The sequence below is a fragment of the Girardinichthys multiradiatus genome, chromosome 23 (genome assembly GCF_021462225.1).
Source record: "Girardinichthys multiradiatus isolate DD_20200921_A chromosome 23, DD_fGirMul_XY1, whole genome shotgun sequence".
Lineage (NCBI taxonomy): Eukaryota > Metazoa > Chordata > Actinopteri > Cyprinodontiformes > Goodeidae > Girardinichthys > Girardinichthys multiradiatus.
The window spans coordinates 17,300,260-17,588,617 of NC_061815.1; the positions used below are offsets into that span (position 1 = coordinate 17,300,260).

The following is a 288,358-nucleotide window of genomic DNA, read 5'->3' on the forward strand; positions in this document are numbered from 1 at the left end:
GTTGTTCAATTTGCACTGAATGATGTTTTCATCCTCTTTTACCTAAAAGTTGACATAATTATGTTTTTACCTCCTGGCATTTCTTTCCTTTTTGGCCTTTTCCCAAAGCAGAGTAGCACTTTCACTTCTTTACAACTGCCATCACCTGTCAGAGCTTACAGAGCTTTTACTTAATTGTCAGAGAATTATAGTGCTAATGTCACCAATCATAAAATGTGCGGCAGTTGTGGTCAAAGCTAATCCACATGCACTGAGGGACGAATAAACTTGTCAATGTTTAAGGGATACCCCAGCTCATCATCCATTAGTTAAGTGTTATTGTAGTACCTTGCCTAAGGCAGGAGAATGATTGCTAAACAAGTGATACGATTAAATCTATTGAAATCCTCCTGCTCTCCACCTGCTGCCTGGCTCGTGGCAGTCTTCCACACACCTGTCGAAGTAACGGAACGCACCCGTACACACACACACACACACACACACACACACACACACAGATACACATTCTTGTACAAGTCTATGTGTGTGTGTGAAGTGCATGCAAGAGTGTGGTGTTTATAATGTAAACTCAAGCAGGGAACGTTTATTCTACAACTAATATGCATCTCAGATTTGTGTAAGAACTGTTCTGATTCTACATTTTTGTACAAATGGATGACGCTCCTTTCTGTGTCATTACTTTCTGCCCTCAGTGAAAAGACATCCACAGTGTCACATTCAGAAACTGTTTCCTGACAGGACCGCCAATATTCCTGGTACCGACTCAACCCAAAACACGCAAGGACACGCTTGCACGTATGCCCTTTGTTTCTACTAAAACACTGAAACCGTATCAAGGCTGTTTAGTAAACGGTAGGAGAAAACGTCAAGCCTTGGAAGAAGTGTCATCATGCCCCCCTGCCACAGCAATGCATTGCCAGCCCAGTGTTATGTGTAAACACCTACACACACTCCCGACACACGAACGCAGGTGATGAAAGGAACTAAAGAGGTTTCCACCGGTTTGGAAGTCACTCAACAACCTTTCAATTTGCCTCCTTGTGTAGAGGTCAGACAAAACTGCCAGACTCTCTGCTCTCTGTGCTCTCTCTTTGTGAGCAACATTCAAGTGAAGGTATGACAAGCACTGAATACAGTATCAATAAAATATTCCTTATTGTTAACGATTCCACGCTTCTGATCATGGTAACACTACTTGACATAAAAGTCTTTACAAACTCTACTATACTTAGAAGCACAGCATCCGATGACATTATACCAACGATAAAGTCCCATTTTGTAAGAAGTCCATAAACTGCTGCAGCCCCTTCTCTGTAAACCTTTGCATCCTTGTCCCAGTCTGTTAGAGTCCAAAGGATAAGGCAGTATGTGATCTCCCCTTCCTAAACATGGTTTATATACACGATTTGGGAAAAAGTGAAGTTTGAAGACAAACACAGAGTACAGTGAGACACTGTGTATATTTGAATCATTGCTATTTCACCCTAAAATATTTTCCATGTCAACATGCAGTAAACATGGAGAGGGGTTTTCAGCAAGGGAGGGAGAGAACCAGGAGAGGAATCACGCGTATATGAAAGACATCTTGCATGTCAAGAAGTTAGCATGTTTTCACAGGAAACGCTCTTGTCTTGGAAAATGTGATCTGATAAGTTGTCATTATCATTATGTTCTGTAATATAGCTATAAATGAGGTCCTACTGTCTTCTCGGTGATATAACTATCTGTTCCTTCCTTCCCAGTCTCAGGTCATTTCCATCTCTTAGTTTTCTTCCAGGAATGCCTGGTTTTACCGCCATCCATCTTACAATCAAATTTGACAAGCTTTTCATTTTCTGCTGAAGAAATGCTGCCACCTCCATGGTTCTGTGTTAGAATGGTGTGTTCAGGGTGCTGTGCAGAGTTAGTCACACATTGCATTTTGCATTTAGGACAGTGTAAGGATTATGATTATTGATTAATGAATATTTATCAAAAATTATAATAAAAAATCATAATTCAGAAAAATACTTTCTTAACCAAACATAATTACTTACAAATAGAAATCAGAGATGTCCTCTGGTGTTATGATTATGGGCTCAAAGCCCTTAATAATTACAATTAGTAAATTACCATGAATAATTGATCATTATTGACCAAAACCACGCTAAATGTCATTGTTTAATCATCCTTGTCCACCGATCGGTTGGGGAACTTTGACTGTATTTTGAGAGATAAATCACTCTTGCATGAAATAAAAACAAACGCTTCTCTTTATATATGTGAACATTTGTTGGCAATACAGCCCTGATATAATTACTATTCTGGTCCAGAAACCTTCATCCAACTAACAAGCACTATTTTACACAAAGAGTATAAAATTGATTACCTAACAATAATAATAAAACAAAATAAATGCGCATTGAGTGTCTACAAAGATCAGACCAGCAGTTTTGTGGACAAGATGTGCACTTTGGGTTAACTTGGAAAGGGAAGTCCTCCTGGTGTGCTTATTTTCTCGACTTCCGGCGATTAGCTGGTAGAACGTTTTGAGGTGGGAACTCAGTAGAAAAACTCCAGAAAGGAGTGGTCAGGCCACGAGGCCCAGACCGCAGCCAGACAAAGCACATGCACCTTGCTGATCGCAATATGGAGAACCGTAAAGTCGACTGAATCAACAAGGGGTCTCCTTGGAAATAAAACCTCTGTGGGTGTCGGCAGGGTCTTCAATCGGTAGAGCTTTCAAGCTCTTTTCCGCGGGGTTTGTAATCCTGGGTGACGTCAGGGCTGTGATGTCTGTTGAGCTGTGCATGTCGAACTGCGCAGCCCAGCCGGTCTATTCCCCAAAATGGATGACCCCAAAAACAGAAAGTTCAAGTTTGGGCTCGTTCGATCAGAGCCCCCTCTTCAACATGTTTGCTGTGTCTCTTACATGGCTTTTGGCAAGGTTTAAACTGGACTTCTTATGTCTTTCCTACAACAGTGGCTTTCTTTTCTTTTCTCCTTTTGAAAGATCAAATGTGCGGAGTGCATAACTAAGAGCTGTCATGTTAGCATATCTTCCTGCATGAGTTGTGGATTTCTCCAACACCTCCAGTGATACGATGGGCACCTCAGGTGCTTCTCTGATCAATGCTCCTCTGGACCGGTGTGTCAGTTTAGTTGACAACTCTGCCTTCACAGAACATGTGTATTTATTCAAGAATTAAATAATACACAGATACACTATTTATCTTTTAGGTGATTTCTAAAGATAATTGGTTGCAGTGGATTTTATTCAGGAAACATTCAAGTTAATAGGGGTGAATTCAAACGCAAATCACATTTTTCAAGATGTTTTTATTTTAAAAAAATATATAAAAACTTTGTGTAATCTTCTCTGATATCCTTTGTTTAAATCTGACACATAGGATATTAAATTACTCAAAACATAGAACATGACAATGCAAATGACAAGATCAGACTGGAAAGCACAAACACACCTAATCTTAAATCTGCACATGAGAAAATCATAAGCCAAAAGATATAAGCCATATGCCTTGACACTGAAAGTCATAACCAGTTTTACTGTGATAGGATGTAATATAACCTAGCTACTGACAATGTTACAATGGCTACAAATTATTCCCACAAGATCTTCTAACTTGTTAAAAACATTCTTTTTTTAATAAAAATGGATTTGAAAGATATTTTAGTTACATCAGGACATAAAAACCCAGTTTTGATGTTTAGTGCGGAGGTTCTCTGCTCACAAAAGACGTACTTGGTGTCAGTGAGATTCTTACATGCCGATGCATAAACAAACCCATTAACTTGTGATGTTACTTTTACATTCTTCACCGTATTGTGCATTCTGAGTTGACTTTTACTTTAATGTGTGTTTAGACTCTCCAGCGATGCATGGTAAATCTCACACAGACAATGGGAATAAACAAGTACCTCTGCTGTTCTCAGGACGGTTTAGCTAATACAATATCTGGAGGGAGACAAACAATCATGTTTGAAGCACAAAGGCAAACTGATTACATTCAATTCTATGGGATGCCTTCTGAATCCCCAAAACTGTGAGATGTTGGTATGCAGTGTAAAAACACCTGTTTTGAAAGCTGGGATTGCATTAATACACTCCACTAAGTTCAAGGGGACTCATATTGATAACCATTTATCATGCTTAAAAATATGTAATCTCACTATGTAATCTCAATATGTAATCTCACTGTATTTAGATGGTGTATTGCTTAAAAACATCCAGATAGAAAATCCTTTGGGTAAGTCTCAAAGACTGTTATTTAACCTTCAGAGATTGACCCATCTTTAGCTATATTGCCTCAGGCGAATAACATGATCAGAACATCCACACTCATTAAGTCTGGTGATGCTTTGGCATACACAAACCGAAAGAAAGTTATTTTCACAACATATTTAAAATGAAAAACTGTAAAATTAATATAGTTTTATTCTGTGGAGTGGCTGTAGTTTTTTTTTATATATACTTCTATTTCTTGCCAATAGTATCCTCAGCTACAGCAAAATGTGGTTAACATACTTATGTTGTGATGCACATTTCACTTGGGCCATATTTGTAGCCAGAGTAGTTCAGTTTAAGGGCATAGTTATGAGTAAAATACTTCAACCAGTGATTAGTTGCATCCTTCCTTTTATAATCTAATATGAATATTTATTTAATATGAAATACTAAAAAAATATTCATATAAATATGAAATATGAAATATGAATCATATTTAATATGAAATGAAAGCCATTTCTTTACTTTTTATAGAGAGGGTTTCCTTTATCTCCCCATTGTCACAGGTATACAGTCACAGTCTTTCTGACATATATATATAATGGATATTTAATGGTTAGGAATCAAAAAATATTCCATCGTGTGGATGCTATTTTTATGATATTAATTATGAAAGAGTTTGATTTATCTAACAGAAATGCACATACACATACATACGGACATGTTTTCCATAAAGTAATGGTGAGGGAAAAGCTTTCTTTTAAAGTTTAGATCAAAAGCAAAAAACAGCTAAACAAAACCAAGAGTCAAAAGGATCCTCCTGCATAACATTGACATGTCTTGACTAATTGAATGACATCATGGCAGTTTTATACTGTTAGGCTGCTGTCAAAGATGCAAAAAAAACCTGAAAACATATAATTGTCTCCGACCAAGCCAGACAGAGCCGTTGAGGTGCTGCCAGCAGAGCTAGTAAATTTCCCAATGAGTATTTTTGGAATTGTTGTTTCTCAGAATACATGGTACATTTAAAGGAAGGAAATCTTACACCCTCCCCTATACAGTGACCCTGTTTTCAAACAGATAACCCTACCCCCACGAGTGTGAAGCAATCGAGACAGGTGTGAGAACCGGTATCTAGAGTGGAAAGATATCCTCTAGTGGTCAGTTAAATATTTTTTCAGGTCTTAATGTTAAGCACTGGAGTATAGTTTAAGTATAGTTGTTTTGATGTGTTTCAGTGCACTGCAGAGAAACCTGTAATACAGTACAATTAATAAATCAAGGTAAGGCAAGCCTACTTTAACTGTACAAAACAGTTAATGCATGGGGTACTTAAAGTACATTACATGAAAATAAACGAACAAACAAAAATACATTGAAGGCAAGAAATACGTGCAAAGAAGAGTAGCAAAATTTATGCATTACATAAAGCAAACAGAAAAATAAAATTCATATTTTAAGCAACAAAAAAAAATAGCTGAGACATGTAAAAAAAGAAAAAACTAAATAATTTTGCCTTTTGTGGGAAAGCTGCAGTAAATTTGGTCCTGGGAACACTGAGTAAATAAATCTTTGATGATCTAAGGGGTCCTGGAGGTTAATACCTGACATGCAGGCCCAAGACCATTCACTGCCTTACAGACCTATAACGAGACTATTTATTTCATAAATATGGCGTTGACACTGAAATATTATGTTGTACGTCACTGGTATATATATATTGTAAGATTCAATATGTTAAACTATACCATGGTCAGGAAATGGACAGCATATAGATTTAGAATAAAAGCAGGCAGAAAATGGAGCCTTGAGGAACCCTACATGCGGTATTTTTTCACTTAGATTTATGCATACAAAATGACACAAAGTAGTCCTAATAAGCAAGATCTGAACTGATTTAGCACAGTAACAGAAATCTGAAGTACTGAAGGGATTATTATTTACAAAAACTCTGCATTATTGTTGAAAACACTGCCTTTTTGAAAGACCTTTGCTAAATTAGGTATGGACCTTTATTATTAAGACATTCAGATTGAGCTTCTTTAAAAGTGGCTTGATTGCTGCAGTTTTCAGAGCCTAAGAAACATGACCCAAGTGTTAACTACCTGCAATATTTCAGATGCAGCACAGTTAAATTAATTCACACACAAACACCTTTATTTGTCTTTTTTTTTATAATTTAGTTTGCTTTTTCATTATTTTGCAGAGCTGTGGAGGTCAAAAGGAGGGACTGCCGGAATTGTCTTAATAAAATAGGGATGCAAATTGTGCATTTCTAAAAGTTTATCCGTCAGTATTTATATGGAGGCCATTCAGCAAGTAAAAAAAATGGCCTTAGACAAATGCTTAAATGGTTAATATTGTCACATATATTTCAATAATTTGGGGTAAATAACGTTTCATAGAACTGTTTATGTCTCCTTATAGTACAAAGCTCTTAGGGTTTATAAATTGCTTATTCCCAAATAAACTGAGCACATCAGAATATTCAGAAATACTTAAAATCAGGTAGGCTTTCTTTAACTGATGGTGTTTGTAGGTGGAGGGGGAAAAACAGAGCAAAGAACGAGAAGCGAAACTAAACCTTGAAGTATAACAACTTTGGATTTGAGGTAGAAGATATATAACTAGGTGCAAAGGAGAAAGTATATATGGAGCAGGACCTAAAGAAGCATTTATAGACAAAGCTCAGTGAAATGTAACCAGGGCAAACACCAGGTAGAACATGCCGCTTCTCAATGTTGAATAAATGAATGTACATACCCAGAAGAGTTGTTACAATAGAATACATTTTCTAAAGACACTAATCCAGGAAATACTCCACGGCACAATGTGCTGATTAAACACTATCGTGACATCCAACAGAAGAGTTCCCCAGAGCAAATCTCCAAATATCTAAAAAGTGGTGGCATATATTCAGCATTTGCATTCTTCAGGAATCATTTAAAAACTAGGATCAAAAAGAAGTCTTTAGTTCAAATCTATACTTTTAAGATGAAGTGGCCTACAATTCCTCTTACAATCGCAGAAGCTGGTTATGAACTTGTGGGTATGTACTGTAGATGTGATATTAAACCATGATAGACGGACAGGTTGAAATTTGCTCAACGACATGTTAAAGATAAGGATAAGCTTTGATGATGTATGGGGGATGGTGATTTACTGGTTGAGGAGGTGGCAGCCAGCTAAATGAGTATAAATATTTTTCCCCGTCAATTTTTATCTCCTGCATTAGATAAAAAAGAACAGAACAAACAACCCTTTTTCATATACAACTGGTGTTCTTAAATAGAAATAGGTATGCCAAAACCACAAGAGGTCCATAATCAGAAAAGGAAAAACATCACATTTATATCAAGGAGATCCTCTGTTGAGTTAGTATTTTCTATATGATCATAGTGGTTTACCAAGACCTGTGGACCATGACATCTGTGGTGGTATTTTGTTGGACAGAAAAGCCAGAAAAAGTAACACAATGCACTTTCTCCTGCCCACAAACCATAAAGCTGAGAGACAAAACACTCAGCTTATTACTTTTGATAGTTGAGACAGCCGAAGGCTTTACAGTCTAGTGTAAAATTAGGGGAGAGACATACAGGTATATGTTTACAAGTCATCAGAAGAATATACCATTGATGCCCTTTTTATGTTGGAAGATGACACAGAGTACAGCGAACAGACAAAAGATTTTGCAGATTAGTGTGAGCGGAACCACCTCCAGATCAATGTGAGTAAAACTAGGAAGCTAGTGGTGGATTTCCGCAGACATAGACCCACGACAGTGATTGGGTGTTTGCCTGAAAACTTAACTGGACTGGAGCCACAACTCTGATTCACTTTACAGGAAAGGTCAGAGCAGAGTACCTCTTGAGGACACTGAGGGTTTTGGACTGCAAGGCTCTCTCCTGAAAATGGTTTTTGACCTCTATGGTGTAGCATAAACTGGTACTGGAGCAGCAGCTTAACAACAGTTCAGAGTAAATAAATGGATAAGTTCCTCAGGAAGGCCAGCTCTGTCCTAGAATCCGTCCTTGAAAAGGTGCAGATGGTGGGAGACAGGAGAACTTCAGCAAAAATAACATCACTGCTGGACATTATATGGCATTGTTCCAGAACTGAAAAGCTCCTTAAGTGACCGGGTACTCCATCCTAAATATACAAAGTAGAGATATCACAGGTTGTTCCTCTCAGCACTTGAATCTGTAACCATCATTACGCTCGACTTTCCTACAATTGTTTGCACAGATTTCCATATTCTGGCAAATATTTTTTTATGCTTAAATGTTTTTGCACAAATGTAAAAAGCGCATTTTGTACAGTTTTTTACACAATGCCTCATTAAACATGAACATTTTGTAGAATCTGCATATGCTACTTTTGCATGACTATAACTTTTCTTTTTTTGAATAATTGACAATACTGTACATGTCCTATTTTATTTTTTATTATTATTAGCTATCTTTGTGTGATTTCCATTTACTATTGTATTGTATTGCATTCCATTGAATGAAGAATCAATATGGGGTCCCACCAGAGACAGCAAAAATGTCCTGTGTGTGTGTACAGTTGAAATGCATCTCTGCTGCTCATGCACACATAAACACAAAGCAGTCACCAAGCTTGCTTTGGAGGGAAAATGTTTCAGTTCTTTTCTGCTTAAAGACCCAAAGTTTGCCCACTCATGAGCGTGTTTATTTAAAGAACCATAATGCTGTGGTGCATTTCTGAGAATAAACGCAAAGCTGTAATAACAGCAGTGAAGAATAACACCTGGTTTATACTCGCAGTTTGTTTCCTCACACACGGTGTACCCTGACAGAAACTCACGCACACACTGTTTAAGTTGCCGTGTCCTGCTGTTTGGGCCGGTCGTGCACATCCCCATTTTTGTAACAGTCCACAGGCAGTACGAGTGATAATCGCTAAACAGGAGGAACAGAAAGGCAAACTCTGAAAGAATGTTTGTTTTTACAAGCATATCCACAGTTAAATATAAACACAGAGGGAATAAGTATTGCAAAATATTTGACAGACTTGTAAAAAATGGCTAACAAGTAACTTTGTGGTTTCTGCAGTTGTATTAGGAATGTACTTTCTGTATTTACTTTTCTTCTACTACCTGATGCGTAGGCAGATTGTATCTGTAGTGCCATGTGATGTTTAAAATAAGAACTGCAGTGCATCAACTGTGCCTCAATCAAAGTTATCAAAGCCAAAGGGACCTGACCCAATTCTCTCAAGGCACCTGCTAAGTGAAGGTATAACCGTGGGTTAACGGCCAATGCAAGGTACCATGAAGGGTAAACACTGGTTGATTAAGAATCATTGCAGACCAAGGAGTTACAGACTCCTTAGGCAACTCCTGCTGATACTTGTGCTTAATGAGATGTGACAGGTGCTGCTTACCAAGTGCTGTTTGATCTCCAGACAGTTGAAGAAACAAACTGCTTCATCAATTTATTCCCAGAAAACAAGCGCAACGTTGTTTCATTATATATCAATTAATATATCTGATATTGCATTTAAATTGGAGGTATTTTTCAATATGTAAACCTATCATTGCAAATGTTAACGCTAGACTATGAGTAGCATGGTAAGTATTGATCCACGTCTTAAGGCTTTGTATTCAGATCAAGGTCGTAAATTTGGTTCTACCATTGGGGGGTTAAGTTTATTAGGATTATTTATTTATTTGTTGAATCATTTGCTTTTGTAAAAGGATTCAGGGTAATTTGGTGTTCCTGTATTAGAAATACATTGTAATGCTTTTACCATAATTTATTAAACTTTCCTGTTTTCTTTGTATTTACTCTGCAACTTTTCTGTTCCACATAAATTCAGCAATTAATAAAGGCTTACTTTTTCATCTTTTTGTACCAAATATTTAAAATTTGTAGAACATCTTCATCATGAATGAGGCATCATCGTGTTTCGGTGGGCCTTCAATGGATTAACTGTATTTCAATTCATTTCAATGAGGAAAATGGGTTCCATATATGAATGATTCCACTTAAGAGCTTTATCTCGGTACACATTCAATTATGAAGTAGAGGCACCACCAGGGGCATTTTAAGGGTCTTGAAACATTGAGCCTTAAAAAGTTAACGTTTCATAAGACAGTGGCCCAGTTTATAGGTAATTTTGGACATGTTGTACCAGTTCTCTATATTGGCTGGGTTTTCACTGCATGCAATTATTGTGAATCAAAGAAAAAGGTTTACAATAATTGCACTTGGCTTTAATTTTTTTGCTAGTAGTGGAAGTGAAGAATGAAAATAAACATTTAGAATTGATGAAAAAAAAAAATTACCGAAGCAGATGATGACACATTTTGTGACATTTAGAAAACCCTAGTCTGAATTTCTGCTCAGTCCATCTGACAAAAGTTGCTCTTAAACTCAGAGAAACTGTTTACCATGGGTCAAATAAATGTGCTTCTTTTCTCATATTCTAAATATCTTAAACACATTTATTTATTTTAATTATGTGAGAGCTTTCCAAAGATTTCATTAAAATTGTTTCTTTTTTAATGAAACTGTTTTACTGCCATCTTTCCAGCCCTTCATTCCACTTATATTCATGGTTTGTTTGTATTAACTTTAGTAAAACAGTATCCTGGTTAAATGAGTTTAATTTATATAATATTACATATTACATGTATTATTCAGAAACATAAAACAGTTAACTAATTAATTGTACATCTGTGACTAATTGCTATGAGTTATTTCCTAATAATGCTGCACCTTTAAACTACACAGAGCTGTATGTTTAGAATCAGCACAGAAAAGCTGGGTTTTTTGTGGACCGCTAAAACCATGAAGGCCGGAAGTGAGCAGCTGCAAATTGGGACTGTCTAGCCCCACCGCCGGGAAGGCTGGCGAGGCAAGCCGGTAGTTACTAAACTCCGAACACGTCAGAGCACGTTTGAAATTAACCGATGTCTTGATAAATCAAGCATATATTTCACGTCTACACAGTTATATTCCCGCACTAAAAACATTGTAGAAGTTCATTTGTGTGACAGAAAGTGTAATTTTTCACAATTTAACCACAGCTCTTGCCGCTGTGGTATGCCATAGCTGCCCCTGCTTGACCAATCTGCTTCGACCCGCAATGAATCATGGGAAATGATGGACCGCGAAGGATACTCACGGAAGGATTCGGGAATTGGGATAGCCTTCGTTGGCGCGCTGTGACTTAATCGGCCTACAAATATGGCCTTCGAAGGATCCAGCCCCTGAATTGGGACATACCCAGTGGTGGAGCCGGCAATAATTATAAGGAATACAAGAGAAATAAATCTGATTGTTTTTAGATAAGAATGTGAAGTCTAATGTCATTTTAGGGTGTAATGCATCTTTTTAACAGACATGTACTTCTAAATGTCTATTTTCATGAAATTTGGGGCTATTCAGAAAACATCTGAGTTTCAGCCCCAATAGCCCAGGTCTAAGATCCCTATTTTGGAAGTAGCCTAAACACATGCACCAGCTTTCACAGTGTGTCTACATGAACAGGCATGCATGAATGGGATGAAGTGAACGAAACATCAGCTAACTTAATGATAAAAATCTATTTACCTTAAGTAAGGTAAGGTAAGGTAGGGTAAGTTTATTTATTTATAGCGCTTTTCAGTAACAAGACACTCAAAGCGCTGTACATACAATTACAATACAATCACAAAGAACACAGAAAAACAAATCAAATGCTAAGAAATCTAAAAATCTCTGAATCCTTCTGAGAAATCTAAAAATCTCTGGTCAACATTACAATGATACAGATAACATTAATAATCCTTTGGGTTTTACTGGTCAGAGCTGGTTCTAAACCAATCTTTCTGAAGAGGTAATTATATCATTAAGTCCTCTATGTAGGGGAAAGCATCTTGTGCTAAGAAGTCTCATCATTCCACTGAATTCTAACTAGTGAAGCTGAGTCACTGGTACAAAACAGCTTTAATCCACATTTTCAGGTGCTAATAATATATTGCTTTTACTGGTGCTGAAGTTGAACTAAGTAATCTAATTAAGAAAGCTGGGTCATTGGTGTAAGAGCAGCTAAAGTCCAAGTTACTAATAATGTTTGGTTTTCGCTGGTAAAATCTATGAAAAGTAATGAAATCACACATTTAGGTAAAGTAAGATAGGAGGGAAAAAAATCATATTTCAGACTCTATTCTTAGCAGAATAGAGTCTGAAACAGTACAAAAAAAACCTCAGCAGGGGTAAGCAACACACACATAAGTAAAGATTCAGCAAGGGTACGGTGGAATCTTGAGGGTGTGAATATATATATGTAAGTCTGAGTGTGTTTGCAAGAATTAGACTGTCAACACTGATAGAAACGCCATTGTCCTTGAGAAGAGAGGTGGAAGTTTTATCAATCGGTCGCACAGTCCTATCAGCACACAGCTGGTAGGGGAGTGCTGGGGAAGAGCGTCGTGTTTATATAACATCCAGGAGATATTTTGTCCATAGCCAGTTAGCAGAAGTTGCCAATGCCACATTGGGGAGCCAGATTTAGAAAAACAATAAATGTTGTGGTTCAGGCAAGTTGTGAATTTCAAACCACCTTAAGAGTTTTACTGGTATGTCTCAATTGCGAATCCAAATTCCATCCAACCTTATTTTGATTCTTGCTCATTATACAGGGGTTTGTTACCTAACCAACAGTGACATTTGTTGTTTGTTAGCTTTTTTGCACTCGTTTTATGTTGTCAAAATTCAACCTCTCTCACCAGCGACTGCTTTAAAAATATAGGGTGATATTAAGCTTTTGCGAGGAGGAGGGTTATGAGACGATTAAACATGATGTTGTTTTCCTGGCAAAGAAAATTAATCAACAAGTTATGCACAATATTTTTATGAATCAGAATGATGTGATTTCATTGGGGGAGTTATATTAACTGGATCAGATATTTTGGGGGATCTTAAACCCCCTGTCAAGGTAGCTGCTAAGTGAACAGCCAATGCAAGGTACCATGAAGTGTAAACACGGGTTGATTAAGAATCATTGCAGACCAAGAAGTTACAGACTCCTTAGGCAACTCCTGCTGATACTTGTGCTTAATGAGATGTGACAAGTGCTGCTTACCAAGTGCTGTTTGATCTCCAGACAGTTGAAGAAACAAACTGCTTCATCAATTTATTCCTAGAAAACAAGTGCTACATTGTTTCATTGTATATCAATTAATATATATATGATATTGCATTTAAATTGGAGATACTTTTCAATATGTAAACTGTCGAGGTAGGAAAACTTTACTGGCCGTCCGTTAACTCTTACATTACTCCTCACCTCTCATCGACTCTTTTTATTTGGCACCCCAAAGGACAATCCTCAGTCAGAGATCAGTTGTACACTTCCACAAGTATGTTAAAACCAATCTGAATTCAGAGGGGGAGACATCACACTTACACGGGTACCTGGAAACCTCTGTGTGCCGTCTCACTGGGGGCTGCGGTTACATTACATTTTATACCCCACGCTGCTATGCAGTACACATACACAATCATTCTGTCTGCGGATGTCTCCCCAGCAACAGTGTCAAAGAAACAGAGATATACTTCATTATTTAATCAAAGAATTGTTTCCCACACGTGGATACAGACAGAGAACACCTGCAAGCCTTATCCTTGAATAATGAACACTCATTGTTCCATAATACTAGAGGCTACTGTTACAGTATCAAAGAAACAGAGATACATTTCATCATTTAAAAAACGTACTACTTATCAGACGTTTCGGTCAGCACAGAGAGGTGTAGCATGCCTCCCCAATACACTGCTGGCTTCTCATGATACAGACAGAAAAACATGCAAGCCTTAACCTTGAATAATAAACACTCATTGTGTTATAATACTAGAGGCTAGAGTTAAGGTTTTTTCTAACTTTCAAAAGCATAACCAAAACTCCTAATAAAAATCAATATATAAACAGCAATGTCCCAAATATATCTTAGTCTTAGCTACTAATAATAAGGCATTTATATTTCCACAAACCCTAACAACCATTGCAAATGCTAACGTTGGACTGTGAGTAGCATGATAATTGCATCAAATGTTTAATACATGAAGTATTTAATACAATAGAAAAATAGAGCTTAATATTTGGTAAATCTTTGTTAAAAATTACAGAAGTCAGACCAGCTGACTTAAACCTTTCTTTTTTAGCTTTATTTAAGTGACTAGAGTCTCTAATCACTACAAATGAAGTGGCTTTCTTTTTTCCACTGCCCTGATAGAGGACAGCGTAGGAACCGCCAGAAGTGCACACCTTTCTGCATGCAGGTCCGGGGAGCAGAAGCCACCTTAAGCCATATTTTCCAGACAACCCAAAGCTCATTGGAGCTTCTTCACTTCTGTTCATCAGAACGGTTCATGTAGGATGTGATGTCTGAACAGAGAAAATTAGATTAGGATGACATAATCTAAATATTGTTTATTTTATTTGTCTTCCTTCTGTTTGTGGTACTAAAAGCTATGCCATTTGAGTTCTAATGCGAACAGGCTCTAAGCCTTGAGGCGAGTTTATTTGTTCTGAGTTGTGTTTTAAAGTTAAACTGACAAACTTTATTTCAATGAGTGGTTTAAACACAGATCAGATGTAATGAGCCACTGGCGCTCATAAACACATTAATATTTGTATTAATGTTATTTCAGGCACATGTGAAACTAAAAGGGTTACTAAGCTATTTTTCTTGGTTAGGTAAAACTGCTAACTGCTAATGCTAGCGCCAGGAAGGTCAATAATAACATCCGGCTTGTTGCCATCTTGTGAGAGTCGATAGATGTTCCTCTCCTCCATTTCAGTAGTCCATTACTCCATGTGATGGCTAGTTAACATTTAAAAATCAATTGTCCAAAATATTATTGATTTCTAATTCAGCAAATAATATTTCCTTAAATATTACATTACTAAAGTAATGGCAGCTACTTAAAGCAGCCTTAATAATCAATTGTCCAAAAAAGTTATTGATTTGATTGAAAGTACTGGTTTATCTAAGGTTCTGATTTGAATTGTGTCCAGTTGTTTGAACACATACCAATGATTGTTAAAAAGTGTTAAAAGTAATTGACCGCATTTCCAAATTCCTCCAAATAAACCTTGGTTCTGAAACATCAATATCCACACCGAAATTGGATTTCATTGCCTCATTTTATTGGTTATGGTTTTCAACCATTTTAATTGTTCCATTTCTCTTCATTTATATACAGTTAATTAGTTTCCTTTATTCTTTCCTCCTTGCTTAATAGTTCTATTAAATGTTTACCAGCCTATTTAGACAAGTATTGAGTGAAATATGTTTCAGAAATATGTGCAGAGCTTGTTGTTTGGAGACTGGCAAATTGGGCTGGTATTCACAGGACAGAACCTGACAGATTAAAAGTTGCTTAAATATTATATAACTTCAAAATATTAATGCACAACAGTGATTTCCTGGATTTTTTAAAAGATTTTATCCATCACGGTTGAAGTGTACCGATGATACAAATTACAGACCTCTCTCTGTAAGAGGAAAAACTTGCAAAACTAGCGGTGTTTCAATTACTTATTTTCCCCACTATGGAATCACAATGAACTCTGTTGCATAGATCCCTGAAATTGTTCCCAGGTCTCTCATTAAATAATTTTGATGTGCTGGTTAGATCATTAAAAATTCCATTAACCACTTTAATTAGCACTTAATAAGAGAATGCATTCGTCTATGGTGTCCTAATTCCTGAAAATGGACTTTTGACTTCAGAACAGGATATATGTATAACCCTTCATAACACAGAATTTGCATAATCAGTAGTCTGATGTTGCAGAAATATGAAAAGAGACTAATATAGTTCTGATTCTTGCTGTTTTTATGAACTGTGTAAAAAAGTTATAGTGGTCACGAGAAAGAAACAATAGCAATTACAAGAGTTTTAATGTCCATTACTCTGTAATTAGCTGTTTAGCTGATATTTCCTCAGAGTAAATCTGAGGAAAGTACCACATTACCTAATTATTTGTGTTGCACACAGGGAGCACTCGCCTTATGAACCTTTATTTCCCCACTGGGCTTCTCAGCTGGTCTGGAATAAATCAACTGGTGCATGCTAATTTGTGTGTCTCAATCCCCGTGGCAAGAGGAGAAAGTGTGTGTGTCCATGTATGTGTGCATGTATGTGTGTGGGGAGAGGAGTTACTTAGACCATGCAGATGAGTTGGATCCTGCTGCTGGAAAAATCCTTTTTGGGACACCTCATGTCAGTGTGGTAGATCTATTTGGACACCATCTCCTGGTGTGCGCTCAGACACAAAAAAACTCTCCAAGAAGGTGAATACATTTAAATACATTTTCCAGAACTACCTTACATTTTAAACAACCAAATATATTTTCCATGGATACTTACAAAAGTATTCCTTCAGAATGGCCTTAAAAGCTGAAAACATAACAACTTTACTTTTGAAATAGTTGATCAATCATCACCAATACAGTACAGAGTTTAATTATTTAAATACACTTAATGAGCAAAAGGAAACTGAATACAAATCTGTTCAAAAGCACTGATGTTTCTGAATGTTGGCTCCTGTGATGGAAAATCAAGTTCTGGAAATATTTATTCTTGTGAGAGAAATCCATAAACTAGACTTTTTTGTAGTGTAAATGGATCTGCTTAGATGGTAGCCATAATATGAAGAAGTACATTAAGATTTTTCAGGGCAACTTGTAGTCCACTTTTCCAGCAACATTTATGCATTTTATAGCAAGATAATACAAAGCCACGTGTGCAGTTATAAAAAGCATTGGTGCAGAAAAGAAACACTGGTAATAGCTTACAACAGTCTTGACCTTTCCAAGTGAAGAATGTGTAAATAACAAACAAAAGGAAGCGACTATGAGCTCCATGGTATTGTGCTCCTTAATAATCCTGCCATGCAGTTTCCTACAGTTCTTTGAAAAAATATCAACTTAAACACACTTAAACATTTTCTAGTTTTGTCACATTAGAACACCAAACTTTTATGTATTTTTGGACCCACCTAAAGTAGTGCACAATTGTGAAGTGTAATGAAAATGATACATAACATCCACATCTTAAAAATGGTGTAAAGAAACAAACTCTCCTGCAATTATTGCCGCAGGTGTTTTTGGATATTGATCTACCAGCCTTGAGCTTCTAGTGTTGAAGATTTCTGCCCATTGTTATTTGCAAAGCAGTTCAAGCTCAGTCAGATTGGATGGAGAGCATTTGTGAAAATCAAATTGAAATTCTTGGCACAGATTCTCAATTAGATTTAGGTCTGGATTTTGACTGCACCGTTCTAACAAGTTATTATGCTTTGACTGAAGCCATTCCACTGTAGCTGTGGCTGTAGGGTTTAGGTACAACATCTAAAGCTTTTTGTCCCAGCACCTTTTTGAAAATTGTTGCAGAGAAAGAATGGAAACAGTTTTAATGATATTAATTAAAAAGCCTGCAACCTGGTCACTCTGGCTGCCAGGCTCCAACACAAGCCCCCAACAGCATAACTGCCCAGCATCACTCCCAATCGGACAGGCCAGTGGATGTCAAGGGAGCAGAACCCTCACAGCAGGGCCAGAACATCCCTGTGAACCATATGCCCCTAGACAGGAACCCACCAGGCTATGACTTGGCCCAAGTCCCAACACAAACATAACCATAAAACAAAAACAAAACCAAAGAGCAAAGTGTACCGGAGTCAAATTCCTTGTTTGTATGTACGAACTTGGCAATAAAGCTGATTCTGATTCTGATAACCACCCCAGTGAGCTTGTCCTCCTCCCTGTTACCCCACTAGAGCCCAGAAGGTTGTCCCTGCACCCACAAGATGTGCGGAGGCAGTGCAGGTGCAGAGGCAGGAACAAAAGCAGTGCCAACTTATGATTGCAGGTGTGTATGTGTATTAAAATTGGAGCTGGAGGAGATTTTTGGGACACCATATTGCTTACTGATAGCTGAGCCTCCGCCACCTTTGCATGCAAAACTGCTTTGCCTGTGATGTTTTTTTGTAAGCTTAGATGAACTGAGATCTTATCAAAGACCTTCCGACGCATTCGAAAATGATAGTCTTCCACAATAACTTGGATCACATTAAGTGAAGACTGTTTATGTCAGTGAATAGTTTCATTACACTCAATTGAGCAGTTCTCAGCGGTGAATGCAGCTGTACAGAAGAAAATGATGAAACTTAGAACAAGTGCTCACAGGGAAACATCTATGGAAATCTTTCATGAGTGTATGCTGACTGTTCTAGTTGACTGAGTTATCTTATTTGCTCGCAATGACTCTCATGCAACACCATAAAAGGAAAGCTAGCATCAGTTATTCCAGAAGTTATGCCAGAACTACTTTTTAAATTTATATTAAATAAGTAATTTAGCAACGAAACAATCATGTTATCCACTTTGAATTGACCAGGCTAAAACAGATTAAAGCAGAATGTGTTGTAATACTGCTGTTGGATGAAGGTGAAGGAAATACAATGAATTTCTCATTCCCCTGATCTCCCTCCATGGGAATTCAATAAGTTGTCACTCAGGTCCAGATGGTAACCGCATCTAACATTCGACTCATCTGAATTGCAAGTAGAATTGCAGAGAAGATGAGGTTTGCTCTGAAAGGAGCGGGGAGGGGTAATGATGCTGGATGGAAGGGAATACGTCTCAGCAGACTTATTTCAAGATTGTCATGCTGGTGAGATGCTGCACTGGAGGTCTCTAAAGACAGGAAAAGCTATGAATTCATACAACCTGTTCAAACACTGGCAAACTCAACAGAGACAACATTATTTTTGTTTTAATTACTGGGAACAGCAACCGTTATCAGGCTAATTATTTGTTGCACAGACTGAGATTTCTTAATATCTTAGTCCAGTTCTGTCTTTTCCTGCATATTGATGCCAAGGTTATGATGCATTAGATGACACTAATCCTCAAGATGTCCTCTGAGATCTACCAGGCGGCTTGATGGGTTCACACTTCAGTTAGTCAATAAAAACAGATTAGAGCCCTCAGGGTGAAGAGGAAGAGGTCGAAGTGTTTCACTTGAATAGCCAGAGATGAAGTGACATAACAAAAAGATAGAAAAAGGTAAAACTGATAAAGACATAGATAGGGATAGATTCAAACCGTACATGGTTGCTCTTTGCTTTAGTGAACAAGTCAGTTTTTTAGGGCTTAGCTTGTGAGTCTCAAGATATTTGTTGGAAACAAAGTTTTCCTAACTTGTTTCAACGTGTCCACCTGGATGAATTTTCAATTTCCTGTTAAAATAGAAAAAGACTAAATATTCAGTGTTGTGAGAACATCTTCTAGCAAAATTAAGAGCTGAATTTGTTGGTGCTAAAAGAATAAAGCATGGAAGATGGAAGAGAACAATATTCAGCTCATTTTTTTCCAGCTGGAAAGCGAATACATATTTCTCCAGAATGTCAATAGCCTGATTATGCCTATAACCTTTAGTACATAGATCATTAGACTGCACAGCATAGTTGTTGAAATAAAAAGGAATATGATTGTTTCTCAGTACAACCACAACGGTGAAGTCGATAAGGAAAATGACAGGAGAAGAAGTAGAAAATGAATGTAGACAAATAATAAAAAACTGTACAAGCCAATCATATGGCAGCAACTAAGGTACGTAGTTCTGGTTTAGGTATGTAGATGTAGTTAAGACTACCTGCTGAAGTGCTAACAGCATTCGAATTGAGGAAGAATGGACATTGTAGGGCCTTTAAATTTGGAATGGTCTTTTGTGTCAGACTGTTCAGTGTGAATATTTCACAGAAGATCCACTGGCATTTTCACAGACAACACTCTCTCAGCTTTACCAAAAATTGTAAAAAAAAACTAAAAAACTGAGAATATCCATCAGGCAGCAGCTGTGTAAATGAGAATGTTTGTTGATGTCAGCGATCTGAAGAGAATGGCTTGACATCAAGGCAACAATAGCTCAAATAACCACTTGTTACAGCCAAGGTTTGGGGAATGCAAGCCAAAAGGCATGAAAGCATGGATGCATCATGCCTTGTATCAACAGTTCAGGATGGCAGTGTTGGAAGTATGTGGGGGATATTTTCTTGCAACACTTTGAACCCCAACCAATTTAACATAATTTAAATGCCACAGTATTGTTACTATTCATGTCAATCACTTTATGGTCACAGCATGGTACAGATGGTTAATTTTAGTGGGATTATGCAGCTTTATACACTCAGATCATTTAGATCTAAATTCAATAGCACACATTTGAAATGTGGTGCAATGATTGATTTTGTGACCGACAAATTTGCAGCAGTTGCATGATGCAGTCAGTGTGGATGTCATGTCATTGAGAAACAGAAACTCCAAGTAATTTTTCAACACTTTGTTGAATCTGTGACACAATGACATTAGGCAGTTCTGAACAGAAAAGGAACCCAGAAATGAAAAGGTGCACCTAATAAGGTGGCTGGTGATATGCCACAAAGATTCCTTGTAGTGAGTAATTAGCAGTTAAGAACCTCTTTCCAGTAAGGAAGCTTTCTTGCTTTTTTATTTATAGTTTTATTTTATTTATTTATTTTTATGTTTATTTGCAGTTACAGTGTCAGGCAAAGGTTTTAATGCGTCTGGAACATTTTTACATCACATAATCACAAACTTCAATGTTTTTTTCTGTATAAATCTGCCAAAAGCAGGGCCTAATTGTAAAATGAAAATAAATTATTTGCGCTTCTCTTACTTTTACTAAATAAAAATCTAATCAAATGTGGTGTTCATTTGTTTTCAGGCTGAGATATTTTTTTCCAGAACCACTTTTGTTGCTATTACAGCTGCAAGTTGTTTTGTGGTGTGTCTCTACCGGCTGTTGAAATCTGAAGCCTAAAATATCTTCTCATTCTTCTTTGCCAAATAACTGAAGGTCAATGAGATTGGCTGGAGAGTCATCTTTGAGTGGGCTAATCTAAAATGCAATGATGTAAACCATTCCAGCTCCGGCTGTATGTTTAGGATGGCTGTCCTGCTGGAAGGTGGACGGTCAATTCAGTTTTACGACTTTTGCAGCTTCTTTGCAGATTTTCTTCCAGGGTGGCCCCTGACTTATTCCATACATTATCCTATCAACCCTGATCAACTTTCCTGCTTCTGCACGTTTTACAGTGGAGATGGTGTCTTGAGGCTGATATGTATAGTTAGATTTTGAAAATCATTTGTCATTTTGGTTCTAGTTCACAAGTAGGCACTACTTCAGCCTATCACATAAACTCCAAATAAAATACCTTGGAGTTTGTGGTTGTAACCTGACAAAATATAAAAAATTTAAATGGGTGTGAATATTTTTGCAAAACACTGTAATGTGTCCTGAAACACTACACTTCAGATTTGTATTTTTAGGATATTTTTTATTAACAATGGACTTGCAATGTGGCAAAGAAGATTAATTGAAAGACTAAAGCGCTTTAAACTCACATCTGTTTGACTGTTTGATGGCTTAGGGAAGACAGTCAAGTCTCACAGCTGTGTGTGGAAAAGATAAATGTTGACTTTCTCCTATAATAGGAAGACATCTAAACCCAGTGGGTCCATCTTGCCCATAAAGATGAGCTTTGAGGTTTTTCCTCCCACTGAAAGGTTTAATAACTGCCCCAATGTGACTGTTGGCAGAGCAGGATGGAGCACTGGGGCATGAGAGTAGGAGTGGTAGATTATCATCAAATACATACTCACTATGTTACAGAGTAAATTAAATGTTATTCATGTATCAACACAAAATTGCATCACTGTCAAAGTTTGAAGTCAGTTTGAGGAAGATACAATGGAACAACAATGCTTGTCATACACAATGAGGATTAAAGCAACTATAAACTCATTTGTTGATACAGAGTTTCATTATGATACTGCTTCAAATGAATGTCATGTCTACATGAACATAATTAAATCCATTTTATCAGCATGATTTGTTGATGATTTAGCTTTTAACATTCTGGTTCCAGTCAATCGTGTGCAGAGAAAACCTACAGTAAAAGTAGTTTTTCTGCTTCATAAACTGAGAGCCTTATGATCTGACCCGAGTGTCTAGAGCAGGTCACATGAGATGGACATACAGGTCCTTCTCAAAAAATTAGCATATTGTGATAAAGCTCATTATTTTCCATAATGTCATGATGAAAATTTAACATTCATATATTTTAGATTAATTGCACACTAACTGAAATATTTCAGGTCTTTTATTGTCTTAATACGGATGATTTTGGCATACAGCTCATGAAAACCCAAAATTCCTATCTCACAAAATTAGCATATCATTAAAAGGGTCTCTAAACGAGCCATGAACCTAATCATCTGAATCAACGAGTTAACTCTAAACACCTGCAAAAGATTCCTGAGGCCTTTAAAACTCCCAGCCTGGTTCATCACTCAAAACCCCAATCATGGGTAAGACTGCCGACCTGACTGCTGTCCAGAAGGCCACTATTGACACCCTCAAGCAAGAGGGTAAGACACAGAAAGAAATTTCTGAACGAATAGGCTGTTCCCAGAGTGCTGTATCAAGGCACCTCAGTAGGAAGTCTGTGGGAAGGAAAAAGTGTGGCAGAAAATGCTGCACAACAAGAAGAGGTGACTGGACCCTGAGGAAGATTGTGGAGAAGGGCCGATTCCAGACCTTTGGGGACCTGCAGAAGCAGTGGACTGAGTCTGGAGTAGAAACATCCAGAGCCACCGTGCACAGGCGTGTGCAGGAAATGGGCTACAGGTGCCGCATTCCCCAGGTCAAGCCACTTTTGAACCAGAAACAGCGGCAGAAGCGCCTGACCTGGGCTACAGAGAAGCAGCACTGGACTGTTGCTCAGTGGTCCAAAGTACTTTTTTCGGATGAAAGCAAATTCTGCATGTCATTCGGAAATCAAGGTGCCAGAGTCTGGAGGAAGACTGGGGAGAAGGAAATGCCAAAATGCCAGAAGTCCAGTGTCAAGTACCCACAGTCAGTGATGGTCTGGGGTGCCGTGTCAGCTGCTGGTGTTGGTCCACTGTGTTTTATCAAGGGCAGGGTCAATGCAGCTATCTATCAGGAGATTTTGGAGCACTTCATGCTTCCATCTGCTGAAAAGCTTTATGGAGATGAAGATTTCATTTTTCAGCACGACCTGGCACCTGCTCACAGTGCCAAAACCACTGGTAAATGGTTTACTGACCATAGTATCACTGTGCTCAATTGGCCTGCCAACTCTCCTGACCTGAACCCCATAGAGAATCTGTGGGATATTGTGAAGAGAACTTTGAGAGACTCAAGACCCAACACTCTGGATGAGCTAAAGGCCGCTATCGAAGCATCCTGGGCCTCCATAAGACCTCAGCAGTGCCACAGGCTGATTGCCTCCATGTCACGCCGCATTGAAGCAGTCATTTCTGCAAAAGGATTCCCGACCAAGTATTGAGTGCATAACTGTACATGATTATTTGAAGGTTGACGTTTTTTGTATTAAAAACACTTTTCTTTTATTGGTCGGATGAAATATGCTAATTTTGTGAGATAGGAATTTTGGGTTTTCATGAGGTGTATGCCACAATCATCCGTATTAAGACAATAAAAGACTTGAAATATTTCAGTTAGTGTGCAATGAATCTAAAATATATGAATGTTAAATTTTCATCATTACATTATAGAAAATAATGAACTTTATCACAATATGCTAATTTTTTGAGAAGGACCTGTACAGTAACCTGTAGCTGTCTACCTTTCTCAAAGTATGTTATGCTATGTGTGAGTCTTTGGCTGCCATTTTAGTTTCGCTTGCTGGAATTGTAATTATGCTTCTGAATGTGTTATCCCCTCAAAAACTGCTCTTTCTTTGCTATTGCAGGTGGAAGTTTTGGGAATTCCACCATTTAACATAAAGTAAACACACCAAGTAGTCAAGTAAGGTCCATGCTGAAAGTGCAATAATTAGTATCATAAGAGGGATTGCACAATATGTTTATCATTTTCACACATGCTGTATTTGAAACTGTTAAAGAATTTATTTTAACCTTAAGTGATTTTTGTCTTTTTTCCTAATTTCACAATAATCGATTTTCCACAAATCCCCTTTAGACCCACCCTACACCTATACCAGCATATATGGCAAAATAGGAAACTGTGTAACATCAGCTTTAGGGGAAATTTTGATTTGTTGCTTATAACACCGTTTTGAACACTAAAAAATACCTTTTTTTTTTTAATTTGGACACACCGCTATCCAGCTAAAACATAATAGACAGTAGATCACAGATAGTAAACAAGAGTAGAGTTTCATTTGAATAGGACCTTGAACAAATAGCTGGAGTCTGATCAGGACATCCCTATTATCCTGGTGTCAGAACTGTCCCATGGATGTTTTGAAGACTGTTTAGATTAAATGTTTCCTAATTGCTATATGAGTATAAAACTCAGTCACAAAGCAGTTATTTGCAATATACTTGTAAACATTACAAAACTGCTGGAGATAGGCACCAGCTCCCCCGCGACCCACTATGGAATAAGCGGTAGAAAATTACTGACTGACTGACATTACAAATAAATGAACTATATAAGCCTTATTTAATCTCCCATACTGTTGGGTTGTCTGAGTCAGTGTTCCCTTATTTTATGATGGTTTGAATCCTGTGAGAGTTTTCTTTAATAAGAGTGTCTGCATCCCAGTGCACCAAAATCATGGTTTGTTTTCCTTAAAGTCACTTTCTGCTCCCAGTCCAAAACAGAATGTTGTGCCATGCTCTGTGAGCTGTGATTTTAATTATGCTTTTGTGAATTGATTGTTCTTTGGAGACTCAACAACTATCATAAGAAAAGTAGGCACCTGGTTGAAAGAACTTCAAAAACTTTGGGTATCTTTTGGTTTTTTTAATTATTAAACCTTTATTTATACAAGTAATCTTGAGACTTGAGTTCTCTTTTACAAAAGACTTGTTAGAACATGTGTAAGATGCAGAAGTAGATGAAACCATACATTTCTTAAAGGATGTGTTTAGCATCAGCTTATTCATTTTCAATAAATCTGAACATTATTGAAAATTGTTTTTTTTTCATTAATTAATTTCACTAAACATTATACAGATATACACACAGTCTGATGTATTATGGTTTTTATATCTGGTATTTAATGACTTTATAGCTAATTAAAACATTATATTTAAGACTAGAATATTACATTAGACCAATAAAAAAATTATTTCTAAGTCAGAAATGTGGGCTTCATAAAAAGGGTATTGAATACCCTATTTTATTTGTTATTTTCCAGAAGTACTTTGAATATGACAAAACAGCCTCATTTCAACTCATATTCCAGTTTACTGAGAAATACTTGTAAACAATGACATTTTACTAAAGATAGTTGATACTTTGAGATTAACACGTTCCATAACATTATAAGGCCACAGTTCCATTTTATATATACAGTACTGTGCAAACGTTTTACGCAGGTGTGAAAAAATGCTGTAAACAAAGAATGCTTTCAGAAATATAAATGATGATTGTTTATTTTTATCAATTTACAAAATGCTAAGCGAGCGAACCCAAACATACAGCCAAAGTCATTAAGAACTATCTTCAGCAAGAGCAAGACTTACTGGAAGTGATGGTATGGCCCCCACAGAGCCCTGATCTCAACATCATGGAGTGTATCTGGGATTACATGAAGAGACAGAAGGATGTGAGAAAGCCTACATCCACATAAGATCTGTGGTTAGTTCACCAAGATGTTTGGAACAACCTACCAGCCGAGTTCCTTCAAAAACTGTGTTCAAGTGGACCTAGAAGAATTGATTCTGTTTTGAAGGCAAAGGGTGGTTACACTAGATATTGATTTGATTTAGATTTCTATTTTGTTCATTCAATGCATTTTGCTGATTGATGAAAATAAATGATTAACTCTTTCATTTTTGAAAACATTCTTTGTTTAAAGCATGTTTTCACATTGCCTAAAATGTTTGCACAGTACTGTATATAGTGACTTGTAAAAGTATTCATACTCTTTGCACTTTTCCACACAGTAATGTGTTTCCACACATTATAACCACAAACATACATATATTTTATTGGAATTGTATGTGAAAGACCAACACAAAGTGCTAAATAATTGTAAAAAGGAACGAAAATTATACATGATTTCTTTTTTTTTTACGAATAAAAAACTGAAAAGTACAGTGTGCAACCACTGTACAAACACAAAATTATTATAGAAAACAAAGTGACTAACACATTTACTTAAGCTCTTTCCTGTTAGCATCTGAAGAGATACAATAGAAAACACTTTACCTGACCCACAAGAAGACAAAAGTCACAGGAAGGCATGGCAGATGGCTCAGGAGAGAAAGCATCTTTCGCCATATTAATTCATATGTTCCTTCTAGACATGGCAGCCGTCACAGTCAGTTAGTGGAGATGCATTCCTGTGCCCCTCCTGGGCACTCCTGTGACATTTCCATTTGTCACATGAAGGCAGTTGCTTTCCTAAGTGAAGGAACTTTACCTTCACTCAGGAAAAGTGAAGGTAAGTGAAGTCACTCAGTGGGAAAAATAGTCGTCTTGCGTTCAGAAGATTGTAGGTTCGAGTTCAGGTTCTTCATGTCAAATGTCGATGTGCCCTGGGCAAGGCACCTAAGCCCAAGTTGCCTACTGATGATATGAGAAAAATACATCTACACAGAAAACAAAATCAATGCAATCAATCCACAATATAGGTTATTTAATTGAGCACTTACACATCTGGGCTGATGTATTGCGCTTTTATACAGTGAAGAGCCCAAAGTTACAAATTTGAATGATGCAGAGATTGCTAAGTAGTTCCTGAATGTGCATTTTTAATTAAAACCATTAAATGATTTACTAAACACATCATTAATTTGGTGCATTGTAAATCTGAATTGTTCATTTGACCTAGAGCAAATATAATTGTTTTAATGTCCCTGTGTTGCATTACTCCAAGAATTTATTTTGTCTGTTACTGATTGTTCATCAAAGTAACAGAGCAGGTCTTTCTCAGACAAAGTCCAGATTATGCGTTTGATCTTCCTCTTGCAGAAAAACATGAGCTCTCCTTTGTGTTGGTGGAAAGTATCAGAGAAGACGTAGATTGTTTGGACCTAGCAGAGATTATAAATGCAACAAGTTTTGATGCAAAAATTGTAACTGTAGAACATAAAAATAGGTTGTTAATGTCTATTAAGTTCATTAGCCCCTTTTCCACCGAAGGTCACAGGACCAACATGCAGGTCCGAAATATGGCGGTTAAGCAGAAGTCAGAACACTACGACAAAGGTCCAAAAATCATCATTGCTCAGCACATAACCCCACCCCTCAACAATCCTGGGATTATCTAAAAGTCCCCCCCCTCCAGGAAAGTGTGGACCCGGGAAATTGAAATTAGTGGTCTAAAATTGAGTTGAAATTTGCAGAGGGCTGATGGCTGAAAGTCCCTGCAATGGAAAATACGCTAATGTTAAAAAAGGGCCACGAGAATTCCAATTTGACATTTACCACAAGCCATTTACAAGTACCAAAACAAATTTACATTTCAGAAAACACTTATACATTTCAGAAAACACTTTTACATTTCAGAAAATAAATTTACATTTGAGAAAACACTTTTACATTTCAGAAAATCAACCGGAAAGGGAATGTACCAACGCCGAGGCTGACCCGGAAGTCAGCCTCAGGGGCTGCATCTTTCGAAGGCCGTATTTGTAGACCGATTATGTTACAGCGCGGCGACAAAGGCTGTCCCAATTCATGAATCATGACTCCCTCAAATGCTGCCGACAAATGTGTCCTTATTTTGCCCGATTTGAAGGATGGGTCGTGAGTATCCTTCGCGGCCCATCATTTCCCATCATTCATTGCGGGTCGAAGCGGATTGGTCAAGCAGGGGAAGCCATGGCGGACCATAGCAACAAAAGCTGTGAGTAAATTGTGGAATTTCACATTTGTCTTAATTTGAAGAAAATATTTTTATGCATATGTCTAAAACAAGCTCTTTCAAACTTTTCACTTCTTTACTGAGATTCACTTACATTTGGAGGTGTATTCCTCGTCGGGTTTACCTGGAATCAGAAATTATAATGCTAACTGAATTATAAATAAACTTTTAAAACATATAGCACATTTCTTCATTAAAAATTCATATTGAAAAGCTTATTTATTCTCAATCACACTCTCCAGCGATACAGTTGGATTACATAAAACTGTCCATTTATTCTGGTTAACCTTAATATCACCTGAAATGTTAAATTGATTTTCAGTAACAATTAAAATAATAACATAAACTGTTAGAAATCACTTGTGTTAAACGTTCACTGTGATGACTGCCAGCGGGAGCTAAGTGCCGGGAGTCCGGTCAGATCTCTACCGGGCTAGCTCACCTCACCGCCGGTAGGGCTGGCGAGGCAAGCCGGTTACTACGCCGGGAACGGAAAACTCCGAACACGTCGGAGCACGTTTGAAATTAAGCGATGTCTAGATAAATCAAGCAGATATTTCACGTCTACATAGTTATATTCCCGCACTAAAAACATTGTAGAACTTAATTTGTGTCACAGAAAGTGTAATTTTCCACAATTTACTCACAGCTTTTGTTGCTATGGTCCGCCATGGCTTCCCCTGCTTGACCAATCCGCTTCGACCCGCAATGAATGATGGGAAATGATGGGCCGCGAAGGATACTCACAACGCATCCTTCAAATCGGGCAAAATAATGACACATTTGTCGGCAGCATTTGCTCGAAATGATTCATGAATTGGGACAGCCTTCGTCGCCGCGCTGTAACGTAATCTGCCTACAAATACGGCCTTCGAAGGATGCAGCCCTGAGGCTGACTTCCGGGTCAGCGTTGGTACATTCCTTTTCCGGTTGATTTTCTGAAATGTAAAAGTGTTTTCTCAAATGTAAATTTATTTTCTGAAATGTAAAAGTGTTTTCTGAAATGTAAATTTGTTATCTGAAATGTAAGTGTTTTCTGAAATGTAAAAGTGTTTTTTGAAATGTAAATTTGTTTTCTGAAATGTAAATTTGTTTTCTGAAATGTGAATTTGTTTCGGTACTTGTAAAAGTGTTTGGCACCCCCCGGCCACCGTACATCAGAGAGGTTTTCTGGTTGAATGGTAAATATTTGAAATTTAGCAAAAACGTAAAAGTAAAAGTGATAGAATAGAATAGAATAGAATTTAACTACTGTGGTACATTTTGACAAAGCTCCAATTCAGTTTTTAGCAATTGCCGTTTTTTTAACCATTGAGACTTGCGATTTTGCTTTGCAGTAGGAGCTACAATAACATTATTTTAAGTGTTTATTTCGTGAGAATGGCTCAGTCTTAGCCTGGAGCTAATGACTGAGAACCCACAGAGAGAAAAGAAACAGCCTGGGGGACAGTTTCTTCCCCCAGGCTGTTTCTCTGTTGAACATTTAATAGAGTACCAAACAACAGCATACATATGTTGCAAATGCACCTTTTTATTTATATATGTGTATCTTTGTATATTGTATATATGTATATTCTTTAATGCAAAAAACAAAAACCAGAGAGCAAAGTGTACCGGAGTCAAATTCCTTGTTTGTATGTACGAACGTGGCAATAAAGCTGACTCTCAAACGCATAAACATCAGGACAAGATGGATGTTTGGTAACAGGCAGAATCAAATTGAACTGCAAACAATAAAACATGTAAATTGATCTGGAGACAAAACCACTCAGAGAAACAGTCAGATGGAGAAACAGAAGTCAAAACAATTTAAACAAATGAAATAAATGAAATGGATTGAACATGAACCCAGCAACAGACAGATGTAGATAGAGATTAAAATGCAAATAGGTTGGGTGGCACAGCCATTGGAATGCTGACTAAATCTCTCTTCATATTCTGACATCACCACTGAGGTTATAATTATTCATGAGACCCCTAACTCACACATGAAACATTCATTTTATTCCCCTTCTGGTGCTCCACAAATGTCTCCATCTGTTGCTTTGTCTTTCACAAGCCACGTGCATTCTGGTGAATGCAAATCAGACCCTGTTCAGTACGCAGTGCACCGTCAGTCATCTGGTGTAAAAACATTAGAAGATGGTTTTGTAATGCAAATGTGTTAAGAATAGATATCATCTTCTTAGTGTCCATATAGTGTAGATAGAAACAGTGGGATAGCTGTAGGTGCAAGCACTCGCCGTGAGATCACATCATGCATAAAGTACGTACAAAAAGCAAACAGCAGGGGTTTATTTGCATGTGCTGGAGATTCTGTTAGTGATACTCCAAAGGTCAGGCTGTTATTACAGTTGATGTTCAGCTATGGAACCATAAGAACACGAGGAACTCATAAACTTTGATGACATAATGTGCTGGAGATAAATGACCCCCGTGTTTGAATAAGTCCCCATCATCAACATTAGGAGTTTCAAGATGTTCATGATTCTCATCTGAAACATTGGAGCAATTACATGAATGTGCATTTGCCTGGCAAAGAACAGACGTCTTATAAAAGAAAAACTAGCAGAACCCTTTTCTGAGCCACATGGGTACTTCCTGGAAGTGCAGAAAAAGAGAGAAAGAATGAGAGAGACTCTAATTCAGATAATGACACTGATACAAGGGGACATACAACGGAGGTGAGGATGGCAAGGGCATGAGGAAACAAGACAGAGGGGTGCTTTGGAGCCTTTGAGGAGCGGTGGTGTCAGGGTAGATAGGAGGAGGACGATATGATCCGGTGCCAGAGGTGTAAGGAGGGGTGGGGTGGGGGCTGCTTGCTTGTTTGGCTATTGTTTGTTTTAAGGGAAACAAGGACTGTTTGATCAAACCACTTCCAATGTCTGTTTTATTTATTTTACCCTTAAAACCGTGACACAAGAAAAATTAGTCACTGAAAAATATGTCCAATTTGAAATTGTCAACACAATATCACAACAAAACCAAAGTTAAATATCACTTGGACATATCATTTCGTTATCATAACTGATACAATAGGTGTTTATGGAAATGTGATTTGTCAGTTTGTTGTATCATATTTGATACATTACACATTTATGTTCATGAGTGATTACTCTATTTTCTAGATTATAATTGAAGCATAAGCCGTTAAATTTTTTAATCGCAAAGGATACATTAAAGTACTTATGTGTGACTATGGTCATATGTGACATCTATTTTTTGTATCATGAATCAATTATGATGTAAAAAATTATACATTAGCCCTTTTTTAGTCATAGCTTCCAACTAAAATATTATTATTATGTATGCGCCAAAATAACACATGGCAGGAATTCACTAAACACAAATGATGTTCTGAGTTATAAAATTAAGCTGAATAACTAATGTGTCACGATTGAAATACACATTTTCAGTTCTTCCGTAAAACTTTTAATGATGTTATAAGTTATTTTTAGTTGTATTACCTGATCAAAAATAATCCATATTTTACATTTTATTTCTTATAACCATTTTAAAGAAAGTTCTTTAAACTCAGTGAAAGGTCTGCATTTAGCCACATTGTACTTAGATCTACCACCAGAGGTCAGAAGACAAGTAAATGATTTCACCCAGCGGGTTTTTGAAAACAGTACTAACTTTGTTAAAGAGGTAAAGTTCGCACAAAAAACTCATAAAAAATAGGGAAATTGTATTATAGTAATAAGGGAAAATTTTTATATTGTGTTGTGTATGATTGTTATTGCTGTGGAATACCCTCACACGGAATTGCTAAGAAAATGATCAATTTTGGACAGTGGGAGGTAGTGAAGGAAGCTGCAGCTCCAATGTGATGCTGAGGAGAGTAAAGTGAAAAAAGGATGAAGAATGTAAGATAGAGGGAGGGGTGTATCCACATAGGGCTCAATGGGGAGGTGGATACGGCTGTGCAGAGAGGTGGTGGGATTTGCACAAACAACCAGCCGTGGCTCATGCATCAGGATATTGGATGCAGCTGTGGTTTCCTGAAGAAACGCTGGGATTTAATGAAAAATAACTGAGAGGGGAGAACGATTTTAGCCCTTGGTAACACGTGGGATATAAAGACTAGGGAGACTTGGGTGGAAACAAAGGATTAAGCAGCAGAGGAGGAGTGAAAGAAGAAAAGCCACTAGATAGGTGGAAAAACATCAAAGCAGGTATGGAAAACTTCTAAATGAGAATTAAAACTGTATTTTTGAAAGAATAAAATTTAAAGATACCTAATTATTTGGGAATGCATTAATAACAATTGGAAATAGAAGCTGACTGAACATCAGTCTTGATGGAAAGACTCTAATATAGATGTAGGGACACACATATGGAAGTTTAATCCCTACTGATTTCTATCAACCTTTAACTTTCAATTTGGCCAACAGCATTGTCAATCATTTGAGTCCATGGTCAATTAGTGCATTTGTACAATGCAGCTTAACTGCATCAATTTTGTTTTAGAACAAAAACACAAACACATTATGGATTTTCCCAATTTTGAACAACAGCGTAACATTAGTGGCAGTGAGATTATTCTCCTCTGTGTTGGGGGGGAAGGGGGTGGTTGAGGACTCCTTTGTGAGTTAGTGGTATAATTAGTTATCTGTGAGGCTGTGAATAAACCATGAGGCTGTGGCAGCATAAATCAACAAACCACACCGCATTCTTTCATGTAGGAACAGAAATTAAAACACATAAATGTACAGGTGGACTCATATCATCTATTCCGTGATCATTATGTTATTAAGTGTGCAAATGAGTGTGACAGCAAAACAGAGCAGCTACTGACACACTGATGTTGGTCAGGTTGAGAGGACAGAAACGATATGAGATTCCTATTCTATTCAATTCAATTCAATTCAGTTTATTTATATAGCGCCAATTCACAACACATGTTGTCTCAAGGCACTTCACAACAGTCAGGTACATACATTCCAATTAATCCTAACAATTGAACAGTGCAGTCGGAGTTAGCTTTTTATTCAAATTGGATAAAACGTTTTTCTATCTAAGGAAACCCAGCAGATTGCATCCAGTCAGTGACTTGCAGCATTCCCTCCTCCCGGATGAGCATGTAGAGACAGTGGACAGTCACTGGCGTTGACTTTGCAGCAATCCCTCATACTGAGCATGCATGTAGCGACAGTGGAGAGGAAAAACTCTCTTTTAACAGGAAGAAACCTCCAGCAGAACCAGGCTCAGTGTGAGCGGCCATCTGCCACGACCGACTGGGGGTTTAGAGAGAACAGAGCAGAGACACAAAGAGAACACAGAAGCACTGATCCAGGAGTCCTTTCTATGGGAAGGAAAAGTAAATGTTAATGGATGTAGCTCCTTTAGTCGTTTCACCTAGAAAGAAAGAACAGATAAACTCTGAGCCAGTTTTCAAGGTTAGAGTCTGAAAGAGAGCATATAGAGTTAGTCACAGTAAAAGCTCAGTCAATTTCCATGTCTAGGAGAGAGAAAGGGTTAAACACTAAAAGACAGGGCTATGTGGATCATCGGTAGAGGGTGAGCATTAAGTTGTTGCCAGCAGAAGCTCGGACAATTCCCCTCTCCAGAAAGGTGTCACAGGTAGACACAGAGCCAGGCCAGGTGTAGCTCGAAGAGAGAACAAAGTTAAAAACTGAAATAACAGCAAACAATGCAAAATTGGAGAGTAGTGTGAGAATGTAGCGAAGAGGGTGAAAGTGGTTGTTATGTCCTCCAGCAGCCTAAGCCTATAGCAGCATAACTACACAGATAGTTTCAGTTCAGATTATTTAGTTAAACGACGCTTATTTACAACAATGTCGTGATGTTACCCCACAAACGTCCATGTATCCTATAGGGATTTCATGTGATAGATCAACAAATAATTGCAAAGAAAAAGGAAAAGGTGCATAGTTTTACATTTCCCCAACCAGAAAAAGTTTTAAGTGTGGCTTTTATTCAGCTCCCTTCTCTACAATGCCCCTAAAAAAATAGGTGCAATCAAATGCAAAGTTTGGGCTATAATATAGGTCCCAAGTTTTCTATATCCCCCAGAGCTGTTCATTTCATCTTCTGAAAATGGAAACAGAATCACATATATGTTAATCCTATGGCCGTCCACTTAAACTGACAGGCTAGTCAAGGAGAGCGTTAATCAGAGTAGCAGCAATTTAACTCTCGATGACCTGGAACGATCCATGGCTAAGGAGGAGGAATCTGTCAACAGGGCAGCTGTATGTTGTGTACTATGCTCTAAGAGGTTGTTTCAAGTTTGCAAGAAGCCATGTGGGGGACACAGCCAACATGTAGTGGCCAACATACAAAAGGTACAGTATGTGTGCTTTATAAATTACACTCCACATTACCCCATCCCCATCATGGTACACGGTGATGGGTTTATCATGCTGGGGATGCTTCAGAAGCAAAAAAAAACTGGTCGCTAAGAATGCAGTGTTATACAAAGTATTGAGGCAGAGGGGCTGAGACAAAGGTAAGGTAAGGTAAGTTTATTTATATAACGCTTTTCAGCAACGAGAGACTCATAGCGCTGTACATACAATTACAATACAATCACAAAGCAAATAAACACAGATACAGAAAAACAAATCAAATGATAAAATCAAACAACAGAGATAATAAAAAAAAAATAAAATAAAGAGAATAGATTGATGGACAAGAAAGTGAAAGGAAAAGTGGACTGAAAACACAACTAATCATGCCTAGATGGCACAGTCAAAGGCCACTCTAAACAAATAAGTTTTTAATCTTGATTTAAAACAACTTAGGGTTTCGGGGCTTTTACAGTTTTCTGGCAGTTTATTCCAGATTAGATAAGAACTAAAAGCTGCTTCTCCGTGTGTGTTTCTGATTCTGGGTACGCAGAGTAGATTTGAGCCAGAAGACCTGAGAGGTCTGGGTGGTTGATACACTGACAACAAGTCTCTTATGTATTTTGGTGCAAAGCCATTCAGTGGTTTATAGACTAACAGATGTATTTTAAACTCTATTCTCTGAGCTACAGGGAGCCAGTGTAAAGGCTTTAGAACCGGGGTGATGTGCTCCACTTTCTTAGTTCTAGTGAGGACGCGGGCAGCGGCGTTCTGGATCAACTGCAGCTGTCTGATCAACCTTTTAGGCAGACCTGTGAAGACACCGTTGCAGTAATCAATTCTACTAAAGATGAACGCATGAATTAGTTTTTCAAGGTCCTGTTGAGACATTAGTCCTTTAATCCTGGAGATGTTTTTCAGGTGATAGAAGGCCGACCTAGTTTCTATATTTATGTGCCTCTGAAGGTTCAGGTCTGAGTCAATCACTACACCCAGATTTCGAGCCTGATTGGTGGTTTCTGGCTGCAGTAACTGAAGCTCTGTGCTAACTTTTAAACAATCTTCCTTTGGTCCAAAGATTATTACTTCACTTTTGTTTTGATTCAGCTGAAGAAAGTTTTGGCCCATCCATGCATTGATTTCTTCAAAGCATTTACCCAGCGCTTGAATGGGTTCATAGTCACCTGGTGACATTGTAACGTATAGCTGTGTGTCGTCTGCATAGTTATGATAACTTACGTTGTTGTTTATTAAAATCTGAGTTAGTGGGAGCGTGTGGATATTGAATAGGAGGGGCCCTAAGATGGACCCTTGGGGAACGCCACATGTGATTTTTGTGGTCTCTGATGTAAAGTTACCTACCGACACAAAAAAGTCCCTGTCCTTCAAGTAGGATTTAAACCAGTTGAGTGTTGTACCAGAAAGGCCAACCCAGTTTTCCAGGCGCTCTAATAAAATGGAGGGATCAACAGTGTCGAATGCTGCACTAAGGTCCAATAATACCAGCACTGTGGTTCTTCCACAGTCTGCATTTATACGGATGTCATTGAACACCTTGACAAGAGCAGTCTCTGTACTGTGGTGAGCAGGAAGCCTGACTGGAAGACATCAAAGTGGTTGGTCGTTGTTAGGAAGTTGTTTAACTGCTGAAACACAGCTTTTTTAGTAATCTTACTGATGAAGGGGAGGTTTGATATAGGCCTGTAGTTCTGTAGTAGCAGCTTGTCCAAGTTGCTCTTTTTCAATAGAGGTTTGATAATTGCTGTTTTCAGGGCCTGGGGGAAAACACATGACAAAAGGGACGTGTTTATTATTTGTGTTAAATCAGATGTTATTACAGGCAAAGCTTTCTTAAGGAAAGCTGTGGGTAAAAGATTGAAACAGCAGGAAGAAGAGCTTAGTTGCTGTACAATTTTTGTCTAAAATTTTGCAATTTATTTGGTGAAATTGGGAAATTTTGTCAAAATCAATTCTAGTTGGAGACAGAATTGGTACTGGAGTTGATGTGGATGTGCTGACAGCCCCATTGATCTTTTGGGTTTTTTCAGTAAAGAATTTAGCAAATTCATTGCAGGCCCTGGTAGAGTGGAGTTCAGATGCTACAGTTACAGGAGGGTTTAACCTGTCGACCGTGGCAAATAATGCACGAGCATTGTTAATGTTTTTGCTGATGATCTCAGAAAAAAAAGATTCCCTTGCATTTTTCAGTTGTAGGTTATATCTATATAGTCTCTCTTTATAGATAATATAGTGAACTTGGAGTCCAGTCTTTCGCCACCTGCGTTCAGGTTTTTGACACTCTTTTTTTTCACTTCTGACTGGTGGAGCACTTCTCCATGGAGACATTTTCTTCCCAGAAATGAGCAATTGAATCAATGATGTCCGAGAATTTAGAATGAAAGTTATCTACCAGCTCATCTACAGTGTTACAGGGCAAAGTGGAGGTAGAAGAGTAAATCTGGTTAAAGGTTTCAGCAGCACCGTCCTTAAAGATGCGTTTACTTATCATGTCTCTTTGGCAAACTGAGTCATTGCAGATTATGCTTTCAAAGATAACAGAAAAGTGGTCAGATAGAGCAACATCAGTTACAGACACCTTGGAAATGTTTAGACCCTTAGTGATGATCAAGTCCAAAATATGTCCCTGTTTGTGCATTTGCTGTTTAACATGTTGAGTAAAACCAAAATTTCTAAGAGTGTCACATAGATCTATTGCACTTCTATCTTCAGGATTGTCCATGTGAATGTTGAAGTCTCCCACAATAATTAAACAGTCATAATCAACATATATCACAGATAAAAGCTCATTAAAATCTCTGAAAAAGTTTGTTTTGGACTCAGGAGGCCTATAAATATTCAAGAACATGGTTCGGACCGGGCTCTTTACCCGGAGAGCCAAATATTCAAAAGAGTCAAATTTGCCCAGAAATACTTTTATACACTTTAGTAAATCTTTAAACAAAGTGCCCCCCCCCCACCACCACCTTTTGTAGTTTGGAGGCGTCGCCTCTTTCAGAATGGGAGCTTCATTAAATTCATGTAACCATGTTTCTGTTAAAAACATGACATCAAGACCGTGGTCAGTAATGAAGTCATTGATTAAAAATGATTTTCCTGACAGAGATCTAATGTTCAATAAAGCCAGTTTATATGACTTAGTTGCTGATATTAACTCTGTGTCTGTTTGTACCTGACAGTTTATGGCTTTTGTTGATTGTTTATTACTGTCTCTTATCCTTTTGGCTTTGCTCTTTTCTGATAGAGTTACCACTGGGACCCAGACTGTATCACAGAGAAGTGATTTGAAGGTCATGATTAGGAGGAGATAGATTAGGAGGTGGTGGGGGTCTGCGGCATTTGGAAGATGTTGGTTTAGTAGCAGGGCCTCGGCCACGGGGGGTGTTGAATGGAGAAGATGTCAGAGCCATTTGGGTCCCGATTTTAAGAGCTCCTTTCATGTTATCAGAATCCAGTAAAGCAAAAAGCGGGCTCAGTGGGGAGATGGGAGAGTTCTGTGCGGGTTTGGGGCAATGGGGGTATAATGGGGGGGTCCACTTCTCCTGAGGATTTTGATGGGGAGACCTTTTGTGATGACCTCTCTTTCTCAGCCAACTGGCCGGTTGTCTCTGCTGGAGCTGTTGGAGGCAGCGTTATCATTCTTGTTGATACTCCATGTTCTCTGCTGAAGGTCGAAGCTGCTGGCAGATTATTAACTGAATAGAAGAGATTAGATGTGAGATGTCTGGCTCCTGGCCTGTTCAAACAGAAACCATCTTGCTTGAAGAGTTGTTTTTTTTCCCAAAAAATATTAAAGTTGTCGATGAAATTCACAGGTGTGGTGGCACATGTTTTTTTCAACCACTTATTAATCATCAGAAGTCTCAAAAAAACCTCATCTCCACAAAAAATCAGAGCAAAAGGTCTGCTGAGAAACACCTTGATATTGAGACCTCCAACAATATTCAGAAGACGAGTGAAATCCTCCTTCAGTCTTTCTGATTTTTTCTTAGCCACGTCATCCATGGCTCCACAGTGTATAATAAGGTTTTCTAGAGACGGGCGCTTTTCTGTGATTGCAAGAATATTCTCTGAGATATCAGAGACCACGTTACTGGTACCAATCATAACTTCTGTGTTTTTCTTGTTGCAGAAGTTTTTAATCCCATCCACAGCTGTGTTGCCCACTATTAGGGTTCTTGGTCCAGTGGGGCGCTTTTCTCTGGCAGTTTAGGAGAAGACTGTTTAGAATGAAGGTTGTTCTCAAACCTTTTATTATTCACAGAAGATGGATCATTATCCTGGTTTTCATTCTGTAGTGGAGATAATCTCTTTTGGAGGAGAATTCCATTATTTCCAGCTGTCTCACTCCTATCAGTTGTTGTGACAGCAGCTCACTGTCGAAGTCTCCATTTCCCAGGGGAAACGGGAGCATTTCTCTGTAATTCTGGCTATTCTAATTTATTCAATTGCTGAGATCTTCCAGTGAGTCGTCCACCTTGATTTTTTGGGCATGCCCCTAAAACATTCCAGGGGGGTCTGCCGGTAGGTTTATTCTCAGTGTTCTGATTGCCGGCTGAGTTGTTGAGCTGGTTGTCACTGTTTGGGATCACAGGCAGAGTTGAATCATCGTTTTACCCCATATTCATCTCCACATTCACTTCTAGTCGATGGATTTTCATCTCCAAAACAGCCAATTTCTGTAAACGTTTGTCCTCTGTGGTGAAGGGAGGCATTTTGTGCTGATTAGCTGGCGTCAACTTGTCCTGCTTACTGGTTCGATTATAAAAACATCAAAATCCTTTAAAAAAAAAATTATAATAATAATAATCCTTGGGAGTCGCTGGTAAGAAGTTGTTTTAGTCCAATATTTCCGTAATTTTGGCTAAGAGATAAAAAGTTAGGAATAAAAGAATGCAAGCAAGCAGGGAGCTTAGGAGAAAAGCGTCTGAGCAGGCAGAGAGGCACCCCACACTTTTTAGATTCTTATTTAAAATCCAAATTAAATACTTTGACATTTGTCGTTGTGCCATCACAAAAAGTGAACATGTTCAAGGAGTATGAATACTTTCCCAATGCACACTAGAAAGAGAATTATGTGTTCGTGCTTTTATTTGTTTTCCTGTGTTATCCTAGCAGTGCCGTCGACCTCTGCCTGTTGATCCGCAATGGCTGTCCAGCTGAATGAGCTTTTCTTCATCTGCCTTACCATCACACAGGGGTGAGCGAACTGATGTAAAAACCCAAATGTATTTTTCATATTTCATTTACTGATGTTTTCTTTCCCCCTACTTCTACCAGTGGTTGTATGTTCCCTAACAACCACTGGGGTGAATGGAATGACTCTCAGCTTCAGCCCACCATTCAGAGACTTATGAAGGGATACAATCGCTACCTTAGGCCTAATTTCAATGGTAATTAATAGATAGAGAATACTTTTTTCAATTTTCACTGCCAGAATAATTGTTTTTAATGTGTCTGCTGATTGAAATTTTAACAAATTCTTTGTCTTTGTTTACAACAGAAGGTCCTGTGGAAATTGGAATGAGTCTGGATATTGCCAGCATTGATGCCATCTCTGAAATAAATATGGTATAACCCAACTCCCTTTCATTCTTCTTCTTCTACAATAAGCATAAATGAGAGAGGTGGTGAAAAAAAGTAAACAAAAGCGTCCTTAATGTGATCCTTTTAGGACTACACAGCAACCATTTTCCTTCGTCAAAGGTGGCGCGATTCCAGGCTGGTGTTTCCTGGGAATGAGAGCGTGAGTGTGGACGGACGGCTGGTGTCATTGCTATGGATACCGGATACTTTCATCCCAGACTCAAAGCGGTCCTTCCTTCACGATGTGACAGTGGAGAACCGTCTCATCCGCATATTCAGTAATGGCACTGTTCTTTACGCCCTTCGGTACGTTCCTCCTTTTCTTGTTTTCATGGTTCTGTTGTAATCAGCCTTGCTCTGGCCTCAGGTTCTACTCAAAAAAGGAAGCAATGACTAATGCATCATGATTCAGTCAAATAACTTAAGGGAGTGACACTTGATTTCTGTATGCTTTGAATCCCTCAGTCTGTTTTAGTCTGTCATGTCCATGGCATCCATGAAAATTTGTCGTGACATTTCATGTGTTGTCATTCTGCCGCAGAGCTTTATTTTGACACTAAAGCTTAATTGAGGAAAGAAAGAACATCTTTGCGTTAAGGTTAGATTCATCCTTTGTCTGGCTGAATTAAGACAGACATTGATTCATGTGTGTCAACATGAATGGTGGCAACTCAATTTGTACATGAGTCAGGAAGTTGCCTCATTACCGCAGAACATTTGACTGATATATTTGTTTACTGTGTAACTATGGAATCTTTTAAGATGATAAATTATCACTGGATTTTAAAACCTGTGAGACTTAAACATATGCATAAGACAAAGTTTCATGCTGAGACATCAAATATGAGTTTTTTTATTGTTGCTCAGGGGAAGAGAGTTATATGCTTTCACCAATCATTTGTTCATGCAAGTGGACTACTTTAATTACAGGGTATAGGGGTAAGTGGGTTGAATACATACATGCAACACTTTTCAGATTTAACATATTTTTTTGTAACTTTACTTTATTTGCAATATTATGTATCATATGTTGGTCAGCATTGATGGGATGATGAATGCACCTAAATGCAGGACAATCATAGAAGAAAACCTGTTAGAGGCACCAGCAGACCTGCAACTGGGGCAAAGGTTCATATTCAAGCTGGATAACAACCCAAACCAGAAAGTCAGAGGTAAAATGGAATGGTTTAGAAGAAAACAAATTTGCCCTACAGAAAAAAATAAATCAATATCTTTTGATCCAAGTGAGAATCTGTGACAGGACTTCAAAATTGGCATTCATAGAAAATTCCACATTCAATCAAATTGAGCTTGAGTTATTTCGTAAAGAGGAATGGGCAGTAATAGCCTCTAGATGTGCGAAGCTGGTAGAGACATATCCCAAAGCACTCATGGCTGTATTTGTAGAGACATTGTTCTAAAAAGGATTCATTCAGGAGGAAAAATGTCAATGTATGGCACACTTTTCTTAATCATAAGAAAAGCTGAAAAAAACCAGGTACACAGTACACTTTTCAGACTTTGTTTTTATTTTTATTACTTGTAATGCATGGTGGTGGCGGCATCATTAACATTAGTACTACATTATGTGATATTATTGTGGAACTTCAAGTCCCATTCATCTCTTTAAAGGATGGACAAGAGACAAGACAAGATTAAAACTGGCAGAGGTCCCAGCCCTCACATGTTTATTCCAAAAGTAAATATTTACACTATTTACACTTTTATAATCAGTAAACACAAAGCGGCAAGGTGACGATCATGATTTTCCATTAAGTGCAGGTCATTAACTTTAGAGGGTCATTTCACTCTCACGGTGCAGAGAAACTGTCTTCATTCACAACATAAACTCCTCCTCTCTCATCTCAGCCTCTGATGTCATCACCTAATATAACTCACCTGCCCATAATGATTGCACATCATAATATGATAGGATAAAATCAGTGATTAAAACAAATCAAACCATGCATCATGCAAATAATGATAAATATGCAGCAATACTTTCACTATAAAAATGGCAAATTATGTGATCTTTAAATTGATATATTATTAATAACTTTTAACAAATCTTTTGGTGGAAATCTATGCTGAGTTTTTGTTCTCTTGGTCATGGCTAAGAAGCAGAGACTTCTTTGCTCACACCAGTCATTTGTTGGCTTGTGCTACTTCAAAGGAAAAATGAATAAGACTAGATTAAGTCGCACACCAGTGGACCCTGTATAGCCGTTTTCAGATAGCAATGCCTTACAGTGGATTTTTATTTAGGCATCACACTAAACAGGGCTGAATACATACATATTCCACTTTAAAAATTGTGTTTTTGTAGTTGTTTTAAATTCATGTTAGTAGTGCATTGTGCTTTGTTTTTTTGGGGGGTTTTTTTAATATAGTTTTTTCCTATTTTACATGAGAGTGTGAGGAGAGAAGGATACAACATCCTTGTTGCAGCCAATATCTTGATCTGTTTTACCCCATGCATATTAGCCAACGTTTTTCTATGATGTCCACAGGTGATGTATGTTGTTTTGTGTCAGGTGAAAAAACAAAGACAAATTTCCACATACGAGGGCATGGTAATATGTTGGAGAGAGAATGATAAATCAAATTTTGCAAAGACAGTTTTTGTCAAGAATCACTTTCACAGTCATTTCATCAGAAGAGATGAGAAATATTTAAATCCAACTTGATGGGCAACAGATACTCTGCAAGGCCCTGGATTAGCACAGCTCAAAACAGAGGCAGAGAGCGATGGGTGCAAGCAGTACGCCAGGATCATGTTATGTCCTCATTCACAGTGTTATTATTTCATCTTAAAAACATCATCTCAGAATTTCATCAAGTTAGATGCAAACCTAAATAATGCATCAGATAAGAAAAATCTGCTGACAGATGCTGACTTATCAAATGTGAGCCTTTGTTCTCTTTATTGTGACTCAGGGGAATGAGAGTCCTTTGCTTTCACTAATCATTTGTTGTCTTGTGCTACATCAAAGAAGGGGAGATTTGTATAGGGGGCGGTCAAAAAAGAGCTTTTGACACTTTTTCTTTGAAAACTCCACAGCATCACGGCCACAATTGCCTGCAACATGGATTTAACCAAATACCCCATGGACAAACAGGTGTGCACCCTGCAGCTGGAGAGCTGTGAGTATTTTCCGTCCACCAACCTCCCATCAAGTGTGTAATTGGCCATATATTATCATCTTCCTTCCTCTACCTCTGTCTTTTTTCATTATCATCATCATCAACATTAGTGTAGCTAGTATCAAACTGTAGAGGCAATTTGTTGCTGTGCAGATTTGATGCTATAACTGGTAATAATATGTGCTGCATTGTCAGGGGGCTATAATATACAGGACGTGGTGTTCTACTGGACAAGAGGGAATGATTCAGTGAAAGGTTTGCACACCTTGCGGCTGGCTCAGTACAGTGTGGAGAGCTACTATACATCGGTGTCGGAGGCTGTGTACGAAACAGGTACAGAGTAGAGTCATGTGAAGCAAAGATGTTGTGCATCATGAATGTAACACATAATTTTTATGTGTTTATAGAGCTGTGTTGTTTTATGTCACTACACAGGTCATTACCCGAAGCTGGTGCTGCATTTTTCCCTGCGCAGAAATGTCTTGTTCTTTATCTTGGAGACATATGTCCCCTCCATTCTGCTTGTGGTTCTCTCCTGGGTGTCTTTCTGGATCAGCCAGTCTTCTGTGCCAGCTCGAACATGCATTGGTCAGTATTTTTACTAAATTATGATCCTTGTACACCATGTTCCAGTCAAACCTCTGAAGACGCCAGCTTGTTTATAATTATGTTCAAATTAAAACAGGAAAATGGGAACCATGCTCAACTGAAACATTTTTGCTAGTGCAATGCAATTAATGTTTTAATTTCGTTCTTATTTTTAGTATGATGAGCTAAATTTGAATATGGGCTGGTTTGCAGTTATTGTGTCTTTATAAGTCTGCTGCTTTGTTGTTCAGTGCTCATGCAGACTTTATTGATCTCACAATCAAGAAATTGTCCCTTGCATCATCCCTTAGGGAGCACTGGGCTGCTATTGTCCACCACTCCCACTAGATAGTAAAGGTTTACACTTTCTTGAAAGGCCGTTAGAGTTGTTGCTGTTTTCTTTGCCAAACACAATCCATGTTGCTTTGGGATATGATGTCTGTGGCTACTACAGTATAAGTCTGCCTGATTGTTGTTGGAAAAGCACAGAACATGTGTGCTGAATACCACTGAACAACGATGTTGAATCTTAAGTTTGCCCCACTCTTCGTGCATTTAGAAGGGAATGGCCAGTTAAAGTTAATGAGGTGGATCCGTACTGCTGCCAGCTTTAACCATTGAAATTTGCGTAGTTACACAGATGTTGTTTGGCTGTGAAAACAAACTTAACAACAGTTTAACATGAAAGTGTAGATGTTTACTATTTGACAAAATAGAGTTTTATCCCTTGATATGAACAAATTAAGTTGGTTCTCACTGCTCTCAGGATCATTTGCTTAACTCATGGTACCATGACATCCATCTAAAACAGGTAAGGAGACTATTAAAGACAATAACTTCACAAGGCTGCACCTCTTTTCATTTTTGCTTTAACTATCATGTGTTCAAATCAATTACTGGTGCTACCAGTGAAAGAGAAGATGCTGCTGCATTGCAATACATCACTGACAGAGTTTTTGGAAATGTTAAAAATGACATTAATTGGATCATATGTGTTTACATCCAGAACATTGGGTTTGTCTTATATGACAACCATACGGCCTGACATATTCTCTGCTTGTCTCCAAAGTTTTGGAATGTCCAAAAGGCTTTTTTTTCTCCTAACAATTGAATATGCTTTTAAGAAATGTTTTTCTTATCCTGGTTCATCATCTATAAAATTCCGTGTATATACAGGGGTTGGACAATGAAACTGAAACACCTGGTTTTAGACCACAATAATTTATTAGTATGGTGTAGGGCCTCCTTTTGTGACCAATACAGCGTCAATTCATCTTGGGAATGACATATACAAGTCCTGCACAGTGGTCAGAGGGATTTTAAGCCATACTTCTTGCAGGATAGTGGCCAGATCACTACGTGATACTGGTGGAGGAAAACGTTTCCTGACTCGCTCCTCCAAAACACCCCAAAGTGGCTCAATAATATTTAGATCTGGTGACTGTGCAGGCCATGGGAGATGTTCAACTTCACTTTCATGTTCATCAAACCAATCTTTCACCAGTCTTGCTGTGTGTATTGGTGCATTGTCATCCTGATACACTGCACCGCCTTCAGGATACAATGTTTGAACCATTGGACGCACATGATCCTCAAGAATGGTTCGGTAGTCCTTGGCAGCCCATCTAGCACAAGTATTGGGCCAAGGGAATGCCATGATATGGCAGCCCAAACAACCACTGATCCACCCCCATGCTTCACTCTGGGCATGCAACAGTCTGGGTGGTACGCTTCTTTGGGGCTTCTCCACACCGTAACTCTCCCAGATGTGGGGAAAACAGTAAAGGTGGACTCATCAGAGAACAATACATGTTTCACATTGTCCACAGCCCAAGATTTGCGCTCCTTGCACCATTGAAACCGACGTTTGGCATTGGCATGAGTGACCAAAGGTTTGGCTATAGCAGCCCGGCCGTGTATATTGACCCTGTGGATCTCCCGACGGACAGTTCTGGTGGAAACAGGAGAGTTGAGGTGCACATTTAATTCTGCCGTGATTTGGGCAGCCGTGGTTTTATGTTTTTTGGATACAATCCGGGTTAGCACCTGAACATCCCTTTCAGACAGCTTCCTCTTGCGTCCACAGTTAATCCTGTTGGATGTGGTTCATCCTTCTTGGTGGTATGCTGACATTACCCTGGATACCGTGGCTCTTGATACATCACAAAGACTTGCTGCCTTGGTCACAGATGCGCCAGCAAGACGTGCACCAACAATTTGTCCTCTTTTGAACTCTGGTACGTCACCCATAATGTTGTGTGCATTTCAATATTTTGAACAAAACTGCTCTTACCCTGCTAATTGAACCTTCACACTCTGCTCTTACTGGTGCAATGTGCAATCAATGAAGAGTGGCTACCAGGCTGGTCCAATTTAGCCATGAAACCTCCCACACTCCCACATTGTCCAACCCCTGTATATAATCTACATTTCAAAGGCTTTGAAAATAGTGCTGCCATAAATCACCATGACATTTTAGAGATAAAATATAATGTAAAGATGGTAGAACTCTGCTGTTCTACCATCATTAGCTTCTGTCTCAGCGATCAACTAATCTGGATTTGATATAAATAACGATGCCAAGAGAGATATCTACTGCAGGTAGGGTATTGACTGTTTAACATATCTCCCAAAATCCTAAAATATCACTTTAAATCAATGTGTGCTGTATGTTTAAAAAAAAATAGAAGTCACTGAAAATAAAGAAAGCATTAAAAAGTGCATTAAGCACCTGGAAACAGAGAACTTTTTTGTCTTCTCAAAGTCAATAGCCTGTTAACTGACTGAACTTTTATTCTACTCAGAACCACACTTTGATTGTCTCTGCAGGAGTGACAACCGTCTTGACCATGACTACTCTCATGATGGGTGCCCGCACATCCCTGCCCAATGCTAACTGCTTCATAAAGGCAATAGATGTTTACTTGGGCATCTGTTTCACCTTCATTTTTGGTGCACTGTTGGAATATGCCTGTGCTCATTTTTATACAATGCAGCTTCAAACCATAGAGGATTTACACAGGGTAAGAAACAAGCACTAATGCATAATATTCTGTCATAGATATTGAAACGTTTTCCATCGTTAATGCATTTGTGTGTCTAACAGGAGTTTTTGAGGGAGTTTGCTGAGTCTAATGGAAGTGGTTTAGTCCCAGTTGTCAGCTCCAACCAACCGAACCAGTCCGTGGAGGTGCAGAGGACAGAGGAGCCAACTGAGGAGCCAGTGGACAGTGACATTAGGAACCATGCTGCTTCAACAGAAAAAGTGCGGAGTCAGGGCTGCGGCTTGTCATCTGTGAAAGATGCCTCACGTAGAGCAGCTGCTGTCTTCATTGTTAAGAATCCACACAATATTGATCGCCATGCCCGTACTGTTTTCCCTACAGCGTTTCTCTTTGTAAACATCCTGTATTGGCTGTATTATCTCTTTCTCTGAGTTCCAATTACAGGCTGCCAGATAGTTCATTTCACTACCCTGAAGCTTTCCTACCTCCTCATTGTGGCTGGACCTGAAAATATCTGATAAAACATTTTATAGCATGCAGATAAAACTTGTTTTAGGGCAACAAATACAAGAGAAACAGCTAGTCAGGACTGTGCTCTCTGCTGAAATGTGCTGTTAATCGTGTGTAAATGAACAGCTCTTCAAGTATCAGTATAGGGCGTATATGATGAAAATGATGCTTAAGATGTGTAAACATGTTTTTACAGTGCCTTCACAAAGTATTAATACTCACTGAACTTTTCCACATGTTATGGTTACAACTGCAAACTTCAATGTGTTTTATTGGGATTTTATGTGATATACCAATCAAAAAAAGTGTATAATTGTGAAGTGGAAAAAACAGATTGTCAATTATTTTATTAAAATATTTGCATCTGTTGCTATGTAGCCCTTTTGAGTCACCACCTTTTAGTGCAAATGTTGCCGCAAGTATCTTGGGCTATGTCTCTACTAGCTTTGCACATCTTGAGGCTGGATTTTCTGCCCACTCCTTTTTTGCTAAACAGCGGAAGTTCAATCAGATTAGATGAAAACATCAATCAACAGGTTTTCAGGTCTGACAAGAGACTCATTATCGGATTTACGAAAGCTGATTCTTTCGAATGAAGCTTTGGGAGGATGTGTAGAGCCCTACTAGAAAGTAACCTCTGTCCCAGGCTTAAGTCTCATTCGCCCTCTAATAGGTTTTTCCTCGAAGATCCGCTGGAGGATTCCCTGGAGGATTCACCCCACAGCATGATACTTCAACTCCCATGTTTCACCATGGTTCTGCTTTTTATAATGTGATGCACATTGTTAGTTTTCTGCCACATATAATATTTTAAATGTAGCCCCATAAGTCAGTGCTGGTCTCATCTGACCAGACCATATTCTTTCACATGTTTGCTGTATCTCCTACTGTTGTGGCAAACTGTATGTTGGATTTTTTTCAGCAATGGCTTTTCTGTTGCCACTCCCCCATATTGGCCAAAGGAGAACACAACCTGCACACTAGTGCCAACAGTCAACTTATGTCAACTGTGATCTTTCGTACACTCTGAAGAATATATAAAGCATACCCTAATGATTTGGCTGTTCTAATTAACCTGCAAAACATCTGCTGAACTCTATATTTTGTGTGCTGCTGTTGCTGCCAGTGTCGGGTTGGTTCTCTTCAGCTCCCACCCCACCCCAGCACCCCCCTTTGACACCAAGGTCCAAGGAGACTTTCTTCTCGTTTCCTGACATGCGGAAGACATGTTCATGGAGACAAAGATGCATGCTTCACTCCATGACATGATGAGCAGCATGGCCATGAAGTGATGAGCTCAAAGCCTACTGTAAATGCCAAACTCAAACCTATACTACACTGGCTCATGAAGATGTATTTAAACATCTACAGGTGAGTTGCCTGACTGAACTAGTAGTTGTTGAGTTCTTTAAACATAGTTTTGTCTTCTTGCCACATGTCCGGAAATAGTTGTCCTTTCGATAGATTCTCCCATCTGTGCTGAGGAACTCTACAGCTCCTCCAGAGTTACTATAGGTTTCTTGGCTGCTTCTCTGGTTAAAGCACCCCACTTTACCATACAGTCAGGTAAGGGGAATGGCCATGTCTTGGTAGGTTTGCAGTTTTGCCATACTCTTTGCATTTTCAAATCATGTATTGAACACTACTTTAGATTTTTTGAAGTTTGGGATATTTTTTCACTAATGGTTTTTAACAAACCTCTGAGGCCTTGACAAAACAGTATTTATACGAGATTACGTTACACACAGTGGACTCTATTTGCTTATTTGGTTGACTTTTGAATACAGTTAGTTGGACTGGATTTTATTAAGCAGTATCAGATTAACCTGTATACAAATACAGGCTCCACTTTTCTTTTTTTATTTGAAAAAATACTGAAAACCATCCTTATCTTTCCACTTAAGAAAAATGTATTACTTTGTGTCGGTCTGTCACGTACAATCCTAAATAAATACATTTGTGTTTGTGGATGGAATGTGACAAAACATGGAAAAGTTCAAGGGGTGTGAATAGTTTTTCAAGGTACCGTAACAGTAGGATGCTGAATTCCAAAACAGTCTGTGCTGCATTGATGCCTTTATTAAAGAAATCATATAAATGTGCTTTTTTCTTGCTTTGGCTATATGAGGCTATATAACATTGACGTGCAATTAAACTGAAAAAGTAACTATTTGCAGGTGCATTTTAATTAAAAAAAAACTACGCATTTTAATAAAAAAGCTACGTTTATGTGTTTTACAATAATTAAAAAAATTAACTGGTTATGCAGTGAGAAGTAAATTTATTAGACCCTCATCCAGGTTTATGTAAAGTGCAAAAGTTGACAGAAAGTATTCAAATGCCAAAAAAAATATATTGCCTGAATTGGGAAAGACTGAGTAGCACCACCATGTTAGTCATTCAGTTACTTACAAAAAGGCCAAGGCTGCTTGAACATAATCATTTAGCAAAGTGTTTCAGTTAGTGGTACTGCCTAAACCTGAGTGCAGAAGCTACTAAATACAGTAAGTATCCTCCAAGTGACATAACTGCCAAATAACATGTCTGGAAAAGTAATATGCAAAAGTTTCAGACACTATATGTGGCTGTAAAGATTGGGCCTGAGTGAAGTCATTAAACGCCACAAGAGAAAAGATGACTTCTGTTAAAATGCATGTGATTTTAGCATCATGGAGTCTGAGTCTGAGCTTACAAGCAGAAGCAGAAGCATAAATCTTGACCAAGTACCTTGCACAGCTCTTTTCAGGCATGTGACTGTAATAGAACGACAAATATCTAATGCCCTACATTTAGTGTCTAAAACTTTTGCACAATGCTGCATGCACATGAAAGACTGATGCAGAATAAAACAAAAACAGTAGTCGTAGTTCGCTATATACATGAAGAAAACAAATAAAAACATGTTGAAGCATAAAAGGCACCCAATTGTAAAACTCTTTCCAAAACATCACATTAGTTAGGTTTGGCCTGCACATCATTACACTTTTTCATAATCTGTGCCTTTCAACTCTACATTTTATGCACTTCCTCTGCTTTCAGTACACGTATCTTGTGCCTTTGTCGAATAAACTCTCCCTTTCTTTCTTTTCTTTAACCCAGTCAGTGCCATCAAGACAATAAAAATACATGGATACAGAAAGTAAACAGTCCAAGAAATTTCCAAGTTGTCCTTTTCAGGGCTCCAAAGAGCAGATATTCAGTGGAAATATACCTCCACCTTGTGGTTGATTTATGTGTTGATTTTGACAAATGTCCTAACATTTGAATGGAAAGTCTGGGCTTTTGGATAAATTTGGTGGATGATCCTCATAAAGAAAGAAGATGGAAAAAGCCACACCCTGAAATCCATTTACTTCAGTCTTTTCCAACAAAACCCCCTTCTAGGTTCTTTTCTTTAACTCCCATTCCTGCAAAAAAAAAAAAACATTAAGTGGGAGTTTTAAAAAGGATGTTTCCATAACAAGACACATACATCACTTATAACTTATTGTGATGCAATTCAATATGATAAAGGCTAGTATCAAATGTATTAGGTAATGTCTTTGGTCAGCATTATTGTTGTGATGAAATAAAGTAGTTGTTTAAGCAACATTACAGCATTTGTAGTGAATAAAGCAAATTTTCTGGAATTTGTATTAGCTGCTGCCGCACTATTTACCCTAACCATTTAAAAGTGTCTAAATATGACTAAACAAAGCACATTTTACAGATCATCATATCCTGTCATAAATATAAAACGTGTGTCGCTTTTGATGCAGCATGTTCTCAACAGTGTATTAGGACACAGGTGTACATTGCCTAGTTACGTTACTTTAACCGGTTGCATTTTTCCCATACATAATTATCTACTCATCATCTTGGGCTACAGGATAAATGTTCTATTTGCAGTCTATGAGTGATCCCAAGTGGTCAAACTAGCTGAATTATTCTGAAAGTAGGTTGAGCTGCAATCATTTGGAGCTGCTCCAAAAGTTCAAATAGTTAAGTGAATTGTCATTTAATACAGCGTCTCAGTAGTGTAAAATGACCTCAAATAGTATTATTTTTGCGTCATTGCTACAAGGATTGTTTTTACATAAATACATTTACAGTGGAGCATATGAGCAGTTCGTCTCAGAGCTATAATGCTAATGAAATTGGATATTTTTGCATACTAAATGCAAAGGATCTGTGCCAGCCTGTTCTAGCTGTTGATCGGTGTCAGGTGGATGACAAAAGGGTGCTGAAGCTCTGGAGTAATGTGAAAAGTATTTCACCTCCTTCTGTTTTCGCATTCTTGTCACACTTTTTAGATCTTCAAACTAATTGTCAATATCAAAGATAACCTGAGGAAATATTAATATAAATATTTTCAAATTATGGTTTTATTTATTACCCCCTAATCCTAACAATGGGTTGTGTCAACCTTGCTGGCAACAGCAGCCATTCAGTGTTTGCCATAACTGGCATTGAGTGACTGGAGATTTTTTTCTGACTGTTCTCAGCCACACTAGGGGGTTTTTGAGCATGGACAGCCTTTTTGAGGTTATGCCACAACCACTCAATCTGTGTTAGACTTATACCAGCTGTATTTGTGTAGACACCTCCAAAGAATTCCCACTTTTGCCTCATTGGTCCACAGAATCTTTCCCAGACTTTTTGGGGATGACAAGATTATTTTTACAAATGTGTTCTTTTTGGCCTGCTGTAGTTTTTCACCCTGGAACTCTTCTATGGATTCCCTGTCTCTTGGTGAACTCTGAACTTAGCTGAAGCAAGCGAAGCCTGTAGAGCTTTAGATGTTGTTTCGGGTTCTTTTGTGACCTCCTGAATGAGTCACTGATGTGTTCTTAAATCATACTTAATACATAATTTAATGTGGAAGACAATTACGTTTTCACATAGCATTGATTTTAGTGGCTTTCTTTCCCTTAATAAATAATATAATTAATGTAAAACCAATTTTCTTCAAGATTTATATTTGACAAAAAAGCAAAAACAGAATAAATCTGTAAGGCATGGCTCTGTACATAGGGCAGTGCATGTCCTTATGGCACTGAAATGCAAATATGAAATAATATGATGAAGGTGTTAATCAAAATAAAGACATAGCACATGTGTGTAAAGTGACAAAATAATGGTATGTATTAGTGAACTACAAACTATTTGCACAATAGTACATGCTGATGTGATTCATAAAAATTTCTGATAACTGAAAACAAAATATAAGCATAACAGGGGGCCACAAATTTAATCAACATCATCACCTTGGCTTTCTGCATGACAACTCCAGCAGAAGAAACACAAATTGACGGAGGTCTCTTACGCATCTCTGCGGCGCAGTTCACCGGTATAGAATCACTGTAGGCATTCTGTATTTTTTTGCCTGACTCCTGCAGAAAGTTGAGAAGTAAATAAAAAGAGTGCAAGTTAAACGTACTCCAGCTTTCCACACAGAACAATAAATATACCTTGACAGGCACCTTGGCCTCCACAGGTGCACCCAGTGCTCCGCCTGCCAGGCTCTTCTTCAAGTTCTCTTTGACCTGCGACAGTCTGAGTTCCAGCTCCACCCGCTCGGCCTCTTTGCCCCTGCAAGCCTCGTCCAGCTGGGACACATGCTTTTTCAGGAAGGATTTTCTCCTATCTGCTGCACAAAAACATGGTGAGGAATTAGCACAATGAGAAACCAGATGCATTCTTTTACTTTTATGTCCTCATTTAAATTGTCTCAAATGAAACTGCTTTCACAACCAACTTCTAAAATACTGAATGAGTACCAAGATAAGATGGAGCTTGTTATTGTATTTCCTGCATTTTCACAGTAAAATACAGTTCTAGTGAACAAACCTGAATGCTCCCTCTGCCAGTAAAAGCAACACACCACAGGAATCACAGGAAATTAATTAATTAGACATTGGAGGCATTTTCATAACCATGTTGTTGTTTTTAATAACAATAACAGTATTTGCCTAGCTAAGGGAATTTTCCTTTCACATGACCCTCACATAATAACGGTCAGAAACTAGGATCAAAAACACAGAAAAAGCACCCTCTACATCTGCTGGCATGCTTAAATAAATTATTATTCTATTGAAGTAGCATAATTTGAATAATTCTGAAAAATCCAATTTAAAATTCCGATAAAATAAATGTTACTGAAATATTTTGTAATTTATGCTTTATTACGTTGATCAAACGGCCAGGATCATTTAAAGTAATAATCCATGAGTTCTTATTTATCATGCGGTACAAATATGACATGCTGCCGATTTAGCCTCTCTTCAGAATGTCAGATGTGTCTTCCTAAGTCTAAGCATGTCTACAAGGAAACACCTACTTATCTAAACTCGCTATAACTACGATGAAAACAATAATAAATAAATGCAGACAGCTGGAACTCATAGTGAGCAGCATGAGAAGGATAAAACTCTGCAGTAAAAAGTGGCATCGTGGGGTCACCAAGTCTTCAGAACAACCATACCAACTGGTTGTTTGAAAGACAAGAGAAGACAGAGAAAATAATTTTCCAGGCTTCAATCACATTCACAAATGTTTAAAGTTTGCAAAACTCCACCTGGACTTTAAGATTAAGAATGAACTTTTCTGCAGCAAAAACTCAAGGTGAATCTCAAAACTAAAAAAAGGGATGAATATGTGAAAAAGCACCTCGTGTCTACTGTTAAGTACAGGTCCTTCTCAAAATATTAGCATATTGTGATAAAATTCATTATTTTCCATAATGTCATGATGAAAATTTAACATTCATATATTTTAGATTCATTGCACACTAACTGAAATATTTCAGGTCTTTTATTGTCTTAATACGGATGATTTTGGCATACAGCTCATGAAAACCCAAAATTCCTATCTCACAAAATTAGCATATCATTAAAAGGGTCTCTAAACGAGCTATGAACCTAATCATCTGAATCAACGAGTTAACTCTAAACACCTGCAAAAGATTCCTGAGACCTTTAAAACTCCCAGCCTGGTTCATCACTCAAAACTCCAATCATGGGTAAGACTGCCGACCTGACTGCTGTCCAGAAGGCCACTATTGACACCCTCAAGCAAGAGGGTAAGACACAGAAAGAAATTTCTGAACGAATAGGCTGTTCCCAGAGTGCTGTATCAAGGCACCTCAGTGGGAAGTCTGTGGGAAGGAAAAAGTGTGGCAGAAAACGCTGCACAACGAGAAGAGGTGACCGGACCCTGAGGAAGATTGTGGAGAAGGGCCGATTCCAGACCTTGGGGGACCTGCGGAAGCAGTGGACTGAGTCTGGAGTAGAAACATCCAGAGCCACCGTGCACAGGCGTGTGCAGGAAATGGGCTACAGGTGCCGCATTCCCCAGACATGGGCTACAGAGAAGCAGCACTGGACTGATGCTCAGTGGTCCAAAGTACTTTTTTCGGATGAAAACAAATTCTGCATGTCATTCGGAAATCAAGGTGCCAGAGTCTGGAGGAAGACTGGGGAGAAGGAAATGCCAAAATGCCAGAAGTCCAGTGTCAAGTACCCACAGTCAGTGATGGTCCGGGGTGCCGTGTCAGCTGCTGGTGTTGGTCCACTGTGTTTTATCAAGGGCAGGGTCAATGCAGCTAGCTATAAGGAGATTTTGGAGCACTTCATGCTTCCATCTGCTGAAAAGCTTTTTGGAGATGAAGATTTCATTTTTCAGCACGACCTAGCACCTGCTCACAGTGCCAAAACCACTGGTAAATGGTTTACTGACCATGGTATCACTGTGCTCAATTGGCCTGCCAACTCTCCTGACCTGAACCCCATAGAGAATCTGTGGGATATTGTGAAGAGAACGTTGAGAGACTCAAGACCCAACACTCTGGATGAGCTAAAGGCCGCTATCGAAGCATCCTGGGCCTCCATAAGACCTCAGCAGTGCCACAGGCTGATTGCCTCCATGCCACGCCGCATTGAAGCAGTCATTTCTGCAAAAGGATTCCCGACCAAGTATTGAGTGCATAACTGTACATGATTATTTGAAGGTTGACGTTTTTTGTATTAAAAACACTTTTCTTTTATTGGTCGGATGAAATATGCTAATTTTGTGAGATAGGAATTTTGGGTTTTCATGAGCTGTATGCCAAAATCATCCGTATTAAGACAATAAAAGACCTGAAATATTTCAGTTAGTGTGCAATGAATCTAAAATATATGAATGTTAAATTTTCATCATGACATTATGGAAAATAATGAACTTTATCACAATATGCTAATATTTTGAGAAGGACCTGTATGTTGGGGGATAATCATGAACTCTTGGAAATGGCAGAAAAGTCTAAATAGAAAATCTAAAGCAGTCAAATCAATAGAGAAGTGGTCCACCAGAAAAAAGGTAAACCTTCTTTCATTGCCATCTTAGTCCTCAAACCTCAGTCCTGCAGGAAATCAGAGGGTGAGCTGAAGAGAAGAGAGCATTTGCAAAGACCCATGACCCAGGATGACTAAGAGAGATTCTGCAAAGGTCACTGGTCAAAGATCCTTCTCCCTATATGCTCCAGTTTTGTGAAATATTACAGGAGACAACTAAGAGCTGTCTTGTTTACAATGAAGGTTGTACAAATAGACGTGTGTTGAAAAATATTGTACACCATGATAAAACATGTTGTTAACCAGATTTTCTTTTTTCTACTGAAAAAATGTACTGCAATTGAAGGCTTTTTTTCCAAAATTGCATGCTCCTGCAATAGAAGATATATTTATTTAATTAGCTTCTTACACATCTTAATCAGGGGTGCAAATAAATGTGGAGAACAGTGTACGTTCTTATCTAACAGTCTGCTGTCAAATCTCAGCTAATTAGCTTTGGTGTTCATTTAGGAACTACAGATGTATTTTAATCTGTGTTCTGCATTTTCTCATACCTGAGGCCACCTTAAGTTCTTCCTTCAGCTCTCTCTTCTGCTGTCGGAGTGTCACCAGTGCGTTTCGTATTCCGTCCCTCTCTGTTTCCAGCTCCTCTTTTTCTCTGAGGTAACGCTTGGCATCTTCCTCCGCTCGTGTTTTCCCATACCTTCCATATGGGTTGGTATCTGGATGGGAGCAAAAGGTGAATGGGGTCAGACATGCAGGGGTTGTGGGAAAAAAAAAAGAGAAAAAGCCCTGACAATGATTCACTTTCCTGTCTGATTTTATACTCCGCTGTAATACTCTGGGGGGGTAAACACAGTGAAGTAAGCTTAACATACTGGTTTTAATTGGACTGCATTTCTGAGTTTTACCTTTCTATCTGATGAAGGTTTTGGGAAGAACAATCAGATGATGCATGAAGAAAAGACAACACACAAAAACTCATACAGGATGAGGGGTCAGGAGGTGAGACAGCACATCTAATGTGAGCCCAATAAATCTCTGGTTACATCCCAAAGCTGTCAGCCATGAGCTCTTATGTGATAAGCAACTATATGAACTCTCTGTAAACCAGAAACAATAATCTGCCCCACTTGTAAAGCTAATGACAAAACAAGGCATTTGGGAGAGGGCGATTACTGATGGAGAATGAGAAAAGGATCAATAGGGAAAGGAGAAACATTGGGGCAGATGAGGGCTTTAAATTATGGGGCTGTCATCAAACTGGCTCAGCACTAGGAGGAGCGTACAGAGTGTGAGGCCTAACGCACAACAGAAACAGAATCTCTGAATCCAATGTGAGATGTAACTACAGTATACTAACAGGAAACATCTGCATTACATTTATTTAATTCTTTTTATTGTCTCTGGAGTGACACATGGAAAGTGTGGGTGGGTATAAAGCTGACAAAACACTGCAATGCAATTTCTGCAAAAGCAAAAGAGGCTCCACACATATCCATTTTAACTGCTGACACAAGAGCTTGCACTGATATCTGTACAAATAGCCCCCAAAAGTCAACGTAAATGTGTTTGCGGATTAATCAAAATTGTTGATTTAGCTCCACTTTCGGTCAAAAGGATAAAGCTTTTATCCACAAACTTGTTATTTATTCAACAACACCTTGTACAACTGAATAATTCACAAAAGTAAAATAACCTAAAGAATGCAACAAGAAAAAATACCCGTGTCTTATCACCAGGTTTTAGGTTAAAGAGGCCAAAAATATAATAAGGCTCACAAAACAGAAATAAAAATATTTCTTTCATATGATGGTAAACATTAATTAAGCACGCATTATTCAAGCCTGGAGAAACCTCACACTGAGTGACTTCATTGCAATTGTGACGTGACCGTTTTATTATCTCATCTTTAGATATTAAGGCCTCAATCTTGTTTTATTAACAATTGTGTTGTGATAATTTCCTGATCTCTTTGTTTACTATGGTAACAATTTTACTGCCATTATTTGGAGATTTTCAGTTATTTGTTGCAATAATGTCATCATCTTACAATGTTGAGTTAATAAAAAAGTCTTTTTCTACTGATTGCAGGTATATAATTTCATTATCTTGAGACACTGAAACCCTTAGGTTGCTTTATTTTGTTTTAATTTCAATTAACAACAAGTAACCACTTCATTATATCAATTGCTCTTGATAAAGGTAATTTTTTGCAAGTACAGTTTCAGTTGCTCAATTTCTTTGAGATAATGAGATATCGAGCTTGCTTTTTTGTAAATGTGGTTTAATTGTCTTGTTATCTCAATAGTAATACAATGTTTAGTTTAATGTTTCACAATAAGTTTCCTCATCTGCTTATGTCAAGATAAAATAACTGTTTAATTATCCCATTATCTGATGACATCAAAGCATGTGACAGTTAATATTCATTGATCCATATAATGTGTTTTACTAAGTGAACCAAGCTGCTGAAATAAATAATCCTTTCAACAATATTCTAATTTATTGATAATGACCGCATTTGTTTTAGTTCAGAAATCAGCGATAGTGGCACCTTGTTTAAACTGAAAACATGCATTACTATTTAAAGCGAGCCTTCAGTGTCATGTGACATAAAACTACTAACTTTTTCACCAGTCAGCCTGTTATCTTTTCTCCAAATAGACTGTCAAGACGAAACAAAGCCCTCTCTGTCGATTTGTCTTTAGCATCTTGGAAACAACAAAACAAATGCACTTACTTGAGCCTGTTCGCTTCAGGGAAACTAATGACTCGGCTTGGTCTAAGGCGCTGTGGGAGAAACTCGAGTGTCGCTTTCCTTGATTCCCTGATTTCTCCCTTGACTGGGTGGAGCAGAGAGGAGAAGGGATGGAAGGCATGTAAGAGAATAAGGACAGGATCATACATTTAGCAATAAACTAAAAGTCAGAAAATAATTAAGAAAAAATTAAGAAAAATGCTGAGTTTGTATGCACGAACTTGGCAATAAAGCTGATTCTGATTCTGAGATATGTATGTAATTAGCCAGAGGTGGTGATGGCTATGTGTTGTATTCCATGTCAGTGAGGTTAAGAGAGGGGTTTGTGGTCTATAAAACTGCCATGAGCTCTTCCCTTCCTGTCGTTAGTCTGAGAAGTCATTTTTGGCATCTAGAAAGGCATGAAACAGACCACTGTCCATATATTTAAGTGCCTTTCATTCAGACAGAGACAGTCCACAACAGCTGCACACACACAGACAGATTCTCCAATCTGATCACATCAAAGCGAAACATTCACGCATATGCTTCCGTTAATCTCAGAAAGAATGCATGTGCATCTCAGTACGCGTGCCCCACCTGCGCGTGCTCAGTAGGGACCTCATCGTATGTCCTGGAATCCGTGGAGGTGCTGCTGGAGGAGGTAGCCCACCTACGTTCAGAGAACAAGAGAAAAAAAAACGAGCGAGGTCAAAGCTCTACTGCTCTGCCCTCAACTTGTTCAAATATCTCAAACCTAATCCTGTCTCACTCACAGAAAGGAATTTCGAGCGGCGTCCCTAATGTGTGCGATGGTTTCCACGTCAACGTAATCGTAATGCAGGGACTCAGGGTCTGTGGCAGAGCCTGTTTCCGCAAGGATGACGCCGAGCCACTGTCCAAGTTCATCAGAGCTGCTTGCCTAACAAAACACCGGGAAATTTCTAAAGTTTTAACAAGTTTAACTAATAAAACATAATTCCTTAAGTTCTTCATTTCTTTAGGGAGGAGTGGGGCAGGCCATTACAAAAATAAATACATAAAAATGTTATGACAAAAAGTTGGTCTATTTATCTTTTTGGTAGCCAAATATTTTGTATTTTTTTTACTTTGGTTTGGTCTCCACCCACTCCACCCAAACATGCTGCTCATAAGACAAAAGTTTATTTGAGTTCATCAGGGCTTATTAAGTGACAACATCTGTCTGGTGTTGGAAAACCTGAGTCTGACAAAAAGATATGCATCAATATTTTAGCAGGTCAATAGAAATAGGCAAATGTTTTCTGTACAGCTGTACAGAACCTATGAACTGTTATCTTTAAGACATGCTTACAGTATCTAAACGTACAGTACTTATTCATGCAGTCCTTTAGAGAAAACTAACTGTATTTCACCTCCAGAGCCACCATTTCCGTGCTGTCCCGGAGGATGCGAAAGGCAAAGGGGTGTTTAGGTCCAAGCCCAGGGACCACCTCACAGCCATTCAGTGGAAGGGATGGCAGGGAGGTCCGTGGGTCCCCCCGGTCGTGGTAGAAGTGCATGGAGCCTCTGCACACACAACACCAGTGCTCTCGCCACACCTGGTTCACCAGCACCAACAGGTAGCCTGAGTTAGGTAAAACAGAGAAAGGAATAATAAATTGTCGGTAAATTTGAGAGATTCCAGGAGTTCAAGAGAGAGAACAATTTACCTTGTCGAGGGTCGCTGTAGGATGTCCGGGAGTCACCCGACCGAGATGGCTTCTTCTTGGAGAAACTGATGATGCGTGTGATCTTACGTCCTGCAGCGAAAGCTCCTCGTTTCACCTTAACTAAATCAGAAGTTTAGCATGTACAAATTTATCTGTAATGGAATATTACACTAAAATATTTTGAACAGAGACTTACAAAAGGAAATGAAAAGAACACCTGGTATTCAAAGAAATTTAAAAAGAAAAATCGGAAATCATAAGTATGGCATACAATTGAATTCACCCTCCCAGAGTCAATACTTTTGACAACCATCTTTTGTTGCCTTCTGTGATACATCTCTATGAGCTTTGCACATTTGGGGAACTGACATTATTCCCTACCCTTCTTTGTCATACATTCAGTCAGGTTCAATGCAGTGCATTTGTTGACTATAGTTGTCAAGTCTTTCCACAGATTCTTAATCGGATGCTATGAACATGCTATGATATAAATCATTCCATTGTGGCTCTGGTTGTCTGATTAGGATCGTTTTCCTGCTACACCCCAGTCAAAATGTTTGCAACCTCTCACAGGTTTTTTTTCAAGGATTGTCTGGTATTTAAAGTGTTTCTGTCCCTGTTGAAAAAAAGCATCAGCACAGCATTGTGGGGATATTGTGTTTATCATGTTCAGAGTTAGTTTCCACCGAACATAGCATTTTGGATGTAGCCCAGAAAGTTAAATCTTGGTCTCATTTGACCTGCATGACTTGTGCCAAATAGCAAAGACATTTGATGGCTCTCCTTTCAATGATTGGTTTCTTCTTGCCAATTCTCCAGAGGCTAGACTTACCAATAGTAGTCTCTAATTAATGCCTATCTTACTTACCTAAGTTTGCAGTTTTGACATATACTTTACATTCTTTTAAATAAAATATTGGTAAGATTTTACTAAGGGGTATCAAATTAACAGGTGTTGCCTAAAATGTCTGACATAAAGTCTAAAAAACTCCGTTGGAGTTTGCAGTTCTGACATGACAAAATGTTCAAGGAGTAAAAATACCTTTGCAAGATACTTTAAACTAAGCAGCAGAGGAAGAAATTTCTCACCATTCTCTTTGCTGTTCTCTACAGCTGAAACACCCACGCTGTCTGAATCAGATGTGTTTCTGTCTACAGACAACCTCTGTGGAAGAACAATACAGTCACAGTTTTAGACTTTCACCAACAGCGTCTGAATCCCACCCCAGGTCAGTGTGGGTCACAAGCAGGGGTGAAAGTAGTTTTAAATTCTTGCCGGTACTTAGGGGCGGGGCTAAAGGGTGGGCTAGGGAGGCAATGGGGGCATATATGCATGTAGTGGCATTGGTCTAGACTGCAAGGGAAGTTCAGCTTCCCCTAAAATGTCAAAAATAAGTGATCAAATATAAACTGTTGTGTATATATATATATATATATATATATATAAATATTATTATTTTTTTTTTTTTTCAAACTATTTTCTGATGCATAACTTCAGTTAGTTTCTTCAGTTTCCGTCTTTTCTTTTGAACAAAGAAGTTATTGTTCTCTGCATTGTGGTCAAGTTTTGATTTAATTTAAATAAAAAAATTTGACAGTTCAGTTGTTTTTGAGTTGTTTTTTTTTAAGTCTGTAGATGCTAAGTGATTTGTAGTTCGTCCTGTCCTAATGCAAGCTGCGGTTTTTTATGTCTGTGCACCACCTGTGTAAAATCTCCCAGTCCATTAAATCGAACGCATCGATCTCCTTGGCAACCGTTCTGTTTCGGAGGTAAGCGCGCATGCACTCTCGTGTAGTGTATGTGAAATCTCTGGTCGTAACGGTGTTTTCGAGCTGTACTGTGTTGTTGCAATTCAGCAAAATACCATGAAACACAACTAGTTTCTCTCCCTTTGCTTTTAATTGGGGTATTTAGCAGCGAGCAGACAGACATTAAACGTAGCGGTGCTCGTTTTAAAGGCTGGCCGTTCTCAACAGCCTCAAGCTCCAAGGGGAGAGACGCAAAGCAAGAGCTTTGAGCAATGTTGCCAGGTGTACGATAATTATAGTATTTGTACGATAATTTTACTCTCTGTACGATCAATATTCCTAAAAAAGGCCTGTAATCAGTTGTCATCAGCCTATCGCCAAAGTCTGTCGGAGTTTTTTTGGGAACCTTAAAGGCATCTGTGTCCGGATTCGGAAACAAACGCTGGAAATTCCAGCCAATCGTGCTTTTCTAAATGTGACCTATGTGTGACGTAATGCGTTGGCCTCAGAACAACGGCCATGATTGGCTGAATAGTCCACTGCGCCCGCCCATGATTGAGGAAAATTCAATTCAATTCAAAGATACTTTATTGATCCCCGAGGGGAAATTAGAATTCCAGTACAACCCATCCAAACAGACATCATGACACAAGACAAGGGGGGACGGGTCACCGAGGCTTTGCTGCCCACTCACAGGCGCTGCCCTTGCTAGATGAGAAAAGAGGCCACATTAGGTAAGTAGAGGGAAAAATCATATTTCACACTTTATCCTTAGCAGGATACAGTTTGAGATTGCAAAAAACCTCAGCACAAAGACGCAACAAGTTGACAAAACAACATCATGCCGGGAACGGTGAAGGTGGTGTGAGGGGTGCATATGTTTATCTTGAGCATGTGTGTGTGTGCAAGTGAGTGTGTGCAAGTAAGTCCATGAAGCACTGTCCCAGAGGCCATTGTCCTTGATGGTACGTTGGAATGTTCATCAACCGGCCACAAAGTTCTGAGCAGGTCCACAGATGTCCTCAGGGAAGGGAGGGGGCAGAGGGAGCAGAGCGTCATGTTTACATAACTTCCAGGAGAAGTTGAAGATAGCCAGCCATCAAGGCCGTGCAGGGGAGCCAGATTCAGAAAAACAACAATTATTTGGGTTTGGCTGACTCTTAATTTTCCGTCAGCCTTGAGAGTCTCGCTGGTGCTTCTCAAAGGTGAATCCAAACAGCCAAATTCCTGGTCTTTCGCAAGATCCGAGCGAACAACTTTCTCCAAGATTTATCCCATTTCACCCCTGAGTCCAGGAACCGCAACCTGCCTGCGATCCTAAGGATCACATCCAGTTTGCAATTCAGCTCACGTAACATCTCAGTCTGAGTGCAGATCGCCTTGAAGATCCCATCACACATGCCAGGCAGCTTCACAATTGCCAGAACAGCTGCTGACATTCTCCGAATTTCTCGATATGCCAGGTAACCGCTGACTCCAAAAATCCTGATATCAAACATCCAATTATATACATATCTTCCACATCCTCGACTGACATTATCGACAAACGCACAATCCTCCATTTCTGCCAGGAGTTTATTGTGTATCCAGAGAAAAACGTCCAGTCCGGACAAGTTGGGCTCTCCTTCACCCTGTCTTCTCGTCGAGAAAATTTGATCAATTGCATTGAGAGACCAGCTGACCAAATCCATAACTCAGAATTTGGAAGATATGCAAGAAGAGGCTTCAAAAAGAAGACAAGACACAGAACTGAAGCAGGGCAGATATGGGAGGGGTGCGGGAGACAGAGAAAAAGCGTCCTCCTCCACCGAGAGCAGAAAGAAAGAGGTAAGAAAAGAAGTAAAGAAGAAGAAGCAGAGCCCGGCACTATGGGGCTGCAGATGTTGAGAAATCCATTCCGTACTGATGCCACAAAGCTGCGAGTGCCTGTTAGACGCTATTTAACACATCAACAGTCTTGTTATTTTGGTTATGACGAGTGTACGATAATTTCTCTCAAAATGTGATAATTATATGTCTCTAGTACGATAATCCTACATTTCTCACCTGGTAACACTGGCATTGAGGCTCCAGCATAGCAGAACAGTTCAGAAACTATTTGGAATGAGGGGAAAAAAGCTATATTTATAAACAGATGAAGTCGTGTTTTAGACTGCCTGATGATAGCGGATCTTCTTTGTGTGCTTGAGTTTTTGCAGATGTAACTGGTTCTGGATGACGGCTTCATAACAGACAGCCGTTCTTCCCTCTTCCCGGTTACTGCGTAGTGGTACGCAGTACCGGACCGTACCGGCTCACTTTCACCCCTGGTCACAAGACAGTGAAACCGATTAACGTGTTTAAAGAGAGACTTTCAATTTAGTTATAGGCATAAAGACAAACCGACCTATCATCTTCTTTTTTTCCTCCCTGCAACCAAGTTACATCTCTGTTTCTGTCAGAGGCTTTTGAAGTTTATGTTCGGACAATTTTAAGTAAGGTTCAGAGGATGTTCGAAGTCTGACTCACCGTCTCCTTTGTCATTGTTGCCTTAACACCTAATTATATTACACATCTCCCCTTCCTTCTGCGAGCCAAATACAGCATCATGGCACGCTGTGCTAAGCCAAACAACTGTTTAGGAAAATTGGTGGTGACAGCACAATTGCTACTTTAATCAAACTTTTCCTCACCTCAGATGTCTAATTATACCCTGGGAATAAAAAAATTACAAAGAAGCTTGCGTATGAACATCCTCACCTTGTCAAGCTCATTTTTCCTCTGAGTGTTGGGAGACGCGGCTTTGTCGGGTGGTCCGCTTTGACTACTCACCTTCCTGACAACCTATGGGGCGTTTTTACATCACAGTTTATTCAAATGTTCCTTTTGTGATGAAGAGAAAGCAGAATTCTCAATGTACATTTGCCACAAAAAGGTAGCATTTACCTTTAGCCACTTGTGAGCCTGTTCCCTGCTTTGAACTGCCAGCACCAGCCCATCTCCATTAGGTAAGGTGAACCTCAGCTCATGGTGCTTCTTTTTGCTGTCTTTAGGTACATAGACGACAGAGCATTGGGGCAACAGCAGGTCCACGTAGGGACATGTGTCTTTAGAGTTCTTATAGCACTGCAGGAAGGAAAACAAGTACAGTGCTTGGCAAACGTTTTCTAAAATTTTTTACTTTTCTGTCTGTCACAACCACCAACTGCATTGTATCTTATTGGGATTTTATGCAATAAACCAACACAAAGTAGGGCATAATTGTGACGTTTTTTTGTTTTAAAAGTATAAATCTGAAAGTTGCAGGGTGGGTTTGCGTTCAGCTCTCTGAGTCAATACTTAGTAAAACCACTTCTCTCTGCAATTACAGCTGCAAGTCTCTTGGGATATGTCTCTATCAGCTTTGCACTGAATTATTTTTTTGTCATTCTTGTTTGCAAAATAGCTTAGTGAGCTCATTCAGATTGTATGGAGAGGCTGTCTGTGAACAGCCTCACCACAGCTTCTCAATTGCATTTAGGTGTGTAGTTTGGCTTGGTCATTCTAACATGACAATATCATTTAAACTAAACAACCCGGCTGTATGTTTTAGGACTGTTGTCATGCTGGGAGGTGAAACTCTGCTCCAGTCTCAGGTCTTTTGCAACCTCAAACCTGTTTTCTTCCTGGATTGCCCTGTATTTAGCTCCATCATTCCATCCATCCAGCATTCCATTTTTGTTTTATCTGATTATTGCACCTTCACCAGCATTTTTGTTGTGTCCCCTACATAGTTTGTGGAGACTACAAATAAGACTTCTTGTTGGTTTTTTCTTACCCTATTTATAAAGGGCAGATGTGTTGAGTCCACAACTAATAGCTGTTCTGTTAACAGATACTCTGACCTGAGCTATTTATGGATCTCTGCATCTCCTCCCAAGTCACTAGAACCACTTGACTTCTCTGATTAATGTTATCTTTACTTGGTCAGCTTAGATGGAGAGCCATGTTTTGGTAAGTTTGCAGTTGTGCTATAATCTTTAAAGCTTTAAACATCTACAAACCTTTTCCCTGACCTGTCTGCTGTATTAGTTGGTGTTTATGATGCTAATTATTCACAAATGTTCTTGGCCTTCACAGAAATCCTGGATTCATACTGAGATGAGATAGCACAAAGGCGGACTAAAGTACAGTTTCCGATTTTTATTTCATTACTTTACTCCAAGTTTGCAATTATGTGGTACCCTGTGTTGGTCTATCACACTCAAAACCTTAATAAAATACATTGAAGTTTGTGGTTGTAATGAGACAAAATGTGGACAATATTAAGGAGTTTGAATACTTTTGCAATGTACTGTAGTTTGTAGGTGGTTAAAAGAGACGAGTTAAAGGGACGCTGTCATGTTACTAAGAACCTCTCACCTGTAGTCTGTTCTCCCGGATAACTGTGAACTGTTTGGCCCACTGGCCAAATCGTTTCTTACGCAGCAGGAATGCACAAATGCGACAATCTCTGACAGGAGGTATGTTGCTCTCATCCGACGGCCATTGATGAGTGACACCAGGGCTCCTCTCCTCTTCGTCCTCCTCATATGATTCATATGAACTGCTCAGAGCATCTGAGTCATTGTCTACAAGAGCAATGAAGATGATAAAGTATGCTTTACTGGATGAAAAAGAAGTAAAAAAACTAGGATGTCTGAGGGGTTATTAGCTCACAGGAGTTTTTGCGGTGCGAGTTAATGGATGTAGCCAGATAGTGGTTGTCAGTATCTTCATAGACATCATCTATAGAGTTGGGAGGGCTGGGCCTGTCTGAAAATAGAAGATACGAAATCCACACTCACTCACTACATCTTTATCCACTTAAATCCAACTTGAGCTTTGTAATTATGTTAGGAGCAACATGATATATGAGTATATTTAGATAATTTTAAATCATCAGTACTGACTTGGAGGTTTTCTATAGAAAACTGACACCAAAGGTTACCAAGTTCAGCTTTAAACATGCTGACCTCGTGTGATTATGTACTCAGTAGCCATGCCAGGACTAAGGGGCACAGCCTCCTCATAGTAATCCTCAGGAGGAGGCGTTGTGGGCAGTGGGGGAGGGGAGTCTGTACAGCTCTGCGAAGGCAGACACATAAACACAAACAAAGTCATGTTTCTTTCATTGCCAATTTTCTTCTTTTTCAAAGCCAAAGAGTTACAGTGTATAAACCTCAGCGGTGAATGATTTCCATAAATTAGACACATGGGTGGACCTCTTAATCCTCAGTTTTCCAACATCATGCAGACTGATGAGTGTGCGAACATGGGGAAATCCCTCATGCATCCAGCAGAATTCCATATTTCATTGCTTTGTATTCATAAGTTATTACAAGGAGCTGTAATATTTATTCGCATAATAAGACCTGAGACTAAATTTTGAAGAAACAAACAGACAAAACTCATCCAAACATTTTAGTTAGTTTACCTTAAAGCTGACACATCTATAACTCATAATAAGCAGTGCATTTATTTTGAATGGGTTCACTTGCCTGCTTTAAAGTGTCATCTTGTGTCTTCTTGTCATCTTTCAGATAATCTGTAACGTCCTTTAGGTCTCCGAGCTCGCAATCTGGAAAACAGCAGAAAAATTGATACTGAAAGTCAAAAACTTACACAACATCAAGAGCATCTCAAATTCACGGACATGGGTATGTTGCATCACAACTCACCAAATTTTTCAAACAGAGACTCCACAAAACTTGTCCCATTTTTGTAGACAGAGGAGTTTACGTAGATGTAGTCTGGTCCTGATTCTAGATGATAGAATCAACAAAAACATTAAAGGCACCACGAAACAATGAGTGCATAGACACCGACACCTGAGGGTTTTAGGTATGTTATTTGATCACTACACCAATAAAGCATTGTCACAGTGTCTCTTTTCATTTTTATGCCAACAATTGCCAAATCTGTGTGGAACTTAAGGGTGACACAAACTCTGATGGACCCCCTCTTAACTGTTTTAATGATTTGAAGGGGTGGCTTTAATTGTTTTCACATTTTAATCAAAAAAAGATGTTAAGATTCTGTTATTTGTTTTTAAGTCTTTAAATCCCTCATACTGAGCATGCATGTAGCGACAGTGGAGAGGAAAAACTCCCCTTTAACAGGAAGAAACCTCCAGCAGAACCAGGCTCAGTGTGAGCGGCCATCTGCCACGACCGACTGGGGGTTTTAGAGAACAGAGCAGAGACACAAAGAGAACAAAGAAGCACTGATCCAGGAGTCCTTTCTATGGGAAGGAAAAGTAAATGTTAATGGATGTAGCTCCTTTAGTCGTTTCACCTAGAAAGAAAGAACAGATAAACTCTGATCCAGTTTTCAAGGTTAGAGTCTGAAAGAGAACACAGAGTTAGTCACAGTAAAAGCTCAGTCAATTGCCATGTCTAGGAGAGAGAAAGGGTTAAACACTGAAAGACAAGGCCAAGTGGGTCATCTGTAGAGGGTGAGCATTAAGTTGTTGCCAGCAGAAGCTTGGACAATGCCCCTCTCCAGAAAGGTGTCACAGGTAGACACAGAGTCAGGCCAGGTGTAGCTTCTAGGAAGAGAAAAGAGAGAGAACATAAAGTTAGAAGCTGAAATAACAGCAAATAATGCAAAATTGGAGAGTAGTGTGAGAATGTAGCGAAGAGGGTGAAAGTGGTCATTATGTCCTCCAGGAGCCTAAGCCTATAGCAGCATAACTACAGAGATAGCTCAGGATAACCTAAGCCACTCTAACTATAAGCTTTATCAAAAAGGAAAGTTTTAAGCCTAGCCTTAAAAGTAGACAGTTTGTCCATCTAGAGCCCACTGATGGTCATTGTTATACTAAAAACCACAACGATTGGGATACCTCTCTCTGTCAGATTGACCATAACCACTGGAAAAGAGAAGGGGTCTTACATCTTGTTCTCTTAGGTCAGCTGACCTTTTGCCCTTGTCAAAACACAGGACCGCTCAGAGGGTACCGGGCCTTCTCGGTTGCCGGTACTAAACGCAATTTTAGTCTGCCGCTACGGAATTCTCCAGATTCTTTAGTATTTAGAAAATGTCATATTTAATAAACTATGAAACTCACAAATTCCTTACAACTACCTCTCAATATTTGTCTCAATATTTGCAAATGCTTAGATAAATAAGTGGGGACCATCTCTTTGAATATAACGTCTGTTATATTCAAAGCTGATATCATTGAACCTTTAGAACATTTTTATTTTATTTGGAAGTTATATCAACCTGAATAAAACTAGGTTTACATAAATGTGTTTGTGTATGTTTAGAAAACAAAATCGAATTTGCCAAAATCAGAACTGGCGAGACACACCTAAAAAAAACAATAAAGAAAAAACAAACAAACAGAGGCTTTTACTGGTGTCTGCCAGTAAAAGCCAGATTTGTTATTAAGGAAAAAAATATGATAAGACTTGGTCAACCAGTAATAATAATGCTAAACTCTGATGTTGTTTGCTAACTTCAGAAACTGATAGTATAATTTGAGATTGTTATTTTTGTCCTTGAACTGTTTCACCACAGTTGGTTTCATGAGATCATCCATAAATGCTACATTTACTTTTGAAAATGTGATTGCAGCCAGTTATCATGCTTACAGTGCAGCTATACTAAATATAACAGTTGTTGTTATCTTTTTGATAATGGGTAAGTTTTATTTTTAAAGCAGTATTTAGTCTTGTGGTGCTCTGGCCATATGTAGTCGTAGATTTTTTGCTTAAAAAACTGTGACGATTGTTTTTGGTTGTGTTAAAAACTGTCCAGTTTCCTATTGCTAAGCTCTAAAGTACATGCAGTTCATCTCATTCTGTTTTTATTTACACTGTATAATCTAACATTTTTAGATATGTGCTTGTCATTTCATAACACTGAACTTATTTAATAAACACAGTTTTGCCTTTCCCACAAAATAAACCAAAATACTACAAATCTGTTTTGGTTCTTACTAAAATGCAAATGAACTTATGCAAAATACTATTTCAACATCCCACGCTGACCATGTTTATCTCTGTGTACTTCCCCTGACCTGTTGTCTGGATCTGCTGTAAGAGGTTCCACACTGAGGCTTTCTTCTCCTGGGTGGACTTGCTGAGTTTCTCTTGGTCCAGCATCTTCAGCAGCACACCCAGCTCCTTAACCAGCACCTCCACTGCTGTACAGAGAAGGAGTGAAAGGTCATGGGGCATGGCATCGGTTTATAAGCAGAGAGGGCAAAGATCAGATGAAAAGTCTAAACAAGCCCAAAGGATTTCTCATGGTTTTATGTCACATTGCTTCACGGGGTGTCAATATCCATCAGCAGTCTGAGAACAGAGACTGCCTCAGAGTCAGACCAGACTAAACAGACGGTAGGCTTCAGAGACAGGAAACAAGGTTAAATGGGATTTAACTCAGACAGCTCAGACAATGAGTGGATCTTAGGTTGCATGATATGCAAATATATTTTCCTTCAAAAGGATAGTTCAGGATAGTTGAAGTGAGGTTCTATTAATAGATTCTAGGCAGTTATAATCTCTGCTGTAGATTAATCTCATACTATATTTCCCTGTTTCCCTTTAAATCAGATAGGAAATGTTTCAGGAATGTATACTCTGACAGGAAACGCTCTTTTATTAGCAGGTGTTTCACACTCCTGCATAATTAATCATCGCCTTTTCTGTAAATAACCACTCCAATGCAAACCTTACAACAGTTAAAAGATCCTTGAAATATAATTCACACGTTATGATATTATTGAAAATTAGAATTGCTTGAAGACGATGGAAGTCCACTTGGTCTTGATCCCTCTCAGACTTGGCCTTAGACCTCTGGATACAAATAATCAGGATTTTTACAAAATGCGATAAAATACTAGCTGCTTCAAACAGAACCTCAGTTTAAAAATTCTAAACTAAGCCTTTAAGTGGTTTAGAAAATTGCAAAACTTTAACCAAGAATCAAATGTTCAATTACCTGTTTTTTCAAGAACTTTTAGCTCTGGACATTAACATCAGAATCTGACTTCTGGATCTATTAAAAGGACAGGCTGATGTAACTTGCAACTAAAACTATGGTCCCTCTTTTAAAGAACAAAAAAAATATTCTTTCACATGGATTTTACAAGACTTTCCTGGTTCTGTAACCCATGAAGACTCAGATTAAAGGGATGTATGTTTCACATCATGTGTTGTCCTAAAAGCTGGGGCTGGTCCCCTCTCTGTTTTCAGACTAAAACTTAAATAAACCGTATCACTAACCCCTAGATGCTGGACCTTCCGAGAAATGTTTTGCAACCCTCAACATGTGGTTCACATTCTTCTGTATCTTATCTTAAACCACAAGGAAGCGCCACTAAAAAAAACTGCTGATCTTCTCCTGTTTCCGTTTTGCCAGTCGGCACATACCCATTTTTGTACCTCTTCAATCCTGAAAACCATTGCAAGATCTGAGCCATTGCTTGTCTACAGCACCAACCTCACTGACTTCTCACTCCCTCAATCTCCTTCACTTATTCACTACTCAAAATTGGCTAATTTTCACAGTCCAGTCGAATTATGCCCACTGAAGCGTGCATCTCGGCGGGGTCAGAGACGGGACAGCCGCTGAGCCAGAAAACTCTTTGTTCACTGGGCGGTCGTACGGCAAGAAGAAATGTTGCACCGAACACACACAAATGCGCACATACACTGATATACACACACAGATAGAAAAAACACCGGCAGGCTCGAGTTGTGTATTTAGTTAGGTGTGTCAGTGTGAACTTTGGACTGCAACTTTAAGAAAGGTACTCCTGCCCCATTTATGTGTGTGTGTGTGTGTGTGTGTGTGTGCGTGCGTGCATGCGTGCGTGTGTGTGTGTTTGTGTACAGGTTTGAAGAGTATATAAATATATATAAATATATATAAATACATCATGGCAAAATGTTGTACTCTCAGATGTTTTGCTCTGACAGACTGATGGTGTATGTAATCACTACTGACAAGCTGCCAAACTTCATATGTACGAGATATATTTATTGTTTGGCAGCGGTGTATGTCCTTCGTTTCAAAGTCCCACTCCCTAAAAACAGGCATAGTTTCCTGAGGCGGGTCTTCCTATGGGCTCAACAATGGCTCTGGGGGCTCTGCCATGGCTACAGTCAACATCTACAGCCGGCATGGGTTTGTCTGTTTCTGTTTAAAGACACTGCTTTCCACCTTAGAGTGGTTTCCTTCCATTGTAATAAACGCTCCGAGAATTGGGCATGAGGAATTAATACACACAGGGACGTGAAATGTCGCCTCATTAAGATCCCATTCACCCAGGGGAAATAAGGAAGTGGAGTTCGTGGAAGGAGGGGAAGCTCGCTTTCAGTAGGATGTCTTGGCCTGGTGAATGTTGTCTCCCTGCCAGCTGCTCCAGCTGTTTAGATATTGGCTTCAGCTCAGCACTGGACTTCCCCTAACCAGGTGAAAGACAAAACCTCTTCCACAGCGTGACTCATTCGCTGAGTAAAGTAACTGAAATATACACCACTCAGCACTAAATCAAACATAACACAGAAATCAAAGCAGTGCTTTTCAGGCAGTTGGCATGAAATTCCAGCTTGCACTCAAGATCTATTTCACTATTTAATTTGGACACATGCTTTAGAAAGCTGATTATCCAATCAATTTTTTGGATTAGAGAGCCCATTTAATTGTGCCAAAATGAGCAAAGAGAAATTATTTCGTAGTATCTGACATGTAGGGTGCTTAAGACAAACTTCAAAATTCTGGTTATGTCATGAGAATCACTTTTACATGGGTGCCAATGCAACTATAACTTTGCACAATCCTTTAATATACCCATGCTGCAACTGTTTATTGGTTTGAAATGATCATTTTGGCTGAACTGAATTTACCTTCAATGTGAGCACTCGGATGCGAGAATTTATCCTATTTCAGATGGAAATCAGAAAACCAGTAGGATTTGCTAGCTGCTGTTGTGCTAACTAGTCAGGATAGAACAGGATGCTGTTTATGTCATGACAGTGAGTCATCAAAATCTGAACAAAATAAATACCCTGATTTAGATATCTTCAAGCATAGCACCGCATAGTTCCCCATTCCACTGAGAGTGAAAATAGTTATTTGTTAGGTTGTAAAGATACTTACAACTCTTGTCTCATGAGCTGAGATAAGATCCTTGATATTTGGTAAATGAGATTAAATTTGTGCAAATTTCATAGGAGAGCTAAAATGCCTTTTCTGTTCTCACAAATAGACTAATGTGCAATGCAAACTGATGGATTGAGACAAACATAAAAAAAAATATATTTCCTATAAAAAATCTGCAAAACTAGTCACCAGTTGATGCACCAAATTGTAACTGCAATCAATCCTTTTTCAGTGTGTTCTTTCTAAAAGACTCAACACTTCAGACATAACTATTCACGGCTGAAGTCCAATGATCAGACCTGTTTAGGCACATCAAAGCCAGACATATTCAAAGGCGTCAATTGACATTCATTAACTGGCAAGATGCTCTGCGGCGCTCTTGATGAGCATTACCTTTAAAGGTTTCACAAATCTCAAGCTGTGTTTTAAGAATCTGTCATTAATGCAGAACATTCTCATCCAGGTTGGGGTAGTCCATACTGTGGTATTAATGCTTGTCTAATTCTGAAGTGGTCTAATGGGAAAAAAGCAATGTAAATAATCCCTTTCTGTGGTTTCATTAATAGATTCAATGTTTCATAAAGCTAAACCTGTTATATATATAATCTCTGTTTACTGTAGAACAAAACAGCTCTGGTTTCGGTCATTCAAAGTCTTTTAGATTTTGCAATCTTCAAATACAGTCATGAGCGAAATAGCTCTTTTGTTTAATGCCAACAGAAAACCCCGAAGCAGATGCAAATGCTTATAATTCATTCATATTCTGCCTGTCTCAATATTTTTGCAGTGTTTTGAATGTTGTCACCCACCTTGGCAAGAAGTCTTTATTTGTTGACTCTGTCTAAAACCAAGAGCATATCAAGAACTACTTCATTTCTTACAGCAAAATAAGAGTCTGAAGCAAAGATTCATTTTTTTATCAATTCTATGAGCAAATACAACTGGATACCAACATATTTTGCATATGTTATGCATTTAAACACATAAAGGAACATAGTCAGAGATAAGATTGTACAGTACTATCTGTGGTATTTATTGAACAAGCAAATAATCTTTTTTTTTGTGACTTTAAAAATGTTTTTATTTGTACAGCATCCACATGGAACTTGAATTCAGGATTAGCTGAGGATCTCCGACCTTCTAAATTATAATTCCAACTTTGGGGGGAATTTAGTTTTGATTTATCATCTTCAAACTCTAAAATTATAACTTGCGAGTGCAAATCAAATGCAGCAATATAAAATTAGATAAAACGAAACTGATTTTACTACTGAATCACAGATGTACACAAGCATGTGTGGTATTTTAATAAATGAGATTTAGGTTTTTCAAAAACATTTTGAATGTTTAAGCTTTAAAAACCTAAAGAGAGAAAAAGATGATGCATGAATTCGAAAAGTTTTATGAAGCTCTGTAAGCATTCAAACGTATAGCCCTTTAAACTTGTCTTACAACTGCTGTAAAGCCCCAGTAAAATTCCTCACCTTGTTAAGAGTGCAAGAGTCTACATAATGTATTTGTATTTGAGTCTGGGCACACATTTGTAAGAGATAGTGGTTAACACAGTAGACTCAAGCCTTTAAAAGGAGCTTTCAGTTGTACCTTTTTTTTGTTTAAACTCGGCAGGGGATGAGGGGGTGGTGGGGTGTGGTTTGGTGGACAATGTGAGTTCAGCACCTGTGCTAACATGTCCGACAAACTCCAATGAGAAGAATACTGTGACCTCAACTGGGTGCACGTAGATATATATGTTCATCTTTCTACTCCTCTGTTATGCTAAAAGACTTCCCTCATTCTGACACAACTTTCCGTGCCATCCAATGCAAACACAAATATCATCACAGTGAGGGAAAAGTAACACATTTCTGTGATTTAGCATCAGCTCTGTTTCACAACATCACTGCTTGCATCCCATCCAGCAGATCAGTTCACACTCACACAGCGACTTTGGGGGATTAAAACAGCAATGTTTCACCACTTGGTTTTGCTAGCATATGGCTTCTCAGTACATGAATTCACCTTATAGGTATTCAGGCAAGGTGATGAGATTTTGTTTTAAGACATTAATTAAACACAACCGAATTTATGAAGTGAAATAAAGTGGAACATCTTTACAAATGCCTTCACCTTTGTCTGTAATTCAGGCTTTTCACTGTACATACCTGCCATTGTAATTATAAGCCAGAAAGTCTAACAAGACTTACCCTCCTCAGCAATGGATGAGAGTCCCACCATTCTGCAAAATTAGGAAGGTAGCAAACCAGGTCCTTCATACACAAAATAGCTGCAAGAAAAATAATGTTCCACTGTCAGTTTCCCAGCCTCGCTCAGTCCTTTGAAGCCCTTGCATTGGAGGTTAACTACAGTCGGCTGAATTCACACTCCTTTTACCTCTCCCTTCCTCCATCTGATCTGTTATCTCCCTCCACCTCCCTCTGTATACCCTCCTCTTTTTTTCCTTTTGGGGGGTAGGGAGCTGGTGGTGCAGTGTGTGTGTGCATTGTGTGTGTGGGTAAGCGTGCTAGATTGCCCTCCACTGTAATGCTTGGGGATTGTATAGCACCTGGGAAAGGCTTGCTGTGTAAAAACACATACCGACTAATAGCTAACCCACATTCTTTATTCCTTCACATTTTTCAACCGTCCGAACAAAATGCCTACCACCCAGTGAAGTAAAAAAAAAACAGAAATATCCCAGTTACTGCTGTTAATTAAAGTAACTTTAACACCACTAAAGATATTCTCTTTCAAGCTGTCTCTACAATTGAAAATATGTGTTAGCTGCATTGTTTAAAAAAAAATAAGCCTAATCATGACATGGTTTAGCAATTTTTTGTAAAGTGGGGGTAGAGGTGAGTGGAGACCTTAAAGGGTTCCACGTGGATGACTTGTTGTCCTGAGGCAGATTCAAGTGCCCCGAACATGACGAAGCATGCTGCCCTCAATCACTCACTGCACAAACAACCCACAAGCCTGCACAGTCCAACACACAACCATGTGTGCCACAAAAAAACAGATTTAACATTGTTAAAACACTCTCCTAAAAGTAGGCTTATACTGTCAAATGGTCGGTGTACCAAAGGTCTCTAAACCTACAGAGCTACATCAGGGATGGACAAGTTAGATTGTTGGTTAGATTGAAGTTTAGCCTCTTCTAACTTATTTTTGATCCTTTTTAATAACATTTTATTAAAGCAATACAGCAAGGGAAATTGAATTATTAACTCTGACTTCAGCTGACTTACAACCTTTGTCAGTCATGGAAAAGGCTGAAAGCCCTGTTGTTGTAACACATGCAGAACGTGGCTTGGCATTGTCTTGCTGAAATAAGCAGGGACATCCCCGAAGAAGATGTTGGTTGGATGGCAGCACATGTTTCTCCAAAACCTGTATGTACCTTTTAGCATTAACTGTGCCTTCACAGATGTGGCACTGGGCACTAACACACCCCCATACCATCACAGATGCTGGCTTTCAAACTTTGAGGTGATAACAATCGGGATAGTCATTTATCTCTCTGGCCGGGAGAACACGGCTTCCATGATTTCCAAAACCAATTTGAAATGTGGACTCATCAGACCACAGCGCACTTTTCTACTTTGCGTCAGTCGATCTCAGACTGGCTCGGGCCTAGAGAAGTTGGTGGTGTTTCTGGGTGTTGTTAGTATATGGCTTTGCATGTAAGAGTTTTAGCTTTCTCTTGTAAATGTAGCAGCGAACTGTTTTTACTGACAATGGTTTACTGAGGTGTTCCTGAGCCCACGCGGTAATATCTATTCCAGAATGTCGTTTTTCAATTCAGTGCCTCCTGAGGGATTAAAGGTCCTGAGCATTCAATGTTGGTTTACTGCCTTGCCACTTATGTGCAGAGATTTCTCCAGATTCTCTGAATCTTTTGACGATGATGTTAGATCCCATGATTCGAATGTCCCGTTCCACCACATCTCAAAGGTGCTCTATAGGATTAAGATCTGGTGACTTTGGAGGCCATTTGAGTACAGTGAACTCACTGTCAGGTTCCAAGAAACCAGTCTTAGATGATTCCTGCTTTATGACATGGTACGTTATCCTGCTGGAAGTATCCATCAGAAGATGGATACACTGTGGTCATAAAGGGATGGACATTGTCAGCAACAATACTCAGGTAGGCTGTGGCGATGACACAATGCTCAATTGGTACTAAGGGGCCCAAAGTGTGCCAAGAAAATATTCCCCACACCATTACACCACCACCACCAGCCTGAACCGTTGATACAAGGCAGGATGGATCCATGCTTTCATGTTGTTGACACCAAATTCTGACCCTATGAGTGAATGTCGCAGCAGAAATTGAGACTCATCAGACCAGGCAACATTTGTCCATTCTTCTTTTGTCCAATTTTGGTGAGCCTTTGCGAATTGTACCATCAGTTTCCTGTTCTTAGCTGACAGGAGTGGCATCCGGTGTGGTCTTCTGCTGCTGTAGCCCATCTGCCTCAAGGTTCGACGTGTTGGTCAGAGATGCTCTTCTGCATGCCTTAGTTGTAACGAGTGGTTATTTGAGTAACTGTTGCCTTTCTATCAGCTCGAACCAGTCTGGCCATTCTCCTCTGACCTCTGGCATCAACAAGGCATTTGCGCTCACAGAACTGCCGCTCACTGGATATTTTCTTTTTCGGACCATTCTCTGTAAACCCTAGAGATGGTAGTGCGTGAAAATCTCAGTAGATCAGCAGTTTCTGAAAGACTCAGATCAGCCCGTCTGGAACCAACAACCATGTCACGTTCAACGAGACTTAAATCATCTTTCTTCCCCATTTTGATGCTCGGTTTGAACTGCAGCAGATCATCTTGACCATGTCTACATACACTGAGTTGCTGCAATGTGATTGGCTGATTAGAAATTTGCATTAATGAGCAGTTGGACAGGTGTACCTAATAAAGTGGCTGGTGAGCGTATTTGCTCACGCAGTAGTTCACAAAGTGGTGAATCTTGCCCCGTCCTTGCTTGTGAAGAACTGAGCCTTTCAGGGATGCTGCTTTTATACCCAGTCATGACTCTCACTTGTTTCCAATTACCATGCCCACCTCTGGAATATTGAGCATTCCTCAGCTTTTTGGAACATATTGCAAGCACCAAGCTCAAAATGAGTGAATATTCGCAAAAAAAAACAATGAAGTATATCACTTTGAACATTAAATATATTGCGCTTGCAATGAATTCAATTGCACATAGGTTGAACAGGGTTGGCAAATCACTGTATTCTGTTTTTATTTACATTTTACACAACATCCCAACATCATTAGAATTGAGGTTTAATAAGTTGCTAAGGCACAATGAAAAATAGTAAATCACCTCACCATTAAATCCAAATAATTAATGTAGTCTAAAACACTGATCGTTAACTGACCACAAATTGTTCATTGGTACACCTCTAAAACTGACTGAATGACATCATAAACATGTCAGCTTAAAATACCTTTAAGCAAAGGGGTGCTGACGTTCGAGCTGCACTGTCAGTCAAAGCAGTTAAATAAAACACAAAACCTAAAAAAAACCTAAAACGAACCTTGACCCAAATATAGGGTCAAAAATATTGGTGTCACAATTCATTTATGTACCACTTCTGTCAACTGTCCATATGCCTGTAATTCCACATAATAATAAATATATTTTTCTTTAAAATGGGTCACTTATATCCACACTTGCTGAATATTTCTGTAGCTATGCTATTAAAAGACTACATAGATGCAAACCAACTATTAATTGTTCAAATACAAAATGACAAAGAGAAATATAGTAAGTATTTATCTTTGGATTTCTTCTTTGGATCAATGCAAGAGCTGCACATTTTGAGTAACACTGGACCGTTTCCAAAACTCTAATTGTACAAAAGCCAGAATTTCCCAGAGGCATATAGTGTTTCCCAATCGTTTTTAAAATTGCACTAGATTTGACAAATTCGACAGGCACAGCTTGCAATACTTGGTCATGGCCTGACAAACCACTGCTTAGGGTGACAATATGAACTTTGACCTCCCAAGTGAAACTGTGACCCCACGTTAGCCAACCAGACAGCAGGAGAACTGCAGTTTATACTCAGCTGTAAAATTCACACCCCTTTTATCTCACATCACAAGAGGTTTGAGATAATCTCAAGATTTTTCTACTACATTCAAGATTAAAGATTAATAGTGTATAATTCTGAAGTACCACAAGTATAACAAAAACATAAAAATAGAACTATAGGTTCTCTAAAGAAAGCTTCTGTGAGAACCTTTAAATTTATACAAGAGGTCAGAATAAAAGGACTACAAAGTTCTTCCGAACACCGTCTCCTTCCCTATTGTCTTTGGGCATGTTGAATACACAAACACTTCCAAACCTGATATGGCATAAAAGAACGCAGCAGGTTGAGGATCGTGAGACGTTCAGAAACAATGTGTGGGAGTGTCTTTTTCAGCTGAAAAACATTACTCTGCTACTTTGTTTTGTGAGCAGGCATAATATTATCTCAGGTTAACTGAGTCAGTAGAGATTTTTCTGTAAAAGAGACAGAACGGTTTTAAAACTATGTGAGAGGTTTTCTTCAATACCAGATTGTGTCGTGTAAAAACTACAAACCTCTATTTTAGTGGGATTTTTTGTACAAGACTGACATGAATTACAGCAAAATTCAGAAGTTGAAGGAAAATTATTTAAATTTCTTTTACAAATACAAATCTGAAAAGTATGGTCTGAATGTGTATTCAATCCTCAGATTTAAGGTGGTAGAACCAACATTTGCAAGTGTTTTGACATTTGTCTCTACCAAGTTTGTCATTTTTGTTTCCCCATCCCTTTCTTCAAAATAGAACAACCTCAGCCAGATGGCAAACATCTGTCAAAATCCATTGTGCTGTCCTGCCAAGAATGCTCATTTAGTTTTACATATAAGCCATTGTAACACATGAAGATACTTTGATACAAAACATTCCATTGAAGCTCCGCCTGTATGTTTGGGGTCGTTGTCCTGCTGGAAGATGAACTTTTGTCCCAGTCTCGGGTCTTTTGCTGCGTCAATAAGATTTTTCCTTCTAGACTACCCTGTATTTAGTTCCATCCATCTTGCAATCAACTCTGATTAGCTTCCCTGTCACTACTGAAAAAAAATAATTCCCACCGCATGATGCTGCAACCACAATTTTTCACTCAGGGTTTGATTTTTTTGCCACACATACCATTTTGCATGTTGCCAAAAAGTTCAATTTTAGTATTGTCTGACTAGAGCACTTTCTCTCACATGTTTGTTGTGTTCCTCTACATTGCTTGTGGCATTGTGGCACAGTGCAGGGAGCATCTTCTTCAGCTTTCGTTCAACAAATTAACTACTCTTGGAGGCCAGATTTGTAGAAGGCAGGTTTAATACTGGTTCCGTCCAACCTGAACTGTAGAATCCAGAGTTATTACAGGCCTCTTTGCTACTTCTCTAATTAATGTTTTCTTTGCATGGCCTGTCAAGATGGTCATGTCTCTGCATAGATCATTAGTTTGCAGTTTTCTGTTTTCAAATGATAGCTTGAACAGTGCTATGCGAGATGTTCATAGGTTGAGTTGTTGCTTATATAATCTAACTCTGCTTTAGACCCCTTCACAACTTTATCCTGGACCGGTCTGGTGTGTTTGTTGGTTTTCATGATGCTTCATCATATTTGTTTACTCCATTACACACCTCTAAGGCATTCACACAGCAGCTGTACACTGAGATTGAATTATACAAAGGCAGACTTTTTTTGATAATTAAGCGACTTTTGAAGGCATGTGATTTTATTCATGAGTAAAAAGGGCCTGAAAGCATTTGCATGCCATCCTCTTCAGATTTTTATTTCTAAAGAAATTTCAAAGCCAATTATTCTTTCCCTTTCACTTTGCCGTTATTCACTACTTTGTTTTAGTCAGTCATATAAAATCTCAATAAAATATGGTTGTTATGTGGCAAAATGTTAAAAAGTATAAGGGGTATGAATAAATTTGCAAGGCATTGTATGACTACCGACAATGCCTGCAAGAAAGTTGTAGGGCAAAATGTTAACTTGTGTATAAACCACAAACTTTATCACACTCTTTCATCAAATACAGATTAGTAAGGTCAATGTAGACACCATGAAAAGAAAGGTGAGCTAAACCAGATGCACTTAATGTTTTTAATTGCATTAAAACATGTCCCAACCCTGTCTCCTCTCAATATCCTTTGCTTTAACGTGATGAAATGCCCTCCTAGTGTCCTCCTTAGATTCCAAGCATTTCCCAAGTGTGACGTTTCTTCCTGCTGTCAACATGTCTGGGCATTTACAGAAGTGATAACACCAGAGCCCACAACAAGTAAACAGAGACAGTCCTGCTTCATCGGAAAGATAATGCATATCAATCTAATGACTATGACTTGACAGTCATTTTCTGGCAATTTACGTCATCAGCAGAGGAGAAGCAGATCTACAGATATGGAGTTTTTATTTATTATGAATTTATTCTGCATTTTTTAAAATACATTATGCATCTGAATGAGAAACTGCATGTATGGGATGTGTACAACCGGATCTATGATTTCTATATGAATGCTGAAAAAGAACCCATACTTGCATGTAATATCTCTGTTGGATTTATCATCCAAGTATTGCGAACATTCCCAACCATGTTCTTTTTCTAAACCAAGTTGTCTCTGTAGACTAGCAGTGAATAAAAGTGAAGGGAAACATTGATTCTCTTAATTTTGAAAGGAATACTGAATAAAACAACATAATACAGCAAGAAAATAACCCCTCATTCTGAGTGATCCCACATTCCAATCCCCTGCTTATGCCATCATCCATCCTCTTTTATTTCCATTGCTGTGCAAATTCAGTTGCAAATTTCAGTTCACACACAGCCAAAAGCTGAATTATTTCATGTTATTATTTCAACACTGAGACATTTTCAACCACATTCATACCCCCAGGAAGAACTTTTTCACACAAATATTCTTTTTTTCATGACATAATGGCTTCCAAAACTGGCTGATAATGATAAAGAGCGCCTAACATTTTGTGTTAATCTGCGCAATAATTTCTGCATTGCATTTTATTTGCCTTCTGTTTTAGCTTTTTTACATTTGTTTGCCTCTTTTGCTTCCAATATTTTTTGGTGCTGTACCTTAAAATGGCCGAATTAAAAACTATAAAAAAGGTCAAACTTAATCATGATATTAGGATTTTGTCTATAGATATCCTTGTTGTAGAGCGAAAAAAAGCCTGGCCCAACACGTGCCAGGGAACCAGCTTTATGTTATGCTTGACATTCCAAGAAACGACACATTAAAAAATTAATAATAATGTGTGATAGCATCTGAATCTGATAATATGATTGGACTGTGTTCAAATCAGCCCAGGTTGTTGTAACTGGATTCACACTGGAGCTGCACTATATTGAATCCCACTCGTCGACCCAATTAATGTTTCCAATATTGCGATCACACATGACTGCTTGGATACAATAATTTATAGGATAATATATTTCAACAACCATACGTTCACATTTAACATGCAAATATATGTGGCCAGTTGGATGGACTCATGGCAGCAACGCTTACACCAGATGTAAATTTTTTGTGGCAATAACATGTTTTCCCAATAGCATGAGGCCCTAGTTTGGATAACAGTGGATTCTATTTAACTGGATATGAACTGCACCAGTTTGTTTTGTAAAGTTTCTCGAGCTGACTTTTGTTGTGGGCTGGTGCTGCATAAATATTGAGAGCTGAACTGGACTAAACTGAATTGCATTGAATTAAATACCATAATCTTAATGTTGTGTTTTAAACAACAGTAAGTTCAATAATTGAATGTTGTATTTATAGCTGGTTTCAGTTACCCTTTTATAAAAGCTATTAAGGCACGTTTCAGTGAAATCTGTTTTAGTTTGTTAAATCCATAGATGTTTATAAAGCTAAATTCCTTCAGGTGAGGTCTGAAAAAGAAGCTTAAAATATTTAGAAAATATAATATGGATGGACATTGGAACCCAGTCCTAATGTGTGAGAGAAACCAAAGACAAAAAAATAAATCACAACATAAGTTTTATTACATGTTTGTCCTGCATACGGAAGTAAAGAAAGTCACTCAAACCCATTGTTGCTCTGATAGCTACTGAAGATCCTTTGACAATGACTCTCATTCTGTCTGCTGCCAAAAAATGATTTTCTTCTCCTACATCAGCCAACCTTATGGAGTTGCCCCATGTGCCCCCTATAGAGATGCACTTCCTCCTTCAGCAAATGACGTCACCTATCACCTCCGGCCTTCTGTTTCCTCTTCCTGTCAGCTGACCCAAAGCTACTTTTACTTTAGTGTGTCTAGTGACCCCGTTCTCATTGCTCTGCTTAGATTCTGCCATCAGATAGTATTGAGTGTGTTTTGCTTAGAGCTGTATTTCAAAGAAATGACACTGTAATGGAGCTCAGTTTTCACCAAGCAAATGTAGGTTGAATCCTCGAGGGTGAAAATTTGTTTCTCATACTATGGCAGGTACATTATTCATATGGCCAGAAATCTTAAGACAAACATGTTAGCATCAACATACTGCACTAAATGCAGACTACAAATCTAGAGCAGGCATAGCTGAAAGCATGTGGAAAAGCTTATTTTGTCTGGAGGAGCTGTACATGAGAAAAAAAAAACCTTTCTCCCTGCTGTTTTTATTGAACTCAGGAAGATGCTTCAGGATATCATAAAACACAGACCCCATACAAGTGTACAAACACACATAATGCTGTCATGCTGGAAGATGCCCAACAATTTACTCTGAGTTACTCAAGTCTGGACGTTTGTTTTCTTTTTCTTAAACCGGCAGCCAGCTGCTTTGCACAAACCTACAAACTGACAATTCAGCAGATGTCTTACTTTTAAATGCCTTTTCCAGCATTTATCAAGATCCTGCATGCAAAAGCCTGCATTCCGCAGCACAATTACTTACTACCCTTACCACAATTTTAATCTGTTTGAGATAGAAACTGGGGTTAGATTCACACCAACTTGTCATTGCAAATAATTGTTCAAAGGTGATATGTAACAATTTTGCAGTCACTTTATCTACCAACTTTTTGGTTCAATATAACCCTTCTCTTTATTTCTAACTGGATAACTCTAATGAGCTCATCCTAGAGTCCAAAACTTTCAAAAAGTCATCTCATAGCTGACAGGGGCTTTTATGTGGTGATGATGTGGAAGAGTTAAGGGCTTGAGAGCTCACCTGTGTAACCATTAACTTTCTTTGGAAGGACAGCCATTAGACAGATGCTTTTGATGTTGAGAAAAGGTTACAAACACACACACACACACACACACACACACACACACACACACACACAGCCCTAGCTGTGGTCTCAGCACAACAGAGTAGTCTGTGAAGCAGAAGTGATAGCTAAAGAGCTTATCTCAGAGGCCTTGGTTACAGGTCAAGCTTGTGAAAGACTGCTGCTCATTTTCCTTCTGCACCTATCGAGTGTTTGTTCAGGGGCTTTTAATTTGCTTTAACTTTAGTCTGAGGTTAAAATTTCAATTACCCTCCTGTAAAAAATTACAAAAACCTGATATTTTCAGATCATCAAAATCAGAATCTGAGACACTGAAAAGACTTCAAGGAAAACGGTGGAAGTAAATATATGTAGAGAAAGCATTTTAGTTTAAGTTTTGTTAAAAAGAATCTGCCTAAATGTTATTTTCTTTCTGTGAAGGCAAAATCTACAGGCACTTGTTGAAAAGCTGATGCAACCCTTTTAATCCTGCATGTGAAGTGTGCTTGGCCTCAGGGATTTTCTCCAACTAAATGCGTAGAATATTGATAAAGTGTCAGACTACAACATGCCTACTCTATGTTTCAATATGAATTGTATGAAAATTCGGCTTGAGACATATTTCAGTGCTTCCAGTAAATCATGTCAAAGAGAAAAAAAAATCTAAAAGGTTGTTCTTTTTCTTCATAAATTTACATTTAAATATTGTAATTTTTAATTGTGTGGCACTAGGAGCTCTTATTTTGTAAGTTGACCATTAGGAAATGGGGTGGAGAGAGAGGGGAAGACATGCAGCAAAGGTCAACGGGCCAGGAATCGAACCCACGATGGTTGTGCGCTTAACCCCACTCCAAAATATTGTAAAATTTAATGACGATTGTTTTAGGTATTTTGGGTTCTGTCAGTTTGTGGATTTCTGTAACTTGTTTTGTGCCATGGAAATGGTTCTAGACAAAGCAACTAGAATCATCTGTACGAAGGATAATTTGTAAAGGCATCTGCACATCTGAATGATCCAAAGAGGATATAATGATTGCAAACGTTTCGGAAACTTCAAAAACTCATTAAAAGCAGAAGAAGCAAAAAAGAGTAGTTACAGATGTTTATGTAATGCTCTTTCCTTACCACTCCTCTTTTGGCATCATTCATTTGCATTTGCCCTACATTTTATGAGCAGCAATGCCCACTGTTTAAGAAAAACTGCTGAAAGTGTAGCAAAGCCTCCTTTGCCATTAGAAACTGTGGAGCCGATGTGTTTCAAATCGCTTGCACCAGGACCAACCCTGGAGTACAATGTTGGTCTGACATTGCATTCAAACTCGCATTTGTGCAGTCAGTCTTGACAGTTAAAGCACAAACTTTAACATACATATAAATACAGACATCAAATAAAATTTACTTGCACTGCAGTGGGGGTAGAGGGCTCATGTACTACAAGTTATATCAGACCTGCTTCTACTTCCAGCTTGTTATTTCACATTAGCACACTTTTTCTTCAAACTGGGAGGCACACAACAAGACTAAACACCACCACATGGTAACTCTGGTTAATATTTTACTCCATGTTTAACATATCAAATCTAAAAAGTCTGATGAAACTACAGAAATCAACAGCTGATTATTAAGCATGTCTGTCTTTGCGTAACTATAGTGACCCACTAGCAAACCATCCAGGGAAATTCCCTGTTTCCTCTCGACATTGAAAAGAAGAAGACAGAAAGGGCAGATGGTTCAAAGAAGTTTGATCGCAAAATAGTCACACTGAACAGGTGGCCATAATTGCATCTGGGCAGTTTCTCAATATGGCTGAAGGTCAAAGGCCAGGAAGCTGATCAATATTAGGGGATCTCTGTCTGCTACACCCCCCTCCAATCCCTCAGCCTTGGCCTCATTTTTCACTTTTCACTCTGATTTATTCAAGTCCAGGATGGCATAGGAGGCTTGAGTCAGCCTGCTGCCAGACAAAGGCCCAATAGAGGAGAGGAGTATAATTCAGATCCCATATCTGCCCTGGGTGCTATGACATCACCACCAGGCTATGTCTCCAAGACAGACTAGTCTTCACATACTGAGAAAAATGCTATTTTGCAAGTGGAAGCCCAGCTTCACTGATGTTGAACAGACAAGGGTAAAATACACGTAACAGACACGCACACACACACACATTGACATACACACAGAAACACAGCCAACACTGGAGAAAAAGGCAACTTTGTCTTCTTTTTGGATTTGCAGGGTTAGTGCACTATGTTACGTTTTTCAGTTAAAAAGTAGGACACACTAACCATTTTGTGATTTTTGAATATATCCATCATTTTGGAAGTATGTAGCCCTAGTCTTATGTGATGACTACCAGGGAAAACAAGTGAATGTAAAAGTTACAAATACTTACAACACATTTCGACCAAGTAATAAGTTACTCAAAACAATCAAGTTCAGAATATCCACATTATTTCCTATTTAAAATAAACACATAGTCAAAGACTTGCCATCCTGCTTGATGAGTAGTACCTCACTTTTGAAATGTTAATTGTAAAGAGCTTCCAACAGTGTCATTTTCCAACCGTTAAACCTGCAGGCATACCTGGAATGGTAAAAGCAGGCACTTGGGATAATTGCTCTGTTGCATCATATAGATAAATGAAAAAAAAAAGGATCTGTTTAACAGTTATCTCAATGTTTAGTGTTCTCTTTATAAAAGCTAAAAGCAAGGACTCTACAGTACCACCAGAAAACAGTATCGAGTTGAAACAAATACTGAACCTTTTATAAACTCTAAAGATTTGAACCGAAGTGGATACTTGAAATTCTGAATATCTGAGCGTTTATACATTTTGCAGCTTATCTATTTTCTATATAAACATTTAACAGGAACCGAGATCTGCCACCCTACTTCCCATGTAGATGGCGATAATGATCATCTCCGGTGAAATTTCAGAAAGATCACATTTGATTAAAGAAAGCTATGATTACAAAGAAACTATGTTTAAAGGTTTTAGGTTTCCCCAGAACATTTTATGCCATAAGCTTTTTTTTCTCACAGAGAGCCCTGAGGATTTACTTCCCCCACCATCATATTAGCATGAATCTTACTAAATTAAGGCTGGTGTCAACATACATGAACCCCCAACTGATAACAGGTTAGGTAGGTCCTATACTGCCAAGTCCCTTCAATAAATTGAAACATTTTCCTGTACTGTTTGTACAAGTGTGCACGCACACCCCAGGCAGAGTCACCTCACCATCTGCAACAGAACACTTCTGAGTTTCAAATACACTCTGAAACAGTCCTGAATGCAGTACCATATCCCCATAGAAACCCAATGTAAACAGCCATACAGACACTGACCACTGCCTTTACACAATGCACATGTGCACTCCTACATGAGCTACATCACAGAGATCCCTGCACACATCCCAGCCACATGAATTACACTGATCTCCTACTCTTGTTGAGGAGGGGAATTCCACTTTTTTATAGGACTGCTCCACAATAATCCATGATATACAGCTTAAGCATGATGGGGCACGCATGCATAGAACACTGAATGTGCTATTTTATTCTCCCATCTTGTCATAGAAGAGTCTGCACAGCTTTTCATGTCAAAGGGCTGTTGATAATGTCTGATAAAGCTCAAAAATTATGTGAGAGTAATCTGAGTGCTGGAAGCTGCTCTAATGAGGTCAGAAAAGCAGTTACTAGTATGAATTTATTTATTTATTTGGTCTGTTTTTTATTAAAGCATTTAAAGCAGAAAGGTAAAGCAGAACAAAAGGCTGAAACAAAATTATACCCAAGAATGCTATTTTGTTATTGTGAAAACTATAAGGCTGGGAACTGAGCAACATCTCAACGCTAAAACATGACTGGGGTTATTTTAGCTAGCACTAAGAGTTAGTTAGTGACTCATCTTTTATTTTGGAGAACAATTACAATGTTTGACATATGTTGGATCTAAAGCACAGTTTCGATTGAGAGGAAATACAAGTTGCAGAATATACTGTATATAGAGGTAAATAGGCATCAATGGCTACACTGTGAGGTCTCGCTCTTTGACGAAAGCAGACTGCATTTAAATTGTGCACTTTTGCCCTGCTAACCGGAGTCACCAAAGTTGAAATTTAGTTAGCTGCTACCCGTTTCCTTATCTTTTGTCTGCCTTGACTTGGCTGTAAATTGCAAAAAATACAAAATTTGATTGCAAGCTCACAGGTTCTCTATTCATGTATTTGTCAGAGGGTATGAGGAGCACTCCAGCCACCATGTGAGCAAAAAGGCATGGCTGGAATGGGGATTCCATATGCATGCAGCTGACTTGTGTTTGGAGTGACAATACACATATTTTTTGCCTACATAATGGAAAATTCCTCGCCTGAAAGTACAGCGTGACAATAGCTACAATAGCTATAACTGACCACATCAGCTGGATGACATTACACACACAATCCCTTTACTGCAATGCATCTCTGAAGAGACAGCCTCTCCCCCTGCTACACCCAGTCTACACTCTGCCTTTTAGAGTGGAGCATGAGGCAACTAATAAAATGAACTTTATTCTGAAGCTTATCCTTAATTAGAAAAAAATAAATAATAAACTGCTCAGGCTTTAAGCCTGATCTAGTAGAGAAAAACACAAAAATAACAGTATTTACTAGAAAGTCCCTCTATATACTAGAATAAAGTAAACAAAGTGCACTGCAGTGAATAACTGGTGAAATATAGACATATAAAAAGGTTAAAATGTGAGATTTAGGACCACAGACAAAAGGTTTGATTACTCTAGATGCAGAGACCACTAAAGGGGCATGTGCTGAAGACCCATCCTCCCCCCTGAACCTTTCTTAAATACTGTTCTGATCATGTTGTTCAAGGAAGCATTCAAATGCTGATGCATTTCCACAAACTAGGTGTGTAACGCTACATCCAGCTTGCAAGGTAAGAACATATCTGATAATTTAGGGAAACAAGGAATCCTTTAATTCCATTAACACAGTAACTGCTTCCTAAATCAGTTTTAAAGAATCTGAAAATAGCCATTGCATTGCAGTTTTCATGGAAACAAGCTAAGGTTTTGGTAAATTCTCTGTTTTTTTTTTTGTTTGTTTTTTTTGTTTTACAAATAAAATAGGTGTTTCATAAATGCCAAACTATGTTTTAAAGATCTGTGTTCAGTGTAGAATTATCCCGTTAAACTTCCATTAGTCCAAGTATGTTATATTTTTAACTAGAGATGATCAAATGAATTAAAGAGTTATTAAACTCTGTGAAATAACCTTTTAGTGTTATATGACAGTACGAAGCAGATGTTAACTTTAGGATTGGTAGCCAGTTAGCCAGTTCCAATATAGTGCTTTCAAATCTTCCACATAATGTCTGTCACTGTTTCTTTTTTACCAGGTACCGAAAATGCTACACAAACAATTTCCAAATTTTAGAGAATTGTTAAAGACTTTTGTAACCTACTATGTTTGTAAGAATGTTAAAGATATACTTTTGATATCATTTATAAGATACTCCGAAACAGCAACCACATATAGATTAGTTACTAGAATGAGTGACCAGCTTACACTGTACCAGTATCTGCCTACAGTATACCAGTAGTCTATAAAACATAACTATGCATACCACCTGTAATGCTCTTAGAACAAACGAAGAAAACGAAGGAATCTATCTAGATCATTAAAAAGCAGCAGCTGGAAAGTGGATTAAGGAGTATGTGGACAATTAAAGGAATTTTAAAAATTTTCTTTAGCTAAAAAAAAACAAATGTGAGTGGATCAACTCTTAATGTACAAAAGCACTACCAACAATTTTAGTGTGAACAAAAAATGCTTACTTCAATGCAAACGTGCCCAAATGAGTATTTATTAGTAGACTCTATTCACACAAAAGGGCAACTCAAGAACTACTTTCTCCGTTACATTGAAATTGATTTTTCAAACAGAGATCAGAATCAGCTTTATTGCCAAGTTCGTACATACAAACAAGGAATTTGCCTCCGGTACACTTTGCTCTTTTGTTCTGTTTTTGCATTACAGAATATACAAATTTACAATTTAAAATTTACAATGTACAATGCAATATTCTGCATTACAGAATATACAAATTTACAATTTACAATGTACAATATACACATATCTAATAAAAAAGGTGCATTTGCAACATCTGTATGCTGTTGTTCTGTACTTTATTAAATGTTCATCAGAGAAACAGCCTGGGGGAAGAAACTGTCTCTGTGGCGGCTGGTTTTAGTAAACAGCGCTCTGTAGCGGCGGCCTGAAGGTAAAACTCTAAACAGTTTATGTGCAGGGTGTGTGGGGTCTGCAGAGATTTTGGCAGCTCTTTTCTTGACCATAGACCTGTATAAGTCCTGGATGGAGGGAAGGTCAGCCCTGATTATTCTCTCTGCAGTCCTGATTATTTGTTACAGTCTGGACCTGTCCTGTTTTGTGGATGAGCCAAACCACACTGAGATGGATGAAGACAGGACAGACTGAATGACGGCAGTATAGAAGATGACCAACAGCTCCTGTGGAAGGTTGAACTTCTTGAGTTGCCTCAGGAAGTACAGTCTCTGCTGGACCTTCTTTCGAACAGTGTCTATGTGCGAAGACCATCTCAGGTCCTCAGAGATGGTGGTTCCTAAGAACCTGAAGTGGTCCATGGCCGATACAGTGTTGTTGAGGATGGTGAGGGGGGTGTATGGGGGTGGTGTTCTCCGAAAGTCCACCACCATTTCCACAGTCTTGAGTGGGTTGAGTTGAAGGTAGTTCTGACTGCACCAGTGTACCAGCCGATCCACCTGCTGTCTGTATGCAGTCTCATCACCGTCCTGGATCAGACCAATGACAGTGGTGTCGTCTGCAAACTTAAGGAGTTTCACGGACGAGTCCGATGAGGTGCAGTCATTTGTGTACAGGGAGAAGAGGAGTGGGGATAGAACACACCCCTGGGGGGCACCAGTACTTATTGATCTGGTTCCGGAGAAGATGCTCCCCAGTCTCACCTGCTGCTGTCGGTCTGTCAGGAAGCTGTTGATCCACTGACAGATGGAGGCTGGGACGTTGAGCTGGGTGAGCTTCTGGTGGAGGATGTCTGGTATGATGGTGTTGAAGGCCGAGCTGAAGTCTACAAACAGGATCCTGGCGTACGTCCCTGGGTGGTCGAGGTGTTGCAGGATGAAGTGTAGACCTAAGTTAACAGCATCATATGCCGACCTGTTTGCTCGGTAAGCAAATTGCAGGGGGTCCAACAGGGGGCCAGTGATGTCTTTCAGGTGCTTCAACACCAGCCGCTCAAAGGACTTCATGACCACAGACGTCAGGGCTACAGGCCTGTAGTCAGGTGGGTTTCTTGGGAACCGGGATGATGGTGGATCGTTTGAGGCAGGAGGGGACCTCACATTTCTCCAGTGACTTGTTGAAGATCCTTGTGAAGATCGGAGCAAGTTGATGTGCGCAGGTTTTCAGGCATGATGGGGAGACATTATCAGGTCCTCCAGCTTTCTTTGTTTTCATGCGCTGAAAGAGCCTATTTACATCTTCCCCGGAGATCTTTAGTGCAGGCAGAGGATCTGATGGTGGGGGGTTGGTTGCTTTATGGGAAGAACTTGTTCCTGAATGGGATGTGGAGGAGATGGCTTGAGGTGTGAATGGCTTCTTGTCATGTCTGCAGTAGAAGCCATTCAGACGGTTGGCCAGGAGACGACTCTGTTCAGGATGGGTGGAGGGGCTCTTGGCACTCAGGTTTCTCAGACCGGTCCATACAGCTGAAGTGTCACCAGTAGAAAGGCTGTTCTTAAGCTTCTCACTGTAGCAGGTTAATCAATAACTAAAGCACACTCCTTCATATCTCAGGTTTATAATAATAGCTTATACTTACTTTGCCACATGGCGTTGCTAGAAGATACCTGTTGTTAAGACTTCTGTTTTTTATGAAGATGAATAACAGAGGAAACATGGGACTATGAGAAGACTGTAGCAAAACCGAGGCGGTTGATGAAAACAAACCTAGCCAAAAGCCATATCTTTAAAACGTCTCTGTGTTAAACCCACATTTAGTGATGTTGGTATGAAAAATGACAGATAAGAATTCAACCCCTCATGCACCTTAGAAGAATGTTTCATGACTGGCAGACAGAAGATTAGCAGTGCTGATGCCTTTAAAATGTCGATATTATCTTTGAGCAACTGTTTCACTTCAGATCAATCTTTAAGTATCTGTTTCCTTTTGATTTGAATGCATCTGATATCAATAATACCTCAGCGTATACCCCGCTTTTTTCTCTTGCCTTTCATCTCTTCAATAAAGATACTGTTCCATGTGCAATAGTTAGTAGTGTTGAGTTTTTTTACTAGTTTAATCCATTCTGGAACAAAAAAGTTAAAATAATTGTAGCTTTTTGTTTGCATGAGATTTAGAATTGATCACTATAACACAATGCTATAAAGGAAACGATGTGAAAGCAACGCCTTGGGCAATTTAAAATCACACTGTTTTGCTATTCAGACCAAATCAAGTAAAAGTAATCTAAACACCACCAGAGGCCAATCAGGGGACTTAAAGACAACATAAACATTGGGCTGATCTCCAGTGACCACAGTGTGTTAAGTCTTGTGGTGTTTGCTGAACCACACGTCTCAGCTAATTAAATTGCGTTCTTGTGCGTGTGTGTGTGTCAAGACAGATAGGAATGACAAATGGGGATTGTACACACCCTGAAGAAGACGTAAAGACTTCCTTCCTCAGATAGTTTGTCTACACACCAAACACATTAACAACAATAACAGCCCTGTAATCCTCGTGCACTGGTGAAGTTAGGACAGAATAAGGCTAAGTATGAGATGGACAAGTGGAAAATGTCAATGCAAGGTTTCCTTTTTTGCTTGCAGACTAAAGGAGTGTTGAACAAATACTGGAAATATGATAAATGAGCACATATGCTGTTTGTCCCACTTCCCTTCGGCTTCAGTCAGTTGAGGAAAAATGTTCATTAGATGGAATATAATCACCTCCACATGTCAGCTTGCAGCAAGACTCTTTACAGATTTGTATTAAGAAAGATCAACTGAAGGGGCCAAAACAAACATAAACAAACCCTTCAAAAATCATAAAACCACATTTTCATGACAGCAGTAGGTTGCACCTTGCGTTATCAATGCATCATCTAAACCTCAGACAGGGAGGAAGTGGATTTGTTTTTCTTATGTTCAGGGGGAATAGGTTCCTCCCTAAAAAAAAGAGAAACCACAGTGGTTGAACAAATTTAGCATTTCTAGCTATTTCAACACAAAAGTGCTGAAAATCTGCAAGAATTTCACTGCTGGTGGAGTTAAAAATTGAATAATTCTGAGCAAGCCCACCCATTCGGTTTTGCACTATTTTTAAACACACATTAGGAAATACATTCTCTGATAATCCAACATTGAGGAAAATTATTAGTTCAAGAAATGTTGAAATCACATCTTAATAAGTGTTAGCAGTAACAGCAGAGACAGAGGACCAGAGAAGATTGGTGAGTTTCAGTTGAGATTAAACAGGATAAAAACAGAAAGGTTTGAATTAGACAGTAATCTATTAATATAAATATAAACTGTCATTAAGTCAAAGTGTGAGAGGAGAAAAACACAAACATCACAACGAGACAAAAAACAAAGATTCAGATTTGCATCTTGTGTTTATTCCGCAGCAGAGGTTAGGATGAGAAGACAAGTCCCCGGTACTCACATGAGGTGCCGTTTGCGTCCATTGTTCAGCTGATGCTCTCCCTGTGAGAACTTGAGAAATTAGTGCGGGCCCATACTAGGTTGACAGTGTGAGGGAGTGTGGAAGGAGAGCTGCAGCCGCTGACAGATCCAGGCGATACAACACAGATCAGCAAGCCGGGAACCTCCCCGCTGGGTCCTAACGCCCGCCCCTGACCCTCCTTCCAAAACAGCCTCTCCTGACTTGAGAGATTTCAATGTGTTGACCCCACTGAGCTAATTGAAAATACAGTGTTGCAGTTGGGCATCTGCTATCTGGCATTACTCTCAATGTACTTTCCCTCCTTTTGAAATTATGTAACAGTTAAATATCTTCAATTCTGGAAGGGAAAAATGTTGTAAAACAAGGTGAAACTAATGCTGTACAAAGGTAAAGCAGACCCACAATTCTAGCTCCAAAGAAAAAGATTAAATTGACAAAGGATCTGACGAACAACAAAAACATGTTTTGCAAAGTCTTGCATAGGTTATTTTATTAATATTATTTCACATGAGAATAAACTGCTAATTTAATTGTTACTGAAGTGAGGGCTTTGACTGACATATTTTGTTGATGCAAGGTTCTGAGGATATGTGTAGTCTATGTGTTACCTACATGTACTGATAAAATATTTCAATGGGTAATCAATATTACTCAGTAGATATTATGTAAATTTAACAAACTAAAAGACACTCAAGATTTTTTTGTTTGTTTTTACAAATAGAAAACTGAAAAGGGCATTGTGCAAAGGTATTCAGCCACCCTGAGTTAATACCTTGTGGAACCACATTTTGCTGCAATTACAGCTGCAAGTCTTTTAGAGGATGTCTCTACCAGCTTTGCACATCTAGTGACTGACAATTTGGCCCATTCTTCTTTGCAAAATAATTCAAACTCAGTCAGATTAGACGGAGAGCATTTGTGAACAGCAGTTTTCAGATCTTGCCACAGATTCTTAATTGGGTTTAGGTCTGGACTTTGACTGGACCATTCTAACACATTAATATGTTTTGTTTTAGACCATTACTTTGTAGCCCTGGCTTTATGTTTAGGGTCATTGTCCTGCTGCAGTCTAAAGTCTTTTGCAGACTCCAACAGGTTTTCTTCCAAGATTGCCTTGTATTTGGCTTAATGCATCTTCCCATCAACTCTGACCACCTTCCCCATCCCTACTGAAGATAAGCACCCCCAGAGCAGGATGCTGCCACCACCATATCTGACAGTGGTGATGGTGTGTTCAGAGTAATGTGATATGTTAGTTCTCCGCCGCACATAGCTTTGCATTTTGGCCAAAAAGTTCAATTTTGGTCTCGTCTGACACAAGCACCTTCTTCCACATGTTTGCTGTGTCTCCAACATGGCTTCTGGCAGACTTCAAATGGGACTTCTAATGTTTTCTTTAAACAATGGCTTTCTTCTCTCCACTCTTCCATAAAGATCACATTTGTGCAGCTGTGGATTTCTGCAGTTCGTCCAGAGTCACCATGGACCTCTTGGCCGCATCTCTGATCAGTGCTCTCCTTGTTCGGCCTGTAAGTTTAGGTGGACGGTCTTGCCTTGGTAGGTTTACAGTTGTTCCATACTCATTTCGGATGTCTGGATGATGGATTGAACAGTGCTCCATGAGATGTTTAAAGCTTGGGAAATCTTTTTATACCCTAAGCCGGCTTTAAACGTCTCCACAACTTTATCACTGACCTGTCTGGTGTGTTCCTTGGACTTCATGATGCTGTTTGCTCCCCAATATTCTCTTAACCAACCTCTGAGACCGTCACAGAGCAGCTGTATTGGTACTGAGATTAGATTACACACAGATGGACACTATTTCAATCTGAAAAGACTCAAAGAAAGGGATGGCAATTCGAAAAGTTTTAATGATGAGAAATTACATGGTTATTTCTTTGGCGCTCAGACCTGGGAGGAAGACATGAATGCTGAGAATGACATGAGCTAAGATGAACATTTGAAAGGTTTAAATTTAGAGATGTCTTCCCCCTGATCCGACACTGGTGGTGGATTGGCGGCCAGAGTGCGAGGAAGCCAGGAGTAGATGTGAAGGAAGATGGTGGAGGTGGGATGAGCTCAGCTGACAAGCGAGGATGAACACAGCTGAAGGTCCTTTAAAAGCAAGGTGTCGGAAGGTGATTGGATGGAGAATCAGACGGACAGGATGCTGATTGGAAGGCCGGGAGAAACACAGAAGAGTCATTGGAAGGTGGAGATGGTGAAGGTGAGTCTTTCATTCTGAATTTTCTGAATTGTCTAAACTCCATTTAGCCATTAGCAATCATCAAACAACTTCTGAAGGCAATTGGTTGAACTCAGAGTAAAGGGGGGTGAATATTTTTGCATTCTGCAGTTTTCGTTTTTTTTTAATGTTTGAAATCATGTATAATTTTCGTTCCACTTCACAATTGTAAATCACTTTGTGTCTGTGTCTCACAAAAAATTCCAATAAAATATATTCATGTTTGTGGTTGTAATGTGACAATATGTGTAAAAGTTCAAGGGGTATGAATACTTTTATAAACACCGTGACAAATTATTAAGAAGCTTTTGCTAATTTGTTTTGCCTTCTATGTAAAAAAGAAATAAAAAAACAATGAAACACTAATAAACCTTTTTTTCATAAATCTATTCTAACAAGGTGGCATGTAAACCTGTTTACAACAGCTAAGATATGCTATTCAATGGTAATATCTGCCACTGGGATGAGAAACTCAGCTTGCTAGCAATTTGATTTGAGCCGAATCTAGATTCCTGCTTTACCACAGAAACTATCTCAACCAATAGTCTTTTGGCAGTTCTTAACTTTTATTGAGCTGACATATTTATCTATAAAACAAACAATAACAACTAAAGTTGCAAGACAGCTCATAATTTAGATGCTGTTGGCATTCTTTAATGGAGTCCTTTTAAAAAGGTCAAATGATTCATAAAAAACTGTGTGGCAGCTGCAACTTACATTGTTTTCTGTCATCATGGCAGTTAGGAAAAGTTTAACGGTTCAGCTGTTTTATTAGCTGATGGAATATAGACTTTTAGAGCCTCAATTATTGAACAGAAAAGATGTGATATTTGAGAATTTTATGACTTTTTATCTCTTAATAAAAATGCCTAAGTGCAAAGAAAAATAAACTGATGTGCAATGGTTTATTACATAGATACAAAATGGTTTGTTCACAGGTACAAAATGGAAGATGGAAGGGATGAAATCACAATGCATTGGTACAAAATGGGGGTAGGAGTTGGCAGAGTTAGAGTTGTTTTTTTGCCTAAACAGAAACCATGAATGGGGTGGCTCTTCAACACTATGCTAGTCTCATAGACTAGATGTTCGAGAACAAGAAAAATACTTTGGAGATTTATTTGTTAATTAATTAAGCCATGTGCATGAATGCTGTTAATTTGAAACAGTAAAACTGTATATAGCCACAAATGGAATATGGTCAGTCTCCCCTTTTAAGCATGTTTCCTCAGTAGCAGCAAAAAAATATTAAAACATATTTGGTTAATGCATTGTGACTATGTCTTATACTTACTGAGTTATTGTAGAAATACAGTGGCCTCTTCTACAAACCACAACAGACCTTTATTTATACCTGGCAATGACCTCTTATAACAAGGGCGTGGCAGGGAATGGGCCCTGCTTAAATGGCCCATGTGATTAAGCAATATATAGTTGTCTTGACAGGGTATTTGTATACGTTTTTTGAAAAATTATATGTTTAGGTCTAACATTCCTTGATCCACTAAATTTCAGCAGAACAATGGTAAAAGCATCTCAATGCCTCTATTAGCTGGTTGTCTCCTTATAGGACATCATCTTTGCTAGAACCTGCCCAGGTTTGATATTTTTGAGCCCCCAATAGAAACTTTATATAAAATGGAATATGGCCAGAAATTACATTTACAACAACTTGAGGTGTATTGTGACCTGAAAATCAACACTGTACTATGCTGTTGGTACAATGCACAACAGTTCTTTTGATGATCTGACCAAATGCTTCGATTAATTTTCAGTGCTGCTGAATCTTATTAGCATACTTTTTTACATGTTACACAAAACAGTCTATTATTAATAAAAGAGCAGAGACTTGTTCTGAGTTGCAGTTTAATTTTAGTGTCAAAATAAAAAAATAATAGTAAAGAAGTCTTCAACAACCCTGGGTGTTTTTCTGTGTTTGTAAATACCTTGCTGAGTGTGTAGCTACAAAATTATTGGATTATCAATCTAAGAGAATACAAATACTAGTGAATGTCAATTTATAATCAAAGCAGAACCTAAACTATAGTCATCATTCTATTGGAATGAGTAAAAAACAGGAGGACAGAGTTGTTTTTTTCTTATAAACACAGATTTCAATTCCAGAATAGTTCATAATTTGTGAAATAAAATATGAGAAAACCATATGTTTAGATTTGTTTGAGTCTTTAATTAAACAGCCACAAGTGCAAAGGAAACTATCTGTATCCTCTTCCCTGTGACGTTTTGCCTACCGTGGCCCCTTAGCCATGGTGGGCAAACCTCTGCTACTAGCGGCCCCTGGTCAGACAGTGATCACTGAAACCAATGATGGTTTTGTATACATTTAAGAGGTGCCACACTTCTTTTTGCCAATGTCACTTTTTGTTCTTCATTGAATTTAATTCATTTATTGCATTTTTATCTAAACAATCTCATATCTTGAAAAATATATATTTTTGCCTAAATGTGGTCCTTTTGGCCCTCAGTATTAATGAAGTTAAGAAACATTCCCTTTGTACTTGTGACTTAAATGAAGGTTTTAAAGATAATAACAAGACTTTTATTTCTATTAGAAGTTTGAAAACTTCAAACTTTTCTGGAAATAACGTTTGCATTGATTCTACTGAACTGCACATTCTTCAGTTCCCATGCAGCTGCACAGTGAGCTGACCTTTAATTATTCCAGCCAGCATTACATAGAAGTGCTTTTCTAAGCCACAGATTTTCATTCTCACACTGGTTTTCAGTTTCACACAAATCAAAGCAGGTCACAGAAACAGTTAAAAGGTTTGACCCACTGCAGATGTTCCTTTGTTTGTCCCTAAGAATCAACTAAAGAAATACTGTCTCATGTGAAACAGCAAAAATGGTAACATATCAACAAAATGCACCCTGAACAAAAGGGAAGCGATGCTGTGTATACTCCCACTCACTCATCTTTTGGAATCATTCACACAGATAAAGTGTCATAAATGTACTGTATCTACATTCTACTCCTTCAGATTGCTGGTGCTGCACAGTCATAACTAAAAGAGCAAGTAAGGCAAAGCCAAATTTCTCCTCATCTTCTCGTTTTAGTACTGCAGCTCTGGTCACAGACACGGTCCTGTGGCCGTAGGGGAGGAAGAGTCTCAACTTTATTAAACACAAAACTACGGCATGACAGTCTCTATTGCTTACACTTCACTGTAGCACACAGCTGAACTGGAAACATGTATCAGTCCGTCACTGTACAATGTCTCTGTGGCTCTCCAACAGTATCCCAGAGGTCCGGTGTTACAGAAATTTGGTTTGTCGCATGTGGAGGTCTACAACAGGTTCTCAGACATGGCAGAGGAACTGAGAAAATGTCTCTCTATCCCATGGTCCCATCTACAGTCAGTGTCCGGTTCTGTTTGTGGCAGTATTAAGTAAACATCCAGCTGTAACTAGAAGAGTCGAGCTTGTTTCTTCAGCTCATTCCTCTTCCACAGAGCCAACTGGTCAAAATCCTCAATGGTCATCCCGAACACTTGGACAAACTCCTCTGGGGACAGGTGGCGCTGAGACAACAGAGACAAAAATATTTTGTTATTATTAATTCCATGCATATTTAACGGATTGCATCTAAGATAACATCTATATACACCTGCTTTGAAAAGTAATCACACCCTTGAGCCTGTTTGAGATTTTGTTGTGTTGTGAAACAGCGACAGACTTTAATGTAAGTTATGGGAATTTTAGGAGATAGACCAACACAAAGTGGAGCATTATTGTGAAGTCGAAGTAAAATGGTAAATTATTCTCAAAATGATTTACCAATAAAGATCAAAAAGGATGTGCATATGTAGTTAGTTAGTCTGATACCCCTAAAAAAAGTGCAACCAATTGCCTTCTGAAGTCGCCTCATTAGTAAATAGTGTTTATCTGTGTGTAATTGAATCCAAGTAAATATCGTGCTTTACAGAGAAGCCCTAAAATGTTTATTAGACAACATTAGTTAGCAATAGCCTCATAAAGATGTAAGGGCACAGAAGAAAGGTAAAGAAGCTTAAGGTTATAAAACATTATCCTAAAACTCAAGTGTTCGCAAAGTGCTGTTCAATATTTAATATTTAATAACCTACCAAGACATGGTTATTCAACTAAGCGGACAAGCAAGCATAGTATTAATCAGAGAAGTGGCCAGTGGTAGCTTTAGGGGAACTACAGAGATCCACGGCTCAACTGGGGAATTCCTCAGTGGGAAAACTCCACAAATTCTATCCTTTATGAGAGAATGGCAAGAAAAAAGCTCTTGTTGGAAGAAAACCATAAGATAAACCATAAACTATAAGTTTGCCAAAATCCATGTAGGAGGCACATCAAACAGGTGCTGTGTTCAGACAGAAAACTGCACAACACCCTGAACACAAACCCCCACTATTAAACACAGTGGCAGTAGCAACAAGTGGAAAAACTTGTCTTCAGGAAGGACAATGAAGCTGGTCAGAGTAGGTGGGAAGATGGATGGAGCTAAATGGATGGAGCCAGGGCAATGCAGGAAGAAAACCTGATAAAAGGCTGCACAAGACTTGAGCATAGGTTTATAGTCCAGCAGGACAACAACCCTAAACATATAGGTCAAAAATACAATTAAATTATTTAGATCAAAGCATATTCATGTGATAAAATGACCCAGCCAAAGTTCAAATGTAAAGTGTATTGAGAATCTGAGGCAAGAGTTAAAAACTGATGCTCCTTTCTAAATATGAAAGGAGCATCAATCTCTAGATGTAGAAACCTGGAAGAGACATACTCCAAAAGCTGTAGCTGCAGCTGCAAGTCTGCATTCCAGCTGCCAAGGTTCTAAAAAAAGGCTCAAATGGGGGGCCAAATAAAAATGCATGCCAATTTCCATTAGTAAAAATTTGGAACACCATGTATCTAATTCTGTCCATGGTTATGGACTACTTTGTGTTGTTCAATCACATAAAATCCCAATAAATTACATGAATTAATTTTTTAACATTTGAGTGGGTGCTTTCGCTATCCTTGAGTAAGGAAAAAAAAATTAAATAAAAAATACATTACAGAACAGACTGCACACTTTAAAATTTTCACTTGGATTCACCTTTTAATTCTGCAAGGCGGTTAAGTTTGTCCTTCCGTTTATTACTTACTTCCAGTCTCGCTCTGTCGACGTCTTTAGGCAGCTTATTCCGCCCTCTGGTGGTGACAATGAGCGATTCATATGGATAAATCTGCACAGAAGGGGGGGGGCACTCCTGCTTTTAATCATTTGAACAAATAATCTTTGTATTTATGGAAAAAAATGAAGACAGTTTTAAAACTGTACCTTATACTCAGCTGGAAAGAGAAGGAAAGAGAAATAATTAAGTACAAGAGATTAAAGGATTGGGTTAATTGCCTCAATCGGACAAAGGCTTGGTGTTATAAAGTCCAATTAAAATTACCTCTACTTCCCCAGTTGACCTCGCTACCGGCATCATACTGATACTGGTAGCAATCTGCGCTCTGAGGCTGCAGGTGCAAGTAAGGAAATTGTGATTAAGAAGAGTAATTGCTTCTGGCAATTACTGTGAAAAACGCCTCATAATGTAAAAAAAAAAATGAGGCAAAGACGTTATGAAAATCAGATTTATAGTACATTTTGACCTCACCCGCTGAATACCATTGCGCCCATATCCTGGTAGTGATGCTGACTTGCAACCAAAATCTAAAGAATAGCCCAATAAGCACAGTTAGTGATTAAAGCAGTTGAATTTATTTCCAGCAGTATTGTACATAAAATACTGGATATGGCCAGGAGATGGCGGTCACTACCAACAACAATTCCAGATGTGTGATCTTATTAGTATTTATTATTAACGTTATTTATGAACCCACGTGAGCCAAACAGCTACAAATTAAACTATATACACAGCAATAAAGAGAAACCAAGTGCCACAAACCAAATGTCTCAGTAGTGTTGCAGTGACTGAACTGATTTTGACAAAATTAAGATAAACTCACCACTATCAGTGCTGTACTGAGATCTTGGTGCTGTTGGATAAAGAAATTACACAATTATATTATATCTTAGTAATTTCAAAACATTTGACTCACCTTTAAGCCCAGACAGACAAAATGAGTGTAGACATGAAAAGTTTTTGCTTAGTCAGAGACTCAGAAGATACCATGAAATTGAGCTTGTTAGGAACTCAGTAATGGAGTAATGGAAACAACTTACACACACACACACACACACACACACACACACACACACACAAAATAAATAAATAAATCCTTGAATATTATTGGTTCTTTGCATCTTGTCACTTGCTGGTTTGGTTAAAAGCCACTAAACCAGACCCAACCACGCTCTGTTCAGTGATGTTTCCTCCCATAGGGAAAATAGCTTTAATGAGAGACTTTGGTGCCCATAAATAAAACATTACATGGAATGGCAGCTGTGAATACAAGACAGCGTGATAAATGCAAAGACATAGATAGATTTGATAGAGTAGTTCATGGTGAACAAATTTGGTTGAAATGATGGTTGAACTGAGTGAGGAAAGTATTTCACTCACAAACAAAGCAAACTGCTGTCAGAATGTGAGAAGTTAAAAGAGGAGCCTGCAGAATCACCAAGCTTAGGTAAAAAATTAAAAAGAAATTGCTTCGGACTTCCCATCAGTTTATATTTTAAAGGGTATATATCATATTCTTTAGAAATGTATTTTTCTGTTGGGACTCACCCTGTAGGTTATAAAAATTTTAATAGTATTAATTTCCATGACAAAGTCAAGAAACATGTAAAACAAAAAGCATGAGAGAAAAAGTATAAACAGCCAAAACATGTGAAAGAGTTATTATGCTACACCTGGAACACAAAACATAAGCACCGCTGTAAAATACAATGTACAACGTACAAAGATGAAAGTAGTAACAGCAAAGTTCGCAGCTTGAATTTCGGTTTTAGAGTGAACATTTATATGGTGATTTATCTAGTAAGGAGAAGGAAGTCAGCAGAAATATTATCTGAGTGCAGTGACTTAGAGAACCAACCCTATGGAAGCATTTAAAAGCCCTCTGTTGTGAGTACAGCCTGCCTGTAGTTCCACACTGGGAAAATACGACTTGTGTCAAAAACTGTAGTTTGAAACACAAAAATTCTGTTACCATTCAGATTTCAGTTTCTTCCAGTTTTGACCTGCAGTGTAATTCTTAGGTCCCTAGTGACAAGCACTGCTTTCACACAACTGTCACAAGAATAAGTTTATAACCCTTCCTATTACGAAATAGGAGGCGTATTTATCATTGAACTTTGACAAAATATTCTGATCTCATATACGTTTATGAACTTGTATGACTAGTAACCCCAGTTTACAATTGTTACAATATAAAATCCTTTATAGAGTAAACTATACAGGTCAACAGATGTTCAGGATGTGTTTTGCGCCATCTAATACTTGCTTACAGTGCACAGGCAATATACCTTTTGCATCCAATTACATCCACGCACTATGGTTATGTGCACCTGTTTAGGGGTTCTGGTGCTGGATATGTGCCAGGGACCTCTTGCCAGGAGAGTTTATCCCGTCTGGGTGTGGTGTCGGGGGGGTCTGTTGTGAGTACGGTGCTCGGTGGTGTCTGCTCTGTTGCACTTGTGGGCGGAGGCTGGGGTGGCATTGCGCGGGGCCCTTGCATTGCTGTCACAGTGTGCCGTGTGGTGGAGGGCAGGATGCAGCGGTGGTGTTTGGAGTGGGCAGTGTGTGGAGCTTGCACTGTGTGGATGTGCCTTCATCATTTCAAGGGTGGAGCTCATCTGTCGGGGTGTGCCCCTGTGGGGAGGGGACTCATGGCATTTGGGGGGCATGTGTTTGATATCGGTCTCCTGGTTGTGGGGAGATTCATGTTGGGGTTCATGGGGTGAGATTAGTTGAGATCACTGGGGTGTTGGGACTGTTTCATTCTGGGTGGCGGGCTTGTTTGGACCAGGTAGGCCCCTCTTTTGTACGTGGCTCCCTCAACGGATGGGGACAGGGTCATTTGGTGCTGGGGTTGGAGGGGGGGGTTCGGGGTCTGGGCCAGGTTCGGGCGGTGCCGGCACTAGTATGGGCTGTTGCTGGGCCAGTCGGCCTGTCTCCACCCCAGAAGGAAGGGGATCACCTACTGGGTCCGGGGGGCTGGCTGGCCCTCTGGAGTATCTGTACCTGGACCTGGGAGTATAGAGTATGTATGGAGTGTGACTAAGTGTACGACGTCCATTATTGTGTGCCTTTATGTTGGGTGTGTGGGTGTAAGGGTTTTTATGAGTCTGGGAATGTGTGATTGTGACTGTGTGTGCCTGTTTTGTGTCAGGTTGGGTAATGGGCTGCTCTCTCTCCTGGATCAGTTTAGGTCCCCCTTCAAATGTGGGGCCTATTTCCTCTCCGCCACACTCCCTGTCGGTGGCAGGTGTCTATTCCAGGTGGTGTAGTGGTGGTACTCGGTGTCGGGGCTGGGTGCTTTGTGTGGCTTCTCACACTCACTATTGGATATTTTTAAGGAGAATTCTTGTTTGTACAACACGCTCACACTTATACCTACAGGTGTTTAGCTTCAGGTGTTAATAAATACACAGATGTGCTATATTGAGCAGCAGTTACCACTAAATACATCTTGCATTTATTAGTACAATGCTATTTTCGGTAACATTGTTGTTATATATGTTTTTGCAGGTGTAGAAGTAATCTTCTAGGGTGTTATCTAAATTTTTCTTCACCCTTCTTTCTCTCCTCTCCTCTATTCTTTTCTTTTTCTCTCCCTTTTTCCTATTTGCCCCACCTCTCTCTCTTCTTTGCTTACATTTTTTTTCTTTTTCGTTTCCATCTCTGTGTCCATTGCAATTGAAATGATCCCAAAGCAGTTTCTAATGAAGTTTCTGTTATAAATATCAAGCGGAGCATTATAGTGTTAGCCATAATGCTCCACTTGTGAAAGTAAATCTGTTGGGCTTCTTCTCGGCACTCAGACAACAATTCTGCTACTCTGCCAGACAGGACACGTTAAAAAAAAAAAAAAAAAAGACATCTGTAGCAAGCAATGCAGTGACTGTGCAAGTCTTCCTTTACTCCACAAAAACAGTCTGTGTTTTACTTATGGTTCAGCTGCTCTACAGTCATATGGGTGTCAAAAAGTTATTCTAAGGAAACTGTCAAACCATTCAAGCCCGTCAAGTTCTTACAGCCGTTTATGGTGTTGTATGCCGTGGTGCCATAGCCTGTCGTGTTCAGTGTTTCCTTGCTCCCACAACGAGAATTCCTCATGCTGCCCCAGGGATCGTTGTCATAAGAACCAGATCTCGCTTTCATCTCCTCTTTGAGGATCATCCGTCCAATGCCACTCCCAATCTTAAAAGAAAGAGAGTGGAGAAGGGAAAACAGGAGCAGGAGAAAATAAGAAGACAAGGAAGATTCTTAACTCTTTGTGCTGCAAAGGTGGAAGAACTGACTTTTGCTGTCATAAAAAAATTGTTTTTTTCTTTACAGAGAACTGTCACTTTTATCTGTTTCTGAAGAAAGGGAGTTAGAAAGCAGTGAAGCTCTTACTCTTTGAAGACCCTGACTCCAACTCTCTTCATCTCCTCCCATCGAGAAGCGTCGCCTTGGCGCCCAATAGGCTGAGAGAGAAACGGCATAAAAGAGATTTCCCATGTATAAAAATAGAGCTCAGAGTAAAGAACACAGCAACCACAAAGTGAGAGTAAAGAAAATAATAAAATAAATAGATAAATAAAAAGCGGATAGCACTCCTAAACATGACGTGCTCTTTACCTCTTGGGGAGCTGGCATATGGGTAATAGTCAGACTCAGACTGCGTGTATGGCTCTGGAGAGTAGGTGGACAGGCTGGAGGATCGGATGATATCCTCACTTGTTCTGCTTTTAGTAGCTGTTTCAATGTAATTGTCTGTGAAAAAGAAAAAAAAACCAAATACCATTTAACATCATGATTAATTATATATACCTTGAGAGATTGTGATGATAAACCTCTAAATCAAATTTAAAATCTGAAAAATAATGCAGCAATGACAAGATTTAAAATCAACCAATGGTGGACTGCAGTGGGACAATCTCTCATTGTAATTTTCAGATAACTCCAACTTTTCATTGGAGTATATTTATTCAATAAGGGGAAAACAAGCCCACAGGCTCACACATCCTCTGCCGTTTTTAACAACTGGGGTTAGTTTCTCTTTCACATATACACCTCTGCTTCACACTACACCCAATAGGAGTGTTTGTAACAGAATGGCTAAATCTTAGTCCCATCTGACTGAAGTACAGGCCTAATAGTGTTTGGCACTATTGGGCCAAACTATTAGGAACTCTACACGTTACATGTATGATGGTAAGACAGATAAGGCTTTTCTTGTTCAGAATAGTGAGCTGCGGCTAAAGAATATGGTGCTCAATGTCACATCACAATTGTATTAAAGGGAAACAGAAATTCACAAATTACTGAATGAAAACGAGACATTCCAATCATCTTAAAAAAATCATAAAATATATGCCAAAAAATTACTTTTGTCACTTTTATTCCATTTGAATTTTTAGGCATGCCAATATGTGTGGCACTGGTGATTTTGTAAATAAAAAAATATAAACATTTGTCCATACTGAATAAATGTATTCAAATTAAAGATATTTTTTCATACTTTTCTAGAGTGCGATTATATGTCTGCAGTTACGCTTTTTGTACATATTTAGTATGGGTGCCAATAAGAGTGGCTAATTGCACTGTATTGGCAGCATATTGAAATGATAGATCTGAATAATAAAAAAAAAAGAAATGCACTAATCTGTACAACTTCTTCACAGTCTAAAAAGCTTTTCCAGCATTTTTAGATAAATCACTTTCAAACAGCTCACTTCAGTGAACCAGAGCAAACTTATGATAAATATGACAAAGATATACATTATTAGTGTACATTTAAACGACATATTCCCAGCCGTCATATCCACTGTTTTCTGTCAGTGGAGATCAATATCTTCAGCCAACGGCAGGGAAATAACCTCGGATTAAAGTGGGTTCAGTTACAGCTTAGCCTGAAGCACATTAAAGGCATTGAAGTGCCATGATACTGATGCCGCTCTGCACTCAGGCACAGTCGATGGATGTAAATGGGGGATAACACATGCACTGTAATGTCACATAGATCACTCTTCATTCTGCCATTCATTAGCCATACCAGTGTCGATCTATAATCCATCAAATACCTATGTACATGACACATGAAGTCCCGCTCTTCTTTACGACACATTCAGTACCTTCAGCTCAACTAAACACTAATGCACACACGACACACGGAGACACACAGAAATCATCTATCCACTGAGACTGAGTTAAACAGCTAGACGAGGGGGATACTTACAGTGGCAAGGTCACCGCGTAAAGTGGAGCAGAGGGTGGAGGGAAGTGAGTAAAAGTGATTGGATGCCATAAAAAAAGAAGGCAAAAAGAAAAGGCAAACATTATTGAAGCATCCCTGAGGGAGATGTAAGAATGTGACAGCTTTGCTAGGATGAGCACAAAGCCGGAAAGATTTTTGATACAGCCTTTTTTCATCATGTGTCGCAAACTAGCTAAGTGATTCATTCATCACTGGCCTTGACCCCAAAACAAGACATTTTGGTTTAAGATTTAAATCTGTGAATAGCTGAAACTGAATAAATAAATAATAACCAGCATTTATGGAGGGCATAAAGAACAGTAAGGTTCAATGGCGCAACTTAAAGGTTAGAAATTCTAAGCTGAAACGTCTGTTATCTTGCCACTGGCAGCATACTGTGCCTTGTAAAAATATTAATTCCCTCATGAACGTTTCACATTTTGTTGCACTACAATCTGATAACTCCTGTCTTTTATTGGGATTTTATTTGATACACTGACACATATTAGTGCAACATGATGAAGTGGAAGGAGAAGGGTCCATGGTTTTCCACTGTTTTTCACAAATTAAAATCTGAAAAGTGTGCAGGCATTTGTGTTTAGCCCAAATGATTTTTATACCACTAGATAATATCAAGTCCCACCGGTTGCCTTCAGAGGTCACCTCATTAGTAAACAGGCCCTGTGAGTACTTTATTCTCAGTATAAATATAGCTATTCTGTGATGTCCTCAGAGGAGCTGCAGAGATTTGTCGTAGAAACACTGAACATCAACTTTCCCACCATACCATTATGGTGGTAGCAAAATTATGCAGTCATGATGGATTTCATCAGCAGGGACAGAAAAGCTGGTAAAAATTGAAGGAAAAGTGCATGGAGCTAAATACAGGGTGTTTCTGTAGGAAAAACTGTTAGAGGTTGCAATAGAGGTGAGGCTGGGGCAGAAGTTCACCTTCCAGCGAGAAAACAAGTCTCAACATACACAGTCAGAGCTAAAATGCAGTTGTTTAGATCAAACCCTATTCATGTGATAGAATGGCCCTGTCAAAGTATATATATAATTCCAATAGAGAATATGCTGCAAGAATGGGTAAAAGATTAAGAATGCAGATGTGCAAAGCTGCACAAAACTTGCAGCAGCTACTGTAGTGAAAGTGGGTTCTACAGAGTACAGACTCAGAAGTCTGAACTCAAACGCATGTCTTAGTTTTAGGATTTAAATTTATTAGAAAAATAAAGAAAATATTCATAATTTTCCTTCCACTTAACAATTATGCCTTACTTTCCACTGGTCTATCACATAAAATCCCAATAAAATACATTTAAGATTGTGGCTTTAAAATCTGGAAAAGTCCAAGTATGAATACTTTTCATTTCCTGTATGCCGAAGTGTTCACTGTACCTTAACTCCTTTCTGACTACTGTTACAAATTTGCCTGAAACTGCTTCTAGTCCTGTATTACACTAACGCTGGTTGATGCTCAATCAACACATAGCAGGGACGAAATTAGAAGTTCTTTGCTAACATCTTTAGGTCAGGGTTATGTCCAATTATGCCTAATTGTTCTAATTTACAAACTAAATACCTAAATCTATGTCTACTGCATGTGCCAGATCTGAAATAACAATTTCTTGTATATTTATCATCTGCTTGACAGCTGACAAACAATAGTGTGTTTTTTTTACATAATAGAAAATTAATTCAGGTAGAAAGGGCTAATCATAAAAAAAAACAAAAATAAAAAAAAACACTTCTTGACATCTTGACCAGTGATGAAATAATCATTTAAGCTGAGACACATAGGAGCTAGACAATGTCCACACGCGGATCGACACACTCACTAATCCGCAGCACAAACCAGCATGCACAACAAGGATGGAGATAAACTATCATCAGCCGGCAGATCCTGTGACTCTCAGCTGAAAAGCCTCTTGGAGTGCAGTGTGATGAGAGGACTGTAAATCTTTTCATTATGCACTGAAGCATGCTATACAGATGGCTGAATAGCATTTGAGTTTGATGATTTGTGAAAAATGACTGAAAAGCATCTCGCACTATGCCTCTGTGCTAGTTGGATAAACAACACAAATGCACAGTTAGGATAGCCAACATCTTAGGCTGGGAAATACAGTAAATTAACTCTAAAGGATTCTATCTTAGCACCAAAGATAGGTTGCTGTTATGAATCAGTTTTCTCACTGTTCTCTGTTTGGTTCTATTCTGTTCTCAGAGAGCTGACCGTTTAACTAGTTGTCACGGCTCAGCAAACCCTCCATTTATTCATGGCCCTTTCCACTTTAACGTCCTACCATGAACTTGTCGCTGACATGATGCAGAAGCAGGATCATAATGCTTACGGCATGCACATGAAACACTGCTCTTCCACATTTAGCTATTGCCTCAGATTCTAATGATCTTCCTGATCCTTTTCCCCGGTTGGGAAACAAATTCCTGCAAAGGTCTTTCCGTATTCTGAGTTCTTGCTGCAAATCAGGGATACACTCCATGATGATGCTGAGGAGCATAAGGGAAGTTGAGGAGCACGACAACAGCACAACTAAACTGATAGGACGGGGCAAGCTGAGGCGAGGCTAACTGAACTGTACCCGTTCTCTTATAGATGGGCGGCTTCCTGTAGATGTTGGGATCCTCTGTGGCTGAGAAGAGAAACAGGAGATGAAGAGGTGAAACGTGGAAGAGCGATAAAAGGAGAGGTTGTGAATTTCTGCTGAGGTTATGGAACAGAAGAGGAAGGAGTAGGATGGAAGAATGTAGAGTTGTGTTGTTAAGAAACACAACTCAGACATATTTTAGCACAGAAACGTTCAGAATGATTTGGCATCAGTAAAATGCGGCTGACGTGATCCACTGAAAAGAAAGGTTGAGGGTGGTGGAAGTTGCATTGGGGAAAATGTGGAGGCCTACCTGGAACATGAAAATGTTTAGGGGGCTGGTTTGTGGTGGGTGTGCTTGATCGCCCATCTTGGTCATAATAGGGCGAACTCCTGCCACTCTCAGAGCCTGCAGCCAGCCACAGCCAATCACAGTAAAGGAGACATGAGCATGAAGAAAAGGCGTTGACACATGCGAATGAAGTGTGCTCAGATTTGTATTAACATCAGCAAATGAACCAGAATAACTTTTCCACTTGTGTAATGCAAAATATTATTGAAGTGTTTACAGAATAGTTTTCCAATTGCAGGATCAACACGGCACAAGTGTAAGAGTAACATGAAATGTCAGCAAAAGAGCAAATCCAGCAAGTGAAGCAGCCAAACAAGTATAGCAACATTCTGCCCTCAGGAGGTGAAGATATACGGTCTTCAGTAACCTTATTTAGGGCTATTGTAAAGTACTGAATAGGGCCTGTTGATGAAAAAGTCATGAAAATGAGTATATGGACTTTTTAAATACTACAGCATTGACAACTACACAGTGTCTTTAAATATTTATACCCTCTGACTTTTCTTATTTTGTCAATTTCCAACCACAAACAAGAATGTATTTTATAGAGATTTAATGAGATTGGCCAACATGACTGAGAATTGTGGCCTTTCTTCTTTGCAAAACAGCTGAAGCTCAGTAATACTGTATGAAGAGCATCTGTAAGCACAGTCTTGCCTCAGATTCTCAATTGCAGTTATGTCTGGACTTTGACTGGGTCATTCTAACGCATGAATATGCTTTGATTTAAACAATTCCATTGCAGTTCTGACTGTTTAGATTAACTGTCCTGCGTGAAAGTAAAACTCAACCCCAGTCTGTTGTATTTTGCAGCCTCTAAAGGGTTTTCTTACATAGGCGCCCTGTATTTTCCTTTTTCCAAACTACCACCACCATGTTTCCCAATGGAATGTTGTCTATAGTGTAATGGCCAGAATTAGTTATCTGTCGCAGTTAAAGAGTTGAATTAAGGTATTATCTGGAAGCGGCACCTTGCTGTGTCCTCTATATGACTTGTAGCAAATTGCAAATTGGACTTATTCCACATTTGCAGTGCACAACTTGTAGTTGTCCTGTTGACAAATTTCCCAAACTGAGTTGTGGATCTCTGCAACTCCATGATTACACACTGGAAATTGGTTGTACATGATTTTATTTAGAGGTATCAGAGTAAAGGGGGCTAAATACAAATGTACACCACACTTGTTTTAGATTTTTATTCGGAAAAAAAAATCACAACCAGGTTTCTTTTTCCTTTCACCTCAAAAGTATTTACTTCTTTGTACTGGTCAATCCAAATAAAATACATTGAGGTTTGTGGTTGAAACCTGAAAAAAATATGTTTGCAAGGTACAGTAAAAGAGAATGAACAATTTAATTAAACACTAGTTTTCTTACCAGGGTAGACAAAGTGCTGTGGAGAGCGAGGCATGATGGGTGACATGCCTTGACGACTATAAGTTGGGGAGTCAATATAACCTGGAATGGAGCACCGATGCTGCTTTGCATCCGGATTGTCATAGTCCTAACGTGACAAATAAGGCAAGTAATAAGTTCAAGACCCTCACAGGGGTGTAAGAAAGAGCAACATCGTGACAGAAAAATCTGACAACAGTTTACTTATTGGAACTTGTTCTGTCACTCTAATTTGAACCAGATACACTTACCTGAGAATACAGAGAAAGATTCCCAAGGGACTGCAGAACCAATGGAGACAAACAGAAACATTTTAGACTTAAACGGAAATAAAATTAACATTAGGCTGTATGTGTCAGGTATTTACATGACTATACGTAAAGGCTAAATAGATTCTGCAAGCGTGAACACATTTAGAAAAAATAGCAAAAAAAAACCAAAACTATTGCTGTTGTTAGCCTAACCTCTCATTAAGCTTATTTGCATGAAAATCTATCAGATGAGCTATGAAGCAGGGAAGCTGGATGTGTGAGTCAGACAAAACGGACATGTTTACATAAAAATAAATAATCGGAATAACGGGTCATTGGGGAAAAAATGCGTCATGTAAACGCGCCAATCAGAATATTCTGACCGGATTCAGCTCAATTGGAATAAAACTGTATTGAATGAGAGAGTGGTTTATGCCGATTGTCAGTCCGAAGTGCGTGCATGTAAACAATTGTTCAGATCATGTTATTCTGATTATGGCAAACTAACATGACTGCACAAGTGTGCCCCATGTCAACCTTCAGCATTCGTATGTACCTGACTGTTGTGAAGTGCCTTGAGACAACATGTGTTGTGAATTGTCGCTATATAAATAAAACTGAATTGAACTGAACCTTCAGCATTCAGTCTAGTGGCAAAACTTGGAGGGATGTTATTTTTCTCCCGCTCTCTCATCCTGTAACACAGGAACAGCAACAGCATGTGAGGCTGAGCCTGTAGCCTAATTATAGTAATCAATAACGCCTCAACCGCCCCCAGAACATGAGCCGGGTCCGTTCTGGTCGCTTACAACCAACACACTTCCGCATCTGTGACAACTCTGCATGTTTCAAAGAACTTTTATTCTGAATGGTGCAGGTAAACACCAGGTAAAAGTCATGATCAGATTATTTAATTTTGAGGCCATATAAATGGTGTATTTGGATTTATTTATTTAAATCCGATCAAGAAAGGTTGTACACCTAAACATAGCTAATGGGTCTCACACGTGTTTTAAAAAGTCAGGTTACTGCGGAATAAAACAATTAGACCCTTATAAAGGATTTTAAGACTTATTATAACTTTACTTTGGTATATATCTTGTGCAGTTCAACTGAAAAAGAACCAAATTTATTAGCTGGAACAAAACTAAGAAATAAAACAGCTGCAATAGCCTGGTTGGAGCTAATAATTTGTCGAATCACCTTTTTATTAAGAACACCTACATCTAAATCCTTGGCAAAAATCTATCAGCATGCCAAAGCTTTACATTTAAATATTTCCCCATTCTAGCTTGGAACGGTTTTCTAAATAACAGACTGTGGGGACATCTCTTGTCCAAAGGTTGACTTTACAGATTTTTTATCTGAGTTTATTCTGGACAGAAACTAGAAGACTTTGGGTGAAATCTGTGTGATGTGTAGAAAGGTTCATTATTTCATTAACATCAATTAAAATCCCAGCTCCACGTAAAGAAACGTAACATCAACTTATGATACTACTGCTATATTTTAGTGGTGCGGGATTCTCATTGGTCATACGGTGTTGCTATTTGAGTCAAACATAAAATTTGGAATTGTGGCCCAAAAATTTTATTTGATCAGATCATAACATAATTTTCCAAAATGCTTTTAGAATATTTTATCGAGGCCTGAATGTTGTCTTGAAAATAAACAGCTTCTGTTTTATAGCCTACTCCCTAAAACCAGACACAAACAATACAATAGATTGTTGTCACATGTAGCAAAAACCCCATGATTGCCCTTGGTGTCTTGTTTGCCTCACAGACAAGTTTCCATCTGGTATTTTTATCACTTCTGGAGAAACACCCAGTCTTTGTAATTTGATTACTGATAACTGTTGTCCTGACAGAAACCTTTGTACAATTAGATCCTGTTCATGATTTTAACTTCTTGTAAACCATGGGTTTGCCTGAAGGATACAAATTAGTAAATGCCAGGAACATCCTTCTTGGACAGCTGGAGTTTATTTCAGGTTGATCAGACTGGGTATAATTGTGGTAGGTTGTGTATCTAAAAAAGACTAAATGTTGAAACTGGATCAAAAGTTGCAGAAAACAAAGTATTTGTGAAATATGCAACCAGTTTATATTTATTTTTTATATTTTTTGTTATCGTGTCTTTTTTGGGGGGTTTTAGTTGAATTTTACAAGATATATCTCCATTTACACAATTTAGTCTAAGATCCACTGGATATCTTGAAATATAAATGAAAATGCTAAGCTTGTTTCAGGTAGTATATCTATGGCTATCAGGGAAAACAAAAAAGAGAGACTGCAGGTTTTGAAACATCATTGATAAGTGAGTTAAATTGGACACAATCACAACACTAATGTAGATTGTGTAATACTGATGAAATGTAGTCTTTGTTCTTACTGCACTTTAAAACTACCCACTTTTTAAGCATATTCATACTCTTGATTTTAATGAAATATCAGAATGGGACACCTTATCAGTACATTCCAATGGCTAAACCTAAATGACTTGGATTGGCATTGGGGACAAAAATACATTTGAGGCAACCCCAAATACTACTGAGTAACATTTTGCTTAAATATTTGCACAGCCAAAAATAATAACTGAAAACGTGGAGGCACTTTGTGTTGTGGTTAATCATTTGTTAGTAAATAAATTCTGTAACAGTAGTTTTAAATGTATTTTCAAAGCCTGTTCCCATCATAATTTCAAATGTCACATTTTGCTTAATCAAAACCGATCCAAACCAATTTCCAAAACATGTACTGTTTAAAATTTTGAAACTGACAAATAATGGGAACAACACAATGGGGTTATTAGACAAGATTTGTGTGGCAGCAGTACCTCCCCATAGCTGAAAGTGTCTAGCCTTTCATCAGAGGCGTATCTGTGGTATGGCTGGTATGAGGAGGATATGAGATCTGGCTGTTGGACCTCATATATGGCTTTGACCTTTGGCAGGGCTGCAAGGTCCTTATAATCAAAGATCTGATTCTCCACTCTGGCCTGAAGAGAGGACAAACACCCACCACCAAAGACAGAGACAACAGCAACAGGACAAAACATCAACCACATGAACAACGAATGGTGACACGTTACAACGCAAGCTCCACCAGTGGCAGCAAGACGCATCAAAAGCTGATCAAACATGCGCAAGCAAAAAACGCCAGTCACATGCACACAGCAGAGCTTGACAACACTGTGAGCTGTTGACCTTCGGGAGCTCGGCTTTAGTGGGAAAGAAGCCAGGAGAAGCACAGACAGTCACAGGCAAGAGGGAGGAGGGAAAGGAGACAGTACGGACGATACGCTCGCTTGCACTGTGTTTCTCCATCATCCATCACCTTAAATAGAAAGGTCATTGATTATGTGAGAGGAGCAGAGTGAGGAGGGGCAGAAAGCAAGGAGTCTTACACACATGCAGACAAGCGCTGACATGCAAATGCAACCGTCGTATAGAGCAACACTCAGCAGAGTGCCGAGTAGCAGGCTGAGGGCTGTTAAAATTATGGAACTGATCCAACTCTGCTCTGCATGTACTGACAACTGTTACATTCACTGTCTTCTGCACATATGTTTAACCCTTTATTAAACATGAACTGCTTTCACACTTAGGAATATACACACCTAAAATATTACCTCAGTGACGGTGAGTTATAACTGTATTTTACTTGCGAACAACACTCAACTTCACATTAGTGATTGTTTTCTACCCTCAAGTGAGTTTTATGGTGCCTTTCCAAAGTATTCATACCCATTTGAGTCATGTACTTATCATACAACCTGAAATTCTGATGTATATTATTAGGATTTATTGTGACACACCAACAGAAAGTAGTGTATAATTGTGAAGTGGGTTTTCAAAATATTTATGAGACAAAATCCAAAAATGTGTTTCTCTGTGTAAACTAATCAAATTGTTAATTTCTCAGTTTTGTTACTTGGTGAGTTGATGACATCAATCATCAAACAGCATCATGAAGATCCAAGGAACACATGATGAAGTTTAAAGCAGGGTTAAGATATAAAATGATATCCTGAACTCTGCACATCTTACAGAGCACTAGTCAGTCCATCATGTGAAAATGGAAAGAATATGGAACAACTACAAACCTACAATACATGGTAGTCTTACCTAAACTGACTGCAAGAACATTAATCAGAGAAACAGCCAAGAGACCCGATTAATTCTAGTAGAGCTGAAGAGATATATATGGAACACAGTAAACATGTGCAAGATGGTGGAGCAAATATAGAGCAATCCTCGAAGGAAATTTGCTAAAGGCTGCAAAAGAGTTCATTTTGTGCCAGAGGTTCAATTTCCAGTTGGTCAATAACTAAGTATGTACTCAGGTGGGCTGAATGCAAATTATATCAAACTTTACAGATTTTTTAATAGAATTTTGAAAATAACATATACATTTCATGCATTACTTTGTGATTATCTATTAAACTGGATATTAAAAAATACATAAAAATGTGTTAATTCATTTGAAGAAGACCAAGGGGTATAAAAACTTTGCAAGGCACTGGGAATCTTTTCTGTTGCATGTTAAGTTCAACTCAAATCTTTGCGATCCTCAATGGAAGGGTTTTCTTGATTAAATATAACCCAAAAACACTAAACATTCTTAGCAATCTCACCTTCAAAAACTGGAAGATTGCATATGTTACTCACTGATCTGGAAGCATGCAGTAGTGCAACTGAAAGACTACCAGCTCACACAGCTAAAGACCTGTTTGTGGATCAGCCATAAAACCCTAGAACAATTAGAAAATGCATAAATCTTGGATTTCTGATGAGACAAATAATCACCACAATCAAAAGTGTTATGTTTAATTTCCTCTTGCTGCTCCCACTGTAACAACAAGCTGCTTAACTAGACACTGGACCATATATTAGATGAGGTTAGACACAGACAGGTGAACAGGCCAAGGGAGTAAGGGGTCTTGCGATTTAGTGCTCAAAAATCCAACTTTCAGGATTGTGTGTGTTTCTGGGGTAGCAATTGAGCTTAAAGAGGAAGATATGTATGTGGCAGAGGGACTAGATGTTGCAGATTCATTGGTTACTTACACATATAACTCTGCTGGGAGAGTCTATGGAGGATCCTGGCGGTGAGATGGAGGTCTCTGACAGGCGTCTGTGCTGTAAGGAAAACATCAGACAAAGAAAGGTGAAGATGTCAAATGTTTTTTTTTTTTATTTGAACCTTTTTAATTAAAAACATTTCTCACCCTAAGTCTTCTCTCTGCCCTTGCTGCCTGCTTGCATAATGGGTGCCACACCTCACAACCTGATGACAAGGAGGAAAGAAACATGGACATTGACACAAGCCATTTATACGTCTACACTGGTTATTTCTGATTGTGCCTGTCCATGTGCGCAGATGCAGTGGAGATTTACCTGTCAGGTACATTTCTTCCCCTTCTTTGAACATTGTGTTGCAGCGGGCGCATCGAGCACATGTCGGATGGTAATGCTTCCCTCCTGCCTGAGAGAAAGAGGTGTGACTTGGAATAAATTATCATAATAAAGAACCTCAGAGACTGAATGTTGGACCATCTCGAGCAGGACACTATCTCAATATGTTTTACCAAAGTGTATCACCTGACCTCCAGTGACCTCAATGTGTTGAGACATTACTGGAAAGCCTTTTGCTGTTCCATGCAGCAATCACATGCAAGGAGCACATTGCATTTTCTCTAGGTTACTCCCAAGAGAAATAAAGGAATGCTTAATTAAAATCCCTTGCAAAAATGTCTTTCTTTTGAACATTTGCACATTTTGTCACTACAACCACAATCTTCAGCCTATTTTTTGAGGATTTCATATGATAGACCAACATGAAGTAGAGTCTAAAGTGTGGCAGGTACAGTCAGTACTTCATAGAACAACCTTTCTCTGCAATTAATGTTACAAGTCTTTTAGTATATATCTATCAATTTTGCATGTCTAATTACTAAAATCTATTTCCATTCTTCTTTTCAAAATAGTTCACCTCAGTAAGATTGGACCGAAGGTGTTTGTGACTGTGAAATGTCCTGCATTCAACTCCACCTTCCCATGACTTTCGTGTCCCAGCTGAAAACATTCCCACAGCAAGATGCTTCATCCACCATGTTTTATGCCAAGTCTGGATGCTGTGTTCAGGGTAATGTGTGGAGCTTGTTTTTGCATGTAAGCCAAAAAGTTGAGCTATGGTCCCATCTGACCAGAGTACCTTCTTGCACATGCATGCCATGTCTTCTAGAAGGCTTGCTGCAAAGTGCAAATGAGCGTTCTAATGTTTTTTCAACTATGACTTCCTTTCTGCTATTCTTCCATGAAGGCTAGAAATGTGGAGTCCAGACTAACATTAGTTCTTTTGACAGATTTGCCAGCTGAGCTACAGACCTATGCACTCCTCCAAAGTTAAGATGACCCTCTTGGCTGCTTCTTTGATTAGTGTTCTCCTTGCAGTTCAGGTGGTTGCCATGTCTTAGTAGTTGCATCATTTGTTTCCATTTTTAGATGATGGTTTAAACAGCATTTGGTTTATAACCTTAGCCTTCTTGAAACTTTCTCACAGCTTCACCTCAGACCTGTCTAATGTTTCACCAGATCTCCATAAAGCCTCTTTTCTCACTATTCTTCTCTATCAAACTTCTGAGCCCATTAAAGAAATCTGCATTATACTGAGATTAAATTACATAAAGGCAGTCTGTTTACTAATGAGCTGACTTCAATTGGTTGCACTGGATTTTATTTATTTAGGTGTATTACAATGAAAGGGGTTGAATAAAAATGTGTTTCACAATTTTCTGATTTATATTTGCGAAAAGCCTATGAACTACTTTGTGTTGCTCTGTGACACAGACACTGAAGTTTGTGGTTGTAATATGACAAGATGTGAAAAAGTGGAGGCACTGTGCTTATGTTGGTCATCCCAGTAAGGGGGCATACACATATGCAGATGTAGGAGGTAAAGACAGAACCTGGTGTACACTCATGGGCCAGAGGTGCTTTTGCAGTGCCAATGACTGAGGCGTGGCCCATCCTGTCATCGCAGCCTTCCCTCGCACACCATTTGAGAATAACTATTTTTAGGAGCATGGCTGAAATACTGAACCACGCCTAGCGAGTTAAAGTCTGTGTGTGCTGGGAGTATTGTTTTATGTAATTTTCTTCTGCTTGTTATGAAGGAGATAGTTCTATGTGATCCACAATGACGTATCCACAGTGTATAGCCAGATTCCCTATCTCTCAGACAATACCAGGGCTATATCCGTGTGGGCTATAGGTTCTGTGGCTCAGATTAATATCTAAGGAAAAGGTTTTTCAGAGCAGCAGAGTGTTTATGGTTATCGGTGGAACTGTGTGAATTCAAACAATTTCTAATGAAGCACCCATTTTCTGCAGTAGCCTTAATAGGATGAATTTATTGAGAGATGAGGGTATAATGATTCTCTGTCTTCCACTTACTCCCTTTAAGCCTCCACTTTCTTAAACACTGCTCATTAACTTTATGACATCTAGTTCTGAAAAGTTAGACAGGTCAATATTTTGTGGATGAAGCTTAATCATTAACATACACTAATTAGTCTGGGCCTATGGCATGCAGGAGGAAAGACAAGGCATAATTACAGGGGTCAAGCAAATTTTGAAAACATTAGGATGGAATTACTAGTCTTGATTTATTTGGTATTTAATTGTCTTTTGGATTTTTGTTCTGGTTTCCTATAGCCCAAAATAAGCACATGCAGCATCTTGAACAAATGCATCACTGCAAAAACAGAACCGACCAGGAGAACTTCCTGAAGGATTTCCAGCAAACACATACTGCTTAAAAGAGAAAAAAGGGGAAGAACACTTTTCAGATTTTATTTGTAAAAAATGTTTTGTTAGAAAATCGTGTATCATATTCCTTCTACCTCACAACTTTAAATAACATTGCTTTGGTTTATCACATAGAATCACAATATAGTTTGTGGTTGTAAAGTCAGAAAAAGATTAAGGGGTGTTCATACATTTGCAAGACATTGTAGATAGAAGAAAATAGAGACTTGTGGCTAAAAGCAGATATGTCCTCATGTCTATAAATAGCCCAGAGAGACTGGCAGTCAGGAACAAAGCAGTTCACACCAGCAAGTGTCAAGCAAAAGACCACAGGGATGACAAGGTCTACTGTCTGTGTGTTTGTATGTCTGTGTCCTACAATTCTTTTTAACCACACATCTTTATAAAAGACAATAAAAACCCTCTAGAAAATCCTTCAAAAAATATAATTAGCATCTGTGCATAACAACTTTAATCATTTTTTGAGTCCACTATTGTAATAGTTTCCCCTTTAATTTTTTTCCTAAACCTTCTTGTACCGTTCACTCTCAGCTCTTTTTCCTCTGCAGCCCTCCTTTCAACTGCTGACTCCTTTGGTAAAAAAAAACACAAATTATTTTTTTTAGCAGAACTTGCTTTCTATTTCTGTCTCGCCTTATGCCATCTTTTCCTCTTCCTTTTCTCCCTCAACTCTTTTTATAGCTTCCAATTTTCCTCTTCACTTCTTACAGCATTCAATGTAACTTTTTTCCCGTTTGTTCATGCAAGTAGACCCGTTATCTGCTCAAGTGTTCCAGGTGAAACACTGACAAGGTGAATACACTATTCACAGACCAACACATTTTAAGTGAATTTGATTTTATTTCAAACTATTTATCACCTCTCAGTCTTAAACCACTCACTCCCTAAAGCACAGTGGAGCTTAGTCCAAGCTGTTCCACTCTAATACTGCTGAATTGCATCAACTTAAAACCTTTCATCTCACAGTTTGCATTTAAATTGACTTATTGTATGACTTCAAATCTCACCTCTAGAACCCGTCCACTAATGTATCTGTTGCACGTTTCACATTTCACCCCATACTGGGCGTGGTAATCTGCTTCACAGTATGGCACTCCATCCCTACAACACAGAAAACATAGGAGACACTGCTTTAATAGGGCAAACACACAATCCATTTTACTCTAACCTGAGAGAGAAACTGAATATGGAGAAAGATTTGAATCGGAGATATTTGAAAATATTGTGTCTTCCCATCTTTACGCACTCACTTGCTGATGTACTCCCCAGTGAGAACCATGTTGCACGTCCGACATCTGAAGCAGCTGACATGCCACTGTTTCTCCAATGCCAGGAGAGACTGACCCTGTTTGATCTCCGCTCCACATCCTGCACAGTCTGGATAAGAGGAAGATGAGTAAAAGCAAATGAACAGGGACAGAAACAAACGCAGATGCATACTAACTGGATGAGAAGGCGAGTGAGCTTTAGCTGTAAATGCAACTTTTAACACCTACTGTGCACCTGTGTCTTGTGTTCCTCATTTGCAGCAATAAGATATGCTGTGAATCCGGTATAATTGGTCACACATTCACACTGGGCCGTTTGTAAGCACACTGTTAATTTGCCCTGGGGAATTTGCCCCAGCATGTGTGAACATTACAGACTGGGTAAGAAAAGAAGAAGGGATAGCTCAGAGCTTGCAAATGATGCATGGCTCCACAGTAAAAACTGAAACAGGGTCAGTGCTTCCCATTTGTTTCTATTTGGAAGACACTTTGCTTGGCTTAACCTTCTCTGACTCAATCTACGGCCTCATGCAGAAAGGCCCCATTTCACCATCACCAGGGACCGCTTCACTCTGCCTTTTCAGCCTACAGTTTTTCAGACAAATCTTGAAGTTTACTCAGTCAGTCTTCTACATTCCAAACATATCTTTTACCATCATTTGGTGGTGATGTTGCTAAGTGTAAAGAGCTAATTTCAATGTTGTACAGTAAGTGTGGATACAAAATTGTTCATGTAGGAACTATACACATTCTGCATCACCAACTAAATTGAATACGGTGAGATTACTGCAACATTTATGAATGGTTGAACATATTCTGTTCTGAAAGTTTTGAACTGACAGAATAGTCAGATAAACCACGGAGAGCTAGTTGCAAAAGCTATTTGTGTTTTGTACAGTATGTCAATGCATGGCTGAGTCTCACTGTGGCCTGAAAAGAGCAAGAGTGAACCTACAACAGGAAGGCTAAATATGTGTTTCACTACAAAGTTGCTGTGTTTTACCCTATTAAGCTTTAAACCTGGCAAGTTGGTGACACCTTTTGGAAATGTCAGAGTTAAGGTTTCTAAAGTTTTTAAATGTATACACACAAAGACTGCTTTTTGTAGCATTACCCTCACTAATACCAGATGCTAAACTAAGTTTAAACTTTCGAGTTTAGAGTCTGTCAACTCTGTTTATAGTTCTTAATAGAAATTTTAATCTACCAAAATCGGATCGGATGGTTTAAGTTTTACAGAAAGCAAAATTCTGAAATTGGCTACAAATTTCTGATCTTAGATCTATAGTTGAAAGTGAACATTTGTGCTCTATGGCTTTTTGCATGAGCACACTTTCTTGTTACAGAAAATGCAGAAAATCTTGCAGTTTTTTTCCTACATGACTTCCAAACAGCAGGGATGAAAGCAAGAATAAACCTTATTCTAACCAACAGCTGTTGCAGTAATAAATAAAGCACCCTGTCATTTGTCAACCATGGTGACTCTTCTATTATTATGTTGGGATGGATACCCATATGCTGCACAGAAGGTGCCCTGGCTTTTATTGTGGATTTACTGCGGCTGCTAAATGAACTCAGAAGCAAACCTTCATAAAAAACCTCAATTTGTAGCACTCAGTCAGGAAAGAATATATGACGTGAATAGGGAGCAGGACATAAAACAAAGGGACCCAACAGGCCAGGGACGTTGAGCTACAGTATTGCGGAACAAATCATGCAGGTATCATAAACCGGCATACAATCATATAAACTTGATTTATAACCTTTATTGACGGTATGAAATAAAAAAATAACAATTCCTGTAACTTAGATAACACTTCTGGCTCAATGAACCCATTTTAGGGACAATAACTGGAAGTCTCTTCCACATGACTTCTAAAAAGGGGAGTTGTTCTTCCTCACTGTCACCAGAGTCAAGTCAACAACTTGATGCAAACAGTTTCTTCAGTTAGATAATTTTTTGCAAATTGTCAATAAATGATGGACTGAATTAGACTGTGCTGTATTATAATTAAAACTGAACTAGACTGCTTATCAATGGATACAAAATGTTCCAAATTTAATTTGGACCAAAATGGATTCAACATAATTGGATAAAGGTTAGACCTGTTGGTCTTGTAGTGAGAACACATTTGTGGTGATTGGTGATGTTTTGAAAAACTGAACTAAAAAATTTATTAAATGTGATTCTTCTATATCAGTTGAATTTCATTTCAATTCAATTAAATTCAAAAATACTTTATTAATCCCAAAGGGAAATTAAATATTGTTATAGCTCATATTATGTAGGTTTCTTCAAAGAGCCATTGTAGATGCTGATGGCTGTGGGCAGGAAGGATCTCCTGTAGCGCTCCGTCTTACAGCAGATCTGAAGAAGCCTCTGACTAAAGACACTCTGTTGTTGTAGGACAGTCTCATGAAGAGGATGCTCAGGGTTCTCCATAATGTTCTTCATTTTATGAAGAATCCGTCTTTCCACAATGATCTCCAGAGGTTCCAGAGGAGTCCCCAGAACAGAGCCAGCCTTCTTTATCAGCTTGTTGAGCTTTTTTAAGTCCCTGGCTCTGATGCTGCTTCCCCAGCAGATGATGGCAGAAGAGATCACACTTTCCACAACAGACTTATAGAAGATATGCAGCATCTTGCTGCAAACACCAAAGGACCTAAGCTTCCTCAAGAAGTACAGTCTGCTCTGTCCCTTCTTGTAGACGGCTTCACAGTTGCATCTCCACTCTAGTCTGTTGTCCAGGTGAACTCCGAGGTATTTATACTCCTCCACCACCTCCACTTCTTCTCCCATGATAGAAATAGTTTTTGACTTATTCCTGTTTCTCTTAAAATCTACAATCATCTCCTTTGTTTTAGTCACGTTCAAAATGAGATGATTGTTTCTACACCATGCCACAAAGCGGTCCACCACCTTCCTGTACTCAGCTTCTTGTCCATCTCTGATCCACCCCACGACTGCAGAATTATCCGAGTATTTCTGCAGATGACAGGAGTCTGTCTTGTACTGGAAGTCTGAGGTGTACAGAGTGAAAAGGAATGGTGAGAGTACAGTCCCCTGTGGTGCTCCTGTGCTGCTGACTACCTGGTTAGACTCACAACCCTTCAGTCTAACAAACTGTGGTCTGTTTGTCAGGTAGTCTTTGATCCAGGAGATTGTTGAGGCCTCCACCTGAGTCTTCTGGAGTTTCTGACAAAGCAAATCAGGTTGGATTGTATTAAATGCACTGGAGAAATCAAAGAACAACTCACAGTGCTACTGGCTTTGTCCAGATGACAGTGGATTTGTTGAAGCAGGTGTATGATGGCATCTTGAACTCCAACTCCACAGCAATAAGCAAACTGAAGGGGGTCCTGATGGTTTACTGATTGCTTACTCAGGTGGGCCAACAGGAGTCTCTCTAGGACCTTCATGATGTGAGATGTTAGGGCAACAGGTCTGTAGTCATTGAGGACTGATGGGTGAGTTTTCTTTGGTACCGGAACAAGACAGGAGGTCTTCCACAACACCGGAACCTTCTTATGGGCCAGGAAAAGGTTGAAGAGGTTCTGCAGAATCCCACAGAGCTGCTCTGCACAGGTCTTCGGGACTCTAGGGCTAACATGATCTGGACCTGCAGCCTCATTCCGATTCAGTCTCTCCAGTTGCATCTTCACTTGACTTCTTGAGACACACAGGTGGAAGGGGGAAGCAAAGGAAGCATCAGCATCTTCTGATATGGTTGAAGGCAAACATGTAGAAGCAGAAGGGTCTAGGGCTGAGGTGTAAGATAAAAAATGTGAGGTGTTACTGGACAGCTGTGGGTCCTGTGGGTCAAAGGAAGGTGGAATGTCTGTTTGGCTGTGAGCAGGAGAGGAGGATGCGAAGCTTGTTTCTGAAATGAACCTATTGAAGAATGTGTTCAATTTATTGGCTCTGTCCAGACCTCCATCGGTCTGATCATCCTTCTACTTGAAGCCTGTGATCTTCTTCATCCCTGACCACACATCTCTGAGCTTGTTTTGCTGGAGCTTGCTCTCCAGCTTCTTCTTGTACACCTCTTTGCTGTCTCTTATCTTGACTTTAAGTTGCTTCTGTAAACTCCTCAATAATTCTCTGTCTCCCTCTCTGAAGGCTCTTTTTTTCTTGTTAAGCAGGTCCTTCAGGTCACTGGTGATCCAAGATTTGTTATTGGGGAAGCATCTCACGGTTCTGGTGGGGATGATGTTATCCACACAGAAATTTATATAGTCGGTTACACACTCAGTCATGGCATTGATGTCCTCTCCATGTGGCTGGCACAGTGCGTCCCAGTCTGTAGCCTCAAAGCAACCTTGCAGAGCTTCTTCAGCTTCCTGTGACCATTTTCTCACAGTCCTCTTTATTACAGGTTGCCTCTGAACAAGGGGCTTATATTTCGAGCAGAAAAAACAAGATTGTGTTCTGATTTGCCTAGCGGAGGTCTTGCTATAGAGATGTATGAGTCCTTGACATTTGCATAAAACAAATCCAATGTTTTGTTTTCTCTGGTAGAGCAGCTGACAAACTGTTGAAACGTTGGAAGTGTAGCAGAGAGTGAAGTGTGGTTAAAATCACCAGAAATTGCCACAAAAGCATTGGGGTTTTGTGTCTGTAGTTTAGCAACAACTGAGCTGATGGCATCACATGCAGTGTCGGCAACAGCAGAAGGTGGAACGTAAACTGTTGCCAAAATAACACTGGTGAACTCTCTGGGTAAATAATATGGACAAAAACCTACTGCCAACAGTTCAATATCTGGACTGCAGAGATGACACTTCACAGTAACATGTCCTGGATTACACCATCTGTTGTTCACAAGTACTGCCAGTCCACCTCCTTTACATTTGCTGCTCCTCCTTAAATCTCTGTCTGCTCATATGGTTAAAAAGCCCGGCAGAGAGACGCTGGAGTCGGGGATATGATCCTGCATCCACGTCTCAGTAAAACACATGATACTGCATGCCCGGTACTCTGGCTGGGTCCTTTGTAGGGCTTGGAGTTCATCCAACTTGTTTCCCAACGATCTCACATTGCCCATTTGCTGAACTATCTACTTGAAAACCTTAAGGAATCATATTTGTTTTACCATATTCGGTGTGGTAAAGTATCAGCTAACTAAAGCAGAGGAATCATTCATGTTATGTATAAAAAGAGGGATTTGTTCCTGCAATAATTATTTTGCACTTTGCAAATTGTGGTTGAACATTCCATAATATTCAATCCTTTAAAAAAATTGTTTTGTTTTTCTTGCTCACAGTGTGTCCTCATAATGCAGAGTGATAAACACTGTACCTGGGGAGCTTTTTGGCTTTCAGGCGACTAAATGGAGCAGTCTGGGAGACACAGTTATTCATTGCTATTTCACCATCTGTTTAAACTGCACAAACTGTGAGAGGCAGCATGCTGTCTGTCTACCTCATTTACACAATTGTTTATCAGTGACTGTCAATTGTACCTTTCTTGCTTTATGCTTAACAAGGGAAACTGCATCCTTTCCTTATGTGAAGGGACAGTAAAGAACAAGTCCCAGCTCTGCGGACCAGTGTGGAAAAAAAGATGAAAACTCCTCTGCTTGCTGTCGACAACACTGAACAAATGTTATATTTGCCTCTGTTGAATGATCATGTTGCCAGATCATCAAAAGAGGCCCGATGAGTGATTTGACAGCCGAGCCGCTTGATAAGCCAAAGAGGACCTCTCAAATCCAGCGTGTTCGGATGAAGCAGACTGCAGCGCCTGGTGGGCCTAAACAAAACAGACAGACTAAGGAGGATGCTCAACTCACGGCTGGGTCCGTGGATCTTGATGGGCTCATTTGACTTGACAAGTGTGTGGGAGCACTGCTGGCACACACAATCCTTTCCGCTGAACGTCACCCTGTCTCCTATTGGGAAAGGTTTGCTGATGGCAAAAAATAAAATAAAATGAAGATTAGAGACTTAATATTGTCAGATATTATGATTAGAGGTATTGTACATTTACATGAAAGTGTACAGCATATTTGCAAACAAATGAGTGCCAGCAGGAGTGTGGCTTTGGACAAGAAGTCCGTAATCCTGCTGATACCAACAGTCTGACGTCTTTCGCAGGGCTGAAAATGCATTTGCAAACAGTTGTGACGGGTTAATAGGAGGTTGATCGTGCACCTGGCTTCTCTGTGATTAAAGAGGTGATAATGTGACACTGCCACAGGCTTCTAAAAAGGAAAGCTGGCTCTCTGACTGAGAATAAAACCAATTAGGTAGGACTGCGTGGAGTGCATGCTAATCCTAAATGGCTGTTTCTTGTACAGTCTACAGTAGCTGTTTGGTTTACCCTGCCCTACTCACTCCCTGCACATCTGTTACCACTAGGTCTCTGCTTCATGGCTCTAAGCTACTCTTCAATAAATCCATATAAAGACACGCACATGTGTATGGGCTAACTACATGACAGCAAGACAACATCCATAAAATCCCTTTTTCTATGGCATGTTTTAACTCCCTTTCTTCTCTTGCACAACAAGACACATTTTTTTTATTTCTTTATGACTGGAAAGGATGAAAGAATGAATAGGGTGCTAAAAGGCTTAGAGAAGGCTGTTTAAAAGACACAAATGACAGTAATCCTTTTACTCCCCCTGCCGAGTCCTCGGGCCGAAGCCAAGACTCTGAAGGAAGGCTTGAGTCTCCAGCAGGGCTTGCGGAGATCTTCATAGGCAAGTCTGGCAAAACTCTTCCGTGCAAGTCTTCCACAGAGATTTCTGCAACTTCTTTGCATTGTTCTTCATTTGCTCCTTTGTGTTTTGTACCTACTCTAAAATGGACAATTTTCATGAATAAAACAGAAAAGAACGTACAAGCGAGGGGAGCAGATAAACCAGCAGAGATATACCAGCACACAAATTATTCAACTAAGACTTTGGTAAACAGGGAAAAACTATCATAAATTTTAGTCGCTCACATCTCAAGGTTAACCAGCAATTATAAAACTCAGATTAAAACAACTTCAGGCAACATTTCCCCATTCTTCTCTGCAAAAAGGTTAGAGATTAAACACATCTGTGAATGTGTTTGACTCTTTCCGCAGTTTCTCATTTGGATTTACAGAAGGTCTGGACTTTGACTGGGCCATTCTAAAATATAAAAAAAACATTTTACCTAATCCATTTTATTGTAGCTCTTGTTGTATTTAAGAGTCATTTTCCAGATACAAGATGAACTACCATCCAGTTTTCTGACAGCATTGCCTTGTATTTAGCTCCTTCGATCTTCCCATCAAATCTAAGAAGCTTCTCTGTGGCCGCTGGAGGAAAGCCGCCACTGTTAGTCACTGTGAACATGGTGTGTTCAAAGTTTTGCATGTAAGTCAAAAAGTTCTATTTGGCCCCCTTGTTTCACATTTCTGTTCATGTTATAAAACTGTTATTTATTTTTTATAAACCAAAAAGCTTGAGAACATCTACAACTATCTGACTTCCTAAAATCTGAATTCCTAAAATTCCTAAAACCTCTTTGTTGGGCTTGTATTGATCTGGTCCAGCACAATATGCTAGATCATTGCTCATGTCTAAGAGTTTTGCCAACGACGCCATAGTATCTAGTCCAACTTAATAGCTAAATTTGCTGTGATGGTGCAGAAAAGTCTGCGTTTGACCTTGTCTTTACCTGCGCCGCTTTCACTCCCTCAAGACACTCCTGCATTGTCAGCCTTTCTCAGCACTTTAAAAATGTACTCTTATTACATATTTAATGCACTGTACTTTTTTGACAATGGAAAGGGGAAGTTATTTCTGGATTTTTATGATATGCCTGGTGGCTTTGATCACTGGCGCTTTTTAAAAAACATTAGCACTGAAAAGTGATCTGCTTACTTTAAGGCTGACGTGATGACAAAAAGGAAGTGGCACAGCAGTGAAGGTGTTCAAAAGCAGTTTTTTAATTCGGCTGAGGGTTGAGAGGGAGAACATGATGATAGGAATACTGAGAATAAAGAAAGCCGGTGGCTTCTAGTTGTCTCTTCCAGTTCACTATTCTCATTTACAACACAAACACACCCTGTCACTACTAGAACTGCTCCACTGACTGTCACTGGTCATTTCATTGTGATTATTTTTTGGCCATAGCTGGCGGGCTTGAGCACCAATGTCAAACAGATCTCTGACAAGAGGAAAACACTACTTGCCTGGAGGGAAGAAGGTGAAGATAACCTTATACGAAACCTTACACTTGAAAAAATTACACTTAAAAACAGATAAGGGTGATTTGAGGTGTGTGGGGAGAAACACAGCTGTGTCTGCATGTCTGCAAAGTAAACTGAACTTTTAATGGACTTTTATGTGAAAAGGCACGTGGAGCCAAGCCTTGTAACGTGTGTTTGTTGTGGAGGGCCTTTATGAGAACATGAAAGGAAAAAGAGGAAGGGGATGTGCTATTTTTGATTTATTTAACTGTATGAAACCAATAATTTTATCTGAATCATGTAAGAGCTAAGAAAAAGTTTATTCTGATCCTTCCATTTAGACATCATTTCATATTTAAAAGACAACCTGTTTTAATAATTAAAGCCTCCAAAATAAGTCCGCCTCCTTGTGCGGCCTGATTTCCAAAAGGACTGGGTGGTCATGAGATAAAAAAAACTAAAAAAAACTGACTCATGGCAGAAGAGAAGAAAACATTTCTTATTCAGTGCATCAACAATACATTTCCTGTTCTTGCACGGCAAGTGATGAGCACATGACACATCTTTTTCTACTTGTTTTCACACCCATTTAACTTTTTCCCCTTTTTTTCATTTTCCAACCTCATACCTTTAAGCATTTTATTTAGATTTATTGCAAAGAAAGAGTCTGAAAATTGTGGGTTTTTTTTGAGTGCCCATAAATTATAGAACTGTATCCCAAACTCTGAGCATCTGAACGTTGGGCACGTGCCGCCATATGAAAATATAGGATGGCACACCTCCAAACCTATCAGAATGTGTGTTTCTTACTAATCTAAAAGGCCAGGAAGTGCCAACGTGGTAACTCTGGAGGAGTTGCAGAGAACTACAGCACCGGTAGGAGATCTCTCAACAGGACTGTGCAATGCACAAACCTGGTTTTTATGTAAGATTGTCAGGTAGAAAGCCACTGTTCCAAGGAAGCTATACTAAGTGTGTTTTAAAGTTTGTCACAAATCATGAAGGGCCTATACCAAACATACAGGTCCTTCTCAAAATATTAGCATATTGTGATGAAGTTCATTATTTTCCATAATGTCATGATGAAAATTTAACATTCATATATTTTAGATTCATTGCACACTAACTGAAATATTTCAGGTCTTTTATTGTCTTAATACGGATGATTTTGGCATACAGCTCATGAAAACCCAAAATTCCTATCTCACAAAATTAGCATATTTCATCTGACCAATAAAAAAAAAGTGTTTTTAATACAAAAAACGTCAACCTTCAAATAATCATGTACAGTTATGCACTCAATACTTGGTCGGGAATCCTTTGGCAGAAATGACTGCTTCAATGCGGCGTGGCATGGAGGCAATCAGCCTGTGGCACTGCTGAGGTCTTATGGAGGCCCAGGATGCTTCGATAGCGGCCTTTAGCTCATCCAGAGTGTTGGGTCTTGAGTCTCTCAACGTTCTCTTCACAATATCCCACAGATTCTCTATGGGGTTCAGGTCAGGAGAGTTGGCAGGCCAATTGAGCACAGTGATACCATGGTCAGTAAACCATTTACCAGTGGTTTTGGCACTGTGAGCAGGTGCCAGGTCGTGCTGAAAAATGAAATCTTCCTTTCCATAAAGCTTTTCAGCAGATGGAAGCATGAAGTGCTCCAAAATCTCCTGATAGCTAGCTGCATTGACCTTGCCCTTGATAAAACACAGTGGACCAACACCAGCAGCTGACACGGCACCCCAGACCATCACTGATTGTGGGTACTTGACACTGGACTTCTGGCATTTTGGCATTTCCTTCTCCCCAGTCTTCCTCCAGACTCTGGCACCTTGATTTCTGAATGACATGCAGAATTTGCTTTCATCCGAAAAAAGTACTTTGGACCACTGAGCAACAGTCCAGTGCTGCTTCTCTGTAGCCCAGGTCTGGGGAATGCGGCACCTGTAGCCCATTTCCTGCACACACCTGTGCACGGTGGCTCTGGATGTTTCTACTCCACACTCAGTCCACTGCTTCCGCAGGTCCCCCAAGGTCTGGAATCGGCCCTTCTCCACAATCTTCCTCAGGGTCCAGTCACCTCTTCTCGTTGTGCAGCGTTTTCTGCCACACTTTTTCCTTCCCACAGTCTTCCCACTGAGGTGCCTTGATACAGCACTCTGGGAACAGCCTATTCGTACAGAAATTTCTTTCTGTGTCTTACCCTCTTGCTTGAGGGTGTCAATAGTGGCCTTCTGGACAGCAGTCAGGTCGGCAGTCTTACCCATGATTGGGGTTTTGAGTGATGAACCAGGCTGGGAGTTTTAAAGGCCTCAGGAATCTTTTGCAGGTGTTTGGAGTTAACTCGTTGATTCAGATGATTAGGTTCATAGCTCGTTTAGAGACCCTTTTAATAATATGCTAATTTTGTGAGATAGGAATTTTGGGTTTTCATGAGCTGTATGCCACAATCATCCGTATTAAGACAATAAAAGACCTGAAATATTTCAGTTAGTGTGCAATGAATCTAAAATATATGAATGTTAAATTTTCATCATGACATTATGGAAAATAATGAACTTTATCACAATATGCTAATATTTTGAGAAGGACCAGTACACAGCAAGGTGCTCTGGTGATATGAGACCAAAATGTTAAAATGTTTTCCCCTTAATGCAAAATGCGTGGTGTAGTACAAACAAATAATGCACAACACCCTGAACACCTCATCCACAATTTGAAACATGGAGCTGTCAGAATCATGCTGTTGGGATGCCTATCTTCAGCAGGAACAGAGACACTGGACAGAGTTGATGGGAAGATGGATGGAGCTGAATAAAGAGACAAAGTCTCTTCATTAAATAACCATACATTTCTGTATCCCAGACATTTTTTTAATACTTCCAAATGTATGAGGACCAAATTATCATTAGAAACAGTTAGAGTTAGGTCTAAATATTGTGTTTCTTCCTTGTTTCTTTTTATGGAATGTCAGCCTAACACATAAAAAAAAAAAAAACGAACTTAGTGCAAAATTTGAACAAAAACATTGCCAGGTTACAAATCATAGCTCCAACATTTAAGAAATAAAGTTTCCCTTAATCAGCCTTGGTATTAGGTCCTGTTATGGGGGAGCAAATCCGATTTGGGTGTGCGGTAAAACTGCGACCACATACCTGCAGACACTGCAGACAAAGCACTTGGGGTGGTACGTGCGTCCCAGAGCGGAGACGACCTCTCCTGTGATGAAGCTGTCACAACGGTCACAGCGTGTGCCGTATAAACGCTGGTAGTCTGCCGTGCAAATGTACTCGCCTTTCTTCTGGAAGAAGCCAGATTGTGCCAGGTCACAGTTACACACTGAGGGAGAGAAGAAACGAGAGACAGTCAGACACCTAAAGCTGCAAAGAATATAAAGAAAAATATGCAAAATACCATTTCTGTTTTTAGGATTTCACTGCTTGTCTGTTGGTTTCTGTCATGTGTGTATGCTTGTCTTTACACATGGCTGCTAAGGAAGTTATTCCATTCCAGAGAGCAGTGAGCCAATTTGTTCTGATGGGAATATAATGTATAATCAGTGGGAAAGTCATTCGTTTCAGAACAATCCAATCAGTCCAAACATTAAGCAGTGACTAAAATGCATTAAATACTGCTGAGAAAGAAATGTGGACAGAAAGGGTGAATGTATGCACATATTATACACCATTCAGAGCAGACAATATGAGTTAGATTCCTTTCCTTTGATACTGAGAGCGACTTCCAGTGGGTGTGACTGTACAGCTTGAAGGCATTTCCATAGATTAGTGTTTGCTGGTATCATTTTCATCACAAGTGTGGTTTACCACCTTGAAGAAATACACACCACTGCTATGGATGAGGCTGGATATATCTGTTTTAAAAAAAAATATTCTTGTCTTAGTGATTTCAGAATTTAGCCTTGCACTTGGGAATTATAGGTTTGACCTTGCAGTGGGCCTATAATTATCACAAAGCTACAATTATTATTTAACTTTGAGCATCATCTAACAGCTCTGTTGGCATTTGTTCAACTGGCATGCCAACAGACCACCTCTGTCAAAATAGAAGAATAAATCTGGTCAATAAAAAGAATGATTTATTATTTTGGGATGTTTTAAAAACAAAACAGATGCCAATCTCATTAAGCCAACAACTGGTTAGTTTAATGAAAATTAGCATAAACATGTTAAAACAAAATACCTGCAAACAGAAAGAACTGATCATGGTGATGCTGGGCATCTTTTTACAGTGTTGCCTTTGACAGGCTAATCATGACTTCTGATATTTTGTAGATGTTTTTTTCTTTTCTCAAATGCTACATCTGTTGCACATAAGGCAAACTTTACAACAAGAAATAAAAATGATGGAGAAAAGCAGTAAAATACTGTAATTCTCTTTCACATAGAAAAAAAACCTGTACCATGAACCCTAGAGGAGAGACAAAAAGGTCAAGTTATTGAACGGGCTTCCAAACTTTCCCGATGCCAAATCAATCTTATACATACGAGATGCGCTAACAACAACCATCTTCAGTTTTCTTTTTTTGATTTTCTGAATTACCTTCATTTTGAGTGGGATAACCTATGATGAAAAAAGCCCAACATTTATGCAGTTATTGTTACAACTGTAAATGCTAGAATAAGCTAGCAGGCAATCAAAAATAATCAGTTTACACATGTTTATCATAGACATTATTTAAAATCTCAATTTAGCTCACTTATTAAAAGAGTTCATTAAATTTCACATCACTAATAAATGAAACTAGATCATCTTTTCTTTCTGCTCTCGGTGGAGGAGGATGCTTTTTCTCTGTCTCCCGCACCCCTCCCATATCTGCCCTGCTTCAGCTCTGTGTCTTGTCTTCTTTTTGGAGCATCTTCGTGCATATCTTCCAAATTCGTAGTTATGGATTTGGTCAGCTGGTCTCTCAATGCAACTGATCAAATTTTCTCGACGAGAAGACAGGGTGAAGGAGAGCCCAACTTGTCCGGACTGGACGTTTTTCTCTGGATACACGATGGACTCCTGGCAGAAGTGGAGGATTGTGTGTTTGTCGATAATGTCAGTCGAGTATGTGGAAGATGTGTATATAATTGGATGTTTGATATCAGGATTTCTGCTTTTTGGAGTCAGCGGTTACCTGGCATATCGAGAAATTCGGAGAATGTCAGCAGCTGTTCTGGTGAAATGGGATAAATCTTGGAGAAAGTTGTTCGCTTGGATCTGGCAGAAAGACCAGGAATTTGGCTGTTTGGATTCGCCTTTGAGAAGCACCAGCGAGACTCTCAAGGCTGACGGAAAATTAAGAGTCAGCCCAACCCAAATAATTATTGTTTTTCTGAATCTGGCTCCCCTGCACGGCCTTGATGGCTGGCTATCTTCAACTTCTCCTGGAAGTTATGTAAACATGACGCTCTGCTCCCTCTGCCCCCTCCCTTCCCTGAGGACATCTGTGGACCTGCTCAGAACTTTGTGGCCGGTTGATGAACATTCCAACGTACCATCAAGGACAATGGCCTCTGTGACAGTGCTTCATGGACTTGCACACACTCACTTGCACACACACACACATGCTCAAGATAAACATATGAACCCCCTCACACCACCTTCACCGTTCCCGGCATGATGTTGTTTTGTAAACTTGTTGCTTCTTTGTGCTGAGGTTTTTTGCAATCTCAAACTGTATCCTGCTAAGGATAAAGTGTGAAATATGATTTTTTTTCCCTCTACTTTCCTAATGTGGCCTCTTTTCTCATCTAGCAAGGGCAGCGCCTGTGAGTGGGCAACAAAGCCTCGGTGACCCGTCCCCCCCTTGTCTTGTGTCATGATGTATGTTTGGATGGGTTGTACTGGAATTCTAATTTCCCTTTGGGGATCAATAAAGTATCTTTGAATTTAATTGAATTGAAAAGGAAGGTTAGCATGTTAAAAGAGCATTTTACATGCTGCAAAAGGTAATGTATCAAAATAACACTCCATCCAGTGAGATTAGACTAGATTAATGTTTAAAGATCAATAAACAGTTAACCTGTTAAGCCCTAAGTGGTTTTAGAGCAATTTCCACCTGAAATTACATACCTTAAATAAATCAAGTATAGCTCCACAGTTATAAGGCCTACATGCAAACATTTGGTACCTGTGTAATGGTAAGGCATAAAATAATATTTTTCCAGTGGAAACACTATTGTAACTGTTACTATTTTGGAATTATGTGTGATTAAAAAATTAAAAAATAAACATTTTTGAGCCTCGCCAAAAGTTTTTTTCTAAAAGAACATTGCAAAACACTATGGAAAGCCTTTGGTATTCCTAGGACAAACCCTAGGTTGCATTCAAACTAAAATATATTTGTGCAAAACTCATTTGGGGAATTGTTTTGGGAAGATTAAAGCCTCTTCTTGCGATATATTTAAGAAAAAAAAAATTGGTTGAGTTTTACCTAGTTTTATAGACCGCCAAAAAGGGGCGTGGCCTAGGGCGCCTTAAAGTTTTTGGCATGACAGGAGGATTATTTGATCCTTCTTTGAATTGTGGTCAGGTTGGGAGCCCTGGGTTCGAAAAAACTTAAATAAATCTGTTTGTTTGGATCCTTGGGTGTTTGGGTTCGTAGTTTTATTTGTGTTTTGATCACCTCTGAGTTCTTTATGATTCTTTAAAAAGTCTTGACATATTTAGTTCATTTTGCTGTGTACAATATTGCTAGAAAGCTGTTGCCATTTTAGTTCATTCCTTTTTGTTTAGTTTCTTAGTTTATTCTTGTGGTCTGTTCTTTGTGTCATACCTGCTTGTGTTTTGAGTTCTTGAGTTTGTGTTTTTGTTAAATTACCTGGTCTAGTCTTTCATTTTCTGTCTCCCTGTACCCCAAGCCCACACCTGTTCTATGTTTTTCCCCTGATTTTTCTGGTTACATTTGTCATTGGTTCCCCCTGCTGTTCAGTATGTATGTATGTATCAGTATGTATTTAAGCCCGTTTATTTCCTTTGTTCCCCGCTGGTTCCTTATGTGTTGTTTGTGTTTGTGTGCACACCTGGTACCCTGTCTGTGTCCAAGAATGAGCAGTAAAGTGTCATCTTACCTACAAACTTTGAGCTTCAGGAGTTCTTCCCTGCATATTGGTCCAACAGAAACCCACATTATGACACTTTGTGCATTTGAATTTATTTATCGTAGATCAGTATTAGTCTGTTTCCCCTTGGTTTGTAGTTTCCTTTGTGTCTAGTTCAGCTTCCTTTGTGTTAATTATTCACCTTCCTGCAGTCTGCCTGTTTGCTCTCTTCCACAGCTGGTCCTATTACCCTGATTAACTCACGCCCATTCAATGCTTTTCTTTACTCTTCCCTCAGTATATAAGCTCACTTGTTGTTGTTGTTGTTCTTTCCTGGTTCCTCCCATTACTCTGCCTGTGCTCCATGTCCTGTTCTGTGTAAGTTTTGCAGGTTTGCTGTTTTAATCATTAAACCTCAACCATGCTCATACCAAGTTGCTGTTTGCATTTTGGTCTAACTCTCAACATGCGAAACATGACACTCCAGGTTAAAAATGTTGATTGATTTCAGTTATGGCACTAGATAGATACAAGTCTGCACTTTATTTTAATTGTATGATGTAATCTGGCTTTTGTCTATGCCTTTTCCCATATAAATAAAAAAAAAGAAAAAGGAAAAGAACTGCCAAGAAATTAGGAGAAGAGCTTTGAACCTCCACAGATCTGTGTCTTTCTTGAGTATAAATACCAGATACCTGAAGGTGCAGATTCATCTGTTCAAATATATGCTGAAGTACAGTATGTGATGGTATAAACACCACTGGAATGCCCAGCCATCATATTGTTCAGGAAGGAGATGGGTTCTGTGTCCCAGAAAGGAATGTGTTCTAATGTTAAATAAGAGTATCAGCTTAAAGTATTGGAATTCGAGTATTAGCTTCAGTATCCACAGTGAAATGATTCCTGACCCAAAAAATGCAAAAAGGCAACTCAGACAGGAAGAAGCCATGACTCTAAAACCAATATCAAATAACCTAACTTATGGAGACCTATCTTGTAGTCTGATTAAATAAAAATGGTAGTATTTGGTCAGAGCCACCACTGTTACATTTAGAAGAAAAACGGGGAAACTTGCAAGCCTCAGTGAATATCAGAATATCAGTGGTGGCCGCATCATGTTGTGGTGAATTTTGCAGCATGTGGAACTGGTGCATTTCACATAGTAAATTGTATCATGAGAAAAGAATATAACATGGAAATAGTGAAGACAACAGTCAGAAAATTAAAGCTTGGGGTCAAGTTTGTCTTTCAGAATATTGGTGCATTAGTTACACCATGTTAAGAGCAAAAAAGTCAATGTTTTGGAGTGGCCATCACAAAGCCCTGATCTCAGATTCATAGAAAATGTGTTGGCAGTGCTAAAAGGGTGTGTGTGAGCAAGGTTGCATACAAACCTGACACTGTTAAGCCATCACTATCAGAAGAAATTGGCCACAATTTCAGCAAACTATTGTGAGAAGGTTGTGGAAGGACACCCAAAATGTTTTACATAAGTCATTAAGAAGTCAAATACCAGGGAAAAGCATAAACTTTGGAATTTAAAGAAAGTTAAAATGAAGTATCTACAAAATGATCTCACTCTTTGTTCTGGAAAATACAAATTATTTTGGAAATCGCAACAGACCTTAAACAGGCAGACAACACACACACACACATATAGATGTATAAAACCCTTCAAAGGGGCTGCATTTAATCTTGACCTGTTTATGAGCGTATCATTGACTTAAGTGTGTAATAAAAGATCAGTGGGAATTTGCTTAAAAACAAAACAATCTCATTTCTCTCAAGAGAACGCAAACACATAAATCCATCCATGATTAGATGGCACTGTGCATATGCACAGTTAGGATGATATAGTAACTCCTTTTTTTCCGAACAGGTCTTTTGATTAAGGAACATTACCTACAAAAATGCAAAAGACTACGATTGAGGAGAAGCATACAGATGAACAAAGCTGATTCAGTCTATAAAAATGTGTGTGTGTATGCATGCACCAACCACATTTCCAAAACCACTGAACAATAGTACAGAGCTGCAAAAACTGCACATGCTGCATTTTGAGCCAGACCACCTAAAGCTCTCACCAAGAACCAAAATCATAGGCTACCCAATTCCTTCCCAGGAAATGGTAAGAGTGGGTAAATATTTCCACATCTATAAAGCTCTTTAAAAACTGTTGAGCCCTGAAAGGACAGCCATTTGGCAAAAACTGTGTTACTTTCTTGCTCTCTCCTCTATCTCTCAAAACAATTTGCTTTTCAATTTCTCCTCAAATTGGTTTTGAAATCAGTGGCATACGCTAAATTAGCATAATGTATTGAGGGCATTAGCATATGGATGCCTGGCCAAATCACATCTGGCTGTCTCAATCTGCCCAATCTAGATTGGAGGAGCTGAATGGAGGGTTCACCTGTTGGTTAATCACCCTGTTTTCTTTTAACCAGGTGATTGGCTGGATGCCTTGTAAGGGACATCCCCTTTGCTCAGTTGCCAGGAGGATGCAAACCTTCCACGGTTACCGTAGAGACAGCTGGGTCCCTGTCTGACTGATGTGATGGTGGCGGTGTGGGCGGCACATTTAAGAGGGCTGGGGTTGAACTAGAAGCTGAAAAGCCCGAAGAGTTGTCTCTGATTAGAAGCTATAGGGAGCTTAAAACATCATCTTTTTATTTAGATGTGTTCATTTGTGTTTATTTTCGATCTAATGTAAGAAAGTGCTGGAAGACATTATTCATTCTAAATTATGGTACATAGTGTACAGTAGTCTTCCCATCAAGAAGGTTAAGATAAAACTCCCAGTTCTCATTGACTTTTCAAAAATTTATTTTACACTGGTGTGTCCTACAGTTACGCCTCAAGATTTGTTTCTATATCTAATTTATCTCAGAGGTGTTCAAGGAGGTTGATATCAGGACGCTGAAACATTATACATATATATATATGTATATATATATATACGGCTGCACGGTGGCGCAGTTGGTAGCACTGTTGCCTTGCAGCAAGAAGGTCCTAGGTTCAATTCCCAGCCTGGGGTCTTTCTGCATGGAGTTTGCATGTTCTCCCCGTGCATGCGTGGGTTTTCACCAGGTACTCCAGCTTCCTCCCACAGTCCAAAGACATGCCTGTTAGGTTAATTGGTCACTCTAAATTGCCCTTAGGTGTGTGAATGAGTGTGTGCATGGTTGTTTGTGTGTTGCCCTGTGATGGACTGGCGATCTGTCCAGGGTGAACCCTGCCTCTCACCCATAGACTGCTGGAGATAGGCACCAGCTCCCCCACGACCCACTATGGAATAAGCGGTAGAAAATGACTGACTGATATATATATATTGCAGATTTAGTCATACAGTTTACAGCCATGCAGGTGTAGGTACAGAATCTCAATCAGCTATTTTAGTTTTATAACAGTGCTGTATCTCTGTCACTCACTATACCTCTAATAAAATATAGCAGGAAAACTTTTCATGGCATTCCAGTTGGATACTGGTCGCTCAGATGCCTCACCAGTTTGCAAAAGAGCCTTCAGCAGCGACATGGAAACAGTAGTAGGTGGCTGTTGGTCCCCATCACTCATAGAAATAGCATCCCTAGGAAGATTTACAAACTAAATCTAGCTGCTAACTCTTCAAAAATGGGCTTATTAACCAACATATAACAGATAAAAAATAGATATATGCAGTGAGTGCCTTAGACATCAGCACCACTAGTCCCACAAAAGCCATATTTAACCTGGCCTATAGTAATAGTTCATTCTAGCCATCAGGTATAATGAGCTTTAAGATGAGAGGTTTATAAAAGTGCGGTACAAGCTACCTATTTATTGTAAATACACATAATTTTAGATTTTGCTTTCTTAAACTGACCTCTCAAAGCACTTTTACACTAGAGCCACATACACCCACAAATGCCTTCATGCACCCAGTATTCATACACAGTCGCCCAGATGAATCATCACTCATCTTTTATTTTGCTTTATTTTGTTTTTTACTGTGTTATTTTTGTATGTGATCCTATTGTTGTTGTTGTTGTTTTATCTCTATACAGGTACATCTAAAAAAATTTGAATATTGCGTAAAAGTGCAATATTTTTTGCCAGCCATTGCAGAAAGTGGGCCTCATTAGAATCATTACACATGGAGTGATATATGGCTTACATGTAAAGAAAACCAAAATTCAGGTTCTGAGAAAATTAGAACGCTGTGAAAAAGTGTCATGGGTTACACAATCATGGGGAAGACTGCTAACTTGACAGATGTCCAGAAGACAGTCATAGACACCCTTTACAAGGAGAATAAGCCACAGAAGGTCATTGCTAAAAAGGTTGGTTGTTTACAGAGTGCTGTATCCAAGTATATTAATATAAAATTGAATGGAAAGAAGAAGTGTGGTAGGAAAAGGTGCAACAGGGAGAACCGCAGCCTTGAGAGGATTGTCAAGCAAAATCCGTTCAAGAATTTGGGGGAGCTTCACAAGGAATGGACCGAGGCTGGAGTTGGTGCATATAGAGCCACCACACACAGCCAAATACTAAACATGGTCTACAAATGTTGCATTCCTCGTGCCAAGCACACAAGGAAGGAGATGCAGCGCATTGATGCAGTAATTAATGCAAGAGGAGGCCCAACCATACTTTTCAGAAGCCTGACGTGGTCTTAAAACATGCTTTTTCAATTGGTCTATTGTGATATTCTAATTTTCTGATAAACTGATGTTTGGATTTTCTTTACCTGTAAGCCATAATAATAAAAGCTTGAAATATTTTACTCTATATGGAATGAATCCCTATAAAATCACCGTTTCACTTTCTGAAATTACTGGCAAAAATATTGCACTTTTAGGCAATATTCAAACTTTTTGAGTGGTACCTCTTTACCTGTTTTAATGATCTGCATTTTTTTTCTTGATTTAAATTGAACTGAATTGAATTGAAAAGGGTCATTTTTATTTTTAAATTTCTATTTCCTGCTACCTGTATGACCCCCTCTCTTTTCCAGTGGTTATGGTCAATCTGACAGAGAGAGGTATCCCAATCGTTGTGGTTTTTAGTATAACAATGGCCATCAGTGGGCTCTAGATGGACAAACTGTTTACTTTCAGGGTTAAAACTTTCTTTTTTGATAAAGCTTATAGAGCCATCTCTGTAGTTATGCTGCTCTAGGCTTAGGCTGCTGGAGGACATAATGACCACTTTCACCCTCTTCGCTACATTCTCACACTACTCTCTAATTCTGCATTATTTGCTGTTATTTCAGTTTTTAACTTTATGTTCTCTCTCTTTTCTCTTCCTAGACGCTACACCTGGCCTGACTCTGTCTACCTGTGACACCTTTCTAGAGAGGGGAATTGTCCGAGCTTCTGCTGGCAACAACTTAATGCTCACCCTCTACAGATGATCCACATGGCCCTGTCTTTCAGTGTTTAACCCTTTCTTTCTCCTAGACATGGCGATTGACTGAGCTTTTACTGTGACTAACTCTATATGCTCTCTTTCAGACTCTAACCTTGAAAACTGGATCAGAGTTTATCTGTTCTTTCTTTCTAGGTGAAACGACTAAAGGAGCTACATCCATTAACATTTACTTTTCCTTCCCATAGAAAGTACTCCTGGATCAGTGCTTCTGTGTTCTCTTTGTGTCTCTGCTCTGTTCTCTCAAACCCCCAGTCGATCATGGCAGATGGCCGTTCACACTGAGCCTGGTTCTGCTGGAGGTTTCTTCCCGTTTAAAAAGGAGTTTTTCCTCTCCACTGTCACTACATGCATCCTCAGTATGAGGGATTGCTGCAAAGTCAACGCCAGTGACTGTCCACTGTCTCTACATGCTCATCCAGGAGGAGGGAATGCTGCAAATCTCTGACTGGATGCAATCTGCTGGGTTTCCTTAGATAGAAAAACGTTTTACCCAATTTAAATAAATAACTGAATCTGACTGCACTGTTCAATGATTAGGATTAATTGGAATGTATGTACCTGACTGTTGTGAAGTGCCTTGATACGACATGTGTTTTGAATTGGCACTATATAAATAAACTGAATTGAATTGAATTTTAGCACCTTGTATACTGAATTACATGGAATGCGCACTATAAATAAAACTGACTTGACATAAGGTTATATTGACTTGACATATTTCAAGATAATAAAATCTAAAGGTGATTTTCATGGTAACAACTACAATATGTTAATGACTCAATTTACCGTGATTTTAAGCTCATTTGTTACCGCTACACTTTCCAACCTCGGTTTTTGTTCCGATAACAGTTTCATTGTTATAATCTCAATATAATTGGAATTTCATCTTATTTTGCTGTGATAGGATACATCGTCTAGTTTTGACAAGGTAGCATTTTCTTAAGCTATTTTTCTAGAATGGCAGTTTCATCATCTCGTCAAGCTTGCTTTGTTGTGAAAACAGTTACATTTATACAAGCAGAATAAAAACAAGAACGATTTTATGTTCAGATTATTTTAGGATAATATCTTAAACTGACTTTGTTAAAGTAATGTGATAACTATTTAAATTCAATACTGACTACAGATTATGTGACTCAAGCTCATTTGTTGCCATTATACCTTCATTGAACTCAAGCTTGTTTTTTTATATTGTTGCCTCCTGCAATTTATCTAGTAATGACAGTTTCATCATCACGTTATCTTGAGGTAACCTAAGAGTGGTGAAACTGTGTAGTAAAAAAAACTGCTTATTTTTGTATTATAACCAGTCTGTTATCTCAATGTGAAGCTTGCTTCTCAAAATAAAGACATAATCAACAAATTATTTTTGGAGAAAAACATAATGATTCACAGCAGGTACAGCTTGAATTGTATTTGATAGTCAATCTGAAAATGTAACAAAAAAACATAATTTATACAGAAAAGCCAGCTAAGACTCTTATTCTAAATTCTTATGTTAAAAATCAGTATTTCTGCATGCAAAAAAGTCTATTCATTTTTTTTAAGTGAATAAGAAAATATGCTGTGTGGTACTATAAATCTGATGTGGCATTTGATAAGTTTTTGATCTAGAATACTTGTTTTAACAACAAACGTGTGGCTGCAGTGCCCACCGATTGGGAAATAAAATGTTTTGTCATTGCTATGTTGTTTTACATAACCCAACCATTTTATTTTGGAAGAGGTACAGTTTTCATTTGTTTTTACATGAGTACCTGGAAGCTTGGCTATTAAATAATGTAAGAGTAAGAGAGGTTCAAAGCACATAAGAGTCTCACTGAGCGGATACAGGCAGACAACAACCCACCCGGTGAGACAACAAGGTTGCAGTAAGTTTCTGCACTCAAACAAGACACAACATATGAGAACAAATTAGTCTGTGCCTAATTGTGTTACTAATTCATCTCTTCTCAAGCATTTATTTATTTTTTGCATGCAGAGATCAGTTTGTTGAATACAGTCTGTAGACTTGTCAAAATTGCTTCACACACACACACACACACACACACACACACACACACACACACACACACACACACACACACACACATACGTGCAAACACACAACCATACGCACATCAGCACACAAACCCACATGCACCATGATGTAATCTGACCTACATATACGTAAATAAGCCATTGAAACCGATCATTTAATTATTCATTCATCGCCGATACTTGTGTGATCAAACACAAGTTCTTTTGTTGACACAAACCACACCATTTGTTTTGTGTTTTTTCTTGTATATATTTCTTTATTTGAGACAAGATGGGTTGATAGGCTCTTTCTGGTAGACTTTGTCAAGCCAAATCTTTCTAACAAGGTGGAGTGGATGGATGGATGGATGGATGGATGGATGGATGGATGGATGGATGGATGGATGGATGGATGGATGGATGGATGGATGGATGGATGGATGGATGGATGTGGATGGATGGATGGATGTATTTTTGTGATTTAGCTAGAAAATTAAGCTGAAAGACAAAATAAACATATTAAAGTAGAGAATATAGTTTGGCTTAGATTTGCAGGGCATATACTTTGTTGTAAATGTGTTGTACAGGAAAGTTTCACATTAAGCCTTTATAAAAGCCAGAAGGGCCTCCCATTTAATAACTCCCTTTCTTTTGAAGTTCTCTGAGTTTAGACATAACCATCAAGCAGAGGTTTTAAAATGTATCCCTGCACATGTTAGTTGCCAGCACTGTGAGTGGAAAAAGGTCATGGTCTGGTGTTCCTTACCGCTGCAGTGCTGTGGGTTTGCCTGGCTCCTTGAAGAAAGGGTTTGGTTACAACCACACAACCGGCACCACATGGTACAGACAGCTTCGCCTTAAAAACAGCAGCCCATATTAGAGCCAGTCTCATCTGTTTTACTGTCCAATGAATATGATTTATGATGCTGTCAAAGCTTTATAATGTAGACGTCCTCCATAAATATGTATCACTGGATGAGGAAAGTGCGATTGTGTCTTCTTGATTCATACACAATCAGCTTTGCAGGAATAAACTACATCAAAGAGCTAATTTAATCTAAATTGCTCCTTTTTGGCAGTTCTGTAAGTTACAATCTAGAGGTCATAAGTCTGCTGATTAGACGTTAGCACGTAGATGGCTGTGGTCATTAGAACTGTGATGATTAGGCATCCACAGGGGGCCTGCCTGATTGGGTATTTATCTCCAGCCAACAGACGCAATTAAAATTCTCCTCTCTATGTCGGCCCAGGCCGGAACCTCGAAATAGTCCTGACATCTCCGGTCACTCCTCTTCTTTTCTTTGTGTCTTTTACGTTTCCAGACAGCTTCCGAACCTTTGAGGCTCTGAAAACAAGGTCTCTACTTTATTTCTATATTCGCACCAATGCAGGGCTGCGCCTCAATGCAACCTTGTAGTGTCGCCCTTCTTTTGTCAAACCTCCACAACTCTCTGTGTGACACTTCATAGACATGCTTTGTGCAGCCTATAAAAGAAACCCTGCCCTCTATTCCTGCTGCATTAAAGCTCTCAGGAATATGCTGATTTCGAAAGCTTTTCATCAGCATAAGACAGACAACCTGAGACAATTCATTAAAGGGTTTTGTGGCCTACGCAATAGGGCATCGGCAGGTTACAGAAGGGAAAGCACTCACCTATTCACCACTGCATTTGTGCAGTACAAAGGCTGATGCTCACACAACCTCCTTTTTGTTCCCCAGATCTTAGCCCCGGTGACAGGAGGAAACACTTCAAGAGTAAATAATGTGTTTGCTCAAGTTGCACCAAGTCACAGGGTGAAGAAGTGGTCACAGACAGAAAAGGCGGAAAAGTGTATAGCCCAACAGTAGTTGCCCAGTGAGGCCAAAATATGTGCAAACATGCTGATCATCAGAACATGTATTTTTAGTGTTCACCGTTTGGTTAAAAGGGTTAGCATGTTAATGAGGTTGATAGGATCTAAACTTGCCTAATTTTAGTTCCTATCAATTTTCCAAGTTTCCAAAGGAAAATATAGGGCTGCATCATATTAGGAAAACAATACATTTTGAAATTGTTACTAATTATTTTGTTGCTGTGCAGATAGTGTCTACACTTAACCCAAATTTTCTTTATTCTTTTCTTTCTTTTCCATCATCACAATATCCACAGCAATCCTTTTGAACTTCAGGATTTTGTTTACAAAGATCTAGATCAGACTTTTTTGTTGTCGGTCATTTTGACAGACAGGGTCACAAAAATCCTGTCACAGTCTAGTTTTACCTGTCACTTTATTGTTTTAATGATAAAAATTAAACATTCAAAAGCATTTATTTTTATTCATTTGAATTGATATTCAGTCCGAACAAGCCGAACAACCAGATGAATACATGTAACTTTTTCTCCACACTGACAAACAGCACTGACTGTAGTCCCAGTAACTACATATAAACAATGAAATTACACAATCGCACCTAAAATATGAACAGATCACTTGCTGTTACCTGAACACACAATCTCACAACATCCCCCTGGTCCGCATGGACCTCAATTGTGCAGCCGCTTGTGGGTAATCAAATGTCTCAAGTGGGATTGCTGCAGAGGCTTTTGGACTTTTGCCTCGGACAGACGACTTCTCGAGGCTGTTTTGATGTTGTTCTGGAGGGTGAATCTGCGCTCTGCCGCCACACTAGAGACGGGAATTACAAGCGGCGCTTCAGCCAAATTTGGAAAACAGGGAACAATTCTCCAATTGAAGTGTTCAGAGGTCGGCAAGACTCTCCTGATCTGGCAACCATTCACTTCAACTGGAGGAAACAACGAATTAAATGTTAACCCGGAATCAAGTGGTCAGGGGTGTGAATTACAATATGTCAAAATGACTGACGTCCTTCACCATTTAAAAACGAAAACAGTCAAAAACATAAAATATTCTATTAACGCAACCCCTGATGAGCACAAAAAGTAGTGAAAGTCCAACAAATTTACCAAACATATAATTGGCAGGTATAGTGTGACTATATGGCACCTAGCATTTTACAGCCTGTCAAGTATTGCATCTGAGCAGTTCTTAGCAATTGCAATGTTGCACACAGTAAAAATTGCGAGGATGATTGCAATTCAATATTTTGTGCAGCTCTACAAATAAATGTGCCCATGCCACAGTGAATTGTTTTGCGTAGATGGCCAGCATGCAAGTCTGAAAACAATGCCTCAGATACAAAACTAACCGTGAACCCCAAGCACCAGGTGTAGCCGCACGCTTTTGACATGTGCACATTTCATAAGTTGTTTTAGTGACTTTCAACTATTGAGTTATGTTGCTACATACAGGCCTGGCATACAATATTTTGGGTTTATAAGGACCTTTTGGAAAAAAAAAACTAATGCAAAGCTAATTTGGGGAAATTGATGCGGACAAAGCCTAAAGATCTTAAAGTTGATGTGTACCTTTCTGTCTATAATAACTTGCTTGGATGAAAGAAACAAACTTGTGTAATCCAAAACTGATTATGGCCCAGGATCCCACATCCATCGGAATGAATCACTTTTTTCTGTTGTCTAAACATAAAATCCCAACAAAATACATGTACGTTTGTGATTGTATCATGACAAAATGTGGAAATCTTCAAGGGGTATGAATACTGTTGTACTGTATCTGACAACAGAATAAAGAATGGGAGTTCAGTGGAATTTGTTATCTGGAAGGATAAGAGTTTCTTCCCAAAATGTACCCCTCTATAGATAAAACAGTTATAGAAACAAAGAGTGGTTGTCATAGAGAGGTTTAAAGTAAAATTTAGCTACAAACATAAACAAAACAAATATGGATGTCTGGCAGGTTCTCCCATATATTTGGTGGCTACGATTGCAAGTGACAGATGGTTTCCCAGTACAGTCCCTTCATATGATTAAACCACATTTGCTGTTGAGGCCTTCAGCTTTCAACCTTCATAGGACTGATAAGAGAGTCAGCTGAGGGGAAAACAAGTGAGAATGAGATAATACACATGCAGACAAAACCCCACTGCTGAAGCCAGGTCTTTTAAAAAGGCGATAATAATATTTTAACTTCATACACACAAGCGATTTAGAGAGGAATGTATTTGTTTGTCAAACACAGCAGGGGATTGCCACATTATAATTGCCTCTGTTATTCAGAAATCACTTTCTCTAGGAGCTAGACTCTTTCTCACCTAAGAGCCTCCAACTCAACTCTGCAGACACACGCACACTTCCAGGTAATTTGTAAGACTTCAGTATGTAGAAACCCTTAGGATGGTGACGCTTGGGAGACACATACAGAGGAATAATCCCTGTCATCTCTGGTGAATCCAAGGGAGTCGTCAGGGAAAAGAGCTGCTTTCAGTCGCACTCCCTTTTCCCTCTGCCGGAATCTCTCCCTAGCAACCACACTTTGGTGTGGTGATTGGACCAGTGTACCAGCCGTTGCTATAGCTACAGGAAGCTCCCCTTCCCAGTAACCCCCCATGCTTTCTTCTCTCCTGTGCCTCTCTGCCTGTTTCTCCTTCTTTATTTTCTCTTTATTCTCCTGTAGTTTTGTGACTCCTGCATGCTTTTTTCACAAGAGACCAACACCAATACATTACACCAGGTTAATGTCAGTAACAAGCAGACCAAGATGTGGGAGCTAATGCATTTAAACTGAGACTTCATTGACTAAAAAAGTGTGCAGAGAAAGAGTTAGAAAATCTGCTTTTGTATATGGGCCGTTCTGGGTACATTAGGGAGAAATGGAGCATTATCCAACCTGTATGTAAATTTACAATTCCCTATAGCACTGTTTCATAAAAGAAATAATTTTGCCTTTAACAAACAGCTAAAAGGAGCAGCTTCCTACTTTAAGTGCAAATTAGTTGTTTTTTTTCCTGTGTCTCTGCCTCTTTCTATTTTCTATTTGTGTATTTCTTTTTTTTCAATAGCGAGTAGGCCACAAAGAAAACATACACCTATTTTATCCTTTGCAATGAGATTTATGTGTGAGTAAGCTTTGTGCTTACGGCCAAATACAGGACCCGCTGTGTTTGCTGGAATCCAAGAGTGCCAATTACGCTTTGAAGGCTGGGTAAAATGTGGTCACTATGTCATTGGAGTACTATGCAAGAGTCAGCCAACATACTTATAATACAACACCACACTGTTCATACTTCAGAACCCACTGCTACACTCAGTAGAAATATGGGATCAACATTATTCACAACCCCACTGCCCTTCCCCTTTGTCTGGAGCTGATGCATCAGTCTGTGATCTGGCTTCTGTTCTACCATTCTTACTTTCTTGAGCTGATTGTATGGTGGCTTCTCTGTGCTATAATCAGCTACAGGATAATGGGTTCAAATGAGGTTAAATGCACATGATTGGTGAGATGCTGCAGCAATGACAAAAGAATAATGATAATGTGGCTGATGTACAGTAAAATGGCTTCATTGAAGAAGGATAAAATGATGGATAGTATGGTTGTTTGTATTTTGACATGGTGAGAATGTGTGTTAAAAGCATCTCTGGAGAGTGTCTACCAGTTTAAGACTCAATGACCACAGTGGCATAGTCAGCCTTTTCTGGAAAAGAAAGGAAAACAGTGAAAAAGAATGAAGATGAAAGATCAGAAGGAAAATAATATTTTATTTCATGATTCATTTGCTGGTTTTAGATAATTTGCTTGTTTTAAAATAATCGTAAACCCTGTTTTTAGCAACTGCTCTCTCTCACACACACACAGAGTGTGACGTTGCCCCTGCTTCTTATGGAGATATTTAATGAGCATCCATGGCAAGATAGCAAGAAAAATAATAATTTAAAATACTATTTTTATATCTTATTCTCATACAAAGTTCTTCATAATTCATAATTGGCAAAAATCATCGGTAGGTCAAAGTTTTATGAAACCGAGAGAAATCAATCACAAAATCAATCACAAAATTCTGACACATTTAGAGTCTGCATCTAACCAAAGTCTTGTCCTCACTTCAGCAGATAACAGACCATGAAGGCTTCCAGGCATTCTCCTGCCGGATTTGGATTCCTCATCTCCAGGGCTCCCCACAGCAAGCCTTCTGAGCTCTACATTGTTTTTCTCCTCCATGCTTGTCAACTCCTCCACCTGGCTCACTCACCAGTCTACTGCTTTGCTGCAACCACTCACCTGCCTTTCTACAATAATACACCAATGGCCCTTCTTTCCACCATAATGTGTGAAATAACTAACAGAGATGCTGCAAATGTCATTATCAAATTTAACCACCTGTCAGCCTCAGTCTCTGTGCGTCTCTCCACCGTCCCTGGACTTCCAATCAATCTACTAACAGTAATTGTTCTCCTCTTCCTCACTACTTCACCATCACCATCACCATCTATTACTCCCCTGAAAATAACTGCTTACCTTTCTTCTTCAGTGCTTGGTCATCCTTGCCTTTGTCAAAAGAAATAAAACCTTTAAAACTGCTTTAACGTGCCTATAATTGCCGCCTGCACTAGAGCCGCGCCTGAAACAACATAACATTAATAGAGCGTCGCCATCAGTTTCCTGATCACACACTCCACATGCTAATATAATTTGGTCCCATAATATGTCCATAAATCCAGTCAATGTCCTCAAGCCATGCATGGATTGAGAGTAGTGACGTTATAAATTAGAGGAAAAAGGTTTAGCAAAGAAGCAACAGATAAATCGAAAAAAATGAAGTCAGTCATTTACATAGAATACCTGGAAAGAACCAATCAAAAGTAGAGAAAACAAATCCATATTTCAGGGAACAGACAGAGGTTTAAAGAAACATGCGACATGTTTGTGTGCAATGGGGTTTTACAAGATTAACAATGAAAACTATTAAAAACTGCTGTCTGTGCAGAAGCCCATGCCAGAAGGCAAATTATGGGAAAGGATGTGGCAGATTCTGGTTGCACAATAGCACTCGATTATGCCTCTGGAGCATGAGAAGGAAGCTGTCTGATACTCATATAAAATATCCAGTCACAGCTTTTTATATGAAAAACAGAATATTAGAGTAATATTAGTACTGTACTACGCTGGTGATGTAATGTCTGAGCGACACAAACAGCCCCCCCATCCCCCCCTCTTTTTCCTCTTTCTGCTCACTTTTGGTGCTCCACCTTTTTTCTCTGGGGCACAAAATAAAGCGGTCCGATTGGTTAATAGCACCTTAGAGATGCTGAGAATATCCACCAACCACAGCCCAGGTGCCCCTTCACATGGTTACCACAACAACCTCTCACAACCGCAGAGAGCGTGCCCACATGTAGGAACATGCACACTTACATACATGAGTTCAAAAGTGTCTGTTGTCACTTGGAGCTTCATCTTGTGTGTGTAACAGTTAGATATGAGGGAGAAACAAACAACTACCCTCCAATGAATAGTCCTTTGTGAGTTCCTGAACTGCAGAACAGATGAGGGCTGAGGCTGTTATTGTATCTCTGACAGAAACAAACATTATTGTTTTCATGCTGCTCAGGAAAGGCTCCACTGTAAAATACCTTAATTCAATATCTATCAGCTGAATGGAGATACTACTCATCAAACTTGAATGCATTTCTTGTCTTGTTAAAATGGTTTAGCTTCTTATATTGGAAACGTACTGCCTGACTGACACTCTTTATTTGTTGAGGAACGGCATTCCTCAATGCTTCCCACTTTTCTAATTTCCTCCAATACTTTATTGTCATAAGATTTTCAACATTTTTCTTTGCAACATTTAAAAAAGAAATTTTAAAACTTGAAGTAATCAGCAAAAGGAAAAAAGAAAATAAAACAAATTAAAGCTGCAAGCAGCATTGAAGGCCCTCACACCTCAGCGCAACTCGGCCTGTGCAGCGACGGCAGGAGCCTGGCATTGTCGGCTGCACGCCACCAATTTGGCCACTGTTCAATTCCAAATGTCGCCACTAAGGGGGACTGTGAGCGACATGTCAAATGATCTTCGGTCATGCAGGGTTCTGGTCTGGCGAGAAGCATTCAACATTTGGAGTAAATCGGTCCTTCCAGATGTAAGCTGAACTCATTTGTTTATTAGTGGGTGGGGCTAAAGTGATGTCATCAATTGACTTTGTCAAAATGTCCATTATTAACTCATGATCATGTATACTACATTTCAGGTGGATCCGATAATGTATGAGGGAGATATAGCCCTTGAAGAGTCCTAGGGGGCGCTGTTGATCCAAATTCCAATGTAATCCAATAGAGCTGTTTGGGGTTTGTCAAGGATCAACCATATTGAGCTTGGAATAAATCGGACCATGCATGTGTAATTTACAGCCAAACGTACGGCCGTGGCATGACATCAGAATTTGCCTCGACGCCACAGCCACACCCTCCAGCTAAAGCAGTCAGTACTGGCAACTGTACCATCATGTTATCTGTTACTTGGGACAGTTTCACATTGATTAGGTGAAGAACATCAAAAAGTGACGCTCTAAAGGAAAACATGATACTTCATGTTCTCAGGGGGTGGGGCTTCGATAATGTCTGCATCTGATCAGTAAATATTGTTCAGAGGCAGATCAATCTCAGAAGGTTTTAGGTCTCTGTGACTTTCCTTGTAGAAACTACAACAGTTTCATGTTTCATGGCAAGAAGTCATATTTTGAGGCGTTGCCACGCCCACACGCTTTCCTGTATCAAGAAGCTTTTCATAGCTTTTGATTACCATTGCCTTAAGAGTATACTGAGTGATTTTCATGTCTCTAAGTCAAAAGCTGTAGGAGGAGTTGCTCAGATATGCGGGCTAGAAAGGGCAAATCTGGGGTCAAAATGGCAACTTCAATCCAAAATGGCCGACTTCCTGTTGGGTTTGGACCAACGCTACAGGAGACTTTTTTGTAGGTCGTGACAAGTTACATATGTGTACCAAATTTCACAATCGTCGGTCAAAGCATGGCTTGGGCTGATTTTTTAAAATTTTCTAGGGGGCGTTGAGGACAGGCCACGGCCACCAAATATGTCATTACATTTCTGTTGGGGACTGGACAGGACAAGGATCAGTCACTTTGAATTTGGTGCAGATCAGATGATCTATGTGGAAATTAAAGCCAAACGTATGGCCATGGCGTGATGTCACACGGCCACACCCTTTTATGAAAAGTCACTGTGCTTCAAATGAAGTAGACCCACTAGCTATCTGTCTTCTGACATAGTTTCAAGTTGACTGGGTTAAGAGGGTCAGAGAGGCACCTTTCTAAGTGAAAAAATTGACTTCCTGTTGTCAGGGGGCGTGGCTTTGATGATGACATCATTTGACCAGATAGGATTGTTGATGACCTGAGAGGGATCAATAATGCCAGGTTTGGTGTATTTCAGCTAATTTATGTGAAAGTTATTGCTGTTCGAAATTTGCGGCGAGAAGGGTAACTTTGAGGCCTGGTCCCGCCCCTTCAACATGCTCAAAAACTCACAATTTTGATTACTTTTAATCCCCAATGCCTTAACGACATACTGACCAAATATGAAGCCGGTAGCTCAAAATCCCTAGGAGGAGTTTGTTAAAGTTTGACATGTATGAAAATTGAAAAACGTCCAAAAATTACCCTTTGACCCAAAATGGCCAAAATGGGCATACCCCCAAGAGACTTTTTTTCATGATTTGGGGAGATTTAGCTATGTACCAAATTTCAACTCTCTAGGACTTACCAGTTGGCCTATCTCACTTTAGGGGCGCTGTAGAGCCGTTTGGGCATGCCCATTTTCAATTCCATTAAAAACCTTAAATTTCACTAGGGGGACAATTTTGGGTAAAGTTTGGTGAGTTTAGGCCCCCAAAAAGGCAATTCATTTGTCGCCTGAATAATAAGAAATGGAGCAATTACAAAAGGCCCATGCAGGCCTTCCTGCACGGGCCTAACTATTGACATATTATTCAGTCAGTTTCCTCCAGGGGTAAATGCCATTAAAAAACGTTCCACCTAAAAAGACTACAACATTCAACCAACAGATCTATTAACACAACAAAAAAAAGTTAATATTTGGTATGGATATTTTACCTATAAGAAATTATAAAAGATATTAAACAATTGACACACTTTTCAAATAGTTTTGGGTTGGCTCCAAGTTTGATGTTTTCAGTTTCTCAGCATACTACAACAAAGAGAGAAGCTTGTCATTCAGAAAATATTCTGGTGCAAAAGAGCGCAACACTCATGGCTTGGAAAAAAGAGGAATGTCATGTATCACTCTTTTAACACCTGTCACTAGTCACAGCAGATAAAGCTGAAAATAAGCCAATTTACATAACAGTTATAAACCAATTGCTCAGTGGATTTTGAATGATAAAGTTGTATTAATAAACAGCAATATATGAAAATATTTTGGCTGCAATATTAAAAGTTTCATGATTGCATTTCTGGTGTTGCTTTGTAGATTAAAGCAAATAGATTGTTTTAAATTGTTTTCTACATTGTAAAACTATTAAACTGTGGCATTTTTGTTCAAGGTTAAATATTCAAGTAGCATATCATACAGATTCTTATGTAGTAAACATAAAAAAAAAAAGTGGAGTCACACTTGAGTGATTTACTTAAACTCTAGATATAGCAGCACAATGGTAACTAAATTGGCTTTGTATTGCAAAGGACAAGAGGTGTCTTGTTGTAATAGCATGTTTGGTTATGTAACTATTGTATTTGTTCCAGATCACCTGCAACCACTTGTACAACAGCAGTGAAAAGCCAGTTACATCAGTGTCATTAAGCCAGTGTGTGCAAGCAAGGGTAAATCCTCTCCAGGTCACCAGGACAATAACAAGCTACCATACCAGGATCCAGTGTGCACTGCAAGGTCTCTCTGGATACATTTCAATCCCAACTGTGGGCTAATAGGAGCACTCAACATGTGCACTAGGAGCTGAAGCGCTTACCATGTGTTTGTCAAAGTATGTGTGCATTTGATGTGGCCCAGAAAAACATGTTGTCTCTGATGATAAATAGCTATCTAACAGAATGCTACTTAAAGTAACGGCCATGACATTCTAAGCAAGGGAACAATGTGATATACAGGGGTTGGACAATGAAACTGAAACACCTGGTTTTAGACCACAATAATTTAATAGTATGGTGTAGGGCCTCCTTTTGCGGCCAATACAGCATCAATTCGTCTTGGGAATGACATATACAAGTCCTGCACAGTGGTCAGAGGGATTTTAAGCCATTCTTCTTGCATGATAGTGGCCAGGTCACTACGTGATACTGGTGGAGGAAAACGTTTCCTGATTCGCTCCTCCAAAATACCCCAAAGTGGCTCAATAATATTTAGATCTGATGACTGTGCAGGCCATGGGAGATGTTCATCTTCACTTTCATGTTCATCAAACCAATCTTTCACCAGTCTTGCTGTGTGTATTGGTGGATACAGGATACAATGTTTGAACCATTGGATGCACATGGTCCTCAAGAATGGTTCGGTAGTCCTTGGCAGTGATGCGCCCATCTAGCACAAGTATTGGGCCAAGGGAATGCCATGATATGGCAGCCCAAACCATCACTGATCCACCCCTATGCTTCACTCTGGGCATGCAACAGTCTGGGTGGTACGCTTCTTTGGGGCTTCTCCACACCGTAACTCTCCCGGATGTGGGGAAAACAGTAAAGGTGGACTCATCAGAGAACAATACATGTTTCACATTGTCTACAGCCCAAGATTTGCACTCCTTGCACCATTGAAACTGACGTTTGGCATTGGCATGAGTGACCAAATGTTTGGCTATAGCAGCCCGGCCGTGTATATTGACCCTGTGGAGCTCCCGACGGACAGTTCTGGTGGAAACAGGAGAGTTAAGGTGCACATTTAATTCTGCCGTGATTTGGGCAGCCATGGTTTTATGTTTTTTGGATACAATCTGGGTTAGCAGGCGAACATCCCTTTCACACAGCTTCCTCTTGCATCCACAGTTAATCTTGTTGGATGTGGTTCCTCCTTCTTGGTGGTATGCTGACATTACCTTGAATACCGTGGCTCTTGATACATCACAAAGACTTGCTGTCTTGGTCACAGATGCACCAGCAAGACACTGCACCAAAAATTTGTCCTCTTTTGAACTCTGGTATGTCACCCATAATGTTGTGTGCATTTCAATATTCTGAGCAAAACTGTGCTCTTACCCTGCTAATTGAACCTTCACACTCTGGTCTTACTGGTGCAATGTGCAATCAATGAAGACTGGCTACAAGGCTGCTCCAATTTAGCCATGAAACCTCCCACACTAAAATGACAGGTGTTTAATTTTCATTGTCCAACCCCTGTACGTTGCTTGTACAGTCACTACAGATTTTTTTTTTCTGCTTTAATAATCCGTGTGTGGCGTTGTTGTCTTTAAGGTATCTATTTCTTACCTGTGCAGGTGAAGCACTTGACATGAAAGTGAATGTCTTGGACCCGAACCACTTCCCCTTTGCATGGTTCTCGACACCGCTGGCACCGGATTGGTTCAGAGCTCCGCTCACTGAGTGTTGAGACTTGTCGATGAGCTACGGAACATAAAAACATCCTAAATGTAGCATCCCAAAGATAAAATGCAGATTATTTCATACACTGAATTGTACGTTTCTTGATCACAATTAAATTTAATACCATCCTAAACTTGTAGAGTAAGATATGAGTTAAAGTGTCATCTTGTATGTGGCAAAGTACAAGCATTGTCAGTCAACTTAATGCAAACCAGGCTAGATATGGAATGAATGGAATAACCACAAATGAAGGCAAATTGCCTACAGAAGTTGATAGGATACAAATGCCCACTAACCTTTTCGGGAATTGTATTTCTCAAAAATGAAATTCAATAAAACAAATGAAAGTCAGTGGTTATAATGGGGCAAATGTAAAAAGGTTCAAGAATTACTGCAGGATCATAATAAAGCTTCTTCTTCATACAAAAATAGTTTGAAAAATGTGTTTAAGGATCAGTCTACCTCTATAACTGTGGCCTGACTATGTCACTGCAGACTGTACTGCATGGAGCTTCCACAATAAGCTCTGGCTGTAGCTCTGTTAACACTTGTTCTGAAGCTGTGAGGTCTGAAACCTATAACGCTGGGTACCTTCCAGGCTTTCTTTCCCATTGCTGCTATTTTTCAAACACTCATGCATCACTACCACTTGACTGAACCAATCGATCTCTTTACCTCATTCGGCTTTAGCTTTTATGTTCGTCACAAAAATAGGTTCCCACTAATTCCCTCAACAAAGTTAGAGCAAAATACCCTCTTAACAAAAACCTGTTTAATTTATTTCCAAACAGTGTTTAAAATCTTACTTGGCACCTCTAGGGAATTAGACCAGGTCAGTCTCCTGATCTGTGCTAATAACATATAATCTGTCATCCACATGGCTTATAGTATTGACTCTGTTTCAGAAAAGCTGGTACACTCTTCTTTATTGTTCTTCTATAGCGATATTAAGTGGCTCAACTCTAAAGAAGAAGAGTGATGGCAGAGTAACAATCTGGCCTGGCAGTTTGAACAACTAAATTAAGGACTTTTCTCTTTCCACTAGAGCAGGACAAGCATGTGAGCTGACACAACAGAGTAGCTGATTGCATTTCAGTGGATGAATCCCAAAGGACATGCACCACTTAAAAGGTCAGTGTCGAAGCACTACTTGCATTTGTTGAGTTTCATAGATACATTCGCATTAAAATGTGTTTTCTACCCAAACTATCAAATTATGTAGTTTTGACAAGACTGTTTCTCTGAGTTGTTCTTTGGTGTGCATCATAATTGAGCTGCAAATAGTCTGACCCCATGTTTATTTGCCAGTAATCACCACGTACAGAGCAACAGACTGCTGTTTTTTAATGCATGAGATGTTATTTAAGATTTCTTTGTTAAAGCCTATTACCTGAAAATGATATTGTTACTTATTGTAATAATCTAATAAATAAAAATAAAAACTTTTAGTTTATCCAAAACTGTAGCAGCTTGCAAGGTTTTGTTTTCTCTGATACTGGAAAATAAAAAAAAAATACTTTTCTCCAAGTTAATTCAGAGGTATGTAAACAATGGAAATTTGACCAAAATCTTGTTAAGTCTTCATTTCACATTGGAGATTTTAGTTTTTAACCCTTTAACTTTTGTAACATCTCAAAATCGAACAATGCAACACATAAGATAATTGACTAACTGTTAACTGTGCTATTAAAACTGGGGCTGTAAGGAAATCTATTTTGTGATTAATGGCAACAGCATTTTTTGTCACATTGAAGTCTGTATCCTAAATGGATATGAAGATGTGTGCTCTATGTTTAAAAGCTATCTATGCCTGAAACTCATATTGTGAATTTAGAAAAGAAGTAGTTCTTGAATTGTGCTGTGTTTTACTGCATCAATGAAGTGTGACATGGAGGCAATCAGCTTGGGGTTCTATTGAGATGAAATGGAAACCCAGGTTGCTAAAAGGTGTAACACCATGGTCATTACACCTTTGACAGTGTGAGAATGTAACAACTCCTGCTGGAAAATTAAATCAGCATCTCCATAAAGTTTGTCATCAGAAGGAAGTATGAAGTACTCTAAGATTTCCTGGTAAATAGCTGTGTTGACTGGACTTCAGAAAACACAGTGGACCAGCAGATAACATGGTACCTCATATCATCACTGATTGTGGAAATTTCACACTGGACTTCAAGCCATGTGGATTCTGGGCCCCTCTGCTCTTCCTCCAGACTCTGGGAACTTCCAAAAAAAGTACAAACTTTACTTTCATCTAAAAAGAGGACCACCGAGCAACAGTCCAGTTCTGATTCTCCTTAGCCCAGGTAAGACATTTGCAGCACGTGTGTAGGATTTGTCAAGTCTGCGGATATTACTTTTGCTGTTGCATCCTTTCCTACCACCATTTCTATGAATGTGCTTGGATACAGCACTCTTTTTTAGCAGCCAGCTTCTTTAGCAACGACCTTTTGTGGCTTACCCTTCTTGCCGAGGGTGTCAGCGACTGTCTTCTAAACATCTGTCCAGTTAGCAGTCTGCCACATGATTGTGTAGCCTACTGACCGAGACTGAGAGACCGTTGAGAGACTCAGGAAACCTTTGCAGGTGTTTTAAGTTAATTAGCTGATTAGTGTGTGACACCGTAAGTTTCCAATATTTAACTTTTTAACAATATTCTGATTTTCTGAGACACTGAATTATGGGTTTTCATTATCTGTAAGCCATAACAATCACAATTACAAGAAATAAAGGCTCGACATATTTCACTCTATGTGTAATGATTTTATATCACGTATGAGTTTCACTTTCTGAAGCTTTTTCCCATATTCAATTATTTTGAGATGTGCCTGTAGATTTGAACAAGTATGAGAAGCAAAATATACAAAGTGTTCAAACCTGGATTTTGGAAACTTTTCCAAGAGTTCCACCATTTAATGGCAATGATATCATACAATTAAATACATTTGCATTTACATGTATTTCTAGATGCAGGTAGGCCAATTGTAACCTAATGAATCATTTACATTAAACGAAAAAGTAGCACTATATATTTTTAGGAAACAAGTGTTAGAACCTCAAACAACCACAAAGTTCCATTGTACAAACTGGTTAACCACCAAAACCTGCTCTGGGTCAGTTGGACTTTCCTTCCCAACCTCCTTGCTTTTCTTACCTGTGAACTAACCATTTCATGCCTGTCTGCATAATCCTTGCAAATGGCAAGAGTGATGCTACATCACATTTGTCATAGTACACTATGAGTAAAACATAGAAATCTACTTAAAATCATCAGTTGTCAAAGAGGGTAGAGAACGTCCCTTAAGGTGGGTACAAATGAATGAATTATTGGTTGCACAGCTGCACATGATGCTTCTCGATAGAAAGCAAGCAGTGTTTTCACAGAGTAGGAGTAAAGGCATTAATCACACATGCACGGCTGTGGCTGTATATTTTTCTGTCCAGGACAGGAGTGTTACTGCTAGAAATATGCAACAGCAATTCCCACACCACATCTCCCACAGTCGAGTCTCTGTAAGTTCATTGTTTCCCTCACAATGCTGGCGGCACCCCTGGGAACAACAACCTGGCCTGATAAGTGCCCAGCCGCTAGTTCGAATGAAAATTCCAAGGAAGTGTTTTATTTTTTCTTGTAAAATTTCATGAACAACACTGATCCCATCAGGTGTTAATGTGAGATAATGGGGCCTAATGGAAGTACAAACGGGCCTGACATCATCTACTGAAAACACACGAGGGCAATTATTTACCCTGCTGACCTTCTGAAACAGGGCCAAAACAGACATGCCTATGCTTCCCATACCAGCAAAGCTCAGATGGACAGAGGATATAAAGGAGATAAATGCATATTACAACTTGGCATGGGTAAGTATGAGATTATCGTGGTATGACAACCCTGGGTGCAAAAATCATGATTTTATAATATTCACAACAATATTAACAAAAATGGTATGACAACCTTGAATGCAAATATCATGATTTTATAATATTTATAAAAACATTAACTAAAATGCATCACATGATACATTTTTTTATTAAAAAACAAATTGACAATTACTTTACTCCTTCCAAAATATATAAATATAATATTATAGTTATAATTGTGCTGTAAATACCAGGAACACTGATCAGGTACAACAGCTCAAATGCTTGTTGCACAAAAAAGTAAATGAGCCAATAATATGGCAGTGCATTTAGGCATCTACACATGGTTAACAGGATCTGCTAAAGTTCAAATCAAGTTAGGTGGCTCTGAATGTGGCTTGGTTGTTGGTGCCAGATGGGCTGGTCTGACTATTTCAGGAACTATTGATTTACAGCTTTTCTCATTTGTTTAAGAAGAATGGTTCGAAAAAGAGAAAATATCTAGTGAGCGGCAGGTGTGTGGACAAAAAGGCTTTGTGAATGTCAGAGTTCATAGGAGAAAGTGAAGACGGGTTTGAGATGATGAAAAGTCAGCATTAACCAGTAGTAGTAACCTTTCTTACAACCAAAGTATTCAGAATTCTACCTCTAAACACACAACACCTTGAAGCAGAAAGGCTACACCAGCGGGACACCAAACCAGGTGCGGCTTCTGTCAACTAAGGAAATGGAGGCTACAATTTAACACATTGGAATGATTTTGACTCTCGATTTCAGCTGCGACGTTCAACTGGTAAGACTAGAATTGGACATAAACTACATGAAACCACAGCTCCATCCTGCTTTTTAGTTTTAACTGTTCTGGCTGGTGGTAGTGGTGTAATACTGTGGGGGATTTATTGGCACACTCTGAGCCCCTCAGAACCAATTGAGCATTGTCTAAATCCCAAAGCCTACTTAATTATTTTTGCACATACTAGCAAGTTGTACCTCATGAAGTGAACCGAGAGTGTCCTTGATGTTATTTTGATTTTAATACTCAGGCTTAAGCTAAAAATATACACTAAACAAATCTTAAATTTAGTCTGGACATTGGAGTCCATCAAGCTGTTAAAAAACAGTTTTACCCAAATAACTGTAGTTTTAGAACAGTTTTACCCTAATAAGTGTAACAGGTGACGCTTTTGCAGTTTCCAGTCCATCAAAGTGTAAGAGCCTTCTTTCAGCCAGCTTATTAGCAGTGCACAGCAATAAATAGTGGAAGGGGAGCATTGCATTACTCTATGTTATTTTAGTACTTTCCCTGGTGTCCACTTTAAAGCATAGGGAAGTTTCCATGGAAAATGTATAGAAGTTTTTGAACTTTTTAAAACCATGGTATACCTTCAGACCAACTGCCTACTTCCACCCTAAAAGGTATTGGGTGATAATAAAGTCCAGTCTAAGGTGCAATAAAAAGAATATCAACAAGATGCTTTCTGACTTGGCATGTATTCAAGAGAAGCCAAGAAAGCACTCTGCAAGTACACAATCAGCTCAGGAGCTGAGGTGTAATAACTAACTGTGTCAGTGTGTTCACTTTCATTCACTGAGTCAAAGCTCTCCCATGTCAAAAGCCACTAAAGACTTATATAAAAAAAGTCCCTCCATCCTCTTCTACAACGAGCAGTTGAGTCATACTTCTAATGATAACCAGCTAGACTACATGTGTAGTCCACTGGCTCCACATCAGCACAGAGAGTCCCAGGAGATTACAGCCTCCAGTATTCACATGATAACAGCGCTGTGGTCGGAGAGGCTGACAGCATCCCTGGGGACCGAGAGGTTGCTGCTATTTCTTCCCTTGACCTGACATCCCAGACGAAGAACATGCTGACAGTTTAGTCACAATGGATGCCGAATGAATGGTGGTGTTAAATGTGGGTTACAACTGAGCAGAAACATACATTGTTTAATTTTTATAAATATTAACACAAAATCTACATAAACAGGATTCTGCAGATTGTGCTATTCACAAAATGTTTGTAAATTATACAGTATCTTGTCAGTGATATTAGTTAGCAGATGGCAGTGGCAATTTACATGCAATAGGTTTTAGTGCAGAATACATTATAGAATGGAAAGAAGCTATATTTATGGTTTAAAGCAGTGGTCCCCAAATAAAATAACTACCTCCTTTATCCAAACACTTTGTGGGCTGAATATCTTAAGTCAACTGACAAAAGTATTTTTTTTCAGTTTTATTTAACAGTATTTTTTTTAACTACTGATCAATTATTCAGATCCCAATGAAATCATCTGCTGAACAGAAAAGTGCAATCCAATTTAAGTACCAATATGAACACACTTTGAATGGCATTGTTGAGCTGGGTCTGTACATCTTGGTATGACAATTCTGCTCTCCTTGCTGTGCTTGTGGCAATTTAACCTTTTTAATTGAATCTTTTCCTTAAGTTGTTGTCCTCCTTTTCCATCTAAAAGTGTTTCTGCTACGGCTTCCATGCACTCTTTGATCATTACCCAGTCAGTGCTTTTTGTGTTTTCCTACAATCCACTGTACTGACAGTGATCACTGCTGTGCTGTAAGAGACTGTGATGTCAACCATGTAGTTCACTCATATTGTCCCCTCAGTTCATTTATTCTCCTTGTCTTACCAACATACCCAAGTGGAAATCTTTGGTTGAAGCTCTTATGTTTGGTGTCTCTTTAGGCTTCCACTCTTTATAAGTCCACCTGAATCAGAGCACATAAGGCAGACTGCCTGACACCCAATGAAAGTTAAAAGAAAAGTGTATGCTTCTGTCCATTCATCTTTAAATGTGTGGTTTTCATAGTCCACTTTTTGACAAAGCCATCTTCTTTTACTCACTCATTTGTGCACCACCAAGTCATTGTACTGTGAGCAAGCATGAGCTCTCAAGCTAGTAACTTAGCAGCTATTAACAGTCACGTTAATAGCGCCACAGCGCACTACACTGTCAGCTGAAGGCGGAGTTTCAACTGCCATAACTCCAGCCGTCAGTGGGTCAGTGGAAACACAACTGGTATTGTACAGAGTAAAGAGAGACTGAGTGGAATGGAGCCGTGCCGCCTAAAAGGGTATTAGCAACCCGCATTCAAGGACCCACATAGCTTCTTTTTTGTCATTGTCTGGCTGTTGGCATACAACGATGTGGTGCATTACCGCCACCAGCTGGTTTGGAGTGTGGACCAGAATGTTGATGATCCACCTAGCTGCCCATCACGCCTGTTCAAAGGTCAGACGCAGCAGCCGGCAGGAATAAAGTGTCTATATCTACATAGTAAATGAGAAAATTATTTCCGGTCCGGACAAAATAGTCTCTGGTTCCAGAATTCGACCAGAGTCCGTGGGTTGGGGGACCCCTGGTTTAAAGTTTACTTTAACTGTAAAACATCAGTCAGTCAGCTATGAGCAGCATGTCTGTTAAGCAGTTGACTGCAGGCTAGCTCCTTAGGCAAATGGCCCAACTAATTAACTACCTAAAATTAACTTGTGTTACTTTATAAAGTAACTTTTAGAACATCTAAAAGGGTTTATGCTCCGTGCAAAAACTTTAAACTTACATCAAGAAATAGCAGATGTATATACTGACTTTTTGATGAAATCTTTGTGTCAAAATAAAATTAACAATAGATAAATCTTACAGATATCTTTATTATAACTATAATATTTAAGGTGCTATATCATGTTGGCAGAACCATTGTACCTTTTTTCTGTTGTAAATAGAGAATAGATAATAGATAGTTAGATATTAGGTGTTGTTTTAAATTGTTATGTAAATAACATAAAACTCTGGTATTTTTTACTCAAGGTTATCAAAGTGTGAAAATAACAGATAGGCCCATGCCTAGTCTCAAACTGCTGAAAAAGTAAGAAATCAAAAGAGACAACCCTTTTGGATCTCTTTTTGTCTCATAAACGTTAAATCTGGTTTACCACACGTGACAACTTGAATCCAAAAACATGCTAGTCAAAAATAAGAAAATAAAAATCATTATCAGACTTTCAGAATACTTATTATTCTGTCGATGGAGCAATAATTTGCCCTGGAATTATTGCCACTCTTCATAAAACATCCGAGGAGTACTACGCCAATCCATCTTCCCTGCCAGTAATTTAATGTAGTCATTGATCAGGGCCCTCTGTCTATTCCTCCTGCCCTTCCTCTCTTTATCCGTCTTCATCTCTATCTGGACCTTGTGTTGAAGCAGCCATTAGAGCGGCGCTGGTGTCCAGTGGTAACACAAACATGCCAATACTCCCCAGAGAAAGGAATAGGGAGCACACTGCTACCCGCAGTCTTAATGATCGCTTAGTCCTGCCAGAAGCCAAGGTCACAGAGATAAACTGGAGGCAGCTGTGGTTAAGCATTGAACTGAATTATTTCACCACCAAATCTTTTCTATTATTTTAAAGAAAAAAATTATTATGCTTAAAACAGACAAAATTATTTGTTTTTAAGTGTCTGCAATTTCCCTTTAATGATGGCTTTTATCCTCAACCCTCTATGGGTACAGCTATCAATAAACAACAAAAACATCTGCCTGAGTTTGTATCTGTTACATACATGTAAATGAATATTCAATAGTTGCCTCCCAGCATCTCTGTGTGCATCTGTGCAGTTTAAGCTCCCGCCTCTGTTCTCTCTAATATTGAACTAAGGCACCTGGAATCTTGCAGTGATGAATAGTATTTGGCTCTGGTTTGGACTCTGCACCAGATGAGGAAGCAGCTCAGCAATCATAAATGATATAGCTCTCCTTTCCATCTACCCCAGTTTCCAGCTGATTCCCCACCACTCAGTAACAATCCATCATTTATTATTGCTGGTCTTATTTAGGTTTACATTTATACATAACGTCCGTCAGTGCGCTATTTATTTAAATCCTTGAGTGACAAATATGCTACTCAGCTCTGAAGTTGCCTTTTTGCATGTTCTCCCTGTGCATGTGTTAATTCTCTCCGGGTACTCTGGCTTTTGCACACAGACCAAAAACATACGTGTTGGGTTAATTTGTCACTCTAAATTCCCCTTAGTGTGTGCACACAAGGCTGTGTGTCCAAATTGCTTGGTTTGGTGAAATCCATCAACATGTAGGTTTTAGCCGCCAATTACAGTTTTCTAGCTCCAACCAATTGGTTTTATTGTTATAAAACAATTAAGTAACAAAAGTGTTTTCAGAACATGAAATCCTAATGCAAGAAATCATAGTGCAAGAAAAACATGCAGTTATGACAATTATGAGTGTTACACAGACGATATTAGTTGGGATTATTGCACATTTTCCTCACTCTTCTCTGTGTTATTCATTATCACTAAATGCCCACCACACCATGTGATTTACCATCTCAGTCACTAAAATTGCTCATAAGGTGTGGGCGCTTAACAAAGTAAAGCTTGCCCCAAATGGCTGTGAATACATGGCACTTATATAGGAATAGTAATGATTAAATATTAAAAATTATAATATACTAGTTACTGAATCTAAGCAGTTAATTGTGTTTGCAATGTTGCACATGTTGATATTATTATGACAGTTTTATTTCACCCCACCTTGAACCGCCACCTTAACGTGGTGGAGGGGTTTGAGTGCTCGAATGATCCAAGAGGCTATGTTGTCTGGGGCTTAAATGCCCCTGATAGGGTCTCCCATGGCAAACAGACTCTAGGTGACGGGTCAGACAAACAGCGGTTCAAGAACCCCTCATGACGACTACAAAATCGAGGCACGTGACGTCGCCCGGTACGGCGGATCCGGGGTCCCACCCTGGAGCCAGGCCTGGGGTCGGGACTCGTCGGAGACCGCCTGGTGGCTGGGTTGCTCCTCGCGGGACCCGGCCGGGCCAAGCCCAAACGAGAGATGCGAGACCATCCCCCAGTGGGCCCACCACCTGCAGGGGGAACCGTGAGGGACCGGTGCAAAGAGGATTGGACGGCGGACGAAGGTGGAGACTTCAGCGGCCCGATCCCCGGATGCTTAGGCTGGCTCTAGGGACGTGGAATGTCACCTCGCTGGGGGGCAAGGAGCCTGAGCTGGTGCGGGAGGTCGAGAGATATCGACTAGAAATAGTCGGGCTCGTTTTCACGCACAGCGTGGGTTCTGGACTCCATCTCCTCGAGAGGGCCTGGATTCTCTTCCAACTCTGGAGTGGCCCACGGGGAGAGGCGGCAGGCTGGGGTGGGTTTGCTTGTCGCCCCCCAGCTCAGCCGTCTCGTGTTTACCCCACTGGATGAGAGGGTCGCATCCCTGCGCCTTCGGGTTGGGGAGAGGTCTCTGACTATCATTTCAAACTGTAGTTGATCAGTTAAAAATGTTTGTACAGGTAAGTAACTATTTGACTCTACAAAACAATGTGTTTGGGATTTTAATGAATTAACTGTATCAAAATTAAATATATTTCCATCTACCATTGAAATGGTCAGTTGTAAAGTATTCGTTATTGTACAATTAATCCCTTTGAGGCAAATGCCTTTAAAACATTACTACCATGACTAATGCAAGCTGTAACTGAAGCAACTCACCAAACCAGAAGAAATATAGTTTAAATATCTTCTTTGGCCGTTCTGGTGGTGCAGCTTCTGTTCTATTGTCGGGCTCTGGAAGCTGCAGGCTCCATACCCTCCTTAGCCTACAGTGTAACTTCCCTGTAGCTTGATGTGCACAACACCAGAAGTGCAACTCAATGTAACTGTGATGCTCAAATATTACACCTACTGTATATATGAAACAAACGTGAAATGTAACAATTTGTAATTCAGTATGATTAGTTTATAATGCTGGCACACTAACCTGATCTACTCTGTCTGTGGCTATTTTCACATTTTCAAAGTGCTGGCAAGCCAGGTAAGAAAAAACAGCATGCAAAGTCATACAGCACGTGCTGTACTGCAATTGAATTAAGTAATACGATAATGTAGGTTTTTAGATGTCCTGTGGAAATCATTTTGAGAGGGCCTACATTTATTATTTCACTGTTACAGTCAATTCTGGTTAAATAAAATGGTGTCAAAGTAAAGATGCGCCGATCAGGCCTACACCCATTACAGTTTTTCTTTGTGGTTTGAGCTTCTGGTCCTAATTTTGATTGATTAAATTTAATATCCTAAAGACTATAAAGCATACTAAAGAAAGAAAATGTTGCAAGATATTTCCTGCAGTAATTCTGAATCTAACAGAAACTTAAGGAATAACAAAATTATCACCATTTATGCTTCAAAACATGTCCCCAATCTGATTTTCACTAATCCAAGGAAAGTGTAGCAGAGTATGTTGTGAGGTGATAGGTTTATAGACTGAAAAAACTGTGAATTCTAGGTTTGATGCTTTAATTGAATAAGAAAAAAAGAATCTCAGTATTTGATCTCCTGATCATTGATTTTTTTTTTATGTGAACCTTTATGTCACACATTGTATGCAAATCAACTTGATTAGGTACAATGTTAATGTGTGTAGGAATATATACAAGTTCCAACATGATCCACTAAAAACTGACATTTGGTTGTTTTTACTTCTGCCAAGGAGGTTGTCTATTCAGTTCAGTTTGATTGACAATCTGTGTGTCAGCAACTTTATGGAAACGTTACAGACAAATTCTTATGAAATACTTTTAATCAGTCTTAGCCAGATTCACGAGCCGGACCCATTTTTCTTTCTATGGAGTCAGTGACTCTACATTGAGTGGTGGAGGTATGCAGTCTCTGACTGTCTTGTTTGGCATTATGTTTTTAAAACTGTCGTGAATTTTAAAATGTAAACATTATTTTAAAATAATTTGCATTTGTTATTTTACTGCCACAGCCAAGTATTAATAATATGAAAAGAAAGTAGAAATGCACCAATCCTGGTCGATACCAATTTCTTTCTGTAAGGTCTGAGGTTCCATTTCAGGTTTTGACTGATTCTGTCGCAAGATCTTTTAGTATAGCTGTAGGATCTTTGACTGGTGTTAGTTTTACTTACAAAAAAACAAGGAATTACAAGACAATTTATCCATCAACACATATGTTCCCAAACAATTACCTTTTACCAAATCCAAAAAGGTTGGATTTTGTAAATGACAATTCACAATGTCAGCTGGTGCATTTAGAGATAGAAAAAAGTAAAAAAAAAAAAAAAAAGGTTTGCCAATTTCTGGGTTCATCTTAATATCAACCTGACAAAAATAATATTTTTCTTGTATTTCGGCCATCTATTGTGCTGGTGAAGTCGCATAATATTCAACTTTGCAATGATATGGTGTATGGGAATGTTTAAAACTCTTTACATGATACACTAAAAATCTAAACTGCTTCTGGATATGTTTTGTCTTACATTCAAGAACTTCGCTCTCCACATCAAACTGAGGGAAGGAAAAAGTGTTGGTGCTGCCTGTGATGAATGGCACTGCAGAAAGCCCCTGGCTCCCTGAACTCAAGGATCTGTATATTGATCTACTTGTGTTTTATCACTTCCCTGTGCAGAAACTAAGTGTGCCAAAAGAAAGATTTTAATCTGTTGCACAGACTGATACTTTTTTCCTTCATTTTTAATAATGTAAGGTTGTTGCAGAATGACATGCCACACCAAACGTCAGTAAAAGAGGTTGAAGCGAGACAGTTGGGGTTCTGTTCAATTGCTCTGAGCTTCTCGATAGCCTTTGGCTAATCACACTCAGAGTAGCAGAAAACAGTACATGCAGCGCACCCTAACAGGCCCTATCATGTCCAAATCTTAAAAGCACTGGAGGCAGACAGCAACATATGTTTGACTGACACTGAAAGAGAAAAGAAAGAAAAAAAAATATTTCTTCGGGTCAGAAGACTTGACCTAGAGAACGAACACATGTCCCACCATCTCTCTGCCAGCTGTTACAATGCATGCTTTGCAATCCTGTGATGCGTGCCAATAACAAGAACTCGTGTGACAGCTCCCCACATGTTGGTTGCAGGTGCTCTACCTCCTCTGTGTCATGTGAGGAAAAAACATGCAGAGCTCTAAACAAAAGAATTATTCTCATTTTCTCACTCTAAACTTAGCTGCTCTAAACTTAGCTGAGTTTAGAGCACCAGATGTATAATGTAGTGCCACACAATGACAGACTAGATTATGGATGATGCAGTAATACCAGGGGGGCAGACAGGAAGCTCCTGACACCATCAGTTCTCTGAACACCTGGGGCACCTCTACTTCTAACAGCCTGCACATTGAAATCCTCACTGTCTGACCTGTGTATCAATTTGTGGTGAATTGTATGAAAACCATAGCGGACACATGCAGAATAAATGTGCGCACGCTCACCACGAGCTGTACAGGGAAAGCCCTGATTCAGCGGACAGAGGATCAGGGTCAGAATCAGCTGATCCAAGGTCAGCTCGACATCATTGCTGTGCTTGAGGCCATTCTAAGGTAGGGATGTCTGTGGTCCCCGAGGTTGTCAGGGTTATTTGTCACATGCTGCAGTACACATAACTTTACAGGAGGTCAAGTCAGAGACCCCCCAAGCTATAATGTTTACTGATCCTGTAGTGACAGTGTGTGAGAGCAGGGGGCTTTTTAAGAGGCCACTGCTAAAAGTGGTCTCCCAAAAGGAGGTGAAAGAGAGGTGGCAGGCGCTGAGATTGTCCAAGCTGTTATGTGGGTAAAGAATTCAAATAAATGCTTCTGTGTGAACTCTGACCCCTGGATGTATCTAGTACTCTGTTTAACCTTTTCCCAGTTTGTTGTAAAGCTACACAAAGATTTGCTCTATACATCTTTTTATTTTGAATAAATATTTTTGAAAGAAAATATTAAAATTATGAATATCACCAATGCTAAATCTTTAAATTAAAAAAAGAACAAGCATGTTTCTAATTTAGCAAGTACAATATAATATATATAGTTTTTTGGTGATTTTCATTTATCATTGTTTACATTGTTCTTGCACTCCAAGCGGAGAGATAAGGCGCGCAAGAATGGACTTACCACTGGAACTCATGATGCCCAATGCGTTCTTATCCAAACCAAAGCTGCTTCGACCAAAATAATCCCATAAACCGCGTGGAGATATTCACATTGTAGTTAATAAAATAATATCCTGCAACCGCGAATTGTAATCCTCACTCTCGGCACCGCTGCTTTCAATTACATGTGAAGGTAGACACTGGTAGAAAGAGGGATACACAAATATAAACAAATAATTCTTAGCGAGGATTATTCCCGTAATCAGCTGTAAGATCCAAATGAAGCTCCCGCTGTGCGAATGTCCCCTGTTTTTTTTTTTTTATTATAATTATTATTTTTCCTCAAATGAAACAGATACTAGAGACCAGAAAACGACGCTGCTCACTTGAATTCCACCTTCACATTTTTGCTCTCGCCTAATATAGCCCCCTCCCTCCTCCTCCAGCTCAGCCGCGCTCCTCTGGCATGTCCCTTCGCTTGCGCCTCTCAAGCGCTGTCAGCATTGGGTCCGGATACAACATGCGGTCCTTTCAAAATAAGACAACATTGAGATAGATAGATAGATAGATAGATAGATAGATAGATAGATAGATAGATAGATAGATAGATAGATAGATAGATAGATAGATAGATAGATAGATAGATAGATAGATAGATAGATAGATAGATAGATAGATAGATAGATAGATAGATAGATAGATAGATAGATAGATAGATGTGTGTGTGTGGTGGCTCATGAAGAACTGACTCCTGCTGCAATACACACCTCTCCCGAACTCTTCAGCCACATTTTTCCTTCCACTCAACATTCCATTATTATGTTTTAAATAGTGTGCTGTGAACAGCCAGCTTCATTTTCAATTGCCTTCTGTTGGGACAACCGGGGACAAATGTAAAGTATCATTCTACCCCACAATTGTATAGGGCTTAAAATGGCCGCAACGCAACATTTCAGTATAAACAGAAATTTTGCCTCCAATAGTACCTCCATAGTTTTTCTTTTTTTTTTTTTTCCTACTTGGTCTTTTATGATATTCAAATTAAGAGTGTGTGCTTTGTTTCTTTTAGTGCGATTGTTTGGTTTGTGGTTTTATTATGAAATAAATCTCCACGTTTCCGGTATAACTCGTCGGTTTTACCATCCTCGCTTATAGCGACGTCAGTCTTTGCTTTTGGAAACGGAATAAAGACACATTGCCCTAAACTTTATTAAAAGAAGTGTTACATTATCAAAAGTCTGACTTGAAATGAAGATGGCAGAGATATTATCAGTGTCTGCAGAAATGTCAGACATTGTCTTAATTAGTCATTGGACAGCCGGTAGAATTACTATGATCACTTTGCAAGAACTCAAAGAGGACAATGAAATTGAAGAAAAAACGTGGAGAGAAGGGAGCTTTTCTAAAAACGCCTAGATATGTTTTATTGTGTTGGGCAGGGTTTTACTGGGAAAGCTGTTGTGACACCGCCCTCTTCTGGTAAAAAGACGATAGCAAATTATTTCATTGGATTTTCTAAGGATAAACTCCTGCAAAAGAAAGGGTAGATTGTCTAAAACCATTATCCGAAGCTATGCCACACATCACAACAGAAATATAAAGTAAGTCTGACTTGGTTCTTTCTTGTGTTTTTATACTTTATTCGTAAATATAAATGATCAAATTATATAGCCAATCAGTTTTCGTGAAAAACATTATTTGTTCCACCAGCTTTTCTTGAAGGATAAACATCAGCATTTTACTTGTATTGTCAAGCTAAAGCCAATCTCTGCAGAGAAAATATTCATGATTTTATTAATTTCTTATTTTGTTTAACTGTGATGTCTGAAGGCAAAAATATCATGCACTGATAGCGTTGCCTTCTGTTTACTTCAAATGGGTTCATGGGTATCAATGCGTAAAGATCTCCATCTAACAGCGCAACACCCATCCGCTGTTACTATTTCAGCAATCTAACTAGAAGCTGGTTTAATGCAACAGCACTGAGAAATTAAACAGCCCCAAGATGGAAGGAAGAAGAGCATGTAGTTAATTAAACATGAGGTGAACAGCGAATTCTATTTAAGAAATTGTGTATAAAGTACAGTGCCTTGCAAACGTATTGAAGCTGCCCAAACTTCTTTAGAATTTGTACCATTACTACATGTACCACAAATACAATTGTTTTATATTGGGGTTTAATGTGAAAAAGTAGCAGATAATAGTGGAGAGGAAAAAATGTCATGTGGTTGCCATATTTTTTTCCATATTGCAGTTTGAAAAGTGTGTCATGCAGCCGGATACTACTCTGTCTCTTTTACTTGGATGTCCTAGATAAAATAAAAGTTCCCTTCAGAGGTCACCTAAATACTAAATCAACCTTAATGTAATTTCAGTATAAATACAGTTGTTCTGTGTGGGTTTTTGAGGTTTTTTTGAAGAACAAAGAAAGATACATCCACTTAAATTGATCATTAATTCAAATCCTTAATCAGAGAAACAGCCTTGAAGCCTGGAGGTAACTTTAGGGGAGCCTTACAGTTACCCTGGGAAAATCTGTCAGTAAATCAACAATTAATTGTGCACTCAACAAACCTGCCCTTTATGAGAGTTACAATAAGAAAGATAAAAGTACAAGTTTACCTCTGACCATGTAGGGGACACAAGAAACATTTGGAAGAAGGCGCTCTGGTCAGATGCAACCAAAATGTAACTATAAGGCTTACATTCAAAACACTTTGTATGTTAGGAAACTAACACTAAACATCAACCTGACCACCATCCCCTCAGTGACACATGGAGGTGGCAGCATTATGCTGTGTAATGTGTTTTTAAATATGTAATGTGTAATGTGGAGTTAAATATGGGGCAATATTGGTTAGAGGCAGCAAAACATCTAAGACTAGGGCAAAGGGTCACCTTCTAGAAGGATCTTAACCCTGAACATATAGCCACAGCTACAATGGAACAATTGAAATAAAGCATGTTGATGTTTTGAACTGCCAATTAAAAGTTCAAAACTAATTCCAATCGAAAATGCGGCAAGTTACTTGTCAGAGATGCTTTTAATCCAACTCAATGAGCTCGAGCTGAAATGAAGAATGTGGAAAAGATTTCAGTCTTTAGATGTGGAGAGCTGGTAGAAAAATGTCCCAAACGGCTAGCAGCAGCAGTATTAATGAAAGGTGGTTCCAGAAATATTTTTCTCAGATGTGCTGAATGCAAACGCATGCAGCACATTTCAGATTTCTATTAGTAAATCATGATGAAAACCATATATCTTTGTGCTGATTTACCGCATAAAAGCTCATAAAATACATTGTGGTTTGTGGTTGTAACATAAAAAATGTGGAAAAGGTCATGGAGCATGAATAAGTTTGCAAGATGCTGTCATGATCAATGGCTAACTGAATTTTAAAGTTCATGCTGCCTCCATCGCTCGATGGTGCAGTTTCGCATTGTCAAACATAAGAAAAATCACATTGTACCTAACCCAACAAGCCGCCCAGTTGCTAGTGCAGTCTTACGGTCATCATCCGCCTTGATTGCTGCAACGCCCTCCTAACTGGTCTCCCAGCCATTGCTGTTATACCACATCTGGTCTTCAGTCAGTCTAAAAAAGCACACGTCACCCCTTATCAAATTCAAATAATTGATGTTAGCCTAAAGTACTTATCAGCTCCCATCTACTTGAATGCTCTTACAGACTTGGTTACTCCAGCCGTCAAGGGATTGTCAGCTAGCAGTGCTTACACCATACCCAAGACAATCCAGACTCTTTTCATGGAATGACCTTATGAAACAAGACACTCAAAGACCCTGCTGTTTAGAGAGCATCTCCTCTCCTAGCCCCTACACTGCTCTTCCCTGCCCCCTCTACTGCACAATCTCTTTGTGCACTTCCCTCTATACCTGCGCTCTTTTTCTACACAATCACCCATGTGACCTCTGACAGAACTTGACTAGTGTTCTTCCTTCTCAGTAGTTTATTGTTTGCTTTGAATTTAACTGCATTGTTATATCCTTATTTGTAAGTCACTTTGGATAAATATGTCAGCCAAATGCATACACATGAACACAAGCTGAATGATAAATACCTTCCAGATGTTTTCAGTTTTGAATCTAAGTGAAGCAACTGTTTTTTTTTTTTTTTATAGACCAACTGAGTTGCCGTCTCCCTATGTTCTGAGGAAGCCCTCGTTCTGAGGGTTTTCGGAAGCTGGACAATGAAGGGATGTGAGAGGCGCAGTGTTCTCCCTCAGCTGCCCTGTGTAGACTTACCTTTTCAGGATCTGAACTCAGCAGTTCCAAAAGTCCTGTTTTTGCCCTTTAACCTTGTTTATTTTATTGTACGTTGTTTGCTAGTTTATTAAGAGTAAAGTTACACATTCGTGCTCCTGCATAAAGTTAAAAAGTTACTTTGATTGTCTGCTGGGTTAGCACTGGTCAGGGTTTATAATGCTTGTTATTGGTAATGATTTGCTCAAATGAATTATAATCAGTTGAATTAGTGCATGAATGATATTCATTGTATGTTAGCCTTTAAATAGTTGGTTTCTAACTGTTCTCCTGTCTCTATCCCTCATTGTGCTTTTGTCCACCAAACTGATGCGGCAGCAAAACAGGAAGCTAGGCTTCCTGTTCATGGGAGGCAGAAGGGCAAGAGGCCGTCACGTCAACACAATGTTGTCACTGTCTGCAATGGCTCCAGTCGTCCATAGTTGACAATAATGAGTGTCCTTACTGGAATAAACATTTTGAGATGGTGTGCTGCTGCTAGTCCAATGATTTGCCAAATGTTGTAAAACAGCCACAATCAGCACAAGTGATGCTGCTGATCACATGACAGACCCACGATCATGTTTCTGTGGCACTCCTAATGTATTGCTCTCTTGTTTTTACGCAGTCACTCACCCAGTGTTTTTCTTTTGGAGGTAATGATCCTTTTGTTTGTCAATCACACCAAGGCCATGCGTCCATTATCAGTGGGCCTGATCAGCAACATGCTGCATTCTTCATCAACTCACAATCCCAAAGCTTTGTTCATACACAGAGGAATGTAAACGCAGGCACACAAATACATTTTAGGTGCACTCCATAATACTACACTACAATCTCAACCTATTTCTATTTGTAACTTGCTGCTATTAAATACTTGCATATCTGTCCTCCTTGCCACCTCAAACAATTGCACACACACACACACACACACACAGAGAGAGAGAGAGTATAATAAATGGTCCGCATCTTGCAACCTTGCATAGCCAATTGCATGATCACATGTGGACTGTGTTGCTAATGTTGTCAGGGTGACTTTGTTCTAGCGTGCCAGACTCTGCACACACACACACACACACACACACACACATATTATATATAATATGCGTGTGTATGTGTGTGTGTAAAATTACATAAATATTTGTTAAAAAAAAAGAAAAACTGAAAATTGGCATGTGCATATGTATTAACTCCCCTTTTTATGGAGTCTATAAACAGTTCTGGTGCAAGCAGTTACCTTCAAAAGTTACATGATTAGTGAAATGAAGTCCACCTGTGTTCAATCTAAGTGTCACATGATCTGTCAGTATAACACACACCTTTTCTGAAAGGCCTCAGAGCCTTCAACACCACTAAGCAAGAGGCATCACACCATGAAGACCAAGAAGCGCTCCAGGAAGTCAGGGACAAAGCTGTTGAAAAACACAGATCAGGGTAGGGTTATAAAGAAATATCCATCTCTGGTGAGATGAGACTAAAATGTAACTTTTCTGCTGTCAAGGGAAGTTTCATGTCTTTTCAGCAGCAGAGACTGAGAAACTGCTCTGAGTCGAAGGAAAGATGGATGGTGCTAAATACAGGGATGTTCTTGAGCAAAACCTGTGTCAGGACCCAAGGCATGCTGCTAAAGCAACACTCAAGTGGTTTAAAGGGAAACATTTAAATGAATTGGAATGGCCTAGTCAAAGTCTAGACCTCAAAAATCATCCAGTTTTGCCTTGAGAAATGGGCAAAAAATCCCAGCGACAAGATGTGATGAGCTCAAGCGACTTGTAGCTGTAATTACCTCAAAAGGTGGCTCTACAAAGAACTGACTTCACGCTTAAGTGTTCTGGTATTTCTTCATATTTGTTGTTTGCCTTACAATACAAAAGAAATACATCTTCAAAGTTGTGGGCATGTTCTCTAAATGAAATGGTGAAATTCGCAATCAATTTTAATCTTAAGTTGTAAGGCAACAAAACATGAAAAACGCCAATGGGATTTGAATATGTTTGCAAAGCAATGTAGGTTCATCCATATATTTTACATGACCACATGATCAGTCCCACATGCTGGCCAGATAGCCTTCTCAAAACCCGAAGCAATTATGAATGGCATAGCATAGCTGTTGCTGTCACTTAAAACGTTCATATAAGTTCTGCTCAAAACTATTCATTAAAATATTAGAGAAAATGTGTGCCTATTATCTTGTTCGTTTCTAATAATTTGCTGTATGAGTGCCATCTGTTTATATTTAACCAAGCAGCTTAAATGAAAAGCAAGAACCAAAGCAAAAGCAGCCTGGGGAGACTTTTAAAATATTGTAAAATAGTAAGTGAGTAACAGGAGGTAGCTGCTGTTTTATTTCCCCTGGTTTTTGCACAGCCAATGCCGGCCATTTAAAGTATGTTTCATGCTATCTAAGTACATTTAGAGGAATGCCACCTGTAGGTGTGTTTGTGGCTTGAAAGGCAGGTAAGTGAAAATGGATTTCATTCTTGGAGCTTACACAGGTATTTTCCCAACAATGGTGCATACCAGCTGGCTGTAATTGTTGCTGTAATCTACTGTCATCACACGGGGTGTGTCAAACAAAGCTTGTATGACTGGTGAGGGCAGAATGAGGAAACATGCTGTAGGTTATTGAGCTTTTGTCGTGTCATAGTATCATGGCTGCATGAAAGTTCAGCTTTTTATAATCTTACTTTTCTCATTGGCTCCATACTGCTTGTGGTTCACAGTGTGTGTGTGTATGTGTGTGCCTGCAAAGCAAATGAGGGCAAGGAAGAAAAAGTGGGCTGGATCAGTGTTTCAAAGAAACACGTAGGAGGAGTTACAGCCTAAAACTTCCTCACTCACTGACATGCTCTCTTTGAAAGTCTGAAGCCGAAACAGATGCAGGACTATTGCTCACTCTGACCAACTAACATTCTTTCTCTTTTTGGACTCCTGTGCTTTTTGACAGTGAGGAATGACAGCACAGTCAGCAGTTATAATGACAGCTGCATAGTGAAACAGCATTCTTTCTAAAGGGGAGATTTAGAGAAATCCAGCAAAGTATGAGAGGAATGAATTGAGTTGGGGAGAACTGGCAGTAACAGAGAGGTAAGACAGATTTGTTTGGATTATACTCCAAATTCACTCTGTGTCAAAAACTTGCTCCTTTTGAGTAAACACAGCTGTACTTTGTACTTTGCCACATGACCATAAAGCTGTGGTCAATCTAGAGTGTACACACAATGCTGTAAACCTTTATTTTTTCATTTTTTATGCTGAGATTGTATAGTAGTGATTTTATCTATATTACTTTTACTATTGGTTTGATAATATCTGTAAATGTTTTTTCCCGGTCCATGAAGATTAGTTTATTTTGTGGTGACCTTTTCTATTCTGATTCTGAAAGCATGAAGCAGAAAACTCTGCAAAACCTGAGAAATTCACAGTTTTGCTTTCATGTTTTATGTTTTTTATTTATTTTTTTTTTTTATTCAATACTGTGCAGCAATATGGTAATCTCCCTCTAGAGTGGCTCTGTCTTAGCCACACTGGCATGTGAGTGGGCAAACCGGGGTCTAGTCTAAACTTAGAGACCTTGGCTCCTCTCTCATGTTACTCTCTGCTTTCTCTGTTTCCACATATTCCACAGCCACAAACTCCACGTTTTACGCACACATTCAGACACAGCGACCGCAAAAAGCAACATCCGAACACAGCTGTATGTTCACCATATGCCCCTCATTAGGTTGAATGTAATTGTGGATGGCTGAGTGTCACAATTATAGTCCAGGCTTTCAGTGTGTGAAGACAGGATGGTCCTTCATGGTATGTGGGAATTACAGTTCATAACCCCTGTCATTAAAGGAGGTGTATTGTTACTGGCCCTGACAGGTCTGCGAGATGAGCATAGGATTGTGACTCTGCAGCTGGTTCCACAGTTCTTTTATAAAGAGAATATTGTGACTTTTACAGCATCAGTTGGGAACAGATTATAAGAGGTTGTCAGTGACCCTTGTGCAGCCATTGGGGGCTGCCTACAAAGGTCCTTTGCATGTGACTTGTATATATCAGCCTTGAGACGTCTGTGTTTATTAGATTATTAATTTGCTTCCCAAAGAGAAAACAAGTGGGCCAGTCAGAAGAGTGTCTGGATATGCCTTGGCACGCCTTAGGCCTGTTTACAGTGTTCCGCCTCACTGGATACCCATGCACAGATTCAGCTGTGACCATGCAGCCTGCCGCATAATCAAGATAACACCGATCTCAGTCAAGGATATCAGTCTCTTATCTTCCAGAATGTGATCATTGTGAGCAGCAATCAGGGGCTCAAAAAGAGGAAGAAGCTGTCTGCATTTCATTTCAATTGCTGGAAATCACAGAAGTAATTCCTTAGCACAAACCATACTTCTGCTTTTATGGAGACAGCAACTTGTACAAGTATTCAAACCCCTGAATTTGTCTACAATTTTCATGATGAAGACATAAATTTATATGCCTTTTACTGTGACTCTATGTGATAGACCAAAATCAAGTGGAAGGAAAATTATTCTTGTTTTTCAAATTGGTTTACAAAAAACCCCTCCTCAGATTTTCTATTTTATTTAGGTCTAGGATTTTGTAACAAGTAGGCCATTATGACAAGTCAAAATTGCCTCATATGTGGGTTTAATCAAACTATGACCAGCTACCCTGTCCCTGCAAAAAAGCATATCCATAGCATGATGCTGCCAACACCGTGTTTAATAGTATGTTCAGAGTGATTGTAGTGTTGGTGGTTTTGCTACACTACCTATATAACATGTTGCTAACAGCAGACAGAACTTCTTTTGACTTACTTTCAACAATGGCTCTCTTTTCACTTCTCTTCAATAAACATCAGATTTGGCGAGTGCACCGCTATTAGTTGCCCAACCAAGCTGTGGCATTCTGCAGCAGCTTTGCAGTTTACCATGGGGCTGTTGCTGATAGATTGAACAATGCTTGGAAAACTGTTTTATACTGCTTTAAACTTTACCACAACATTATCCCTGACCTGTATGCTGTGTTCCCTGGTCTACATGATGCTATTTGTTCACTAATGTTCCTTAAAGAGTATCACAGTATCCAGGTAAAGGGCAAGGTATATCTGCACATTTTCAGATATTTATTTGTCAAAAAAATGTTTAAAAAAACATGTTTTCTTTCTAGTCTGCTTTAAATTTACGATCTAATTAGTGTGGGTACATACAGTAAAATATAATGGTATATAATCATAAACGTTTTTGTTTTTAAACTTTGTCACAGCCCCATTCTTCTTTCTTTGATACATAAATAATACAATTAAAATGATCATATCATTAATATTCAAAACAGTGGGGCTCAAAAATAGTACAGACAAAATCATTAGTGGAAGTATATCTTTACTATTCCACAAGTAATGTACACTTTTAGATATCTACTTTCCACTTGTGGGAAGGTACCAAAGATAGAAGTACAGCTAAGCAAACTATGACAAGACAGTTTCTGCTTTTAAACTCAGCTGGAGTTTGTTCTTTTTCCCACAGCTGTGGGGAGTGAGTTTTCTCCCTCGTTATTTCCTCTAACAGCCCAATGTGTGCATTTCAGACTAACGATGTTAAATGGAGCGCTGGTGTGGGTCTAAGCCAGAGTGGAATAGCCATGTGACATACAGGGGTTGGACAATGAAACTGAAACACCTGGTTTTAGACCACAATAATTTATTAGTATGGTGTAGGGCCTCCTTTTGTGGCCAATACAGCGTCAATTTGTCTTGGGAATGACATATACAAGTCCTGCACAGTGGTCAGAGGGATTTTAAGCCATTCTTCTTGCAGGATAGTGGCCAGGTCACTACGTGATACTGGTGGAGGAAAACGTTTCCTGACTCGCTCCTCCAAAACACCCCAAAGTGGCTCAATAATATTTAGATCTGGTGACTGTGCAGGCCATGGGAGATGTTCAACTTCACTTTCATGTTCATCAAACCAATCTTTCACCAGTATTGCTGTGTGTATTGGTGCATTGTCATCCGGATACACGGCACCGCCTTCAGGATACAATGTTTGAATCATTTGATGCACATGGTCCTCAAGAATGGTTCGGTAGTCCTTGGCAGTGACGTGCCCATCTAGCACAAGTATTGGGCCAAGGGAATGCCATGATATGGCAGCCCAAACCATCACTGATCCACCCCCATGCTTCACTCTGGGCATGCAACAGTCTGGGTGGTACGCTTCTTTGGGGCTTCTCCACACCGTAACTCTCCCGGATGTGGGGAAAACAGTAAAGGTGGACTCATCAGAGAACAATACATGTTTCACATTGTCCACAGCCCAAGATTTGCGCTCCTTGCACCATTGAAACCGACGTTTGGCATTGGCATGAGTGACCAAAGGTTTGACTATAGCAGCCCGGCCGTGTATATTGACCCTGTGGAGCTCCCGACGGACAGTTCTGGTGGAAACAGGAGAGTTGAGGTGCACATTTAATTCTGCCGTGATTTGGGCAGCCGTGGTTTTATGTTTTTTGGATACTATCCGGGTTAGCACCCGAACATCCCTTTCAGACAACTTCCTCTTGCATCCACAGTTAATCCTGTTGGATGTGGTTCATCCTTCTTGGTGGTATGCTGACATTACCCTGGATACTGTGGCTCTTGATACATCACAAAGACTTGCTGTCTTGGTCACAGATGCGCCAGCAAGACGCGCACCAACAATTTGTCCTCTTTTGAACTCTGGTATGTCACCCATAATGTTGTGTGCATTTCAATATTTTGAGCAAAACTGTGCTCTTACCCTGCTAATTGAACCTTCACACTCTGCTCTTACTGGTGCAATGTGCAATCAATGAAGACTGGTTACCAGGCTGGTCCAATTTAGCCTTAAAACCTCCCACACTAAAATGACAGGTGTTTCAGTTTCATTGTCCAATCCCTGTACATGCTGCCTTTTAGAAAGCTGCAACAGAGAATTACTAACTAATTTTACAGTTAAAAGTTGGCTTAATGACTTGAAATTCAGATTTAAAGTTTAATTTTGTGTTTTAATCTCACCATGTTCCCAACGCTCCTATTTGTCACCACAGGCAGCTGTTTTCAGTGAAAGTTCACAAACTAATTGCAGGCAGACAGTTAGAAGTGGATGCATCGTGTCATGATGTGTGCCTTTTCTATAAAATACTGTATCCTTATTCACGTTTGCCTCATGAATCAATCACCAACTGATGAAGGTGTTTTTTTATGTGGGCTTGTTTGGGAAACCGATTGAATACTGGAACTGTAAGAACAACCTGAATTGTTTAACATATTACTCTGTTGTTCTTCAATGGTGGTCCAGTTAAAACTGATGGTACATGAAGTGGTCTAGTGGTACCCAGAAGAAATATTGGTATGAAGTACTTGCCAGGTAATTGTAAACAAATTATCTGTGATGTACAGCTAAAGGATGAATTATTGAAGCCATTATTATCATCTTTTTTCACTTTTAGCTTCATCAGAAATTTCTTTAGTGAGGAAAATGTTAAAGCTCAAAATAAAAACTGAAGACAACAACAGAGAAATGCTGTTGGCTCTGTTCCATGTCCTTTTGAAGTCAGAATATGGAACCTTTCTGATTACCTTTTTCAACTTGGAAATTGGAACATTCTGACCAAAAAGGAACTGCATAATGTGACAGCATCATTTAACCTATCATGCGGCACTAATAGATAATAACTTTCTTTTTAATTGTATTTATGATATAAACAACAAACGAAAAACCTCCAAGTCCTGTTAACTAAATGATGGTCCACTTGGTGGTACTTGGAAAATTTGATATGTAACTCCAGTTGTAGTTGTTATAAGAAGTTTGATAACAACTGATCTAATTTTAGAGGTTAGAGCAGCTTAGTTTGCTAATGTGGAGCCTTCTTTGGAAACCACTGATTGTATGTTCTGGTGCAGCCTGTATTGTTCATGTTACCTGAGTGAATAAGAAGGGTCCTTCTAATTGCCTTTTAGCAACCTTTGCTGACTAATAGGATAATCTAGTTTTCCAAGCATTTCTAGACAAGTCTTTCACATTTCCACTCTTCATCCAATGTTCTGATGTTCTGCTTTTATTAAAGCATGCATGTCTAGCTTCAATTTAAGATCAAATTAGTGGACAGTGGGGTTTCATTCTTCTTCATGATCTGCATTTAGGGAGTCTTCTCTTTGACATTAGACATCAGATAACCTGCAGAGTGTTAGCTTCATTAGCTACAAATACCCAGATTCTACCAATCAGGTTTATAGGTGATAAATATTGATGGTCATTATTATTATAAGATCATCACATGGGTTTCATAAAGCCAGTGATTCAGATGACAATATATATTTTAATCACACACAAGCCTCTTTAATGTCCACATTATATGCAGGTACATTAGAACAAATTAGTTAGACCATTAAAAAGTAAATTATTTTAATAATTCAAAATCTATATATGAAATGTACATATCAAGTAGAATCTTCACACACTGACTTATACAATTGAAAGTTTATATCTGTTTGATGATTGTGACTTAGAGCTAATAAATACCCAAAATCTATTGTACTAAAAATGGATTTTTAGTACAAAAATATTAATTGCATTTTAGGGCCTTCACAATCATGGGGATGACTGGTGACCTGACCATTGTCCAGCAGAGAGTGACTGGCAGCTGGCACAAGGAAGGCAAGATAAAAAAATATAGTTAAAGAAATTTGCAGTTCACAAACTGCTGTATCCAAACATAGTAATGGAAAGTTAAGTGGAAGGAAAACGTGTGGTAGAAAAACGTGCACAGGCAACAGGGTATACCTCAGCCGTTAGCATTTGAGATGTTAAAATAAAGCCCAGTCATGGACTGCAGCTGCAGTCACTGCTTTGAGAGTGACCACACAGACATACCCGGGACATGGGCTATGACATGTGGTAAGCCACTGCTAAAGTAAATATGCTAGAAACATCTTACTAGGGCTAAGAAGACAAAACTAATTGACTGCTACTCAGTGCTCCACAGTCCTCTTTTTTTCAAATAAAAGTACATTTTTCATTTCATTTGGAAATCAAGGTCCCAGAGTCTGAAGGGAGAGTGGAAAGGCACAGAACCCAAGTTGCTTAAGGTCGAGTCTAAACCTTCCAGTCAGTGATGATCTGGGAAGGCATGCATTTCTGTGGGTTGGTCCACTATGTTTTCTCCAGTCCTAAGTCAATGCACCAGTTTACCAGGAAACTTCAGAGCTCTCCATGCTTCCTTTGGCTGACAAGCTATATGGAGCTGCGGATTTCATTTTCCAGTAGGACTTGGCACCTGTCAATGACGGCAAAAGGACACCTGCTTTATTGACTATGGTATGTATGGTATGGTGTGGTCAGCTAACTCACTTCACCTAAACCGTATAGATAATCTATTAAATATTGTCAAGAGGTAGATAACAGACACAGATCCAACAATGCCGATGAGTTGAAGGCTCCTATTAAAGCAATCTGGGCTTCTTTAACACCTTAGCAAAGCCACAGGCTGATTGCCTTTAAGCCAAGCTGCACTGATGCAGTAATTCATGCAAAAATAGCATGCTGAGTACATATAACTTAGAATACATGGACATACTCATAAGCAGGCTAATGTTTCTGAATTAAAATGCACTTTTTATTGTTCTTGTAAAATTCAGATTTCTTAAACAGAATTTGGGATTTTCTTAAGATATAGGACATAAACATTAAAATGAACAAAATAGATCTCTCTTTGTGGAATGAATCCAGTTAATTTGAGTTTAACTCATTGAATTAAAATCCTCAAATAAATTAACGTTATGCTGCCATTCTGATTTACTGAGGTGCCACTGTATAACAACTGACATATAATAACTTCCATGATGTTTCTCAGTATGGAACATCCAATCATTCTGTGCCACCAGGTGACTCTCACCTCCACTTTGACTTGACCTTGCAGCTCGTCCCTCTCATGCATTGCCTTACAGTGGGTCAGCAGTACATCATCCCAGCAACAAACACACTGTTGTTGAGAGACACACTGACTGCATATTTTCACTCTCACACAGAGGCGAATCATAGGAAGACTCTCATTGAGGCCTGCCCCCACACATACTCTGATACCAATTGCAAAGAGTGCCTTGTGGATCGACTGACTGTCTGGGCAGCTGCTGAGCAGAGAGAGTGAGAGAGAGGGATTGGTGGGTGGGGGCAGATGGAGGCTGCAAGAGAAGGAAATATTGCAAAGAGGAGCAGTCCCAGACAGACTGAGTAGAAGAAGAAGAAGAAGAAGAAGAGAGTGATACTGTAGAGATAAATCCTGCTTACACTTGCCGGTAGTGGGAGCAGTGCAGGAAAGGGACTACAGAAATAGGAAGGGAAGCAGGGCTTGGGCAGTTTTAAGGGAGAGAGAGAGAGGTGTTGTTAAAGTAGCTGAGGAAAACTGATGGGATGGCATTGATCTCCGGGAGCTGCCGACTCTTGGGCCAGATGGCGTCCTGCTGCTGCAGACCCCTCCTCGGCTCCTCGTGCTGCCGACCGCTCATCAAAACCTGCCTCTCCTCCTTCACAGGTCGGTCCCCAGCCCGCTCTCTGTGCTCTGCTGTCATGAGACGGACTGCTGCGTCCAGATAGGCAGGGACATAGGTCAATGTGCAACATGGGTAACACACTTAGCCAAGAAGGTAAAAGAGGAGGCATGGTGTGATCCCCGCTGCATCACCATAACTTTGCGTGCGTCTGTGCTAACCCTGCTCTGAAGAATAGAATAGACTGTTGTTCTCTTGGCATAATGTCATTTTGCATATTGTGTTTGCTCCCCATTGTCTTGTTGTGAATGCTTTACATCAGGGTGATAATGTTCTATTGTTTTATTATTTTCCACTGACAAAGCATGTTAAAAGAAATACTTTCTAATAAATAAAAAAAATAGAAGTTTTCGTTGGTTGATGGTGAAAAACGACTCTGACATGAAAGTGTCAGAGGAGTCAGGCACAGGGCAGCTAAAGGCTTTTCTATCAGTCAAAGTATGTGTGAGCCAAGCCTGTGTGTGCTCTGTATCCTACTGACAAATCCCTTAACTAACCCCCCGCCCCCCGTGATGTTTAACACATACTGAATCCTGAAACCATTTTTCAAGAAACTCTTTGAGAAATACCCGAATATTTTGTTCATGTTCAGATTAAGTGTATATTCAGTGAAAATATAACCGGGAGCTGGCTATAAATAATCCCCTCATTTCAACACATTGTGTCTCTTTTAAAGTATAAGAACCTTTATTATAAAACCCAATTATAAAGAGCCTAAAATAATTCTATAATATCTAAAGGTCGTGTAGTATCTGTTTTCTGTCAGGACCTATTCTAGCTCACAAGGTAAAACCCATGTTCGACATGTTATTGAGCTTTTGAAGTGCTGATAAGCAGATTCTGTTTAATTTAACTTAAACCAGGGTAGCTATTTCCTTTTCACTTTTTCATGCTTAGACAAACTTAGCTATGTGGCTGCTGGCTGTGGCTCCGTATTTACTGTACACATGTAGGAGTGGGGGCAGCCGAAAACCAACTACCCTAATCCTTACATGCTCAAACTAGTACCTAAAGATGCGTTGGTAAGATATTTAAAACCTTTAGAAATTTTTCAAGAATGCTTAACCTACAGTAAATGAACCAAAGAGGGGACTAACTTTTATTTCTTCATGAGTTCGATCACTATTCTTCTTTTTATTTTATAGACATCTCCCCTGCTGAGCTGGATGCTCTTTGGAGGGAACCGCCATATGGTCTTGGAGGAACAAATGAACACTTCTCAGCCAATTGTATCATGACTCAAGGTATGGCAGCTATGCTGCAAAGAGAGAAAGGCTCTGTTGATCATGTGAGGTTCATGTGAGTGCAGCGCTGCTTTACCTCCGGTCACAAACTGAGGAAGTCTTTGGGATATCCTCTCTGCACAATGGAGCGAACCATGGGAAGCTTGTCACCACGTTAATGCAAAAATTATATGCTTCGGCAATCCATGACGTTTGCATCCGTCCAACAGATATTTACAGTGCTTTGCCTCTGTGAACTGTTACATATACATCCGTAAACAAAGTCACTGTTATTTTATATGAAAGTAGTGCAAAAGGAAAACATTACAATTGCAAAAGGAAAATGGTGCAATAATGTTTTTATGTTAATAATGTTAAAAATGTCCCCTGCATTAAGATTGTTTTCCATAGTAACTCTGGAGGAGTTCCAGGATTGCCCATCTAAGGTGGGAAAATCAGTCAGCAGGACACCTATTAATTATGCACATGCTTTCTTTTGATGTGTCACATAAAATCGCAATAAAATACATTGATGTCTGTAGTTGTGAAGTGATAAAATGTGAAAAGATTCAAGGGGTATTGATACTTTTGCACTGTACATGTTTGAAACCCCATTTAAGCACAGATAGTCATGCCTAAAAATAAAAGTAATCACAGCCAAGGTAGTCAAATTGTTGGAATAATTATGGATAATGGATGGAGTGAGAAAAATGGTGAAATACCAGAACCAGAATTTTTTTAAATTACAAGCAGTGACTACTATCCTGTGTCATCTGGAAATATTTTCAGTTTAATTTCCAACCTGAAGTTGGACTGCAGTTGTAATCAAAACTGAGCTAGTACCTTCCTTGTAATGGAGACAATGAGCAAGTTGTTTCCACATACAACACAGAGTTCTATCCCACACAAAATCTAAGGTGCTGTTTAAGAAACAGTGAATTAAAGGATTATGTTTCCTGTCGCGTGTTACCCCTGTTATCTCGATCTAGAAAAAAACAAGATTTAAATTTTACCTTTTTGCATGAACAGGTGAGGAAGAGGAAGGTCCAATTGGAGATTCGGGAGAAGAAGAGGAACATGACAGCTACTGGAAGAAGAAAGAGGCCTTCCTTAGAGGAAGTAAAGTTTCAGTTGGAGAGAAATTCTCCTCAGGTACAGTTCACCTGCACTTCACCATAGTCATTTGCTTACCTGTTCGGTCTTCCCTCCTGAAAAACATCTTTGCTATCAAAACATCTAAACTGCTTATACTGATGCATCCAAGAAGGGCTTTTGTTTTCATGAATGAAATGAATTCTGATGAATCATATTAGTGTGTCTGAAAATGTTTACTCAGTCAGCAATTTAGCTTCATCAGTCATACCCTCCCCCCCCCCCACCCCTCCCACCCACCAGGTTCATCAAAAGTAATGGATTTAAATGGACTACAGTAAAAGGCCTAATGGCTGTGTTATTACTCCTGGGGCTGGTATTCTGCACACAAAGCAAAAAACATAAACCTCTCAGAGCACCTATGATATAGTCTTGAAAATGTTATCTCATTCTAATGCAGAAATGCAATTTGTTCTGCTGAAATTTTTAGCATTGGTGACAAAATCAGAAAAAAGCTCTACTGCAAGAGGTAATCTCAGTTTATTGTTGCTGATCATGCTTTGCTTGTCTTTCACAGAAATTGTGCTCTTGTTTACTGGGCGGAGGCGCTCCAGTAATTTTCCAGACCTGTCCCTACAGGAGGCGCTGCGCACACGACTCCGAGTGGTAGAGAGCAACAGCAAAGACATCACGCAGCTCTTCAAAGTGAGACCAGTTGATGTTTCCTACGTTTTTCTGCACTTTCCATTATTTTGAAATATCTGAAATTGAAACCACTCTGCTGTATCACATGATTAAGGCTATATAACTTTATAGTCCATTTTGCAATAGCAACATGGATGAATGATTAAAAGCTCAAAGCTGAAACCTTTTTCTTCAGGACCTGTCTGCTCGTCTAGTTTCTGTTCATGCTGAGGAGGATAGCTTTGTGCTAACATTCAAGACTGTGGAGGAGATCTGGAAGTTTTCAACTTACCTCTCATTAGGTAGGACTCTTTAGAACTCCTTCTGGAGGACATTGAGCTTGATTTTCGTTTCCCTGCCTTTAATGAATTTTGTTTATTTTTGGTTCCAAAACTGAACAACTGTTAGTCAGTTCCTATTGACAGTACAGTTGATTTTAGTCTGTTTCACTGCACTAACTCCTGTACTGCATTTGTTCCAAATCCCTGTTAGTCAAATGTCTGTTTGGGATTAATAAAATAATTTTGAATTCCATTAAATCCAGTTTTTTTTTTTTTATGTGCTTCAGGTTATGTTGCTAGATGCTTGGAGAACTTCCTGTGCGATCAGTCCTTCTGGCTGGACCCAGAGCTGCTTAGTGAGTTGGAGATCAATGTCACTGTGGATGAAGAGCATCTAGCCACCCTCTATCTGGGACTTCTGCTCCAAGAAGGTAGGTGGTGCTCATTTATTAGAATGTACTGAATGCCTGTATAAACTGCCAATAACATTACACACAATTATAAAAATAGGAAAGTTAAATGTGTTGTTTGTCCTACTACTGAGACCTGAAGAGATAATAGAATAACATTAATTTCAACATGACTGCAGAATCTCAGCCCCTGGTTCTCAAGCAGTGGCCAAAGTGGCAATGGTGGTACTTGGTCAGCCTATAGTGGTTTTCAGAATAATTTTTGGCATTTATTATTTTCAACAGTGAACCAGGAACTGCCTTTGTTTCATTTTTGGATCTATAAATAGTATCAAATTAAAAATAACTGTTTTCCAGTTCCAAGTTTGAAAACCAGTGAGATTTGCTTACTGATCTACTCAGTAAATAGGCTACGTATTGTTTGCAATACAGCTAATAATAACATACAGTGTTTATTTGCATAGTAATAAACAGTGAAGCAAAATGTTCAGTAAAAGAGTCTCGGCAGTACTGTGTGTTTAAGAGATCTGATGAGATCCAATTCACCAGAAGTGCAAATACACTTTGTCTTTGCTTTGACTTGTATTTTATGTAAGACAGCCACATTAGAGTTTAAAGCTGGGGTTTGTGAGAAAACTCCAGATTTCATACTTAAAGTAATACCTTCAGGCAACCTTATTTTTCAAACTTTTAACTTCTTAGTATGAACAAAAGGTATAATTAAACAACATCGATTTTCCAGTTATGTGGTACAAATGAATGAGTTTTTTTATTTGTATTCTTTTGGACATCAGACAGCAGGTCTTGTTGTACTACTGCTTAAAATATTGCTGATGACCAGTTAACTCTGAGGCAGACTTGCAGAGTATACACAGTTATGGTTAGCATAGCCAGAATGGTCCTACTTACTAACCTCTGCTGGGACATTCCTGTGTGCTGATGTTTCAACTTGATTGTGTGTACTTTCTTTCTTATTTTATAAATTTTTCTTAGTGTTTCATTGGTATGTGAATTCTCATCGTAATTGTCATTTTGAATTCCAACTTCCTCCCTAAGCTGCAACCAGATTCCAGGAATTTGTTTCTATATTTATATGAACTTATTTCCATGTTTTATTAAACCAAGTGATTATAACATCTATATAGAGACCATACTACCTGGTTTACTGACAAAATATTACTTTTTCCCAGACAAGAAGCTACACAGACCAAATAAAAATACTGCAGTGCTGGCAAATTTCGATGAAAATTACATTAGCTTAATAAAGGGGTATATACACCATCCATCATTTGTGACTGAATGAGGGCACTGTAGCTGTAACAGGAAAACTAATCCATAAACTCAATGACTTGTATCCAAACCAAGATCACTGAAAACAACTTCTACATCTGAATTCATGCAGACCTATGCTTTTTACTGTTTTTGGTAGTATGTTTGCAGAATCTTTCCTCCCTCCTTGCAGGATCTTTTTTTGCTAAGGCGCTGTTCACCAGAAGTGAGGAGGATGAAGACAATGAAGAGCAGCTGTCATTTAAAAAGAATGACCTGCTGGTTGTGAGGGACACGGGGCAGGACAGCATGTGGGAAGCCACTATGCTCTCCACGGGGAGCCACGGTCAGGTCCCGGTCAATGCTATGCAGCCGCTGCCCTACCCTTTCTACCAGTAAGTTCCTCAGATTAGCCATCTCAGTCATGGCCAAATAGACACTTTTTGGATTGTCACAAGATCTTTTTTTTTTTCGTAAAGGTGATTAAAAAGTAGGAACTTTTAAGCAGTAGTTGGCTTGGCTTTATTCTTTTCTACTTCCTGTTTGGTCAGGTGGTTCCTCAGGAAGTATCCAGGCCATGCTGGATGCTCATCAGTAGAAAAGGAACTGTTTGAAAATGCAATTGGTAAAGCTATTCTGCATATAATATGATTGTTCAGACACTAGGTTTAATGTATCTTGTAATATAAAATAAGTTTAACCTGCGTACATTTAATTTAGATTCATGTTCATCATCTGTATCACATACTATTTATGTCAGCTCCAACAATCTCATCTGTTTTGTTCCTTGGCCTCATTATCTGATCCCTCAGTGACCGGTTCGTGTGAAGCCATTGTTGACTACAATCCAACAAGTCCAGATGAGCTCCAGCTGAACCAAGGTGACACTGTGGAGATCCAGGGTTTGCTGCTCCGGGGGCTTGCCATCTTCATAGGAAAACACACATCCACAGGACTCACTGGATTTGTTCACAGGGCCCATGTCAAGCCTCTGAACACCATACCCCTGTAAGAAATGCTATTTTAATTTCATAAGTCCCTATGTGTGATGTGCATCTTTTCACAGACTTTATCTCATTTCATCCAAATATATGCCCAACTTGCTTTCTCCCCTACTATGTTTTTTGGTAAAATCCTTTGTACAGTGCCTTCAAAGATATTCATATCCCTTGAACCTATAGTATATGTGTAAGCTTTATAGATATTTTATGAGACAGACTTACACATAGTTGCACATAATAGTGAAGTAAAAAAAAATTATTAATAGTTTTCTTTTTTTGCAAATTATATCCTGAAAGGTGTGCCATGCATTTACATTCAGCCTCTTCTGAATAAATATAAAACCAACGTTTGCTGTATTAGCAGCTGCAAGTCTTTGGGGGTATATCTCTACCAGATTTGCATATTAGAGCCCATTGCTTTTTAAACAATTGCTTAATACTAGTCAGATTGATTGGAGAGCACCTGTAAACAGTCACTCTTAAATTTTTCATCACATTTTCAATTCTGGTGGTTTCATCAGATTAGAGCACCAATACAATACATTGAAGTTAGTGGCCAATTTGTGACACAACATGAAATTGTTTGAGGGGTATGCATACGTTTTCAAGGCACTGCTGTGTGTTTGCAGTTTGGTCAGTGGTGGAGTGGGTGATGATGCTGGGGAGATGCATGCAATCATAATGCCTCCATTGTTTGCTTCTCACAGAGGCAGACAATTGGTCTTTCTCGCTGAAGAGGAGAAGGCCAGCCTGGCTCAGGTTAACCCATATAGCTCAGAGCCAAGAGACAGCTGCCTGCTGGAAAGACTCTTCTCCTCAGACATCAGCTCTGTGTACAGACTAGGTAAAGGAACCACTTGGTCATTTAAGGGATTTTACAATTTTTATCAGAATCAGAATCAGAATCAGAAAAGCTTTATTGCCAAGTACGTTTTTGGACATACAAGGAATTTGTTTTGGCGTAGTCGGTGCAATACAGTACAAATTAAACAGTATAAACATATCTACAATATAATATAAATATATGTGCACAGTTTTAAGTGAGTGAGAGTAAATATAGAGCAGTATAAGATGCAAGAGCAATACAACAGTGCAGGTGATCATTGTGCAAGTAAAGCAGTGCAAGTAAAGCAGGAGTCCAAGCTGAGCGTTAATGTAACGCATAGAGTTACAAGTTACAGGTGTCCTGTCAGCAAAAACAGGGGGGTTGTGGGGGAAAGGGAGAGTGTCAGGGTGGTTTCCGGGCTTTGTTAACCAGGCTGGTGGCAGATGGGAAAAAACTGTTCTTGTGGCGTGAGGTTTTGGTCCGGATGGACCGCAGCCTCCTGCCAGAGGGGAGAGTCTCAAAGAGTCTGTGACCGGGGTGGGAGGGATCAGCCAGAATCTTCCCTGCCCACTTCAGGGTCCTGGAGGTGTACAGTTCCTGGAGCGACAGTAGACTGCAGCCAATCACCTTCTCAGCAGACCGAATGACACGCTGCAGCCTGCCCTTATCCTTGGCTGTAGCAGCGGCGTACCAGATGGTGATGGAGGAGGTGAGGATGGACTCAATGATGGCTGTGTAGAAGTGCACCATCATAGTCTTTGGCAGGTTGAATTTCTTCAGCTGCCGCAGGAAGAACATCCTCTGCTGGGCTTTCTTGATGAGGGAGCTGATGTTTGGCTCCCACTTGAGATCCTGGGAGATGATGGTTCCCAGGAAGCGGAAAGATTCCACAGTGTCAATTGTGGAGTCACAGAGGGTGATGGGGGCAGGTGGGGCTGGGTTCTGCCTGAAGTTCACAACCATCTCCACTGTCTTTAGAGCGTTGAGCTCAAGGTTGTTCTGGCTGCACCAGTCCAACAGATGGTCCACCTCCCATCTGTACGCAGACTCGTCACCATCAGAGATGAGTCCGATCAGGGTGGTGTCGTCCGCAAACTTCAGAAGCTTGACAGACTGGTGACTGGAGGTGCAGCTGTTGGTGTACAGGGAGAAGAGCAGAGGAGAGAGAACACAGCCTTGGGGGGAACCGGTGCTGATGGTCAGGGAGTCAGAGACGTGCTTCCCCAGCCTCACGCGCTGCTTCCTGTCAGACAGGAAGTCAGTGATCCACCTGCAGGTGGAGTCGGGCACACTCAGCTGGGAGAGCTTCTCCTGTAGCAGAACTGGGACGATGGTGTTGAAGGCAGAGCTGAAATCCACAAACAGGATCCTGGCGTAGGTTCCTGTGGAGTCCAGGTGCCGGAGGATGAAGTGAAGGGCTAGGTTGACTGCATCATCTACAGACCTGTTGGCTCTGTAGGCAAACTGCAGGGGGTCAAGGAGGGGGTCGGTGATGTCTAAAGAACCCAAAAATAGATGTGCTACCGAGCATTGTTGGAAGTTATACTTCTGTTATGTTTGAGGCAGGGTTTGAGTTTGATTTCTAAATAGTGGTTGTTTCAGTGTCTTGTTTTTTTCTTTCATAAAAATGGTATCTTTCATCTGGTAAATGTAAACTTAAGCTAATTTACCTTATGTGTTTCCAGACAGATTGGATGAGGGTGACTTCATGTATATACGGAATCAGCCAAAGCATGGTAATTTATTGCAGGTGAACATTGAAATATAACCTTTTGTTGGCTGCTGATATGTACTTATCTTACTTCTTTACAGATTTTAAGGGTCTTTCAAGCGCCCGTCAGAGCCTCATGTCCGAAAGAAGTGAAGGCGCAACGCTGTATCAGTCCTCCCCTCATGCCTCTGTGTCTTTCTCCTCGCCACGCATGTCCCTCCATCAGTCCCACAATCCTCTACCACAAGAGGGAGAGTGCCTCTCCTTCAATCTCGAGGACACGTTTAAAGAGCTGGATGAGTTTCAGGAGGATCCCCCTCTCTTCATGGAAGAGAACAGCTGGGAGGGTGAGGAGTCAGAGCTGAGTGACCCAACACTGACTCTGTTTAACCACAAACACTTTCAGGTGAGCAAAGTCACAGTTCGTGGTCAAAGGTGGCCTGGGGCTTGTCCGAGTTCTCATTGAGAAAGAAGCTGAGGACATCCCAGGTCATTTTCAGTTTTTCTTGTTATATAAAATGCTAAAACAAAATTTCTGTATAATCATTAACTACAGAGGCAAGAGACCATTAATGTACTTATCCACAAACTCATGACCTCAGCTTCCTGAATTTGCTTAGAGGCTTTCTAGTGTGTTGTTACAGAACACATTAGCCAGGGTGTGGATGATGCCAAATTCAAGAAATTTGACTTTGCTCCCTGGACCAAATACTGAGAATTAGATCAATCTATACAAAACAAAGAATGTCCTTTTACCCTGCTGAGTCTTGTTAAATCTCATTTTGAAGAACCTTTTTTATGAGACTGATACAGTACCTCCTAATAAGACAGCAGAATGTGCAAATATCAATAATTAATACCCTTGCTGAACTTTTCTTTATTTCCGGCGTCTTCCAGGAGGACTTCCTGCCCCTGTATGACCTACACTGTTCCTTCCTGTGGGTGACTTTCAGTGGGAAGACTGAGGATGAGCTGACCGGACATCTAGAGAGCGTCAGGGAGTGTGCCAAGAGACTAGGCATGCACTGGGCACATCGGCGTGCATGCTTTGTCCTGGGCAGACTTTGCGCCAGAAAGCTTAAGTTCTCACAGGTATTTGCAACAGCAGGCAAACAGAAAAGATAATATATTTATCAAATGAAAACAGCTTTCTCCAGTAGCTCTGCCTTTATACTTAGAGTGCCTTACATAAGCATTCATATGCATGGAACTTCTATACAATTTGTTAAGTAACGGCTTCTTTTTTTTGGTTACTTTATTGGAATTTTTTTGTAAGAGACCAACATAGAGTACTGCCTAACTGTGAAGTGGGAGGGGAAATTTAAAGCAGGATTTGGTCATAAAAGAAACTATATCCCATTATTTAAACATCTCACAGAGCATTGTTCAATCTATCAATCTGTCATCATCATCAAAATAGAAATAATTTGGCTCAAATGCCAACTTACAAAGACATGGCCTTCCACCTAAACTGAAAGGCCAGGCAAGGGGAACATCAATTAGAGAAGGAGCCAAGAGGCCCATAGCAACTGTGGAGGAGATGCAGAGATCCACAACTCGGGTTAGAGAATTTGTGCACAGAACAAACTTTAGTCATGCACTCCTCAATTCTTGCCTTTATGGGAGCATGGCAAGAAACAAGCCATTGTTAAAATAAAGCCAAATGAAGTGCTTGCAGTACATTTTACAGTTTACCACAGGTCATTTGGGGGACACAATGAAAGAAGATTCCCTGCCAGATTGGACCAAAATTAATTTTTTGGTCTGGTGCAAAATTATAGGTGTGGTGGAAAATTGTAATGGTATGATGAATGAAGCTAAACAAATCCATCCTGCTTGACTGAGCTTGAGCTATTTTCAAAGAAAACAATGGCCCAAAATCTTCAGTCTCTACAGGTGCAAAGCTTTTAGAGACATACCTCAAAAGACTGATGGCTCTACATAGATTCCGTCTGCAGACTGCATTTGTGGTTTGTGGTTACAACGAGAAAAAATGTGGAAAGTTCAAAAAATACTTTGCAAGGCACTGTAGCTTAAGTCTTGGACTGGGTTTTACATTGAAAACTAATCATGACTGCTTCTCCTCAGGCACGTGTATACTATGAAGAAGCTCTGAGTGTCTGCATTGACAGCTTCTCTGATGTACCACTCCTTGTGGCTCTCTTAACAAACCTCACTGCTATCTACCTGAAGCAGCGTATGATTGATAAACTGCCCCAAACTCTGGAGAAGGCCAGTGCCCTGCTACTCTGTCTTCCCTGCCATATATTCACATCCACAGATGAAGTTGAACTGCTGAAGCTTCTCCTGAGGAGATCCATTGTATTGGGAGACAAACCTTTGGAGGCTCGTGTCTGCTACCTCATCTCTAGCCTCTTCTTACTTCTTAAAAAGACTGAAGATGCACTACCTTTCTTTGAACGACTTCAGTTTCTTTCGGTGACACATTTTGCCACTGAAGGGGGGCCTATAGCACCTTTAGACCTCAACTGGCTCTTGAGTTGGCTCTATCATCGTAAATACATGCCTCATTTAGCACTAGCCTCCCTAAGCCTGGACTCAAGAGAGGACCATTCACTTCATGATGCTTTTCAGAGGATCGAGTTGTTCATCAGGAACTCTGTCCGTCTGAATCCAAGCTGGAGGGAAGGAACTTCCCTTCTCCCCGCTCAGATAGTGGTTTACCTGCAACAGGCCCTGGCTATAGCTGAGCAGGGTGATGATATAAAGATGCAGAGGGATCTTTGTTTGGGTTTGGCATTGACCTACCAGCAGTATGGTGCACTGGATAAAGCAGTACACTGTGCTCAACAAGCTGTGGAGACAGGAAGCCATATCAATGAGGAGGATGTCTTTGAGGCTTCAGTGCTACTTGGCTGGCTGCTGGTGTTGATAGGTCAGGCTGAGAGGGCTCACTGTATGTTACAACCACTGCTCACATCACTGCAGGTAAGGAATCCAGTCAACAATGGAAAAGTAAATGCATAAAGTATTCAGAACCAGTTTACTTTCCTAAAATAATTTATTTGGTTCTTTTTGTGAAAATAGAGCACCGATAGCCCTACTCAGAGAGGAGTCATCCATAACCTCTTAGCCTTGTGCCTGAGGTATCAGGGTCGGGTCCGAGAGGCAGGCTGGCATCTCCACTGTGCCCTGGTAATCTCCAAAGAGAGTGGAAACCAAAGGAATCAGGCTCTGGCACTGGCTAACCTGGGCTGCCTGGCACTGGATGCTGGGGCATCACTCCTTGCAGAGCGCTTCCTGGTTAAGTAAGTGTAGTATATTTCCATGAGGAATTTCATGTTCAGGGACATGGAGAGGTAGGGTTTGATGGAGCAGAGTCTGGTTCAGTTCAGCTCCTGGGTGAAAAGCAGAGTACACCATGGATAATGTGATCAAATTATTTTTTGCTTAACATACTTTTCCCTGATTCTAGGTCTCTGTGCCTTTTTCTGGATCTTTGGGAGAGTCCAACTGATGAGGAACATGTTCAGACCTATCTTTGGCTCGGGCGTAGCTACAAGGACAGGGGGAAGAGTCAGGACATCAGGGCATGCTATGAAATGGGGCTGCTAATTGCACTGCATGCCAGAAATTTGCACAGTAAGTATTATTTCAAACACAGTGTGAAGATATTCACTTAGTGTGTTTTTTTTTAGCGTTTTACAGCATTTCGGGCCGTATGTTGATTACAATGACAATATTTAACAAATTAAATGAATCTACAGATTTGCTTATACTGTAGCAAATTATGTCGGTGCTTTAAATACATTAACGAAAATACGTATTGAAAATATCAATGTTTTTCTCAGTAGATATATTTCTAATGGGCTACTGGGATACAATTCACACCAGACGTTTGTAACAACCCAGGTAAAACACGCATTAAGAAATCAAAACAAATGTTGACACACGCACTGGAATCTATTAAATGCTTTTCTGGCAATGACAACTTTTGTTGCACAATTGTCATTTTGACCTTTCAAAAAAAAAAGCTGTCATCCTGAAAGCTCTTCTATGCACAAAGATTCTATTCAATTTAAGTCAAAGTATTGATTAGGTGAGGAAGCTGTTTTTTCTTTATATGAAACCAACCAACCAATAGTTTTCTTGGCTGTATGTGAAGGATCACTGTCTTGCTTACAAAATACCCTCTTTACATCTTCAGATTCTCATCAAAGATGTCTCAGTGACTTTATCCAGTCATCATGTCTTCAGTTATTTGAAGTCAGAATCATGTGCTGAAAAACACCAAAAATGTATATTTCATGGTGTTTTTAAGGTTTTGTGCAAATCTCCAAACATTTTGAGTTTAATTGTGGTTTTATCTGAGTAGACTATATACTCCCTATATTACATTGGCTTGTCCAAATGTTCTGGAGCGTACTTTAAACAAATCTTGAGCAGTGAGCATGCATAGAGGACATTACAGTTCAGTGGACTGCCTATTATGTTCTTTAAAACAACTGTACCTGCTAATTTCAGGCCTCTCCAAAGCCCTCAAGAGTTCTCCTTGTCTCTTGGCATCTGCTTTGATGATTGTTTGACTCCTTTGTCAGGGATTTTGTAAGGGAGCAATTCATTTTGGCTGGTTCATGTTGAAATGATGGTCCTTCCATCTCAGGATTAAGGCCACAACGGTATTCAATGGACCATTCAGACGTTTAGAAATAAATCTGTAGCCAAAGCAAACAGTATGTTTCGCAGCAAAAAACGTTTTGAAGGTTTTGAAACAGCTCCTTGATGTTATCCATCATAAGGTACTTTTTGTGTGATGTGTTTGGAATGAGAACCCTTTTTCAGGCACTTTACAAAGTCAATTTAATCGGATCATACAGATTTCAAGTCGGGTACATACATTTCAATTAATCCTAACCATCGCACAGTGCAGTTTAACATTCAAATTGGTTAAAACGTTTTTCTACTGAAGGAAACCCAGCAGATTGCATCAAGTCAGAGACTTGTAGCAGTCACTCCTCCTGGATGAGCATGTAGAGACAATGGATTTGTTTTAGATCATCAAACAAATTTTAATTGTCAAAGACAACACAAGTAAACACAAAATGCTGTGGTTTACAATGGAGGTTTTTATTATTAAGGGAGAAAGAAATCCAAACCTATATGGCCTTGTGTGAAAAAGTGATTACCCTCTACACCTCTACACTAATAACTGGGTGGGCCACCCTTAGCAGGAACAACTGCAATGCAGTGTTTATGATAAAGTGTATTGAGTCTTTTACAGCGCTGTGGGGGAATTTTGACCCACACATGTTTGCATAATTTTTTTAATTCCGCCACATTGGAGGGTTTTAATTCAATTCAATTCAGTTTATTTATATAGTGCCAATTCACAACACTTGTTGTCTCAAGGCACTTCACAAAAGTCAGGTACATACATTCCAATCAATCCTAACCATTGAACAGTGCAGTCAGATTCAGTTATTCAAATTGGATAAAAAGTTTTTCTATCTAAGGAAACCCAGCAGATTGCATCCAGTCAGTGACTTGCAGCATTCCCTCCTCCCAGATGAGCATGTAGAGACAGTGGACAGTCACTGTCGTTGACTTTGCAGCAATCCCTCATACTGAGCATGCATGTAGCGACAGTGGAGAGGAAAAACTCCCTTTTAACAGGAAGAAACCTCCAGCAGAACCAGGCTCAGTGTGAGAGGCCATCTGCCACGACCGACTGGGGGTTTGAGAGAACAGACAAGAGACACAAAGATAACAAAGAAGCACTGATCCAGGAGTCCTTTCTATGGGAAGGAAAAGTAAATGTTAACGGATGTAGCTCTTTTAGTCGTTTCATCTAGAAAGAACAGATAAACTCTGAGCCAGTTGTCAAGGTTAGGGTCTGAAAGAAAGCACATAGTTAGTCACAGTAGAAGCTCAGTCAGTAGCTATGTCTAGGAGAGAGAAAGGGTTCAACACTGAAAGACCTGGCCATGTGGATCATCGGTAGAGGGTGAGCATTAAGTTGTTGCCAGCAGAAGCTTGGACGATGCCCCTCTCCAGAAAGGTGTCACAGGTAGACACAGAGTCAGGCCAGGTATACCTTCTAGGAAGAGAAAAGAGAGAGAACATAAAGTTAGAAGCTGAAATAACAGCAAATAATGCAAAATTGGAGAGTAGTGTGAGAATTTAGCGAAGAGGGTGAAAATGGTCATTATGTCCTCCTGGAGCCTAAGCATAACTACAGAGATAGCTCAGGATAACCTAAGCCACTCTAACTATAAGCTTTATCGAAAGGAAAGTTTTAAGCCTAGCCTTAAAAGTAGACAGGGTGTCTGCCTCACGGACTAAAACTGGGAGCTGGTTCCACAGGAGAGGAGCCTGATAACTAAAGGATCTGCCTCCCATTCTACTTCTAGAGACTCTAGGAACCACCAGTAAACCTGCAGTCTGAGAACAAAGTGTCCTGTTAGGAACATATGGAACAATCAGATCTCTGATGTATGTTGGAGCTAAATCATCAAGGGCTTTATATGTGAGGAGGAGAATTTTAAATTCTATTCTAGATTTAGCAGGGAGCCAATGAAGGGAAGCTAAAATAGGAGAAATATTATTTCTCTTTTTAATTTTCATCAGAACTCTTGCTACAGCATTTTGAATCAGCTGAAGGCTTTTAACTGCATTGTGTGGACATCCTGATAGTAAAGAATTACAATAGTCCAGCCTTGTAGTAACAAATGGATGGACTAGTTTTTCAGCGTCACTCCTGGATAGGATATTTCTAATTTTGGCAATGTTCCGGACGTGAAAGAAGAAAATCCTAGAAATCTGTTTTAATATGGGATTTAAATTAAATGTCCTGGTCAAAAATAACACCAAGGTTTTTTACTTTACTACCGGAGGTCAATTTAATGCCATCCAGGTTAAGTAATTGACTAAGCAGTTTCTATTTTAAAGACTCCGGTCCGACTATGACAACTTCTGTCTTGTCTGAATTTAGAAGCAGAAAATTTAAAGTCATCCAAGTTTTTATGTCTTCAAGACATGCTTATAGTTTAACTGGTTGGGCTCATCAGGATTTATTGATAAGTAAAGCTGAGTATCATCAGCGTAACAGTGAAAATTTATCCTATGCTGCCTGATAATTTTACCTATTGGAAGGATATATATATATATATATATATAGTAAAGAGAATTGGCCCAAGTACTGAATCCTGTGGTACTCCACAATTAACACTGGAGTTTGAAGATGATTTATCATTTACATGAACAAACTGGAATCTGTCAGATAAATAAGATTTAAACTAGCCTAACGCTGTTCCCCTGATCCCTACAGCATATTCCAGCCTTTTTAAGAGAATATCATGGTCGACTGTATCAAATGCACCACTGAGATCTAACAGAGCCAGTACAGACACAAGTCCATTATCTGAGGCCATAAGAATATATTCAGTGACTTTCAGCAGAGCTGTTTCAGTGCTCTGATGAGCTCTAAAGCCTGATTGAAACTCTTCAAACAGGTCATTGCTGTGTAAATGCTCACACATTTGATTAGCAACTATTTTCTCAAGAATTTTAGATAAGAATGGAAGATTGGATATAGGCCTGTAATTTTTCAAGTCATCTCAATCAAGCGAAGGTTTCTTAAGTAAAGGTTTAAATACAGCTACCTTAAAAGCTTGTGGTACATATCCATTTACTAAGGATAGATTAATCATATCTAAAATGGGGCTGGTAATCAGAGGGAACACTTCAATAAAGTTCAACTTTTGTCTCATCAGTCCACAGAGTATTTTCCCAAAAGTCTTGGGAATTATGAAGATTTGTTTCTGAAAAAACTGAGGCGAGCCTTAATATTCTTTTGGCTCAGCAGTGGTTTTCGTCTTAAAACGCCATGCAGACCATTTTTGCCTAGTCTCTTTTTATGGTGGAGACTTTCGTTGTCCGATGAGCTAACCCCTCCCTCCTACTTCCCTATGTCTTAAGGGATTGCTCTATCCAGCTCTCCATCCAACGGGTCCGGACTTCCCTAAACCTGAAAGATCTTACTAAGCAGGTTTACTGAAAGTTCTGTTTAAGCTGGTGTCGGGAAATGACTCGCCTAGCCTCTGACAGCCTTCATACAAAAGTCTCGCCCTTCTTCAACTGGAGGTCTGGACGACTGAGTAGCCTACCGCAGTCATGTCACTTTTGTTCACGGCTGCTCATTCCCTAATTTTACAACTGGCTCTTGGTATATGGGCTAGGTTAATTTTAGTGGCTCGGCACGAGCCCCATGGGCGCTGTTTTAACAAACTTGGCTAAGGCAACCTATAAAAACCTCCTAACATTTCTTAGAACCAGGCAAAAGACTTTTTACTACCAATGAAAAACCAAAAATAAGGTGACTCAATTAATTGAATGTCCACGATTTAACTAGAATTGTATATGTTTTCTTTAATTAGCAATGCTTATGCAGGGGTCAGTAACAGCTTCAATTCGGCAACACATAAGAATTTCAATAATAGAAATAAATCAATCAATTCAACCTGTCTTACCCTGATGCTGAAACTAATGAGGTTGGAGAGGCTTTGAAGACGGAGGCTCATCCATGCACCTGATGGAGATGTTTCTTCTGGTAATGAGTGGTTTCTTGAAGGGAATATGACTTAATCTTCAGTTTTCTTCCTTTAAGTGGCAGGCACTGATGCTCCAGACTTCGATGGTTAAACAGGATCTTTGTTGTCATATGTCTCCGAAGACAGTGGTTTCCAGAGGCTGAAGAATTGAAGGAAACCCGGAGACATAAATGAGGTTGATTCAGGACTTCCAGAAGCCTGAAACTTAGAGCAATCAACTCTTCACCAATCAAGTTCACTTCTGTTGTCTGGATAAATCAGATTCTTAATTTTGAGGCACAGTCCTTTCTGGGAACACGGGTTGATCCTCTTTTTAATGCAGTCGATCAGCTGGGCTGTGTCTCTGTTCCTTTTCCATCTGAGCTTCTTTTATCCGTCCGATCTTGTTCGCTGGTCTTCTGCGAGGAAACAACCAAATAGTTCCTCTATTCTTGCCCATTTTATAGAGCAATTCCACCAAACTCTTTGTGCTCATTGGCCAGTGGTTGTTGCCATGGCTGTCCCATTGGTCACCCGTGACATAAGGTGATGTTATTTTTCTGGAATTTCCCAAGTCGTGTTCATATCAGACATGCCATCATCACCTCAGTCCTGAGCTGTCTGCTGGCCTCTTCTTTGACCTGCGCACCCGCCTCAGTCATCTGCCTTGTGCTGTAAGCTACTGCTCTCACTTCCCAAATTCCTGAACATCTGCTCTATTCCTGTCTCACTCAACATTACACTTCCTCTTAAACAGAGGCTTTAATTCTTACATTGGTGCTACTCAAACTTTTAGTTACAGCGTTTACTTCATTTACAGTTTAAAACCATTACTTAAACTTCATCCTGTTTATTCACACACCACACATTATCTCTTTCATATATAGCTGATTGAGAATTTCTAAACCTTAATGTTTTCTATTTTAATTATCAGTTCTCAATCATATTTCAATCATATGTGTTTTAACTTGAACATCAAAGATTACTTGTTTCATTTAATACTTGTTTAACTTGATAATCAAAGATTACTAATTTCATTTAATACTTGTAGAAAATGGAAAATCATCATACATTATTCCTTTGGTTACACTTCTTGGTTATACTTCTGCAAAAGATAAGACAGCTAATATGTGACAACACACAGGCCTCTCCAGTCTCTCAGTTCTAGAATATGAGAATATGCTTGTTTCACTCTCTACTGCTTCAACTGTGTATTTTAGTAATTATTGCATGGATTACACAAAAGGATATTCATTGTAATTTTTATGGATTTAACTGTGAGCAGTTAATGAATGTTGCATGGATTACATGGAAAGATCTCACCTTATTTTGACACCCCCTTCTTGAAATCAGACTGTATCCATGCCCAAAGTCCCAAAAGTCAGAGAAAAACAAGGTCTTCATGTGTTTGGCTTTCACCCTTGGGGAAGTCTCCTTTTGAAGTGGGGAACACCATAAGCCTTCCATACCCAGGGAAACGTCGTGTTCAGCCATTCTTCGTGTTCAGTTCAGATGGTTTTCGACCAGGAGGTTATGCAGGAGAGATAGACTCGATGAGTGTAAAGAAGGGCCAAGGGCAGATAGTTCTGAGTGCGGCATTGAGTGAATATGTTCCAAAAACAGCTGGGCAAATATCTGAGCTTAGTATTAATACATTCCTGCAGGGCTTCTCGATTCCGAAAAGCCAACGGGTAATTTGTACGATTCTTGGCTGACAAAGTGTCTTTAGGCCTAGGGGTGTCAGGAATGCGTGTGCGATTCTGCGCTGTGGCGTTGGGTCCTCTTGCGGGGATAACAAGGCCCCATTCGGTGTGGTTGCTGGTCTGCTGGGATATGTCTGGTTTAATGGACACATTCTCGTCACAATTTAATTGATATTTTCCCCAAAATTTCCAACGGGGAAACCAGGCTGGGCAACTCACAACTCTTGAAGGGAGCCTTGTAGATAACCTCAGGCTCCCAATAACCTTGGCCTTTAAACTGTACCAAGGGTTGACAGGCCCAGTCGCAGTGCCACTCCGGGACCCCTCGGTCAGGGTGTAACCAATTGCAGCGAATTGTACGGCGGATGAGTCGATACAGGATTCTCACCCATATTATTACTCCCTCGTCAGTGAGTTCAAGGTTGGAGATAGACCAGGTGCGGTTGACAGGTTGTTGGGTCGTGGAGTCGTTAATCCATACTGGGTTTCTCTCTAGAACCTTCTAGAACCTTCATCAATCTGGTGAAGTTGGTTTTTTGGCTTTCACGAAAGAACACAGAGTGGTTCTTTATGGGAGAGTATTCTGTCCAAGGCAAAAAGATGTTCAGAGAGGTTGTGTTCCAGCAACTTTGGTTGGCATATTTTGAAGAACCATGAGCGACCTTAACATGGGTTAAGTTCCATGGTCCCACTCCAGCTTGGTAAAGTATAATTAACAAAAGAATGATGCCAATAAGCATAGCGAAAAGCCTAAGCAAGGTCTTCAGACAAGATGCTTTATCCGTGTTCTTTATCCGTTTCCATAGCTTGGGTCGAGTAGAGGGACTTGTGTTGTCAGGGTCGTCAGGAGGCTCTTCGTTTTGGGCATTAAAAATAGCTAAATAACTGAGAGGAATCATGTCCGAATGAGTCTCTGGCATGGTTATCCTCGGGAATAGCCTGCTAATTCCAGTTGATCTGCTTCTTCAGTTCTGTCCACTCGTCCTTTGAGCAGGGTTTGATAAATGGGTGATGGGTAAGGCAATCCAGGTTCCAATCCCTTCCACACCCATGTCCACTGGTAGACTAGTCAGTGTTTAGGTTGTATCTGTGGTCCTGCAAATTTATATCAATCTATGGCCCGCCTTTGTCTATAGTACTCATAAGCCAACCCCACTTCTGACAGGGTACAGATTGATGTGTACAGTGGGTGGCTGTGAATCTGGAGTTCGACCCGACGGAATTGGTCGAGCCGGAGTGGTACAGTGTGGGTGTGGAGGGTTAGGGCAGACCGTTCCTTCTCTCACCGAAATGGGTAATTGGGTGATGTTGAAGACATATCTGCCAGGTTGACGCTCTTTTCCCTTGAATTCTTTTGACTTATAAGGTGATGTGGCCAAATTACAGCTCCGGCCATTGAAACTTCATAATACATGCCTTTGAATGGTTCTTGATAATGTGGTCCCCATCTGATTCCCAGAACTGCTCTTTTTACTTCAAGGTAGAATATATTGAATATCCATTGCAGGCTTTCGGGCCCCTCTGGTGAGATTATAATTTGAGTATCCAGCGGGGGACGCCCTTCATTGCCAGGCCAGGACATTGTGCGATACGAGAGTAAAAAGTTACTTACATTCCATGGTAAGGCTTGGCATTTTCCAGCATGGTCAAGCTTTTGCAGATCTGCTTTTCTATGATACTCAGTATTGGAGACAACATAACTTTCTGAGGATGGATAGTAAGGGGCAAAATCCGTTCTCGGTTTCTCTAGTAGAACTAATTCTGATGGCAGTTTTAGATAGGGGATTCCCTGCATCAGGCCATTCCAGATGTTAGGCCCCAATTTTAACTCTGTCATCGGTGTAGGGACCCCATGGGGAATAACATTCTTCCTTTTATGTTTTTCTTTTCCTTTGACACTTGACAACTTTTGTCCCTTTTCCTTGTTGGTCCGTCAATGTTTGTCCTGTCTTGTCCATTTCTGCTTCTGTGGTAAAGAGGCCAAGGCCAGGAATGTGAGCATTTATTCCTGTATGCTGCTGCTGCTTCTACTTTTCCAGAGTCTTCTTTTTGATGTTCTGGGATGACTGTTATTGTTGCTCCTATGGAGTATACACCTCTAAATGGGACTACAACCATTTGCACTGCCAGTTGTACCCTCTGGGTGGAGCTAGGGTCAGTGGGTGTGTCTGTCCAATGAGCCACAATACCTGGAATCTGTAGGACCCTATTGCGATGCCAGTTTTCAGAGGTTACGATGAACTCTCCCACCTTCTGTTTGGGTCTGGCTCCCTGGCTGCCCCAGGCATCTAAACTGGTCGTGTAGTAGTATAGCCCTGTACCCCGAGCACCCCTTTCCTTGAGAGTGTTGAGCAAGTCTTCCAGGGGGAGGTCTGGATTTGCAACAACTTCTAATATTAAATGTCCCCAGGTTGTCAACTCCCATGGCCCAAACCATCCACTTGGCTGCGCCTGTTGTTCTTCATTGTCAGGAGGTTGTTCCAGGGCAGTGCCGACACCCTCTGGACCCTGGTCTCTATACACTCGGAACACCAGGGGATACTGTGTGGTGGTTAAAGGTGGGCGGCTTACCTGGCCAGAGGCTGGATCATATGGCCAGGACTCCCTGATTGATGCTGTCAGCAGATCTGTTGGTCCCCCATCCAGGCCATCATTCAGGTGACCCCATCCTTCGGTTCCACATAACCCTTCATATAGTGGGGGAGCTGATGGTTGAACTATTAATACCACACTGTCTTGGTCCCAGGGTGCCTGTCTATACGGTGCAGGCCACCCTTCATCAGGATGTGGTTTAAAGGATCATAAAATTGCTTTACTTGCCACCCTTCTGCTTGAACCACCTGCATCAGCCCTCCTGATCTTGTCTGGGGTCCACAAGAGTCACAGTACTTAAGAAATGAACCGTCCCACAGGCAGGTACACTCTCTTGGTCTTTCTTCATGCAGATCCCACTGGGTCACAAAGACCACTCTTGGGAGAGTGGTGATTCGGCAGCCCCCACAAATGAAGATGTCCGTTACCTTGACGGGCTTGTATGGCAGTTTGTCTAACTCATCGCCACCAGTGTTGTGATGTAATGGTTTCTCTCGTCCTGGTCCTTCCCAGCAGACTTTGAGCTGACTTGGGCCCGTGCAGATTGCGCAACAGTTCTTGACCTCTCGCCACCACAGCATTTCATCTTCTGTTGACAGGAATCCTTTTTTAGCAAAGTCCAATTTCTTCAAGGCTCTTCCTGCCCAAAGCCCTGAAGTGGTTCTTCGAATGGCAACCACCCCATATACAGTGGCCAGTCTGATGTAGGGTGGCATGGTGCTTGATTCACTGGCCATCTCTCCGGTTTCTGGTTATCCTTAGTTGAGAATTGGCTTGAGGGGGCTTGGTCGTTGATTGAGTTCTGCTGCAGGGCAGGGTCTACTGACTTGATGCCTGTCATTCAGTGCTTGCCCTATTTCTACAGCTTTGGTGCTCCAGTCATGGGAATTAGCATTTTTTGCTATCCAGTTTTTCACCAGACCCCACTTCGCTTGGGGAGTGTATGGTGGAGAGTAAACTCTCATTACTCCATATGTCTGGCACCAGTGATCAACCTGTGCATTGCTAAAATGAGTCCCATTGTCTGTTTGCAGTTCCTTAGGCACCCCAAGGGAACTACAGACTTGCTCCAGCATGGCAACGACATTGCTGCTGTTGGCTCTCCTTGCTGCTCTTACAGTTACATACCCTGACATTGAGTCTACTAGCACCAGAAGGTATTTCTCACCTTTCTTCTCTGTTATCCCCATGGGGCCCGCGACATCCATGCACACTGAGCCCCAGGGGATGGTGCGCTTGATGGTCAGACCTTCCAGCCGCTGTCCACGGCGTCCTGCGTTGTATTGACCACATACTTCACAGTCCCGTAGTACGCGCCGGATGTGTTTCATAGGGATCCAGAGCTCCTGCTCTTCCAATTCTTTACAGGTAGGTAGCACGCCTGCATGTCCTAAGGCCTCATGCACGCTCCGTACCACCTCATCCATGTACTCTTCAGGGACCGCCTGTCCTTGTGGCGTTCTATCCCACTTCTCGATCCCGACAAAGACAACTTTTCTCTGTTGAACATAGCGATCCACCTCATCATTTCCACGCCAGTGAGCCCCTTCTCGGGTGTGAGCCTTCTGGTGCTCCACTTCAAGCTCCAGGCTCATCCTCAACTCGGCGATCTTTTTTCACAGATCGTGATGGGCCACTAACTTTCCTTTGGCGCTTTCAAATCCATTCTCTTCCCAAATGGATAAGCCTTCATTCGAGGCTTGTGCACAGTAGTGGCTGTTTGTGGTTATCTTTACTCTCTTGATTCTTCTCTTCATCAACTCTTAACATTCCCTCCAGCACTGCTGTCACTTCTTTGCTATGGCTCTTTGATTGAGGGCCTTGAAGTTGATTACTGGCCTCCAACCTCCTCCTGATGACTCTGGTTTCTTTACCACTTGAATGGGACTGTTAGTGATGGGATTTGGCTCTTCTCTGATGATTCCTAGAGCGCTCAATTCTTTTACTATTTTATCAATTTCTTCAACAGCTCCCGGGTTTAGGGGGTACTGTCGAACAGGTGGATGCACTGCCCCTTCTATGAGGTGCACATACTTCGGTCCCAGGTCTCCACAATCAAACACTTGTGGGGTCTTTCGTGACCTCTTGGTGGGAATTTCATTGGCCCAATTGGAAATATATTTACTGAGGAAAAACTATTTGGTTAATACTTATTTTTATGTGCTATATAATTTGCTGAACAGTGTTGCTACTTTGCTTATATCCCATTTTTTTTTTTTTTATTTACCGATCCTTTGTATTTATTGCAGGTCAGATGGTAGTAGCCAAGCTTCTGAGTCGGCTTTATGCCGACATGCTGCTCTATGGTCAGAGTATTGTATACTATGAGCACTGCGTCTCAGTGTCCAGAGATCTGAAGGACAAGAGACGGGAGGGAGAGTATCTGGAAAAGCTCAGCAGCCTCTACCTCTCACTCAACACAGAAAAGTAATTTATTTTTGTCTCCTTCACTCCCAGGTAGTTTCTATTTCTTCACACACGTTTTTCATGCTTTATTTCTAATTTTGCAGATCGTCTCGTAAATCTCTTGACTATACCAAGCAGAGTCTGAGGATTTCTATTGACCTGGGCAAGAGAGAGGAAGAGTCAGAGACCTGGCTGCAGGTGGGACGAATCTATTACCTCATCCAGGAGGACGAGCTGGCTGACATGTACCTCCAGGTAAAGAGGAAATTGAATATTAAAGTGTAGACTGGCTGTTTTTTAGGTACTTGTTTTTCCTGGTCCTGCCCTTTGTTCTTTCATAACACTGGCAAACATCCAGTGAATGTCTACACTCAACATTCCTGAGCAATCATTGTCCTTGCTAAAACTGTGTGCAAATCTCAGTCTTCTGCATATTTATACTCTTACATTCAATTCTGTATTTTTTTTAAACCATCTAAAATGTGGTGTTACAAATATTTCAAACAGATTCAAAATATTTACTATTAAGGATAATAATAAAGTATATTGATAGGCAGCAGTGAAAACAGCCCTAAGGATGAATGACCCTCATTTTGCAATGAACATCTATGAGGAGGCAGGTGATGTTTACTTTAAAGGCCACAGGAACCGGATGGCTTCAGAGCTTTTCTACAGGGTAAGTGGAAAAGTAATAATTTTTGTTTATCTCAAGACAGCTATGCTATTAGCTAGCAATTTCTACAATAGCTGTGGCAAATATTCATATTTCCATTTTTTCTCCACACTATTTTCCAACAATTACTTTGGTTCTTAGGATGGTAGTCTGCCATTTGCACGGAGCATAAAAGACCTCCATTCAGAGTTCCGGTTGTTAAGTAAATTAACAGAGCTGTTAATGAACCAAGGAGAGCAGGAGGAAGCTCTGCAGTATGCAACACTGGCTGTTCAAATTGCTAATCAAACAGGTAAGCATTGCTTTTTGTCTTTATTATCCCACTTAGAATAGATACAGATTCAGCCACACTATTATTTTCTTCTGCAGGAGTTCGTGAAAATGAGAGGACTGCTTATCATCGCTTGGCCACAATTTATTACAGCCTGCAGCAGTATGAGATGGCAGAAAACTACTACCTGAAGTCCCTATCCCTGTGTCTGCCTACTCTGCAGCACCCCACAGAGGCGCGCTACTACACTAAACTCTATTGCAGACTGGGAAACCTTACATTGCACAAACTCAAGGTACAGCTGATGCCAAACAGACTGCATGATGATGTTATTGATGTTCCCCATGTCAAATCTCAGAATGTAGTGACATCTTGTGGCCCAAATTGCAAACTACAACCAACTTAATTTGAAACCTTAAACCCAGCCTCATCTATTCCTGAATACCTGTGATCATAAATGCCTAATAAAGGATCAAGGTCATTGTCCTTAAAATATCTGGTTTTCTAAGAGTAATTAATGCTATGAATCCTTCAGCTGGGATAATTACAGTGCCTTGCATCTGTATTTATACCATGTCAGCTTTTGTCATGTTTTGTCATGGTAGAGGATCATAATCTTTAACATACATTTTTTTTATATGATAGACTCACATATAGTAGTACATAAATACATAATTTTGAGATGGAATGAAAAGGATACATGTTTTTATTTTTTATTTTTGACAAATTAATTTTATTATTCACCTTCCCTGAGTCAACCAACTTTTGTTGCATTTACAGATGCAGCTGTTGTGGGAATGAAAGAAGCAGCTTGTGGTTGAGATTTATGCCTATTCTCCTTTGCAAAACGGCTTAAATGCAAGCATCTCCATGTTTCAATGTGAGGATAGTGTGTTCAGGGTGATCTGCAGTGTTTGTTTTCCACCACAAATATCATTTTTCTTGTAGACTAAAAGGCAATATCAGTTTTGGTCTCATTTGACCCCAGGACGTTCTTTCACATTTACTGTTTCACTTACATGGTTTGTGTCTAATTTTAAGTGGGACTTCTTAAGCTGCCTGTCAAAATGGTTTTTCTTCATGCCACTTTTCCACAAAAGCGAGATTCTTAGAGTCCACGGCTACTATCTGTTCTGTCAGCAGCTTCTTTCCCCCTCAAGACAAGTGGTTTCACTGGATTTTGTTTAGGGGTATCATAGTTAAGGGGGCAGAATACACTGAAGATTTTACTCATAAAAATGTTAAAACCAGATTTTCTTTTTCTTTCCACTTCAAAATTCCAGCATAACCAATTTTGTATTGGTCTATCACATAAAGTCCCAGTGAAATACATTGAATTTTTAACAACTCAAGCTCTGTGGTCAAAGCACAGTGCAGGTTTAATGATCATAGTTGACCTTTATACTTTGCCTTTGCAGGATGCTTTTGATGCAGTGGGGTACTTCCATTTGGCACTGGCAGCTGCTCTTGCGGACCAAACTAACCCTGAAGCTCTGTATGTGGTGTACATGAAATTGGCGGAGATCCATGGAAACCAAATGCCTGATGCTCAGTTATGCCAATTTTACAGAGACAGAGCTCAGAGTTTGAAGAAAGTTTTGGCCGGGGTAAAAAGCTCTGCAGATCCTAACCAAAAAAGGACGAATTCACTGAATGTTGATTTTGGACATAGAGAAGGTTTGCTTGAGAGACATTCTAGTTTTGATTTTGTACATGAAGATGAGAGGTTTGAAGATAATACAGCAGCAAGAGCTCATGTGGTCCACACAGATGCTGAAGAAATATTGGCAGACATGAATCTTGAAGGAGATTATGGCCAGAAGGATCATAGTCACTGCCTTGCTAAGACAGAGAGTTTCTATGTAGATGTTTCTGGCTCAGAGACGGACACCCTTGCGAGCCATTCATATAGTGACAGTGTCATAACAGGGTCCTTTGATACGGCTAAGGAGCACATTTCAGACTCCAGCAGCTCCACTGAAATTTACCAGAATCCAGCTGAACGAAAGGATTCAGAATTAGATTCTGACCAGAGCATGCCGAGTCAAATACCGGCAAATCCTACAAGTGATCTCACCGGACACACAAACGCCAGAGACATGGATTCAGATATTCAAGATGAACAAAATACACCCACTAAAGAAAATGGATGCTCACCCTCAAATAGACTATGATGCTGGACAGAAGGATACTGTCACCATGAATAATGATAAAGCTATAAGTAGGGATAAAGCTTGGAGACACACAGAAGAAAATAAATGTTGACGCACACAGTAAGCACAAATGTCGACACACAGCATTCCAAAGACACTTCCCTTTCTCCGGCCACATGTGTTGTTGCCAGAAAACTGATCGAAACGTTCCAGCCGAATGGCAGTTTTAATTTTAACATGTCAATATTGTAAATCAATCAAAGCATGGCCTTCTTCCCTAATATAAACTGCAGGTATTACAGTGCACTCTATATGTAACATATGTTTTCTACATTGCTGTGTAACGTAAACATTAAAACAATCTTATTTTGGTTGTGGAATCTTTATTTCCTCTGCCAAGGACGTTATGTTTTTAGTTGAGTTTGTCTGTGTGTGTGTATTAGCAACTTTACAGAAAAAGTTAAATTAATTTTTTATGAATTCTTTTTTTTATCAGAGGTTATTAGATATACATCTAATGCCCGGGTCTATTTATGCCGGCTCCACTCCACTTGGCACGCTTTGTGAGCATTTCCATAACTTTTCTTTTGGTTACCGTCACCTACTTTTTTTAACCCTGCTCCTGAGCAGGTACTATCGCAGCTGAGTAGCGACTACATGTGACATAAATAGACTGCTGTTCACTGATTGGCCATGGGACCAGGAGAAATGAGAAGGTTTTCCAAGAGGTAGTGCAGGGAAAACTTAATAAAAAAAAAATATATATATAAAATATATAAAAATAATATATATAATTTTTCCATTTACAAATCATAAACCATACCTGAAGGCTGAAAAAAAGAAAAGAAAAAGGACACCATGTTAGCGTTCTGAATTGCACAAAGGCGGGGCATGCTGTATTTAATAAGTAGCTAAATCAGCTGATCACACATAAAATCAGCTATTGAGATGCACAAATATTTCCCTCAAGACACACAAAACAATACTACCAAGCAACAGTGTGTTTGGTTTGGAAATTTATTTAGCAAACAGGAAGAAAACCCAGCTGAATCTGTTGAGCTTGAATGTCCAATATCCAACCTAAAACTAACTTTACCATGGTCAAAAGTCCACGGTTTTCTGCTTCAAAGTCCTTGACTTTGTTATTGCTATTGCTGAGACATAAACTTTCTCATAAAGCCCAAAACTGTAACTACTTCAAGCAAACTTTGGAGAATGACCAGTTTAGAGAGCAGCGTCTCACCTCTCCATTTCTCCTGCCACACCCCTGTCACATCAGAACCCCTGAGCCTTATTTTATAGGTTCTGGCTGGGTGTGTTATAATTATCCTAGTGTATCATTTTATACATAAGAAAAACATTTTCTATTGTTTCATGCAGATAACTTTAATGTGTTAATGTCACACAGTAATGTTAGTAGAGGCACAATGCACTTCACTGTTGGCAGGACTTCCAACCATGACTCCATCCGTTATATAACTAACTGATATCTTCAACCGTTAAATCATTGTACACTTGCCTTATATGACTACTATAGAAAGCTAAGATTAGGTATCATCAGCTTACCCTCACATGTCCTTTATTGCTCCATGGCTTCCCTCTCTCTGTTGTACTTATTCAGAGTGCTTCGTCTTTCCACCCGTATCCTTCTCTGGCTCTGCTTTCACTCTGAGTCTGACAAAAGCTATAGACTGAGCAGCAGGTCCTCCGTTGTTGTGTTTATGTCACGTTATTTTTTCTTCGGGGCTGCCTTGCTATTGACAATACAGCCCACATTGAGATAATACTCTGTTCTGATGGAAAACAAACCAAACCCCGTATAGTATAACTGTCCTGAGACGAACCGCGCTGAGTAGGTACTAATGGAAAAGAGGCATGATACCAAATTGTAGATGAAGCTTAACTGGTTCGGTAGGGTGCTAACAGAAATGTTACTTTTGAACAAATAGTGATTTAAATGTGAATCCAAGTGCTGGTTTTATGTTCTCATGGCTCTCATAGAAACACCGGAAAGTGTAGAATTGAGGCTTTTTTGTGTCTTTTACTGAACTGGAGTAGCTCACTTTGCCAAGTAGGAATCTATGTTGGGTGGCAAAGGTATGCAGTCTCTGACTATCTTATTTTATGTGGTTCCAATCAACTTGAAAACATTGTTAACCCTAAGGAACAATATACAACACCTAACAATTGAATCTATAATGAATTGGGCAAGAAAGCAACACATCAGAAACAGAAATAATGTTTTAATGTTATCAGTTTCTTGACCTGCATCTTTGAGTTTTAAAAATGGAATATTACATTAGAGAGGAACACTGATTGTTCGTAGAATGATGTGTGCACCATCAAAACCAGATATGTACTTACATATAAAAATACACAGAATTTTGTCTCACTGTTTGATTTTAAATTAGTTTAGACTTTTGCTTTTTTAGTTCAGTTAGAATTACAAAAAATAATTCTATTTCTTAAATCCCAGAATACGAGAGATCATTTGTTAGAGAATTTTCAAATACGTACCTTAAATTCAGAAGAATTATATATAATTGTTTAAACAGATGGATGTGGCACATTCAGGCATTTGGAAATTGTATCTAAGTACAAATGACATGAGTATGTCCAGCAATCATAGTTAAGGAGGAGCTTTGTAACAGAGATAAACATATTTTGATGTGAAAAGGGTTAATCAATCCCAGAACATAAGCAAAAACATCTTGAGAAGATGCTGTCTGAAGCTGGTGGGAGAGTGTTAGCAAACTTTTGAGAGAAACTTCTGAAAAGATAGCCAGAACATCAAACCCAAGGGTTAAGTTTCAAGAACAATTCTTCCAAATAATAAGGAAATGTATGTAAACTTTTGATTTAAACATTTTAAAATATTTAACTTTATGGATGCAAGATTGATTGGATTACCGCCTGGTAAATCTGGCCATTCTTCAAAAACCCCTCTAGAGGTCAGTATTGTACAAGCACACTTAATTTAACCAGAGGCGGTCAGAGGAGAATCAGTTGTCTGCTGACTGTTTGAGTTGCATCTGGTGACTTTCTACTTTAAAAACGATAAATAATGAAATAAAAATAGTCTTTAATATTCCTGAATGCATTTGATTGAAAGACTAAATGTATATAGGATTGTGGCCATGTGACTAACAAGCTAATGTACATGTGTTTTTACAAGTTGCATCATGCAGACAGTGACACATCCACTGATTTTACAGTTGAAGTTTACAACTTGCATGGACTTGCTTCTCTTTTCCAAACTAGTTCAGGTTTTTCTCTAGAACTAGTGCTCTTGTTATTGAACAAACAACCAATGAACCATACAAATTCAGAAAAGCTGTGTTGCTGTGTTGATGTCATGTACAACATATCACAATGAGTTGAATGAGTTGCTTTGATTAGCTGATGTAGTGAACACAACTTTGCTCATTCTATACTGTAATTACAGCAGGGTGATATTAACTATAATACATTCTGTTCCAAATGAGACAGTGGAACACAATGGTGCAAGATTAAGAGGGAAACAAAGACAGTTAACAACTATGATGCTGTTGAGCACCAAGGAAAGAAATGTTTGCATACATGATCTCCATGCTAAACTATTTTGCAAGGCTTCTTGCTATTCCTGCCTGGCACGAATTAACCACTAGTTCAAAACAAGTCCAACAGAGCCAAAACAAGCACTGAATTGTTCTTCTTTTTAAAGTATTCTCAGTGTTACTTTTAAATGATCTCCGGGGACTTGAGCTTAACAAGTTCACACTCTTAGCTCCACCAAATACAATGAGGAAATACAGAGGCTTGTTTACATAAAAAGCAGAGAAATACAAGCCTGTATAATCTCACACAACCTTAAATGTTGGACAAATTGCACGAAAGGTCAAAAGTACAAAATGTAGAATTCGTATTATTTAATGTGTTTAGGATGACCAGAAGGAACCTTGGAAACATCAGCAAATGAAGTAGAGACTACAGGGGATAAATACCATTTTACAGCAATAGAAGTGATCAGTTTCCCTAGAGCCATTACGTTTCCTTGTTTTTATATTCAATTCAATTCAAAAATACTTTATTAATCCCAAAAGGAAATACATTTGACATAGCTAGTTACTACTGTTAACATCTGCCATAAGTTGCACACAAAACCATAAAAAATGCAGAACAGAAGAAAACTAAACCAAAGCGAGTGTGGAATGCACATAATCGCACACTAATTAAACACTGATTGGACATTGAATCCTTGTTTTGTAAATTCTAATTAAATTCTTTCAAATTCTGCTTTCATTGCCCTGTGCGTACTTTCAAGGAACCTGAGTAAGCAAACTGTTTTCTCATCTCTTTGATAAGACTGGATACTGAATACTGAAAAGTTTAAAACAGACTGGCATTGGGTGGTTGACAAAATAAAAAGAAAACATAACTTAGAACCATTTCAAGAAAATCCTAGAACAATACTTTTTCTCTACAAAAACAATTTTGTTAACCTGTCAGACTTCAATGGACATCTAAACTTGGGGTTTTAATTTGTACAATACCCCAAACATCTTTAATTTAGCATTTCATCTGATTGAGAAATTCGCTGGTGGATTTGGTTGCTTGCTTCAGAAATATTAAAATGAAATCAAGCCCTTTAAGCACATTTAATGATGCCAAAATTATACATTAATTATTGTAACCTAGGCAAGCTTTTTGGATCCAAACCAAACACAACAACTATTTATATTTGTTTCACCATCTCCAGTCACAATGAGAGTACTGAAGGAGTAAGAAGTCGTCTCTGCTGTTGCTTTGATTCTATAGCAGCCTGGTATTTGCCTATGTGTTTGGAGAAAATCTCTACCTTGTAATTATAGATGGTTCTTTCTGTTCAATTGTTCTCATGGGAACAGTGACATTTTAATTACACACACTGTGTGAATTTAGACAGCAGTCTCAGGATTTACTTGCTACTTTTGTTTTAAAGTTTTGATGCACAATATGTTCCTTAAATGAAGCTGGTAATTATGGAAGGAACACCTGTGCTTTTAATAGTAAACAATTTGTGATGTTCAACTTTGGAGAACTGAACCTTCTTAAACAGTTTACACTGCAATGGTAAACAGAACATAAGCTGTCTGATGTTTGAATAAGATATCCCAACCACCCATGTCTAAGCACTTTCTAAAACTTTGTTTTAGGATTTATCAGGAAATTACCTTTTATAATTTAAGGAAGAGGTAGCTGTTTTTTGCCTTCTTTTACCGAAGGAACATGGTGACACGTTTTCCGTCTCTTGACCGCGATTGGTAACAGCTGTATTAATTGCCTTCAGTTCCTTGAATGTGAATGTTGCATACACCTAGTTAGCATAGGGTAGGACCCCATTTTGTCTTCAAAACTACCATAATTCTCCCTCCTTGAACCGCCACCTTAACGTGGTGGAGAGGTTTGAGTGCTCGAATGATCCTAGAGGCTATGTTGTCTGGGGCTTAAATGCCCCTGGCAGGGTCTCCCATGGCAAACAGGCTCTAGGTGATGGGTCAGACAAAGAGCGGTTCAAGACACCTTCATGAAGACCATAAAATCGAGGCACGTGAAATTGCTCGGTACGGCGGAGCTGGGGTCCCACCCTGGAGCCAGGTGTGGGGTCGGGACTCGTCGGAGAGCGCCTGGTGGCTGGGTTGCTCCTCGCGGGACCCGGCCGGGCCAACACCGGACGAGATATGCAAGGCCATCCCCCAGTGGGCCCACCACCTGCAGGGGGAACCATGAGGGACCGGTGCAAAGAGGATTGGGTAGCGGACGAAAGAGACCTCGGCGGCGCAATCTCCGGATGCTTAGGCTGGCTTTAGGCAATGTGGAATGTCACCTCGCTGGGGGGGAAGGAGCCTGAGCTTGTGCGGGAGATCGAGAGATACTCACCTCCACGCACAATATGGGCTCTGGAACCCATCTCCTCGAGAGGGGCTGGACTCTCTTCTACTCTGGAGTGGCCCATGGGGAGAGGCGACGGGCTCGGGTGGGTTTGTTTGTTGCCCCCCAGCTCAGCCATCTCGTGTTGGGATTTACCTCAGTGGATGAGAGGGTCGCAACCCTGCCCCTTCGGGTTGGGGACAGGTCTCTGACTGTAGTTTTGACCTATGGGTCGAGCGGTAGTGCGGAGTACCCAGCCTTCTTGGCTTTCCTGTTGGGAGTGCTGGATAGTGCCCCTCCCGGGGACTCCATTATTCTGCTGGGGGACTTCAACGCCCACGTGGGAAGCAGCAGTGACACCTGGAGAGGCGTGATTGAGATGAATGGCCTCCCTGATCTGAATCCGAGTGGTGTTTCATTATTGGACTTCTGTGCTAGTCACGGATTGTCCATAATGAACACCATGTTCAAGCATAAGGGTGTTCATCAGAGCACTTGGCACCAGGACACCATAGGCAGGAGGTCGATGATCGACTTTGATGTCGTGTCATCAGACATTCGGCCGCATGTTTTGGACACTCGGGTGAAGAGAGGGGCTGAGCTGTCCACTGATCACCACCTGATGTTGAGTTGGATCCGCTGGAAGAGGAGAAAGCCGGACAGACTTGGTAGGCCCAAGCGCACATTGAGGGTTTGCTGGGAATGTCTGGCAGAGCCCTCAGCCAGGGCTGTATTCAACTCCCACCTACGGGAGAGCTTTGACCAGATTTCCGGGGGATGTGGGAGACATAGAGTCCGAGTGGACCATGGTCTCCGCATCTATTGTCGATGCTGCTGCCCACAGCTGCGGCCTGTCCCAGCAGCAATCCCCGAACCCTATGGTGGACACCGGAAGGGTTCAGTCAAGCTGAAGAAGGAGTCCTATCGACTGTGGTTGGCTTGTGGGACTGCTCAGGCGAATGACGGGTACTGTGAGGCCAAGCGGGCCTGGGAGGAGTTTAGTGAGGCCAAGGAGAAGGACTACTGGTTGGCCTCAAAGCGATTCTGGCAAACCATCCGGCGCAGTGCTTCTCCAACGCTGTTTACAGTGTGTCGGTGGGGAGCTGCTGACCTTGACTGGGGACATTATTGGGTGGTGGAAGGAGTACTTCGAGCATCTCCTCAATCCTGCCATCACACATTCCCTGGTGAAAGCAGAGGCTGGGGACTCGGGATTAGGCTCTCTCATCACCCAGGCTGAAGTCACCGAGGTGGTTAAAAAGCTCCACAGTGGCAGGGCTTCGGGGGTGGATGAGATCTGCCCTGAGTACCTCAAGTCTCTTGATGTCGTGGGGCTGTCATGGTTGACACGCCTCTTCAACATTGCGTGGCGGTCGGGGACAGTGCCTCTGGACAGGCACATTGGCATGGTGGTCACCCCACACCCCACACTTCATAAGAAGGGTGACTGGAGGGTGTATTCCAACTATAGACGGATCACACTCCTCAGAATTTCTAGGCGCAGCCAAGGGCCGGAGGGGGTCTGGTTTGGGGACAAGTGGATTTCATCTCTTCTGTTTGCAGATGACGTGGTCCTGCTGGCCCCCTCTAGCCAAGACCTACAGCATGCATTGGGGCGGTTCGCAGCCAAGTGTGAAGCCGCTGGGATGAATATCAGCTCCTCCAAGTCCAAGGCCATGGTTCTCGACCGGAAAAGGGTGGCTTGTCCTCTTCAGGTTGGAGGGGAGTTCCTGCCTCAAGTTGAGGAGTTCAAGTATCTTGGGGTCTTGTTCACGAGTGAGGGAACATTGGAGCGGGAGATCGATAGATGGATCGGTGCGGTCCGTTGTGGTGAAGAGAGAATTTACCGGTCGGTCTACCTTCCTACCCTCACCTATGGCCATGAACTTTGGGTCATGACCGAAAGAACGAGATCCCGGATACAAGCGGCTGAAATGAGCTTCCTCCGTAGGGTGGCCGGGCATTCCCTTAGAGATAGGGTGAGGAGCTCGGTCATCCGGGAGGGGCTCGGAGTAGAGCCGCTGCTCCTCCACATCGAGAGGAGCCAGTTGAGGTGGCTCAGGCATCTATACCAGATGCCTCCTGGACGCCTTCCTCGGGAGGTTTTCCAGGCACATCCCAGGGGACGGCCCAGGACACGCTGGAAGGACTATGTCTCTCGGCTGGCCTGGGAACGCTTTTGGCTCCCCTCGGAGGAGCTGGAGGAGATGTCTGGGAGAAGGACGTCTGGGTGTCTCTGCTGAGTCTGCTGCCCTCTCGACCTGGTCCCGGATAAAGCAGAAGACGACGAGTACGAGAACTACCATAATTCATCATAGATCAACAATTTGTCAGAGATTTTGCTCCATATCGTCATGATAGCACCTCTCATTTGCAGCAGATTTAATGGCTAAATGATTACCATCAACTGAATCCAGCACATCCCAAAAAGGCTGTATTGGGTTGAGATCTGTTGAAGGCTGTTGGAGTACAGTAAGTTAATATTAAGAAACCAGTTTGAAATTATTTCTATGTTGTGACACTGTGAATAATCCTGCTGGAAATATCCATCAGAAAATGAGTGCACTGTGGTTATAAAGGGACAGAAAATTTCAGCAAATATACTCTGGTAGGTTGTGGCGTCTAAACAATACTCAGTTGCTCAGGCCCAAAATGCGCCAAGGAAATATCCCCCACACCATTACAGCACTTCCACCAGCCTGCCCCATTGATACAAATATGATAGATCCATGCTCTAATGTTCTTAAAGACACTATTTGACTCTACCATCTGAATGCTGAGACTCATTGGACCAGGCAATGTTTTTCCAATCTTTTATTGAGCCTGTGAAAATTGAAGCCCCAGTTTCCAGTTCGTAGCTGACAGGAGTTGCAACCAGTATGGACTTCTACTGCCATTGCCCTCCTGCCTCAAAGGGTTCATGCATGGTGTGTAGAGATTATATTCTGCATTCCTTAGTGGTGAAGAATGGTTGTTTGAGTTACTGTTGCCTTTATATCACTGTGAAACAACCTGCATGTACTCCCCTAAACTCTGACCTCAACAAGGCATAAATGTCCACACAACTGCCGGGAGCAATCTGGACTCCAATTTTCTTTCATGATTTTTTGTGCTTTTTATTGTGATAAGGATAAAAGTCTGTTGTGGCAATAGATTGTAGAGGATCTGTATGCAGTAGCATACAGACAGAGCCCTACAAACACAAATATGGCTCTTAAAAATAAAACTTACTCTTTATCAAATAGTAAATCAGTTACATTAAGTATGGAAGCTGTACTGCAGCGAAGCACACAGTAATTGCATTTAACTATATTTTCAAAGGGTTCGCAAACATCATAAGTCGACTTTATTATGAGAAATTTTGGTACTTATAACAATGTCTGCCTATCTGTAATGGATTTTGTCTCTTCTTTTAACCTTTCTTTGTAAACTTGAGACATGGTTGTACATGAAAGTCTCAGGAGAGCAACAGTTTCTTAAATACTCAGACCAGTGCATCGTGCACCAATCACCTTACCATGTTAAAGTCACTTAAGTCCCCCTTCTACATGATTCTGATCCTCTGTTTGAACTTCAGTAAGTTGTCTTCATCACGTCTAGATGCCTGTCATAGTTGGCAATTGTGTTAAACTAGAAAATGAACAGCTGTACCCAATAAAGTTTTCTTTTAAGGTCTCACATAAAAGAAGACAGATGTGATGTGATTTTGGCCAATACCGATTTTTTTATAACTGACACTGTTAGGTGGTATAAGGTCCCAATACACCTTCCCTTCTACGTTTCAATCTTATTTTATTGAATAACAATGAACAATACTCATGAAATAATAAAGTTGTTTTAACTGCTCATGAGGTCGTACTCAGATATAAATGAAAAGTTTAAAGCATTGCAGTTCCTTCAATCTTTCATTTTTCACATTTTGAAAACCAAACTTAGACAGTAGGTTAGACAAGAACATAAGATTGGTGGAAACAATTGGTTTCACTTGTAGGTATCAGCCGATCACCCGAAATTAAGGAAATTGGGACCGATTGATCAGTGCACCTCCAATCTGTATTGAATTCTTCTATATTATATTGCATATCTAAACACTAACAAGGGAAATCCGAAATGCGTGTGCTAAATGTGTGCAAACCAGGGATGAGATTAGATAGTCACACTGCAAACCTTTACTCTTCATGTAGTTAACCTAAGCACATTTAAAGCTTTGATAATCCTGCTTGCCAAGGCTAAGATTTCACTATTGGCACTTTTGTAACAGATGAACGAACTGATACAATCTGACACATCTAATACACACCTGGAGAATCACACAAACACACACACACACACACACACACACACACACACACACACACACACACAGTAACTCCACCCGTGCATAACATGATCATTTTTCATTTTTGTCCCATCCTGGGTTATTGGAGGGTGTAAATGTGTGCTGTCTTTGGTGTTCAGGAGCATTACTGTCTAAGGATGACTGCTCCAGCTGGGGTTATCTTCCAGTCAAAGAAGAAACTATCTGTACCATGCTGTAACCTCACCAAGGTCAAAGTGAATAGCTAAATGTGATGAAAGTTTAGCCAGGATTATTTTGCTCTGGTTTCACTTTTTGTATTTACTGTCTTGGACTCAAGGAGGTCTTTTGCAATAACTCTTCTGTACAGAGGACATCAACATAATGATGACAGGCTTTTGCCTTCAGTTAAAGTTATTGTCTTCTAAAGAACTTTGTAACTTCTTTTTGTGAAAAGTATACTAATAATGGTAATTATTAACAACAAATCAATTGTAAACACTATTTTTAATGTTATCTAGATATGAATACAAATAGATATTAGTCACATCATTTTTTAAGGGTTTGCTGGAACATTGCATACCTTTATTTAATGCACACACTTTTAACACAAGAACAGATTATTTATCTTGCCATGTATGTTGGCATATCTAAAACCCTTTTTCACGTGAAAAAATTATTGAATATGACTGTACTCATTACTGCCCTAAAATTACACCTGAAAGCTATAATTTTACACACTTGTTCTTAGGACCATACACATTTGGTCACACTTCTGCACAGCAGCCTCAGACAACAACCATATCTACAGTGCAATATTAGGCATCCAGCTGGCAAGCTTCTTTGTCTTATGGGAATATGTCAGGCAGTTCTTGCAGGAGACACCTGCAGGTGTCAAAGGGATTAGGAGCAATCACACAGAGTTCATTGTTGATGGAGCCTGAAAATTCTGACTGCAACAGTCCCAGACTAAAACTTTCCGCTTCTAGGGCTCTACTTAAAAACCCCATTTGTTCTTTTTTGCTGTGTGTTTCTTATGACTTAAAATCTGTATCTTTTGCAGTCACTTCATATGTTTAAATGCAAGTGACTTTTGCCACTGTTTTCTTGCGTGTGTAAATCTGAGCAGGTTTCTGTGTCATAATAATAGAGCTTTCCTTGGTTAATGTAAGTGCTCCGATTTACCAGCCGTGCTGATGACTGTGCTGTACAACAGCAAGGCTTCTCCCTAATAAACACATTCCTCAGTCAGTTCCTGCTGCTTGGATCATTACACCGCTCATTGGTTTTTCTAGAACTTGCACCAGCTTTGTGTAAAGCCCCAGCTTGACTTCTTAAAGTCAATGAAAGTGATACTTTACAAAGCTATCATCTCTTACAATTCTGTAATCATTAACAATACAATACAGTGGAGCTGGTTCAGAGTCAAATTGGTTGCTTGGAGGCAAATAATTGTGGTTATTTAGTCAAAAAACTAGTAATAGAAAGAAAAAGACAGAGCTCGGGAGCAGCTAAAGTGGTATCATTATGCTTCCTCCCCTTTGGTCTGTGACAATGTGCCAGTCATTATCAAAAGTCACAAAAAGTAAGAAGCTGACGGTGGAAATAAACTACAGGAACACTTCCTGCTCACAGTGAACAGTTCCCTTATTATTTGTGACCACTTACAGACTAATCTCTGTAAAAACTTTCTAGACCCATCATAATCACAGTAAAAATTATTTTTTTCATATTAAACAGCCAACAGATGTGCACACATTGTAGTCTGTTTTATGATGCTGCCTACACTCAGAAAATAGAGCCGCTGAGTGTTTCTGCATTTATCGTCCTCCTCTAGGAGGGAAAGTTACAGGAGTCACTGGAGACATTAACAACTTGGTTCACAGTGAAGAAAATAGTATTGTATATACCCAGATGTCCTGTATAGACCTCCAAGGTTTGTTAGAGAATATTAGTAAACAAACAGCATCATGAAGAACAAGGAAAGCTTCTCAGGGATGAAGCTGTGGAAAGGTTTAAAGCAGGCTGGGGTTATAAAACATTACCTTTAGTAACACCTCACAGACCACAGTTTAATTCATAGTCAAAAAATGGAAAGTAAATGGAACAAATGGAAGCCATTACTTTGGAATGGAGCAAAGAGTGTGTTGATCCTGGAGGAGCTGGAGGTGGGAGATTCTGTGGACATGACAACCATTAGTCAAGCTCTCCACAAATCTGACCTTTATGAAAAAGTGCCAAGGGATAGGAAAGATGATTGTAGCTGGGGAGATGGATGGAGTTGAACCATCCTGGACAAAAACCTCTGAGATCCGATATGACTTCTGCTGCCAGTGCCAGCAGACGTACAAGACTAAATATTGAGCCAGAGCTACAGTATAGTGATTTAAACTGAAGCAATTTTATGCATTACAATGGCTCATTCAAAATCCAGACCTGAATCCAAATCTGGCAAAATTTGAAAATTACTTGGTCTATCAAATATAATCCTATAAAAATACATATGAATCAGTGGTTCTAGCATGACAAAATGTGAAAAAGTTCAAAGAGTTTAAATACTTATGCTAGCCCCTGTACAGCCAGCTCAAACGGTTGAAAACCAGCCTCTACTCTCTTGAGAAAAAGTAGTGTTTTAAAGTAAGCATAAAGGTTTAGCAAAAGGTCCTGAATTGGAGCTATTCTTATCTACTGGAACTGTCACAAGACTGATGGCATGGCAGAGTCGATTAGATGGGATATTTGCTTCAGCAACAGAAAAAAAGTAACTGTTCATATCCACGTTTTCTGCCTGGCTTCCTCACTACTCAGCAAGCGTGCTCACACACAGTCATCCTTGTTAGGTAGTGTGCACCCGATGTTGATTTAATTTATTTTTGGCATGCTGACTATGTCTGTTCTGTGTATTTTTGTCATGGAATTCACTATGGTGTTTGTTGATCCTCTGTAATTTATATCCATCCATTTTCTTTAACCCCCCCCCCCCCTTTATCAGCAACTGATAGGCTAGACAATGCATAGCTCACCAGTCCTTCTCATGGAAACAAAGAGACATAAAAGACAACCAAACATGCATAAAACTGTGCTTAAAGGCAATGTTGAGAAGCCAATGAACTTACTATGCATGTTTTTAGACAGGAAGCTGGAGCACCATGAGAAAACCCACACCTGCAGGAGCAGAACATTACAAACTGCACATAGAATCACATTCAAATCAATTATTAGTTTTAAGGGATGCAGAAATTTCAGCAAAGGAGTGGATAATTGTGCAAAAGACTTACTAAGGTTTTATGATTGACCGCTGATGGCAACCAAAAGTACTTTGATGCTGTCATAAGTTAAAAAATTTAAGTTTCACTCACTTGAGAAAAACTACTAAAGATATTAAAAAGAGTAAAGCATTCAGAAACTGAGAAGGATTTTGTGAAAAACAAGCTTTAACTGTAATCACTTGTGGCCCGAAATTTCATGAAATAAATGTTGTTTCATTTTTTTTATATCTGCTTTCATAACCTTGGGTCAGGTAGAGTGTTTTTTTTTTTTTAAGGGTACAAGCTTATGTAACATGTGCCCATGTAGACATGCACATGGGAGGAAAACAGCTGCAGACACTGGGGTGCCACTCTAGTGCCAAGGGACATATCAATCTATCAAAGAATGTTTTTACTTACTCACACTATATGTAGTATGTTACTACTCTGAAACATATCCCTTTATTTCATTGTTCAGAGAATTTGGCTACATGTACACTTTGGGAGACCTCCTGTTTAGTTTACCTTTAAATGTAGGTTCTAGAAGTATGATGATAGATTTCACCATTCATCTGCTTGCATGAAGGGCTGTACAAAACCTTGGAAGAAAAAGTTGTGTATGACTTCTTGAAGTTTCTGTGTCAACACTAAACCCTGTCTTTCAAGCTCCAGAGAGCAGATGTTTGATCTCACAGCCTTCCATTTGCCCACATGTCATCGGATCAGCCTCAGCTCACATCTAAACTCATAAAAGACAAGGAGCATTTGATGTGACTTTAAATGAAATTGCAATGTCATGCTGCAAGAAAAAGACTTGAGCTCGTTAAGATTAGATTTAAAGATAAAATTATAAGGGCTTGCAAGTGGATCCTTTGACAGAAAAGATGCGTAAGATTCAGAGTAAACATCAACAACCATATGATAAACTGATTTTTTACTTTAAAAAGGTTTATTTCTGCATATTAAATAGCAATAGAATGATTCTAGCTATTAACTATTTGTAGATTGCAGAAATCATTCACAACAAAGTTGCTGTTTTTCCTCTAGTTGTTCTCTTGGAATAAAATTCCCACCAGCATTCAGTAGAACATAAATATTTTACCCATGCCATGTCTTGTAAACACCATTGACCTTTTATGATCCAACACTTTTTCCCCAGGCTGTAATTTACATAAATGTAAACACTTACAGGTGGATTTTTCTTCAAATGTTTCCATGAATACTCATCTACTGTAAATGTGGCCAAACTGTTTTATACCAGAAAGACACTTTCTCTATGGCAGGAAAATTTAAGGAGCAAATCTTTCTTTCTGAGAAGATTGTGAATTGAACAGATGGGCAAACTTTAGTTTGTACATATTTCAAGGTGCAAAATTCACAGTGAATATGCCTAAAATTCTACAAAGCATGGTTGCAAATTTAAATTAAGACAACACAACTAAACACAAACAGCAGTTTTTACAGTATGGTTTTTATTATTAAAGGGGAAATAAATCCAAACCTACATGGCCCTGTGTGAAAAAGTGACCTGCCAGGAGACACACAGTGATGTTGAGGGAAAATAACTCAAACCACCAATCAATCACTTTGCCTGACAAAGTGAAGTAGGCCAAAAGATCCTCAAAAGATAGACATCATGATGAGATCCAAAGAAAGTAATTGAGATCTATCAGTCTGGAAAAGGTTATAAAGCCATTTCTAAAGCATTAACCTTCCCAAGAGTGGCCAGCCAACCAAAATTACCCCAAGAGTGCAACGATAACTCATCTAAGAGGTCACAAAAGACCCCAGAACAACATCCAAAGCACTCAATTGCCTCAATTGCCTCAGTTAAGGTCAGTGTTAATGTCTCCACGATAAGAAAGACAATGGGCAAAAATGAAAACCACTGCTGAGCGAAAAGAACATAAAGGCTTTTCTCAATTTTTTCAGGGAACATCTGGATGATCTGGAAGACCTTTGGGAAAATACTCTGTGGACTAGCGAGACAAAAGTCGAACATTTTAGGTGTGTTGCATTGCATCTGGCCTAAAAGTAACACCACATTTCAGAAAAAGAACATCATTCCAACCGTAAAATATAATGGTGGTGGTAGTGTGATGGTCTGAGGCTGTTTTGCTGCTTCAGGACCTGGAAGACTTGCTGTGATAAATGAAACCATGAATTCTGCTGTCTACCAAACAAATCTCAAAGGACAATGTCTGGCCATCTGTGACCTCAAGCTGAAATGAACTTGGGTTCTGCTGCAGGACGATGGTGAGATGCTGTGGCATGACCATAACAAGGCCAATCATGTTCAAAAACCCTCCAATGTGGCTGAATTACAACAAGTGTACAAAGATGAGTGGGCCAAAACTCCTCCACAGCGCTGTAAGACTCATCGCAAGGTATCGCAAATGCTTGATTGCACTTGTTGCTGCTAAGGGTGGCCCAACCAGTTATTAGGTTTAGAGAGCAATCACATTTTCACACAGGGCCGTGTAGGCTTGGATTTTATCTCTCCCTTAATAATAAAAACCTTCATTTAAAAACTAGATTTTGTGTTGTCTTTGACTAATATTTATTTGTTTGGTGATCTGAAACAGACAAACATAAAAAAATAAGAAATCAGGAAGGGGCAAACATTATTTTATACCTCTATATAGTGGATCACCTTCTTCCTGTCTCACAGGTGAAGATTTTCATCCATGTCTATGTAGGTCTTGGTTGCCCTTAATGTTTGAACAAAAACTTTGACATTTCTGCCTCCAAGAACTATGCTGCAACAGGTTATACGTACAACACTATGGTCAAATACACCTTCTTGCATAGACCCAGCTCATATAATTGTCTTATTCAAAGGTGTTGAGGTTGAAACTATTTTAAACACTGAAACATTAGATGTTTTAGAATACTTATTTAGGACAAAGTAAGTTTGTTTTCCTATCACAATTTTCTCTGTGACTTAAGACAATAAATACAATAAAAGTATGACAGTAATTTTCAGAATGTTATTGGAAAACTTATACCCACTTTAAAGACATAAGACATGAAAGAATAAACAGTTTTGTGCAGAGATAACTGTCTTCTTTTAATAATGTCATTTGGTCACACATTTGGCTTCATCTGCCTACAGTTCTCTCCTTAACCATGGAACTCATAGAATCAAAAGTCATATTTAAAGTTTTATAAAACCTCTAAAGGTATCTACGGTAATATTCAATAAATTTGAATACACGTTCGGATTAGGCTCATTTGTCAGATTAAAAGTACCTTTTGAAAATAACCTTTGAGCAGATATTAAATAGTTTTCATTAAGGCCCACGTTTCTGTATTGATTTTTTATAATTGGTCTGATGTAATAATTAGTAATCATCTTGTTCTGTTCTACAAAGATTTTATTTCATTAATGTTCAGTCGTTGTTCTTCAACCCTTGTTTATTCGCCACCAGCCATATTTCTTGAGTTGTTGCTTTAGACATAGTTTCATGTTATTGTCTTTAGATGTCCTCAGTTTCCCTTCTTTTATAACTACACCACCTATTCTCTGCTTCCAATTAGTTCACCTGCATTCATTTTCCTAAACACCTCCCTCCAGTCTAAAGTTCCTTAGTTCCTTAAGTTTATGACTTGAGTCTCATCATGTTTTCTACCACATGCATGCCTCTGCTCTTTTGTGTTTACTCAGATGTAAACATACCTTGTTTTTAATTACCAGTGGAATTTGTGATAACCTGCCTCTAAGCAACTTTTGTTTGTTCTTTTGTTTGTTAAAGGTTCTAAATCCTGGGTTTTGTGCCATACATGTTGGTCTGCTTTTTATTTTTCTGTCCACATTCAACATTCCTGACATATTTTGTTGTAAAGACAAATTCTATTCTATTTTTTTTTTTTTTTTGTGACTGTAAAATTGGACTTCCATTTCATTTCAAGATAGCATTCCTTTGGGACCAGTTAGAAACAGCTGAGGATTTCTTTTTTTTTTTAAATAGCTCACCTCATTTGTTTGAGTAAACTAAAAATATTAGCATGGGGAGTGTTAACTCAAACTTGAATGTAAATATTACATCGGAGAGCGCCTGGTGGCCGGGTTGCTCCTTGCGGGACCCGGCCGGGCCAAGCCCGAACGAGAGACGCGAGGCCATCCCCCAGTGGGCCCACCACCTGCAGGGGGAACCATGAGGGACCGGTGCAAAGAGGATTGGGTTGCGGACGAAGGTGGAGACCTCAGCGGCCCGATCCCCGGATGCTTAGGCTGGCTCTAGGGACGTGGAATGTCACCTCGCTGGGGAGGAAGGAGCCTGAGCTTGTGCGGGAGGTCGAGAGATATCGACTAGAAATAGTCGGGCTCGCCTCCACGCACAGCGTGGGCTCTGGAACCCATCTCCTTGAGAGGGGTTGGACTCTCTTCTACTCTGGAGTGGCCCACGGGGAGAGGCGGCGGGCTGGTGTGGGTTTGCTTGTTGCCCCCCAGCTCAGCCGTCTCGTGTTGGGGTTTACCCCAGTGGATGAGAGGGTTGTATCCCTGCGCCTTCGGGTTGGGGAGAGGTCTCTGACTATCATTTCAGCCTACGGGCCGAGTGGTAGTGCAGAGTACCCTGCCTTCTTGGCGTCCCTGTCGGGGGTGCTGGATAGTGCTCCTCCCGGGGACTCCATTATTCTGCTGGGGGACTTCAACGCCCAAGTGGGGAACGACAGTGACACCTGGAGAGGCGTGATCGGCGCCTCAGGAGGGGGAAGCAGTGCTTTGCCAACACTGTTTATAGTGGGGGCAGGAGACTGCTGACCTCGACTGAGGACATTATTGGGCGGTGGAAGGAGTACTTCGAGGATCTCCTCAATCCTGCCATCACGCATTCCGTGGTGGAAACAGAGGCTGGACTCTTTCATCACCCAGGCTGAAGTCACCGAGGTGGTTAAAAAGCTCCGCGGTGGCAAGGCTTCGGGGCTGGATGAGATCCGCCCTGAGTACCTCAAGTGTCTGGATGTTGTAGGGCTGTCATGGTTGACACGCCTCTTCAACATTGCGTGGCGGTCGGGGACAGTGCCTCTGGACTGGCAGACTGGGGTGGTGGTCCCCCTTTATAAGAAGGGGGACCGGAGGGTGTGTTCCAACTACAGGGGGATCACACTCCTCAGCCTCCCTGGTAAGGCCTACGCCAGGGTATTGGAGAGGAGAGTCCGACCGATAGTCGAACCTCGGCTTCAGGAGGAACAGTGTGGTTTTCGTCCCAGCCGTGGAACACTGGACCAGCTCTATACCCTCTACAGGGTGCTCGAGGGTTCATGGGAGTTTGCCCAACCGGTTCACATGTGTTTTGTGGACCTGGAGAAGGCATTCGACTGTGTCCCTCGTGATGCCCTGTGGGGGGTGCTCCAGGAGTATGGAATCGGGGGCCATTTATTAGGGGCCATCCGGTCCCTGTACGAGCGGAGCAGGAGTTTGGTCCGCATTGCCGGCACTAAGTCGGATCTGTTCCCAGTGCATGTTGGACTCCGGCAGGGCTGCCATTTGTCGCCGGTCCTGTTCATAACTTTTATGGACAGGATTTCTAGACGCAGCCAAGGGCCAGAGGGGGTCTGGTTTGGGGACCAGTGGATTTCGTCTCTTCTTTTTGCGGATGACGTGGTCCTGCTGGCCCCCTTTAGCCAAGACCTACAGCATGCGCTGTGGCGGTTCGCAGCCCAGTGTGAAGCGGCTGGGATGAGGATCAGCTCCTCCAAGTCCGAGGCCATGGTACTCGACCGGAAAAGGGTGGCTTGTCCTCTTCAGGTTGGAGGGGAGTTCCTGCCTCAAGTGGAGGAGTTTAAGTATCCTCCCCAGTATGCGTGTGAATAAGAAACACATTGCAAACATGCTTTGAAGAAAGCATTTAAATACATTAAGTTCTGATTTATGACTTTAAACAGATTTTTATCATTTGCAGAACTTTAAACTGCTCCAATGAAATTCCTAGTGCACTACATCCACTTTGACTCTTTGTACTGTTGAGAATCTTTGTGTATAAACCATGAGGCCTGACAGACAAGGATGATAGCTCTGCTTTGATAAGACTGTTTTACATATCTCTTTGAACGTACACATATCAAGTTTGTTCATATAATGTAAGGATGACTGTCAGTATGTTCTGTTGAGTAAATAAAACTGTCTATCAATCATAAACTACAAATCTCCACTGGTTCAGTATTTAAGTGCACAGCCTTCCATCAAACTTTATTTAGAGTCATGACAACCACTAAGTCTTTCCATCCATAATTATTCATGAAAGAAAACAGGAGCACATTCTCCACTGCATCTAAGTGCTAAATACTGAGACTTCTTTGGCTCCATTCTTATTATCTTTACCATCTACAAAGCTACTAGTTTAACTGTTTAGCTCCTTTTGATTAGATCCAGGAGTTCTGTAAAATCTATGATTGCTTAGAGCAAAGGGCAGTCACGTAGTCATACTTTAAGATCATTATCTACTTTCTGTGTTATTCAGTACAGATTAAACACGTAGTATTTTTGGCCAAGGTAAAAATGTAGCTACTTACATTGTTTTGCAAAAGTAATAATGTCGTTTAAACCTCTTAAGCTTTGGTCACGCAACAATCCTAAACTTCATAGTTTTATTGCTTTTTTTGTGATAGATCAACAGAGATTAGTGCATAATTGCATAAGTGCATAAAGTGAAAGAAGAACAATACATTGTTTTCTTTTTTCTAAACAAAAAGCTGAATAGTGAGGTGTGCAGTCATCCTTAGACTCTTTACTCTGATACTCCTAAATACAACCTAGTGCAAGCATTTGCTTTCAAAAGTCACATAATTAGTATATAAAATGCACCTGTGCCCTATGAAGACATCTGAGGTTTGTTATACAACATCAGTGAGCAAGCAGTAAGAAGAGCATTAATCAGAGACACCAAGACACCTACGGCACCTTTGAAGGAGCTGCTAAGGTTCACAATTCAGGTGGAAAAATCTGTTGAAAAGACAACTATTAGGGAGAGTAGCAAAAATGTTGAAAGAAAGCCATGAGGGGTCCCCTCTGCAGTTTATCATAAGTAATTTGGTGGACTTACCTGGTGGAAAACACCTGGAAGAAAATGTTTGGTCTACATGCAAAATGCCATGTGTGGCAGTAAAGTAACACTGCAAAATCCCCTGAACACACCATCCCTGCCAGGAAAACGTTTTGGTGGCAGCATCATACTGGAGGGGTGTTTTTTTCCTGCTGGGACATGGAGGCTGGTCAGATTTGACTGGATGGTTGGAGCTAAATACAAACTTATCCTTCAAGAAAATCTGTTAGAGGCTATTAAAGACTTGAGGCTGGTTTGGAGGTTTCACCTCCTAAAATCACAACCTTTTACATACAATTGAAACAACACAAAATGGATTAGATAAAAGCCTATAATGAGAGTTAGAATGGCAAAACCAAATCCAACTGAGAATCCGAGGCAAAACTTAAAACATACCCCAGAGGACTATGGGCTGTAATTGACAAACCTCTGAGGCCTTCACAGAACAGCTGCAATAATTCAGAGATTAAATTAGATGCATATAGACTAACTAGCTAACCCTCAGATGCACTTGGTTGCACTGAATAATGTTTATGGTATACAGGTCCTTCTCAAAATATTAGCATATTGTGATAAAGTTCATTATTTTCCATAATGTCATCATGAAAATTTAACATTCATATATTTTAGATTCATTGCACACTAACTGAAATATTTCAGGTCTTTTATGGTCTTAATACGGATGATTTTGGCATACAGCTCATGAAAACCCAAAATTCCTATCTCACAAAATTAGCATATCATTATAAGGGTCTCTAAACGAGCTATGAACCTAATCATCTGAATCAACGAGTTAACTCTAAACACCTGCAAAAGATTCCTGAGGCCTTTAAAACTCCCAGCCTGGTTCATCACTCAAAACCCCAATCATGGGTAAGACTGCCGACCTGACTGCTGTCCAGAAGGCCACTATTGACACCCTCAAGCAAGAGGGTAAGACACAGAAAGACGTTTTTGAACGAATAGGCTGTTCCCAGAGTGCTGTATCAAGGCACCTCAGTGGGAAGTCTGTGGGAAGGAAAAAGTCTTGCAGAAAACGCTGCACAACGAGAAGAGGTGACCGGACCCTGAGGAAGATTGTGGAGAAGGGCCAATTCCAGACCTTGGGGGACCTGCGGAAGCAGTGGACTGAGTCTGGAGTAGAAACATCCAGAGCCACCGTGCACAGGTGTGTGCAGGAAATGGGCTACAGGTGCCACATTCCCCAGGTCAAGCCACTTTTGAACCAGAAACAGCGGCAGAAGCGCCTGACCTGGGCTACAGAGAAGCAGCACTGGACTGTTGCTCAGTGGTCCAAAGTACTTTTTTCGGATGAAAGCAAATTCTGCATGTCATTCGGAAATCAAGGTGCCAGAGTATGGAGGAAGACTGGGGAGAAGGAAATGCCAAAATGCCAGAAGTCCAGTGTCAAGTACCCACAGTCAGTGATGGTCTGGGGTGCCGTGTCAGCTGCTGGTGTTGGTCCACTGTGTTTTATTAAGGGCAGGGTTAATGCAGCTAGCTATCAGGAGATTTTGGAGCACTTCATGCTTCCATCTGCTGAAAAGCTTTATGGAGAAGAAGATTTCATTTTCAGCATGACTTGGCACCTGCTCACAGTGCCAAAACCACTGGTAAATGGTTTACTGACCATGGTATCACTGTGCTCAATTGGCCTGCCAACTCTCCTGACCTGAACCCCATAGAGAATCTGTGGGATATTGTGAAGAGAACGTTGAGAGACTCAAGACCCAACACTCTGGATGAGCTAAAGGCTGCTATCGAAGCATCCTGGGCCTCCATAAGACCTCAGCAGTGCCACAGGCTGATTGCCTCCATGCCACGCTGCATTGAAGCAGTCATTTCTGCCAAAGGATTCCCAACCAAGTATTGAGTGCATAACTGTACATGATTATTTGAAGGTTGACGTTTTTTGTATTAAAAACACTTTTCTTTTATTGGTTGGATGAAATATGCTAATTTTGTGAGATAGGAATTTTGGGTTTTCATGAGCTGTATGCCAAAATCATCCGTATTAAGACAATAAAAGACCTGAAATATTTCAGTTAGTGTGCAATGAATCTAAAATATATGAATGTTAAATTTTCATCATGACATTATGGAAAATAATGAACTTTATCACAATATGCTAATATTTTGAGAAGGACCTGTAATAGTGCCATGCCACAATATTCAGATTTTTATGTGGAAATAATTTTGAAAAATATTTATCAATTTCATTCCATTTTAGAATTTCACATATTGTCAAACAAAAAATAAAAAAACTGAAATTTTTGGCTGTAGCATGACAGAGTTAAAAAGTTCAAGGGGTATAACTGCTGGTTACATTAAGACAGCAATAAAAATAGAACCTCCTGTTTAATAATCAGACAGGACACATGACAAGCATCACTTGCATCATGTACATAATTTATTTCAATAAAAATGTTACATCACAAACTTGTTTTTTTCTTTAAATAAATACCACAAGGAACCACTTAATATAACAAGCTCCAAGACCAAACAATGACAAGAATTTGTGCGAAAATAGCTTGCAAACATTTAGTAAACATTCAGCTGAGTGATAATGTTCTCACTCTGACCCCTTCTAAAAAAAAATGTTCACATATAACAGGTTTGCTCGTTTATAGAACTTTTATAGAACATTTGAATACATTTCTCTAAATAATCTGCCTTTCTGACAACTTTTTATTTTATTTCAGAATAGAAATATTATTGTTCATGCCAATGGGAATACATTTTAATGATCTTAAATGTGTGTTCAAATATGTGAAAAGTGCTATACAGCGCTGCTGTAGACTGGTTAATGACTTTTCTTAAACCAGTACTTGTTGAACAAAGGAATGTAATTCCTTAAAAACAAACATGAATCCTTGAGGATAACATTTTAATTACCCCACCTAAACTTTAATTAAATTAACACATCAGTCCATCATATACAGTGTAGTCTATAACATTGAAATATGCAGGATATTTACTTAATAGGCCAAAGGGTAATACAAACTGGTCTGTTCTGTAACCTGTAATCCTTTTAAAACATAATCTTTTTGTCTTAGCAAAGCTAGTAGATGTACATCAGCGGGTAATTTGAGCCAGGACTTGGCAGGGGGAACTGAATGTGCGTCGTAAGCATGATATAAAACAGCAGCTGTGCTTGGAATGTTGTAGTGTCAGCTCATTATTCAAGACTCATTGGACATAGTGTTGCGTCCTCAAGCACTGAGGATGCGAAGGCATGAATTACGTTCCCAATTATACAGGAGTATTGATAAAACAGTAACCATTTATAATAGAGAAACGGCTGAGGTGCAAAGATAGGCCACCGCCAGGAGGGTGCAGTGTGGAATTTTAGTTGAAAGCCCGCAGAGCTTGGCCTGAAACAGGTCAGTGTGCAAAGGGAACTTGCAGAAGTCTACAAATATGACACCACGAATATATAACAGACATGCACACAATCACTTTCACTGTACTTACAAAATTATATGTCTAAGTAAGTAAAAAGCAGCATTCTCTAATCTAGTGCCAATCCATGATCAAACTAACAATACATTAAAAAAAGCACATTCAAGACTTGGCCTAATACTTTTAGCAGATGTGTGATGTCAGCATGCCTTACAGTGAAAATGTTGGGAAAGTTTTGCTCAGGAACCTGTGTTTTGACATTCAACCCCTGCATTTATTTAGCTGCAAATCTGCACAGAAGAAAAAACAGCAAGAAAAGGATCAACAGCCAGGAAACCTTGTTTTTCACATGGCATACACTGACGTACAGCGACCGCGTATTTATGTCTTCGACCAGGGATCAACGATAAGAGCACTGACTCAAACTGTCGATACAGTACATAAAGATTTCCTCTGAAGGAACAAAGTCCAAAGTTTTTGACAGTGTCAGCTGATCCAAATCCACAAAAAGGCAATACTACATGCACTAAAAGACTGGTCACTAGCATCAAGACTGGCAGAGAATCCCAGGTCCCCTTCCCGTCTCCAGAACCTAATTTTAGTGTGTTGTTCCTTTGATCCAATTGTACTAGAGACTACAGAGCTGACCCAGGAAAATTATTTTAGACCTCTGCTACCTCTATTTGGCCTAATGATTTGTGAAACAATTTAATCTGAAGAAAAGAGTGTGACTTCTTGAATTACAATCCTTTCATCTAAGTGCTCAATATCCATTATACCCAATGTAAGTGAAGAGTAGACACTCCCATGAGCATGCAGTCTTAATTTGTGTGATAAGAAGCAAAGTATTATTTGAGGATGGCCATTTGAATCTCATCCTACCCTGCAAATTAGAAACTCTAACACTTGGTAATCTACTAATCCATTTCAATGTTGCTTTTTTAAGGAGGGAGTTATCTAATTCTCGAACTAAGCAGCAAAGATAATGTGTTTATTCATGTTTACTGGGACCTGGCTCAGCTGGATTGAGGCGTTTCCTGGGGACTGCACACCTAGAACGTTTAAGAGGAGACTGACAGAAACTGACTGAAACAACCGCAGCAGCTAAGACGCGGCTCTGTGGACTCATGAATGTCTTTTTCAAATGTTTCGTTGATTTCAGACATAAACAAACGTTCTCCCAAACTGGGAACAATCTGGGAAATGTCACAAGGCTGTGGCAAAGGTATGCCATTTAGAAGCTAGGGCTGTTTTTTTATCCAATGTTTATTGCTGTACAGTGACCGGCTCTGTGTCTTGGCCCTGAAACTGTTGACGCCCTGTTTATTATCATTATTATTATGTGTGGTTTGTACCCTTGCACGATGAGGAAACAGTCTCTCTGGTTGCAGTAAACACTAGATGTACTGAAACACAGCAACCACATTTTTTTTTTTCAATTAGCAAGGCTTGTGCCAGAAAAGGAACAAAGCTACTGCTTCACAGAGAGGACAGAAAATATTAATATTTTTTTCTGACTCTTATGCAGTGGCTTGCTGCACATTTGAGCCAACTGACAAAATGACTGTCCAGTTGCAAACTTTAAAATTCAGTCAAAAAAATAACATTTTAAAAACTGTCAGAATTTTTTATCTTAAAGCATAATGCCTGTTGCATTCCACCAAAAGATATCAGATATCTTTGGGGTTTTGTAAACACACACTTTATAGTTTTGTCATAGCATTAACAGAGTGTAACTACAGGCGTTGCTCTGCTTAATGGGAAAATCCCAATCTCTGAGAGCACGTAACAGTGAAGTGTTCAGCAGACTGCAGACTCTAATGCAACCGCAGGTCAGATGCAAGAACAGGAAATGTGTCTACGATTTCACATGTTACCGATCTTTAACGCTGCCACAGTCAGACAAAAATACACACAGAAATATGGCAGGTTGTTATCTTAACAGATCGGAAGATACTGTACTGCAACAATGTGGTGCAACCCGTCAGCTTGCAAACTGTTGATGCCAGTCAACAGGTTCTTTTTGTTTGAAAGCCAAGCTGTCACATTCAAATTAAAGTGACCCGTTTACACTAATTTACTTTTAACGTAGGCAGAACATGACACAACATTTTATATGGTGAAAAAAACATCTGAGACACTGCTCTTTATCATGAGCATAATGTAAAAGACAGATAACACAAAAATATTGTAAAGCAGATAAGAGGTAGCTTAATGAAACCTTATGGAAGCGTATGGAAAAATAAAAAATCGTCTTTCTACAGTATTAAATGTGGAAATGATGGGAAAATAAATATGTTCCTCAGCTCAAGAGGATCATTGCAGTTAGCCAGTCACTTTGACTGGCCTTACCTTCAATGGTCAATTGGGGAAACAAGTTCATGAGGACAGTGTAAACACATCTGGATTTCCTTGATGACTGAAGTCTCAGAGCTCCAACTCTACAGGCTTGTCGTTACAGTTGCTAGGCTTTTGTTGCAGTTTCCATTAGGATCCATGGCTTTGACCTCTCCACCACAGACCTCTGACACCTTCCCCAAAGACCTTTCATTGGCATCACTATCATCAGAGCTGCCCTTACTTCGTCCCTGCAGTTCACTATGCCAGCTGTTGCGGGTGTACACATATCCGTTGACTGGTCCTGGGTTGCTGAGTTGGTTCCTGTTTGGGCAGAGGATTTCCTTGAAGGCGTACCTGAACTCAGGACTCCGGCAGTAAATAAGTGGATTGAAGGCAGAGTTTGAATAACCTAACCAATTGAGTATCTTGAAGGGTTTTTTGAGTTCCATGTCTGTAATGGCTACCACCACGTTGAGCAAAAAGAATGGCAGCCAACAAAGGGTGAACACCCCCATGATTATACCGAGAGTCTTTAGGGCTTTATGTTCTCTGAAGGAAAACTTTGCCTTTTTTAGTCCCCGTCCATTGTTAGATTCTAGAGTCTTCAAGTCACTGTTGTCAGTATTATGAAAGCGTCCAACAGTTTGGTATATCTTTTTCAATTGTTGCCTGGCTTCCTGGAAAACACGGCTGTACACAAAAACCATGATGACCAAAGGGATGTAGAATGAGATGATAGAGGAGGTGATGGCATAAGGCGGAGTGACATGAAACTCACAGCAGTCATTTCTTTTAAAGCATTCTATAGCTTCACTATCATTACGTGCCCCCCATTTCATGTGGATGGGAGGATAGGATATAGTTGCAGCAATCACCCACACCAGAAGAATCAAAACTCGAGCTTTGCACTTTGTTAACATTGACTGGTAGCGAAAGGGTGAAGTAATGGCCAAATACCGGTCTAGGGCTATAACACACAATGTCTCAATGCTGGCAGTCACACAAAGGACATCAGTAGCTGTCCAGAAATCACACCAGAGTGAACCAAAGTGCCATTTATCAAAAATTATGTTACAGGCACCAAATGGAACAACAATAAGACCCATGACCAGGTCAGCACAGGCCAAGGATGTGATGAAGCAGTTGGTGACACTCTGTAGACGTTGAAAGCGGGCAATGGCGGTTATGACTAGGATGTTTCCAAAGACAATGGAGAAAACGAGTAGAGACATGATTATGCTCAGTAAGATCATCACTGTTTCACCGAAGGGTCCCTCATTCTTGGTTGATGATGACGAGTTGTTCAACTCTGTTGTCAGGAAGGTGTTTACTTTGAGAGAGAGCGTAGTATTTTCCATCTAAAGAGACCAATGGTGGACAAACACACACACATAGATGCATGTGTGCAAACACATACACCACAAACACACACAAACACACACACAAGAAAAAGATAATGGTGTCATTTAAATATTAAATTACTTGATCAGAATATTAGAAAGAAAACTTCCTGTATAAAGGCTTTAACTATATCCTTTTAGAACTATTACTTATGAAAAAGAAAGTGTCCAATGCTACCATGCACACCTATAAGACATAGTGTTCAACATCTGTTCCAGGAAGCTTTAAAGACATATTGCAAGCAAGATTATAAAAAACACTACAAACCTCAACAGGTAGGTGTTGTGAGTTCTGCTTCTCATGCACTGTAAAAATGCCAGAGTGCAGATAATTCCTGTAGAGTGTCACATGCCCGTTTCACTTTTTAATCTTGGCTTGTCTTACTCCTGAGTCTGTCAGCTAAGCAGTGTTTCCGCTAAAGTGTCTCCCAGGCTATTTGTTACAGCCCTTATAGCATGCTGTGATGACATCATTGCGAACGCTCAGCCAATCAGGCAGCCAGGCTGCGCAGGGAGCTGAGAGCTCTCGGGAGTTTGAACACACTGTCCCTGCAGTTGCAGCTGCATGGCTGCAGTAGAGAGAGAGAGAGAAAAATGCTGCAACATGGGCAAAGAGTAATAATTTACATATTTAACAATTTTGCAAATATGTTCCAGAATGAATGTTATTTTTAGAGCAGTGTCAAACATTCAGTTGTGTGGTATACTCCAGTGCTGGGAGAAGTTTCATGAGTCTTGGTTTGTTAGTTTGGATCCCATTAAAAACAGGTGACCTCCTTTATAGGAATGTTTGTAGGATCAGCGAAAATATACAAGTTGACTTGAAAAGTCAAGCCAGAAATTAGTGGATCCACTTTTTTGTGATTTATTGTCTAAGATTTATCAGACTTCTTGTCATAACGAAACCTGAATGTTGTCAAAGTGTGTGTTTGACACAATGTTCACCTCTTCTAATTTAGACGTTTATGTAAACCATATATTTAAAAAAAAGTTAAAAAAGAGCCACTACCAAAAATTTGGATTAAGAACACATGATACAGTCATTCCTTGTAGAAATCCATACTCATAATCTTGAGAGTAGTCAGCTCAATACTAAATCTCATGCAATACTCTCCCCATAAAAAAACCTTTTTGAATTTACCATAAAGTTTATAAAAAGCAATATGCAAATACTTACATGCGGGTATTCAAATGCTGACTTGTCATGAACTTTATCTTTGTATTAAACAAGCAAACACAGAGCTTGTTGGTTAACCCAAAAGGTGCTCATTGAGTGTAAAATGGGTAAAGCAGGGGACATAAATTTCACTTTTGTTGGATGCACAGTTTTTTTTCTTTGCTACACTTTAATGTCAGTCAGATTATGATGTTAGAGAGTTCAACAACGTGTGTCTCTGTGTTGACCTGTGCTAAACTGGCGACCTGTACAGGTCCTTCTCAAAATATTAGCATATTGTGATGAAGTTCATTATTTTCCATAATGTCATGATGAAAATTTAACATTCATATATTTTAGATTCATTGCACACTAACTGAAATATTTCAGGTCTTTTATTGTCTTAATACGGATGATTTTGGCATACAGCTCATGAAAACCCAAAATTCCTATCTCACAAAATTAGCATATCATTATAAGGGTCTCTAAACGAGCTATGAACCTAATCATCTGAATCAACGAGTTAACTCTAAACACCTGCAAAATATTCCTGAGGCCTTTAAAACTCCCAGCCTGGTTCATCAGTCAAAACCCCAATCATGGGTAAGACTGCCGACCTGACTGCTGTCCAGAAGGCCACTATTGACACCCTAAAGCAAGAGGGTAAGACACAGAAATAAATTTCTGAACGAATAGGCTGTTCCCAGAGTGCTGTATCAAGGCACCTCAGTGGGAAGTCTGTGGGAAGGAAAAAGTGTGGCAGAAAACGCTGCACAACGAGAAGAGGTGACCGGACCCTGAGGAAGATTGTGGAGAAGGGCCGATTCCAGACCTTGGGGGACCTGCGGAACCAGTGGACTGAGTCTGGAGTAGAAACATCCAGAGCCACCGTGCACAGGCGTGTGCAGGAAATGAGCTACAGGTGCCGCATTCCCCAGACCTGGGCTACAGAGAAGCAGCACTGGACTGTTGCTCAGTGGTCCAAAGTACTTTTTTCGGATGAAAGCAAATTCTGCATGTCATTCGGAAATCAAGGTGCCAGAGTCTGGAGGAAGACTGGGGAGAAGGAAATGCCAAAATGCCAGAAGTCCAGTGTCAAGTACCCACAGTCAGTGATGGTCTGGGGTGCCGTGTCAGCTGCTGGTGTTGGTCCACTGTGTTTTATTAAGGGCAGGGTTAATGCAGCTAGCTATCAGGAGATTTTGGAGCACTTCATGCTTCCATCTGCTGAAAAGCTTTATGGAGAAGAAGATTTCATTTTCAGCATGACTTGGCACCTGCTCACAGTGCCAAAACCACTAGTAAATGGTTTACTGACCATGGTATCACTGTGCTCAATTGGCCTGCCAACTCTCCTGACCTGAACCCCATAGAGAATCTGCGGGATATTGTGAAGAGAACGTTGAGAGACTCAAGACCCAACACTCTAGATGAGCTAAAGGCCGCTATCGAAGCATCCTGGGCCTCCATAAGACCTCAGCAGTGCCACAGGCTGTTTGCCTCCATGCCACGCCGCATTGAAGCAGTCATTTCTGCAAAAGGATTCCCGACCAAGTATTGAGTGCATAACTGTACATGATTATTTGAAGGTTGACGTTTTTTGTGTTAAAAACACTTTTCTTTTATTGGTTGGATGAAATATGCTAATTTTGTGAGATAGGAATTTTGGGTTTTCATGAGCTGTATGCCAAAATCATCCGTATTAAGACAATAAAAGACCTGAAATATTTCAGTTAGTGTGCAATGAATCTAAAATATATGAATGTTAAATTTTCATCATGACATTATGGAAAATAATGAACTTTATCACAATATGCTAATATTTTGAGAAGGACCTGTATAGCGTCAAGGTGCTTCTTGCTCGGAAATAGGCAACCACCCACCACCAACGCCAAGTGGGTATAAACGATGTATGGATCTAAGTTGGTGCATTTGTTTCGTACAACTCAAACTAGGAACATAAATACAAATAGCTTAGACTATACAGTCGTGCTAATAGATACGAAGTTCTAAAGAAACTTTCTGCAATCCTAAAACAGTTGCCATCTCTAAAAACTCTATGACATTAAAACTAACACATTTCATACAGTCAGAGAGACTATTTAAAAGTTCTTGCTACAAACCAGCAACTGCGGGGATATAACCGGACATAAGCAATTAAACCTAGGTTTGCATTTTCACCTGGCACTGAAATATTAAATGCTGTGTGTGTCTAAAAATCTGACATTCTAGTGTCAAATTAAGACTTCTTGTTTCTTCCCATTCATTTGGGGGCATTGTGAACCACTACCGAAAAAACACTTAACTATAAAGCGTTTACCAAAGTTAATAAGTTTGGACCGTATCAGCAGATACTATCTAAACTATCTTAGACACTCAACAGGAATAGAAATACTTATATTAAGGCATCTTCTGTTGCGTAACAAGTGCTACAGTGTGGTTTTCCAAAAAAAAACAAAAATGTTTATTCAGCTGAAATGCAAGAGTGTGAGATCGAGAGTTTTTATCATTTGCATTACTATCATGCAAGTGCGTGGATCATAAACAGGTATTGGGGCTTAGTGTTATCCATGCTTGAGTGAAAGTGTATTTGTAAGAGCAGGACTTTGCTAAGCTCACAAAGAAAAGAAATGATGATTTCCAGAGTCCCGACCTTTGATAATTGTAGATACCACAAGCTCTGGCCCTCATCCCTGTGCTCAACAATGAATTTTCTCAAAACTCCATACAACTGATGACGCAAGAACAAATTGTCTCAACAAATTTAAATGTTTGAATCTTAGGCTCAGCACTCAAACATATGCTACAAATTATATTCTGAGACTTCTCTTAATCAGAAAAATCTAAGAGAGCCATGCATGGCCTCCTGTCATGCTTTTTATTACTACTTTTAACCATTGGACCTTTTGTCATGTTGCACTTGCATTGGCAATTTTAAGATGCTTAAGATTTAAGATTTCTAAGATGCTTCTGGCCCTTCATAACTCATGAATGAGCTCACTTGTCCAGTGAAAATGTGAGCTTTCATAAACCCAGCATCAGGGAACCAAAGGAGACATGGATTGGAAACCAGCAGTGCTAATGCAAAGTGTAACACATACGTTTTGTCAGACATCTCCCATTCTAAAGGGTAAGACTAATCAGTGGTGTGCGGCAAGTATTGTTATGCTCTATCGTCAAACTTGAAGAAACTACCTCTAGCTTAAGCCCAGTAATCTGTTCCCTCTGGGCCAGCATAAATCATCCTTGCTCGAAGTTTCACCAGCAGGTTATTAATAGTACTGTTGATATACAAGTATATTTAATAATCTGGAATATGTGTTCCGATGAGGCTCGTTTGTCAGATTAAAAGTCAGTCAGTCATTTTCTACCGCTTATTCCATAGTAGGTTGTGGGAGAGCTGGTGCCTATCTCCAGCAGTCTATGGGCAAGAGGCAGGGCACACACTGGACAGGTCACCAGTCCATCGCAGGGCAACACACATTCAACCAAGCACACATTCATACACCTAAGGGCAATTTAGATGGACCAATTAACCTAACAGGCAAGTGTTCTAATTAGCTGTAAACAGAAAATCATCATAATTAACAGAAATAAAGGCTTCAAAACATCAGTCTGTGTGTATATAATCTACAGGTCCTTCTCAAAATATTAGCATATTGTGATAAAGTTCATTATTTTCCATAATGTCATGATGAAGATTTAACATTCATATATTTTAGATTCATTGCACACTAACTGAAATATTTCAAGTCTTTTATTGTCTTAATACGGATGATTTTGGCATACAGCTCATGAAAACCCAAAATTCCTATCTCACAAAATTAGCATATTTAATCCAACCAATAAAAGAAAAGTGTTTTTAATACAAAAAACGTCAACCTTCAAATAATCATGTACAGTTATGCACTCAATACTTGGTCGGGAATCCTTTTGCAGAAATGACTGCTTCAATGCGGCGTGGCATGGAGGCAATCAGCCTGTGGCACTGCTGAGGTCTTATGGAGGCCCAGGATGCTTCGATAGCGGCCTTTAGCTCATCCAGAGTGTTGGGTCTTGAGTCTCTCAACGTTCTCTTCACAATATCCCACAGATTCTCTATGGGGTTCAGGTCAGGAGAGTTGGCAGGCCAATTGAGCACAGTGATACCATGGTCAGTAAACCATTTACCAGTGGTTTTGGCACTGTGAGCAGGTGCCAGGTCATGCTGAAAAATGAAATCTTCATCTCCATAAAGCTTTTCAGCAGATGGAAGCATGAAGTGCTCCAAAATCTCCTGATAGCTAGCTGCATTGACCCTGCCCTTGATAAAACACAGTGGACCAACACCAGCAGCTGACACGGCACCCCAGACCATCACTGACTGTGGGTACTTGACACTGGACTTCTGGCATTTTGGCATTTCCTTCTCCCCAGTCTTCCTCCAGACTCTGGCACCTTGATTTCCGAATGACATGCAGAATTTGCTTTCATCCGAAATAAGTACTTTGGACCACTGAGCAACAGTCCAGTGCTGCTTCTCTGTAGCCCAGGTCAGGCGCTTCTGCCGCTGTTTCTGGTTCAAAAGTGGCTTGACCTGGGGAATGTGGCACCTGTAGCCCATTTCCTGCACACGCCTGTGCACGGTGGCTCTGGATGTTTCTACTCCAGACTCAGTCCACTGCTTCCGCAGGTCCCCCAAGGTCTGGAATCGGCCCTTCTCCACAATCTTCCTCAGGGTCCGGTCACCTCTTCTCGTTGTGCAGCATTTTCTGCAACACTTTTTCCTTCCCACAGACTTCCCACTGAGGTGCCTTGATACAGCACTCTGGGAACAGCCTATTCGTTCAGAAATGTCTTTCTGTGTCTTACCATCTTGCTTGAGGGTGTCAATAGTGGCCTTCTGGACAGCAGTCAGGTCAGCAGTCTTACCCATGATTGGGGTTTTGACTGATGAACCAGGCTGGGAGTTTTAAAGGCCTCAGGAATCTTTTGCAGGTGTTTAGAGTTAACTCGTTGATTCAGATGATTAGGTTCATAGCTCGTTTAGAGACCCTTTTAATGATATGCTAATTTTGTGAGATAGGAATTTTGGGTTTTCATGAGCTGTATGCCAAAATCATCCGTATTAAGACAATAAAAGACCTGAAATATTTCAGTTAGTGTGCAATGAATCTAAAATATATGAATGTTAAATTTTCATCATGACATTATGGAAAATAATGAACTTTATCACAATATGCTAATATTTTGAGAGGGACCTGTATGTCCAGCCTGAGAGACAACTAAAAGTTGATTGGACCCGTGGAATACCAGTCTTTTGTTTTTTCCCATGTCTGAAATGATTAATGTGCAGATAAAGAAGCTGTTGGAGGAGGTATTTGTTTTGTTTGTTTTTTTGACTGCCACTAAAGGAAGCAGCTTGATCTTCAAGCTGTGTTCTTGTGCCACCTTCAAAACTTCACTCCAGCAAGAATGCGAGAAAGGGGCAGGAGGTAATCAGGAATAACTACAGTTAAAAACGATGGGCCTTCCATTTTACTCCATTTTACAGTAACAGCAAATAGTCACATGGAATAAGAAAAAACAAGTTCACTATTTAGCAGCCATTTATTACACTGTTGGAATGTGCCACTGATTTACCAAATGTTTTTTAATTAACTTTGATCATTTACCAACAGTCAGTCATTCATTTTCTATACCGCTTCTTCCATAGTGGGTCGCGGGGAAGCTGGTGCCTATCTCCAGCAGTCTATGGGCGAGAGGCGGGGTACATCCTGGACAGCATTTACTAACAGGATTTTGCTAACATTGGTTGTGGTACTTTTGTTTGTAGGAAATTATACAATTATATGCACTCTACAAAGAAAATATTTGTTTTAAAACATACCATTCTAATTCACAATTTTAAGCTTCAGTATCTGGTTTTTGCCCTGTTAGTTTTATTATCTTGCATTTTACTTTAAGATAAAGTCCATATCATAAAACCAAAACTCTGGTACAGATACCATAGAGTCAGTGCATTTGCTGGCAAATATATATCTATTAGGGCCCAGCATCCAACTGTCATTTATTTATTTGATAGAGTTAATATTATTTATGCCAAACTTAAAACACATCACGGGTGGCTAAAATTAGCTTTGGCTTTGATTGATACACAAATTAGGCTTTGATTTAACTGGAAGACTGTTGATATATCAAACAATTTTAACAATGTGCCTTTGAACCAGAAAAGGTCCAGCTATAAATGTATGAATTAGATATTTTTTGTATGAGTATTAACGATTGATGCTATGTGCTCATAGACCTAATGTGTCACATATTTGGGCTAAAAATAAACTCTAACAGAGTGATTAAAACAACAACTAAAATAAAGACTCCCTTTGGTTGCATATTAAGTATAATTTGGAAGGTAGTAGTGCAAATATGATTTTTGTTTTGCAGTTTATGTCAGTGAAGCACAAAATTGAGCTGAGACTGTAGGCAACTATTTTCCATCATGTGAAGATTAATTCTTCTGACTTTATGGTAGATGGAGAAGTATTACTATAACAAACAAACAAACAGTTATGTTTCAGTTGTTGATCAACTTACTTAATTCTTACCTTTGTGTTGGTTTTTGTCATTTCATTTTGGTAAAGTTGTTTCATAAAGGAAAACCTAAAGAAACACAACTATTCTATAACATCAGATAATCAAGTCAAAGATAGGCAGAGGGCTTAATGTATTCTTAGCATTATACATACTTGCGTACCCCAAGGCTTTTGAGTTGCTAAAGTGTATCTTGGAGACAGACAACCTTTCAACGTCATATTCACACCTATAAGCAATGTAGTTAACCCAACCTTTGTGGCTTTGAAGTATGTGGAAAATCTGGAGTGCCCTGTTACTGGAAATGCAGCCTATAATTAAAGAGGTTCCAGGTAACATGCAGTTTTACAGTTTTACTTTGACATGCAAAACATCAGTCACTGCGCCATATTCTTGTCTCGGTGGGTTCCTGGCAGGCAACCTGTGGTTCTCTGGGGTCAACATGATCATCATTTTTTTACTTTTTAAATGCTTTACAAACCAAAAGGCTATCAAAATGCTGTAGAGTCAAATAAAAAACTAAAAAGAAAGATAACAATAAAATAATAAATAAGCAATTAGCAATAAGCCATGGTTGACAATATCAGCAATAAAGCAGCAATAAAAGGCATAGAAGAAACAGGACCTGGCCAAATGCTTGTGGTCTCTGGAATTTAAGCCAGTTTAAGGAGATGAGTTTTTAGAAGAGATTTAAAATCATGTGCAGTTCCAGAAGACCCCACAAAGAGGGAGCCTTTTCCAGAGCTTCAAACCTGAGGCTGAAAAAGATCTGGGATGTTCCGGGCCGGCAGTGGGCTGCAGAGACTACACTGGGCTCTGGTGGGGATCCCTTCCTCTTGGCCTCTCTAGGACTATCTCACTAGGTGGGATGGCCCTGTGCTTTGATGCTTCTGATTTCTGGCCCTCAAATACACAAAAACCCATGCAAATAATTTAACTGGCTAAAGGTCGTGCAAATGTAGGTTCATATTTAATCGGTGTTACTTTGACCTCAGATCAGTCTTGATTTAGTAAAGTCAATCACACAATTAGGATGTCATCTTCAGAATCTTTTTTGTAGAGCAAAATTGTCCTGTCACATGTAGGCAACAAGTTCGTAATTTGGTATGTCTAAAATGAAGCAGGACAGGTGAAAAAAATAAAACACATGAATAATGAAAGGTTTAAAATTTAATTTGCGTACTTCTTATCTTTCTTTTCAGAACAAGTATTTTGAATGTTATTAAGATTAAATGTTTACAAATAAAAATATGGGGTTATTTTCAAAGAAAAGATATTGTGGAAATAAATTTACACCAGTTCATGTTGAATTTCTACAAGAGTGTTTCAAGAAGAGCTTTTATTTTGAAAAATTGGAAATGTTTTTAATAATCCAATTTAAACAGCAAGAGAACTTGAGGTTAGCGCAAGTTTGTTTTGTTCTGAGAAGTTTGAGAGACATCTGTGTGGTCATTGTTATGAAGTCACTATCTCCAATGACCGATGGATCCACCCACACAGCATCGAAACCCATCTTTACTAGAAACTAACAAAAACATCATTGCTCATCTTGGCAATAGCTCAAAAGAATAGTCTCAAAAATCATAAACAAAACACAGTGGCATATATTGCCTTTGACATCTGAATTTGAATAATTTATATCTTAAAAAACAGTTACAACTACTTTTGGCTCTCAGCTGCTGCCATTTTTTCATTTACTAAAGAGATCCTATATGATTTTGGGGCGAAGGTTATTCCTAACACAGTGGTAGAGGTTCATCCTGTAAACGGTAGGTTGCCAGTTCATACCCCAGCTCTGTCTGTCTCAGTCGTTGTGTCCTTGGGCAAAACACTTCACCCTCCTTGCCTATTGATGGTGGCCAGAGGGATCGGTGGTGCCTGTGTATGGCAGGCTCACTTCTGTCAGTGTGCCCCAGGGCAGCTGTGGCTACAATGTAATTTACCACTGTCAGTGTGTGAATGCATGAATGAATGGGTGAATGGCTGATTTTAGTGTAAAGGGCTTTGGGGTCTCTAGGGACTTGATAAAACGCTATACAAGTGCAGGCCATTTAGCACTTATATCCTCCTTGAGTTTAAAAATATAATGACATTTTTTGTGGAGCATGTGATTTGTATGTGACCATCTTGTTTTGTATGACAAGTGTCTTATAAGCCCATGTGGGCTGTGCACCAAAAGTGCACTACACTTCAATACAAACAAATTGAAGAGCTTAAAAGATAATAAAATCTCTTTTTAGTTTAATATCTTCAAATACAACTGCTTTGTCTAAAAGGACATGCAGATCAATTGCTGCTGAATTTTCCATTTCTCACATTCAGAGTGTTTTGTTTTTTTCCATTTCATTAAAGGTTTTCAGGTCCGCACATGCTTACACAACATCTTGGAGTGTAAGAACACAATGTTGCTATAAAAAATATTTTAAACTGCTTTTTAAGACAGGATTGTTAAATTGTAGAAAGGCTCAAATTCAGTCCTTCAATAACAACAAAAATAGAACAAAAAGACAACTTTCAGTTATCTAGATTTTAGTTTTGGCTGTACTTAAAGTTGTAACACCTCAGTAATTCACATTCCAGGCATCCCTGCTCTTGTACTACATCATGTTTCACATTGTTTTCCTTTATTTTATCTTGGAAAACAGCACAACAGAGTAGCAGAGTTAAGATGGTCTCAGCCAAACAATATTGAGGGCCAGGAAAGGGAAACATCAAAGTAAGTTATTATGTGAAAGTTGGTAGATGAGGTAATGTATAAGTGATGCTATTTAATTTAGGAACTGAAATGAGGTACATTCAGTATCATTATCATTTTTACGAGTGAGGGTGAATTATATAACATACAGAACACCAAATATTATCCAACAGTAAGATATATAAAGATAAAACATTATTTAACTGTGCTGTAGGATTTTTAAGTGAATAGGTCCAGCTTGATTGTATGGTCTGGTAGCCAGTGACTGACAACCATGTTAAGCTACATAATGTTTTGAAATCTATCCTGTAACTTGTAGGTGGCTGTACCATGCTGCGGGATTGGTTTTATTTATCAGGGACAGAGAAAATGGTCAGAGTTGATTGGAAGATGACAATCCTGGAAGAACACTTATTAGAGGCTGCAAAAGGCTTGAGACTACTGCAGATGTTTACCTTCTAGCCAGAGCTACAATGGAATAGTTCAGATCAGTGGTTCTCAACTGGTCAGGGCTTTGGACCCACCAAGACCACTTATTAACAAACCATGACCAACGTCTGTAGAAGTTTACAGTCAGTTTTTAAACTTCAAGCATTAATTGTATGGATGACATAATGCTCAGAGCAGTCAGCAAGAAACAGTTTTAACACTTGCTGTTTTTTTTAAAATACATTAAGTAAGAAATTAAATAAGAAAGTGAAACTACTCAGATATGTTTTTTTTTTTTTACTCATTTTATGTAGCCCTTACTAAGAATCTCTCTCTGAAACGTCTATGCACTATAACCAATGATGCACAATAGGAAAAAAAAAACTGTTTATTCAACAGCAGTTCTTATCCACAACATACAGAAAATGAATGAAGAAAAAGAGCAACCCTAATGCAGGTTTGCCAAATGAAGTTTTCTTCTGACTATTCACCAAAAGCAAAAAATGAAAATATTTTGATACAAAACCTAAAATGCCGTTCAATTCAACCCTGGGTGTGAACTTTGTTTTAACACCAACATCATAAACCTTCATTTGCAGGAAATAATGGGATAACTGAATATGTTCGGTGCAGCACCACAACTGAGACAGACATATCTCAATATAGCCCTGTGAGCTGAGGCTATTTGTTGCTTAGTAACATGGTGATTTCTGTGTTGATTCCAATAGGGCTGACCCAATAGGGTCAACATCCCTTTGTTTCTCAGGGAAATACTATGTAGCTATCCCCAGCAGCAGTCACACTAAACGATTTTCCCAAAACATTTCTGACACTGCTTGATATTTGTTCAGGGTCTTCTTTGGTCAGAGAAAGCTAAAACGGCAGTCAGTGTGTCAGGCACACTAAATGACCACAGACATCCGAGTCAAGCTCAAAACTTGAGATGTTTTTTCTCATGACAAAAGATCTTGCTTAAGCCAACCTATAATTATAAAGTCTGAACCTATCTTTGAAAAGACCCAAACCTAAATTCAAGGGGATTTGGCAAAACTTGAAAATAGATGTTCAAGCAAACTCTTCTTTTGATCTGACTGAACCTGACCAATTTTCAAAGAAAAATGAGCAGAAGGTTTAGTCTCTAGTTATGCAAGGTACAAAGTAATGGCTCACTTAATACAAAAGCACAACCCTCTTTTCAGATTTTTATCTGTAAAACATTTTTAGAAAACATGTGTACTTTTCCTTCCCTTCCACAATTATCTGTTTCCTTATGTGGGTGGATCCCATAAAGATAGTTCTTTAGAGTACTGAAGGCAGTTGGTTGCAATTGATCTTTATAGTGGGATCATAGTAAAGATGTCTGAAAATAAATGTATGCCACACTTTTCAGATTTGTATTTATAAAGAGAAATTAAAACCCTGGATCCTTTTTCCTTCCATGCCACAATTATGTTCTGCTTTCTGTTGGCCTATTGCATCAGATTCAAATAAATACATTCAGTTTATTGGTTGTAATGTGATATAATTTGAAAAAGAGAGCACTGAATGCTGTTTTGTATAAACACCAAAGAAGCAGGGAACAGATATAAAAGACAAGAACAAAAAAGAGACAAATCATCATGATCTTAAAAAACCACCAGACATAAATTGAAAGACAGAAAGCATCATGGCAACTTCATTATTCCTTTGCAAAGATGGCATTTACATTGCAATGTAAAGAAGGCCACTTCGTGAATATTTAAGCATATCTAAACATTTGGTTCATTGTCTTGCAAAACAAAATAGCTGTCACAAAAAATTATCTGCTTTTGGTTTATATGCATTCAGCAGTGTTTATTCTGCAGATTTAACTGAGGATCATGTCTTGTTATTGTTTTTTCCTTGTTGATTGCCTGTGTGTTTTGCTGACGGCATCTATGTACGCTCATGCTCAAAGAACATTAGGCATGAGAATGAACAGAGCAAGCCAGCATACATGAGGAAGTACAATGACCCCAACATCAAAGGTCAACACCCTCTCACTGCCTTTGAGGATACTGTTGAGCGGTCAATAAAAGTTGCCTCACTTCGGAGACTCTGTCTTGGTAAAACTGTAGAGATAAATGCAAGTTATCTGTTATGCCAGTGATGAACCTTTGTTATCTTGGCTCCAAGTAGGAAGTGATAAGTCTACAGGAATATGCCAATTAGACAACATTAACAATTATGACAATGACAGAGCCTTGCAATAGTTTAAAAACAAAATAAAAATGCAGCTGTACAGTATACTTCTCTTTTACATGGGTGAGCTTGACTGTTTTGGTATATTTTTGTTAACGTTTCTTGCCTAAAAAAGAAAAATATTTTATTTCCCAATCAGATTATTTCTCGTTCAAACCAAAGTAGCAGTAGGTTCTCTTCCTATCATAGATGTTTTTACTTCATCCTAGACCAATTTCCTCAAATCTGACAGATAAACATAAAGAATCAAACATGTACACACCATTGCATAAAGAGCGCATAACTGCATGTATTGCTCTTTTTATGCAATGGTGTGTACAAAAAAGAGCAATACATAATAAACAGTATCACAAATACCAAGGAATGAACCAGACAGTTTATAGATAAAGTTTGAAATGGGGTTAGGTTGTAAGACCATGTTCTGATAACCAAAAGGCATTGTAAAACTTTGGAATAGCTGCAGATATCTACCACTCAGTTGGAAGGATCCGTCAACAGTACAAAAATTAGTCATCTACTTGACAAATATGGCCTTGGAAGGGTAGCAAGAAGAAAGCCCTAAGTCAAAGTAGGACATAGAAAGTCACGTTTGCAGTTTGCCACATGCCATGTAGGTGACACAGCAAAAAAATGGAAGGAGCTTCTCGGCTCTGATGAGACATAAATTAAACACAAATGTGTGTTGGAAAACCAACACTGCATATTAACCTGAACACATTATCCCCATGGTAAAACAAGGTGGTCTCGCTATCATGATTTGGGGGTGGTTTCCCACGCAAAAGACTTGAGACTTTAGTTCTAGAGAGATAGTCCAAAACATTTGAGGTTGTAATTGCATTGAAAGCTAGCTTTACAAAGCATTGATTATGGCTGCTGAATACAAATAAATCCCAAAGCTTTCTGATTTTTACTTGGCAAAATCTTTGAAAACCATGTTTGATTTCCTTTCCATTTCACAGTTATGTACTGCTTTGTGTTGGTGTGTGACACAAAATTCCATTAAACATATTGAGGTACTGTACATCATGGACTAAAGCCTGTACTGTAAATAAAAAAAAAACTTATTATTGTGTAGTTCTTGTAGAACCTGCTGTTCTAACAGCTCCCACTGTCATCCTGATTCAGTAAAGAGTTCCTGTATTTGCTCTGCAGGTCTGAGGATGGATTTGTTTTCTAGAAATGTTGCTGATGGCCACCAGTGAAGAAACATTTATGTTAGATGATATTCCCTCAGAGTTTCTTTATGGTGGAACTGATGAAATTTTGATTTTTCTGTAAAAATGTCAAGCCAAAGACAAGTAGAGTAAATCTTGTGACTCAGCTCAATATAGGAGAAAAGCCAGAAATCAATATAAAAAAGCAAAGACATTTAAATAAAGCTGGAGAACAGAGCTGTACATTTACAATGTCAATGAGTTTAATGTAAATACCACATTAAAAATTCTACAATTTCTTCCATGTTAGAGCCCAACAATGAACCAATGGGGTCATAGTGATAGTAAAGGTAACTGGAAAATGTTGAAATGTAGGTTTATTATGGTGGTATGTAGTAGCATCTATTCATGTTTTTATCTTACATAATGCATTACTTTTAGTCAGTCAGATCTCACAATTTATTTTTTAGAACTTTTACATTTGTGTCAATGTGTAAGGGTGTGTACACACAGCTGAGGGTTCAGCTACTGTGCAGTTTTGGTATGATTCCTGTGATAGCCGCTCTTGTTTTGCGTGTCTGGTAAGTTAAACAAAGAAGTGGAAAGAGGAAGTTCTGAATGCTAATTTTCAGCTGCCAAATCATGCGATTTGAGGGTACTGCTTTGTCCTTACTTCTTCTTCCTTTTTTCTTCTTTTAGGAAACAAAGTGTGCTTCTTGTTGTCATGAATGAGTTTAGCTGGTGTCAGTCAGCTTTGTTTATATTTGTTGTTTTGTTTGTTTTTGGTTTTTATCATTTGTCAATCCTGTTTTTTGACACTCAGGCATTTCCTGTTTTTATCAAACCACATGCACTGATGTGAGCTCCTGAGTTTAAAGTCTCTCCTATTTGACCTCTAGATTTTTGATGAACTCTAAATATATATTTTTTTCAATTTGTTTAAAGTCATATGAAAGCTGAAGCCTAGAATATTATTCAGTAGATGAGAAGCAGGGTACATAAGAGGTTCTCTGTCCCTTATGCTTTAACAAGGTGTTCATTATGGACAATCTGTGCCTGGCACAAAAGTCCAATAACGAAACACCACTTGAGTTCAGATCGGGGAGGCCATTCCTCCCAATCACACCCCTCCAGGTGTCACTGTCATTTTCCACATGGATGTTGAAGCCCCTAAGCAGAATGACAAGAGTCCCTGCACTATCCAGCACCCTTGGCGGGGACACCAAAAAGGCCGGTTACTCTGCTCCACTGCTTGGCCCATAGGCTGAAACAGCAGTCAAAGAGACCTGTTCCAGTAAATGAGATCTAAATGAGAACGAGGCATGGATGTAGAAGTGTTTTGTTCAGGGATCCATGCCATCACAGGGATTCCAGCTTTGACTCCCCCTTCCTGAGCTGCACTAAAAGTATGTTCATAAATGTAATTAAAGATGCAGAGTTTTTACTAGTCACATTGTTCCTGTTCAGTCCATGTTTCATCCCATGGCTGGGGCACAACAGAACTCTCCCATGAACGCCAATTTTGCTCTTTCTCTTTCTTATTAAATCATGAATACTTCTCTTTACCGAGGCATTGTGAATCTGCTGTGCTGTAGATCTCTTTTTTGAGTTCCTGAATAAATTATTGTAGTGCTCTTGAAGTAATTCTGCTGCTGGTCACTGCTATGAAGGTTTGCTGGGGTCCCAAAGTATTAAAATGACTTTATAACCCTTTCCATTGCTTTAAATTTCAATCACTTTGTTTCTTATCTGTTTTTGAATTTATGTGTTGCTGTTTTAAATGTTTTGGCTCACCACTTGTTGTGAAATGGGTTCTATTTAAGTTATTTATTAATTCTAACTGTCTGGTGGCAGTGTAGGACTACGAAATTTGAACAAAAACATGGTCAACCATAGTTTCAGTAATGATTTAACAAGGTTGTAAATGCTTTTCTTACATGGACTAGGTTAATGTGAATAGTTTTGTTTTCATTAATAAAGGAAATCATTATTTAAAATCTGCTTTTTTTCATTTTATCAGGTTATCTTGGTGTGACATTTCTTTGATGTGAAAAATTTAACTGTGACAAAAAAACAAAAAGAAAAGAAATGTACAATGTGGCAAATACTTCATGGCACTGTCGATTACATTGTTAGATGATCTGTTGGTGGATTTCTATTATGACAAAATGAGTGTGGATAAATACATCCCAGACCATCATTGAGAATATCCTGAGCCCTGGGATCTGAACGTGCCTTCAATTACCTCCTCTGTCTGACTGAAGATGCAGTTCCTTGTGAGCAGATGTTGGGTTCCAGTTGTCAGCCATTCTTAGTTACCATCTCCATAAACCTTTTTCTTACAGCTCAGTGAGATTACAGGCTGTCTTAAACAATCCTGCTTTGGGATAACTCTAAATAGATTATTATTCCGAATGAGGCAGGTCATACGTAATTGTTCTTATTACTATTGTTTAATGTGTTTAAATGTGTAAATGAAACGAGGTGAGTAAAAACTGAACTGCACTGAACCTTGAACAAAATCAATTACTTGAATAGTTTAACAAATTTTCATGGGCTACACAGCGGTTTTACTGAATACATTTTAAATTAAACTAGCTTTCTTACTCCCTGCTTTGTTATGGATTTTAATATTATCACATTACCTGAATGTTGAAATCTAAGAATTCTAGAAAGGGAGTTGAGTCCATTTAACTAAAAATCTTCAATTAGAACAGCCAAATGGATTATTTATAACATTTTACTCTTGGTACAAGGTCTCAAAGGAGAAAATGCACTACTGACATCGCAAGTCATCTAAATCATCTGACTGCATCTAATTATTAAGTCCAAACTTGTTATCTCTCAACCATTAATTAAACAATTTTGGATACGTTTTTCCCATTAGTCAGTCAACCAGTGAGACTTAAAACTAGCACCCCTAAAACTGGAGACCCTTGGAGGGTACTTATGAAAAAGCAAAGATAGTTACTGCAAAATGAAAGTCGACTTCTGTCGACTCTTGGTGGTAACATGAGTAAGCTGGTCTTTAGCAGCTTCAAAAATATTTAACTTAATACAAATGTTTGTAAAAAAAAAACAAATATAAAATCAAAATTGCGACGGTGCATCTGTAACCAGTGTGGCGACAACAACCGCTTGCGCATGCGTGAAGTGGTTGTGTCGTCTTCGTCAGAGGTTCAGACTAGCTGTATTGAGTGGCACAACAACGGTAAGTAAAGTTTTGTAAATCACTTTTTATAATAAACCGTGACATTATGTAAACTTTGAATGGTTAATTTTGGGCATACAGTCAACAGCAGCATTTACTAACGGCTTACTTTCAGTGGCGACTATTAAGAGTGATATTTTCGAGCTAGCTAACACTCGCTGATGGCTGCTGCAGGTAAGTTAATGTGAAATCTGGGAGCAAAACTCAACCTGACACAGTTATCTATTGTTGAACGTACACCACTCATGTTAAGTAAAATCAAGTTTTATCAGTGAATGCCAATTAACGTTACACTATGTGTGTCAGGCAAGCCAAGGTTCTCGCCGGCGGCCGCTACACTGAAAATTGTCACCGCTACGCAGAAATTAGGCTGATATGCTCATTTTTATGGGCAAATCAGCCCTTTGACTAACATCTGGTCTTCCTCTCGTGTGTACTTTATGTCGGCTATTGCACATGGGCTGAGTATGTTCCTGCTTCCTTTCACACTATGACCCTGTGCGACCACTACCGGTAAAGCTTTCTAAAATCATGTCAGCTTCGAAAGGTGGGTATAGACAGCTCATAAAAATTCCTGGTGAGAACCCTGCAAGCATTGGGAACCTGGCTGAAAACATGGCATCACGATTTTACACAGACAGTCAGCAGCTTTGGAGATAACACTTAGACTTTTAATTTAATCTGTTATTTGGCGTCCCGATATAGGCTGCTGTGGGGATTGTTTGCATAAAGTAAGATTACCTGCCAAAATATAGCTTGTATAAGAGAACTAGATTCAGGAGACTTTTTGATGTACTTTTTCTGGTCACTTCAGTTTATTTGATTTTGTTTATTTTAGTTATCAGTATTTGAACTTGATGGTCTGATAAATGAGGTGGTTGAAAAAAAGCTTGAGTTTAATGTTTTAGTGGTCTGCTCTAAAAAATTTTTAAACATTGTTCAGCCGTAGTTATTACCACTTATGTCTGGCAGCATTGGCTGTGGTCACACAAACATAAATGTTAATGTTACATGAATGAGACACTGGCAAGAATGTGGCTGCAGAGTAGAGTTGCCAACCGTCCCTTGAAAAACGGAATCGTCCCATACTTAGAATAAAAAGTACGCGTCCCAAAACGGGACGCACGTAGTCCCGTATTATTAGGTGGATCAAAAATCTTCAATAAAATGTCAATAGAATTAATAAATGATGGGGTGCTTTATATTTAACATTACGGTAAATTTATTACCAGCCATATCCTGCTCTGTGACCAATGAGCTGACAGAATATTTCGGCTCATCTCATTGGCCAGCAGGTACCGTTGCTAAGGATAGATACAGGTGTTACGTCGATTCGCGTTTTCCCATCAGATCGGTTTCCCCAGCGTCTCCTCGCCGCTTACATGACAAAAAAGGCCCGTGCTTGTTCAGCGCTCATAACCAGCGCGCCGTGCTTCCGCTGCAGGAGATCTACGGACACCGTGAAAGCTCAAACAACGTGTTTCGGCGAAGTTGTCCCACTTTTTTGCAACTGTGCTCTCATGATAGATAGATAGATAGATAGATAGATAGATAGATAGATAGATAGATAGATAGATAGATAGATAGATAGATAGATAGATAGATAGATAGATAGATAGATAGATAGATAGATAGATAGATAGATAGATAGATAGATAGATAGATAGATAGATAGATAGATAGATAGATAGATAGATAGATAGATAGATAGATAGATAGATAGATAGATAGATAGATAGATAGATAGATAGATAGATAGATAGATAGATAGATAGATAGATAGATAGATAGATAGATAGATAGATAGATAGATAGATAGATAATATGTGGACTGATGTGAGGAACAAATGTTCTACAGAATTAATGAGAAGTGAGCTAATTGTCAGTCTAATTAATGAAATGTCCTGCTCAGAGTTTTACTCGGTAGTCCTGAAAAGCAGACAACTCCTTGCAGCAGAAAGAGCTCAAATGAAATATAAATGGAAAAAATAGGTTGTTTCTACATAATTCAGTCCTGCATTTTTTAGTTCACTAGTTCAATATTTTTTTCACCACAACTGTACAGTCATGGCCTTTAAGGCACAAGTGTTTATGTTTACAACTTTTCTACAGACTTTTTGTTTGCACTAAATGCAGCATTTTAAATTGAAAATAACTTATTGTAACCCTTAAAAAACTGTTTACATTTTTGGAACATTTAGGTACAGGTTAATGTGAAAGATGTTAAAAGAAATTATTAGCACAGCCTAACTCTATTTGATTGACTGTTTTTATTTCTTATTTTCAAATGTAAAGATTTTCTTTATAAAATATTCAGGCTTAGAAATATTTTGTTTGTTTTTAATTTCACTCCCAGACGTATCACAAAAAATGGAGACGACAAAATGCACAAATACGTGTATTGGTGGAGTCTAGAGAATTCAGGTCCCTCAAATGAGAATCCAGGCCCTTCTTTTGCCGATAGCCCAATAGACATACAAGCACAGGACCAATCTGATACAGGAGAAGATGAGTATCGAGATGATCACCTCCTGACAAACAGTGATAGTGAACATGATGTAGAAATTGGAACTTTGTCTGAGGAGGAACCAAGTGATCTGAGAAGTGACTTGGCTAAATTGAATGTAAAAAAATAAGGCATCGCGCACATCGGTAGATGAGCTGCTCTTGGTGCTACGAAAACATGGCCATTGCCTGCCAAAAGATGCTAGAACCCTGTTAGGAACTCCCCCTGAAATAGAAGTCAAGGATCTATGTGGTGGCCAGTTCCTCTACTTTGGTGTGGAGACACGACTTCTGAAAATGCATTTATAGTATCCCAATTTTGTTTCAACAGAAAATAAGATACAGCTAAATTTCAGTGTAGATGGTGGGCCATTACTAGAAATTATGGTGCAAAATAATAATTCCAACTACTTAGAACTGTACTGCATTTATAATACCTGCTTTTGTTGTATTTTTTTATTTTCTAAGCAGATCATTCCGTCCAGGCCAAGCCAGTCTGTCCCTTACCCAGAGACGGGTCAAAAGTACAATATTGCCAGAATAAATAATACACTGTAAAGTTGCAGACTGCAAAATACAAATCGTCCAATGTTGGGTAGGTCCTTGGGCTATATAAAGCATGTTAATTACAATTTCACACAAAATCATTTTCAGATAATGAGATTTCATCTCCTCGGTTTTCCCTATTTTGAGCTGTTTTAGGGCTCTTGCCACTTTCATGCAAATTAGCTGGCCGTGCCCCCCAACAGCTTTTCTCTCTAATAGTATGTTTCTGCAGACCTGTTTCTTCTTCGTACACGTGAAAATGGCTGCCAGCAGATGAATCTGTTATCAGACAGCAGGAGAATGTACATGGACACGTGGGTGTTTTCAGCCAACAACAGAACATCTGCCTCTGCTTCAGTTGGTCTCTCTTTACTCCGTATGGTAACTGTTGTATTTCCATGGATCCACTGACGACTGAAGCTATGGAGGCTGAATTTGTGTTGCTATTAACGTTACAGTAGCTGCGTTTCCATTACAACTGTACGTAAAACTTTGTCGATATTCTGCTAATGTCGAAAAAACACAATTTCGCAATTGCGGTGTTTCCATTAAGTAAGAAATACAATTAAAATCACACGTGAATAAGTTTGTTCACACAATAACTTATTAAAAAACATGGCGGCTACGGATGTAAACACTTACATGAGACACATTCATATTTCAGCCACGGTGCTAGTGCTCATCATCAGCCATCAGAGGAGACGTCAGCGTCTTATTGAGGTCTTGGCGCGACAAGCCGCTCATACTTGGGAGCAGCTACGTATGCTGCGTTTTTGGGAAATTGTAGTCGGCGATTTTTTGCTGTGAAACCTCTTTTGGAGCCAGCAGCGCATTATCCAATGATGCCAGTGCCCACAAATAAGCTATTGCTGTATACAAACTGGCTACCTGTGCAGAATATAGGGTGGTGGTAGAGACATTTGGAGTCAGCAAAACAACGTTTCATAGGTGTGTGTATGGAGTTTGTGTGGCCATCTGCAAAAAACTGATGAGGAAGTATATCTGTTTGCCAAATGACATTGAGGCACAAGAAACTGCACAGCACAGTTTTGAAGCACATGGGCTCCCACAGTTTAATGGGTCTATAGATGGTTCTCATATACCAATTTGTGTCCCCAGGAATGGGTATAGGGATTATGTAAATAGAAAAGGTTGGACCTCCATCATTCTGCATGCTATGGTGGAGGTCAAGCTCATCATAAGGCACATCAGTGTTGGCTCACCTGGGAGTGTACATGATGCTGCTGTATTTGCAACAACTAACCTCTTCAGGTAGGCCTGTTTGTTCAGTAAATTGTAGTTCAACTGACCTTTCACACAAGATTACAAAAATCTCAAAGTATTCATTAGTAGTTTAGTTATAGTATACTTCAGGTCTGTAGACCTTATGTAGTCCTAGTGTGGTTCTGTTTCATATGAGATTTGTACCTGGCCTAGTCCTACTTTAGCATTGTTTAGAACTACTTTAATCCTGAGTGTCTATTTAGGCGCATTGGGATTTAATAAAATAGTAATATATATAAAAGAAATGTACTAATAGTATTTTCAGTGTTTTTTCTTGGTGTGAAAGAGAAGCACTGAGGAAAATATATGTTCACTCTTTACAGACATTCGAAAACACCCCCAAGAAAACATGGAAATTGAGGTAGTCCAAATACCACTGCTGATTACTGGTAACCCTGCATACCCTCTCCTACCTTGGCTCATGATGGCCCTAAACTGACAGAAGCACAGACCTTGTTCAATCAGCATCATAGTGTCATCCGTGTCAAAGTGGAACACACATTTGGACATGGGTGGTGAGTAAGTAGGCTGGTAATGCATGCGTGACATGGTGGGTTGCTGACTTCCCGCAATAGCCTTAAGAGCATTTGCTTTGTGCGCAGCTGCCTCTGTTGCCTTTTCAAAACATTGGATGGCACGACTAAGAACCTGGCTAATTGTGTTCAGTACAGCATTATCCTGTCTTGACTGCTCCCTAACTAAACTCTGAAGAGATGATATTTGGCTTTTTGAGTTCCTCCACCTGTGTTGAAGTGTGGGTCTTTCTGTGTCCTCTTCCTCGTTTGGAGGATCAAGGGTTTCAGCATGTGTGGTTGGCTCTTCATCAAAGGAAGCCGCAATTAAATGAAAAGGAGAAAAGGGAAAAGGTACTGGTTAAAACTTAACTTAAAAAGCAACCTATAGCATGTTACAAATAGAAACCTAAATGCACTGCACTGAGAAAAAAAACTTACAAGACAGCATAAACACCCAAACTCGTCCACACATAAAAGCACATTTTAATACAACTATCCTATACTACATTGTAGATTATAAAAAAACATCGACCTCATCTAATGTGAATCATGAGCAATATTAGTTAACTGGTTACAAACCACAATATACTGACATATAAAATATTTCTGTTCAAAAAAGGTTGATGCCTGACACTAAAATTACAAGATAACCCTAGCCTTATGTTTTTACTGAAAGGTTGTCATTTTCGATATAGCACTGACAAGCCGCTTCAGCTTCAGATGACCAGGAAAACGAGACCTTAGACAAAGTTAGTGTGGTGAGGGGTGCATCTATGATACTATAGTCCTTGATGAAATGCCTAATTAGCAAAACCAAGAAAACGCTGAAGAGCTTTTCGGGAGTCTGGTTCAGGGCATTCCAGAAATGCCCTTATCTTCTCCGGATCAGAAGGTACCTTCCACCCTCGAGGATGTAGCCCAAAAATGTGACAGACGGCTGATGAAATTCACACTTTTCGGCCTTAACAAACAGGCGGTTCTCCAGGAGACACTGAAGTACCTGGCGAACATGTGTGCGATGCTCCTCAATGTCCTTGGAGTAAATCAAAATATCATCAAGGTACACGAAAACAAAAATATTCAGAAAGTCTCTGAGAACGTCATTGACTAAAGCCTGGAAAACAGCAGGAGCATTGCACAGTCCAAATGGCATGACCAGGTACACGAAATGGCCCAACGGTGTTTTGAAGGCCGTCTTCCACTCGTCCCCCTGGCGGATCCTGACAAGATGGTAGGCATTTCTGAGATCTAATTTGGAGAACATGGTAGCACCGTGGACTGGTTCAAAAGCGAACGATATGAGAGGAAGTGGGTATTTATTCTTAATCGTGATGTGATTTAAACCTCTATAGTCAATACAAGGCCGTAGTGAACCGTCCTTCTTACCTACGAAGGAAAATCCTGCCCCAAGTGTTGAGGATGGAAGGCCGAATAATTCCTGCAGCTAAAGAGTCATTAATGTAATTTTCCATTGATTTTCGCTCGGGATATGAGATATTGTACAGTCTGTTGGATGGCAGGGGGGCACCAGGAAGAAGATCGATGGCGCAGTCATAAGGTCTATGGAGGGGTAAAGACAAAGCCTTATCTTTACTAAAAACTCTCTTTAAATCATGGTATTCAGTGGGCACACGAGACAAATCTATTATTTCATCCTGTACTTTAACCTGTAACGGGTAACTCGGGGTGAATGCTGACTGAAGACAAGACGAATGACAATTAGTGGACCAGGATTCGATACGACACTCAGATCAGTCTAGGTGAGGATTATGTTTCTTTAACCACGGGAAGCCTAAAACTATAGAACCCTGAGATACTGAAAACACATAAAACAAAATCTCTTCCTTATAGTTTCCAGACAACAGCAGTTCAAGCGGTTTAGTTCGCTGGTTTATCTGCTGTAGTTTCTTGCCATCTAAGGCTAGGACGGAACGGGGTGAAGTGAGTGGTTCCACCTCAATTCCAGCTCTTGTAACCAACTTGGAGTCTATTAAATTTTGTTCACACCCAGAATCAAGCATGGCAAACAGAGTCAACGTATGCTGATTGAATTTAATTGTAGCAGGCAAACTGAATCTGGAGGCCTTGTTCTCCTGTGAATGGTCCACCAACCCCCCTTCATAGCTGGTGGACCCTGCCTTTTGGCTGCCCAGGACAAACAGGACAAGATGCTACAAAGTGGTCAGGTGAACTGCAATAAAAACATTGTCTTGTAAGCCTGCGTCTCTGTCTTTCTTCAACTAATAACCGTGTGCGAACCACTAGCATGGGTTCAGGTTAGGATTCAGATTGTTGGGGTGGAGTCCTGACCAAGTGTGGTGAGTTGGTTGCAACTTGTGGTGTACGATTTACTTTTTCTGCTCTGGATCTCCTTCTCTCCCTAATCCTATTGTCAATTCTAATAGCCTGGGAAATAGCTTCATCTAGTGTAGAAGGATCATCAATCAAAACTAACTCATCCTTTAAGGAGTCGTCCAGAGCATGAAAAAAGGTTGACTTCAAAGCGTCATTATTCCAGCCAGAAGCTGCGGTCAAAGTACCAAACTTGACTGAAAATTCAGTAAGGGGTCTATTAGGCTGCTTTAAAGCCCTCAACTGTCGTCCAGTATGAGTTTTGTCTCAAACAGGTGAGAATGTCTGTTTAAACTCTTTAATAAATCCTTCAAAAGTACAGCCGAAGTCCCTGCAATTCGAGAAATGGGCCTCTGCCCACTGTAAGGCTTTGCCGGTCAATAAGCCAATAATATAAGAAATCTTCAAGTTATTATGGGGAAAAGAATGTGGGGCTCGGTTAAATACTAGGCCACACTGAAGCAAAAACCCGTTACATTTACCAACCAGAAAACTTTTCCGGGTTTGGTGAGGTGACGTCACGGACATACAGAAGCTGTTGCGATGGTGGTGATGCTGCAGCGCCATCTAAACGTGGGGCGGACTGAGTATTCGAAGCCTGTTGAAGCATGGAAGTTATTTGCTCTAACTGTAGGTTTGTTTGGTGTTGTTCTGAAAGGGAACAAAGAGAGGAGTCAAGAATATGGATTTGGTTCGTGTGTTCAGATAGGGTTCTTCTGTGCGTTTCTGCTGGGTCTCGTTGGCCAGAGTGTTCTGTCATTTTCTATATAGCACTGACCCATATACAGAGAACACTCAGAAGAAACAAGCTGAAAGGGTAACAGTGTTTATTTACAGTACGTGAACACAGGGACATGAATGGGTAATTTCGCCAACTGAAAGAGAGGGGAAGAGAACTGGTGAAAAAGGGAATGGTGTTAACGAAAACGATATTTGTAAACAAGAAAGTGTCTTACTAAGTAAATGCCGTCAGGTCGCCAGGGGTAGAGGGAGTCAGAACCTGGGTGTGCGAAGCTAGGTTGTCCAGATGCTTCAGTACGAGCTGGGGAGTGAATACTGGTGGGTTTATGAGAAAGTTCAATGTTCAGGTACTTGTGTTGGAGGGTCTACAGGGTACGCCTCAGCCTTGGTTCAGGAGTCGGGAATTTCCAGGAAGCTGCCAACTTAATCCAAAACACAAAATTGAGAATGTAATCCACAAAATGTAGGTAAACTTGAGCATCCAGGAAATCACTGGAGCCAAAGACGAAGCTCAACGAAGATAAACAAGGTTCAGGTTTCAGCCTGCGAAAAATCAAACACAATGTCAGCAAAGATTCATGGAATGAAGCATAGCTTAGGTAGTGGCTAGGTTTGTTACCACTGAAGGCAAACATTCTGGCATCAAAGTGCTGGCAGCCTCCTGCTTAAATACTCCTCAAGGCAATCAGCAGATCAGTCGCACCTGTCACCCTGTGCACCTGAGAAACTCTGGAATCATCTGAAAGTTAAAAACAAAGTGAACACACACACACACACACAAAAACCCAGGAGGTTGTCCCCAGCAGGCACAGAGTTCCGGCGGGCGACCAGGAGGTCATCCCCAGCAGGCGCAGAGTTCCGGCGGGTGACCAGGAGGTCGTCCCCAGCAGGCACAGAGTTCAGGCGGCCAACCGGACCTGCACCACAGAGTTCTGCGGTGAAGTAGCCAGCGAAGAGGCCGACGATCCGGAGGCCGGTGGCGACAGAGATGCAGGCGTCTAGGAGGCCAGCGGCGACAGAGATGTAGGCGTCTAGGAGGCCAGCGGCGACAGAGATGTAGGCGTCTAGGAGGCCGGCAGCGGAGATGCCCGGGAAGCACATGAAGCGAGGAGTCAGGTGGTCTGCGATGTGGAAGCAGGTGCCTCGGACGTCTGCGGCAAAGCCAGAACCGCAGCGAAGACTTGGGCCTAGACAGGGCCCGCAGAGGCTTGGGTCTGGCGTCCGGTTTTGGTGTGTCTAGCTGTGGCGTGTCTGACCCTGGGTCAGGCTGTGGTGTGTCTGGCCCTGAGTCAGTTGTGGTGTCAGACTGCCCAGGAGCACAGTCAGTGGGTCCTAGAGCCAAGATCTGAGGCGGTCCGTCCTCAGACCCCTCAGGAAACTCAGGAACTAGGATGAGAGGCGGTCCGTCCTCAGACCCCTCAGGAAACTCACGAACTAGGATGAGAGGCGGTCCGTCCTCAGACCCCTCAGGAAACTCAGGAACTAGGATGAGAGGCGGTCCGTCCTCAGACCCCTCAGGAAACTCAGGAACTAGGATGAGAGGCGGCTCTCCATTGAACCCTTCTCTGGCAGGTGCTGCTGCAGACGAGGATGGCTCCGCAAGAGCCGCTGCTGACGTGGATGGATTCAGCGAAGCAGCTGTGAGCAGGTTGAGCTCGGCCGGAGCTGCTGTAGCTGGGGTGGAGCGCTTGCGGCGAGGGCGACGTCGCCTGCAGGAGGAACAAGCTGGAGAGGTATGATTCCGATCCGGTAATACATCCATGGGGGCCCGGTCAGATACACCGAGACACTCCATCTCCTCCAGCAACAAAGGCGAAGATAAAATCTCAACCCCCTCTCCATACATAGCCTGTAACGTCTCCTCTTGCTGCTTTATCCACATTTTAAGTTATTTAGCTCTCTCTGCTTGGTCCTGTTTATGGCTGGTTCCTAATATCACATTCTGGGTTTGGATCGGACCAAAGTGCAGATAAGAGCTTGGCAGCCGCATAATGAGAGAAAGGCTTCTCTTTAATTAAAGGTCTCCAAAACATAACATAATCCAGCATGTACAAACATGAGTCGAGCCAAAAACTTACATGTGTTCACAGTTCTGTAACGTAGCAAAACTGAGCATAAACAAGGGTAGTGAACAAGGAATACTCAATTCAATTCAAAGATACTTTATTGATCCCCGAGGGGAAATTAGAATTCCAGTACAACCCATCCAAACATACATCATGACACAAGACAAGGGGGGACGGGTCACCAAGGCTTTGCTGCCCACTCACAGGTGCTGCCCTTAGTGACGGAGGAACCAGTGGGGAAAAAAGAACACACACTAACTAATATACAGGGAGAAAAGAAAGGCAGGTAATCACAGGAACTAAGAACAGGTGTGGCAAGGAGACATGTAGGCATAAGGGACAGGTGGAACTAATTAACAATAAAGGAAAACATAGACCTAAGCACGGTTAACACAAAAACACAAACCAAGTCCAAGGATGTCATACCATGACAGGGAGAAGTATTTGAAACTAATTTTATCTTTTCCACCGGCGGCACTTTTGCCGAGCTTTCTCTTCTCTGTCAGGTATTTCTGTTTGAGAGTTTTCCATTTTGAACATAAGATTTGCCAGGGCTTGAGGAACCCCAAAAACTTTTTATCAAAAAACGGCAAGTTTTTTTGAAATTGCCGTGTTTCCATTAAGCGATTTTATTTATTTTTTTTCGTAATTACAATTTGCGCAATTTGAAGGTCAATGGAAACGCAGCTTGTGTGACATTGTCACATTAAAGTCATCTGCGTGAAATGTTAAAAAATAAAAACATAAATAAACTCAATACAAATAACGTTTGTATTATTGTTTATACAAGAATTATATATTACATATATTACTGGTATTCGTCGTCTTCCACTTTATCCGGGACCGGGTCGCAGGTGCAGCAGACTCCGCAGCATATTATATATATGTTATTATATATGTTTTTTATGTATAAAATGATCTGAAGAAGGCAGTCTTTTTACGGGCAGCTGCTCTCTGCCTGCTCCCTCCTCCTGCAGAAGCTGGTTCTCTTAAGGACCGTCAATAAATTTCAGAACCAAACGCACTGTTTCATGGTGGTTTGTTTTGTATGTTTTGGGGGAAATGTTTGTGCGTCAGAACAGCAGATTTTGTGTGATCAGCTGGTTTAGGGTGTTATTAAATAATGGCCTTTGCCTGTATGTAATTCAGAAAGCTGATGTGTCCTTTCTCTTTTCTTTCAGCCTTCAGGCATGGATTATGATTTGTAAATTGTAAAATAATATTTCAGTACGACCCGCTCCAGTGTATTAAAATATATTTCTGTGTCAAACTATGTTAAAGGCCTGGACTTGATAGTAATTTTGAATTTTCCATGATGATCAGATTGACAAGATTTAAACTCAAATCATTATTGATTTAATGTTGGCAAATTCACCAGTTGAGGAACATGACATGGGAATGACGTTGCTATTTCAACGTTAATTAGGTTTGCAAAATCTAAATTAAAATCAATATTGACTCAATGTTGGCATATTCACCTATGTTGAGAAACATGACGTAGAAATGACATTGTTATTTCAGCGTTGATTAGATTAGCAAAATCAAAACAAAATTCAACAAATATCCAACACAACTACTTGATGTTGATTCAACGGTGACTCAACGTTAAAATGCCAGCTACTCAACGTTAAAATGCCAGCTACCACCATGTTACATAACGGAGTTATGTAACATGGTGGTAGCTGAATGATCCTGTTAAGATCTATTTCTTCATCAGGAACAGGGAAGCTTTTCAAACTTGAGAAGATGGATGGACTCAAATAGACAGTAATTTTGGAGGAACACTATTCAAGGCCCCAAAAGACTTTAGACAGGGGCAGAGGTTCACCTTCTAGCAGAACAGCCCTAAACATATGGCCATGGCTAAAGTAGAATGGTTCCGATCAAAGTATATTTGTATTGGAATGGCCCAGTTGGTTTTATATGGTAGATATATTTGTATAATAGCTGTGTTAACATTGCTCACTCTGTAGCATATCATGTCACTGACTTTAAAGACAATTCTTAATAGGGATTGTCTTGAGTCGCTGCATCTTTAGGCTCATTCAAAGGGCATAAGTTATGAGTTAAAAAAAATAAAAACACATTTAGCTCAGCTAATAAACTGTCACATCAGAGTTTACATGTCACAAAAAATCTTAAACTGTTCATACAGCTTAAGAAACATGTTCCGCAGCCATTATTATTGCCTGTCCACTGTAAGGCATAAGATAGATGGGGGATTCAGATTGATCTTGTGCTATGTTTTGTAAATTGCTATTAATATTATTGATCCAAAACGTAACTTTTGCAAACAGCAAAGTCCGGCAAACAAGTAAACATATATGCTGATCAGATCATTAAAATTTGCAAAAAGTAATTAAATGGACTCCAAAGATATCTGAGAAGCCATATTGCTGTTGTATGCCGGTTACTTTTGAGCAATGCAAAATAGCTCAATTCCTTTGAGCTATTGTGCTCTGCATTTTCGAAATATCCTGTGGTGCCAGGAGACTATGCTATATGTGGCTCCCCAGTAATTTGGCATTACAATAATCTAATTTGCACAAAGATATCACCCTGCAGTCTCTGCAAACCAAGGCCAAACAAACCGAACTCTAGTTACACAGAACCTTGCTGCAGTCTTATATGATAGTTTTTGTTCTTTTGGTCCCTCTGACCTTGGTCATTTCATGGTGAGACTGGTGTTGCTCAGGCAATGTTGTAAGGAGCAGTGGAAGCCCTTTTGTTGTGCTCTGACATGATCAATACAGCTCGGTGAGACAAAGGTTTAACACAAATCCAGCTCATGCATCAGACACCTTGGCCTTTTATCCTCCCTATTTCTATTTTACAACTCATCTCTCCTCATTACAAGCAGCACCAACATGAGTTGGGCCTTTTCAGCGATTGGCTGGAACATTGATCCTAATCATAACTGAACATTGTACAAATTAGCTGCTTCTTAAAGATTCATGACAGGTCTCACTACATGGCTTTGTGCATATGTTTCTTATAGTAGATCCAATATGTTCCTGTAGGCCTGTTAGTGTAAGACTGTTAAGTCTGTGTAGAATATTTATTGTTCCAAATAAGTTAAAAGGCCAATCAAAAACACTGTGGTAATCAAATACTATAAGGCATGACATTATGATCAGCACCAGTGAAAATACTGTTTTTGTCTTCATCTTTGCCGCTGTTAGTGGGCGTAAAATAAAGCCTTAAGCAGCAAGTGAACATGGTGTCCTCAGAGTTGATCTGTTGGAAGTTGGAAAAATGGGCAAGCGTAAGGATTTGAGGACACTGGACAAGGGCCAAATTGTTGCTTGATGGATGACTCTGAATAGTTTAAAAACTCCAGGTCTTGTGCAGGATTCTCAGTCTGCACTGGTCAGTATCTATCAGAAGTGGTCTAAAAAGGAACAGTGTTATGTACAACAAAGGCTCATTTAGGGTTCTTCAGCCTAAATATTGTAATTCAGGAATAACCAAAGCTGATGCAAGTGCAATGTCTTACCCAGTTCTATACAAGAACTGGTTTGGTTTCCACAATAACAGTGCCAACTCGAAGAGATGTCATTGGATCACTATAAACATCTCATCCAGTAAATGTTTGATCCTCCTCATGTTTCATTTTAATTTTTGTGGAGGACCAGAGTGCCTGGAGACAGTTTAACTTAGCAAATTAAATGATTAATTTTAGTATTCCTGCAAACAGAATTTCTAATATAAGCATTTTAATTTTAAAAGCCGTTCTTAAAAAATAATGCTACACAATCCCAGAAAGCTGATCACTATAATGTGACTGGTACCATCATTGTTGGAAAATTTAAAGCAGAATTAATAAAAACAACCTGTTGATAATTGAAGACTGTCGGAGTGAATGAACCCAGTTGGAAACTACAGGGGTTGGACAATGAAACTGAAACACCTGTCATTTTAGTGTGGGAGGTTTTATGGCTAAATTGGACCAGCCTGGTAGCCAGTCTTCATTGATTGCACATTGCACCAGTAAGAGCAGAGTGTGAAGGTTCAATTAGCAGGGTAAGAGCACAGTTTTGATCAAAATATTGAAATGCACACAACATTATGGGTGACATACCAAAGTTCAAAAGATTGTTGGTGCACGTCTTGCTGGTGCATCTGTGACCAAGGCCGCAAGTCTTTGTGATGTATCAAGAGCCACGGTATCCAGGGTAATGTCAGCATACCACCAAGAAGGACGAACCACATCCAACAGGATTAACTGTGGACGCAAGAGGAAGCTGCCTGAAAGGGATGTTCGAGTGCTATCCAAAAAACATAAAACCACGGCTGCCCAAATCACGGCAGAATTAAATGTGCACCTCAACTCTCCTGTTTCCACCAGAACTGTCCATCGGGAGCTCCACAGGGTCAATATACACGGCCGGGCTGCTATAGCCAAACCTTTGGTCACTCATGCCAATGCCAAACGTCGGTTTCAATGGTGCAAGGAGAACAAATCTTGGGCTGTGGACAATGTGAAACATGTATGGTTCTCTGATGAGTCCACCTTTACTGTTCTCCCCACATCCGGGAGAGTTACGGTGTGGAGAAGCCCCAAAGAAGCGTACCACCCAGACTGTTGCATGCCCTGAGTGAAGCATGGGGATGGATCAGTGATGGTTTGGGCTGCCATATCATGGCATTCCCTTGGCCCAATACTTGTGCTAGATTGGCGCGTCACTGCCGAACCATTCGTGGGTGACCATGTGCATCCAATGGTTCAAACATTGTATCCTGAAGGCGGTGCCGTGTATCAGGATGACAATGCACCAATACACACAGAAAGACTGGTGAAAGATTGGTTTGATGAACATCCAAGTGAAGCTGAACATCTCCCATGGCCTGCACAGTCACCAGATCTAAATATTATTGAGCCACTTTGGGGTGTTTTGGAGGAGCGAGTCAGGAAACGTTTTCCTCCACCAGTATCACGTAGTGACCTGGCTTCTATCCTGCAAGAAGAATGGCTTAAAATTCCTCTGACCACTGTGCAGGACTTGTATATGTCATTCCCAAGACGAATTGACGCTGTATTGGCCGCAAAAGGAGGCCCTACACCATACCAATAAATTATTGTGGTCTAAAACCAGGTGTTTCAGTTTCATTGTCCAACCCCTGTACATTTATGTTCAGTGGAAACTCATCTGTGAGCGCAGCCCTTTGCAGGGCGCTGACCTACTTAAACTGTGATGGAGGATGTAAAAATCAATTGGTAAGTAAGAGAAAGTGAGCTCATTTTATTCCATCACTATTCAAACTTTTTACAAAACGTCTCTTGAAATGTTCTTTTCCTATATTTGACAGATTGAAAATGAAATCCAGTAGGTCCTAATGAAAGCATCTTTCTTTTGGTCTGGGTCAAAGTTGCTGATGAGAAAGAACTAGTCTATTGCTGCAAGAGCAGTAAATTAGTTATTCATATTTACGGTGGTAGAAACACAGAAGTGGGGCTATGCAAGCAGTACCATCAGTTTAGAACTGGAACCGCTTTGTGGAGAAAAAAAACAAAACAATAAAAGGACATGGGGATAAAATGCTGCTTCAGAGGGGAAGGTGTCAGAATTTGCATATGTTCAGCATCCACAACTGTAACGGAGACCAGTAGTTATACATAGCGTGTTTAGTGAGTTTTTTCAAACATATAAACAATGTTTATATGGTACATTCTTTATCTTCGCCGCCGTACTTGTTGCTTCTGTTCTCTGCAGCTATGAACTGCCCACGGGTGACGTTACGGTTTGCGCAGAGGAACCAAGTATTCTGTGATGCCCAAGTTGAAATCATTGGTTCGCCTCAACGGTTCGAAATCATGCTTGGTAACGAGAACGGGCTCCAAACTGCGATGGTGGAAAAGGTGTGTAAGGGTCCCCATGCTGACCCCTTGCCGAAACAATCAATGACGAGCATACGAACTGGAGCAGCAATAGAAGGTATCCTGGTCTGATGAATCACCTTTTCTTTGCCTTTCCCAAGTGAATGGTCGGGTGTGTGCAATGTGTTAACTGAGAAAAACATGGCACCAGGATGCATTATGGAAAGAAGGCAAGGCACGGGAGGCAGCATGATGCTTTAAGCCATGATCGGCTGGAAAACCTTCGGTCCTGCCATCCGCTAGACGTTACACTATCATGTAAACCACCAACTTAAACCTTTCATTAAACAATGTTACCTGATGGCTGTGGCCTCCTTGTGCGGAGAAATGCACCCTAACACAAAATAAAAATAGCTCAGGGATGGTTTAAGGTGCAGAACTGCAAGTTTAAAAAGTTGACACAGGCTACAAACTTCCTGGATCTCAGTACAATTGAGCATCTGAGGGATGTGCTGGAGAACCAAATCAATCCATGGAAGCCCAACCTCACAACTTACAGGACTTGAAGGACCTTCTACTAACTTCTTGGTGCCGTATACCACAGCACACATTCAAGGGTCCAGTGGACTCAATGCCTCAAAGGCATCAAAGGACCGAGACACTATTAGGCATGAGGTCATATTATGCCTGATAGGCATACAGCTGTACACTAGATACCCTAGTTTTAAAAGCCTCTTCTTCAGACAAACAACCTAACAGTTATGTGTCACATTGTATACAACAAGAGAGCTGCTTTGGAAATCTGAGTGATCCTTCACTGTATCTCTTGTCTAATTGGAGAAGAAAGCACATAGCTGTCTAAATATGACCAGATTTGAAGATTTAATTTTAATTAGAATGTGCAATTCAATTGAATTTATGCTTTTATGCTTTCTAAGTGCTCAAGTCTTAATTAAATCTCTGCCACATTGTTCTGCAAATTAAAACCCCGCAGAGTTACAGCGAAACTCTGTCTCCAATCAGAAATTTACAGCTCTGTTCCAGCTTTTTATTTTTTTTTTGCATTATATTATTCTACCACAATAAAACATCCATTTCAATCTGGAAAGACTCACATAATGAAGAAACAACGAGATGACGGTTAGAGAGTTTATTAATGAAAGATTATTTATTTGGCGCTCGGACCCTGGAAGAAGATGTAAACGCTGAGGATGAAATGGGTTTGAATAAACATTTTAGGATTATGATTAGGTACGTCTTCCCCCCTGGGATCCAATCCTGGTGGTGGCGTAGCCCTTGGTATATTTGGAAGGAGTTGGGAGCCTATGGTGAGTGGGATGGAGAAGGGTCGAAGCTCAGCAGAAGACCAGTGTTTTCCATGCAGAAGGTCTTTAAAAGCAATGCCCTGGGAGATGATTGGCCGAGGAGAAGTGTGGACCTGCCATTGATTGGAGCAGCCACAGAAGAGTGAGGATGCAGCAGGGGTGGTGAGTCTTCCATGTTGAATTTTCGTTTACACTCCATTTTCATATTTGTGTGCAGTGCAATATATATTTGCTTGAGCACAGAAAGCTCTTTTATTTTTCTCTTTTGTTTTAACTATATCCCAATAAGTAAATATCTCTTAAACCTTAAAATACTATAATTTACCTTTAAATTGTATCTCTCACAGTCTTTTTTTCTTTCAAACTGGCAGCTACATTATATTCTGAGCAAATAAGAAAAAACAACAATAAGCTTAGATATAAACAATGACTGGTGAAATGAAACAGTCCAGCTGCACATATGTTCACCTGAAATATCAGGTCTCACACCACAACTTGTATGTGTTATGGACAAAAACAAAATTTCTCATCAGTCAGCCAAAGTTCAGCACTATGTGCGTCATGTGCTAATAGCGCCTCCATCTACCCTATCCTCACCATCCTGTTAAACTCCTGGTTTCCGTTGCGTTGTTTCCTGTAGACCTGGTAGCATATTCCTTGACCCACCCTTTTCTGTTGTATTGTGGCCCTAACCCTCTGCCCACCCACACCTGACAGATCCAGTCTGCTCAAACACAGACAAGATATTTTATTATATGCATAGGAACTAAATGTTGCACTTACACTGTCTATCACATGTAGCTGGGTCAGAATGGGAGTAGAAGATAGAAGGATCACGTTTTGTTGCAGAACGCATGTCATACTTGTAAAAATAAAGTTTTAAAAATGTTTACAAATAAACATTTTAAAAGTGTTACATGTATTTGTTTTCAGCTCCCTTTACTATTATCCCCACACTTAAATTCAAAATGGAGACCACTTAGATGCTTAGTTGTGCAAATACAGCTGTTCTTTACATGCCTTAGAGGTTTGTGGGAAAACATCAGTGGACAAAGCATCGTGAAGACCAATGAACACACCAGACAGGTCAGGGATAGTGTTGTGAAGCTAAACTATCACAAGACATGGACCGCCACCAAACCTGACTAGCCAGGCAAGGAAAGTGTTAATCAGAGAAGAAGCCAGGACACTTTGTTGTGCACTCCACAAATCGCAATGGGAAAATGCCATTGTTAAAAAAGTCATAAGAAGGCCAGTTTGCAGTTTTTCAATACAATATAGTGAGCACAGCAAAATGTGGAAGACATTGCTCTGGTCAGATGAGACCAAAATTGTATGTTTTGGTTGGTATCCAAATCACTGTATGCTGTGGAAAACTAGCAAATTATTCCTTTAGAAACTGCACCCTGAACTCATTACAAACATAAATCCAAATAAAAATATATTGAGGTTTATTTTTTTAAACATGCGCAATTGTAAAAAGGTTCAATCGGTATGATATTTGATATTTGTAATGGAAAACGATATAACAGATAAAACACCATTCAAATGCTACAAATTCCATTCCAGTCTGTCTATATGTCACCAGTTAGGCTAGTCCAAATGAGACTGTTAAATCCTCTGGGAATTCACTGCAGCGTCAGGATTTATACACTCTGACTAATTAGGAGCATTTTTTCCTGAACATGACTAAGAACAACCAAGCTTCCAGAAATACAAACAGGCTGAAAGAATCAAATGTTGTATTGGCTGTAACAGCTGTGCATAATATCTGCCCATCAAATATTTTCATGATTTATATTGGGGTTGTGCCATATCCAGTGTGGGGAAGATCACTCAAAGCCACAAGATTCATCCTTAGCCATGTTTATGTTGCGATGAGAGGTTTGGTAGTACTTAGGAGACAGTTTGACCTTTTCTACACAGTGGAAGGCTTAAGCTATAGACCTTTTGAGGAGGGGTTCAAAAGTATCTTGAGCTTGAGCAAATAACTCATCGCCTGATGCATGAAGGCCATTCTGGTGAGAATAGTGAGTCTTTATTTGCCATTTTAAATAAAATATTAACTGAGATTCTACTTGTTTCTTGTTTTGTGAAACCCCGACCAAATAAAATGTTATCTATCATATGAGCAAAACATAACATTTTGTTGGAGAAAGGGAAAAAAGGTGCATTGCAGATGCTAAAAAATGAACAACAAACCACATTTTTGTTGGGAGTTGATATTGCTGCCTGCAAACCTTTCTCTACCAGCTTACCGCATGGTAGGTCCTTCTTGTAGCTTGAAAGTGTTAAGTATCGGTTCAGGATAGCAGGGATAAAAGCATCTATCAATACCCTCACTGATGTCTATCAGATGTAAAGAAATTTGTTTGCTTTGACCAGTGAAATCAAGAAATATACACTGCTCCAAAAAATAAAGGGAACACTTAAACAACCCAATATAATTCCAAGTAAATCAAACTTCTGTGAAATCAAACTGTCCACTTAGAAAGCAACACTGATTGACAATCAATTTCAGGCCAGTACAACAGGAGACATGGAGGAGGCCGTAGGAGGGCAACAACCCAGCAGCAGGACCGCTACCTCCACCTTTGTGCAAAGAGGAACAGAAGGAGCACTGCCAGAGCTCTGCAAAATGACCTCCAGCAGGCCACAAATGTGCACGTGTCTGCACAAACGGTTAGAAACCGACTACATGAGGATGGTATGAGGGCCCGATGTCCACAATTGGGGGTTGTGCTCACAGCCTAACACCGTGCAGGATGCTTCGCATTTGCCAGAGAACACCAGGATTGGCAAATTCGCCACTGGTGCCCTGTGCTCTTCACAGATGAAAGCAGGTTCACACTGAGCACTCCACGGTGCTCAGTGTGAACCTGCTTTCATCTGTGAAGAGCACAGGAGGAAGCCCAGAAATGAAGGCAGTTATGTTAGGACCCAGCCAATGCTTTTGCCTACTGTTAACCCAAGTCCCCTTCCCAAAAACTGGCAGGAGAAACTGAACCCATGCAGGTGGGTAGGGCACGCCTCACTAGCGAAGAAAGGCAGAGGCGCTGGCGGGTTAGGCAATGATTTTATTGTGGCTCCATAGAGCATCTTGTAGCCGACTGTCCTACTTGTCCTCCTCAGCTAAAAGATCTGGTCCGTCGGTAGATAGGGACATACCGGCGGACCAGACTGTTTCTCCTGAATCCCTCAGATTTTGTTTGCCAGCCACGTTACTACTTAACCAACAGGCCCACAATCTCTCTGCACTGGTTGATTCAGGAAGTGAACAGAATCTTATAGACTTGGATCTAGTTAAAGCAGCACCACGTCTTGTGACAGCCCTCAACAGTCTCATATTACTCACCAAACTAAACCTACAGCCCTCTTGTTATCTGGCAATCATCGAGAATTAGTTTCCTTCTACGTTTTTACTGTAGCTATGCATGCTATGGTGCTGGGTTTCCCTTGGCTTAGTAAACACAATCCTCACCTTGATTGGGTTTAGGGCAGAGTTGAGTCCTGGTCCACCTGTTGCCACACTACCTGCCTTCAGTCTGCAGTTGCTCCCGTTCCCCCTGACTCAGTTGTTGAAGGAGTGATTTTCTGGATCTTACCCGAGTTCCTTTGATATACAATTATCTTAAACAAGTGTTCAACAAAGCTAAGGTGCTTTTGTTACCTCCACACCGACTCTATGATTGTGCTATTGACTTACTTCCAGGAACTTCCCTGCCCACCAGCAGGTTGTATCCCATTTCTACACACAAGCAGCAAACTATGGAGAAATATTTTAATGAGTCCCTGGCTACTGGCCTTATCCGCCCTTCTTCATCACCCCTAGGCGCAGGTTTCTTTTTCGTCAACAAGAAGAATGGTTTGTTAAGGCCCTATATTGATTATAGGGGGCTTAATAACATTACGGTTAAGAACAAGTATCCCCTTCCTTTACTTTCTTCAGCTTTTGAACCTGTCCGCGAGGCCACAGTTTTCACTAAACTTGACCTTAGAAATTCCTACCATCTAGTTAGAATCCGCCAGGGGGGATGAGTGGAAGATAACTTTTAAGACCCCACTCGGACATTTTGAATACTTAGTCATGCCCTTCGGCCACTGCAATGCCCCTGCTGTCTTCCAAGCACTTGTTAATGACATCCTCAGGGATTTTTTGAACATTTTTGTGTTTGTCTACCTACACGACACTTTGATTTATTCTAAGGACCTGAAGACTCACCAGCATCCTGTTCATCTGGAGTTACAAAGACTTTTAGAGAACAAACTGTACGTGGAAGCAGAGAAATGTGAATTTCACCAGACCTCTGTAACCTTGTTAGGTTTTATTCTAGAGGGTGGACAGCTCCGTGCAGACCCAGAGAAGGTTAAGGCTGTGCCTGAGTGGCCTGTTCCGGACTCACAGGAAACAATTACAGAGGTTTCTCGGCTTCGCCAATTTCTACCGCCACTTCATCCGGAACTACAGCCAGACGGCAGCACCTTTAACTGATCTAACTTCCACTAAAGTGCACTTCCTTTGGAACTCCGCTGCGGATCAAGCCTTCCGTGTTCTTCAGGAGAAGTTCGCCCAGGCACTCACCTTAAAACATCCAGATCGCTCCAGACAGTTCATTTAGGAAGTCAACACCTCCGACACTGGGGTGGGAGCAGTACTCTCACAACGTTTCTCTGACAATGACAAACTGCACTCTTGTGGGTATTTTTCGCATTGGCTGCGCCAAGCCGAGCGGAATTATGATGTGGGTGACAGGGAACTCCTTACTATTAAACTAGCCTTAGAGGAGTGGAGACACTGGTTAGAGGGTGCCGTTCACCCTATTTTAGTCTGGACCGACCACAAGAACATGGTTCATTTACACGCTGCTAAAAGACTTAACCCAAGACAAGACCGTTGCTCTCTTTATTTTTCTTGGTTTAATCTAACCATCTTGTTACGACCCCATTCGGTCTAGGGGTCGGGAGAAGTAAACATTTGAACCAGATGTTATTGGTTTTGTGAAAGAGAGTATTTTATTGCTTTACAGTTCAAGTTCTCTTAGTTTGAACAAAATACAAACAAAAGGAGGGTACTTAGGAAGTACAAGCCATTTAAAATAAAAGGGAGTAAAATCCAAAATACATAATAACCATGAATTTAACAAAATATACAACAACCAGTAGTTTAACACAAAATAATCCCTCAAAAGGAGGGACAAGCTAACTCAACTGTTTCTTAAAGCAAAGGGTCCCAGCTAACAACAAGCAAACAAACAAACAAACAATCCAAGATAAAGCTTAACGAGCTTTAAACAAACTCCTCAGAGTCAAGTTGGAAAAGTATTCCCAACAAAGCAAACAAGCTGACCAGCAAACAGGTAAGCACACAATCAAAGCAAGTTCATGTTTCAAGACACCCAGGTCAAAAGGTGGCGAGCTGTTCACTCTAAATTACAGTTGCACTTAGTGGCAGGTGCAGAGAGTTTATATAGAGCAATCTCTTCAATGATTGGCAGCGAATTTGGAAGAACCAGGAAATGAATAGTCCAACATGAACACCTGGAGACGTCCAGCAGGAGGAGTGCAGAGTGCGCAGGGAGATCTGAGTCCGTCAGGAACAACGAACAAGAGTGTATCCAGCGAAAAAGAGATTATCCAGGGGAGGTCCAGTAGGAGGGAAGAAGAAGAAATCGAATCCCATCAGAAACAGCGCTACCAACAGCACGGAGGAAAATGGCTCTTTGCAGCAACATCGGCCGGCCAGGCTGCTGATGAGGGTACAAAAGAAAACAAACCCATACACACGTAGGTACATACGGCCACCAGCCGTAACAATCTCTTTCAGACCTGGGAGTAAGAACTCCAAGCCTGATGCTCTTTCCCAGCAGTTTGCACCAGATGATTCTGAGAAGCTACCTGAACCTATTGTGCCCCTGCCTGGACCATCAGATATGTGTCTTGGGAGATTGAGGAACTGGTCTCCTGAGTGCTAAGGACAGAGCCTGACCCTGATAATGGGCTCTGTACGTATGTCCCTGCTGCGGTAAGGTCTAGGGTTATTCAGTGGTCCCACAGGGCTAGGTTCTCTGCACATCCAGGGGTAAGCCGCACCATTTCCCTGATTAACAGACGTTACTGGTGGCCCTACTTACTGGGAATGGGTGCTTGCTTGTACAGTTTGCTCAAGAAACAAGAGTAGTAACCAACCCCCAGTTGGTCTACTACAACCTTTGAGCATCCCTAAGCGTCCCTGGTCACATATAGCTTTAGATTTTGTAACTGGGCTACCCACTTCCAAGGGTATGTCATTTTGTCTATTGTTGACTGTTTCTCCAAGGCTTGTCACTTAGTGCCACTTAGAAAGCTTCCCTCGGCGTTGCAAACTGCCAAACTTTTGGTCAAGCACGTTTTTCGCTTACACGGTATACCACAGGATATTCTGTCTGACCAAGGGCTCCAGTTTATTTCCCAGGTTTGGCGACAGTTTTGCTCAGTTTTAGGACCCAAGGTATCACTAACTTCAGGCCACCATCCCCAATCTAACGGACAAGTAGAGAGACTCAACCAGCAGCTCGAGTCCACACTTAGGTGTGTGACCTCCTCTGCCCCGTTAGACTGGGCCGAGCATCTCCCTTGGGTTGAGTATGCTATCAACGCACAGGTCTCATCTGCTACAGGAGTTTCCCCCTTTGAAGCCTCATTAGGGCACCAGCCACCTTTGTTTGCGGCTGACAAGGTCGACGTGGCTGTACCTCTGTTCGCCATCATGTTCGCCAATGTGAACTAATGTGGAGACAAATAGTTCAGGCGCTCAATCGGACTGCGGCCCAGAACAAACGTATTGCTGACCGCAAGAGATGGCCACCTCCTGTTTATCAGCCGGGACAAAGGGTTTGGCTATCCTCCCGGGACATCCCTCTCAAGGCCATGTCAAAGAAGTTGTCACCTAGGTTTATTGGGCCCTACTTTATTGAGTCCTTAGTCGGTCCCTCTGCTGTTCGCCTCAGGTTGCCTTCCTCTTTACAAGTACACCCTATCCCTTCCATGTATCTCAGGTTAAGCCCGTAATGGACTGTGGTTCTTCGAGTATTAGCCTCTGTGGTAGCTACTCAGCCAGCCTAGTATTAATTAAGTTTATGTGTACTTTGCCGTCGACAACGTTTAACTTGTTATTTGTTCTTCTTAGTGAACTGAACCGGCGACGACCTGGAGGTTACCCAGGCTGGCCCCGGTGGCTTCGTTCAAACACTAACTACGTTTTCAAGGACCTTCCAAGGATTATACCGGCGACTACCTGGAGGTTACACAGACTGGCCCCGGTGGCTTCGTTTCGCACCAGCCTCACTCCTAGGATCTCCCCAGGAAGGATCTTCCACACACACCTACCCGACGCCAAACTCTGGAACTTCCCCGGCTGGCTGCTTCCAGACCCAGATTCTCCAGAGACCATTCAACCTAACCTGTCCACCCTCCACCTCTCCGTTGACGCTTCGCCTGCGCTCCAAGCTCTAACCCAAGTAACTAAGAAATCATCAGACTTACCATTGTCTCCATATTTACTTCTTCTCCAGTCCAAATCCCTCTCCTCCTGGCGGATTGTCTACTCCCTCCTAGTAAGAGACATCTCAAATTTAAGTTCCGGGTTCGTTTACTGTGCCACTTACCTGTCGTTTTTCCTTACAGTTGTTCCTGCACACCATACCAATCCATTCTCCTTAAATAAACCTTTTTCAAACTTGTACCCATTTACCTTGAGCGTGATTGTGCATGTGGGTCAGAGCCATACGTAACACTATGACAGAATACTCGAGCCAACCCGACCCAGCAGAGGCGCTCAAGGGAATTCTTTCCAATCATACTCACCATATTCAGTCTCACGATTCCACCTTAAGCTCTCTAGCCGAACAGCAACGTCAGACGAATCAACAGCTCGATACAGGTAACCGCCATGTTACAGCTATCCTTGAACAAGACCCCCACTCAGCCGTTAGAGGCCGCTGCAGCCAGTTCAGAGACCCAGCGACCCAGAGACACGTTTCCCTTGAGCGTGATTCTGCATGTGGGTCAGAGCCATACGTAACACTATGACAACTGATCCATTTGCAAAAATGTACAGCAAGCATGAAATGTGACTCTTGCTCAGGCACAAGCAACATGAATTCTTAAATTAGCATTAAGATATGACTAGTATCTATAGAACTGTGCTGTGTAAATCCCCAGGGTTGCAGGGGACCTTAAGCAGTTGCAAAGGTCTCTTATACCTTAGGCTGAGTGTGTTAATTAGCTATGCATTGTTTTGAGTCCACTGGTTTATTTCTAAAGGTTTCTGTCTTTTATTCTGTTGCTCAGCTAGTGACTTTTTATCAAAAGTAGTGTATACAGTGCAAGCAATGTTGGTTTCATTGTTTGTAAGTTTCAGTTGTTTATAACTTTTGATTGTTGCTCTGATTGAAGATATTGAGCAAGTTTACGTGAGCAGCTATTTTCTTGGAGACACATCCTGACATATGAAGATCAACATACATTACACCATGCCACAGGCCTCTACAGGGGTTGGACAATGAAACTGAAACACCTGGTTTTAGACCACAATAATTTATTAGTATGGTGTAGGGCCTCCTTTTGTGGCCAATACAGCGTCAATTTGTCTTGGGAATGATATATACAAGTCCTGCACAGTGGTCAGAGGAGAGGAATTTTAAGCCATTCTTCTTGCAGGATAGTGGACAGGTCACTACGTGATACTGGTGGAGGCAAACGTTTCCTGACTCGCTCCTCCAAAACACCCCAAAGTGGCTCAATAATACAGGTCCTTCTCAAAAAATTAGCATATTGTGATAAAGTTAATTATTTTCTATAATGTAATGATGAAAATTTAACATTCATATATTTTAGATTCATTGCACACTAACTGAAATATTTCAGGTCTTTTATTGTCTTAATACGGATGATTTTGGCATACAGCTCATGAAAACCCAAAATTCCTATCTCACAAAATTAGCATATTTCATCCGACCAATAAAAGAAAAGTGTTTTTAATACAAAAAACGTCAACCTTCAAATAATCATGTACAGTTATGCACTCAATACTTGGTCGGGAATCCTTTGGCAGAAATGACTGCTTCAATGTGGCGTGGCATGGAGGCAATCAGCCTGTGGCACTGCTGAGGTCTTATGGAGGCCCAGGATGCTTCGATAGCGGCCTTTAGCTCATCCAGAGTGTTGGGTCTTGAGTCTCTCAACGTTCTCTTCACAATATCCACAGATTCTCTATGGGGTTCAGGTCAGGAGAGTTGGCAGGCCAATTGAGCACAGTGATACCATGGTCAGTAAACCATCTACCAATGGTTTTGGCACTGTGAGCAGGTGCCAGGTCGTGCTGAAAAATGAAATCTTCATCTCCATAAAGCTTTTCAGCAGATGGAAGCATGAAGTGCTCCAAAATCTCCTGATAGCTAGCTGCATTGATCCTGCCCTTAATAAAACACAGTGGACCAACACCAGCAGCTGACACGGCACCCCAGACCATCACTGACTGTGGGTACTTGACACTGGACTTCTGGCATTTTGGCATTTCCTTCTCCCCAGTCTTCCTCCAGACTCTGGCACCTTGATTTCCGAATGACATGCAGAATTGCTTTCATCCGAAAAAAGTACTTTGGACCACTGAGCAACAGTCCAGTGCTGCTTCTCTGTAGCCCAGGTCTGGGGAATGCGGCACCTGTAGCTCATTTCCTGCACACACCTGTGCACGGTGGCTCTGGATGTTTCTACTCCAGACTCAGTCCACTGGTTCCGCAGGTCCCCCAAGGTCTGGAATCGGCCCTTCTCCACAATCTTCCTCAGGGTCCGGTCACCTCTTCTCGTTGTGCAGCGTTTTCTGCCACACTTTTTCCTTCCCACAGACTTCCCACTGAGGTGCCTTGATACAGCACTCTGGGAACAGCCTATTTGTTCAGAAATGTCTTTCTGTGTCTTACCCTCTTGCTTGAGGGTGTCAATAGTGGCCTTCTGGACAGCAGTCAGGTCAGCAGTCTTACCCATGATTGGGGTTTGGAGTGATGAACCAGGCTGGGAGTTTTAAAGGCCTCAGGAACCTTTTGCAGGTGTTTAGAGTTAACTTGTTGATTCAGACGATTAGGTTCATAGCTTGTTTAGAGACCCTTTTAATAATATGCTAATTTTGTGAGATAGGAATTTAGGGTTTTCATGAGCTGTATGCCAAAATCATCCGTATTAAGACAATGAAAGACCTGAAATGTTTCAGTTAGTGTGCAATTAATCTAAAATATATGAATGTTAAATTTTCATCATGACATTAGGGAAAATAATGAACTTTATCACAATATGCTAATTTTTTGAGAAGGACCTGTATTTAGATCTGGTGACTGTGCAGGCCATGGGAGATGTTCAACTTCACTTTCATGTTCATCAAACCGATCTTTCACCAGTCTTTCTGTGTGTATTGGTGGATACCGGATACAATGTTTGAACCATTGGATGCACATGGTCCTCAAGAATGGTTCGGTAGTCCTTGGCAGTGACGCGCCCATCTAGCACAAATATTGGGGGAATGGAATGCCATGATATGGCAGTCCAAACCATCACTGATCCACCCCCATGCTTCACTGTGGGCATGCAACAGTGTGGGTGGTACGCTTCTTTGGGGCTTCTCCACACCGTAACTCTCCCGGATGTGGGGAAAACAGTAAAGGTGGACTCATCAGAGAACAATTGTCCACAGCCCAAGATTTGCGCTCCTTGCACCATTGAAACCGACGTTTGGCATTGGCATGAGTGACCAAAGGTTTGGCTATAGCAGCCCGGCCGTGTATATTGACCCTGTGGAGCTCCTGACAGACAGTTCTGGTGGAAACAGGAGAGTTGAGATGCACATTTAATTGTGCCGTGATTTGGGCAGCCGTGGTTTTATGTTTTTTGGATACAATTCGGGTTAGCACCCGAACATCCCTTTCAGACAGCTTCCTCTTGCATCCACAATTAATCCTGTTGGATGTGGTTTGTCCTTCTTGGTGGTATGCTGACATTACCCTGGATACCGTGGCTCTTGATACATCACAAAGACTTGCTGTCTTGGTCACAGATGCGCCAGCAAGACGTGCACCAACAATTTGTCCTCTTTTGAACTCTGGTATGTCACCCATAATGTTGTGTGCATTTCAATATTTTGAGCAAAACTGTGCTCTTACCCTGCTAATTGAACCTTCACACTCTGCTCGTACTGGTGCAATGTGCAATCAATGAAGACTGGCTACCAGGCTGGTCCAATTTAGCCATGAAACCTCCCACACTAAAATGACAGGTGTTTCAGTTTCATTGTCCAACCCCTGTATGTCATGTCATATCAATACAATTGAACAACATTTTGGACCAAAAAAGTAAATAGTTATGCGACACCTAGAAAAACTTAGAAATGAAGTATACTTTGAAAAAATGCTGTATTTACATTCATTTGTAGAAACTTTTATGGGTGCCTGATTGTGGCAATGCGAGTAAAAAAACATGTATTTTTAATTGGGATTTTTATTCACTGACTGAATAAATGCACTTAAATTAAAGGTTAGTTGTTTAAATAAATATGTTTTGACGCTTTATGCTGCTGCAATGAAAGATTAAATTATTTCAAAGCTTTTTTATGTCACCACCAGAGGTACCAATACATGTGGAGGGTTTTGTATTCATTCGTTATGTAGAGTATCAAATTGATTGCTGTAAATATTTTACTGTGGGGCTCCCTTAGGAGGAACAGCTTAACTAATCCACCATCAGCCACCACCCTGCATTGCTACAGTTATTGCTGTACTTTATGTTTACCCAAGCAGTAAAAAAACTGAAGTCTGCCTAACTCTTATATTCTTTGATTTTTAAATTAAAATTCAATTCTTTCATGTTTCTAAACCCAACAAAACAGCAAGTGCTTCTTAGTCTTCACACTGAAAATGGACATCTGAAGATACAGAAACCTCAAAACTAAAGAGGAACCAAATTCGAAAGTCAGAGTTTAACCATTCTACTGCAATTATTGCTCATACTGGAAAAAAAACATACAGAGGATAGTGCAGAAAGAGAAAAAATAAATCCTCAACAATTCAAAATTTAAGCTTGTCAAGAAAAGTTGGAGGCCAAATGCTTTCTGTATGTAATTATCTTCAGCAACAATGTGTTTCTTATGGTTTAATTGACATTTCTTATTTTTTGTACTCATTCAAATCTCAAGATCATCATATCACCTTCAGGACTCCAACTTACTAATATTTGCTTATAAGATAAACAACAGATCATCCTTTTACCTCATTGAGAACAATGCAATTTGTTTTTTATATCATTAACCTTTTCAGTAATTTCACAGCAAATGTCACAGCCTGCAGATTCACAATAATACCAGAAACACGGTCAATACATGTAAAAACTAAAAGCATCTAAACTTCGTCCATTAGAAACTGCTTTAACATCTTAGAGTATTCAGAAAGTGTCAAATTAAGTGATAGTATGAATTTGTATCAAAATTCTATGATTTCAAACTATTTGACCAAATGCATTTCACTACTTCCATTGTATTTAAACTATTATGCACAATCCGAATAAATTATTTTCTTCATGGGCATGTTTCCATATTGTAAATCAACCAGGCATAGCTCCAATTGGAAACCTGCCCAAGTAATCAATGACTGAAATTTCCAAATTCCGCTAAGCCCAAAATCATTCCTACTCATGCTAAAATATGCCCCGGGTAAACTCATGGGTATTTTGGTCTACCGTTTCTCAGTAATTGGTAATTGTTAACAAGCTTCTTGTTTGTCTCCGGTGGTATTTTCAGCCTCTCCTCTTCTGTGACAAACTGTTTTTGCTGTGAACCATTTTGTGAGAACTTCAGTTGTGTGTTTTTGATAATTGTCCAGTTGGAAGAGCCAAGGCTCCCTAAGGCGAAGTATTTTTGCTAACTGCTTGATGTTTTCCACTGAGATTTTAATGTACTCCAGATCTGATTCCCAAAGAGAATCTGTGGATGGAACTAAACAACAGAGTGATGCCAAGGAAGCTTTCTAACCCCAGAAAAAAAGGATGTATTTGAATCCCAAATCCCAAATGGAGACGGATGAAAACAGCTTTTTGACAGCTATGAGAAATGTTTGATTGATATTGATGTGTAAACTTTGGACAGTTTAATGTCTTTTAGTAACTATGTGTGACATTCCCATGAAGACAACATTTATTTGAAAAACATACTATCAGGTAAGATGTAACATGAATATAAGTCATTGAGGCCTATACATTAAGGACATAGTAATTTTTTCAAACCATACTGTGCAGGTATATTAACTGAGGTAAGTCCAACTCTACCCATTTGCAATTGTGAAACTACATATTTAGCCTGGCTGAGCCATTTGCTGTGCAGAGCTGCAATCTGTCAACTAATTCATAGTTCTAGTAAAGGGTTCTTAACACTGCCATGTAACAGAAATGGCAGGAAAATAGTTGCAGAGGACAGAACCTATGAAATAAAGATTAAAAAACAACTGTTATGTCAATTGAATACATTTAATTTATATCATATCTCAGAAGAGCTGCTGGAATACCTTGATTATCCCAAGTAGACTATTTGTTCGGCCTCTGAGTGTCTGGCTTTTGAATGTTTTTTTGTTTTTTTTGATAATACGTCCACTCAGTCCCTTTTTGTCCCTGAACTATTTCACTACGACAGCCAAAAGGAAGCCCACCCACTCGTCTTTCAGCAGATGGAAATAACCTTTCCAGATTGTCCCCCGCTTGAGATATAATTACCAAAGCAGCCCTGGCTGTTAGGGGAAGTGCTCATATGACCTCTGAAAACCTTGCAAGGTTCCTCTGTGACGCTGGTTTCTCATTGCAACAGCTACACAAACTTTGAACAGGAAGAGAAAAAAAACATGCAGCTCCCAACTCATATCTATACAGTAAGTGATCCGAGATAATATCCATCCCACAATACTATGCCAAAATTACAATCTCTGCCGCTGATTAGGGTGCGTTCAAATTATTGGGTTTGTGATCAAAATTACTGTAATATACCGCGCCAGCAGGCAGTAACAACGGTGATATTAAAATCAAAATAAAAAGAAGATCCTGATCATGTCAAAAGCAGTGCTAGGATAAAGATTAGAAAGTGATAGTTGAAGTTTTAAAAAAAAATCTACACTATTGAAAGCATTTTTAAAAAGCTTAATTTTTGTTACCACAGTCTTGATTTGCATGTACATGGTGGTGCAAATACAGTAGAAAATCAT

The 288,358-nt window shown here is 39.8% G+C and overlaps 5 protein-coding genes and 1 long non-coding RNA gene across 20 annotated transcripts; 3 read left to right on the plus strand and 3 right to left on the minus strand.

The window, feature by feature from the left end:
• The first annotated feature begins 32,092 nt into the window (after positions 1-32,092).
• LOC124860423 (gamma-aminobutyric acid type A receptor subunit pi) lies at positions 32,093-49,432 on the plus strand. 2 transcript variants are annotated; one of them, XM_047353751.1, is made up of 10 exons: positions 32,093-32,343; positions 39,613-39,697; positions 39,778-39,890; positions 40,001-40,068; positions 40,172-40,389; positions 43,145-43,227; positions 43,423-43,560; positions 43,663-43,815; positions 46,645-46,838; positions 46,922-49,432. In XM_047353751.1, the coding sequence occupies exons 2-10, from the start codon at positions 39,645-39,647 to the stop codon at positions 47,249-47,251; spliced, it is 1,350 nt and encodes a 449-aa protein (XP_047209707.1). In that variant the 5' UTR covers positions 32,093-32,343; positions 39,613-39,644; the 3' UTR covers positions 47,252-49,432. The 2 variants fall into 2 exon arrangements, with proteins under 2 accessions (XP_047209707.1, XP_047209708.1); XM_047353752.1 differs by having other exon boundaries at positions 39,616-39,697.
• afap1l1a (actin filament associated protein 1-like 1a) lies at positions 49,390-94,093 on the minus strand. Of its 7 annotated transcripts, XM_047353744.1 has the most exons (20): positions 93,953-94,030; positions 75,145-75,224; positions 69,849-69,974; positions 67,501-67,584; positions 67,321-67,400; positions 66,796-66,907; positions 66,500-66,595; positions 66,203-66,411; positions 64,748-64,927; positions 64,562-64,645; positions 61,163-61,238; positions 60,074-60,193; positions 59,777-59,988; positions 59,159-59,304; positions 58,983-59,055; positions 58,386-58,488; positions 56,197-56,364; positions 52,781-52,959; positions 52,577-52,702; positions 49,390-50,737 (listed from the first exon to the last, which is right to left on the minus strand). In XM_047353744.1, the coding sequence occupies exons 2-20, from the start codon at positions 75,173-75,175 to the stop codon at positions 50,711-50,713; spliced, it is 2,232 nt and encodes a 743-aa protein (XP_047209700.1). In that variant the 5' UTR covers positions 75,176-75,224; positions 93,953-94,030; the 3' UTR covers positions 49,390-50,710. The 7 variants fall into 7 exon arrangements, with proteins under 7 accessions (XP_047209700.1, XP_047209704.1, XP_047209703.1 ...); XM_047353748.1 differs by lacking the exon at positions 75,145-75,224 and having other exon boundaries at positions 69,849-69,971; positions 93,953-94,093; XM_047353747.1 differs by lacking the exon at positions 75,145-75,224 and having other exon boundaries at positions 93,953-94,083.
• A 3,011-nt stretch (positions 94,094-97,104) lies between these two features.
• Positions 97,105-170,701, minus strand: ablim3 (actin binding LIM protein family, member 3). 5 transcript variants are annotated; one of them, XM_047353703.1, is made up of 24 exons: positions 170,607-170,701; positions 170,243-170,420; positions 156,298-156,432; positions 132,644-132,827; positions 127,120-127,235; positions 121,310-121,436; positions 121,067-121,160; positions 117,627-117,714; positions 117,458-117,516; positions 117,297-117,368; positions 115,064-115,225; positions 112,226-112,255; positions 111,957-112,083; positions 110,541-110,636; positions 110,222-110,272; positions 105,998-106,114; positions 105,773-105,843; positions 105,409-105,574; positions 102,213-102,242; positions 101,861-101,916; positions 101,654-101,720; positions 101,536-101,546; positions 101,360-101,440; positions 97,105-99,760 (listed from the first exon to the last, which is right to left on the minus strand). In XM_047353703.1, the coding sequence occupies exons 2-24, from the start codon at positions 170,253-170,255 to the stop codon at positions 99,647-99,649; spliced, it is 2,067 nt and encodes a 688-aa protein (XP_047209659.1). In that variant the 5' UTR covers positions 170,256-170,420; positions 170,607-170,701; the 3' UTR covers positions 97,105-99,646. The 5 variants fall into 5 exon arrangements, with proteins under 5 accessions (XP_047209659.1, XP_047209663.1, XP_047209661.1 ...); XM_047353707.1 differs by lacking the exon at positions 115,064-115,225 and having other exon boundaries at positions 170,243-170,670; XM_047353705.1 differs by lacking the exon at positions 110,222-110,272 and having other exon boundaries at positions 170,243-170,670.
• Positions 170,702-171,410: 709 nt separating this feature from the next.
• LOC124859762 lies at positions 171,411-174,965 on the plus strand. The gene is made up of 2 exons (XR_007036177.1): positions 171,411-171,821; positions 174,357-174,965. It is a non-coding gene; the product is annotated as an uncharacterized LOC124859762 (long non-coding RNA).
• Positions 174,966-175,855: 890 nt separating this feature from the next.
• sh3tc2 (SH3 domain and tetratricopeptide repeats 2) lies at positions 175,856-212,256 on the plus strand. 4 transcript variants are annotated; one of them, XM_047354218.1, is made up of 23 exons: positions 177,332-177,564; positions 185,026-185,137; positions 186,187-186,285; positions 187,294-187,416; positions 187,934-188,061; positions 188,237-188,342; positions 188,609-188,752; positions 190,194-190,395; positions 190,552-190,625; positions 190,813-191,008; positions 191,709-191,845; positions 193,513-193,563; positions 193,640-193,944; positions 194,436-194,630; positions 195,627-196,487; positions 196,587-196,807; positions 196,975-197,141; positions 208,632-208,809; positions 208,893-209,043; positions 209,342-209,464; positions 209,603-209,753; positions 209,831-210,027; positions 211,151-212,256. In XM_047354218.1, exons 2-23 carry the CDS (start codon positions 185,104-185,106, stop codon positions 211,904-211,906), a joined length of 4,599 nt encoding a protein of 1,532 aa, XP_047210174.1. In that variant the 5' UTR covers positions 177,332-177,564; positions 185,026-185,103; the 3' UTR covers positions 211,907-212,256. The 4 variants fall into 4 exon arrangements, with proteins under 4 accessions (XP_047210178.1, XP_047210174.1, XP_047210175.1 ...); XM_047354222.1 differs by lacking the exons at positions 177,332-177,564; positions 185,026-185,137 and adding an exon at positions 175,856-175,911; XM_047354219.1 differs by lacking the exon at positions 185,026-185,137.
• Positions 212,257-234,753: 22,497 nt separating this feature from the next.
• adrb2a (adrenoceptor beta 2, surface a) lies at positions 234,754-239,917 on the minus strand. Its single transcript, XM_047354629.1, has 2 exons — positions 239,776-239,917; positions 234,754-239,465 (listed from the first exon to the last, which is right to left on the minus strand). Exon 2 carries the CDS (start codon positions 239,463-239,465, stop codon positions 238,209-238,211), a length of 1,257 nt encoding a protein of 418 aa, XP_047210585.1. The 5' UTR covers positions 239,776-239,917; the 3' UTR covers positions 234,754-238,208.
• Positions 239,918-288,358: the final 48,441 nt, after the last annotated feature.

Coding starts and splice junctions, on each gene's coding strand:
- adrb2a (XM_047354629.1), bottom strand. CDS start 239,465: ATGGAAAATACTACGCTCTCTCTCAAAGTAAACACCTTCCTGACAACA.
- LOC124860423 (XM_047353751.1), top strand. CDS start 39,645: ATGGCTGTCCAGCTGAATGAGCTTTTCTTCATCTGCCTTACCATCACA. Junction 39,698..39,777: donor TGCCTTACCATCACACAGGG/GTGAGCGAACTG, acceptor TACTTCTACCAG/TGGTTGTATGTTCCCTAACA. Junction 46,839..46,921: donor CCATAGAGGATTTACACAGG/GTAAGAAACAAG, acceptor TGTGTCTAACAG/GAGTTTTTGAGGGAGTTTGC.
- ablim3 (XM_047353703.1), bottom strand. Junction 121,161..121,309: donor ACTGGGGAGTACATCAGCAA/GTGAGTGCGTAA, acceptor TCTGTGTTGTAG/GGATGGAGTGCCATACTGTG. Junction 110,273..110,540: donor TAAACATTTTCATGTTCCAG/GTAGGCCTCCAC, acceptor TTCTCTTCTCAG/CCACAGAGGATCCCAACATC.
- afap1l1a (XM_047353744.1), bottom strand. CDS start 75,175: ATGGTGGGACTCTCATCCATTGCTGAGGAGG. Junction 67,585..69,848: donor ACAGCAGATCCAGACAACAG/GTCAGGGGAAGT, acceptor TCTATCATCTAG/AATCAGGACCAGACTACATC. Junction 66,908..67,320: donor AAGATGACACTTTAAAGCAG/GCAAGTGAACCC, acceptor CTGCCTTCGCAG/AGCTGTACAGACTCCCCTCC.
- sh3tc2 (XM_047354218.1), top strand. CDS start 185,104: ATGTGCAACATGGGTAACACACTTAGCCAAGAAG. Junction 188,343..188,608: donor TTCAACTTACCTCTCATTAG/GTAGGACTCTTT, acceptor TATGTGCTTCAG/GTTATGTTGCTAGATGCTTG. Junction 209,044..209,341: donor TGGCTGACATGTACCTCCAG/GTAAAGAGGAAA, acceptor GTATATTGATAG/GCAGCAGTGAAAACAGCCCT.